This window comes from Geotrypetes seraphini, chromosome 2 (genome assembly GCF_902459505.1).
Source record: "Geotrypetes seraphini chromosome 2, aGeoSer1.1, whole genome shotgun sequence".
Classification (NCBI taxonomy): Eukaryota; Metazoa; Chordata; class Amphibia; order Gymnophiona; family Dermophiidae; genus Geotrypetes; species Geotrypetes seraphini.
Genome location: NC_047085.1, coordinates 70614910 through 70837198, shown reverse-complemented (window position 1 = coordinate 70837198; position 222289 = coordinate 70614910). Strand labels below are relative to the sequence as shown.

The 222289-nt window shown below is 43.3% G+C and overlaps 1 protein-coding gene across 5 annotated transcripts; it reads left to right on the top strand.

The window, feature by feature from the left end:
- The first annotated feature begins 31255 nt into the window (after positions 1 to 31255).
- On the top strand, positions 31256 to 211187 carry MATN2 (matrilin 2). Of its 5 annotated transcripts, none has more exons than XM_033934328.1 (16): positions 31256 to 31394; positions 66110 to 66299; positions 124055 to 124624; positions 129073 to 129195; positions 141676 to 141798; positions 144797 to 144919; positions 156723 to 156845; positions 159025 to 159147; positions 173901 to 174023; positions 180232 to 180354; positions 188234 to 188647; positions 191868 to 192020; positions 199141 to 199182; positions 202692 to 202784; positions 204231 to 204329; positions 210963 to 211187. In XM_033934328.1, exons 2-16 carry the CDS (start codon positions 66161 to 66163, stop codon positions 211016 to 211018), a joined length of 2427 nt encoding a protein of 808 aa, XP_033790219.1. In that variant the 5' UTR covers positions 31256 to 31394; positions 66110 to 66160; the 3' UTR covers positions 211019 to 211187. The 5 variants fall into 5 exon arrangements, with proteins under 5 accessions (XP_033790219.1, XP_033790217.1, XP_033790220.1 ...); XM_033934326.1 differs by lacking the exon at positions 31256 to 31394 and adding an exon at positions 31790 to 31977; XM_033934329.1 differs by lacking the exon at positions 31256 to 31394 and adding an exon at positions 45886 to 46331 and having other exon boundaries at positions 202704 to 202784.
- Positions 211188 to 222289: the final 11102 nt, after the last annotated feature.

Below are 222289 nucleotides of genomic sequence, written 5' to 3'. Positions count from 1 at the left end.
TCAGGAAATACTTCTTCATGAAGACGGTGATGGCTGCCTGAAATGCCCTCCTAGTGGGAAGTTGTGGAGACAAAAACAGTGATGGAATTCAGAAATGCATGGGCTAAACACAGAGGATCCCTAAATAGAATTTGTATCAAAAAACTCAAATGATAAGTTTTGAGAGACAGAAGTGAAGCTTAGCTGCAGCTCCAGTAGTTGGGCAGTAAGCTCTGTGTCCTGAAAATGGGAAAGACAGAACATGATATACATCATATCATATTGTTTGCTATGAATGCAGGAGTGAATGGACAGTAGGTTTTTATCTGCTGTTATTTACTGTTATATTACTGTGTGTTAAAAGTTATGTGCAATAGAAAAGTTTTATTAATATGAATGTGAAACCAAAAAAACAACCAGAATATTGGAGAAAAGGCCACGTGAACTGAAAATAAACCAAAATATTTTTGCCTTGTGCATGTCCCTACTGTGCATGTTCACATCAATAGTGGTTTAAAAAAACACATTATTTTTCACTTGAACAGTTATACAGATAGGCAATTACAAAGATTGAATTTACCCTCCAAAGCAGGGTTGAAGGCATTGCTGGGGGGTGACTTGACTGATCTAAAAAAAAAAAAGGGGGGGGGTGGAAGACTGCTTCTGTAGTTATCTCTTGTAGGCAAAAGGAGTGGTGTTGAATGTGAAGCTTGGAAGAGATTACCCTCCTCAAAAGCAAGAAAAAATTGGTTATCCATACATCCGGTAAAGGGGTTTAAAAAATAATCTACTATAATAAAACCCTAAGCGCACATGCGCACTCTTACTGGCGTGTTCCATGATCTGTATGTCCGTTGCTGGCAAGAGTGCGCATGCGTGCTTTGACTCCTCCCCTCACTCACTAAGCGGCAGCATCCTCGCTCCAGGGCCCGCTGACCCTACTATCTCTCCCTCCCATGCAACCCTCCCAGCAAGATGACTTTAACAACAAACCTCCCTCCAGCGTTGACAGCCGCAGCACACTAAACAGGCTGCTTTGCGGCTTTCTTCTGCTGGTGAGTCCCTCTGCCGCATTACTGATGATGTCATCAGTGACGCGACAGAGGGACTCAATGGCAGGAGAAAACCGCGAAGCAGCCTGTTTAGCGTGCTGCGGCTGCCAACGCTGGAGGGAGGTTTGTTGTTAAGGTCATCTCGCTGGGAGGGTCACATGGGAGGGAGAGATAGGAGACTCAGCGGGGGTTGGGCTGGGAGGGGAGAGAAGCGGTCTGCCTCGGGTACTTCAAGGCCTGGCTTCTTCAGGCAGCAGCAGCATTTACAATTCACTGCTGTTGCCGGCTTCAGGCTTTCCTCTCTGCCGGGTCCTGCCTACTTCCTGTTTTCTTGAAGACAGGACCCGCCAGAGAGGAAGACCTGAAGCCGGCAACAGCAATGAATTGTGAATGCTGCTGCCCAATGAAGTTCAAGGAGGAAAGGGAGCAGAGGCGGAGAGAATGTCTTGGAGGGAAGACGAGATGGCAGGGCATGGAGGAAAGTATGCCAGACCAGGTGGAAAGGAAGGAGGATATGCCATATGGAACAGAGAGAGAGAGGGCGGACACTGGATGGAAAGAGAAGAGAGGGCAGTGAATGGAAGGAGGAAGACAGTGTGAACAGTAGATGTAAGGGGTAGAGAGAGGGAGACAGACACTGAATGGAAGTGTGGGGACAGGGGGAGCAGACGTTGGAAGGAAGTGGGGAGGAGAAAGAAAAAAGGGCACATGCAGGATTGAGGGAAGAGGACAGAGTTAGAAATAAAGATAGACAGACAGAATGACAGACAGACAGCGTCCAAGGAGAGAGACAAATTTTAGAAAAACCCAGACAGACAGACAGACATCTACTCTAGCACCCGTTAATGTAAAGGGCTAAAACACTAGTAATAATAATAATAATTTTGAACAGATGAATAACATTTGGTCATGATGCTAATTAAATATTTCCTTCCAAATTCTGCCATCCAAAAATGAGATCATTTTTATTAACAGGAGGTGAAATTGGACTGACTGCCTCTCACCCATTCAGGTTGGTGGTTCTCACCAGAAACAGTTAAAAGGCCAATGTTTCTAGCCAGGTAAAATGGTTGAAGCTAGACTAAAAATAAATAAATTAGGGCCCCTTTTGGCAAAGCCATGGTAATGATGCTGCTGCAATAAATGTACCAAAGCCGATTCAGTTCCTATTGGCTTTATTGCATTTACTGAGGCAGCATTGCTACCGCAGCCTTGTAAAAGGGCCTATACCACTGACCATATAGATAAACATGGTTTAATGGTAATGAGTCGTCATGGGATCAGCAAAGGTAAAGTCATGCCTTACTAATTTATAAACATTTTTTAAATGTGTAAAACAAATGGAGAATAATGAGCTGGTCAACACAATGTATTTGAATTTGACAAAATCCTTCATGAGAGGCTCCTGATAAAATTAATCATGGAATAGGAGGCAATGCCCTTTTGCGGCTTGCAACTGAGGATTGTGAGGACTTGCAGAATTATCTTAGGAGACCGGATGTCAAAATGGCAGATGTCATTTGGAGAATAACTCTATAACGGGACACCTAATATGACATTTATTTTAAACATACCCCCCCTCTTCTAAACCGCGCTAGCGGTTTTAGCATGGGGAGCTGCGCTGAATGGCCCGTGCTGCTCCTGATGCTCATAGAGTTCTTATGAGCGTCAGGAACAGCATGGTCATTTAGCATGGCTCCCGACACTAAAACTGCTACCGCGGTTTAGTAGAAGAGGCCCATAAGAACATTAGAATTGCCGCTGCTGGGTCAGACCAGTGGGCCATTGTGCCCAGCAGTCCGCTCATGCGGTGGCCCTCTGGTCAAAGACCAGCGCCCTGAGACCAGCCCTACCTGCATACGTTCCGGTTCAGCAGGAACTTATTTAACTTTGTCTGGAATCCCTGGAGGGTGTTTTCCCGTATGACAAACTCCAGAAGAGCGTTCCAGTTTTCTACCACTCTCTGGGTGAAGAAGAACTTACTTCCATTTGTACGGAATCTATCCCCTTTCAATTTTAGAGAGTGCCCTCTCGTTCTCCCTACCTTGGAGAGGGTGAACAACCTGTCTTTATCTACAAAGTCTACCTTCAATACCTTGAATGTTTCGATCATATCCCCTGTCAATCTCCTCTGTTCGAGGGAGAAGAGGCCGAGTTTCTCTAATCTTTCGCTGTACAGCAACTCCTCCAGCCCCTTAACCGTCTTAGTTGCTCTTCTCTGGAACCTTTCGAGTAGTACCGTGTCCTTCAAAGAAACATAGAAACATAGAAGATGATGGCAGAAAAGGGCTATAGCCCATCTAGTCTGCCCACTTTAACAATCCCACCCCCTGAATTTACCCCCCTAGAGATACCACATGTGTATCCCATTTCCTTTTAAAATCTGGCATGCTGCTGGCCTGAATCACCTGAAAATGTAGAGATCCCCTCTACATTTTATTACCTCCCTAGAGATCCCACATGTGTATCCCATTTCCTTTTAAAATCTGGCACGCTGCTGGCCTGAATCACCTGAAGCGGAAGTTCATTCCAATGATCGACCACTCTTTCGGTGAAGAAGAACTTCCTGGTGTCACCATGAAATTTCCCACCCCTGATTTTCAGCGGATGTCCTCTTGTGGCCGAGGGACCTTTAAAAAAGAAGATATCATCCTCCACCTCAATACGGCCGGTGATATATTTAAACGTCTCTATCATGTCTCCTCTCTCTCTACGTTCTTCGAGTGAGTATAGCTGCAATTTATTCAGCCTTCCCTCATACGGGAGGTCTTTGAGTCCCGAGACCATCCTGGTGGCCATTCTCTGAACCGACTCAACTCTCAGTACATCTTTTTGGTAATGTGGCCTCCAGAATTGTACACAGTATTCCAGATGAGGCCTCACCATGGATCTGTACAACGGCATAATAACTTCGCGCTTCCGGCTGATAAAGCTTCTTCGGATACAACCCATCATTTGTCTTGCCTTTGAAGAAGCCTTCTCCGCTTGATTGGCAGTCTTCATGTCTTCGCTAATGATCACCCCCAAATCACGTTCCGCCTTGGTCCTAACTAAGGTTTCACCATTAAGTGTATAAGTTTTGCATGGATTCCTGCTGCCGAGGTGCATGACCTTACATTTTCTAGCGTTAAAGTTTAGCTGCCAAGTTGAGGACCAGTGTTCCAATAGAAGTAGGTCCTGCGTCATACTATCTGGTAAAGTGTTCTCACTTACAATGTTGCATAGTTTGGCGTCATCGGCAAATAATGTGATTTTACCCTGAAGCCCCTGAGTCAGATCTCCCACAAATATGTTGAAGAGAATCGGGCCCAAGACCGAGCCCTGCGGCACTCCACTGATCACCTCTGACATTTTGGAAGGGGCACCATTCACCACCACTCTCTGAAGTCTACCGTTTAGCCAATCACTGACCCATGTAGTTAATGTCTCTCCCAGTCCCATTGATTTCATCTTGTTCAATAGTCTGCGGTGCGGGACGCTATCAAAAGCTTTACTAAAGTCCAAGTAAACGACGTCTAGGGACTCACCCACATCCAGTTTCCTTGTTATCCAGTCAAAGAAACTAATTAGATTGGATTGGCAGGACCTGCCCTTGGTAAATCCATGTTGGCGGGGATCCCTTAGATTCTTCTCGTCCAGGATCGTATCTAATTTATGCTTAATTAGCGTTTCCATGAGTTTACTCACTATGGATGTGAGACTCACCGGTCTGTAATTCTCAGCCTCCGTCCTGCAGCCCTTTTTGTGGAGTGGGATTACATTGGCTGTTTTCCAGTCCAAGGGGACTCTTCCCGCCCTCAAGGAAAGATTGAAGAGCACAGACAATGGCTCCGCCAGGACATCACACAGCTCTCTAAGCACCCTGGGGTGTAGATTGTCCGGTCCCATGGCTTTGTTCACTTTAAGTCTTGATAGTTCGCAGTAGATGCTGCTGGGTGTAATCTCGAAATTCCAGAACGGGTCTCCTGAGCTTTGCCTTGCTTGCAATTGTGGACCGGACCCTGGCGCCTCGCAGGTAAAGACTGAGCAGAAGTATTCGTTTAGTAGTTCTGCTTTCTCGGAATCTGATTCTGCATAAGTCCCATCTGCTTTCCTAAGGCGTACTATCCCATTTGTGTTTCTTTTCCTATCACTGATGTACCTGAAGAAGGATTTATCCCCTTTCTGAATGTCCTTTGCTAGATTCTCTTCTATTCGAAGCTTGGCATCTCTGACTGCCGTTTTGACAGCTTTGGACCTGGCCAGATAGTCTTCTTTGACTGCTCCTCTCCCTGATTGTTTGTAGGAAACAAATGCTTTTTTCTTTTTCTTAACGAGGTCCGAGATTCATGTACGGCAACCAGTGCTGGACGCAGTACCCCAGGTGAGGGCGCACCATGGCCCGGTACGGTCTATAAAGAAAAGTAGAATGCATACTAGCACAAATATCCAGAAATGTTCAAGGCATGATCACTTATGAGGGGATGCTGAAAAGTTCTCAGCACAACCAACTTCCTAGATTTTGAGCATTACTATGCCACTATAGCTAAAGAGTTATTTTATTTTGCAAAGTTCTAATTTGCAGAATCGTAATGCCATGTTTTGACATTGTTTCAGATCATTGATTGAAGCATGCTAACGAAAAGTATGTAATATTCAAATGTGGAACTCCTAGCCATCATGAAGTTCCTATTCCTACAGAAGAAAACTCCAAAGGAAATCCATGAATGTATGATATAAACATTGAGTAACAAATGCCCATCATACTCCACAGTGAAGAAGTGGTGTGCAAACTTTCAGCATGGAGATTTCAAGACCGAAGATGCAGCAAGGTCTGGGAGGCCTCAAACAATATCAACTCCTGAAATTGTTGACCATGTCTATGGCCTGATTTTGGTAGATTTGCGAATATCAGCTAAAACAATTGCTGAGACACCACAGATATCCAGGGAACATGTTGCATGTATAATCAGACGCTGTCAGCCAAGTGGGTTCCGAAATGTTTGAATGCTGACAAGAAATGACGTTGAATGGACACTTCCAAGTTAATTTTGCAGCATTTTCAGCAAGCTGGTGCCAACTTTTTGGAACAACTAGTTGATGTTGATGAAGCATGGTTACACCACTATGGTCCTGAGATAAAACAAGGCCAAGAAATTCAGGACCCAATAGCAGGAAAGGTCATGGTCACAGTGTTTTCAGATTAGGAATGTGTGTAATGACTACCTTCCAAGAGGCCAAATAGTTAATGCAGAATACTACTGTAATTTGCTATGCCGATTAAAGAAGTCATTGAAAGAAAAAAGGAGAGGGAAGCTGTGGGAAAGGAGTTTTCTTTTTGCAAAAAAATGCACCTGCTCACAAGGCTGGCAAAATGATGGATGTTTTGATGCAGTTGGAGTTTCATTGCATAGACCATCCACCCTACTCATCAGATCTTGCTCCATCTGACTATTTTCTGTTTCCAAACCTTAAAAAGTTTGAAAGGGCATCAATTTTTGAGTGTTTTAGAATAAATTGCAGTAGAACACTGCAGCTCGAGTAACTAGTGTCTGCTGCTGCAGTGTTCTATAGAATGTGGTGAATTTTTGTGGATTTTGTACGATTTGATTATAAAAAGACTCCTGAGGCAGACCTTTCGTGGGCCGAAACACGATTGTGTCGAGTCCATCATAATAAAAGAGACTGAACACCAATTGGTCACCTTTGTTGTTATGTTTGCTGTTCACTGGCATGAAGGCAGTTTCTCCTCTTTACCCAAAAACAGATGGAGAATAAAAACTGAGAATATCTCGACTTTGTCCCTACTTTGAGTATTGTGTGAAACTCTGGTCACTCCATCTCAGAAAGGATACAGCAAAACTACAAAAACTTTTCAGAAGGGTGACAGAAATGGCAAGATGTGGTTGAAACAGCTCCTTTATGAGGATCAAAACTGCTCAAAACGATGTGATATTTGACCACTAAAAGTTATATTTGTCAAATGCAAAGCTTTCAGATTTTATTTTTTTGTGTGTGTGTAGACACTAGTTGATTCTGTTAATTTGACATTGTTTGGGGCGCACTGGCATAATAAATAACTCTTTGACATGAGAAAATATCAGTATTGTTTAAAGAGTGTCTGGATGTTCATCCTTTGACTTAAATATATGTTTAAGATTTAGGGGTCCTTTTATCAAGCCGCGTTAGCGGGGTTAGCGCGTGAGACATTTCATCACGTGTTAACCCCCGTGGCCAACTAAAAAAATAACACCTGCTCAGTGCAGGCATTAGCGGCTAGCGCGGCAGGTGGTTTAACGCATGGTATTATGCGCGTTAAACCCCTACCGCAGCTTGATAAATTTGCTTCAAACCAAATTACTTTTGCCACATTGTTCAGTTTGCTCTAGAGAGTGGTTATTGAAGTTGGTTTTTTAAATATAAAGATGTTTTGTTTCTGAATCAAAAAATAAGAATGTATCCAGATATAGCCAGAGTAACAAGCAAAAAAAAAAAAAAAAGGAATTTTTGCTTTTGAGACCCCAGGTTTTAAAAATGGGTGCAACTTTTGTATTAAGATTCCCATTTAAATGTCTTATTAATTTTAAGGGAGCTAGATATATTTTCTTTAAGTCTGCACAATGACGAGATTTATTTTAGAACATGAGGTGAGATCTGCAAGTACCCCTGTCAGTATTCAGGAATAAGCTCTAAGTTAGTAGGTTGCGATCAATTCAGGTACCCGTCTTTTTTTTCCCTAATAAATGTTTGGGTAAACTATCTTCGGTTATGTTGAAACCCTTTCTCCAGTGATTGTGGACTAAATATCAGTTGAAACAATGTTATTTTATTTTCCTAAAATTATTTCTATACAAATTGATTTGTGGTGGAAACTATTTATTTCGAATATAATTGTATTATCATAAAAAATGAAAATTCAATAAAGAATAAATACAAAAAAATAAATAAATTTAAATTTGCATATTGTCTATAAATCTTTCTGGAATGGAGGAGTAACCCAGTGGGTAGACCTGGGAAGCCAGATGTCATCTTCTCTAATACTCCTTGTTATCTTGGGCAAATCAATTCACTACATTGTCTCAGGTACAAACGTAGGGCTTTAATTACTAAACTGCATTATGACATACCATCTGAATCTATATATAGCACCTAAAATTGTATGTGTAGCGAGGGTGAGAAGCAGCCGGGGCGGTGACACCCCTCCCCTGTCCAAATCTCTACTCTCCCCCCCCTTGCTGCCCGCATGCCCACTTCCCTTCCCCCATACCACTAGTTCACCACCACGAGCAACAAGAACTTCAACGTGTCAGCTCTCCCTCTGATTTCATTTCCTATGTGCGGCACCTAGAGGTGACATCAGCGGGAGAGATGACACTGTCAAGAGGAGCATGTGGAAGTTGCTCACAGGGCAGGATTAATTTGGCGAGGGCCCCTAGGCACACAAGTACACTGGGCCCCCTGCCCCACCCCACCATGCGCCCAGGCGGAAGCAGGAAACTGCGTCAGAGGTAAGCTTTGGGCAAGCAGCACCGCTTGCACAATTACAGTTCCCGTTGCCTTTTTCACCTGCGTTGCTTGCTTGTCTTACTTTCTGTCGATGGGGGGGGGGGGCGCATTGCCGATCGGGGGGGCCCGTGTTGCCAATCGATGCTGGAAGGGCCCATCGCCGTTTGGAAAAAACAATGTTGATGCCCTCCTTTATCAGGCCCCCCTGACCATTTTGGGCCCTAGGCACGTGCCTACTTGGCCTATTAGTTAATCCTGCCCTGGTTGCTCGCAGCGGTGAACAGCCAGAGGTACAGGGAAGGGGCACAAACATGGTGAGGAAAGGAGTGGTGCCATCATCCTCACCAACAAGGGGCGGACCCCCCTTACTACTCCACTGATGTAAATATGGGCATGTAATTTAATTGAACAATGAGCACCAATAATTGGGCACGAGCAATCATTAACTGGCACTAATTTGAATCTACTCGAGCATCATGGTTGGTATTCTACAAATATGCGTGCATAAATTTTACATGCAGATTCAAAAAGAGGCATGGCCGTGGGAGGAGCATGGGCAGGTCAGGGGCATTCCTAGAATGTGTGCACAGTGTCATAGAATAAGGCCGATCTGCACTTAATTTAGGCAAGAGGATTCACACCAGGTTTCAGTTAATATGAATCCTTGTGCCTAAAATGATATGTGGATCCTAGCGCTAAGCACTACTCTATAAACAGCACCCAACTCTGAGCTCCATGTAAAGACGCTAGTCCATAATGTGCCATCCATATTTGCCAGTAACTCAGCTTAACATAAAAATACACATCCCAATGCATATAAAAAAAAAGTGATATAACATATGCAAAGCAACTTATTTCACAAAATGAATAACACAGATTACACTGAAGCTGGCAAGTTGCGTTAATCATGGAACGTTAACATCAGTTCCAGAGGTGAGGTTAATGGCCTGACATGTACCAGAGAACAGCTTAAAAGGGCTGATTTTACAGCAAGTATAGACCTACCCCTATGGTTCCCTCCTCTGAAATGGCAAGGACAGCATAAGATCAAGTATGCATATGATGTTATATTATACAAGTGTTTAAGCCCATTACATTAACGGGTGCTAGAGTAGATAGAAACAGAAAATGATGGCAGAAAAGGGCCACGGCCCATCTAGTCTGCCCACACTAATGGCCCACCCCCTACCTACCTCCATGAAGAGATCCCACATGCCAATCACATCTTTTCTTAAAATCTGGCATGCTGCTGGCCTCAATTACCTGTTGTGGAAGATTATTCCAGCGGTCAACCACCCTTTCGGTGAAGAAATATTTTCTGGTGTCGCCATGAAATTTCCCACCCCTAATTTTCAACGGATGCCCTCTTGTTGCCGTGGGTCCTTTAAGGAAAAAGAGATCCTCTTCCACCTCGATACGGTCCGTGACATATTTGAACGTCTCGATCATGTCTCCCCTCTCTCTGTGTCTGTCTTTCTTTCTTTCTGTCTCTCTCTCTCTCTCTCTTTGGCCACTTTCTACACTCATGTCTCCCCTCTCTCTGTGTCTATCTTTCTTTCTTTCTGTCTCTCTCTCTGCCACTTTCTACACTCAGCCCCAACAATTGTCCCTTTCTATTCCTTCCTTCCTATGTCCTTAATGCCCCCAGTGCTCCTTCCTATATCCTTAGTGCCCCCCAGTACCTCCTTCCCATGTTCTTAGTGCCCCAGGTCCTCTTCCAGTCTCCTTAGTGCCCCAGTGCCTCCTTCCCATGTCCTTAGTGCCTCCAGTGCCTCCTTCCCATGTCCTTAGTGGCCCCAGTGCTCCTTCCTATGCCACCCTCACTGCCTTCCAGCCTTTGTCCCATCCCCTCCCCTGAAGCTAGCCAGCCTACCTCCCTCCCTATCTGCCGCGCTAAAGCCTGCCTGCCTGCTTCCCTCCAGCTCCAAAGCCTGCCCCCCCGTACCGGCCCCCGCTGCTGCTACCTACCATCTGGCCTACCGCCGCTTCAAATACCCCCCCAGTCCACCGCCACTGCTTCCCAACAAAACTAAACCAAAAGGAAAAGGGTCCGCCGCACACAAACCGCTGAATGTGTTGAACACTGCCACGGAGCTACAGATCATGGAGGCAGGGATCACGGAGGTAGAAGTGCACATGTGCGCTTAGGGTTTTATTACTATTGATACTAGTCTTGTTGGGAAGTCTGAATGAACCATGCAATCCAATCTGCTGTCATGTATTATATTACTGTGTGACTTCTAATCCCTTGTAAAATATGAGGCCAATGCCCCTCATATTCCCCCCCCCTCCCTTTCACTCAGATACATTTTTTTTAAAATAGTGTCATGATTTCTTGATCTCCAAATCCTTTCCTTTTGTTTTTTTAATGATGTAAGGTCTCTGCTACACCCCCATCTATTATGAGGAAAGACTAAAGAGATTAGGGCTTTTCAGCTTGGAAAAAAGACTGCTAAGAGGAGATATGATTGAGGTCTACAAAATCTTCAGTTGTGTAGGAGTGAATCAATATTTTTTTTTTACTCTTTCAAAAATTACAAAGACTAGGGGGCACTCAGAGAAATTACATGGAAAAGTACCTTTAAAACAAATAGGAGGATATAGTTTTTCATACAAAGAATAGTTAAGCTCTGGAATTTATTACTAGAGAATGTGATAACAGCAGCTAGCATAGCTTGGTTTAAAAAGGTTTGGACAAGTTCCTGGAGGAAAAGTCCATAGTCTGCTATTGAAAAAGACATGGAAGTCGCTGCTTTCCCTGGGATTAATAGAATGGAATGTTGCTACTATTTGGGTTTCTAACAGGTATATACGTTAAAGTGTGGAGTGTCTACTAGAAAGAAAATTATCGAGGTAAGAACCTAATCTTTCCTTTGCACTTTTTCCTATCACTAATGTATGTAAAAAATAAATCTTGTAACCCCATTTTACCATGTTGGCTATTTTTTTTCTTCCTTTTGCATCTTTGCTTTCCTGACTACTCGACCAGCTTCTCTTAACTTTTCTAGGTATTTTGCCTGTCTTCCTCTTTCTGCAATCTTTTGTAGTTTATGAAAGCTAACCTCTGTTACCTTACCTCCTCAGCTACTACTTTTGAGAACCAAAGATTTCTAGCTAGGCTGGGGAATAGCTTATATTTTACCATTTCCTTCAGCCCTATGACCACCAGGATATATAAGTTATTTTACTGAAGGGACAAGGGGAAGCAGAGAGAGTTTTGGCAGTAGAATCACAAGAAGTAGCGTGGGTTTGAACCCACAACCTCAGGGTGCTGAGGCTGTAGCTGTAACCACTGCGCCACACACTCCCCCTTAGTAATTCCTTTGTTACTGCAGTACTGGGAAAGAGTTGTAAATTTTGCCCGGTATTACTAAGTAGCGGTAGACCTTCCTATGGTAGTGCTGTGGGAACAGGAACTGCTGTCATGGTAATACCGCATCAATGGGGATCCAGGGCACCCTTCCCAAGCCTACCTTTTAACGTCCCTAGTAATCTAGTGGCTTCTTTGGGGGCAGAAAAGAACCCAACTCCGTGTGGAGAAGAGGCACCGCATGGAGGATGCTGGATTCTCAGAGAGGCAGGTGGAGCTCTCTTAAGGAGCCTCAGGTCCTCCAGTCCGGGTTTTTATACCATACTTTGTCAGCTTGCTTTATGATGCTTATCTGAATTACAAACATGGGCGTATCTTTTCTAGAACATGGTGGGTGACCTCATTCCACGTCATCACATTGCATCCGTAAAAATTGTTGTAACTTTATAGGGTCCCAAAACACAAATTCCAAATCTTGCAATTTAACCAAACATTTACATGGGAATTTTTGCTGGCTAGAGAAAAAAAAAATGAGTACTGTTTATCTACAATAGATGTTAGAGGAATAAATAATTTGGCCCTAGATAGTTTGACTGAATCGGGGTCCATTTTTGGACTCGATTCAGTTAATTGTTTACCTGTGTATATTTTCATGAAATAGTGGTGTGGCACTTCATTGATGTGGGCTTGAAAGGAAATTCTGGACTGATATGTTTACTTTATATTATTATATTTATTTTCCTTTTCTTTATTCATTATGTATGTAATGATTAAAAAAATGTATTTATAAAAATCACATTGCATCCGTATATGCCCAGAGGCCTTCCAGACCTGGCCCCAAGCTCAGGGAAGAAGAGAGAAATTTCGAGTGGAGGGGGGAGGCACAGAATGGGGCGGGGCCACGTATCCTCTTTTTTTACAGACAAAATCTGGTAACCCTAACATCAGAGGCACCAAAATTGGCAATTATGCACGCGAGCACTCTAGGTGCTTTTCTATAAGGTTGTGCCTAAGTGCTGTAGCGCTGGATCACACTGATTTTTTGAAATGCAAAGCGAATAATGCCTCCTTGGGGCATCTTTTTTGGCCCTTCTCTGCCAAAGTAATGTTCTGAGCTTTTTTCATAGATGTGGTCTGTATTATAGATAAAAGCATGTCTAAGAGGGTGGAGCCTCTACTGCTTGATTTTTGAGCCTTATCCCCTATGGGCTGAGGCCACAGGCTTTTCTTATGGAAGGCATGTCTCCTGGCACGAACATGTGTTCATATTGATTGACGGACTTTTACACCCCCATACTTAGGTCTGTGTAAGGATGCTGACCAATTCAGATGGCTGCTTAAGACTCATCTGCTTGCAAAGGAGGGTTGTTGGAGGGTGTTTTTTTGTGCTAAACTAGGTTTTTTTTATGTCCATGTAAGTATTTTAGACAATTGATGTTAACTTTTTCACTTGAGGAATGCTTTATTGGTAAGTTTGTGATTAACAGATAAAATAGTATCTTCTTTTATATATATTGTTGTTAATGTTGTTTTTGTTGTGAATGCATTGTGTATGTATAACTGTGACTCACCTACATGTTAGGTGGGTAAGAAATTTTAAAATAAAAATAAATGGCAGATTATAATTTATCCTGGAGTGATGGGGTGCAAGATAATAATAATAATATTAATAATAATTTATTTTCTTGTATACCGCCCTGGCAACAGTTCTATGCGGTTCACAACAGGAAAACTGAGACACCAGCACAAAATACAATTTCAAAAAAGCGTTACTACATACATCAGTCTAAAAAAACCTAAAAACTAAAAACCTCATCGGAAATATTACAAATCAGCATTCTTGTTTTTCAAATAAGTAAGTTTTTAATGATTTCCTAAATGTAAAGTAAGAGTAGGATTGAGCAATCAATGGGCTTAGCCAGGAGTTCATCTTCCCAGCCTGATACTCCAATGTCCTGTCCCAAAAAGTCTTATAACCACAGGCCTTTGGGGTAGGGAAGATGAACATACCTGAATTTCTAGTACATTTTATTGAATAAGACAGTTTCAAATAGAAAAGCAAGTAAGAGGGCAATAATCCAAAAAGCGCCTTGTAACAGATATACCCAAACTTAAAAAAACACTCTGGCCCGAAATGGCAGCCAATGCAGTTTGGCATAAAAAGGATTGACATGATCATATTTTTTAAGACCAAAAATCAAACGAACTGCAGCATTCTGAACTAATCGGAGTCTTAATAAAATCTTTTTTGGTAACCCCAAATAAACAATATTACAATAATCCAAAGTGGACAATACAGTAGATTGGACCAGTAACCGAAAGAACTCAATATCAAAAAACTTTGATGGTCCTCAACGCATAACTTTTTTAAATTAATAAATCTGTATGCTTCCAAAAAGTTAAACTACGATCCAAAGTTATTCCCAAAATTTTCAAATTTGACACTATCTCGAAACTTTGACCCTTCAATTGAATAGTTGTTCCCTGAATTTTTTCATTAGGGCTTGCCAGAAAAAACTTAGGGCTCCTTTTATGAAGGTGCGCTAAGCGTTTTAGCGCACGCACTGGATTAGCCGAAAATCTATCACCTGCTCAAAAGGAGGTGGTAGCGGCTAGTGCGTGTGACAATTTAGCGCAAGCTATTCCGCGCATTAAGGCCCTAATGCACTTTCGTAAAAGGAGCCCTTAGTTTTTTCAGGATTAAGCTTCAACCTAACCTGTAGCATCCTTTTCCAAAATATTAGAGATTTGAGTAATCAATTCATTCGAGATAACCTTACAGGAAAGCAATATGGTAATGTCATCTGCATCAATATAAAACATCACTTGTAAACTTTGAAGTAAATGTGCCAAAGACACTAAGTAAATGTTGAACAACGTTGGAGATAGAGGAGAACCCTGTGGGACTCCACATGAATTCTTCCATGAAAAAGAATATTTATCTTTACCCTAAGTAAACACTTCAGCTGCCACGTCAGGGCAGCAGAAGGCAACATTTTAATTCCTTTAAGATTATTGGAATTCTTTGCCACATCGGGCGTGGAATATGATTTTAAAATTCTGAATCTTGTCCTGTGTCGACACGTCTTTTTCTTATACAGTATTTATGTTTTCAGAGTGATTGGGAATAGCCTGTCCTCCACTGCAATCTCAGAGGGGTAGAGTGACTGGTGGAGTTTATGGAAGATGACATTATCCCAGGACAAGCAGGCAGCATATTCTTAACGCATGGGTGACGTCACCGACGGAGCCCTTGGTACGGACCTTTTTAACTAGAAGTTTCTAGTTGGCCGCACCGCGCGTGCGCGAGTGCCTTCCCGCCCGACGGAGGAGTGCGTGGTCCCCATCATTTCCGCGGAGCGAAGAAGACGCGTGTGTTTTTCAACGGCCGTTGAACTCACTTTTTTGCCTTCCCACTCGCGAATTTTTTCTTATTTTCTCTGTATTCACCTTCGGGTTTCTTTTCTTTTAGTTTGCAAAAAAAAAACTTTGATTTTTCTATCTTTTTTTGTTTTGCCCCGGCGGGGCCTGTTGCCATTATCCAGGCCTCGGGATTCGATTTTGCGGAGGCTGTTTTCCCCTTCATGCCCCCGCAGGTCGGTTTCAAGAAGTGCCAGCGGTGTGCACGCCCGATCTCCCTCACTGACCCACACAATTGGTGTTTACAGTGTTTGGGGCCAGAGCATCGGGCGGACTCCTGCACCCGCTGTGCCACTCTTAAAAAGCGGACGCTTAAAAACCGAAAAATCCAACAAGATCTGTTGTTCGGCACCGGGTCGACCATGGAATCCTCGACTTCGACAGCGGTACCACAGAAATCGGCACCGTCGGCTTCGACGACGCCCGACCCCACATCGGCGCCGCTGGCGCAAGGTAAGCCGGCTAAGAAGCCTACCCCTTCCCTCGAGCGCCCACCAGCCACAGTGGCGACACCGACCCTGCCGGCCTCGAGCCGAGCCCGAAAGCGCTCCGTCCCGATTTCGGTGAGTGCCTCATCATCGGCCTCCTCATCGCCGGGACGTAGAGCGGCACCTAAGGAACCGAAGAAAAAGAAAGCGGTTCCGGTGCCTCCCCTGGATGACCGAATTGCGGCCATCCTCCAGGGTCAACTGCAAGACCAGCTGAAACGTCAGCTCGAGCAACTGTTGCCTACTATCCTGGCACCACTTCTTCCGGTACCAGACCGGCCCGAGCCCCGTACCGAGCCACCGGTGTCCACCCCATCGGTACCTATTAATACCTCCATGCCGATTCTCTCGGCCCAACATGCCACTGCGGATCCTCCTCGGGACCGAGCGGAGCACCATTCTTCCCGGGACCGGGACCGACGCCGGTCCTCCTCCCCCGGTACCGTTTCGGTACGCTCTGGGAAATCTTTGTCCAAGACTCACCATACCGACCCTTCCACCCCGGTGTCGCGTCATGCACACCCGGAGGTCCGGGACCCAGACTTGTGGGAAGAGTCTCCCCCCGGTACCGAGGAAGATCTCTCCTCCTCTGATGAGGATCCCTCAGCTCCTGATGCCACCTCCAGGCCTGAGCAATCCTCCTTCTCAAAGTTTCTCAGGGAGATGTCTGCCGCCCTATCCCTCCCTCTGGAATCAGACTCCAAGAAATCCCAAGCCTTTCTAGAGGCTCTGGATTTTGAGCAACCTCCCAAGGAGTTTCTTAAACTACCCGTGCATGACATCTTACGGGAGACTTTCTATAAAAATTGGGAAAACCCCCTTACAGTACCTGGGGCCCCACGCAAGTTAGATAACCTTTATAGGGTTATCCCTATTCCAGGATTCGATAAGTCACAACTTCCCCATGAGTCCCTCCTGGTTGAATCCACCTTAAAGAAGACTCAGGGCTCCAGTGTCTATGCCTCCACCCCTCCTGGCAGAGAGGGTAAAACCATGGACAAGTTTGGCAAGAGGCTCTATCAGAATGCCATGTTGGCCAACAGGGCGAACAACTATTCCTTCCATTTTTCATTCTACATGAAACACTTGGTCCAGCAGTTGTCAGCCCTCCAGAAGTATCTCCCAGAGAGGAAGATCCCACTTTTTCAGCAACAAATCTCTGGTCTCCTCCAATTGAGAAAATTTCTGGTCCGCTCGATATATGATTCCTTCGAGCTTACCTCCCGTGCCTCTGCCATGGCTGTAGCCATGCGCCGCCTGGCCTGGCTGAGAGTCTCAGACTTGGACATTAATCACCAAGATCGTCTAGCCAACGCCCCTTGTCTTGGGGATGAACTGTTTGGAGAGTCCCTGGATTCCACCACCCAAAAACTCTCTGCGCATGAAACTAGGTGGGACACCCTGATTAAACCAAAAAAGAAGGCTCCGCCTACACGTCCTTACAGGCCTCAAACCTCATACCAGCGCAGATTCTCAGCCAGACCACTCAACCCGCCTTCCCAACAGTCTCGGCGGCCACGGCAGCAACATCACCAGGCGCAGGCACGTTCTCAATCCACTCAACCTAACAAGCCTCTGCCTTCTGCTAAGCCGTCTCAGCCCTTTTGACTCTTCTCTCCAGGGCATAGCCAGTCTTCCACCTTCGCTACCTCTTCCACAACCAATCGGAGGTCGTCTCACCATTTTCTCCAGCCGTTGGGAGGTCATCACATCGGACCAGTGGGTCCTCAACATCATCCACCACGGCTACTCTCTCAACTTCCAGACTCTTCCACCGGACAACCCTCCCGTAGAGTCTGCTTCTCATTCATCTCAAATCCCCCTCCTCCTGAGGGAGGTTCAATCCCTCCTTCTTCTCAATGCCATCGAAGAGGTACCTCCAGAACAAAGGGGTCAGGGATTCTACTCCCGCTACTTCCTGGTACCCAAAAAGACGGGAGACCTCCGTCCCATTCTCGATCTCAGGAACCTCAACAAACACCTCGTCAAGGAGAAGTTCAGAATGCTTTCCCTTGCCACGCTCTACCCTCTTCTCTCTCAACACGACTGGCTATGTTCCCTGGACCTCAAGGAGGCCTACACTCACATCTCCATCAATCAGACTTCTCGCCGCTACCTGCGTTTCCAGGTACACCACCATCACTATCAGTACAAGGTGCTTCCCTTTGGCCTCGCCTCATCTCCTAGGGTATTCACCAAGTGCCTGATAGTGGTAGCGGCCTTCCTCAGGTCTCACAACCTCCAAGTGTTCCCCTACTTGGACGATTGGTTGGTGAAAGCACCGTCGCCTCAACTTGTGCTACAGGCTACTCATCACACCATCTCTCTCCTCCATCTCTTGGGGTTCGAGATCAACTACCCCAAGTCGCATCTGCTTCCCACCCAGCGACTTCAATTCATCGGAGCTGTTCTGGACACCACTCTAATGAGGGCTTTTCTTCCCTCCGATCGTCAGTGGACCCTGCTCCATCTCTGTCGTCAGGTCCTCATGCATCCCACCATTCCTGCCCGACAAATGATGGTCCTCCTGGGCCACATGGCATCGACAGTTCATGTCCTTCCTCTGGCACGCCTCCATCTCCGGACACCTCAATGGACTCTCGCCAACCAATGGTCACAAACGACGGATCTTCTTTCTCATCCCATCTCTGTGACATTATCTCTTCAGCAATCTCTCCAATGGTGGTTGAACTCCTCAAATCTTTCCAGGGGTCTACTCTTTCATCTGCCCCCTCACTCCATGACCATCACCACAGATGCCTCCCCCTATGCACCCAGGATCTACGCACCCAGGGTCTTTGGACCCCACAAGAGCGTCAGCATCACATCAATTTCCTGGAACTCAGAGCCATGTTCTACGCTCTCAAAGCGTTCCAGCATCTTCTCTGCCCCCAGGTTCTTCTCCTGTGCACAGATAATCAAGTCGCCATGTACTACATAAACAAACAAGGCGGCACCGGCTCTCGCCTCCTTTGCCTCGAGGCCCTACGCATCTGGACCTGGGCCACGGCCCGCAATCTTTTCCTCAAGGCGGTCTATATCCAGGGCGAACAGAACTCCCTGGCCGACAATCTCAGCCGCATACTTCAACCTCACGAGTGGACACTGGATCCTCCAACACTCCACTCCATCTTTGCTCGATGGGGCACTCCGCAGGTGGACCTCTTTGCAGCACCTCACAATCATCAGCTGCCCCAATTCTGTTCAAGACTCTTCTCTCCTCATCGTCTGGCACCAGATGCATTCCTGCTCGATTGGAAGGATCGGTTCCTGTATGCCTTCCCTCCACTTCCTCTGATGTTGCGGACCTTGTTCAAGCTCCGCAGGGACAGGGCCACCATGATTCTCATCGCCCCTCGGTGGCCACGACAACACTGGTTCTCCCTCCTGCTCCAACTCAGCTCCAGGGAGCCCATTCCTCTTCCTGTGTTTCCTACTCTACTTACACAGCAGCATCAATCTCTACTACATCCCAATCTGTCTTCGCTCCACCTGACAGCTTGGTTTCTCTCGGGCTGACCTCTCCAGAGAATCTATCTCAGCCTGTCCGTCTCATTTTGGACGCCTCCAGGAAACCGGCCACCCTCCAATGTTACCATCAGAAGTGGACCAGGTTCTCCTCCTGGTGTCTACGGCATCATCAGGATCCCACCTCTTTGGCGGTGGAATCTGTACTGGACTATTTGCTCTCTCTGTCCAATGCTGGTCTCAAATCTACCTCCATCAGAGTCCACCTCAGTGCCATCACTGCATTTCACGAGCCTATCCTCGGAAAACCTCTCACGGCTCATCCTCTGGTTTCCCGGTTCATGAGAGGTCTCTTCAATGTCAAACCATCTCTGAAGCCTCCTCCTGTCGTCTGGGACCTGAATGTGGTTTTATCAGCTCTCATGAAACCTCCTTTTGAGCCTCTTGCCTCAACTTCGCTCAAATTCCTTACCTGGAAGGTGCTTTTCCTGATTGCCATCACCTCTGCCAGGAGGGTTAGTGAGCTGCATGCACTGGTCGCTGATCCACCTTTCACTGTTTTTCACCATGACAAGGTGGTCCTGCGCACTCATCCTAAATTTCTTCCTAAGGTGGTCTCAGCTTTTCACCTCAACCAGTCCATTGTGTTGCCTGTCTTTTTCCCTAAGCCCCATTCCCATCCTGGGGAACAGGCGCTGCACACGCTGGATTGTAAGCGTGCCCTAGCCTACTATCTTGACCGTACCAGGGCTCACCGCTCCTCTCCTCAGCTTTTTTTGTCCTTCGACCCTAACCATATGGGTCATCCTGTCTCCAAACGAACGCTTTCCAATTGGCTTGCTGCCTGTATTGCGTTCTGCTATGCTCGGGCCGGTCTGTCACTGGAAGGTGCTGTCACGGCACACAGAGTCCGAGCTATGGCTGCTTCTGTGGCTTTCCTCCGCTCCACGCCCATCGAGGAAATCTGCAAGGCGGCCACTTGGTCCTCAGTTCACACGTTCACTACTCACTACTGTCTGGATGCCTTCTCCAGACGGGATGGACACTTCGGCCAATCTGTGTTACAAAATTTATTTTCCTAATGGCCAACCATCCCTCCTCCCTCTTTGTTAGCTTGGAGGTCACCCATGCGTTAAGAATATGCTGCCTGCTTGTCCTGGGATAAAGCACAGTTACTTACCGTAACAGGTGTTATCCAGGGACAGCAGGCAGATATTCTTACGTCCCACCCACCTCCCCGGGTTGGCTTCTTAGCTGGCTTATCCTAACTGGGGACCATGCACTCCTCCGTCGGGCGGGAAGGCACTCGCGCACGCGCGGTGCGGCCAACTAGAAACTTCTAGTTAAAAAGGTCCGTACCGAGGGCTCCGTCGGTGACGTCACCCATGCGTTAAGAATATCTGCCTGCTGTCCCTGGATAACACCTGTTACGGTAAGTAACTGTGCTTTTTGGAAGGCAATGGGGTGGGGGGAGGTTAAGTTAAAGTGTGCAGACAAAGGGAAAGCTTCCAGACTAGAGGTCTGCACGGGAACGGGGATTGCGGGAATCCCGCGGGTCCCGCGGGAATTCCCCCTAACCCACAGGACTCCCACGGGGACCCTCCTCTGGCCCACGGGACTCCCACGGGGATGGAAGGCTTTGGAAGCAGAGTTCATCCATATAATATAATGGACACGTCAGCCTTAGTAAAAGAGGGGGTTTATAAGATAATTACCTGAACAGAAAACAAAAAAAGGGTTCCACCAAAGAGATTTCACAAGGAAAACAGCAGCGCAAACACAAAAGAAACTGGAATTGATGATCCTGTCAGAAGTAATTACTGCTTTTTATGGGGACAGGCGGGGATGGAGGTAATTCCTTGCGAGGATGGGTGGGGATGGAGAGGATCCGGGAGGGGACGGGTGGGATTTCTGTCCCCGTGCAACTCTCTATTCCAGACTGGTACTGGTGTGATGTGTAAATTGCTGCTGCTGCAAGTTTTAATCTGCTCTCCTCCTGAGGAAGCGTTATCAGGCGAAATGTGGGGCCAAGTAGAGAAGCAGATAATTTATACACGCTGTGGGAGCACAAGTCACTTTATTGGGAAGCAGAAAGGAAAAATGGAGAAAAAAAAATAGACGATGAAATCCTGCAGTTACAGTTGAAGTTACAGCACATAACATGATCTGTTACTTCAACAAGAAGAAGATAAGTGCTGCTATGTTTCTTTTGAGTAGCCTTGAAATAGATTTAAATAATTTGAAGTAACTGCTTGTTATGCTAACACAGGGACTGGAAAGTGCACATGATGGTCCCATATTTGTTCTCTCAGCGGCTCATATTGCAGGAGACAAAGGATACTGAGCACTTTCACTAAAAGCACTTTATGGTTTTTTTTATATATAATATTTATTCAGATAATTTAAGGAAAAATATATGCTGGACATTTGACAGAATAAACCATGATATAGATAGCAGTGTGGAATCCTTAGGGATAGAAATTCCATGTGTGAAGGGAAGGAATCGTGGCTACATCAAACACAGGTGCCAGAAATCAAGGCCAGAGTTTTCAAGGCCTACACCTCTGGCACCTATGATGGATGTGAATCATGTCTACGGTGGTGCCTACGGATAACCGAGGTCATTTCCAGCATTAGCCACGCCTACTTCCACCTTAGGCGCCACCATAAATGTGATTTAGGCGCCTACATTTTTGGTTTCAGACAATTATAAGGTCATTTTTAAACGGCTTTGATGCTAAAATTAAGCGCCAGTCAGCGCCGTTTATAGAATATGGGCCTGAATGTTAAAGTGCAACTCCTGGATATGACCAGGAGTTACATTATTGTTGTAAATTGCATAGAACTCCTCATGGGGAATATTAGCAATCCAGGAAGTGAAACTGCAAAGATCTGCTGAAAGAAATGAGCTTGAATTGCTTTTCTAAAATGCTGAATATGGATAATGTATTCAGGGCATTATTTTGGGCCGAATCAAATTGAATACAAATATTTGGTACTGCCCTACTAGTTACTCACCTGAGTGTATCAAAAGTGACTTTGTGGCTCTGGAAGAGAAGGTATATAAGATACCAAGCAGGTGTAAATGCCTGTGATTTCTTCTAGTATTTTATAAAGATATAGATAGCCTGTTTGTCATCATAATATAGCAAAAACCCCAAGACAAAATATCCTTAAAAGAAACCAAAATATAAGTTGGGCATACTCTAGGACAGGGGTGCCCACACTTTTTGGGCTTGCGAGCTACTTTTAAAATGACCAAGTCAAAATGATCTACCAACAATAAAAATGCTAAACATATATATATATATACACACACACCGGTGTACTTTGTATTTATGTTCAAATATTTTTTTATTATACAGCCCCCCTCCCCTGAAGGCCTGACCCCCCCCCCCCTGGAGGTCTGCACATTCCCCCTCAAAGGTTGACTCCCCCCCTGAAGGCCTGCACTACCCTTGAAGGACTGCACCCCCCCCCCCCCCCCGAAGGCCTACCCTCCCCACATCCATTTAGCTAATTCCAGCAGAGAGCAATCTGCAGAGAGGATCGCTGGTACTTTAGCGATCCTTGCAGATTGCCATAGGCCTCAGGTGCTGTCTTCCCTCTGCCCCAAGCCTGTCTCTGACTTAGATGAGGGGCAGGACAACGGCAGAGGGAAGACAGCTCCTGAGGCCTATGGCAACCTGTAAGAATTGCTAAAGTACCACCTGCCACCGGCTGTCTCCCATTCGTCCCCTTTGGAGATCCCCACAGGAATAAGGAAGTTAAATTAATAGAATACTTAGGCACAGAAAAACAAAGAAATACCTCCAAGAACTGCCCCATAAGAACTGCCTGTCACAATGCTCATTAGTTGAACTGAATAAAAGACAAGTGGATTTAGAAGGGGGACGATCCGCCCGGGTGCACGGCTTGGAGGAGTGCCAGGTCCGGGTCATCCTGCCTTTCTTTTCCCCCGGTCCGCGCTCGAGGCTCGCGCCTGCCTGGTCCCGCGCCGACGCTCGAATAGTGCCGTCAACTCCCGCGATAACCAACAGCACCATTTGGGTGGCGGGTACGAGCCCCGTGCGCAGACCAGTGGAAAGGAAGGGCAGGAGGACCCGGACGGCTGTGCATCCCTCCAAGCCGTGCACCCGGGGCGGCGGTACGCCACTGATTGGGAGGCCGATTTTGGGGTTTTTAAAATTGTATATCGGGCAGCATTAGGCCTCGCTCTTACCTCAATCATTACAGGCGCTTCTATTTCTTGTGATGCGCTGAGCTCCGTCCCCCACCGACCTTCACCCCGCCCTTCCAACACTCTGATTGGCCAGCGTTCTTTAAGAGGCGGGCCAGTCAGGAGGGGAAAAAAAGAGAAGGGAAGAAGGGAACCTGCTGTGCGATCGACTGGGGTCGCCTGAGCGAACGACCTGTCGATCGCGATCGACGCGTTGGGCACCCCTGCTCTAGGACATTGCAGGAAAGTTAACTCCCTAGACTCCACCAAAAATATATAAACCTCAAATCTAAATTTTTAAGATAAAGAGCACCCTCAGCGTGAGTTTGAAAGCTTTAAAGAGCGACTCAAAGAGCAGCTCTAGTGCTTAGAATAGCAAAGCCAGAAAACACTGAGCAGAGATTACCACTCACTGCCAGCTGTACACCATCATCTGGGTGCTCCTGTGTGCTTTAAAGTGCGATCAAGTGCAAACAATGTGCAATAAATAAATATATATAAAAATGGAAGAGAAAAAGTTCAGTGTCCTGCAATGCCCCGAATGCCTAACCCACTGACCTGAACAGAGAATGAAAAAAATAGTCACTTGTCCTCCAGTTACTTAGCTGAATAAAGGTGCTGTAGCCAAATAGGAGCAAGGAGAGTCCAGCTTTTTTTTTTTTGCTTTTTTTTTTAATCAAAGACCATAGGTAAGGTGCAGTCCTCTTTCAACATGGCCTTCACACGAGGGAGCCTGTTATAGCTCCCTTCCTTCTGAGAACTGTGAATCCTCCCACTGCCATATACTCAGATCTCACCAGCCCAGAGAACGGAAGACTCCAATTTGGGAATAATGCCAGAGGCAATGCACAGCACTATCACCAGGAAGTTCTTCTTCACCCAGAGAGTGGTAGAAATCTGAAATGCTCTTCCAGAGGCTGTTATAGAGGAAAGCACCCTTTAGGGATTCAAGAAACGGTTGGATAAGTTCCTAAACTAAACTAAACCTTAGGTTTCTATACCGCACCATCTCCATGGTCGTGGAGCTCGGCACGGTTTACAGGGGTTGTAATAAGAAAGGAACTCCAGGGAAAGGGTTAGATGTAGATCGGAGGGGAAAAGAATGTTAGAGAGCAAGGATGTCAGAGAGGGGAGAAGTTAGATTTTAGAGAAAAGCCAGATTTTCAGGTGTTGGCGGAAGGGTTGGAGAGCACTCAGATTCCGAAGGGGAGAAGTGAGGTTATTCCAGAGCTCGGTGAATCTGAAGAGGAGGGAAGTCCCCAGTTTTCCTGGGTGGGAAATGCCTTTTAGTGAGGGGAAGGATAGTTTCGATTTTTGGGACGGTCTGGGGGTACTAAGATTCGAGGAGTTCCAGGAAAGAGGAATTAATGGAGGAAGGATGCCGTGGAGGATCTTGAAGGTTAGGTTGATGCATTTGAAATGGACTCTGGAAGTTATTGGAAGCCAGTGAAGCTTGGAAAGGAGTGGTGTGACGTGATCGAATTTACTTTTAGAAAAGATAAGCTTGGCCGCGGCATTTTGGATCCGCTGGAGTCTGTGGAGGTTTTTCTTCGTTAGGCATAAGAAGATGGAATTGCAATAGTCCAGCCTGGAGAGGATGATGGATTGGACGAGCACTGCAAAATGATTTTGATGGAAACAGGATCTTACTGACCTCAGCATGTGAAGGCTGAAATAGCATTTTTTTACCAGGGAGTTGAGGTGGTCGTTGAAGGACAGTGTAGAATCAATGATGATGCCCAGGACCTTACTGGAGAATTCAAGCTGCAGAGAGGAGCCGGAAGGCAGTGGGATTGAGGGGGGTAATTGAGCTAATTTTGGGCCGAGCCAAAGTAGTTTTGTCTTGGATTCGTTCAATTTCATTTGGACGGAGTGGGCCCAAGATTGGAGGCTTGAGATACAGGAGGATATGTTCGATGGGAGATCGGTGAGGTTCGAGTCGGTCTCGAGAAGGACAAGGATGTCATCAGCATAGGTGTAAATTGTTTCAAGGGGGGATAGGTGGAGGAGTTTTAGGGAGGACATATAAATGTTGAAGAGGATAGGAGAAAGAGGTGAACCTTGCGGGACTCCACAGATTGGTGTCCAAGGGGAGGAAGAGGTACCATTCATGTTGACAATGTAGGAGCGGGAACGAAGGAATTTTGAGAACCATTCAAGGACAGTGGAGGTGATGCCAATTTCGGAGAGTTGGTAAAGTAAAATGTCGTGATGAACGATGTCGAAAGCGGCAGAGAGGTCACATTGCAAGAGGACAGCGAACTTGTTGCGGGAGTGAAGTTGTTGGACCTTGGAGATTAGGGAGGTCAGTAGGGATTCGGTGCTGTAATTGGGACGAAAGCCGTGTTGGTAGGGTAAGAGGATGGAGAATTTCTCTAGGTAGGATGAGAGTTGAGTCGATATGATGGATTCGAGCATCTTGGTTAGGAGAGGGATATTCGCTATTGGGCGATAGCTAGAAGGAGAGGAAAGGTCAAGGTCGGGTTTTTTCAATAGAGGGGTTAGGGCAATGTGGCCCATTTCTGGGGAGAAAGGCCCGAATGTAGAGCGGAGTTTAGGAGTTTAGTAATGGAAGAGATGGCTTGTGTGGGTATTTCCTCGTAGAGGTAGGAGGGGAAAGGGTCTAAAGAACAGTTGCAGGATTTCATTTTGAGACAGAGTTTGAGGATGGTGGAATCGGATACTTGGTCGAAGGCAGCCCAGAGTCTGTCGGCTGGGATAGCGCTGGAGGCCGATAGAGTAGGGTTGGGGTCAGTGAGCACCAGGGAGTTGTAGGAGACTGCAGGAGGGAAGGAGCAGCGTAGGGTAGTGACCTTATCATTGAAGAAATTTGCCAGGACATCGGCTGAGGGAGAGGAGGGGAAAGAGGTGGAGTCTTTTTTGGAGGTTAGAGAGCGCCAGATTTTGAAAAGTGTGCTACTCTGATTATTGGATCTGGAGATTTGCTCACCATAGAAGTTCTTTCTTGCTTTTTTTAATGTAGAATTATAGTGCTTGATGCTGGCTCTCCAGGATTGTTTGTCTGTAGGGGAGTTGGATTTTTTCCATTTGCGCTCCAGGGCTCGACATTTCTGCTTTAGTTCTCTATGATAAGGGAGGTATCAGGGGGCTTTGCGAGGGTAAGAGATGGATTTGGTGGAAAGGGGGGCGAGGGAGTGGTAGGTGGATTCGGAGAGGGCGGTCCAGTTATGCCAGTTGGATTCGAGGTCTACAGGTTTAGGAGCGGAGGAGAGTTGATTGAGAAATTTTGTCCAGAACAGGTCGCTTGGAATTTTTTTGCGAAAGGTGATGAGGTTAGGGGAGAGGGGAGGAGCCCCGAGATGTGACATGAAAATGGGGATGGAGAAGGTCCCAAGGAAGTGGTCAGACCAGGGGACCTGTTCCCAGCGGGTGTCACTGACTGAGGTTTTGTAAGCGGTAAGATCAAGGAAAGTAATGAGGTCAAGAGTGTGACCCTTTTCATGGGATGGGGATGGTGAGGGGGGTGAGAAACCGAGAGAGGCGAGGAAGCTCTTCAGTTCTATCGTATCCTTGTTGGTATTGTCATCAAGGTGGAGATTGATGTCCCCGATGATCAAAAGCCTTTGAAATTTGAGGAAGGCGTTTGATATGGTTTCGAGGACGAGATCAGCGGATTTGTTCCAGGGGGCAGGTGGGTGATAAAGAAGTAGGATTCCCAGTGGGTGAGGTTGGAGTTCGTCGTTGACCGAGGCCAACATGTATTCTAGGGAGGTGTGGCAGCTCTTTTCGATGAGCTGGACATCGAAGAAGGATTTGTAAATTAGTGCCAGGCCGCCTCCTATTCTGTTAGATCTGGGAGAGAACAGACCTTGGAAGCCGTGGGAGCAGAGTTCATTTTCTGGAACAGAATATACGCAGGTAAAGCTAGACTTAAATAGAGCACTGGTCTTTGACCTAAGGTCCGCCGCGTGAGTGGACTACTGGGCACGATGGACTACTGCAGCGGCAAATCTTATGTTCTTATGTCTACGCATGTTCTAATCCTTTAGACTTCTAGATGTAGTAAGTGATAACATAGGATCTGAAACGCATTACCAGAGGTTGTGATAAGAGTAGATAGCATAGCTGGTTTTGAGAAAGTTTTGGACAATTTCCTGGAGGAAAAGTCCATAGTCTGTTATTGAGAAAGACATGGGGGAAGCCACTGCTTGCCCTGGATCGGTAGCTATGGAATGTTGCCACTCCTTGGGTTTTGGCCAGGCACTAGGGACCTGGATTGGCCACTGTGAGAACGGGCTACTGGGCTTGATGGACCATTGGGCTGACCCAGTAAGGCTATTTTAATGTTCTTATGTAAATGTGGACAATTAACATAGTAACATAGTAGATGACGGCAGATAAAGACCCGAATGGTCCATCCAGTCTGCCCAACCTGATTCAATTTAAATTTTTTTTTTTTTTTCCTTCTTAGCTATTTCTGGGCGAGAATCCAAAGCTCTACCCGGTACTGTGCCTGAGTTCCAACTGCCAAAATCTCCGTCAAGACCCACTCCAGCCCATCTACACCCTCCCAGCCATTGAAGCCCTCCCCAGCCCATCCTCCACCAAACGGCCATACACAGACACAGACCGTGCAAGTCTGCCCAGTTACTGGCCTAGTTCAATATTTAATATTATTTTCTGATTCTAAATCCTCTGTGTTCATCCCACGCTTCTTTGAACTCAGTCACAGTTTTACTCTCCACCACCTCTCTCGGGAGCGCATTCCAGGCATCCACCACCCTCTCCGTAAAGTAGAATTTCCTAACATTGCCCCTGAATCTACCACCCCTCAACCTCAAATTATGTCCTCTGGTTTTACCATTTTCCTTTCTCTGGAAAAGATTTTGTTCTACGTTAATACCCTTTAAGTATTTGAACGTCTGAATCATATCTCCCCTGTCTCTCCTTTCCTCTAGGGTATACATATTCAGGTCTTCCAGTCTCTCCTCATACGTCTTCTGGCGCAAGCCTCCTATCATTTTCGTCGCCCTCCTCTGGACCGCCTCAAGTCTTCTTACGTCTTTCGCCAGATACGGTCTCCAAAACTGAACACAATACTCCAAGTGGGGCCTCACCAATGACCTGTACAGGGGCATCAACACCTTCTTCCTTCTACTGACTACGCCTCTCTTTATACAGCCCAGAATCCTTCTGGCAGCAGCCACTGCCTTATCACACTGTTTTTTCACCTTTAGATCTTCGGACACTATCACCCCAAGGTCCCTCTCTCCGTCCGTGCATATCAGCTTCTCTCCTCCCAGCATATACGGTTCCTTCCTATTATTAATCCCCAAATGCATTACTCTGCATTTCTTTGCATTGAATTTTAGTTGCCAGGCATTAGACCATTCCTCTAACTTTTGCAGATCCTTTTTCATATTTTCCACTCCCTCTTCGGTGTCTACTCTGTTACAAATCTTGGTATCATCTGCAAAAAGGCACACTTTTCCTTCTAGCCCTTCAGCAATGTCACTTACATACATATTGAACAGGATTGGCCCCAGCACCGAACCCTGAGGGACTCCACTAGTCACCTTTCCTTCCTTCGAGCGACTTCCATTAACCACCACCCTCTGGCGTCTGTCCGATAGCCAGTTTCTGACCCAGTTCACCACTTTGGGTCCTAACTTCAGCCCTTCAAGTTTGTTCAACAGCCTCCTATGAGGAACTGTATCAAAGGCTTTGCTGAAATCCAAGTAAATTACATCTAGCATATGTCCTTGATCCAGCTCTCTGGTCACCCAATCAAAAAATTCAATCAGGTTCGTTTGGCACGATTTACCTTTTGTAAAGCCATGTTGCCTCGGATCCTGTAACCCATTAGATTCAAGGAAATACACTATCCTTTCTTTCAGCAACACTTCCATTATTTTTCCAACAACTGAAGTGAGGCTCACCGGCCTGTAGTTTCCTGCTTCATCCCTGTGACCACTTTTATGAATAGGGACCACATCCGCTCTCCTCCAATCCCCAGGAATCACTCCCGTCTCCAGAGATTTGTTGAACAAGTCTTTAATAGGACTCGCCAGAACCTCTCTGAGTTCCCTTAGTATCCTGGGATGGATCCCGTCTGGTCCCATCGCTTTGTCCACCTTCAGTTTTTCAAGTTGCTCATAAACACCCTCCTCCGTGAACGGCGCAGAATCTACTCCATTTTCTCGTGTAACTTTGCCGGACAATCTCGGTCCTTCTCCAGGATTTTCTTCTGTGAACACAGAACAGAAGTATTTGTTTAGCACATTTGCTTTCTCCTCATCACTCTCCACATATTTGTTCCCAGCATCTTTTAGCCTAGCAATTCCATTTTTTATCTTCCTCCTTTCACTAATATATCTGAAAAAATTTTTATCTCCCTTTTTTACATTTTTAGCCATTTGTTCTTCCGCCTGTGCCTTCGCTAAACGTATCTCTCTCTTGGCTTCTTTCAGTTTCACCCTGTAGTCCTTTCTGCTCTCCTCTTCTTGGGTTTTTTTATATTTCATGAACGCCAACTCTTTCGCCTTTATTTTCTCAGCCACTAGGTTGAGGTTGAGGTGGAACTCTAACTCAGGTGGTATTCTGCCTCATAGGAGTCTGACAAAGCAATACAAATTTTCCTCACAGCCACCAGAAACATCCATCTGCTAATTTAATGAAATCCAGTTTGGGGTTTTTGTTGTTGGTGTTGTGATAATTCAAAGTGCCGCTGTACAGATCCATGGTGAGACCTCATCTCGAGTATTGTGTTCAATACTGGAGACCACACTACCGAAAAGATGTGTTGAGAATTGAGTCGGTTCAGCGAATGGCTACCAGGATGGTTTTGGGGCTCAGGGAACTCACGTATGAAGAAAGGTTAAAAAGACTGCGGTTGTACTCACTGGAGGAGCGAAGAGAGAGAGGGGACATGATTGAGACCTTTAAGTATATTACTGGGCGTATAGAGGTGAAAGATGATATCTTCAGTCTTACGGGGCCCTCAGTAACCAGAGGACACTCGCTGAAAATCAGGGGAGGGAAATTTCAGGGTGATGCGAGGAAGTACTTCTTCACTGAAAGGGTGGTCGATCATTGGAACGAGCTGCCTCAGAGGGTGATTGAGGCCAGCAGCGTGTTAGATTTCAAGAGAAAATGGGATATTCATGTGGGATCTCTAGGAAAGTAAGAATCAGGGAGTGGGTCATTGGTATGGGCAGACTCGATGGGCTATAGCCCTTTTCTGCCGTCAATTTCTATGTTTCTATGTTTCTAAAGTGGATTTTCCAATTAAAGTAGATTTTGCCCCTCTGATTTGGGAATTTAAAGTAGATTTATCAAACCAAGTGATGAATTTCTTTTGAAGAAATTTGTTCTTCCTTGGTCACAGTGATCAGTTCTCATCAGCCTTGTCCACTGTTTAGCACATGCTCTGTTTGATTTCTGACCTATTTGGCAGAAGGAAGGGTTGTGTATACTGTAACTCTTGCTACTCTCCCCTGATGTGGACAGTTTCTGTAATCCATTAGAAATTTTGCATTGGTCTAATAGTGAGTATAAAGTGGAGAAAGCTAATTTCAGATGTATTAGGTTAGTCCTGGGTCCTCTAAGGATGTAAAGATGTGTTTATGTTGGCTAATAGTTATTAGAAAAAAAGAACACAACTGACATAAATTCTTCAGTTTCCAGATTGTAAACACTTGATCGTACTAGTTAATGTAAGCTGTGATGCCAAGAACCATTTTTTGCAATGCAGCATTCCTTAGCAACCTGTAAACATTAGATACATACTGAGTGGTTTACTTCTCCATAAAAAAAAACATTTTCAGCAGCACAGTGAAAAGAAATTGTATCAGAAAGCAACTGTTTTGTGGCTAAGGGGAGAACATTTTTCTTAGGACAAGTTACAATCAAGAAGACAGCAGACATGATTCCTATAAAACACATCATCAGAAAATAATGCTACTGAAAACTTGGATGCTAAAGGCCCAAAGCCTTTTCCTGCACCTTTGCATGTGAGTATGTTTTGAAATCAAGGCCCAAAGCCTTTGCCTGCACCTTGTCACAGAGAACCCTCTGTGAAGGCAAAGGAATCCTTGCAGTGCCCCAGAACTGATGAGCAAAGTAGGGAATTGTCCCAGGAGAAAACAGTAGATAAGCCTAAAATTCCTCCTAGGGCACTGCCAAGAAAGAAAATGCCTTTGCATAGCAGTGCACAGAAGGAGATAGAGACTCCTCATGCCTGTTTACCTTTTTCTAAGCAGCAAGTAAAAAGCAAGGTAACAGGACTACAAATCCCATCAGGCCAAGGGCAGAGAATTCCTAAAGCCAGGATTGGAACAGCTCCAGTGCCTAGCAAATCCAGAACTGGTTTGAGCCAGCTCAACAAGCACTTAAGCTCAGAATTAGCCAGAACTAAGGGCACACTCAAGCACAGACAGTTAGCCACTGAGAGAGAAAAGAGTGGGGCTCCTAGTTGCAGTCAGGCAGACAGACACTGAGCCACACAGGAGAAACCTAACAGGGAGAGAGAAGGGAACCAGACCTTGTCTGCCAGGAAACAGAAATGCACCAGAGCCTTATACTCCAGAAGGGCAGGTAGGACCTCAAGATTGAAAGGATTTTGTTGAGGACTCATTCATAAATGAAGATGATATAGAAATGAATAAAGCTCAAGAGTATGGAAGAAATGAGTGAGGATTTTTCATATGCTACTAACCCTGATTTAATAGAGTGGGGCTGAGGAACAGTAGAAAAAGTTTGGAGTTTATCAAAGGGAAATTATTGGTGAAGATTTCAGACTAGCCAGGCTGTATGATTTAAAGCCTCTGGCTGAAAGAGTTGGTTTTTTTCTTTCCACTTGTTGTATGAAACTGGAAGAAAACTGCACAGCCTAAATCCAAGCAGGATTGAGTTTTGTTTTCTGTTATGCAGTTTGGGGCAGTGCATGAAAAGTGGTTACTTAAAGTACTGCTGGCTACAGGACACTGGGGAACTCTTTATTCAAAATCTAGTGGGATCTTGTTTGGGATTTTTGTACACAAAAAATCTACAGGGCAGGTACAGATCCCAACACCTCTTGGGGTATTTTAGCTAAGAAAACCCCAAGGTCAACTTTTCCCCAGTGAAAAGACTTATAAGAAGTCATGGCAGAAGCTGTTTGAATAGGCCAGGTGGCAAACTTTGGCTGGGCCGGAAGGGCCTAGCCCAGTGTGGTAGGTGTAGGCCTGAGAGCCTCTGAGAAGGCCATTAAAAGACTGAAATAGAAGCCAGTGGATGGCAACAAGCCAAATAAAGGAAACAAATGGATTGTTTTGTTTTGTATTTTTGTGCTAGGAGTATTGTTTGCTTGTATTTTGGAACTCATTTTGAATTGCTACTAACTTGAGTTAAATGCACCAAGTGTGGTGGAAAATAAAGATTTATTTTGTGGTACACAAGTGTTTTGCAGTATTTTTGAACTTTATTGCAGTCCTTCCCAGCTACCCATACCTCGCTTTCACTAAGCTGAGGTCTGTGCGGTTTAGGGTATTGGCCTCTGGACATACCAATTGGCCACGCCCGGCCACAACCTTCGCATGTGAGTATGTTATGAAATCAAGGCCCAAAGCCTTTGCCTGCACCTTCGCGTATGAGTATGTTATGAAATTCTCCCAGAAATAAAGTATGTGTGATTTGAGCAGTGTAGCATCTCAAAAGAGAGAAGCCCGCTTCAGCATCTAAATCCACTGAATTTCTTTTCTTTTTTTTTTAGAGAGAGTTAAGTGGTCTTAAAATGACTAAAATACCTGTGTAAACATCTGCATGACTTCTCAGAAGTGGAGGCAGAAGTTTATAGCTTTGCATCAACAGATTTAAAGAGTTATTTTAGAAGGTTTATGTCTGTTATTAAAAAAAAAAAAATTTTGAATATGGCTTTAAGACAGAAATTGTATTGCTTGATCTTCTGGTGTTTCTACCATCAATTTTGTGTTTCTCTTGTGAGCTAGGATTATGTGGAAGGTAAAGTTTGGGGAAAATAGAGAGGCAGGCTCCTTTATTTATGCCTGCAGAATTTCGTACTTTAGTCCAAGCAACTGTTCTGACGCACTTGGCCTATTCTAACACTTTTTAAGTGAATCTTCCTAAATACATGCCGTGGAAGTTAAGTGTGTTCAAAATATGGCAGTCCAATTCCATTTGATTACCTTCCAGAAACTGTGAGATCATGTTTCTTTGTTGCTTTATGCTTTACATTGGTTGCCAATTGACTGTACCAAGAAAGAGATGGCCAGGCTTAGACTAATTCAGAATACGGGGGTAAAATTGATTTATGGTCTAAAGAAATATGATCATGTGACTCCCTTGTACCATGAGTTGCATTAGCTTCCAGTGGAGGATCGCGTCTTGTTTAAGTTGGGTTGTGTCTGCTACAAAGTTGTGTATGATATTGCTCCAATCTATATGATAGATTCCTTATAGCATCCTGTAAACATAGAAGAGGATCACATTCTTTGTTTAACTTTCAGTTCAAGGATGTAAGAGTATGAAATCTTTGGAACATATACTAGCATTTCAGGCTGCTTTCTACGATGGGGAATTTTGACCATTGTTGTGTAGTGCTTGTTTTTATAAACACTTTAGAACTCAACTGAAAACTTATCTTTTTCAAAGTATCTGGAGAATTAAGTTAAATGATCCCTAGGTTATGTTATTTTTAATCTTTTGTTAACCGCGTTGAGCTTATGGTTATGCGGTTTATAAGTACGATGTTATGTTATGTAAATTGTGGTGTTTGGAGCACCTCATGATACTGAAGCGTCGATATGGGAAGATTCTCTCTCGTTACCTTATCAGCCCTGTCATACTCTTGATCCAGTGCCTCTACTAAGTTGATATTGCGTTCATTGCAGCTATAGGACTCTGCTTTTCAGGCTCTGTGCCAGGGCTCTCAAATACGCTTCCTGAGGAGCTTAGGATGCTCATGGATTGCACGGTATTACAAAAGTGATTGGCCGTTTGCTCACTGGGGTTTTTTTTTCCTGTGGCGTGAGAGTATTGGAGGAAAAGGAGGGTGGGATAGGTTTATTTTATTTATGACTTTTTGTTCATTGTATATTTATATTGTTGTACTCAGTGCTGTACAGTCTTTGGCCAAAAGTTGCGCACTATATGATGGCGTATTAAAATTAAATTAAAATCAAGTTTCAGAAACCCACAGTCTACACATGGAGATCTATACTATGTGGAGATTTCAAGGGGACATGGTTTGAAACTCATCTGCTGCAGAATACACAGGATAAGGCTAAAGCTTTTGTTGACCATCTTCGATCATGATTTTCCAGTCCATCCTTTTTTTTAATTATTATTTTAAGGGGGACCTTTTACAAAGCTGCAGTAAGCACTAATGTGTGTTTATTGCAGCATACAATGCCTTACTGCAGGGAACTTTCAGGCATCCCACAGTCATTTTTGCATGCTCCTCGCACGTTAAAAAATAAAATTTATTTTTTATTACTGGGGCAAGTCTGAGGGCAGAGAACGGATGTGTTCTGCACTAATCAGTTAGCACAGCTACAATGAAATGCGCCAACTATAATGGGGGGCAGTAACGGCTCGCATGCCAATGGCCTTGTTCTAAATAATGTGTGGCCATTAACAGGGATTAAAAATCAGCCATTTTACTCAGCAAATAAAAATAGCCTTAGCTCTTGGGAATGACCTGTGTAAAGACGTACTAAAGCCAATTTTTCACTGTGGTTTTGTAACAGGGCCCCTAAACATGTTGGACTATCGCTCTTCAGTATACTTGTTAAACTTCATAAGACTAAGCACATAGAATAACTGTCTTTGTTCAGAAGAACAAGTTACCTCATTTATGGGTCCTTTTACTACAATGTACTAGAAAATTGGCTTAGTGCATTTTAACACTGTCCTGCACACTAAGCCCGTCTGTAGAGAAATCGTGCTATACTTCTTAAATCCTGTAGCAGGCCGGGACATAGGCCGAAAAATAGCCGCCATAAAATCGAAGCTCACGGGCTGCGGACGAGCGGCCTGTCCCGGAGAACGGACGGAAGATAAAATTTTTTTAAATTTTTTTATTTTGAAAATAAAACAAATTAAAACAAACAAAAACAGCGATTCGCGAAGAAAACAACACAAACCGCGGTCGAGAGAAGGCAAAAGTGAACGAAGTCGAACGCAGAGTCAAAGACGGACTTTTCGGCTCCGCGGAAAACTAAGAACTGAGGAGACGCGCCCTGTGTACTGGGCGGGAAGGCACTCGCGCATGCGCGGTGTGGCGACTTGAAACTTCTAGTTTCTTCAAGCATGTCCGCTTGTGAGACGTCCGCATCGAGACTCCGTCGGACGACGTCACCCACATGTGAGAATAGGCTGCCTGCTTGTCCTGAGATAATAATTTTTTCCATTAGTACACAAGACCTGCAAAAAATGAATATGGAGCACTTACCACCTCCTGTTCAGGAGGTGCTAGGGGCCAGATTCTGTAAAACTCATGTCAATCACACTTAGGCGCCCATTACAGGATCATGCCTAACTTAAAACTGAGGTACCTCTAATGTAGGCCAGGGTTTTACAGGCCTACATTATAGGCACCTAAGTCCTTTAGAGAATAATGCCTAGCGGAGCCTAACCCCCTCTTTTACTAAGGTACGCTATGCTTTTTAGCGTGTGGTAAATATTAATATGCGTTTAACCATGTGCTAACGCTAACGCAAGCATGTTATCCTATATACGTGTTAGCGCACGCTTTGATTTAGCGCATGCTAAAACACTTAGTGCACCTTTAGTGAAAGAGGGCCTAAGTCTCTCTCCACCCCTCAACACACCTACTCTGATGCTAGGCGCCTGGCAATAGACGCCTATCTTTTGTGGAATCGTACCTAAGAAGATAGATGCCTATCTCCCAACTCATTTTTATCTCTTTCAGTTAAGAGCTTGTTAAAACTCATTACCGAAGCCAATTTACTAATTAAGGCCCCCTCAGGGGTAAAAGCTCTAACGCTCATAGAATTCCTATGAATAGGAAGTCTGAGCATCGGAGCTTTTACCGCAGAAACCTTTGATAAAAAAAACCCTAACGTGGCTTGATAAAATGGGGCCTAAGTTAGGCAGCTGACTTTAGGTGCCTTTTATAGAATTTTCCCCTAAGGGCTTCTGTTAACTCTGCATGTTAATTGGATTGTGCCAACTGGTTAACTTAGGCAAGTCCATTCCTAACTGATGGCACACCCGTTCCATAAAATAATTTTTAAAATTCTATTAATACTCATTTGACATGAAAAAATGCAAAGTTATCACACAACACTTTAATGTGTTTTGTGGTGTTTTCCTGCGAGCTAAGTATGTGTTAGGCCTTAAAAAAAAACTAGATAAAGAAGCATAACTTTTTTTTTTTGGCAAAATCTTGTGGAACGTGTGCCCAGTTTTTGATGTCAGTACTTTTAGGCAAAATTCCCACCATGCTTTTTAGCAGGAAATTTGGATTTCACAGATTCCTTGTGGAATTTGCTCTCTTCCTGAAGTTGTAGAATATTAAATCGTTGAAGGAAAAGGCATTATTTTAAAAGTGTGCAAGCAAGACTGACTTACAGACTTCTTGGCTTTTGTGCTGTCCTGCTTTGAACTGAAACATAAATCCACCCAAAATAGTTTAGAAATAAACAGGCAGCACATAAACAATAAATCCAAAATTAATAATACATGTATAACTCAAAAGCTAAACCAACATTTGGATCTTGTCCTGGGATATTTTTCGTGTACTGTAGGTACTATATTTACTGAAAGATGGATAAAGATATATTATTGAAAAGAAATACATAATCTGAAAATAGTTCTAGGAGAAAAATAGTACGGTCGATTCCGCTTAAGTGCAAAGCCTCTGGACCAGACCACCACATGCGCTTCAGCGGAGTGTGCACTTAACAGGAATACCACTTTTTAGTCAGTTTAGCCAGTATCAGCAGCTACCTGGGTGATGGCGGCAACAGGAAGGTGCTGGTGAGTGCTCGGCATAGGTCTCCTGTCTACTTGCTGCCTAGGACGGCTCGCGATGCTGTGATGTTCCGGGGAGGGGGGGGTGGATAGTAAATGCGGTGCAATAAATACAGAGGACCCGTGATTGCATTTAACCGGAGTGAATGTAGCGTGAAAGAATAGAGGTGGGACCTATGACATTGATGCGCATAAGCGGATTGTGTGCTTATCTGAAGTGCAAATATCCGGAGTTTACGTCCATAGACTTTAATGCAAAAAAAAAAAAAAAAAAAACAGGACCGTGGTGGTAGGGTGCGGATAACCGGAGCGTGCACCTGGGTGAAGTCGACTGTAGATACAGGAAAGAGACATAGGAAAACGCAGTCAAGAAAGAAGCACACTGATAAATGGAGGAATTCCACCACAATTGCTGCTTTCAGAAATATTTTCATTACTGTTTATAAAATATTTTTGTCATGACAAGGACTACTTAATATGTATTTTCATAACAGTCCTTAAAAGGGAAGTCTTACAAGCCAAACAGCATGAAATAAACATGCTTACCCTCCATTTTATCTTTCTGAGATATTTTTTAAAAAAGGTTCTCAGTCATCTGACAAAAATATTAGTTTATTGTAAACAGATTTGAACATGTCACCCTTTTACACAGATATTTATTAATTTTTATGGCTCGTCCTCCCCAGGAGCCCAGAACGGGTTACCAGAATACATACACAAAGTTTTCAGGAACAGAGATATACACACTACAGTCAATAACATGCTTTAGGGAATTAAAATCACAATGAAAGAAAAGAAAAAAAATGGAACGGGAAGGGAAGGAAAGCAAATGTAATGAAAATTAAAAGAAAGCTAAAAGAAAAAAAAAGTTCAGTTCAGCACTGTTGAAAGCCGGCCGGCTACTAAGGGGTAATTCTGTCATAGAACCCTATTTAACCGGTCAGAAGTGGTGCTGACTGGTTAAATTGTGCTCTACTGGTTAACACCCCTCCCCCTTTTTACAAAACCATAGTGTGATTTGTAGCGCCAGCCGTGGCGGTAACAGCTCCGACACTCATAGAATTCCTAAGCGTTGTAGCTGTTACCGCAACAACTGGTACGGGACACTACAGACCGGTAAGGCTCACTTCAGTTATTGGGAAAATAATGGAAGCGTTACTGAAAGAAAGGATAGTGGAATTCCTAGAACCTAATGGGTAGGGGTGTCAAAGTCCCTCCTCGAGGACCGTAATCCAGTCGGGTTTTCAGGATTTCCCCAATGAATATGCATTGAAAGCAATGCATGCACATAGATCTCATGCATATTCATTGGGGAAATCCTGAAAACCCGACTGGATTCCGGCCCTCGAGGACCGACTTTGACACCTGTGGGTTACAGGATCCGAGGCAACATGGTTTTACTAACCCCCTCTTTTACAAAGGTGCGCTATGCTTTTTAGCACGCGCTAAATATTATCGGGTGCATGTTATCCTATGGACACATTAGCAGTTAGCGCATGCATTGATTCAGCATGCGCTAAAATGCTTAGCACACCTTTGTAAAAGAGGGCCTATAGGTAAAGCATGCCAAATGAATCTGATTGAATTTTTGGATTGGGCGACCAGAGAATCGGACCAAGGACATATGCTAGATGTAATTTACTTAAGATTTCAACAAAGCCTTTGACACAGTTCCTCATAGGAGGTTCTTGAACAAACTTGTGGTGAACTGGATTAGAAACTGGTTGAAGGACGCCAGAGGGTGGTGGTCAATGGAATTTGCTCGGGGGAAGGGAAGGTGAGTAGTGGAGTCCCTCAAGGATCGGTGCTGAGGCTGATTCTGTTCAATATGTTTGTGAGCGGCATTGCTGAAGGGTTAGAACAGGGGTGTCAAAGTCCCTCCTCGAGGGCCGCAATCCAGTCGGGTTTTCAGGATTTCCCCAATGAATATGCATGAGATCTCTTTGCGTGCACTGCTTTCATTGTATGCTAATAGATCTCATGCATATTCATTGGGGAAATCCTGAAAACCCGATTGGATTGCGGCCCTCGAGGAGGGACTTTGACACCCCTGGGTTAGAAGAAAAGGTTTGCCTCGTTGCAGATGATACCAAGATTTGTAACAAAATAGACACTAAGGAGGGAGTGGAAAACATGAAAAAAGGATCTGCAAAAATTAAAGGAATGGTCTTTTTTTTTTTTTTTAATTTTTTTTAATAAACTTTATTCATTTCAAATCTCAATACAAATAATAAGATAACTTTCAAATGTACCTGACATCTTATAATTCTGTTCAGGTAATTAACTTATAAACCCCCTCTTTTACTAAGGCTGATGTGTCCAAGTTTCAAGTTTTCAAGTTCAAGTTTATTATTTTTCTTGATTGATCGCTTAATCAAATTCTAAGCGATGAACATATTAAAATATAGTCAAAATAGAGACAATACAATACAGACTTTAAATAATACCACGGGTGGAAAAACTAATACATAGTACATTATACTCATTACATAGGGTAAGATAAGGGTTTGAAATACAATTAATAAAGAAAAGCAAAACAAAGGAAAAATAAATTAGGGGAATCAAAACACATAGCATAACACAGTAAAATAAAATCACTAATTTAAGAACTATTTAATTAAATATTAAAAGCATCTTTAAAAAGAAATGTTTTTAGATTACTTTTAAATTTTCCTAGATCTTGCTCATTCCGTAGATAAATGGGGAGATCGTTCCAAGTTTGAGGAGCAGTTACAGAAAAAATAAACTGACGTCTGGTATTAATAATCTTAAGTGATGGAATGGTTAATAAGTTTTGCTCATTAGACCTCAGGGTTCTGTTTGAATGATAAGGTATTAAATGCTTAAATATGAATGCAGGGGTTTTATAGAGAAGAGACTTAAAAACAAGCAGACAGAGTTTATACGTTATTCGATGATTAACTGGGAGCCAATGTGCATCTATCAAAAGGGGTGTAACATGGTCATATTTTCTAGTCTTAGTGATGAGCTTAATGGATACGTTCAGAATAATTTGAAGTCGTTTAATTTCATTAAGTGATATCCCCTTAAAAAGGGCATTACAATAATCCAATTTAGAAATCACTAAAGAATGAATGAGAATGTTTATTGATTTCGGACAAAGAAATTTTGCAATAGATCGTATCCTACGTAATCTGTAGAATGTAGATTTAACTATAGTACTAATATGATCATGAAAATTAAGTTTTGTATCAAAAGTTACCCCTAAGATTTTTATATTGTTAACTATTTGTAATGGTATGTTTTTTATTGTAATGGGAGCAATAAGAGTAGAGTTGTCTTTCCATGGAAAGAGCATCACGTTGGTTTTTTTAATATTAAGAGCAAGTTTATTTCTGTTTAACCAATGATGAATTTGGTCGAGTTTTTCACTGATCGCTTGAATATCAGATGTTTTGTTTGAATTTATTGGATGCAGGAGCTGAATATCGTCTGCATATGCGAACACCTGAAAACCCATGGACTGACATATATTATATATATTATATGGACGAACCCTGCTTCCAAAGCCTTCCATCCCTGTGGGAGTCCCATGGGCCAGAGGGGGGTCCCTGTGGGAGTCCCGTGGGTTAGGAGGGATTCCCGCGGGACCCCCGCAGGAACCGCAGGAATCCCGTGATCCCCGTTCCCGTGCAGACCTCTACTCGAGAGTAATGTTAGAAAATTCTTCTTTATGGAGAGGGTGACTGATGCCCGGAATGCGCTCCCGAGGGAGGTGGTGGAGAGGAAAACAGTGACAAGAGTTCCAAAAAAGCATGGGAGGAACACAGAGGATCTCTAATCAAAAAATAATGGTATATATTCAAGAACTAAGGCTAGCACTGCACGGTCTGTGTCTCGTATATATGGTCTGGGATGGTTTAGATGGGCTGGAGTGAGCTTTGATAGAGACTCCAGTAGACCGAACCTTGGCACACTGGCAGACAGAGCTCTGGGTTTCTGGCCTAGAAATAAAAAAAGAACAATTTAAATTAAATCATTACATTATAGCTTAATACAAATAAATAATAAAATGAACAAATAACCATACATACCCTAAATCAAAGCAGTATAGAACCAAACAGATGCAGCTATAACGAGTACCCCGCCCAAATCAACAAGATCACAAAAAATGTCAGAAGTAGATCTCAACCCAGATTAGGGTTGCCACAGACATGTTCTCTTTTTACAGGTTTGTCTGGGTGGTTTTTCAAAAAGCTGGCAGTTTGTCCGGGTTTAGGAGCTTGGGGGCCGCATCTAGAGGGCATCCACGCATGTCACGTCTACGCATGCTCAGAGGTCCTCCAGACATAGCCCCGAGCTCAGAGAAGAGGTTCGTGTGGGGGTGAGGGGGGGGGTCACGTGCTCTCTTTTCTTTTTTTTTTTTTTTTTGCAGGAAGAAATATGGTAACCCTAAGCCAGCTGCCAGGCTATTGTTTTAATTTCTAGCTCACCTGCTCACTTGAATGCTCTGGCTTAACGCTTCTGACAAGAATTTGTTTGGATACAACTGAACGTTTGAAGAAATAACAGGTGCAGTACTGTATATTCATCACATCCTGTCTCTGCATATTACATGGCCACTTTGTATTCAATAAATGATTATTACCATCTATGCCCAAACATACACACTACTGAGCTTTATATCTAAAAATTCATCCAAAGCACTCAAACAGGGAGGATTTGGAATGGGAATGACACATGATTTATTTACGGACTGTTTTATTTGGCTATAGAAACCCACTTCTGCTGAGCTCCATTTCCTAGCTGGGTTTCCCTGGAAATTTTCCATGGCTGCTTGGTAACTGCCAGTTGTGGCTCTATAAATTTCAGTAATTGTGAAATAATAAAAGGTTTATATTTCTCCCCTTTTGCATTGCATTTTTAAAGCTGCATACCTCAAAATTTGAAACAATATTTTATCTAAAAATAGGTTTCATCATATTTATTAAGCTGAAGGATTTCATTGTAAGTTTTGGAAATGAATTTTGGAAGTCTTCTCATGCTTAGAAGTACCAGCTCTATAAATCTTTACAAAGAAAAACTACTTCCCCTTTATTATTTTGAAATTAAAGACATAAAAGGAAAGCATCCACGAAAACCTATAACTCATACTTCTTTATGCTGTGCACATAAGGAAAATTTAGAATTTTAAAAATCGGGATTAGTTTATGCACTATCATGAATTAAGTATTACTACTAAACAATGGTCAAGGTTTGGGGGTTTATTTCCATCTCACCCATGCCGCGCCTCATCTACCTTGTATGCAAATAATGTTTGTCTACACTCTTCAAGAAAGGTTCGAGGTGAGATCTGGGAAACTACAGACCGGTGAGTCTGACTTCGGAACCGGGAAAGATGGTAGAGGCCCTGATAAAGGACCGCATCATTGATCATCTAGATGGACACGGGCTGATGAGGACCAGTCAGCACGGTTTTAGCAAAGGCAGATCTTTGAGGGAGTAAACAGACAGATAGACGAGGGCGACCCAGTCAACATTGTATATCTGGATTTTCAGAAGGCGTTTGACAAGGTTCCACATGAACGACTACTTCGGAAAATTGCGAGCCATGGAATCGAGGGTGAAATACGTGGATTAAAAACTGGCTGGAGCATAGGAAACAGAGAGTGGGGGTAAATGGACAATACTCAGACTGCGTCACCAGTGGGGTGCCACAGGGCTCGGTGCTTGGACCCGTGCTCTTCAACATCTTTATAAATGATCTGGACATTGGTACGACGAGTGAAGTGATTAAATTTGCGGACGATACATAAGAACATAAGAAGTTGCCTCCGCTGAGGCAGACCAGAGGTCCATCTTGCCCAGCGGTCCGCTCCCGCGGCGGCCCATCAGGCCTATTGCCTGAGCAGTGGTCCCTGACTATTTCTATAACTACCTCTTGCTCCTATCCCTATAACCTACCTCTACTCCTATCTGTACCCCTCAATCCCTTTGTCCTCTAGGAACCTATCCAAACCTTCTTTGAAGCCCTGTAACATGCTCCTGCCTATCACAGCCTCCGGAAGCGTGTTCCATGTATCCACCACCCTCTGGGTAAAAAAGAACTTCCTAGCGTTTGTTCTAAACCTGTCCCCAGAATAGTGAAGACACGGGGATTGCAAAAATCTGCAACGTGACATAATCAGGCTCGAGGAATGGGCATCAACATGGCAGATGAGGTTCAACGTGGATAAGTGTAAAGTGATGCATGTTGGTAACAAAAATCTCATGCACGAATACAGGATGTCCCAGGTGGTACTTGGAGAGACCTCCCAGGAAAGAGACTTAGGAGTTATGATCGACAAGTCGATGAAGCCGTCTATGCAATGTGCGGCAGCGGCGAAAAGGGCGAACAGAACGCTAGGAATGATAAAGAAGGGGATCACGAACAGATCGGAGAAGGTTATCATGGGCCATGGTGCGCCCTCACCTAGAGTACTAGGTCCAGCGTCCAGCACTGGTCGGCGTACATGGAGAAGGACACGGTACTATTCGAAAGGGTCCAGATAAGTGCGACTAAGATGGTTAAGGGGCTGGAGGAGTTGCCGTACAGCGAATGATTAGAGAAACTGGGCCTTTTCTCCCTCGAACAGAGGAAATTGAGGGGACATGATTGAAACATTGAAGGTACTGAAGGGAATAGACTTAGTAGATAAGGACAGGTTGTTCACCCTCTCCAAGGTAGGGAGAACGAGAGGGAATTCTCTAAAACTGAAAGGGGATAGATTCTGTACGAACGTAAGGAAGTTCTTCTTCACCCAGAGAGTGGTAGAAAACTGGATGCTCTTCTGGAGTCTGTCATAGGAGAAAACACCCTCCAGGGATTCAAGACACAATTAGACAAGTTCCTGCAGAACCAGAACGTGCGCAGGTTGGACTAGTCTCAGTTAGGGCACTGGTCTTTGACAAGAGGGCTGCTGCATGAGCGGACTGCTGGGCACGATGGACCACTGGTCTGACCCAGCAGCGGCAATTCTTATGTTCTCCCCCCTCCTCTCATTTAAACCTCATTCTTCTGTCTTCCTAATTTTCTTCTTGGACCTACCGGTTACTCTTTGCAGCTCGCGTAATGGATTGGGATTGAGCTCTAGAGTAGAGAATGACATGGGGACAAATTTTTCCCCGTCCCTGCGGGAACTCATTTTTTCGGCCCAGCCCCATCCCTGCAAGCTCTGGCCTCATCTGCACAAGCCTCAAACACTTTAAAAATCATAAGTAGCAACATTCTAGAGCTCAGATTGTGATGTCATAATGCCTCATTCCACCAATGCCTTCCTCTGCACAAGCCTTAAACACTTTAAAAATCATAAGTAGCAACATTCTAGAGCTCAGATTGTGATGTCATAATGCCTCATTCCACCAATGCCTTCCTCTGCACAAGCCTTAAACACTTTAAAAATCATAAGTAGCAACATTCTAGAGCTCAGATTGTGATGTCATAATGCCTCATTCCACCAATGCCTTCCTCTGCACAAGCCTTAAACACTTTAAAAATCATAAGTAGCAACATTCTAGAGCTCAGATTGTGATGTCATAATGCCTCATTCCACCAATGCCTTCCTCTGCACAAGCCTTAAACACTTTAAAAATCATAAGTAGCAACATTCTAGAGCTCAGATTGTGATGTCATAATGCCTCATTCCACCAATGCCTTCCTCTGCACAAGCCTTAAACACTTTAAAAATCATAAGTAGCAACATTCTAGAGCTCAGATTGTGATGTCATAATGCCTCATTCCACCAATGCCTTCCTCTGCACAAGCCTTAAACACTTTAAAAATCATAAGTAGCAACATTCTAGAGCTCAGATTGTGATGTCATAATGCCTCATTCCACCAATGCCTTCCTCTGCACAAGCCTCAAACACTTTAAAAATCATAAGTAGCAACATTCTAGAGCTCAGATTGTGATGTCATAATGCCTCATTCCACCAATGCCTTCCTCTGCACAAGCCTCAAACACTTTAAAAATCATAAGTAGCAACATTCTAGAGCTCAGATTGTGATGTCATAATGCCTCATTCCACCAATGCCTTCCTCTGCACAAGCCTCAAACACTTTAAAAATCATAAGTAGCAACATTCTAGAGCTCAGATTGTGATGTCATAATGCCTCATTCCACCAATGCCTTCCTCTGCACAAGCCTTAAACACTTTAAAAATCATAAATAGCAACATTCTAGAGCTCAGATTGTGATGTCATAATGCCTCATTCCACCAATGCCTTCCTCTGCACAAGCCTTAAACACTTTAAAAATCATAAGTAGCAACATTCTAGAGCTCAGATTGTGATGTCATAATGCCTCATTCCACCAATGCCTAGGCTCCGTCCTCGTCTGCACAAGCCTCAAACACAAAATCATAAGTGTACATTTAAGGCAGAGCTTAGAGGAATGGGCTAGGGACAGCGACAAAACTCACGGGAGCGGGATGTGGAATTTGAGCTCCTGCGGGGACGGGGGAAAACGTGTCCCCCTGTCATTCTCTACTCTGGACTGGAGCTCGCCTGTTCTCCTAGACTAGAGCTTCCTGGTTTAACTGGGCTTCCCTGTTCCTTCCCTCTCCTACAGCTCGCTGACTGCTTTCTAAAAAGTTATGAGGCAGAAGCCCTGCTGCTCTTGGACAGCCTTAAGTCCACATCCCTTTATCCCTATCACCGTGTTCTCCTCCTCTTGGGAGGCGTCTGCTCCCCTCTCCCGAGTGCCCCATCAACGCTGGACATAAAGGAAAGCATTAGGAAGGGGAGGCGGATGTTTTGAAGCCTGGCTCGGCCCCAAACGGGACATTCTGCCCGTTTCTCGCTCTCGCTCCGGCTTGAAAACCGGGGAAGAGAGTTGCGGGAAGTGGCCGTCTCTGCTCCCCCTCCCAGCCGCCGATCGATGACAGTCCCGGGGCAGGTGGACAGCTTTGCGTCTTCTCGGACTTCCGCCGATCCTCCTGGCTGCACGTAGCAGGTAAGAAGCTGCTACCTGCATCGAGATGGGCGAACCCTTTCCACCGCCAGACTTAGACTGAGGGAGACGGACGGGGTGGGGAGGGGTGGGGGGTAGAGTCGCTGCCGTTCCCGCTGTGCCTCGGAGGAGAAAATTAATGACTACTGCGGTGGACGGAAAGAGAGATAGCCGGCGGTAACCGCAGCGCGAAAAGTGACCCCCGAGCGGTGTCGGAGCAGAGATCTGAAGACACGCGGTTAGATTTTCTGTACTCGCTGGTAGCCGGGGATGTGCTGGGAAAGTTTAAGGAAACTGGCGCGGCCAAGTTAACCCTTTCAGGACCAAGGGACATATTTGCCCCATAACTTTAAAATCCTATAAATTTTGATTGGGATAGTCTACAGTTCTAAATTTGATATGTACGGATTCCATATGATACTGCCTTTATGTAAACAAACTGGTTCCGACATTCATTCATTAGCGTCGTTGCCAGATTGACGAGAAGATTCACTTGCCACACTGTCCATAAGCCAGAAGTTTGATTTTTTTTAAAAAAAATAATGATATTTCACAAAAAAAATCAATTTTTTGGCATCTGCAAGCCCTTTTTACCATAAAAATGTCGTCAAAACCACAAAAATTGGCCTACGATCCTTATGGTCCTGAAAGGGTTAAGACGCAAAACTCCCGAATCGAGAACGAACCGCTATTGGCGCCCCCTATAGGCCAACACTTTCCAGGACCTGCAGATTCCTCCTTTAACGATAATGTGCCTGACTACACGAGATACAGCAGAAATGTGGAGATACTAATAATAAGGGTCCACAACCAAGTTGTAGGTGATACCTTTTTTATTGTACTAATTTAATATTTTATTTGTTTCGATTTATGTCAAAAACCTTTTCACACAACTCAATTATAGGTAGAAAACAATTTCTTTCCAGCTGTATAAGCAACCGTATTTGCTTATAAAGTGCAAATACGGTTGCTTATACAGCTGGAAAGAAATTGTTTTCTAGCTATAATTGAGTTATATGCAGTAAACACCTAGAGTCAAAAACAGTGCTTTTGTTTTGAAAAACCTTTTCACATGCACATGGCCAGTTTCAGTCAGGTACAGAAGGTATTTCGATATCCACTCGACCGTCACTTTGAGGCCCATCCTAAGGGTACTCGGTTTATCTATGAGGTGTCTGTGTGGAACACTGTCAAAGGCTTTGCTAAAATCTAAATACAGTACTCCCCTGAAATTCGTGGGGGTTCCGCTCAAGGAGCACCTGCGAATTTTGAAAAAACGCAAAAGTGGTTTAGGAGCGGATCGGAGGCAGGAGAGGGCTGCAGGGGTGGCGGCAGGTGCTGAAAATTGTGTGCAGGATTCTTAGTATTTTCTGACCCCCCCTCTTCCAGGAGCTAAAGTCAGGCTGCATCAATCAGGAGCTGCTTTGACACGCTATCTGGCGCTTCAAAGCTGCTCCTGATTGATGTAGCCTGACTTTAGTTCCGGGAAAAGGCATCAGAAAATACCGTGAAAGACTGAGTTGGCGAATCGTGAATTTTTTTTTTTTTTTGGGGGGGGGGGGGGACGGGGGGTTACTGTATCTAGTGCACTCCCTCTATCCAATTCTCTGGTCACCCAGTCAAAAAAATTGATCCGATTTATCTGACAAGACCTACCTCTAGCGAATCCATGTTGCCTTTGGTCCTGTAATTCACCGGATTTCAGAAACTTTACCATTCCCTGTTTGAAAAGTGTTTCCATTAATTTGCTTACCACAGAAGTCAGACGTACTGGCCTGTAATTCCCTACTTCTTCCTTACGTCCACTTTTTTATAGAGCAGTGGTTTAAAAGCTCAAACCCTTTGCAGGGCCACATTTTGGATTTGTAGGTACTTGGAGGGCCTCAGAAAAAAAATAGTCAATGTCTTATTAAAGAAATGACAATTTTGCATGAGGTAAAACTCTTTATAGTTAATAAGTCTTTCCTTTTGGCTAAGTCTTAATAATAATATTGTATTTTTATAGCTAAAGAGACAATATGATCAGGAAGCTGTTTTATTTTACTTTTGTGATTATGATAAACACAACGAGGGCCTCAAAATAGTACCTGGCGGGCCGCATGTGGTCCCCGCCCTTCTCCAGTCCTCCGGTACCACTCCCAACTCTAGATAAGTACAGTGGTGCCTCGCATAACGAACGCCTCGCACAGCGAACGCTGCGCACAACGAACTTTATGTCTTGCTTCCTACAACGAACTTCGTTTCACACAACGAAGTCGCCCGAGCTGCATCCTTCCGCGCAGGCACTGCGCTTAACTGCCCTCTCTCCGCCTGGCTCCCTGTGCAGTGGCGGACCGTCGGCTCGCAGGGGCCCGGCGCCTACTGCTGATGCGTTGGGGGGGGCGGAGCTACTCTCGCCGCTTCCCCGATGCTAGAAAAAAAACATTGTTGTACAGAAACCAACTGACCTTATTAAATTGACTTTTCTTTCATGCATCTGGCAATTTGTTAAGCTTTGCTCTTGCGTTCTTTTGTATCCGATGCATGCTTACACTTCTGCATTAAAGCTGCCCTGTACTTGAGATACTATATGGTTACAAGGGAGTCAAGTCTGTCTCTCTGTTTTGGGCTCCAGGAGCCAAACAGCAGCTAAACATGATGTTTTCTCAAACATACACTGGGGTGTCAGGGTAGCCTTTGAGATGCTACACAAAAGAAATGCAAAGGAATGACTGTTTTTTTCCAATGGGAGACAATAGAAAGGGCAGCAAGTCAGTGCACCAAATGTAAATTAAAGGATGTAAATGAACAGTTAAGTCCCAGTTTTTGCCGCTGAGACTCTGCCCTCTCTCACTGTAAAATTAGACTCTACTTAGTCTGTCTTTAAATTTAAAAAATGTGTGTTGTTTTAAAAAAACAATTATGTTTTTAGATGTATCTAAATAAAAATAATAACAAAAAATTTATCTTTTTTTATGTCATCTTAGCATATTTTATGCTACAGAATGAATTATTTTTTTTAACATGTATTGTTATGGGAAAACGCGTTTCACATAATGAACTTTTCGCATAACAAACTTGCTCCTGGAACGACTTAAGTTCGTTGTGTGAGGCACCACTGTATTAAAAAGGTCAGTCAGCAGAGCCTCCAGAATGTCCCTAAGTTCCTTCAGCACCCTCAGGTGTACACCTCCTGTGAGGCGAAATGGGTCCCGTCGGGCCAAAATGTTGGGGCAAGCAATTTCTAAGAATAATAAAGATAAAGATTAAGAATCACTGTGTGTTCTGTCTGAATTTCTGGATTTATGATAAAGAAGAGTTTCAACTCTGGAAAGAATTTCCCTACAGAGTGAGGATTCATTTTGGTACACCATCCGGCCCCATCACTTTGTCTAGCTTTAATTTAGATAGCTCCTCATGGACACAGTCTTCTGAAAATCAGAGTCTAACTCTATTCCATCCCTATTCGTGTTTGTCTTCTGTGGTCCCACTCCTGGCGCTTCAGCCGTGAGCACAGAACAAAAATATTTGTTAAGCAATTCAGCCTTTTCTTTATCAGCTTATTCATATCTCTCCCCTTCACTTTTGAGGCTCACAGTGCCACTTTTGCACTTCTTCCTATCACTGATATATCTAAAAAAAATCTTTTGTCTTCCCAATTTACCGTATGAGCAGTTTTTCTTCCATTTATATCTTTGCTTTCCTGACTACTCAACTTTTCCAGATAAGAACATAAGAATAGCCTTACTGGGTCAGACCAATGGTCCATCTAGCCCAGTATCCCATCTTCGCAGAGGCTGATCCAAGTTACAAGAACCTGGCAGAAACCCAAATAGTAGCAGCAGTCCATGCTACTTGTCCCATGTCTGCCTCAACAGCAGATGGGAAGGGGTAAAACGCGGACCTGGCGGACCTCGCGGATCTAAACCCGTATGGCCTTAAAAATCTGAGGTCCGCGTCGGTCCGTGTCCGTGGCGCTTGTAGTTTCTGTCGCTGACAGACCTTGATGAGATTTTAGCGCTGACGGATCCGTCTCAGCATAGGGAGGGAAAAGTGTTAGGATCCGTCAGCGCTAAAATCTCTTCGAGGTCTGTCAGAGCCAGAGACTCGTGCTGGAGTTTGGAGACTTCTTTTCCATAACGCACGTCCAAAACCTATGTCCCCGCTCTCTTGGCTTCTGCTCTGCCGCTCCAGCACTAGTCTCTGGCTCTGACAGACCTCGAAGAGATTTTAGCACTGACGGATCCTAACACTTTTCCCTCCCTATGCTGAGACGGATCCGTCAGCGCTAAAATCTCATCAAGGTCTGTCAGCGCCACGGACACGGACCGACATGGACCTCAGATTTTTAAGGCTGTACGGGTTTAGATCCGCGAGGTCCGTCAGGTCCGCGTTTTACCCCTTCCCACAGCAGACTAGTATGAACTTTTCCTCCAGGAACCTATCCAAACCTTGTTTAAAGCCAGCTATATTAACTGCTCTTACTGTCTTCCTCTTTCTGCGATCTTTTGTAGTTTATGAAAGCTAACCTCTTATTACTTACCTTCTCAGCTACTACTTTTGAGAACCAAAGTGGCCTTCTTTTCCTCTTACTTACTTCCCTCAGAAAAAGGTCTGTCGCCCTCACAATAATTCCTTTCAGTTTTGCCCACTGTATTTCCACTCCTTCCAAATGTTCCTATCCAGACAATGCCTTGATGTAATTCCCTATCCGAACAAAGTTTTTTGTTTTTTTTTAAAGTCTAGAACCTTGACTTTTGAATGAGCCCTCTCTATACCCATCTCAATATTAAACCATACCATGCAGTGATCACTGGATGCCAGATGATCACCCACTGTAACATCAGAAACTCTTCCCCCATTTGTAAGCACGAAGTCCAGTATGACCCCATCTCGCGTGGGTTCCATTACCAACTTCTTGTAGAGAATCCAGGCTCCCTACTTCTAGAAATAGGGATCCCCCAATCAACATGTTAAAATCACCTATTAGTAAATCTTCCCCTTTTCTAGATATATTCTGAATGTCTACTATTAAATCTCTGTCTACTTCTTCCATCTGTGAAGGAGGTCTGTATATGTTTGTTTATTAAAAACATTATATACCGCATAATAGCCAAAAAAGGATCCAAGCAGTTTCAAAAACAAGTAGAAAAAGAACTCTATTCCAAAATAAAAAAGGAAAGAAAAAAGAAAAGGGTTTTTTTTTTTTTTTTTCAATTCATAAAATCCTATGACAATTAAAATATCACAAATAAAAATTAATTAAATGAATACAAACTGAAAATATTCACCATTGCCTCTTTCCAAATTGATCCACAGGGCCTCTTCCTTACCCTGCAGATCCTGCAATTGTGTGGCTTTAATATGATCTTTAACATATAACGCTACTCCCCCTCCTTTTCTTCCTACCCTGTCTTTCCTGACCAGATTATACCCGGAGGAGGTTGTTGCGGAATCCACCATTTTAGGATTCAAAAGCAAACTAGATGCACATCTCCTTATGAGAGACATAGAGGGATATGGGTGACTAGAATTATGCCAGGTGTACACCTGGCTGGGCCTCCGCGTGTGCGGATCGCTGGACTTGATGGACCGAGGGTCTGATCCGGAGATGGCAGTTCTTATGTTCTTATAGTTGGAGCTGGCCCTACTGTTATGGACCAAGTGAGGCACTGGTCCAAGATGCCATTGAAAAAAGGCAGCAAATTCCTAGTCTGGTCTACCTTCAAACTCTAAAAGGGATGGATATCAAACTGGGATTTTGGCATCCTTTATGATCAGCGCCAAAAGCCACTGTCTCGCACAATGCAGAAAGTGAGGGAGACGTGAGATAGAGGGAGGAGATACCAGATCAAAGGCAGGTGGAGAGAGTCTAGTTACCAGATGGGCCGCCAATGCAAAAATTGGCTCAACCTTGCCTAGGGCAGCAGCTTCTGGAGGCTAGCAAAGACCTACTACAGTCAAAGCAAAGAAGTAGGTCTTGACAACCACACAAACTCAAAGAATCATCAGTGTGTATTTTTATCTACAGGAAGAATTGGCAATTTTACAATACTCAATTTTCTCTCGTGAATGGCTTTTGGAAACTGCCCTCATATATTTATTGATTGGGATTTATCAACTGCCTTTAGGAAGAGATTCACCCGAGGTGTTGTACAGCAGGTATAATTCAACATAACACTTGCAATTTTGTTAACAGCATAACAGTAGTAAAAAGAGCAAATGTATACGTAGATACAAGGAATGAGTTAAAGTTAAAATCAGTAAATTTAAACTTAATAGGAATACCATGAAACAGTTTCAAAAATATACTTATTAACAGCACTGAAATTCAAATGACAGAGAGATATAATATATACTAAAAGGGATACATGAAGCATCTAAGCTAATGCATTTCTATAATACAGGTTATCCTTTTTGTTAGGATATATATGTGTGTGTGTATATCTATCTATCTATCTACACACACATACACAATGCAACATTTACCCCTCCTCCCTTTACAAAATCACAGAAGCGGTTTTTAGTGCAGTCCAGTGCGCTGAATGCTGCTCCTGACACTCATAACCTTCCTATGAGTGTTGGGAGCAGCGCAGAGCATTTCGAGTGCTAGCCTGCGCTAAAAAACGCTTCCGTGGTTTTGTAAAAAAAGGGGCGGGGGTGTTTAATATTTAAAAGTATGATATTTAAGTATGCATTTTTATAGGATGGAGGGGATGAGTCTAATTGTCAAAAGTTTGAGGTCTGGGAGGCACTAGAGGTCTAAAAGTTGAAAAATTTGGAAGGCTGAAGGTTTGCATAGAATCCTGATTAAGCGGTTTAAAAAAATCTTTTAATAAACTTGAAACTTGAATAATAGTACCCTTGCACCAGCCCTGGTTGTATGTCTATATTGTTGAATTTCTAAACCCAAACTGCTACAATAATGTGCTGAGATATAATAAAAATGCAGCCAATTACACTGCCACAGCTCTTAGTCTGGAGTTTACATGTGGTAGTTATTATGACTGTCGGTCACAGAGGCATTGGTGGTTTATGAAGAGATCATAAAATCTCACCGCGGCTTCATCCCTTGTTATCAGATACTGAGAAATTGGGCTTAGGAAAGGGCAGGATCACCAGTGTGAGCCGCCAAAAACAGTTATGAAGCAGAAAACATCTCTACTAAAATCCAGAGTGAATTACTAAGGGCTCCTTTTACTAAGCTGCGCTAGGGCTTTAACACGCGGAATAGCGCGCGCTAGACCTTAACGCCAGCATTGAGCTGGCGTTAGTTCTAGCCGTGTAGCACACGCTGAAAACGCTAGCGCACCTTAGTAAAAGGAGCCCTAAGTAGAGCAACGTTTACGAGTATTATTTTTATTTTAACATTTATAGCCTAGTGCCCACACTATCCAAAATGCTATATAATTTAGTCCAAGGAGACAGTAGATTAAAAAAAACCCCCAGCATGGTAGTTCTTGCCCTTCCCTCTCCCCACCCTGCAAGGTGTGCCAGACCCAAGCCTTGGCTTACCTCTTGTGTTAGTTTCTTACATTCCTGTACCCACTCTGCAAAGTGTCTGTGGCTAGAATCCTGTGCCCATGCTGACTTCATCCATTTTAAAATCATGCTGACCTCCTTCCAGTCTGCTTTCACTCATGCCAGACAAAACTACTATGTCTAGCTGGCAAGCTTCCTTGCCTCCAACTCTTGCTGGCCACACTCCCTTCTCTGTTCAAACTTCCCCCTTCACTCTGGTTAGATGAAAGCTTACTACTTTCATGATGAGAATCCTAAGTTCTCCATCAATTCACCCAGTGGGGTGCTGGAGCTGGCTTGCACCGATTTGTGAGAGCCACTTGTTAACTTTTTAAGAATTTTGGGGAGCTGGTTGTTAAACCGGCTCCCCAAATTTGGGCACAGATTCCCTTTTACCTTTGCTTGATTGGATGCCAAGCCTTTTCAGCCAAATAGACTGTTGCTGCTCCCCACTACTTGTTTCTGGTTCTGAGCAACATGCCAGGACTTCTTATGCATGCTCTGAGCATATGCGAGAAGTCCTGAGATGATGCTCAGAGCTGGGAAAAAGCAGCAGGGAGCAGCAGCAGTCCATTTATTTGTCTGGCATCTCTGTCGGTCCATTTATTTGGCAGGGTATCCCTGTCAAAGGTATGCCTAGCGCTCCCACATGGGGGGGGGAAGGGGAAGGGGGAGAGCGAGAAATGTGTTGCCCCTCCCCACCAAATTACAGGACTGGCTACACCTGGAGAGATCCCATTGTTAAAAATTTACCAGCATACTACCGAGTTCACCCCATCCTCTACTTCTTTCCTTTACACTTTTCTGAATCTCAAATCAGAGAGGAGCAAACACTATTTGCTTCTCTAACCCTATTCTCAGTCAGTTTTCAGCTCTGTTTCTTCTTAGTCATCCTATTCATCTATCACAGCCTCAGTTTTATCACCCTCCACTGCAATTGTTTCATCCAGGCCTAGATTTAGGTATAGGCTCAGCTATCAGCGATGGCAAGACTCGGGATATCCTATTGGTCAGTAATTTTGCAAGAACTTTTCCTGGCTTCAATAAAACTATAATTTGTGCTTTGGTTAGGGAGGCAAGCAAAATCTTTTAGCTATTATAGCATTTCATCCTTTAGCAGTTTATAAAATTTACTTTGATAACCATCTGGGCCAGAGGCTTTACCCAAGGGTCTCTGCTGAATGGCCCAAGCTACTTCTGCTGGTATGACCTGAGCATTCAGCATATCCAAATCTGCCTCTGTAAGCCTTGGGAGATCTAAGCTAGACAAATATCACTTGCCGATGGCAATCCTAATCCCATTGTACCTACATACAGGCAGGTGACACCTGCAGGCATAAGGGCTATTGGTGTGGTGTACTGTTGGGTCCAGTAGGTTTTGGGGGGGCTCACCATACAATATAAGGGAGTTATAGTGAGATAGTATCTGTGACTTTTTAAGTGAAATCCACTACAATGCCTCCTAGGGTATCCCACTGCTCTGCTAGGATATCTGTGTGACCAATCTACTAAAAATATTGGCCCCTGCTACATCCCTATGGCTTGTTTTATTCGATTTTCTTTTAGGCGTGGGGTTTTTTTTTTTTTCATAAATAGTTCAAAAAGATAAGATGCACTGAGGACAAACACAGCTGAGAAATGGCCATTTATGAAATAAAAAGATGGACATTTTCTTGTTTTGAAAATGGTCATGTTCACTACTGGGTTTTTGTATGTGTTTCACAAAACGTCTAAACTCAGATTTAGACGCTATACTGAAAATGCCCCTCCAAGTTCTAAAGCATCCAAATGTGTCTCCCCCCAAGAATGCAATTGTTTCTCTATACCTGTTCAAAGCATGGAGTATTTATATCACTTTATAGGTGAATGAATACCCTCTCGCATTCCAGGTAACAATTTTCAAAATTTTCCAAGCGAAATAGTAAGTTACGTCAGGGGGGGAGGGGGGTAGAGGGAGGAGCTCACAGCAGAGGGAAAGTTTTGGGGCAGCACCTGCAGCTTATGAGAATGGCTGCTAAGCTGGGGCCCCTCTGAGAAAGAAGTCTGAAAGGAGACCGGGAAGGTGAGGGGAAGGGAAGGAGAGGGACAGATCCCAAAAATATTGGGGGTGCTCAGACATCTCCAGCACCCACAGATCTGGCGCATATGCCCATAGCAGCAGAAACAGACATTCACCTCATGTCTCTTTGAAATTGGGTGTTTAGTTGTGCCAGGAAGTCAGTGCTGGTGTTAAGCAAGGATGCCCTAGGAAGGTGCAACAAGGGACACTGTCAGGTGATATCAGTGTGAGCATTGCTTCCTATAGTGCATGCATATGCACTGATAGATATCCTTCTGTGGCTGTGTATGCCCAGACTTCAAGTTATGCAGACTTAGACTAGGTTCCAGCAGGAAACTGGGAGGAGCAGGAGGTTCCATGCTGCTGCTTCTCTTTATCTGTGCCATGGATATTCAAAACTTGTGGACTAGCCCTTGTTATATTCTGATTTTGAGCATTATGCAATCTAGATACAGGAACTATATTCCCATGAGTTTTAAACATTTTCACTGATTAGAAGCCGTAACAGTACTGGTTCTGCGGCTAAACAGATACTTCACCTGGAGAGGGGGCAAGAGAAGGCAAATTATAGGTGGGGGTGGTTTAAGAGGCAGAAGGGCAGATGCTGGGATGAGGGAGGAGGTAAGAAGCAAGGGAGAGGATGCTGAGGACAAAGATATGGACAGATGGGTGAGAGGTTAGAGGCAGGGAGTGGATTCTCAGGATCCCTGCCACTCACTTGTTTAGAGAGCTTGTGTACAATGCTTGCTCTGGGCTCAGTAGCATGGAATATTGCTACTATTTGGTTTTTTGGAAGGTACTTGTGACCTGGATTGGCCACTATGGAAATAGAATACTGGGCGAGATGGACCATTGGCCTGACCCAGTATGGCTATTCTTATGTTATATAATCCATGCTAAGGCCTGAGGGTTGGGGACAATTAGGGGTATTTATCAGTGATTTTTTTTTCCCCAGGGAGCCATTTTGCCTGGAGCTGACCGTGAGGGGAAACATACAGAAATCAAGGCCCTGTGGCGACTGCTCTCTCGTGTTAGGCAGCTCCAACATTTTCAGCTCTGCTCTGTCTCCACTGGAGGTGAAGTGGCAGAGCCAGAAATGATCTGTCTCACCACCCATTCCGTTCTATTTCTGTGGAAGAGGTATAGCTGATTTATGCTGTTGATTTATGGGGGACTGGAACAGATTTAGACCACCAGCTCTGTTCCACTTCCTTAGGTCCAGGAAAAAGGTGGCAGAACGCCATTCTAGATCATTCTGCCAGAAAATAAGCCCTAGTTAACATACACAAAAAGGGATTTACATAGCTTAAGCTCATAAAGCCTCGAGTATTGGCAATACTGATAAACGTTCTTCAGATTCAACCCCTTTTTGTGTCTTCTTCATGATCACCTTTTCTCTTTCTATTCCCTGTAGAATATGAAGGAAGTGGTCTACAAAAGAGGGCAGATATTAAGCTTTGCTCTCCCCTTCTATTCTCTGCAAGCTGCTACTTGTACATTGCCTCTCCAATCTGAAAAATGTGCCCCATTCAGGGCCATTCCCTCAGAAATCAAGCCATGGAATTAACTCAAGTGAAAAGTTGTTGTTGTAATAAATGTCAAGTGCATGACCCTATTAATGATGTTGATATAGAAAAAGGTTGTCACCATCTTGTCCAGTTGTATTTGTCTTCTAATGGTGAACCTGAAGCTAAAGCATGCTTGGGAAAATCTGTAGGCTATTAGAGAGGATCTTTTCAGGGGGTGTAGCTTCAGGATGGCTGAAGTACCTCTTTTGCCTTTGGCTTACCCAGTCTGAGCCACACAAGAAGCAAGGCATCCCAGTCTTGGCATCAGTATTGACCATGAAGATGTGGGACCAATAATTCCAACAAGGCCAGTCCATGGGTATTAGATTGCTTATGTGAACTTTTCAGCCTTGCTGCCCCACCTTATAGTCAAGCATCTCCCCTTCCCCTCTCTAACCCCCCCCCCCCCCCACCAAGAAGTGGCCAGCGTCTCCCTCTCCCCTCTAACTCCTCTCCTCAATTAGCCAGCTTCTCATATCTCCTTCACTACCTCTACTCTGCACCTGGTATTTCCTTCCCTTCTCACTACCACTGTCATCCCCCTCCAACAGGAAGTCTGCTTTAAAGAGGGATGAGACAAAACAGCGTGTTTGCCGTACAGTGAGAGATTAGAGAAACTGGGTCTCTTCTCCCTTGAAAAGAGGAGACATGATTGAAACATTCAAAATACTGAAGGGAATAGACTTAGTAGATAAAGACAGACTGTTCACACTCTCCAAGATAGGGAGAACGAGAGGGCACTCTCTAAAGTTGAAAGAAGATAGATTCCGTACAAACGTAAAGAAGTTCTTCTTCACACAGAGAGTGGTGGAGAGCTGGAACGCTCTTCCGGAGTCTGTTGTAGGGGAAATACCCTCCAGGGTTTCAAGACTAAGCTGGACAAGTTCTACTAAACTGGGACGTACACAGGTGAGGCTTGACTCATTTTAGAGCACTGGTCTTTGACCCGGGGGCCACCGCGTGAGCAGACACTTATGATTTTGAAGTGTTTGAGGCTTGTACAGATGAGGAAAGAGCTTGCAGGAATGGGGCAGGGACAAAAAAAGAACTCGCGGGGTTGGGACGGGAAAATGAGTTCCCACGTGGACAGGGAAAAATTTGTCCCCGTGTCATTCTCTACTTCTCATCTCCCCTTCCCTACCCCCACCCCACATACAGCACCTCCTCCTTCTTGCTATTGCTTCTACCTGTCTATTTCTATGTTGGGCCAAGCTGGAAGATTAGCCAGTGCCTGTAATGTGTGCCCTGTTATACCCTTGATTTGGGTAAGCCAGATCGTATTTCCAATATTGTAACATTAGTAGATGTACAGTATACTTAATAATATTTGCTTAGATGTAGGTGTAGTCATAGGCAACTGCTTGTTTGAATCTGTGCTTGGTATCAATGACTAAGAGGGAAATTGTGCATATAACACCACCCCATACTTTTATTGTTAAGAGTATTTTTGCTCCTTAATTGTCTCTTTCTGGATATCCATCCATGAGCCAACGCGTGTAAGTGCCAGTTCTTACAACTGTTCAAAACCCCGATCAGTGCTGGTCTCTCTTTGAGCAGGTCTCCTACTAACATATTTGTTTCTGTGGAATGTGCCAGCACTTACAAGAGTATTTTCCAGTGTCCTTATATGTATTTTATAAAAGGATTCTCAGTGAGTCTTTTATAAAATGTTCTGGGAATTGTTCATGTCCCAAACTGAACATCTCAAGTCCCACCTAGATGTTCTATGTAAAATCAGCCTTTAAATTAGTTTTGTTAAGATAAATGTCTCCTGAGACATAGTGAGGCTAATTCTGAAGTTCATCTCTAGTCTGGTAACAGTACGGATTGTAGATCCGATACAGTAAAGTGTGTTTGGCTTTATGCAACAATTAACTTGGCTTAAGCACATAATTTTGTGGATGCACAATGTAAAAAGGGGTTTTGTGCATGAGCTAACGCCACACAAAGCCTCATGTAGACACCAGTGCACAGTACATTTAAATCTGTGCTAATAAAGCTAAGCTATTCAGGGCAAATGCAGTAAAGCCAGAATATAGCATCAGGGTTTTAACACCGGATCTGGGAGACATAAAAGGTTAGTTCATTCTTCTGTGGTCAGTCTTAATGGGGATTTCATGCTTGTTTCTTTGAATCTAATATATGTGCGTTGCACAAACCTAAAACAGGCTCAAGGCAACCTGCAGTAGGAAAAGGGTATCAGTGCTGGTCTCTCTTTGAGCATGTCTCCTACTAAAATATCCGTTTCTGTGGAATGTGAGCATATCACGGACCTGACGGACCTCGTGGATCTAAACCCGTACGGCCTTAAAAATCTGAAGTCCGTGTCGGTCCGTTTCCCTGCCGCTTGTAGTTTCTGTCGCTGACAGACTTTGATGAGATTTGAGCGCTGACGGATCCGTCTCAGCATAGGGAGGGAAAAGTGTTAGGATCCGTCAGCGCTAAAATCTCTTCGAGGTCTGTCAGAGCCAGAGACTAGTGCTGGAGTTTGGAGACTTCTTTTCCATAACGCACGTCCAAAACCTATGACCCCGCTCTCTTGGCTTCTGCTCTGCCGCTCCAGCACTAGTCTCTGGCTCTGACAGACCTCGAAGAGATTTTAGTGCTGACGGATCCTAACATTTTTCCCTCCTTATGCTGAGATGGATCCATCAGCGCTCAAATCTCAATCAAGGTCTGTCAGTGACAGAAACTACAAGCAACAGGGACACGGACCGACACGGACCTCAGATTTTTAAGGCCGTACGGGTTTAGATCCGCGAGGTCTGTCAGGTCCGTGAGGTCCGCGTTTTACCCCTTCCCGCATATATATACTACAGTTTTTTTTTCTGGGTTCCATAAAGAGTATGGGTCCGATTGCCTATCCGAATTTCCCAATTTCCACAGCTGCCCGAAAGATTTATTTCGTACCATCTTAGATATGGCCTCTGGGTGTGCTCAATCCCTGGATTCAGAGAGACCGAGCACATCGGGCACTGCAGCTTGTGTGACAGCAACAGCCGGGGACTTGCCCTTGAAAAGTGTGCCTACTATTTGGGTTTTTGCCAGGTACTTGCGACTTGGATTGGCCTCCGTGAAGACAGGATACTGGGTTAGATAGACCATTGGTCTGACCCAGTAAGGCTATTCTTATGTTCTTATGATCTGAAGCACAGTGTCTGATTGCCTATCTGAGTCTCCCAATTTCTACAGTAGCCCGAGATGTTTTCTCATCCTAGCTGTGTCCTCTGTGTGTGCTCAATTACTGTGCTGCCTCAGGCAAACTGCTGATGGGCCACATTCTGTCCCTTAGTGTGCTCCATTGTGAGCATTAGTGTGAGAGCTCTAGAAAAGACTACATGAAAAATTCTGACTTCAAAATCCAATCAATAAACCTGAGACATATTACCTTTGAGTCAATCATTCTTTTCAGTGCCGTAGCACCGTTGCTATTGCTAACTTTATGGAAGTATTCGTATAGTAGATAGACTCTGGCTCTGCTGAAATTGCTTTATACAGCCTGTTCTACATATGTCCCTGCTGCAGGAAGAACTCTTAATGAACGGTGAGCTTGGGCCACATTGTAATAGTTCTGCAAGTGAGACTGCGGAGTGATAAAAACATACTAGTGATTGTTTAAAATCTGTAAATGTTCTGGCTGGTTGAAAGTTTGTGCTGAGCATACATATTGAGAGGAGAGCATGTCTGCATGGAAGTATGCATGACAGCTATCAGGTGAGAGCTAAAAGCCATTTGACTGGCTGATGGCTCGAACATTAGGCTCAAAGAGGAAGTTTAGCTGAGACAATGTGGAAAGAGTTGGTGAATGAAATTCTGACTGCTTTTTATTGGTAAAAGGAAAACAGGAGTGTGTATGGGGGTGCTGAGAAATACTGATTCTTCTTGGATAGGAATGGGTGAGTGATGTGTGAATATACAGTTTTGCTTTAGTGAACTTGTCAGAGTTTAAAATAAGAGGCTTATCAATGAGAGATAAATATATAATCCTTATATACTGAAATCTGATGATTTAACTTTTTCCTTCTGAGTTTAAGTCTGTTTTGATCCTGTTGAAATCCGTGAAGCTGTGGGCTATGAGAAATGGAGTGGGTTTGGGAAAGGCAGGGAAGATACTAGAGGGGAGGGAGAGAGAGCGCAATGTGGAACCCACAGGTCACACAGCATTTTTGGTCATTTTTAGTCTTAAAACGTCTGTCAACTTATACATAAGATTGACTTACAGATGAGGTGGATTATGTGGGTCTATTACTATGTTACTACTGTATGTAAAATAAGTGACACACAGGACAGCTGCCCATTTGAAGTCTGCTCCTGCTTCCTACAGACCGACAGATCTGTCAAGTTCTCCAGTTCCAGGAGGGAGATTTTAGGCCATTCTTGGATTTCTGACAACCCTATTCTCATGCACTGTGGAACCTGCAGCACAAATGTCTATGGGCAGAATCAAAGGCTTCAAATTCCACACTGCTTTGGAATGTAAGCTCAGTATCAGGACTGGCCAAAAAGTCTCCCTTGTGGAACCGTGGAACCTGGAAGTTCTGGACTGGAGGTCAGAGCAGTAAGTACAGGAGTGTAATTTGTTTTAGAGTGTTGTTAGGGAGAACATTTTTGGATCAAACTTTGTTTCTGCGAAGTTCAGAAAAGCATCTTTGGCAAATGAAATGAAAAGGTCCTTTGTCTAAGCAACAGCTGAAGAAACATCGTTATTAAGGAGGTGGATATTGTTGTAAAGAAGGACATAGTCCCCCAGTGGTGGGTGAGTGGAAAGTATATACACAGAGTTAGCTGAGGTGATTCCCTTCCTGCTGTTATTAATAAACCTTGTCACTGGTTAATGCTGTATTGTGCTGCTGGAAGGTACAGTGCAAGCAATTTACTGTCTGCAGTTATCTATAAGAGAAATCAGTGGGTTATTGCTATCCTTGCTTCGGATCTGATAAGCTTGGCACCTGAAGGCTTTCTTCTCGATGCATTACTACTTCTGAGTGGACTTTTGGATAATTTCAAGTGTGGGGGTAAATATTCAGTATTACTGCAGATATTCAGTGTCGGCAAACAAAAAAGAACCCAATAGTTCCGCAGTAAAGAGCTACAACCAAAGAAGGAGAAACTGTGGAAACAGTGTCTGCGATGCAAGATTTTATTCAGTCAGTCAAAGCGTGTCACAATTAAAGAATCCACATTTGTGTTAAAAATTGTACACCCAACACAGCCCATGTTTTTCAGGGGTCCTAAATAAAATTGTGAGGAATGTCTAGTGTAAGTAAGAGTTTTTTTAATATGACAAAAATGACACATGTGAAGATATGGATATAATTGATGGTGACAAAAGTTGGGTCTGGCTCAAACAACCTTCTCTGGTGTCGACTTGGCCTGAGCTCTCCCCTGATTGCCTGTGTCAGAGGGTCGGCATCTCTTGAAGGGCTCTAATCCCTACTTATCTCATACTTTCAATCTTTGGGCTCGGTCTCAGTCGTGGCTCCTTTGGGGCAGACGCTATTTCTTGAGGCCACCACTGTGGGTGACAGAGGGCTTTTTGTCAGGACGGCTCAACCCTTGTTACAAGCTCTGGGTGAAGCAGGGTTTAGTGGACTTGGGTGATTTTGTTGAAGAGGGTTCTTCCCTACTCTGACTTATTGGAGTCCTATGATCCGGAGGGCCTTGACTATTTTTCATTTTCAACAAGTGCAAGATTTTAATCAGCGCAAGGATCTTGGGGAGCTTCAACTCTCGGAAACCTTGCTGGAATGGTCTATCAGTAGTAGCAGTGGGAGAAGATGTATCACCCGATTCTATAGAGAACTTATTCAACAAAATGCAAGCCCATTTAAATATATAAAGGTTTGGGAGTCCTTGCTGGTATGGGCTCGATCTGCCAAGTGGTGGGAGAAGCAGTTTTCAAGCTTATTATGCTCATCTATATCAAGCTCCTTGGTGGAAAATGGATGTAAGATGCTTTATCAATGGTATCTTACCTTGGTGCATCTGCAGAGTCAGGAGGGTACTTTCCTTCATATATGGTGGGACTGTATGAAGGTCGTTCCTTATTGGGCTATGGTTTTTGAAATACTTTCTGACTGTGCAACAACCTCTCAGTAGAAATATGGGAAGTGCTTTGCTACAGATCTTGCAGGGGATGTTGCCCCGTAAATTTCATAAACTAACTTTCTATGTGCTTTCTACTGGCAGGCTTTTGTTAGCAGCAAATTGGAAATAGAGCTACGCCTGATTAGGCAACACTTCCTTGCAAAATTGGACTTTATTTTTTGGATGTCCAAGTTAACTGCAATGATGCAAAATCTTAAGGTATGGGATCTTTATATTAAGTGGTTGGACTGTCTCACTTAATTTCTCTATATTGCTGTCCACTTTTCTACTCTTCTTTTCACACATCTCACATAGCAGATTGTTTTTTTTGGGGGGGGGGGCATAGTCTATTGGATGTTACTGTTTGGCCTTGTACTGAAGAAACATGGTACGACATTTCGCTTGTGTGGGACTTTGGGGTATTTGGCTGTATCATATTTGCTGACAGATTTTGTTGTGTTCTTGTTCTTTGGAGTAAAATTAAATAAAGAAATTTTAAAAAAATTTCAATTTAACAATCAGCTATCTTGTTGGACTTACTTTACTTGCTGCTGGTTGTTGCCTCCACAAGCATTTGGTGGTGTCGGTACAAAGACGCCATGTAAGCAGTTTAAAACCTTCCATAGTAACATAGTAAACCTGAGTGATCCATCCAGTCTCCCCAATAGTTACACATAGTTACATGCATTATAAATTTATGTCTTTTTTTTTCCCGTAGAAGTCCGTCCAGTACCGTCCTTAGGTTCCAACTGCTAGAGTTGTTGTCGAAGCTTACTACTACTACTACTAATTATTTCTATAGCGCTACCAGATGTATGCAGCATTGTACAGATTCACAAAGAAGACAGTCCCTGCTCGAAACAGCTTATAATCTAAACAGACAAGACAGACAAACCAGATGCTATGGATACAGTTGGAGGGAATGATTAATCTGCTAGCTAGGTTGGTGGGCAGTGGGGAGTAGGGTTATGGACTGAAGGCGTTATCAAAAAGATGGGTTTTCAGTCTGCTTTTAAACAAGTTATGTTGTAGAGAGATACCTAATGAGAAATTTGAACTATGATCTTTGCTCTATAATTACCGAAGATTGACGATATGTAATCCCCTCCACCATAGCATGATTGTGGTGCATTGAAAGTATTTTATGCATGCTGCCTTCTGAACCATTCTGAATGTTTTATTGTGTTAACCGCTTAGTTATAGGCGGTCAAGAAATTTTAGAAATAAAATAAATTAAAATAAGGGAAGAGAAGGGGCTCATCCAACCCATCCAAACCATCTCGCCTTTTGCAGGATACAGACTGTAAAAGTGTGGCCAGCATCATCCTCAGGTTCCAAATTACTGGAGTTCCCATCGAAGCCAACCCCCCCCCCCCCCACCTCCTTATACAGGACAAAGACCGTGCAAGTCTGCCCAATACTGGCCTCAGTTCTTCAATTTATATACCCTTCATTTTCTGATTACTCATATTGTTTCAACTAGAGCCCCCCCTTTGTGACTTTCTCCTCTGAGAAGCATAAATTGATGATATTAAAGGCTTCAAAAATAAAGATGCCTTTTTCTGTTGTCAAAAGATTCAAATATTCTCTGATGTACCTAGACCTATACAATTACAGAGAAAGTTATTTCTTAGGCTTAAACCCCAGACATTGGCTAGGGGAGCCATTTTTTTCTTCTGTTCCCATGTATTGTTTGATGTAATGGCAGGTTTTGGTTTTTTTTATTCTATTCAGATAGAGGTTTTTTGGAAAGTGAATACGAATGTTGCAAATAATTAATTAATTAATTATTTGGGCAGAATGAATTCTGTGTTCTCTATAAATAATGAATGTTCCAGATAATTTATGAGTAGGGTCTCTAGGATTTAAGGATCTTTGGGCCCCTTGTACAAAGCCACGGTAGCAATTCTCCCATGGCAAATGCACCGGAGCCTATAGGAATCGAATGGGCTTTGGTGCATTTGCTGCAGGGGAATCACTACCATGGCTTTGTAAAAGGGGCCCTTTATTTCAATTTCTTTTGTATTTTTCTTGATTATTTTGTCAATCTAGAACCCGTGATGTGGACTATTAGGCAGAATATGTTACAGGCAGTCCCCGGGTTAAGAACGAGTTACATTTTTAAAGCTGTTCTTAAGTCAGATTTGTATGTAACTAAGACCTTGTAGATTTTAAGGTTCTTTCTGCTTATCTCTGCTCTTAGCTAACAAAAGGGTCAACTGTCCCCACCAGTTCCCTCTAAGGTACAGCATGCATAACCACACACTGTTCTAAATGTGGCCATGCATTATTCCTGAATCTGCTACAGGAGAAGTGTAGGAGTCTATGCTACTGGAAATATTACTCGGTGAAATCAAATGAAGCCACACCTGCATTCTTAAGTATGAGTCGTACTTAAGTCAGACATCTGTAACTCTGGGACTCCTGTACTTCAAATTTCTTTTTCTTATAAATATAAATCATTGTTATTTAATTGGTGCCATTTTTCTTTATCTTATTATGTATATATAAAAATTCTTTAATTAAAAAAAAATGTATCAGGTATTCTCTTTTCCTCCCTCTCACAGCATTATATTCCTGCAGTATATTGTACCCCGACTCGTGAGTTCCCATCAGACATGAAGCCACTGTTGATCTGCCTCCTTCTGCTGTCACTTGGACTAGCTCTGCTAGACACAGTGGAGGCCAGGGAGAGGCGTCGGCCCTGGTCAGCTCACACGAGAGTGAATGACGCCAGGCTCCAAGCTACTCTGCTCGGTAAGTATTGGTTTTGTTACTGTACAGCAATGGTACAATCACAAGTTCTAAAATCAAAGTGAGGTCTAGATTCAAAATGATATCTTGATCCAGGTTACAGGTGCTGCTAATCTCAGCATTTGTGGTGTGAAAATGAGTTTCTTTGTGGTGACTTTTTAAGGACGCTTTTAACTGAGTTATACAAATTTTATATATTCAGGATGTGTACTAGTAATGCTGATAGGTGAAAATTGAGCAGGTATCCTTTTCCCCATCCTATTGTTTCATCACCTCGCCCTTTTTATTTGTTTATAAATTGTATTTAACCCTTTATTTATTATTTTTTACCTTATGTGGTTGTTGGTCTAAAGTTGTTTTAACCGTCTGCTTTGATTAATGTATTTTTCTTTTTTACCCCAATTTTATCATTATTTGTAAATTGCATTGAATTATGATTTTGCGATCAAATCAAATTTTTATTAAACTTGAAACTTGAACACTGTTTTAGTTGGAAAGGACTGAAGTCTCTATGATGGCCACTCTTTGTAAATTGGTGCTATAAAGAAGGTAACCAAATAAGGAACCACAGGGGAAGGGGAAACGCCACGGACACAAACAATAGTCCAAAAAGAAGTGGGAACAAAGCAATGGACCTTCAAAACCACGTCAGATTTATTCAGTAACCAGTTCAAATGACTCGATACGGAACTGTGTTTTGGCGAAGAAGTGCCTGCCTCAGGAGTCAAAATGTCTGATATGGAAATTACATCCAAAAAATATACCAGCCCAACTGGCGGGATACAGTGTGTCGTGCGAAGATCTGCAAATCTCAGAATGTTGTGTCATCATCTTTGCATCATACGCACGCACAACAATTACGACACACTGTGTTCTGCCAGTGGCGACTGGCCTGGGGGGCATAGTTGGTGACATCGGGAGGGGATCAGGGGCTTCGAGACGCCATTAAAAAAAATCCCCATTAACAAAGTTATGCGGCTCCAGCCTGATATTCAGCCAGTGCCGCATAATTCTTAGCAGGCCCCAACTGAGTATCGTCCAGACACACATTAGCTCTGGGCCAGGTCACCCGGCATTATGCCCTGATATTCAGTTGTGGTGCCCAGACAGGGCCCGGCACTGAATATCAGAGCATAATGAAGCCGCCAATGATCAACGTTGACCCAGGCCGCCAGCTGAATATCGAGGTGTTTGTGTATAATCATTGTCAACTACTCATTATAATTACGGGAGCATAAAAAAAATCATGCAGAATAATTTATGGTCCAAAAAACAACTACAGTTGTATGTTGTAATCTAATGCACTTATTAGCATTATAGCTTATACTGAACAGTCCCTCTGATGGTAGCTAGCATTTCACAGATTCACTGCTGCTTTAAGGAAATTCAGACCTCCTATATTTTCAGGTTTCAGTGGATTTATTACACACGTGTCATGTATTGAATTATAGCACAGAGCTCTAACGCAAGGCTAGTTGCTCCTCTGTCTCCACCATCTCTCATTGGAACCCCTTTCCATACACTCATTACTCTTTCTCTAAACAAATATTTTCTGATATTGCCAATGCTGCTCATTCCAGAAATATTTTCTGATATCGCCAATGCTGCTCATTCCAGAGATAGTTTTATAGTCTAGATAACTTTTAGGTTAGCTATGTGAAAGCATTTAGTTAAGGAGATAATTTCTACACATGCTTTCTTCTTGTGTTCTTTGTACCAGTTGTTTTCAAGGGGGGAGAGTAAGTGCATAGGATCCCTTTGAAAATTGTCCTGGGTACAAAACTCACATGGTCATTTTCACTTGTTCTTTATGTGGGTAGAATTTTGGTTTTGATGCAGTAAACGGCCCTAATTGGGGAGGGCAGTGATTTACTTCTAATTCAGTACTGCTTTGGGGGCATTGCAATTACTTTTGGGGGGGAGAGGATGTTGTGGTATACTTTGTCCTTTATTATGCATGTGTATTTGGTATGTGATTTAACCTTCCTTTTTATGAAGCCGTGTAGGCTTTTTTATTGCCGGCCGCAGCAGTATTAGCTCTGACGCTCATAAGAATTCTAAGTGTCAGAGCTTTTACCGCCACAGCCTGCGATAAAAAAGCCTAACACGGTTTCATAAAAAGGTAAATTATGTATATTTTATTGTAAGACACTTTGTTAAAAGCAGCATATAAATGTGGTAAGTAAATAAATAAATCCATCATGTTTGCGTTTATTAGATTCTTGATGTACTGCCTTCCTGTGGAGCAGTGGGAGGCTAAATGACTTTTTGACCACTTGGCCACTTTGTTGACCTTAGAATAATTAGCTTGTAAAGATATGATAATGAACTGAATACAGAATGACTGAGCAAGGTCATTCCCAGTCTCTGCACGCCAGACCAAGGCACTCCTGGCCCAGGTATCCAAGGCTAGGGCATTCTTGGCCCAGGCCTCTGGCATAAGGAAACCCTGACGCAGTGAGCCCTAATGCCTTCTGGCTCCTTCCCAAGGAACCAATAATGGCTAGTCCTGGGAAGCAAATTCCATTGACATAAGAACATAAGAGTTGTCACACCTGTTTCCAACAGTGACCGACCCAGGTCCCAAGTATCTGGCAAAGGACCACTTCAAAAGAATACTGCATTGTCAAGAAGGTATTCAACTACAATTGTGGCAAACATAAAGTGAAAAATAGGAAATTCTTGCCCAGTTGGCATGGGCCATTCCCTATTGTGGAAAAAGTTTCACCCTTAGCTTATGAAATGCGCACCTTTTTACTTTCATCTTATGTCCTCCTGTGTGTTGTATGCCTCAAAGGTATTTAAACATCTCTATCATATCTCTCCTCTCCTGCCTTTCTTCTGAAGTATGCATATTGAGTCTTTTCCTAAATGTTTATGATGAAGACTACTGACCATTTTAGTAACTCTACTCTGGATTGACTCCATCCTGTTTATATTGTTTTGAAAGTGCGGTCTCCAGAGACTTATACAGAGGCATTATCGCCTCCTTTTTTTTCTAGCCATTCCTCTCCCTATTTACCCAAGTATCTTTCTGGCTTTTGCTGTCACCTTTTTTACTACTTGAAGATGGTTTATAGTTTATTATTTATAGTCCACCTTTAAGAAGGCAGATTCCAATATTACACACATAATAAATATACAGACAACAGATATAAAATTATTACAGACAATTATCCATTATAAAAAACATCAATGACTATATTTCATCAAACACGTACACAACTCATGACGCTTCAACAGTCTTTTAAATGTATATACGATTACACCGAAGTCCTGCTCTTCTTTTGAACACGGAAGTACTTCAACCCTTAAACTGTACTGCTCCTCCCTCCAGGCTTCTGTAACCCAAATGCACGACCCTACATTTTTTATCATTAATTCTTAGCTTATAGGCCAACCGAATTTTGGATTCAAATTTGGATTCGGCTCCAATACTGAATTGAAACCCAGTTCTGGTATCAGCTGAAAATGCCTGTGCATTTTCAGCTGAAACCTAAAATTCATTCCCCCACACACGATCACTCCCTCCCTGTGATCACTCTCCCCCCTCCCCCATCCCACTTGACCATCCATAGGCCTTCCCTGGGCCTATTTTAGAAACCCCTTGTGGCCTCTTTGGGGGCAAGAACAAACAAACAAAAAAAGCAAAAATTATGCTTGACACAGTAATGATCACTCCACTGACTACAAAGCAGATTTTTAGCGTTGTCTTTCCCCTCCTTTCATTTTTTCCTTACTCATTTCCTTTACTCTCAAAATATTGTATTTCTTCCCTCATTTTCCGTTAGGGTCTGTTTTGTTTGTTGGTTGGCCTACATTAATGAGATCTTCTCCCTGTAATGAGAATTGTATTACATGTTTTTAAACTTGTTCATCGCTTTGTATTATGATTAAGTGATCCATCAAATTTTATTAAAACTTGAATATAGGGCGAGAGAGAAACACAGTATTTTGCCCTAAGCTAAACACAGCATATACATATGTGGAGAAAAAAAGACTCAGTTAATGCTTCATGGGCTCAAAAAAACTCCACAGCAGTTCTATCGCAATGTCCATATAGTATTTCATTCATAGGATTAGTCAGCATCAAAATCAAAAAGCAAACGCTACAGTATACTAACACCAAGCACTATTAAAACTAAGCAGGAAAAATTTATTCTGTATCTTCATTCAGGCACAATGCCTTCTGCTTGTTTCTTAAAACACACCAATACCCCAACAGAGAGTCCACGTTTCGCTGGTCAGGGCTGCGTCAGGGGATAACAACACTCCAGCTGCAACGCTCACACACGCTGCAGCAAGCTTGGGCTAATCCACACTCGTTTTCAGGAAAAATGGCGCTGGTGCTCACAGACACTCAGACAAAGCCTCAAATTGAGGGGGAATTCACCAATAGGCTAGAGGAGGGAGGGCAGACTGAAGATAGAATTGGATCCTTAAACAAACTCATCTTCCAAAGGGAAACCACTCCCTCCTGATACCAGAAATCCAATCAGATCGCTGAAAGGGCATATCTACAGAGATGAAAACCACTCCCACATATTAAAGGAGTATCCAATCAGAAATAGAAGGGGAGGGACCCAGCACGTAAGGGAATAGAAACACAGCTTCCTAAAGAAACAGCTTATATAGGGCCGAAGTTCTGATCTTAATTTTATTAAAAGAACGCTGACCTTTCAACCCTGTTATTTAGTCCATCCAGTATGATAGTATTTAAATTATAGATCCAGCACTGTTCTCGCTGGCGCAATAATCTTCTCCAGTTACCTCCTCTTGCCAATTGTGTGCATTTCTCCAGCACTGTACATTTAAGCATATTGAAATCATGTCTATCTTGTTTACAATGAATCACCAAAGGTTCCTCAACCCTATCAATCTGTATACATGATTTATGTTCCTGCAATCGAATCTTCAAGACTCTCAATGTCTGTCCAATGTACAACAACAAGCAGGGGCATTGTATGCAATAGATGACCCCACTTGTTCTACAGGTAAAATCAAAATCCAATTCATATTTCCTGTGTGTTATTGGGTGCTCAAATACTTTCCCTTCCATCATGTTAACACACATAGAGCAATTCCCACATTTCAAATGTCCTGAAAATTATTGAATGTTTCATCTGGAATTGCAGGTAAGCAATTAGGGCTCAGAATGTCCTCAAAGTTACTGTTTCTCTGAAATGCAAACAAAAATGTAGAGGAATTGAAACACGGATGAAGCTGCAACATAGAGAGATGAGGGCGTATTGCCCATTGCAGCTGGATCGATGAAGCAGAATATTTCATCACAAAGGGAAACAGATCTTTATCACTTTTCTTCTCATGGTATTGGAGCAGAACCTCTCAATGGGCATAGAGGGCTAACCCCGGGTAGACAATTTATCTTCCAGTAGGGACGATAGTTCCAAAAACTTCTCCTTGGTATCTGTTTCTCAAAAACAGTGCATACGGTATATTACTTTTCATGGGGTATGGGTGCATGCTATTAAATCTTAAAATAAAGTTACGGTCAGTGGATTTAATGTGTACCAATGTCAAAATGGGTAGCTGTTTGTGTTACTTCTACATCCTAAAACACTGCCTGCTGAGTATATATTTCATTTCCAGTTTAATCTGATTTCTTCCAAAATCCTCTACAATATTGAGCAGTCCAGTCCATATAAAGAAAATGTCGTCAATGAACCGGACCCATAAAGGTATATATTGCTGGAAAGAAGATTGATATACCCATAGATGTTCATAATGGCCCATAAATAAATTTGCCACCGACAGGACAAACGATGCACCCATCGCCACCCATGAAAAAAACAAACAACCCTCAAATAGAAAGTAGTTTCATGTCATTGCTAATATCGCTCAAGTCCACTAAAAAATCTGTAGGAGCTAAGTGAGGTCACGGCCTACAATCAAGGTTTGTTTTTAAAATTTCCAGAGCTTCCTTTTGGGGAATGGAGGTATACAATGAAGCCACGTCCATTGTAATCAAAAAAGAAATATCTTGCATATGCCCATTCCAGGATTACAGCTATTGAAGAAAATGTGTAGTATCTCTTAGCAGAGAGATTACAGATCCTAGGCATTCCTGAAGGTGGTAATCTACATATTTACAAAGTTTCTCAAGCATAGAATCTCTTGCTGAGCCAATCGGGCGCCCTGGAGATCATATCAAGTTTTTGTGGATCTTGGGTAAAAGATAGAAAACAAGCATCTTATAGTGCTGATTTGTCAGAAATTTATATTCTGCATCTGTTAGAAATCCTAATTTTATTCCACTATTCACCACCACTAAAATTTTCCCAAAAATTATTTCTGAAAGGTCCGAGGGAAGAGGGCTATAGTTGGCTTCTATAAATAGTTGAGAATGGGCTTCTTCCAGATATTTATCCCTAGCCCAGACCACCACTGCTCCCCCCTTGTCCGTTGTTTTGATCGTAATAGATTTCTCATTTCTTAATGACTATACTGCCTTTCTTTTCTCTAGAGAAAGATTGTGTTGCACTCTAGGGTTAGATTTTTCTATCTTTTCTGCTGCCCTCAGGATAAGTTGTTTAAATGTGGAAAGAACTGGATCCAGCGGGCCTAGTGGAACCAAGGTAGAACGCTCTCTTTCTACAGAGCAATCCAGATCCTTGTTCTCAATGCCAGAGAAATATAACTGCAATTGCAATTTCCTTATAAATTTTTCCACATCAATCCGAAATTGGAATGCTTCATGTCTAACTGAGGGCACAAAAGTTAAACCTCTAGAGCAGGGGTAGGCAATTCTGGTCCTCGAGAGCCGGAACCAGGTCAGGTTTTCAGGATATCCACAATAAATATGCATGAGATAGATTTGCATCTCAAGGAGGCAGTGCATGCAAATCCATCTCATATATATTCATTGTAGATATCCTGAAAACCTGACCTGGCTCCGGCTCTCGAGGACCGGAATTGCCTACCCCTGCTCTAGAGAGAACCTCAATTTCTATAGTGGAAGGGGCATAGTCAGACAAGTTCACCACTGTTGATCTTGCCTCGCCTGTAGTAGAACAAACCCCAGTCGTTCCAGTCCCATGCAGCTGGTAAAGCCCATGCTAACTGCTTAATGCAGCATGGCAAAAGAACCTCTTAGTTTACCCTTAGTCCAGCCATACACTTATTTATCCCCAATGCCTCTGTTTAACCCTTATGTTTAAGAAATGCCACTGCTGGGTCAGACCAGTCATCCATCATGCCCAGCAGTCTGCTCACGCGGCAGTTCTTTGGTTAAAGACCAGCGCCCTAACTGAGACTAGTCCTACCAGAATACGTTGTTCAGCAGGAACTTGTCTAACTTTGTCTTGAATCCCTAAAGGGTCTTTTCCCCTATGATAGACTCCGGGAGAGCATTCCAGTTTTCCACCACTCTCTGAGTGAAGAAGAACTTCCTTACATAAGAACATAAGAAGTTGCCTCCACTGGGTCAGACCGAGGTCCATCTCGCCCAGCGGTCCGCTCCCGCGGCGGCCCATCAGGTCTGCGACCTGTGAAGTGGTTTCTGACCACTTCTATAACCTACCTCAAGTTCTATCTGTACCCCTCTATCCCCTTATCCTCCAGGAACCTATCCAAACCCTTCTTGAATCCTTGTACAGAGTTCTGGCCTATCACTTCCTCCGGAAGCGCGTTCCATGTGTCTACCACCCTCTGTGTAAAAAAGAATTTTCTAGCATTTGTTCTAAACCTGTCCCCTTTCAATTTCTCCGAGTGACCCCTAGTGCTTGTGGCTCCTCTCAGTTTGAAGAATCTGTCCTTATTTACTCTCTCTATGCCCCTAAGGATTTTGAAGGTTTCTATCATGTCCCCTCTAAGTCTCCTCTTCTCCAGGGAGAACATCCCCAGCATTTTTAACCTGTCAGCGTATGGAAAATTTTCCATACCTTTTATCAGCTTAGTCGCCCTCCTCTGCACTCCCTCGAGTACCGCCATGTCCTTCTTGAGGTACGGCGACCAGTATTGAACACAGTACTCCAGGTGCGGGCGCACCATTGCGCGATACAGCGGCATGATGACTTCCTTCGTCCGGGTCGTGATACCCTTTTTGATGATGCCCAGCATTCTGTTTGCTTTCTTTGAGGCTGTCGCACATTGCACCGATGGTTTCAGTGATGAGTCGACCATCACCCCCAGGTCCCTTTCCAGGTTACTCACCCCTAGCAGTGTTCCCCCCATTTTGTAGTTGAACATCGGGTTCTTTTTTCCTACATGCATGACCTTGCATTTCTCTACGTTAAAACTCATTTGCCACTTTTTTGCCCAGTCTTCCAGTCTCGTTAGGTCCCTTTGTAGGTCTTCGCAGTCTTCCGTGTTTCTAACCCTGCTGCAGAGTTTGGTGTCATCAGCAAATTTGATAACCTCACATTTTGTCCCCGTCTCCAGATCGTTAATAAATATATTGAATAGTAGAGGTCCCAGCACCAACCCCTGCGGAACTCCGCTCGTGACCCATTGCCAATCTGAGTATTGGCCCTTGACTCCAACCCTCTGTTTCCTGCCCGCTAGCCAGTGTTTGATCCATCGGTAGATATCCCCTTGCACCCCGTGGTTCCACAGTTTTTTAAGTAGCCGTTCGTGAGGTACCTTGTTTGTACGGAATCTATCCCCTTTCGACTTTAAAGAGTGCCTTCTCGTTCTCCCTACCTTGGAGAGGGTGAACAACCTGTCTTTATTTACTAAGTCTATTCCCTTCAGTATCTTGAATGTTTTGATCATGTCCCCTTTCAATTTCCTTTGTTCGATGGAGAAGAGGCCCAGTTTCTCTAATCTTTCGCTTGTACGACAGCAAATCCAACCCCTTAACCATCTTAGTTGCTCTTCTCTGGATCCTTTTGAGTTGTACTGTGTCCTTCTTCATGTATAGCGACCAGTGCTGTACGCTGTACTCTAGATGAGGGCGCACCATGGCCCGGTACAGCGGCATGATAATCTTCTCCGATCTGTTCGTGATCCCCTTCTTTATCATTCCTAGCATTCCGTTCACCCTTTTCGCTGCCGCCGCACACTGCACGGACAGCTTCATCGACTTGTCAATCAGAACTCCCAAGTCTCTTTCCTGAGAGGTCTCTCCAAGTACTGCCCCGGACATCCTGTATTCGTGCATGAGATTTTTGTTACCGACATGCATCACTTTACACTTATCCACGTTGAACCTCATCTGCCATGTCGATGCCCATTCCTCGAGCCTGATTATGTCACGTTGTAGATATGTCTTCTATGGCTTTTATGGGAAATCTGCATCTCCAAATGCCTGTTACTTGACACTGTTGCTCTCGTTCAGTATCGAGTTATGTAAAGCAGCCATTTCACCATCTGCCAATTAAAGGGTTAACCTGTCTTGCCTATCTATATGCTCAGTATGCCTTCTGCTACATTTTAAGATATTTTCTTATACTGTATTGCACGGACTTTGTATTATATTTGCGCTAAATAAATGATCTACTGTCCTGCTTTAACATGTATGGCACTGTTAACAATATTTATTGCTATAATTTTCCTGTTTCCAGTTACCTCATTGTTCTAATTGTAGATTACCCTGATATTCGATTATTTTACTATAGTTTTGTTGTTATTACAATGTTAGTTGTCTGCTAAGCTATATCTTGTATACTGCCTAGGGTGAAATTCCTTCATAAAGGAGGTTAATACTGTATATCCCTAATGAATTAAAACACACCTAGTTTCGGAAACCAGACACTGGCTTCCAATTTCTTTCAGAGTTAAATTTAAGGCAGTGGTATTTTTCTATATTTATAAAAAAATGTATAGACCTCTCTTTGTGATTCAAACAGGCTGCTCCTTGAGAGCTCCCGGGCCTGTTTATTTTAAGTTAAAACTTTTAGAATATGTTCTTGTTCATTATTATGTTCTTCACAGGAAGTTGAGCTTCAAAGTCCTTCCAATGTGAGACTGGTTGCCATGAGAAACAGATCATTTTCAGTCTTTGGCCCAGTTCTCTGGAACTGTTTTCCTAGGGAGGGTCACCAAATGTCTGACATACTGAAATTTAGGAAAGCGATGAAAATGTCTTTTATGGTTTGGGCTAAATCTTGAGCCATTCTGTTGAATGTGTTTATCTTTAGTCTGTTTAGCTTGCGTGTCAGAAATACTTTAATGCTGTTTTTGATGTACATTTATGGTCTTTGGTTTTATATTTTTAGCACTGGGGGTAGTTCTATAATAGTGAGACCATGTATAGGTGCCTATTCCATAAAGAACAGTAGGTGCCTACTTTCCTTTATAGAATGCTAGTGTAAATAGCAGCGGTATAGCGAGGGTGAGAGGTGTCTGGGGCAGTGGTGCTCCTCCCCCGCCCTCTTCTCTCCCCCCACACTCCTTCCTGCCCCAAGCCTGCCCCTTCTCTTCCCCTGTACCTCTTTAATGTTCGCGGCGCAAGCAGCAGCCCCAAACTGATGCTCACACTGGCGTCAGCTCTCACGCTGATGTTAATTTCTAGACACAGGTCCAGGAAGTGATATCGGAAGAAGAGCCGACACTGGCGCGAGCAGCAGGTTGGAGTTGTTGCTCACGGCGTGAACATTAAAGACGTATGAGGGAAGGGAATGGGCACATGCACGTGGTAGTGGGGGGTGGGGTGGGGGGCGTAGAGGAGGACAGAGGGTGCCCTGGATGGACCGTCTCCCCATGCCCCCTCTTACTACGCTACTGGCAACCGGGTATACGCTTAGTTACAAGCACTTTTGTCAGCCTTAGAGTTGGTGCAATAGTGTGGCTAATTTATTTATTTATTCAATTTTCTATACCATTCTCCCAGGGGAGCTCAGAACAGTTTATGTGAATTTATTCAGGTACTCAAGCATTTTTCCCTGTCTATCCTGGCGGGCTCACAATCTACCTAATGTATCTGGGGCATGTCTGACAAAGATGGCAAAAGGTGATATGTATTCTTTAAGTGACACGTGTGTGCACCCTACCCACACTCAACCTCCTGCCCTTCTCTCCTGCTTTCTCCCCCCCGAGCGGCACCAGCAGCAGCAGAGCGGCAAGCAGGCAGGTGCAAGTTTTTCGCTTCCTGCCTTGTCTTGCGCCACTCAGTGAATGGCTGTCCCAGTTCTTGCGAGCAGAAGAGAAGGGCAGAAGGCTGAAAGCTCCTGCCCTATAGCACTGGACCGCCATTCACGGAGCGGCAAGGCAAGAAGCGAAAAACTCACGCCTGCCTTCTTTCCACTCCGACTCTGCTGCTGGGGAGAAAGCTGGATGGAAGGGCAGGAGGCCGAAAGCTCCTGCCCTATAGCGCTGGACCGCTGGAGAAAATTAAGGTAGGGGGGGTTAGTTAGTATTCGCTCTATAAGACGCACCCTTATTTCCACCCACTTTTTTTGGAGAAAAAGTGCGTCTTATAGAGCGAAAAATATGGTACTTACAGAATAATGCATAAGTATGTTCGAGTATCTGGCATGTGTGCGTATATGTATGTACATACCCACATATATGAAACTTAATGGGGGACAAATACAAGGTGATGCACATTGGGAAGAATAATTCAAATCATAATTACCTGATGCTTAAATCTTCTGCCCAGTGTGTGGCGGCAGCCAAACAAGCAAACAGGATGCCAGGAAATATTAGGGAAGAGATGGTAAATAAGGCCAAGAATATTATAATGCCTCTTATTGCTCCATGGTGTGACCTCACCTTGAGTATTGAACATAAGAACTGCCATCTCCGGATCAGACCTTCAGTCCATCAAGTCCGGCGATCCGCACACGTGGAGGCTCAGCCAGGTGTATACCTGGCGTAATTTTAGTCACCCATATCCCTCTATGCCTCTCGTAAGGAGATGTGCATCTAGTTTGCTTTTAAATCCTAGAACGGTAGATTCCGCAATAACCTCCTCTGGGAGAGCATTCCAGGTGTTTACCACTCGTTGCGTGAAGCAGAACTTCCTGATATTTGTCCTGGACTTGTCCCCCCTTAGCTTCAGTCCATGTCCTCTTGTCCGTGTCACATTGGACATTGAAAATAATTTTTTTTCCTGCTCTATTTTGTCAATTCCTTTCAGTATTTTGAAAGTCTCAATCATATCCCCTCGCAGTCTCCTTTTCTCAAGGGAGAACAATCCCAGTCTGTTAAGTCGTTCCTCGTATTCCAAGTTCTCCATACCTTTTATTAGCTCGTCTCTGCACCCTCTCCAGCAGTTTTATATCCTTCTTTAGGTTGGGAGACCAATGTTGGACACAGTATTCAAAGTGTGGCCTGATCATTGCCCTATAAAGCGGCATTATAACTTTCTCCAATCTACTCGTGATTCCTTTCTTTATCATGCCTAACATTCTATTTGCTTTCTTTGCCACTGCCGTGCATTGTGCCGACGGTTTCAGGGTCCTATCTATCAGTACACCCAGGTCCTTTTCTTGTTCGCTGTTACCCAGAGTTGCACCTGACATTCTATACCTGTGTTCCTTGTCCTTTCTACCTAAATGCATTACTTTGCACTTTTCCACATTAAACTTCATCTGCCATTTCTCCACCCATTTCTCTAACTGACACAAGTCACTCTGGAGTTCCTCGATATCCTTCTGCGATCTGATTGCCCGGCATAGCTTTGTGTCGTCTGCAAACTTGATGATCTCACTGGATGTTCTTTCTTCTAGGTCATTGATGAAAATATTAAATAAGATGGGCCCAAGTACTGAGCCCTGGGGCACACCACTAGTCACTTTCTCCTAGTCTGAGAACTTCCCATTTATGCCCACTCTCTGCTTTCTGTTCTCCAGCCATTTGCCTATCCATCTCCCTCTATTCTATGGCTTTGTAGTTTCCTGAGAAGTCTTGTCGAACGCTTTCTGGAAGTCCAAGTATATTATGTCCACCGGTTCTCCACTATCAATTTGTTTGTTCATGGTCTCAAAAAATTGAAGTAAATATGTCAAACATGATTTCCCTTTCCTGAAGCCATGTTGAATGGCTCTCATCAGGTTGTGTTTATCCAAGTGCCGGACTATGCTATCTTTAATCAGTGCTTCAACCATCTTTCCAGGGACAGATGTAAGACTCACAGGTCTGTAGTTGCCCAGTTCTCCTCTTGATCCTTTTTTGAAAATTGGCGTGATGTTCGTTATCTTCCAATCGTCTGGTATCTGTCCAGTTCTAATTGACAGGTTGGCAAGCTTTTGCAAAAACTCTCCGATTTCACCCTTCAGTTCTTTTAAGACTCTTGGGTGAATTCCATCAGGTCCAGGGGATTTGTCGCTTTTAAGATTGTCGATCTGGTAGTATATCTGGTCCAAGTCCATTTCTACTGCGGTGAGGCTGTCCTCTATTACTGCTTCTGGTATTGTTGCGTCGTCCTTGTAAAGACAGACACAAAGAAGGAATTTAGTCTGTCTGCAATTTGTTTGTCTTCCTTGATGTACCCTTTTCTTCCTTGGTCATCCAACAGTCCAACCGCCTCCTTTGCAGGTTTTTTTCCTTTTACGTATCTAAAGAAGGGTTTGAAATTTTTGGTCTCTTGCACTATTTTCTCCTCATAGTCCTTTTTGGCATCCCTCACCACCTTGTGACATTTCTTCTGATCATCTTTTTTTTTTTTTTTTAATCTTTATTCATTTTTAAACTTATAATAAGTATGATAACATATCCATACAAATAACCATAAATATATCACTTAATCAACAATGATACATATAATATTCTCTTATCTCCCCCCCCTCCCCACCCTTATCTATCATATAATCAATATTTATACAACATGTAACAATAAAAATACCCTCCCTCCCACCCCATAATTGAACTTGTAAATTTAAGGGAAACAAGATTTTTCTAATCATTACAATACTTTGTTAATGGCTCCCAAATATCTTGAAATTTCCTGAAACAACCCTGTTGTATTGCAATAAATCTCTCCATTTTATAAATATGACATAAGAAGTTCCACCAAAAATTATAATTTAATCTATTCCAATTTTTCCAATTATATATAATTTGTTGAATGGCAACCCCAGTCGTTATAAGTAATAATTTGTTATTATTTGTAGATATCTGACTTTTTGCTCTCATTGCCATACCAAACAGCACAGTATCATATGATAATGCCAAAGGGTTATCTAATAAACAGTTAATTTGGTCCCAAATTGATTTCCAAAAATTCATAATGAATGGACATCTTTGTGTTTGTTCCAAGCTTCGGTTGTTTTCATGTGTTTCCATTTTTTAAAGGAGTCCTTCTTTTCTTTTATGGCTTCCTTCACCTCTCTAGTAAGCCATGCCAGTTCTCCTTTGCCTTTAGTTTTCCTTTCTTTGGAAATCTGCGGAATGTAAAAATTTTGTACTTCCGTGATAGTATTTTTCAGTAGGGACCATGCCTGATCTACTGTTTTAACTTTGTCCATCTTTTTCTTGAGCCGTTGTTTCACCATGGCTCTCATGCTATCATATCTTCCCTTTTTAAAGTTTAAGGTCGTGGTTAAGGTTTTGGTACGTTTCCCTTTTCCAATGTCAAATATAAAGTTGATCATGTTGTGATCGCTTGTCCCCAGCAGGACCGTGACTTCTACTTCTTTTGTCGGTCCCGTAATGCCATTTAGGACCAAGTCCAAGGTGGTGTTTCCTCTCGTTGGCTCTCCCACCATTTGTTCCAGGAAGCAGTTCCCTAGCGCTTCCAGGAACTTGGCCTCCTTGCGTTCAGTTCTAGTTGCCGTATCTCAGCATGTGCATGTGAACTGGAGAAAAGATAGGGGTTAGTGAGCAGATTAGCACTACTGAGGAAAATGGGATGCAGGAGAGAGGTCACATGAGATGGGGTGGGAGAGAACCACATGTCATTGATAGGGAAGAAAATGGTCCTGCGGAGGTTCAGCTGGTAGGCCGTTGGGGAGCAAACAATTACCTTGCAAATGGTAAATATGAATTTCCTGTCCCTGAGACAATGTAGTTAACATTACGTTGGTGACATGAAGTAAATGACGGTGCTTTGATAGCTTTTCAGCGCTCGACTTTTTTTTTCGTTTGATTGACTTGGTCTTGTATTAACAAAGGACTTGTTCTCATATGTATTACAACACTACAGTGACCCCTGATGCAGGCATTTTGATTCGCCGAAACACAGTACTGTGTCGGATCCACAGTTGATGTTTGTCCTTCTGTTTTGGAATAAACAAGTCTGTTTTTTATATTCTTGATTTTTTTTGTGGAGTGTTCATTGTCCGTTCCCACTTTTTTGTGTGTAAATGAAGGCTCTCTAGGGATCAGGATGGTATTGAGAGAAGACGCTCTCTAGGGATCAGGATGGTGTTGAGAGAAGACACTTGATCGGAGCATTCCCCCGACAATGAATTGTTTCAATCGATGACCACTTACCTCTGTGCTTTTTGCTATAGAGGACTGAAAAGGCGCTTCACGGGTCTGTCCTCCACCATTAGTGGTGCCGAAACATTTGGTACAGACTACCATTCCGGGAGTAATGACCCAACAGGCGACGGAGACTGTGCTGGCTTCGGGAGGAATGCTGAGTGTATCGCAGACCTTAGCGGTGATCGAGCTTTGTTAAGCCTGGATCAGAGGCAGGCTCCCTCCCCCTCCAACCCGGTCTCGCTCACACTGTTTTAGACTCCAGAAAGCTCTTTGGGTCAGGTACTTGTGACCAGGATCTATAAAACAATCTGGTGTTTGAGCTGGGTGCAGGCTGGAGCCAATTTTATTTCTGTAGGCTAGTGTCCCGCAAACTTTGTTGAGCCAGGTTAAGACTGATCTTCATCATATGTCAAACAGGGGCCAGTTTCGTAGTAAAAGCTGTGCCAATCATTGAACACGGTGACTGATACCTTTATGATGTGTCTAGGGGGAAGAATTTGGGGTTTAGCTCATACCTTTTCATTAGTAGTTCAAGATGAATTACATTCAGGCACACTAGATATTTTCCTTTTTCTGGAGTGCTTACGATCTACGTTTGCATCCGAGATGGTGAAAGATTAAATAACTTGCCCAAGATCATAAGTTGCAGCAGTGGGATTTGAACATGGCTTCCCTGATTCATTGGTATTAGGTACTCCTCAGGGGTTCCACCCCTGATGCTTTTGCAAGAAAGGATATATCAAGGGACAGATTAACTATCTTAGGTACCCCTAGATGCAGGGATGTGGGAGGGGAATTATCTTTTATGATGGAGTAGCGTGTAGAGAGCCCTTTTTAATTTTTTATATATGAATTTTAAAATACAAAACAAATACTGTATAATCAAATAAACTTGATTACAGATCAACAAGTACAAGGTAATATTCATAATGAATCTTCTTCAAGAAAACTAAACATTATTTAGTCCACAATACTAAAAGGGGCCAAAGAAACAGAAATTTATTAAGAACACATTAGAAAATTAAGAGTAGCAGCACAGGAGATTATTACTAACAGCTGGTTTGCATTTATCCTGTGAAAGAGATCTCAGTTCTAACTATGGCTCCCATCATCTTCCTTAGCCTCTATAAACTTCAACAGTTGCTTAAGTTCAAAGAAAAGATTATTTTTTCCATTTATTCAGACACAATATTTAGCAGGAAATTTTTTATATATGCATGGCTCCCAGATCCAGGATCCGTGGCTGAAGTGTCAAAAAGTCCTTTCTCCTTCTCTGGAAAACCTGTGAGATATTAGAAAATATACGAATAGTAGAACCAATGAACTGCTAATTTATATACCTGAAATAAGTACGCAGTATAAAGTTCCTGTCATACTCCAGAGCAAATGTGATGATGAGAGTCGTACGCTCAGTAATAATTTCCAATGAATTCTCCAAAAAATTGATAAGATTCAATTTTGCAGGAGCAAGTCCAGCAACTTCTATCGGTGTTGAACTTCCTAGGCCTCTCTTAATAGTGAGATATTGTGTTCTCAAAATAGGTGGCATGGTTTCAGATGAAATAATAATATCTCACGGAGGTACTTTCGCACCATTTCTACTGCTGATACTACTGGAGACCTAGGAGAATTTAAGAATCTCAAATTGCTCTTTCTCTGATAGTTCTCCATATATTCCAACTTCTTAGAGAAAAAAAGATCTTTCACAATACCTAGTTCTAGTTGTTTCATTTTAATTTTTTTTTTAACTTTATTTCTTTATTGAATTTTCACTTCAGTTCACAAGAATAATCTTGTTCCATGCAACACGGAGAAAGAATCAATTTTTACCAATTATACAAAACTTATGCATATACATAGTTATCCCCTCCTTAGACCACAATATAGAGGGTGTGATAATTAAATAATATTGGAGACATTAAGTTAAAAATAAATTCAAAGGAAAAAGCTTATTGTGGCATGGCTACCATCTAATTGTAATCCATTCTTAATCAGTCCTTAATGATCTTTTTGACTTTTAGGAATTCCTTCAAGTGGTCTGGAGAAAAAAATACGTGCTTAATTCCCAAATACCTCATCAGACATTTACAGGGATAAGCTAATAGGAACGTAGCCCCTAATTTAAGCGTTTCTTGAGGTAGGGAAAGGAAATTTTTCCTTCGCTCTTGAGTAACTTTTGAAACATCTGGATAGATCCAAATCTGTTGTTCTCCAAATAGTTTTTGAGAATTCTTAAAGTATAGTCTTAAAATCATATTTAGATCTTGCTCAAAAACAAAAGATATTAGAAGGGCAGCTCTTTCAGTGTCTGAATTCAAAGTTTGTTCCAAAAGAGCAGTAACATTACCAAAATCAATCTGTTTCTCTTGTTCATTATTTTTCTCCGTTTCTCTTTGAGGAATCTTTTTATTCAGCAGGTAATAAATTTTGTTTAAAGGAGGAATATTGTCAGGGGACATTTCCAAATTTTCAATTAGGTATCTTTTGAAAAAATCTATAGGCGGAGTTCCAGGTAAAATTGGGAAATTCAAAATGCGAAGATTTAATCTCCTATTATGATTTTCAATTTGTTCTAATTTTCTATGTATCGATGAATTATCTTTAATTGTTGCTATTTTAAACAGTTGCAGCTGCTGTATATCATCCTGCATCTGTTTGGTTTGAGAAATCCATTTTTACTGAGTTGACAGTTTTAGTAAGAGTGTCAATCTTAGAGTTAATATCTATTACCTCCTCAGTAGTTTTGGCCATTGCAGTCTCCAGCCGTTGTAGGAGTAACCAAATGTCTCCTAAGGACGCCTCCGTGGGAGTGGGGTTAATTCCCTCTCTCTCTCTCTCTGTTGGTTTCTTCAGCTGCCCTGCCATTGCTGGCTCAGCGCCCTCGCCAGGAAACCCCGTTGATTCCCTTCCGGGATCAAAACTCTCCTGCAACTGAGCCCCGGCAGAGGCTGGACACACGGGGTTAGATGGAACCAGAGGGGATAAGGCTATTTTGAGCCCCGAAAGGGGAAAAGGCTCTCCACCACCTTCCTCCAAAGCCGGGTTCTAGTTGCTTTATTTTGTACCAGTTGTTCTTCATGTTTCTCCAAACTCTCACCATGTACCCGCAAAGACTCTCCTTGCCTTTCAACACTGGAGGAAATAGTTCCACAATCACATTGTAACACAGAAGTTGCCTTTTTAAGGTTAGAGTTGATAACCATAATAGCTTGCCACAGGGCTTCCATATTGACAATTGCAGGCTTAACTATCTCTCACTCGAGAAGCCTCTCTTCTACTCCCTTCCAAGCTAGTAAAAGGTTTTCCAACTTTAGCTGTTTGCTCTCCATTAGGCAGCTGAACAACAAGTCTTCCATGATTGGGCACTGAAAGCTCCTCTCTGGAAAATAAACCATTAGCCACTCCTGCTTGGGAAACGCTTCTGGGTTGGGGGGGGGGAGGGAGGGAGCCTGCCTCTGATCCAGGCTTAACGAAGCTCGATCACCGCTAAGGTCCGCCGATACACTCGGCATTCCTCTCGAAGCCAGCACAGTCTCCGTCACCTGTTGGGTCATTACCCCTGGAATGGTAGTCTGTACCAAATGTTTCAGCACCACTAACGGTGGAGGACAGATCCATGAAAAGCGCCTTTTCAGTCCCCCATAGCAAAAAGCACAGAGGTAAGTGGTCGTTGATTGAAACAATTCATTGTCGGAGGAATGCTCCGATCAAGCGTCTTCTCTCAACACCATCCTGACCCCTAGAGAGCCCTTTTAAAAATGTGCCATGATGAAAGATTGTCTCTTCAATTCTCAATATCCTGTCTTCTATGCACTACTCAGTCCTGTATGCTGTATATATCTTTGAATTCCGTCTGCCGACAAGTCTGAGTCTTTAAGGCTAGGTTCATCAGGATGCTGTCTCTCAAGCTGAGTAGTGCTTTTTTTTTTTTAATTAGGATTTTATATACCACCTATCAAGGTTATCTAAGCGGTTTTTACAATCAGGTACTCAAGCATTTTCCCTCTCTGTCCCGGTGGGCTCACAATCTATCTAACGTACCTGGGGCTATGGAGGATTAAGTGACTTGCCCAGGGTCACAAGGAGCAGCGCGGGGTTTGAACCCACAACCCCAGGGTGCTGAGGCTGTAGATCCAACCACTGCGCCACACACTCCTCCTTGGAAGAGAGGGTAGCCTGGATGGAAGAGGAGTTGTGATGTGTTGTGATGCCCTTAGGCACTTGCCTACTCTATGTAATTCGGAAGCCTGGCTTTGTGCAGCACAGCTACTTAAACCCTGGGGCTGAGCTTCTGCAGGCTCTATGTTATACAGCTGCCTCTAATTTTAGCAGAATTTAAAAATAGAACTAAAAGCAGTACCCACTTCTTTCTGTTTTGCAAACTGAATGCAAATCTGAGATATCATGCCATTTAAGACTCTTCGTACAACAGTGTTTCAGAATGCCAAATTAAGCTAGCTGTCACCAGCAAATGATGAGACTTAAAAAAATAAAATAAAATACAGCTGTCAGTGGAAACTTGAGGAACTCAAGCCCTCAGGGCAGTCATTCCATTCCTGATTGGGTATCACAATTATTCCTAATGTGGTCAAAAGACACTGAATAAGACCTACAATTGGACTTCATGTTCTCAGCAAAAGATCTGGCAAAATTAAATACAGACTATTTTATTTTTCTAATTAGATGTTAATAAAAAGAAATGCAACAAAATAAAAGAGAAAAATAAGATAATACCCCTTTGATTGAATTAACGTAATACATTAGGGGCCTGATTCTATAAATGATGTAGGCATCGCTTGGTATGGTTGTCAATCATCCGCTAGGCACCACTTCAAGAATCCTACCTAGAGATAGGTGCCAGTGCATTAGGCCAGGTTTTACTTAGCCTAATGTACTGGCGTCCAACTCCGATGCTTAGCAACGCCTAAGTCAACCACACCTATTCTCTGCCCCTAACCATGCCTACATATCAGGTAGGCCTTGTTAGGAGTCAGAAGGCACCTCCTCTTGGGCATCTCTAGGTGTCCTAAGAGTTCCATGCCAAACTCTTAATTGGTGATTTAATTTTTTGGGGATTGGCTGAAAACTGGCATGGTCAATTACTATGCCAATTAAAAAAAAATTATGCTTGGATTCCAGACTTAGGCATTGCTAGATGTCCTTGAATGTGTAGCGTATTTATTTATATATTCATTCAATTTTCTATACCGTTCTCCCAGGAGAACTCAGCGCAGTTTACATGAATTTATTCAGGTACTCAAGCATTTTTCCCTTGCTGTCCCAGCGAGCTCACAATCTATCTAATGTGCCTGGGGCAATGGTGACTTGCCCAGGGTCATAAGGAGCAGCATGGGTTTGAACCCGCAACCTCAGGGTGCTGAGATTGTAGCTTTAACCACTGTGTCACACTCTGTAGGCATCTCATAGAGAATCTGGCCCTATTTGACTAACTTTTGACTATCATAATTGCAAGGCAGCATGGGCAAAGGGATGTAGACTATGTATAAAAAACAAACAAAACCCAACAACATTTTGATTTGTTCATTGGGTATTTAATTTATTCCGTCCAAAGCATGTCCTGGATGTGGTTACCTGGCTATCAGCAAAGCTTTGCATACTGTCTCAGATAGGAAGCTCCTGCAATGGCATGCTGTGACATTTATAGCAGGGGATTCAGTAGATGAGCTAAACCAGAGGTGACCAATCTCGGCCCTCACCAAGTCAGGTTTTCAGGATTTCCACAATGAATATGCATGAGTTCTGTTTGCATACAATGGAGGCAGTGGATGCAAATAATCTCACGCATATTCATTGAAGAAATTCTACAAACCTGACTAGATTGAGGCTCTTGAGGACCGAGGTTAGACACTCCTTTGCTAAACATTAGTGCAATATGTACCCTTAACCAAAGTTAATGTGCTCACTGTTTACGCTGAATGATGTCACATCTTGATCTCTTTCTGAGAGTTACCTATAACATATGCTACTTTTCCTTTTGACGTCTGTATTGATGTGAAGAAACTTAAGTTCTTTTTCACTGCCACCTTTCTGAAATCTGTTCTTCAGAGTTATACACAGACTGACAGTATGTGGTATAGAACTATATATTCAATCAAAAAATACTTTGAGCAATACAGACTTTGTGCTATGTATTTCAAGGCTGAAGCAGCAAGTTATTGTGGACCCACAAACAAGATGCAAAATCATTGTCTCTATGAGCCAAACTGATGGTACAGTTGCCTGAAACATCCATAAAAATGTACTTAAGACTGGAAATAGAACCAATTAAGATTGCAAACCCTGTGGCTTTGGGCTGAACTGATGGTACAGCTGTCTTCAACATACATGAAAGTTTCCTTAACACATGAAACAGAACCAGTTAAGAAAATTTCAACATATAACACCCCCAGAAAAGCAAAAAGAGGGGTTCAGCAGCCCCAGCATCACCTCTCATCTACATAGAAATCAGATATTTAATGCAAGTACTATAGCTGGTCTCTTCCTCACGCACAAAAAAACAGATAGACCTTCACCAATTATAGATAGTAACTACAAACTAAAAATAGAAATATGTAGACAAAAACAAACTGAACTCCTAGGAAGCCAGACTTTGCACACAATACAACACCAGAAAAAGCATAATGGTCCAGATTCTATAAATGACACCAATGTCAATCAAAAAAAAGGTGCCGTTTATAGAAATCATGCCTAGCGGTGCCTAAGTGGAGTTAGACATAGGCACTGTTCCATTAGGCCGGCTTTTCACTCACCTAATTTGATGGCGCCTGTTTTGGCACCTGATGGCACCTAAATCAACCACACCTATTCTCCAACAATGACAAACTCGGGTCCCAAGTACCTAGCTAGATCTCGAGTAGTAAAACAGATTTTTTTTTTTTGCTGCTTATCCTAGGAATAAACAGTGGATTTCCCCAAGCCATCTCAATAATTGGACTTCTCTATTAGGAAATTATCCAGATGTTTTTTTTAAAACCCGCTAAGCTAACTGATTTCACTACATTCACCAGCAATGAATTCCAGAGTTTAATTATTGTGTGAAGAAATATTTTCTCTGGTTTGTTTTAAATCTACTCCTTATTAGCTTCATCGTATGCTCCCTAGTATTTTTGGAAAGAGTAAACAAGCTGTTCACATCTACCCTTTCCACTCCACTCAGCATTTTATAACTTCTATCATATCATCCGTTCTCCAAGCTGAAGAGTCCTACCCATTTTAGCCTTTCCCCATATGGAAACCATTCAATCCATTTTATCATTTTCATCGTCCTTCTCTGTTCCTTTTCTAATTCTGCTATCTTTTGTCAGATATGGCGACTAGAATTGCACACAGTATTCAAGGTGTGGCCGTACCATAGAGTGATACAAAGGCATTATAACATTTTATTTATTTATTTAATTCAATTTATATCCCGTCCCCCTAAGGAGTCCAGAACGGGTTACATTTTCATCTTTGTTTTCCATTCCTTTCCTGATAATTCCTAACATTCTATTTGCTTTCTTAGCCGTTGACATACTTTGAGCTGAGGGTTTCAATATATCTTCAGCAATGACACCTAGATCCTTTTCCTGGGCAGTCACACAGAATAGCAATTCTTTTGTAATTGTTTACCCCCTCCTGTTTTTGTGGAAAAGAACCACATTCACCCTTCTCCAGTCCTCCAGGACCACTTATGACTTTAAAAAAGGATTGCAAAGATCAGACAAGTTATTTCAGTACCACTGGATGTATCCCTCTGACCCCATTGTTTTGTCTTCTTTTAGTTTAACTAGCTCCTCATGAACACAATCTTTTGAAAATTGCTTAAGTTCTACCATACCTGTACATAGTTTTCTGCAGTCCTACTCTTGGCCTTCCATTTAATAACATAGAATAGAAATGGCTGACCTTTGAAGAAGTGTGCAATAATTACGGTCTTCCTGCCAACCAATATTCTAGATGGCTTCAACTAAAACATTGTGTTTGTGAAAAGTATATGGATCTTCAAAAACTAAAGTCCACACCTGATCTTCTTTCACAAATTATTATCACCCCTCTCAAGGGAATTGCTTCTAAATGGTATCCAATATTGTGACAAATATCTACAGTACATATATTACAACTGATGAACGCTTGGCATACAGATTTGGAAATATCTGCTGAGGATGAGTTATGGCATGAAGTGTGGACTAGAGTATTTAAGTCCATTCGATTGTCTTCTGTCCTTCAATCGATGTACTGTCTGCTGCACCGATCCCACTGGACCCCACAGAAAATTGCTAAATTCTCTCATGTTGTTTCCAATTTATGCTGATCCTATAAGAAATCAGTGGGTACACTGCCCCATATGATATTCCAGTGTCATCTTAAATTGTATTGGGATAGAGTCTGGAACACCCATTTCTTCTATATTGAACATTCATGAACCCTTACACCTCAAAATTATTATTCTAGGACTAAAGGGCCTTAAGCACTCCCTATCTGAACATAATGCATGCTTACTCAACATCTTACTATTTTTGGCTATTAAAAACATTTTGCACTGTTGGAAGGACTTTTCAAAAGTGGAATATATGGTAGAACACAGTTTGAGTAACCATCAAATTTGAAAGCGCCATAGCAGAAAAACATAATTCTATGAATTAATTTCTCAAAATATGGATCCCAGTTCAAACTTACTGCACTTTAGACCGTTGACACACTATGTATTAGATCGCTTAATCTATGTTATGCTGTGATGCTCATTGAAAATTTCTTCCATATTTTGCATGTGCATTGTTGAATAAAATATGTGTACTGAACTGTTATATTTGTTTGACATGAGGTACCTGGTTGTATTGTATTGCCTTGTTCACGTTATTCTCTTCATATATTTTGCTTAGCTTGTACAACTGGAACTTATCGTGTCCTAATTAATATTTGTAAACTTGTTTTTTTCTTTATATGTTATTATTAAAACCTAATAAAAAAAAGAATAGAAATGTTTATTAAGCAATTTGCTTTATCCTCATTAGCTTTTACATATTCCTCTCCTTCACTCTTGAGTCTGACAATGCCACTTTTGCACTTCATCCTATCTTTAACAGGCCCGATATTCAGTTGGTGGCAATCAGCATTTTGCTGACCACTGCTGGTGTTAAACCTAGACATTTAGTGCCATGCCTTTATGTGGGGAGGGATAAGGACACAAAGGGGCAATAGTGGACAGAGCAAGAGGGATAAGGACAAAGAGGAGATTTTGAACAAGGTAAGAATAAGAACTCGGAGAAGAAAGATGCTCAACATAGCAGGAAGATAGAAGCAAGGACACAGATGAGAGATACTGGACCGGATGGATAGGGATGCATAGAGAAGATGAATGATGGGAAGAAATTTCAAATGGAGACCCTGGCAAGAGAGTTAAGACAAGACAGAGGAAAGCAGAATCAGAGACTGACCAAAATGATTAGAAAAATAACATGAGCAGACAACAAAGGTAGAAAAAGGAATTTTGCTTTCTGTTTATTGATTAGAATATGCAAATTCTTGGAATGTACATATGCTAGAACTGATTTAAGACTGGGCAGGGGCCTTAAATCTCCAGCATAGTGGTGGTAAACCTTCGGCTTTGGGATGGGTCACTCTTGGCGTCTCTATGGTGTGTTGTAAATGGAACTGCTATTTCTCATGTAATGTGTGGATTCTGAACACAGGATGCAGGCCCATTGCATTGCATTTACGTAATGTTCAAAACGGATTAAATAAAGCAGGGCGAAGGCTTTAAACTGCCAAATTGTAAAAGCACCGAGTAGATGCTGGTTTCATTTAACAATCAGAGTATAAAGAGACTTCATTTGTCAAAGGCCAGAGATAACCATTCCAAGACTGCGAGAAAAGAATACATGTGGAAAAAAAGAATAAGAAAGGGGAAAAGATAGAAAAATAGGAGAGATGGAGGACAAGAAATCAGCAGCCACATCAAAGAAGTGGTGAGGGGGGAGGAAAGAAGTATGATGGGTGAGACCATACAGAAAGGAAAGCATTGAAGAGAAACAGAATGTGATGGCAAGTAAGACCTGTAAGGTTCATCTAGCCAATTTCATTCTCGTTGCAGAGCCATAGACCTAGTCGATACCTGGCTTTCCATCACTTCTTTATCAGCAGGGATCTATGATTATCCTATACAAGAATTGCCATGAAGCATGAGAAAACAGCAGGAATATCAAAGAACTAATAAGTTTTCACCATCTTAGTAGTTTTAATCACCGGTTTCTAGTAAAAAAAAAAAAAAAAAAGAGTACTAAATAAAAGCAATTAAGACAAATTTCCAGAATGTTTGAAACAGAGGTGTAGTCAGTCTTCCAACTTTATGGGTGCCCAGAGGTAAACTGGGGACGACGACGACAATGCATTCCTCACCCCCCAACCCCCGGTGCATGAATGCTTAACATACTTTGGCTGTCTTTCCCCAAGAGCCAGCATCTGAAGACCTGGCAACTTTTCCTCTCCTCCCCCCCGGGGTCCTGCAGGTGTCTTTCCCTCTGCTTCCCTCCTTCTCCCTCCCCATGGGTCCAGTATGCTACGCTCCCTACCTCTGAAGTCCCCATATCTTTTCCTTCTCTACTGCAGCCAGCATCTCTCACTTTCCCTCCAACGCATTCCTTCCCTGACCCAGCAAAGTATCGCTCAGTTCCCTTTGTGGATCACAAACGTTTCTGGCATAGATGTCGGCGTCAAAGCCAAGCTATCCCAGGGTCAGCACAAGCACTATTTCCTCTGCTGCAACTTCCTTTTACATCAGAGAAGGAGGAACACAGCAGAGGAGAGGGTGTGTAAGCAATCTGATTCACTTGGAACCAGTGCTTGGGAGTAGTGTGCAATATATGTAAAGGCACAGTATGTATAAAGGACTCTGAGCTATACCCCCCTAAATCCAAGTTCTATCCTGCACAACCCAATCTTAACTAGCAATAACCCAGGACTTGTATTAGAAAAATAGAGGCTTTTATTTACAGTATAAGCTAACACAACACTTATATCCTTACATTACATTACATTACATTAGGGATTTCTATTCCGCCTGTGCCTTGCGGTTCTAGGCGGATTACAGTATAGAAAATATCTGGGACATTCCAGTAGAATTACATTTCAGGATAAGAGTAAGTTACAGGAACAGTAATGAGTTATGATACTACAATTTCACAGAAGATAATACTTATTACAGAAGATAATACATATAACAGAAGATAATGCATTTTACAGAGGTAATACATGTCAACTCGATCGGTTAAATCGGGTGTAGTGTAGAAGAATTACAGTACATTCTAGATCACAGATAAAAAGATAATATAGGTGGGTTCAAACACTGAAGCTAAAGCTCAAGGCTTAACTATTTTATACCTAAAGCATACAGTTGAAGCACATATGCAGAGGAATTTGCCTCAGAAGCTACCGGGCAGTCATTGCTCCAGAGCTAGGAAGGAGAACCCGAATTCCTCATGGGTTAACCTTCAATATTCTATCATAGGCAACCCCACTGTGCCAACTATAACGGTAAGGTGATTAAATATTAATCTAACAAAGTGCAAGCCACACTTATCTGTTGCTTCAGGCTTGATAATGTGGCGCAGGCACTAGTGAAAACTTCCTCTCCAAACAGCCGACGAAAGCTTACGTTTCATGATTGCAAAATCATTTCTTCAGGGCTCTAAGGAAACACAAGAACAGAATCATAAGAACACGAAATTCAAAACCAATATCCTATATCTTCATCAGAATTAAAGCTTCCCAAACCTGCAGTTTACTAATGCTGAGAGTCTCGCATAGCGAAAAAAAAATGGTGCTGCAGCGTCATTAAAAAGGCTCAGTTGGTCTCATGAAAACTGTCATGTGACCAGCATACCCGGAACAGATTTAAAGGAACAGTGGTAATGCATCAAAAAAGCTAAAAATAATCAGGTATAAGTTAGTAAAAATGAATCCAATTGAAGCATTTAAACCATGAGATTGTATTGATTTTAGTTGAAAAATCCAACGTTGTTCCCGCCTCAGAAGCCCTAGCTTTCTGTTCCCTCCACGTTGATTCGCTCTTATCATCCAACACAAAACATTTCAGATCTTTGAATTCATGATTGTACTGTATACAATGCTGCACCATTGGGGCATATAGTACACCGCTCATAATGGCGCTCCTGTGTTCATTCACTCTTAAGCGAAATTGCCTTGATGTTTGTCCAATGTATAGTTTACCACAAGCACAGATGAAACAATATACCACATAATCTGTGGTGCATGTGGTTTTGTGTCTTAAAGTGTACTTTCTTTTATCGACAGGGTTCACAAATTCAGTAAGGGAAAGAGTAATGTCGCATGTTCTACAGTGACCACAGGCTAAATGTCCCCCCTCATTTTCTTTTACTTTTGGGGAACTAAGAATCGCAGGACATAAAACTTCTTTTAAATTGCGATGTCGCTTATGTGCTATTTGCAATCGAGTGTCCTGAAAAGCTGGAAGTAAGGTTACCATATGCCAGTACTTTTTCAAAATTCTGGACACTTTGCCTGTACTCTCCCCATAATGTAAAGTGCATGTGATAGTGGAATCTTGTTCTTTTATGTTATTGGATCGATTTGGTGATAAAAGTAGATCTCTGTTGGCATATGGAGCCGTTTTATAAGCTCTACGGACATGATTTTTAGTTAAGACTTGAGCTTCAGCTTCAGCATTTGAACTTGAGGATATAAGTGTTGTGTTTGTGGATTTTTGCTCCGGTTCTTCTTTATTTTTCTTTTCAGTATAAGCTAACATACATACATGAGTGAGTCAGAATTATAAGTAACTTATACAGCAAGAAAGAAAGATAAATTGTTCAGTTTTTTTTTTTTTTTACCAGGTAGAATAAATACACAATAACCCTCACTAAGGCTCTTAAAGATAGGCTACTGTTACTATTCCCCAAGTAATAACAAAGATGGTTTACCACTCAGCAGCAAGGTCTCCTGGAGAGGAGTGTAGATGAATGAGATGACATCCTGGAGAGGAGTGCAGATGAACACGATGACATCATTCACGTTTGATGTCACGGCAGCCAGCAGGCTAGTCAGATGTTCTAAAGTGCTGATGTGTAGCTTGACTTATATATAGAAGGGAAAAACTTTATCTCTCCCACTGTTGCTCAATACATTGCTCTGGGATTGTCAGGAAAGTCTCAGAATGTCCCCCAGTTTCAGGAAGGTCTCAGAATGTCCCAGGAGGGTGAGATAATCTTTTTCAGATCACATATCAGTGAATCAGCAATGCATCAATGGAACGTTCCGACATGAGAAGGCCCAAGCAGCCCGTTTAGATTGCTGGCGCAACACTGCCTTTTGGAAGTAGGTAATGATATGTCAGTCTCGCAGACGGCGTGGGAGGAGACTGTAGCGGCATTTAGGAAGATCCTGGTACCGACAGTGGACTTTTATTTTGCTTTCCCCTACTCCAAAAATGAGCGCGTCAACTAGGACTTATTTTTGGGGTAGGGCTTATATTAAGACCTACCCCGAAAATCATGCTAGGGCTTATTTTTGGGATAGAAACATAGAAACATAGAAGATGATGGCAAATAAGGGCCATAGCCCATCAGGTCTGCCCACTCTACTGACCCACCCCCAAGTCTACTATCCTAGGGATCCCACTCCTGGTGACAGGTTCCCTTGGCTTAACCCTCTAAGGGATCCCACATGGGCATCCCATTTGCTCTTAAATTCTTGCACGCTGTTTGTTTCGGAGAAATGCGGTACTTCCTTTTTCTTTTAGGAGTCCTTTTACTAAGGTGCGTTAATGGATTTAGTGTGCACTAATTAATTAGTGTGCATTGAGTAACATTCAGCCCATAGCTAAATAATGGGCTGTGCTACATTTTACATGTGTTAAATTATTTAGCACATCTTCGTAAAAGGGCCCTAAGTCCTATAACTTTCTTTGCCTGCATGTGCTTGTTCTTGAGGCACTGTCATATTTCTTTAATATTTTATGATGTTCGCCCTTTCTCCCATCTAACCATCTTATCCACCTGAAAGTCTTTGATCTTTGTATGGTTCCTATTTCCCTGAAATCCTGGGGGGGTTTCTGGTACATCACTAGGATCTTTCCACTTTATTATCAAACACTCCATATGGCCTTCAGCTTGGAGAAAGACGGCTCGGGGGTGATATGATAGAGGTCTATAAAATGCTGAGTGGAGTGGAAAGGGTAGATGAGAATTGCTTGTTCACTCTCCAAAAATACTAGGATTAGGGAGCGATGAAATTACTAAGTAGTAGATTGAAAACAAACTGGAGAAAATATTTCTTCACACAATGTGTAGTTAAACTCTGGAGAATGTGGTGAAATCAGTTAGCTTAGTGAGGTTTACAAAAGGCTTGGATAAAAGAGAAGTCCATAGGCCATTATTGAGATGGCTTGGGGAAATCCACTGCTTATTCCTAGGATAAGCAGCATAAAATCTGTTTTACTATTTGGGATCTAGCTAGGTACTGTTGGAAACAGGATACCGGGCTTAATGGACCTTCGGTATGTTCCAGTACGGCAATTCTTATGTTATCAGCCTACTAAATGCTCTTGCCAGACCTAATGTTAGCTTTCTTCACAGTTCTGACTGTCCTTCCTGTCATCAAATGATATAGTGCAGTGGTTCTTAACCCTGTCCTTAGGGAACCCCCAGCCAATCAGGTTTTCAGGCTCTGCCTAACGAATATGAATCAAAAACTCGCTCTTCAGAGTACTCAAAATAACAGTATAGCCCCACTTCCAAAGATACAGATTATACAAACAAGAGAACTATTTGCAAAACCAAATCACAATCATTATCATAAAATTTCTCTTTATTATCACAATATTTATTACTCATAAATATATAATAAAATCACCTTATTCTCCAATTATATAATCAATGATAGGAGACCCACACCCATATGTCTTCATCCCTGCAAAAAGTATGCTAGTGTCCTGTGAATCAGTTATCATCAACCTCAAGACGATATGATCTTCTTTGTTGCCAAAGTCCAAAATGGCTGATTATCAAAAATCCTCCAATTTCAAATGTCTGTTCACGTAGTTGACAGTTCATAACAGATTTAGTTCAAATATAACAGTCTAGCCAGACACAGAATTGTGTTTTGCTCTAAAGCGTCTTCAGGAGCTGCAACAGACTGATGCTCCTCTATCCTTCTCAGTTATCAATACAATAAAATCAACTAATTTCTAGACCACAAAACCAGATAGTTCAATGCAGTTCACAAAAGATTAATATAAAAATACATAGAATGAACAAGTGTGAGGAATACTAGTTACCTATGAACTTATTAAAAAGGTGAATTTTTAATTGCCTTCTAAAATGAAAATAGGAGTGAGATGTAGAGAATAAGTACCTAAATCCTTATGTGTAGCAGCTTGAAAAGAGAGCAAATGCTCATGGTATTTTTTAAATTTAAATTCAGCCGTGCCTTATATTACATTACAATCTCAGGGGAGAACACCTAAACCAGGTTTCCCTGCCTTACTCCCTCAATAGAAAAGATCCAACTGAAACATTTTGCAGGGATGAAGATATATGGGTGTGGTTCTCCTTGCCCTGATTATATATTTGGAGGATAAAGTGATTTTATCTTATATTTATGAGCAATAAATATCGTGATGATAAAGAGAAATTTTATAATAACGATTATGTATGAGAGAGATTTGTACATAATGGAGGAGACAGGCATGCAAATATGTCTCATTCATATTCATTAGGGATATCCTGAAAACCTGACTAGCTCGGGGTCCCCCAGGACAGGACTGAGAACCACTGGTATAGTGCTATATATATATATATATTTTTTTATTTATTTATTTTTTTTTAACCAAACACTCATCAGTTTTATGCACCTGTGCCACTGAATTATCTCCTCATCAGGCTCCTGGACATGGGTCAGTTCTAGTCTGTCAGTCATACCAACAGACGCAATAATGAGAGAAACATGCAGTGTGGTTAATTCACATAAAAAATAATCCCAGTTTATGAAACATGGCAGTTTAAGAATTCCCTTAGCAGTTATAGAAAAAGGAGTTGACAATGAGAGGGGCTTGCATGAAAATGATTAAAATGAGTTATTGTTTCTGTGAAACTGAAGAGTGCTAAGGGAAAATCATATTTTTAGTTGTGGTCTACTGAATGATTTTTTTTCAACAATCAAAACTGTTCATAAAACACTGGTATTAAAGAAAATGCATAGGCCCTGTCAATGCTATATGCAGTACTGAAGCTCCGCCAACCAGTTCCTGAGCCGAGCCGCTCCCCTCCTGTCACTGATTCTTGAATTTATACTACTATACTAACACAATTTCCTCTCCCCTGAAGATGTAATTTCTGCCCATGATTCTGCATGGGCTTCTCTCCTTGTAAATAACCTTGAACCTGCTCTGGGAAAGTACGATCAACAAATCCTGATTAAGATGGTTAAGGGGTTGGAGGAGCTGCCCTACAACGAAAGATTAGAGAAACTCAGCCTCTTCTCCCTCGAACAGAGGAGATTGAGAGGAGACATGATCGAAACATTCAAGGTTCTGAAGGGAATAGACTTAGTAGATAAAGACAGGTTGTTCACCCTCTCCAAGGTAGAGAGAATGAGAGGGCACTCTCTAAAGTTGAAAGGGGATAGATTCCGTACAAATGTAAGGAAGTTCTTCTTCACCCAGAGAGTGGTGGAAAACTGGAACGCTCTTCCGGAGTCTCATAGAGGAAAACACCCTCCAGGGATTCAAGACAAAGTTAGACAAGTTCCTGCAGAACTAGGACGTATGCTGGTAGGGCTAGTCTCAGTTAGGGTGCTGGTCTTTGACCAAAGGGCCGCCGAGTGAGCGGACTGCTGGGCATGATGGCCGACTGGTCTGACCCAGCAGTGGCAATTCTTATGTTCTTAAATTAGATTTTATTAGGATTTATTTATTGCCTTTTTGAAGGAATTCACTCTAAGCGGTGTACAGCAAGAATAAGTCAAACATAAGCAACAGACAATCATCTTTGTGCATAGAGACACTTTGAAGAGTCCCGTCCTAAAGTTATCGATCGGAACTGTTACACCCTGAGGCAGCAGTAATGTGAAATGCTGGCCACCATTGGTATACCGGTCGGTTTTGTGAGATAAGTTGACTTTTTCATCTATCTTTTTTTTTTTTTTTTGCACCGCACAGAGCAAGTTTTGCAATGTCTGGGGTGGTTTTTTTTATGCCTATGAGGTTTAACCTGAACACCTTACATCCCGTTTGTGGATGGTGGGAAGGTCTGTCATCTGAGGTTTTTTCCACCCCCGATATATTAGTCCTGTCCTTTACCTTGCACCATCCTTGTGAAAGAATGATTTATTGATACTATTGGATTTTCACTATACCTGTATGTGTTTTTGCAAATTAATTTTAAGCCTTTCCATGTGCATCTCTGTTCCGTATATGAAAGGCACACTTTTGGTACTCAGGTTGGACAATAGTTGTTTTTTCTTGTAGTAGGTAGCTAAGGACTGTCACACAAAGATCATCACATAGATGGCACTTTGCTATCCAAGTGGATTGACTGATCATTGGTGTAAATATCAAAAAGTGCACCAGCAACTTTACTTTCTTGTATAGAGTCTAAATAAGTCCAGCTACTATTTCATTATGCTGCTCTGTGCTATTGTATTTTGTTTATGTAACAGGTTGCAAAAATGGTCTTTCTTATGCAGTAGCAGGGAGAACATTCTGAGCTCTTGCTCCAGAAATGTGCCAATCATGTTTCAATAAGACAGAATCTATTTTGAGAATGTAAACCAATAGCACCGAGGCTAGAGCTTTTGGAGAACCTTGTCTTCCTCTCCCAGAGAGGGTCCAGCTAAGAGGAATTGTTTCTTCTCTGGAGATAGTCCAGAAAGCAGCATATAGAACAGTAGTGGGTGGGAGCCCCTCTGAGCCTTCGCTCCCTACTCTAGGGGCTAAGAAATAGGGCAAAGAAGGAGAAGGCATGGGGTTGCCGGTCTGATCCGCAGCTGTTCCCTGGTGTATAAAGGAGGAGAGAACAAAGGCAAAAAGTAACCCTAAAGGGAAGGGGGTCTGGTCATCAGGGATACCTGATGGTCCTTTTTCAGAGAGAAAGAGTCAACTGGAATTAATCTACAACCAAATGATAGTCCCTATCAGGGAAGGAAATGCTGGAAGCAGTGGAGCTGGTGAGTTCTAACATATGTAGCAGGGGATAAAACACCTACCCAGTGTCTTCTCCAGGCAGATTATGGCACTCATGGAACACCAAACAACAGAGGAGAATGCAAAGTGACAAGATCATAGAAGACCTCTTGCCACCCAGAGAGAGAGAGACCACAGGATTTAAACTTTACCCTAAAGAGGTACACCAACTAACAAAGGAAATAGGAACTACAGAGTAGACTTTAGGAAACTAAAAAGAACCATCAGAGGAATAAGGAGCATTTTTCCAAGGAGCAGTTTGGGAAGGGATGTGAATGATGCTGTTTCATGGATGAGGTTATTTAGAGTATATTTTTGGTCATTTACTCCACTTCTTTGGAGTGAGTAACCCTTAGCCCCAACATCTGAGAGGTGTTACTGCACTTATGATTGCAATATATATTGGACTAGTTTTTTTAGCCCGTTACATTAACGGTTGCTAGCAGCCCTTCTTCCTTACTTTTTTCTCCCCCCTGTCCAGCAGTAGCCCTTCTCCATTGATTTTACGTCTCCCCTGTTCATACAGCAGTAGCACTTCTCCCTAACTTTTACCTCCCCCCTGTTCAACAGCACCCCTTCCCAGCTCCCCCTGTCCAACAGTAGCCATTATCCCTTCCTTTTACCTTCCCCCTGTCCAGCAGCACCATTTTTCCAAATTCCAGCGGTGTCTCCATATCATCAGGCCCTGGTGCCTGCAGCGGCGCTATCTCCAAAGCTCACACTCTCTCCCTGTCCTCCTGCTCCAGGGTGTTCGATTTCCAGCCCCCCCCCTCCGAAACGGACGTTAGAGTTGATTGCGCGACTGTGTGCGGCGGTCCTTCGCTTCCTGTTTGTCTCCGTGGGCAGTGGATTTTTTTTCATATAGGCCAGCATCCAACCACCACTGAAACCACCGCTTGCGCTGCGTACCGCAAACAGCCATACGCGCCGCAAATAGAATATGGCCACGGAGGCACACATGGTGGCAGGGATCACGGCATTGTAAGTGCGCATACGCGCTTAGGGTTTTATTATAGAGGATGCTGGTTTACCAGCAGGAATATGTACCCTGAATTTAGATTTAGTAGTTTCTAACAATTTGATCAGCTTCTTGTGACCCTGGGCAGGTCACTTGGTCCCCCATTGTCCAGGTATATTAGATAGATTGTGAGCCCTCTGGGACAGACAGGGAAAATGCTTGAATACCTGAATAAATTTATGTAAACTGTTCTGAGCTCCCCTGGGAGAACGGTTTAAAAAATTGAATAAATAAATAAATATTTGTCAGGGATGGATGGTATCATAAGCTGCAAATAATTACAGGTGCTGTATATGTACTTCTTCCTGGAAACAGTCTTTGATGTTTAAGATTAAGCATCTGGATTGTGCATGGTTTACTCAGCTGAAATCTAGATTGTTGTGGGATCCATTTCTTGTTAACATGGGGTATGAAGCAATTCAGGAAGAACCTTTCCAACAGTTTGTACATGTTGTGTAGAATGGGAAAAGGTAAAAAAAAAAAAACATTGACCAGAGACATAGAGGCAGTAGGACTAGAGGACATGAATGGAGGTTAGTCTCAGGAGTAATGTCATAGAAACATAGAAACATGATGGCAGATAAAGGCCAAATGGCCCATCCACTCTGCCCATCTGCAGTAACCATTATCGCTTCCTCTCTATAAGAGATCCCACATGCCTATCTTGAATTCAGACACAGTCTCTGTCTCCACCACCTCTTCCGGTAGACTGTTACATGCATCTTTCACCCTTTCTGTAAAAAACTATTTCCTTTCCTAAGATTACTCCTGAGCCTATCACCTCTTAACTTCATCATATGCCCTCTCATTCCAGAGCTTCCTTTCAAATGAAAGAGACTCGACTCATGCACATTTACATCACATAGGTATTTAAACGTCTCTATCATATCTCCCCTCTCCCGCCTTTCCTCCAAAGTATACAGATTGAGATCTTTAAGTCTGTCCCCATAAGCCTTCTGACGAAGACCATGCTCCATTTTAGTAGCCTTCCTCTGGACCGACTACATCCTTTTTATATCTTTTTGAAGGTATGATCTCCTGAATTGTATGTGATATTGCAGTCTATATTGCTCAATGTATTTTTTTTTTTTTTTTTAATTATAGAATCTGCAGTTATACACAGACATTATGTGGTATAGATTAGAACTCTGAAAGATAGATTTCAGAAAGGCGTTAGTGATACAGAGGGAGTTGGATGTTTGGAATGCCCTTCAGAGAGAGATGGTGGTAGAGTCCAAACTGTGAACAAATTTAAAAAATGCATGGGATAGACACAAGGGATGCTTAAATAGAAAGAGAATGGAAAAGCAACAAGGCTGTTGAGGTGTTACTTGCGTGAGAATATTGAGAACTAAGCACGATGCCAGACATACTTGTACAGTCTGTGTCTCACATGTGGCAAGAGAAAAGGAAAATCCAGCATGGGGGAGTGAAGCCTGGTGCCGGGCATACTTTTATGGTCTGTGTTCTGCATGTGGCGAGAAAAAAAGAAAGTCCAGGACGGGGGAGCAGAGCTCAGTGCTGGACAGACTTGCATGGTGTGTCCTGCACATGGCGAGAGACCAAGAAGAATGGCCTAATCCAGAGCCTGATGCCGGACAGACTTGTACAATCTGTGTCCTGCATGTGGCGAGAGACAGGTGAAGGTTTGACAGCTCCGGTGTGTTGATCATTTTATTGTCACATGCTAAGAGTGGCGGAACTGTGCAGCTTTTGGAGGGAGGGGAAAGCAACTCAACTGATAAGTTGAATCCTGTCAGCAATACAGCAAACATCATCCCCATCAGGTTTGGCATGATGGTGACTTCACAACCAGTATTTAATCATGGGTGATCCAAGCCTACATAGAGTGGTGGGCAAGGCTCTGGTCACCTTGTTGGGCAGACTGGATGGACCATTGAAGGTCTTTTTCTGCTGTCATTTACTGTGTTACTGTGACCTTTCATGGGTCTTGTTCAGATGTGAATAGTACCATAGTTCATACGAAAAGTTTGATTTGTCAGAATGCTCCCAAAAGAAATGTTATAAGTTCAATCATCATTAACACAAAAACATGTTCCTTAAAGTTTCCACTTGCATGGACAGGCCTCAGTGTTTCACAGTGGTGTGCCCACCACTTGTAGGGGCACTGTTTCTTCTTCCCAATAACTAAATAAATCAGGTAAATATACAGCCACTTGAAGATACTAAAATTAAATTGCAGGTTTGGCAGGGTTGGTTTTTTGGGTTTTTTTTTTACTGCTATAATTGTCTATTGCTTATGTTTGACTTATTCTTGCTTGAGTGTACTCCTTCAATTGTACTGTAACTATGGTAACCTATTAACTGTATGTTGACCTGTAAAGATCTGGAACAACTGCTTATGCCTACTACTTATAGGGAATTTAAGAAACACCTAGAAACATATCTGTTCCTGAAGTATTTAGGTAACTGACCTATACAATCGTAGTCCACAACAACTGATCTCTAGAGCTGTTAATCACTAACCCTTAACTATGTTAATTCTACTCAATGTGTAGCATCTTTTAATCATTGTAGAACTTCACGGTCCTGCGGTATATTAAACTTATTATTATTAATAAACTGTCTTGGGCTCTTTGGGGAGGATGGGATAGAAAATGAATAAAATAAAATGAATAAATAAATCACCTGACAAACAGGATATAGGCCTTGCCTCCTCAGACCACAGGCGTTGAAAGCTTATGTTCTAAGCCTTACAGATGGCAACAATCAGAAGAGTCCGTTCCATGTTGTTTTGCATTTAAGGAGGCATTTTGGCTTAGCTGACTCAGAAGATTGGCTCAGTAGAGCTGCTCCTTTAATTGCAGTTGGGTTGTGCTGAAACACGCCATTATACTTTATATATGCAGAGTCTTCAGAAACAGACTGTACTAGATTTCAAACTGAAAGTACCTTTGCACGTTCCTCTTGAAAACTGCTGAAGGTGCAATGTACCCCTGCATTTTTCCACCTGTGTTTAATACGGATACATTTTTGCAAGAAACTTGGGCCTTTTAGGTTTGAAACTTGGGCCTTTTTTACAAAGCTGTGGTAGCGAGTCCCGGAGCGGCAAATGTGATGTAGCCCAAAAGAATTGAATGGGCTACATTGCATTTGCACACTGGAATCGCTACTGCGGCTTTGTAAACAGGGCCCTTAGTTTTAGGTGGAATATACTCAGCAGCGTAAAAATCATAAAGTTCATAAAAACTAGTTTAAGAGATGATGGGCCTTATTTACTAATATATGTTAATCAGCTAATATGCACGTAGAAGTTTAACAGAATTGTGGAGGGGATGGGAGTTAGAGAATGGCACAGGGCCAAATTTATCCCCGTCCCCATGGGACCTCATTTTCCCATCCCGTCCCCACAAGTTCTTTTCCTGTCCTTGCCCCTTTGAGGACTTCTCACTTGCGCAGAGTTTCATCTTAGTTCGTTTTTAGTTCTTAATCCACGAGCTTCTGTATCAGGACCTTAGGGACCCCTGATGAAGACAGTATCGTTGAAACACGAACCGTGTTGTGTCCATATCCCCCAAAGCCTTGGGTCCTAGATATTTTTATGTGGATTATTAAACTGTGATTTTAATAAAGCCTGCATCTTGAACATCTCCTTCTCCACAAGTTTTTTGATCTTGTCAGTTTTCCATTATTGTGGAGCTTTTAAGGGTCCACCTCTTGTTTGTTTGCTATTCCTGTAAGCTCCATCCTCATCTGCACAAGCCTCAAACACTTTAAAATCATAAGTAGCAACATTCTAGAGCTTAGATTGTGATATCATAATGCCTCATTCCACCAATGCCTAAGCTCTGGCCTCATCTGCACAAGCCTCAAACACTTTAAAATCACAAGTGTTTGAGGCTTGTGTGGTTAAGGCAGAGACAGGAACAGCGACAAGACTCATGGGGATGGGACAGGGAAATTGGCTTCCTTCGGGGATGGGGACAAATTTGTCCCCATGTCATTCTCTAATGGGAGTATCACAGATGGTAGGCAAACTGGGGAAAGTGAGAGAGCTATTGGTAGGAAAAGCACAACAGTAGTTTTAGATGGGTCAGTCTTGATACAGTTATTACATAACAACATAAGAGTTGCTACACTGGGACAGACCGGAGTTTAATCAAGCCCTGTATTCTGTTTCTAATAGTGGCCAAACAAGATCACAAGTGCTTCGCAAGATCCCAAAAATTAAAACAAATTTTATGCTGTTTATCCTAGAAATAATCAGTGGATTTTCCTAAATTCATCTTAATAACGGTTTATGGATTTTTAGGAAATTATCCAAATCTTTTTTAAACCCTGCTAAGCTAATTACTTCTTCCACATTCTCTGGCAATGAATTCCAGAGTTTAATTATACATTGAGGCTCCAATTCTCTATATGTCACCTAAAATATTCAGTGATGACTAGTATGGCACTAAGCACAATTCTATAAAGATTATGCACACTGTACAGAATCATGCCTAGCACTGCTAAGCATTACTAGGCATCCCAACATTTAGGCACACCCTATTTATGCCTAAATGCCTGTGCCTAATGTGTGTGCACTATGGCACCTAAGTCAAAAACATGTGCCTAACTCAAACATTCCCACAATCCATATACAATTTTAACTATGCGCTTTGATGTAGGCCAGGGGTAGGCAATTCCGGTCCTCGAGAGTCACAGGCAGGTCAGGTTTTCAGGATATCCACAAGGAATATGTATGAGATGGATTTGCATGCACTGCCTCCTTGAGATGCAAATCTGTCTCATGCATATTTCTTGTGGATATCCTGAAAACCTGACCTGCCTGTGGCTCTCGAGGACCAGAATTGCCTACCCCTTATCTAGGCACACACTTTTTATAGAATCATGCTCTATGAGTTGTGCGCCTTTCAATTACGTCCAATTAACACCAATTACGAGTTAATTGCCAATTAAGCATATTAATCTAATCTGCAATTTTTGGATCATTCTATACCTAAAGAGGATCAAGGTGATTTACAGTATTAAGGGCTAGATTCACTTACCTGCCCGATCATGCCCGATCCGTGGCAGGCCAACAAATTCTCAACGTGATGTCATGCAAATGGGGGCATGCCCCCCCCTCCCACCAACAGCATGGATCATTGGAGAGCGATCCTTGAGCATGCGCAGACCATCTTCCTTGCCTGTAGATGGTCCGCTCATGCGCTGGCCCTTCGTGCCTGGCAGAGCTTTTTTACTTTTTTGTACTTTTACTTTACATGTTTTTTTTACTTCGCGTGCCTGTGGTTTTAACCTGCTTTAAACCTGCGGGTTAAAACCATGGGCTCGCACTGCGGGGAAGGGCAGGCGAGTTAGGACTGAGCAGGGCAAGAGAGTCGGAGCCAAACAGGGCAAGAGAGTCAAGGCAGAAAGCATGGTGGCAGAGAGCAAGGCAGTCACTTATTTTTTGATCAGGCAGCCCAGTTGGTGGTCCTTAATTTTTTTTGTGAATTGCATCCTTCATACTTTTTGATGCCCTTCCCCCTCATTTGTATGCGCGGATTGGGATCAGATTGGAGGATGATCGGCACAGAGGTTAGTGAATCGGGTCGGAGGAAAATCAGGTCGCAAAGGGGTCGCAAACCAATCGGTTTGCTTAGTGAATCTAGCCCTAAGTACCAATGAAGATCATTGGGATAGTAATAATAATAACAACAACAATGATAACAGAAGAACAATGAACAAAAGCAATTCTATTCTAAGAACTTAGTTGAATTCTACAGTTGCTGGTAATTGCATACTGTGTTGTGAAAACTGTTGTACTATATACATTATAGTTGGTAACTCAGACACCAAGGTTACCGTATTTTTCTCTACATAAGACGCACCTCACCATAAGACGCAACCCAGATTTAGAGGAGGGAAACAACAAAAAAAAACAACATTCTGAACCAAATTCTCCTTGCCAAGATCTGCACCCTGTCCCCCCTCCCTGCCAGGCTCTGTACCCTGTCCCCCCCCCCTCTGGTGGTGTAGTGGTAGGCCAGGACAGGGCATAGGGCAGACATGGACAGAGCAGGCAGGCCTAGTGGCTGGCAGGCAGGTAGGGACAGGGCATGCAGGCTGGCAGTACTCCCCCCCCTCCCAGGCATCCCCCCAGGTATGCAGGCAGTACTCCCCCCAGGCAGGCAGTACTCCCCCTTCCCAGGCATCCCCCCCCCAGGCAGGCAGGCATTACCCCTCCCAGCCAGCTCCCCCTAAGCAAGCAGGCCTCCCTCCTCCCAGGCAGCCCCCCTAGGCAGACAAGCCTCCCCCTCCCTGGCAACTCCCCCCAGGCAAGCAAGCCTCCCCCAAGCTCAGCTTCTCCCTGCTCTCTATTTTTAATTCAGCAGGGCAGGCAGGTCCCAGCCTCTCCCTCCTCCCTCCTTACCCCCCAGGCAGGCAGCAGGCAGGCCCCGGCTTCTTCCTCCTCCCCCCTCCAGGCAGGCGACAGGCAGGCCCTGGCCTTCTTCTTCTTCCCTGACGCCTCCCCCGAGTACCTTTTGTAAAAAAAAAAAAAAAATTCTGGACGCGGCGCCTCGCTGTCAGCCTGATTCCCGCCACTTCCTCCAATTGCTGGCTGACTCCTATTCTGTTCTCTCGTGTAGCGGCTCACCAGGTTTTCTGCCTGGTCCTGCGCTGCTTCCCACGACATGAGCATTTCATGCTATAGAAAATTTTTTTTCCAGAGGTTTGAGATTTGCAATGCATAAGAAAGAATGGAGTCATGAATAAAACCAAGGACTTTAGAAGAGTTGTGCACATTGAGAATGTTTCCTGATGGAAGGATTATAGAGTTGGGAACTGACTATTGGGCAATGTGAAACCAGAGTAACTTGGTCTTGTGTTTAATTTGAGCTTGTTTATGTTGGTCCAATTGAAGATTTTATTTATTCCTTCTGCAATTTTCTCAATGACGTTCGAGGTGGCTGGGTCTACTTGGAGAAGAAAAAAGATATTTGAATGTTATACTGCACATTTACATACTCGCTAATTCCCCCAAAGAATCTCCTACCTCCCACTCTGTAGCAAAGGCACTCATGGATGGAGGGAGGGGGGTGTCACATATGTTATTTGAATGTTATAATGTAGTAGTCTTCATTCATTTTTAAGCTGGACTCTAACGAGATAAAGGAGAGCTACCAAATATCATCCCATGTGTGTGTCAATAATATCCATCCCTACCAGCTTATTTTCAGACTTTATGGGGGGGGGGGGGCGTGTTATTCTCAAGGTTGTGTGAGCATTTCCAAATGCATTTTGTCTATTGAGAAATGCCTTGTGCTTCAAGCATGCGGCTCTTCACCCCATCCATTTTCTTCTTTCTTTCCTGGGTAGAGAGGCAGGGTAGCAGAAAGAAATGGGGGCCACTCCAGAGGTCTCCAGGAGCTGCCATTGGCCCCTGGGCTTTGCATTGAAGAGCACTGTTTGAATGCATGCTTATTAGCTGCTTCATAGATATTATGCTGGTATCGTATTTGAATTTCCGTTGTGGTAAATGTGTATATATTTATATGTGTATATATGTCCTTCGGGATCTTGATTTCCTGGTCTCTTGAGTGAATTATTTGGCAGACACCCTCTATGATATTTTGAAGGTTTTTGCTAAGCTGGGAGCTTATTCAGTTTCTGCTAGAAGAACGTTATGGATTCGCCAGTGGTCGGGTGATTCTTCATCCAAGGCTACTCTGAGCAAGCTGCCATTCAAACGTTCGCTCTTATTTGGTCAGGGTTTGGATGACTTTATGGTCTTAGATCTCGTCCTATTATTAGGTTTCAATTTGCTGATTTTGAGTTTCTCTCTTGGATTGTATTTATGGTCATTTTACTATTGTTATGCTGTTAACAAAATTGTAAATTTTATGTTAAATTGTACCTGCTGTACATCGACTTGAGTGAATCTCTTCATAAAGGCAGTTAATAAATCCCTATAAATAAATAAATAAAATAAATCCATTACCTATTGCTAAAAAGAGTTAATGCAGGTTAACAGGCAAAAGCAACGCACCTTAAGTGCAAAGGCTCTGCAGCAACTCTTGGGGATATGTCCAGCATCCCCCCTGCTGTTTCCGCACAGACAAGGATTCTAATATGCCTTACTTTTTGCATGTTATGAGCGTGGATACACAATGCTACCTACTGCACTAAACTGCTTAGCACACGTTAGCAAACATGCCCCTAAGTCTCATTTTCAATTCTGTTTCTTGTCTGCAACACTAGAAAAATAAAAAAACAGACATGCATTTCCTCTTCTATCGAGCACAAAACAGATATTTGTTATGCACATTTCTCAAAGCTAACATAGTCTACTTAAAACATTTCCAATAAAATGATACCGCTGCGGTATTAGCTCCAATGCTCATAAGAATTCTAAGAGCGTCAGAGCTAATACCACTGTGGCTGGCGCTAAAAAAGCCTAATTGTGGCTTCGTAAGGGGAGGGGTAAGTTAGTTCAATAAAAGAGGTATTATTATTTTTTTTCCTGTATGTTTTTGTTTTATTTCTATACATAAATATGTGACTAAAGTTAGGCACATAACTAAATTACCCTCTCTTTTACTAAGGCACGCTAGACGATGTAGCTCACAAACTGTATATCCCTAGATTCAGAAAAGGGTGCAAAAAGAACCGAACAAAAGACCCGGCGTGGATAACTAAAGAAGTGAAGAAAGCAATAGGAGATAAGAAGAATTCATTTAGGAAATGGTAAAAGGACAAAACCGAGGAGAACTGGAAAGAGCACAGGAAGCATCAAAAAGAATGTCACCTTGTGGTTAGAAAAGCAAAAAGAGAATACGAAGAGAGGCTAGCCAGGGAAGCACAAAATTTCAAACCGTTCTTCAGATATGTTAAAGGGAAGCAGCTGGCAAGGGAGGAGGTGGGACCGCTAGATGACGGAGATAGGAAAGGAGTGGTGAAGGAGGAGAAAGAAGTCGCAGAAAGACTAAACATGTTCTTTTTGTCAGTATTTACAAAAGAGGACACATCCAACTTACCAGAACCTGAACAAATCTTCAAAGGAGACCAAGCAGAAAAATTAACATCCATGGAGGTAAGCCTTGAAGACGTACACAGGCAGATAGAAAGATTAAAAACTGATAAATCTCCGGGCCCGGACGGAATCCACCCTAGGGTACTGAAAGAACTAAAGGAGGAAATAGCGGAACTACTACAGCAAGTTTGTAATCTATTCCTGAAAACAGGCGTGATCCCGGAGGATTGGAAGATAGCCAATGTTACGCCCATCTTTAAAAAGGGATCAAGAGGTGACCCAGGGAACTACAGACCGGTAAGTTTGACCTCGGTTCCGGGGAAAATGGCGGAAGCGCTGATAAAAGACAGCATTGATGAGCATCTAGAAAGGAATAAACTTATGATAACAAGCCAACATGGCTTCTTCAAGGGAAGATTGTGCCTAACGAACTTATTGCACTTCTTCGAAGAAATTAACAAACGGATGGACAAAGGGGACCCCATAGACATCGTATACTTAGATTTCCAAAAAGTCTTTGACAAGGTACCCCATGAATACCTACTTCGGAAACTGAAGAACCATGGAGTGGAAGGAGACGTACACAGATGGATCAAGAATTGGTTGGCAGGTAGGAAGCAGAGGGTAGGAGTGAAGGGCCACTACTCAGACTGGAGGAGGGTCACGAGTGGTGTTCTGCAGGGGTCGGTGCTTGGACCGCTGCTGTTAAATGTATTTATAAATGATCTAGAAATAGGGATGAAGTGCGAAGTAATAAAATTTGCAGATGACACGAAACTACTTAGTGGGACTAGGACTAAAGAGGACTGCGAAGATTTACAAAGGGACCTGAACAAACTAGGGGAGTGGGCGACGACATGGCAGAAGAAGTTCAATGTAGAGAAATGTAAAGTCTTGCATGTAGGGAAAAAACCCCCGAAGTACAGCTATACGATGGGAGGGCTATTATTGGGTGAGAGTACCCAAGAAATGGACTTAGGGGTAATAGTGGACAAGACAATGAAGCTGTCTGCACAGTGTGCAGCGGCCGCTAAGAAGGTGAATAGAATGCTAGGTATTATCAAGAAAGGTATTAAAACCAGAACGAAAGAAGTTATCCTGCCGTTGTATCAGGTGATGGTACGCCCGCATCTGAAGTACTGCGTCCAATATTGGTCGCCTTACCTTAAGAAGGATATGGCGATACTCGAGAGGGTTCAGAAGAGAGCGACACATTTGATAAAATGTATGGAAAACCTATCATACGCTGAAAGATTGGAGAAACTGGGACTCTTTTCCATGGAAAAGCGAAGACTTAGAGGGGACATGATAGAGACTTACAAGATCATGAAGGGCATAGAGAAAGTGGAGAGGGACAGATTCTTCAAACTTTCAAGAACTACAAGAACGAGAGGGCATTCGGAAAAATTAAGAGGGGACAGATTCAGAACCAATGCTAGGAAGTTCTTCTTCACCCAAAGGGTGGTGGACACCTGCAATGCGCTTCCAGAGGGTGTGATAGGACAGAGTACGGTATTGGGGTTCAAGAAATGATTAGATAATTTCTTGAAGGAAAAGGGGACAGAAGGGTATAGATAGAGGATTACTAGACAGGTCCTGGACCTGATGGGCCACTGCGTGAGCGGACTGCTGGGCATGATGGACCTCTGGTTTGACCCAGCAGAGGCACTGCTTATGTTCTTATGTACCTCTTTAACCCCCCCTCCTAACCCCCCCCCCCCCATTTTTACAAAACCACGCAAGAGGTTTTTTTAGAGCCGGCTGGCACGCTGAATGCTCTGCGCTGCTCTGACAGTCACAGAGTTCCTATGAGCATCAAGCAGCGCAGAGCATTCAGCACGCCAGTTGACGCTAAAAACCTATTGCATGGTTTTGTAAAAGGAGGGGGGTAAGAATTGCCAAACCTTTCAGCTTTCTGAAAAGTACAATAATATTGCCACATGCCTTAATACATTTTGAAATAATCATTTACACACTGAACTTCAGAAAGCACTTAGTACTGAAAAAAAAAATACAATGGAGTTTTTCTTGTGCTCTTTCACGTAATAAATTCTCAAGAGCTATTGGTCATGAATCATGAGGAGCCCCCAACTGTGGTGTTTTTTCACACTGTTTCAGTTGTCTTAAAAATGAACAGATCTCAGTAAATTTCCAGTGTGAGCAAATAGAGGAAGTGGCCTGTTGCATTTCAATTTGTGGCCATTTTTCATTTTACTTTAGCAAAAACGAGAATTAATTAGATACAGTACTGAGAGAAGATGATGGAAACTGGATGAAATGCCAGCATTTCTGCATTCTATTAAGACAGGAATGCTAGTTTCATTCAATCTGGCTTACTGTTCAGCATCTTCTGTAATAGAAGTGGAGGACTGTGAATAAAGCTTTCTGTATAATTTTGAAAGAACAACCAAAGCAGTCGCTCATCCATCCAAAATCTACATTTCATTTTATGTCCACACATCTTCTAGTGCAGTAGGTGTGTCTTTCTGGATTGTAGGTTTTCAATTCCTCCTCCTTCTCCAGAGAGCTCTGCTGTCCCCTTCACCTAAGTATAGGGGCGTGGAAGCCACAAGAGCCCAAGAAATGCAAGATGGAGTCTCCTAAAGGGGACATCACGCTGCCCTAATACAGCATTTTCTCCTGAATTTGTTAATCGGATGTGGAGAGCTTATTTGGATGGCCGAGATCCCCTGGGGAGGTCTGGCAGTGACACAGGAGGTGCATGAAGGGGTTTGGGCTTCCAGAGCGCGCCTGTCTCAGTATCAGAGTCTGGCCAGGGGGCCTATTCTATGTATAGCGCCTAAAACCTAGACACTGAGTGGTATGGCACTAAGTTCGATTCTGTAAAAGTTAGGTGTGCTTTTATGAAATTGTGCTTAGCACTGCCTAGGTGGCCTTCTTGGGAATAACCCCAATTCTAAAAAATTGAAAAGAATCTTCAGCCCTTATATCCAACTATAGACCGGTAGCATCCATTCCGTTTATTGTAAAAATTATGGAGGGATTGGTACACATCCAACTGATGGATTATCTTGATCAGTTCTCTCTCCTACATGAAACTCAATCCGGTTTTAGACCGTTATTCAGTACTGAGACAGTAATTACGGCTGTCTTAGACAATCTGCGCCTACTGTTTAGTAAGGGCCTTAATGCCCTGGTTATGCAATTCGATATGAGTTCTGTCTTTGATCTAGTAGACCACGAGAAACTGTTGCAATGCCTAGACACTATTGGTATCAGGGATGAGGTGCTGAACTGGTTCCGTGGTTTCCTTAGATCCCGCACTTATCAGGTACGTTTTAATTATGAGCTTTCAGACATCTGGAGCAATCCATCCGGTATGCCACAAGGGTCTCCACTATCTCCATTGCTCTTCAACGTCCTCACTGGGCACGCAGCTAACCCAGCTGGGGATAAAACTATTTAGTTATGCAGATGACTTTACGATTATCATCCCATTTGCTAATTCTGTCTCTGAAACTATTCCCAAAGCTTCAGAAGCCATAAACGTGATGGAGCACTGGATGTCAAACTTTAGGCTCAAACTTAATTCAGAAAAGACAACTTTCTTTGTTGCTTCGCCACATCCGCTTGACACCAAATCACCACTATGTATCAATAAACTTAGTTACCCTATCCAGCCCACCATAAAGATACTAGGTGTAACTTTGGATCAATGCCTAACCATGAAAGACCAGATAGAATCCTTAATCAGAAAGGTATTCTTTACTCTCTGGAAACTCAGATCCATTAAAGCTTATTTCGATACATTGGCATTCAGAACCCTAGTCCAATCCCTCGTACTAAGTCTACTTGACTACTGTAACATCGCCTATTTAGCAATTTCCCAAAAGAATATGCAACATTTACAATTGATGCAAAATGCAGCAGTTAGACTGATCTTTGGGCTAAAGAAATTTGACCACGTGACACCCTACTACCGGCAGCTGCATTGGTTGCCAATGGAGGCACGCGTAAAGTTTAAATTTGCCTGCTTCTGCTTTAAAGCACTACACGGACTTGCCCCTAAATACATAACTGACCTTTTCTTCTTCTCAGCCAACAGACACAAGAGAAGCTCAAATTCCAATTTCGTTTCCCCCCCAGTGAGAGGTTGTAAACTGAAAAAACACCATGAACACCTTCTCTCACACCAAGCAGCATCATGAGGTAAAGACCTAGAACAATTGCTTTCGCCAACTACTTATGAGGAATTTAGGAAACGTCTAAAAACACACTTGTTCCTACGGCATCTAGACAACTGATCCTCTCTTTTCTCTCCCCTCTATAGTGATTAACTTATCCTATTGGTCACTCTCTCCTCAACAATGAATTTCCTGTCCTATTAATTCTCTTTTTTCCTCCCCTCTTAAAGTCAATCAATTTGTTACCTTTGCTTAATCTTCTGTAAACTGCATAGAACTTCACGGTATTGCGGTATATAAGCTGTTATTATTATTATTATTATCCTAACTTTTAGATACATTGGGGCTCATTTTCAAAAGAGATAGATGTCTAAAAGACAGCACTTGGGACATCTTACTAGTCAAAACATCCAAGTGGGTATTCTCAAATCAGACTTTCTAGACGTCTTTCTGGTTGTTTCATCTCCAGTGCGTCCAAATCTTAAGGGGGCATGCTAGAGGCTTAGGACATGGACGCTCAACAGGCATAATCAAACCTTTAACAAAATGTTCTGGGCTTTTTTTTTTTTTTTGACGTTTGGAGCTAGACCTGTTTTAAAAGTGTATAAATGCTAAAAAGGTGCCTAAACTGACTAGATGACCACTGGAGGGATTAAGGCATGAGCCCCCCCCCTTTACTCCCCCAGTGGTCACCGACCCCCTCCCACCACCCAAAGATGTGAAAAAACCACCAGTATTTTCCAACCTATATGACAGATTCACATGGCTCACTTACGAGGGGGGTGCTGAAAAGGTCTCAGCCCAACCAGCTTCCCAAATCTGATGTTATTTTGTCACTGTAGCTGAAGAGAGTGTCATTTTAGTTTATTTCATTAGAGTTTGCAAATTGGCAATTTGCAAAACTAAACTAATACATTTCTCCCTCCGAATTCGCTGTGATAGGGGATTAACAGACCCACGAATACAGAAAAACCGCAAATAACTTTTTCATATGTTATTCGCCGTTTTCTATTAAAAATCATTGTGAATATGGTGAAACCGTGAATAACATGGTGGGAGTCCTGGCCTGTTCCTGAAGGAGAGGCAAAACACGGTGAAGAAAGTGCTGGGAATCAGCGATTTTCTCTGTAAATGCTTGGAAATAGTGATTTCTCTATGCAAGCTGACATAATTTGGGGGGGAGGGGGAGCCAGCAAGCTAAAAAACGTGAATAATTAAAACCACGATTCCTGAAACCAAGAATACAGAGGGAGACGTGTACTCGGCTACAATGGCAAAATAACATCAGATTTAAGAAGTTGGTTGGGCTGAGAACTTTTCAGTACCCCCTCCTGCATCTCCACAGCAGAGCACAGGGGCTCTCTAAGGGTTACTGTAGAGACATGTCACATTAAAAATCCCAACTTACACAAACGGATCAATTTATAGATTATTCAACCCACATTTAATGTATACCAACTAGACAACAGGAGTTTTTTTTTAGATAACTTATAAATAGTTATGTTCAACAATCTTAATTTAGCACATGCTTTAATTTTTTTAAAGAACTAGTAAATCAGTCCATTTATACTGAACATATGAATCATTACCTGATTCAGCAATAAGCACTCATCCCTATAATTTAAGGGGAGGTAGAAGTTTCATAAATATGCATAATTCTCAGTAAAGAGACCTGGATGTTATTTCAAGTCTTCATTCTGAATACATGTGATGTAATCATCTACTTCAAAACCTCCTTCCTACCCTAAAGTCTTTGTTATTCATTTATTAATTGATAATTTATTTATTAAAATAAAACAAAATGAAAAATGTATGTAACTAACTAAGGGAGTACAATTTTCATTGATTGTATGCAATTCTAAAAATATTTAACACACTGAGCAACAACGAGCAACAGCACTTATCTTGATGGCCTGTCAGCCAGAGCCAACGTTGGGGGACCATGAACTGCCCAAAGCTTCTCACCTAATTAAGAGCATTTCAGCCAGTAAGGCCTTCATCGGGGGACAATATTACTGTTGTGCAACTTGCCTTCAACCTTTTTGAAACATATGTTCAGTATAAATGGACTGATTTACTAGTTCTTTAAAAAAATTAAAGCATGTGCTAAATTAAGATTGTTGAATGTAAGTATTTATAAGTTATCTCCAAAAAATCCCCTGTTGTCTAGTTGGTATACATTAAAAATCCCAGGCAGATGTCACTATTTTGGGAGAAAACTTTCTTTCTGGTTTCTGCTTTAAAGGCACAGGGTAATAGCAGGGCAGAGCTTTCCTGCCTTGCTTTGGCATTGCCTCAGGTAAGACAAACTTTTCCTGTTCTGTCTCTGTCCCATCTTCACTACTCAAATCGTCCCCCTCACTGCACCGATTCTCCACCTCTGACCAGCTCTCTTCGGCGGGAAGCCCCGCCCCCTTCTTCCCCAGAGCTTGCCCTGCTTCAATTCAGCCTTTTACAGGGCTCAGGGCTCCAACGGCTCATTTTTGAATCTCAGCACAGTGAGGAGAAGGGAGACCAAATTGTCCCCCTTACTGCACCGATTCTCCACCTCTGACCAGCTCTCTTCGGCGGAAAGCTCCTCCCCAGAGCCTACCCTGCTTCATTTCAGTCCTTTAAAGGGCCCGGGGCTCCATTAGTTCAACTTCTCACTTCAGCACAGTTAGGCTCCATCTCTCTGCTGATCCTCCTTGGTGGGAAGCCCCACCCCTTCTCCCCAGAGCTCACAGCTCATTTCTCTTCCGCCCTTAGGGGCTCCTGTTGTAGCATGCAGTCAACTTCTTCTTCAACACACAACCAAGTCAATACACCGTGCCCCTTTCTAGCCATCACACTCATACTCCCCGTGATGGCATACCACATACCCACCATCACTGGCCAGGGTCGATATGGAGACCTAAGAAGCTGCTACCGCGCAAAGCCCAAGAAAATGAATACCCACAACCTCATAAAGATCAAAACTGACACATATGCCCCCATTGCACACAATGTCGCAGCAGCCCTAGTGAATGCCAGATCCGTAAACGACAAAAATCTCGTTCTCACAGATGCCATCACAGAGTACAACTGGGACCTCCTACTAGTGATGGAAACATGGCTCAAAGACAACGATTGGAGCCACCTTGGGTGCGTTATGCCCTCAAGGCTACCAAGCACTGGCATGCTCCCGTCCCAACAAGAGAGGGGGAGGGGTGGCAGCGATCGCCAAATCCAAGTTAAACCCACACCAAATACACACCATAACACTACCAGACTTAGAATGCCTCGTTTTCTCAATAGGCCACGACAAAAAAATTACAATCATACTAGTCTACAGAGCACCCTCTTCTCCTATGTCTGCACTCGATGAACTGCTAACCATTATAAGCAACCTATCCGTAATCCATAAACAAATCGTAGTCCTAGGCGATCTCAACTTCGCGGACTACCCAGATGTCATGGGCGCCCCACGAGATTTCATCAAAACACTGTCAGATCTGGGACTCACTCAACAAGTCACCTCTCCAACTCATTCCTCTGGAAATACACTGGACCTAATCTTTCTCCCAGACGTCCCACAAATTGACCAGAAAACATCCTTGCCGACAAACATTGTGGTTCCCTGGACCAATCACCATATAATCACGTTCAGCCTGCACACCAGAGTTAAAGAGGCAGCAGACCAAACAAATTCCCAGGAAACAATTACGTTCGACCCAAAATCAGTAAACCCAACCACATTTTCCCACGGCATCTCCAAACTACAACTAGGCACTAACTCCCTAGAAGAGAAGGCACTGACCTGGCACTCAGGCATTAAAGCACTCTATGAGAACCTAGCAAAAGTCAAGGTGATTAAACCTAACTCACGACCATTCTCTTCACCCTGGTTTACAGAAGACCTGAGAGTACAAAAAAGGAGAGTCAGAAAAGCAGAAAATACTTGGCGCAAAACTCTGTGACCAGGACAAATCCTCCTGGAAAAACTTGCTGCAAAACTACAAACTAGCCATATATGAAGTAAAGAAAGCTCATTTCACTGCTCTACTATCAAAGTACCCAAGCAGATCAAAGGCCATCTTCTCATTAACGAAAAAACCTATTCTCCTTATCCCAAGGTCCAATGCATTTCCTGCAAACGAACCTAGACTGCGAATCCCTCTCCACCTTCTTCCATGACAAAATATCAAAGATACGTGCAAATCTGGACTCTGAGGCCAAAGCACTCCCATACATCCCAGAGACTGCCCAAGATGATAATCCACCCAAGATGGAAACCTTGAACAGTTTCAAACCGATCTCCCACAACGACCTCAAAACTATAATCAACTCCGTACGCCCCGCAACCTCGATCCTGGACCCATGTCCCTCCACTACACTGCTGAACACAAATGAAGTATTCCTGGAATCCATCGTACCCCTAATGAATGAGTCCCTTATGACAGGTGTAGTTCCACGGAGCTGGAAATCAGCCATAGTAAAACCACTCCTGAAAAAACCAACCATGGACCCAGACAACCCAAGCAGCTTCAGACCTGTCTCAAACCTCCCATTCATCTTAAAAATGTTGGAAAAGACTGTACTCATGCAATTGCAAGACTTCATGGAGACAAACGTCACCCTCTCCAACTTCCAATCGGGCTTCAGGAAACACCACAGCACAGAAACTGTGCTTTTGGACATCCTAGATGACTGCTGGAAAATCCTAGATGATGTAAATGATGCATTGCTGGTACTATTAGACCTCAGTGGAATCTGTGACAATGCACTTCAATGGTTCTCTTCATTCCTGAACGACAGATCGCAGAGAGTACTACTAGGAAAATCCTTATCTGAACCCAAACCACTCCACTATGGAGTGCCTCAGGGAGCTTTACTTTCACCTCTCCTCTTCAACCTCTATGTCAAACCAGTATTGGACATAGCGGGTAAACACCGCATCAGAATCCACTCCTTCGCTGACGACCTACTCACCGAGACACACAAATCAAATATCTCCAGTCTTGCTTAACTGAAATAAAGTCTTGGATGACCGTAAACAAATTACAGTTAAATGGATCCACAAAGATTTATGCGTATATCCCCGTCCGTCCTTTTCCTGGGCCACAAACACCCTTACACCCAAAGACAACTTCCGCAGCCTAGGAGTAACTCTTGACTCTAATTTATCAATGACAGATCACGTATCCAAACTAGTATCATCCTCCTTCTACTACCTCCGCCAGCTAAAAACCATATGTGCCTTCTTCTCAGAACCTGAATTTGCCCAACTACTCTATGCTTTTGTTCTATCCCGCGTAGACTATTGTAACACTCTACTAGTGGGCCTGCCTACCAAAACTCTCTCCCGCCTCCAAAGGGTGCAAAACGCTGCAATCCGCCTTCTGAAAAACCTAGGCATCCATGACCATGTTACCCCTGCATTAGCTTCCATGCACTGGCTGCCCATTCAAAAATGCTGCACCTTCAAGGCCCTGCTCCTCACTTTCAAAACCTTCCATGAAATGATTCCGTACTACATGAAAACTAAACTACAAATCTACTTCCCAAAATGACCACTGAGGTCCCAAGGAGAAAAACGACTGGCCGCTCCCTCAAAACTGAAACCGCCTGCAAATGCTCCTACTCACATTTCATACCCAAACTTTGGAACACAATCCCTCCATCTGTCAGATCACTAGATGGACTCTGGAACTTCAGAAAGGCCGTGAAAACCTTCCTCTTTACTAACCCAGCGCCTTAAAGTCATTCACCCTGAAATGCCACCCAGTCAACGCACCTATGTCACTTAATCTCACCAGATGCTACTTAGTACATATGTTTTATTGTCATGACTATATTGTAATTTATGTAAACTGTCATCTTTGCTCTGTCTGGATTATTATGGATGTACTTTGTAACCCGTTCTGGGCTCCTTTGGAAGGATGGGCTAAAAAATCGAATAAATAAATAAATGAATAAATAAATAAATCATAGGGTAGTCAGCTAAATTACTGTCATGGGCTCTGACCTGGTCTGCCCTTCTACACCGGGGTTTGTATGATTTCCTGAATTTTCCTGTGATAAACCTTGGGATTACAGTACGTTTGTCACAACAGTCGATAAACTTACCACATGGAAAGATATTTTCTCTGTGATAACTGTGTGGGAAGATGCTGGCTGAGAATACCCACAACTGTTAGCGCACAGGCTTTGTACTTACTGCATGATAATTTGGGCACTCACTGTACGATAAAGGGTAATTCTGTAATTCTGGAGGTGTTCAGTGGGGGCCTACATGATGCCTGTTCTATAATTTAGCCTGTAGTTAAACTAGAAGTGAGTTGGGACAATGGATTTCCCAACAAAAAAGACAAGCAATGCGATCTTGCAAAATGTAAATTTATTCAGTCCATCCACAAAAGTGTAGAACCGACACAGTACTGAGTTTCGACGTACAATACGCCTGCCTCAGGGGTTAAATGCACACTTCTAACTTATCTTGCAGGTCGCCCATGACCGGCCTTGCAGTTTTCCTTCTCCAGCGTCCCGCAGACTCTGATGCAACGTTTTTCCCTCGACCAGCATCCAGAACTACCGAAAACAGGAAGTCGTAGACCTCTAAGGCAAGTGTATTGTACGGCGAAACGCAGTACTGTGTCGGGTCTACACCTTTGTGGGTGAACTGAATAAATTTACATTTTGCAAGATAGTATTAATCATCTTTTTCTTTGGGAAATCCACTGTCCCATCCCACTTCTAGTTTGACTATTGTGTTTGTCTTGAGATTGCTTCCTGTTGAACTCTCCTTTGATTTCTATAATTTAGCCTTACAGCTGGTGTAAGTACTTGTGCCAAAAGTCCCACAAATTCACCCATAACATGTCTTGTAGTATTCTATAAACTGAGTTTCACTCGTCCTCCGCCCAGATTCCTATATTTACACCTACTGTAACATATACTTTAGGTAGAATATCTAATTTCTTCTCACGGGTTCCAGTACCACCTCTATGCTGATGATTCGCAAATCTACCTCTCTACACCTAAAATTTCTACGAGAATCCAGGCCCGGGTCTCAGCCTGCCTCTCTGACATTGCTACCTGGATGTCTGCCACCATCTACAATTAAACATGGCCAAGACTGAACTCCATCTCTTTCCTCCTAAACCCGTCTCTCCCCTTCCCCCATTCTCTCTATTGGTGGATAACACTCTCATCCTCCCTGTCTCATTCTCTCGTCTCTCTCTCCTTCTCCTTGCTATCCAACTGACTGTCAAAACTTGTCATTTCTTTCTTTATAATATTGTTAAAATCTGTCCTTTCCTTTCTGAGCACATGCTGCCAAAACCCTCGTCCAAGCTCTCGTCACCTCTCATCTGAATTACTGTAATGTGCTTCTCGCGGGTCTTCTGCTAAGCCATATCTCTCCCCTTCAATCTGTTCAAAACGCTGCTCTGCACCTCATATCCTGCCAGGGTATTACTCCTCTCTTCAGGTCACGTCACTGGCTCCCTGTCCTTCTCTGCATACAATTCAGGCTCCTCTTACTGACATTCAAAATATGTAGTAACATAACATAGTAGATGATGGCAGATAAAGATCCGAATGGTCACTGCAGATCCTCAGTATCTCTCCTCTCTTATTACTCCCTATACTCCCCCTCCCCCCCCCCCAGGAACTCTGTCAGACAAGTCCCTCCTGTCGGTATCCTTCTCCTCTACTGCCAATTCCCATCTCTGTCCTTTTTACTTTGCTGCGCCGCATGCCTGGAACAACCTGCCTGGCTCGTTACGTCAGGCTCTGTCTCTGGTGGTATCTAAATCCAAGCTCAAAGTCCACTTATTTGAAGCTGCATTTAAATCCTAACCCTACCAACATGAGCACTAAGTTCTGACTCCCCTTTTTGTCCTGTGTGTCTGTCATAATTAGATTGTAAGCTCTTTAGAGCAGGGACCATCTCTTGCATGTCTAATGTACAACACTGTGTGCTCATGGTAGCACTACAGAAATAAAAAATTGTTGTAGTTGTATTTATAGAATAGCACATGTAAATGCTAGTATCCACTCTATAGAATTATGCCCTAAAGTCCTGATTCTAGAAATGGCGCCTAAAGCATAGACACCAAGGTACGTGGGGCTTAGTGCATGTCAATCTTAAGTTAGGCGCCATTTATAGAATCAGGCTTAGCAACACCTTAAGGTGGACTTAGGCACTGGTATAAACATCCTAACCTTAGGCGCACCTTATTTATGCCAGGGTTTTCTTGGCTTAAATACTGGCACCTAAGTAAGGAATGGAAAACAAAGATGAAAATGTTATAATGCCTTTTATCGCCCTATGGTATGGCTGGACCTTGAATACTGTGTGCATTTCTGGTCGCCTTGTCTCAAATAAGATGCAGTGGAATTAGAAAAGGCAAAAACCAAACAAAGAAAGTCACCAAACTGTTCCACAGGAAAAACCAACCAATCTGATCGGACCCCAGAAGAAGGTTACTCATTCCTGAAACACAGACTGTGTCGGGTCCATACCACAGGTTTTTTTTTACTGTGTGTTTTATAGATTCATTATTCACTTCAAGTTTTTAATAAATGTTTTTTATTAAAACGCAATATAAATTCAATGCGATGTACAAAATTCAAAAGAGGGAATGACAAACAGAGAGACTGTAACATAGACAAATAGACAATGACAGGAACAAAAGGAAAGAGGGAAGAACTACAATGGAGAATATTAAAGGGAATAACGGGTTAGCACGCATATAATTTAGTGGCCTTGTAGCTTTTACCATTCGAATGCATCTTTAAAAAGAAAGCATTTAAGATTTCCTTTAAATCTGTTTAGATTAGTTTCTTCTCTCAAATGTGCTGGCAGCGAGTTCCATAAATGAGGAGCTGTCACAGAAAAGATCGTATCTCGTCGAGTGTTGATGGTTCTTAAGGAAAGAACAGAGAGTAAATGTTTATCCTCGGATCTAGGTGGAACATGAGGAGCGAGTATTCTTTCCAGAAATGAAGGTGCTTTTGACATTTGAACTTTGAAGGTTATTAGAGCTATATTATATGTTTGAGTACTTGAATAAATTCATGTAAACTGTTCTGAGCTCCCTTGGGAGCGTGGTATAGAAAATTGAATAAATAAATAAATTCTATGGTTTATGGGCAACAAGTGTGCATTTTTTTTTAGAAGTGGTGTGACATGATTGAATTTCCCATTTACATCAGAATTAGAAAATGTACAGAGAAGGGTGATGAAAATGGTAAAAGGGATAGGATGACATCTTTATGGGGAAAAGCTAAAGCGGCTAGGGCTCTTCAGCTTGCAGAAGAGACAGTTCAGGGGTGATATGATAAAGGTCAAAAAAATACTGAGTGGAGTGGAAAGGGTAGATGTGAATCACTTGTTTACTCTTTCCAAAAATACTAAGACTAGAGGGCAGTAGATTTAAAACAAACCGGAGAAAATATTTCTTCAGACAATGCATAATTAAACTCTGAAATTCGTTGCTGGAGAATGTGGTGAAATCAGTTAGCTTAGCGGGGTTTAAAAAAGGTTTGGATAATTTACTAAAAGAGAAGTCCATAGGCCATTATTGACATGGCATGGGGAAGTCCACAGCTTATTCCTAGGATAGGCAGTATAAAATCTATTTTACTATTTGGGATCTAGCTAGGTACTTGGGTCTTGGATTGGCCACTGTTGGAAACAGGATATGGGGCTTGATGGCAATTCTTATGTTAACTACAAAATAGGTACCTACTGTACATGCCAAACATGCCCGTGATCTGCCCCTAACCATGCCTACTTTCTGGTAGGCACCTACTGAGTTAGGCGCCTACCATCCTATTAATTTTAAGTCAATTATGAGATGCTAAGTGCTTGTTATGAGTGCCAATTAAGCTTTTAAAATAATTAACTCCCTCTTTTACTAAGCCACAGTAGAGATTTTTACCACTTCCCAGAGCGCTAAGCATTTAGTGCCCTGGGCTGCAACATCTTTTATAGAATCTGGACCTAAGTGCAAACCTTATCACCCTTTAGTAAAAGCACCCCTAAATTGAATAAATCATAACAATGTAGTTTGTTAACTTTGCTTGTCATTTTATTTTTTTTAGAGAATGCCTGCGATAAGAAACCTCTAGACCTTGTCTTCATCATTGACAGCTCCCGCAGTGTACGTCCCTATGATTACGGGAAAGTGAAAGAGTTCATCATAACCATTTTGAAATTCCTGGACATTGGTCCCGACATGACCAGGGTGGGTCTTCTCCAGTACGGAAGCACAGTCAAGCAAGAGTTTTCTTTGAAGACCTATAGAAGGAAAGCAGAGGTGGAAAATGCTGTCAGAAGAATGATGCACCTGGCTACAGGGACTATGACTGGGCTGGCCATACAGTACACGATGAACATTGCATTTTCGGAGGCTGAGGGGGCTCGGCCGCCAAGCCAGAATGTACCGAGAATTGCCATGATAGTGACAGATGGAAGACCTCAGGATTCTGTGGCTAACATTGCAGCTAAAGCCCGGAATTCGGGCATACTGATTTTTGCTATTGGTGTAGGAAAAGTTGATTGGAACACCCTGAAGTCAATCGGAAGCGAGCCACATGACGAACATGTTTTTTTAGTGGCTAATTTCAGTCAAATTGAAACCCTGACATCGGTGTTCCAGAATAAACTGTGTGGTAAGGAAACATTTTTGTGTTTGATGTGAGAGGTTTCTTATAAAAGGGTAGAACATTTTGTTATTCTTAATGTTTGAATATTACAATCAATATAGAGAACTTTGTGCAAAAAAAAAAAAAAAAAAAAGCAGAACATCTGAATCCAAAAAAATGCTAACTTCAATAAAACAAAAAGTTTTTATGTGACAAAACTTGAAAGGCAACCAAAATGTCAGTCATTTGAGTGAAAAACTAATTCTGCTGCTGGACAGCTTGGCTTTCTTTTATTCTGCAAAATTGGCTGGTATGCAAAAAAACATATGCAGGGGGTAGCATTTCTGTTGAGCAAAACCAAATATTGCCTGAGCCAGCCTGGATAGCTTTTTGCAGCACAATAGGAAAATGGAAAACTGATGCGATTTAAATATTGACCAGGCTAGGCATAGGTAGCGGAACGCTTTTTTGTTTGGGGGCCCAAAAGCTCCGCCCTAGACCCCACCCCAGACCTACCCAAGCTCCTTCCCAGACCTCACCCCCATAATAATAGTACTAATAGTAAACACCATTTCTGCCATTCATTTTTCATATACACACAATATAATCTTAATAATAATATACAATGGTAACCATAAAAGTAAACTACACAAAGTGCACTCTTTTTCCCCTCCCCACCACTGCACAGCTTTTCTTCCTCTCTCCTCCACCCCCATGTGCAATGTCTTTCTCTCACTGTCCACCATCTCTCTCTCATTCCTTCCCTTGCTGCAAAGGGAGTGGGGAAAGAGAGAGGAATCTAGGGTGCCTCTCTCCCACCCACTCTAATGCCACATCCAATACTTCTCCCTCTCTTATCCCCCAAACTGTGTGCAGCATCTTTCCCCCGGCCCACCAGCCCCATGTCCAACATTTCTGCTTCTATCACCCCTCTCCAGCTCCATGCCACGTCTCTTCTTCCATTCCCTCCACCACCATGTCCAACATTCCTTTCTCTTGCATCCATTTCCATCTGTCCCACTGTTTACTCTCCACCACCACATCCAACATTTATCCCTCTTATCTCTCTCTACCTTACTTCTCTCCCATCACCACGTCCAAGAATTCTCCTCTTTCTTCCTTTCCCCATGTACACCATCTCTTTCCCTCTCACTCATACCCATGCTTAACAATTTTCCCTTTCTATTCCCTCCCCATCTCAGTATATCTTTCCCCCATCCTTCCATCCTATGTCCCCTCCCTTCCTTCTGTAGCCCGTTAGTGCTTCCTCCCTCTAATTGACATGCTAACTGCATATTATGGAGTGGGAAATGAGCCAGAAACTCCTCTTATTGTAATCCACCTAGAACCGCGAAGTACTAAATGAGCCGGGAATGGGCATAGTTTGGCTCGACTTACTGTCCTCTACTGTACAAAGGAGGTGGTAAGTGTATCAGTGTTTGAAGACTCATTGTAGATACAACATACTCATCGGAATTGATAAGTCCGGGTCAAGACATGTATAATTCTGCTAGTATTTTTGGAAAGTTATCTGCCAGCATAGAGCCTTTTGTACAATATATGCAAAAAAGTGCATATATGATGTGGTTGCGTGCAGCAGGCACTTCCACTGTACAATTGGCAATGCAAAAAAAAAATTCAACAGAGGGAAGGTGGCAATTTACATGTGTAAGTGCTGTCACATACTGTACACATGTGTAAAGGGCATATTAGAATTTACCTGTGTGTTGCCAACATTCACAGGGCTATGCCTGCCATTTACAGTCCTACCCCTGCAAAATGATCCCAAATAATTGCAGAGGCCACAATCTTTCTGTACTTTCCATTCAGAGGGGGAAAAACAATGGATTAAGACCTCCTTTAATCCCTCCTATAAAAATATGCCCCAAATGAACACTTATAGAAAATCTAGATGTATTTGGGAGCAGTTGTAAGGCCATCATTGATAATAAGTTAAGGTATCCACATGCATTCTCTTGATGAAAGGGGGGAATGCTGGTGTGGATTTTGGCCCTGCCCAAGCTCCACCTCCTCACCTAGAGCTTGTATAGGTATGTACGACACACAAATGGAAGAAATAAAATAAAAAATAGATTGGCTATATCTGGTATTGTAGTCTTGATATTATGGGTTCTGGTATAGGTGTCATTTTCCCAGATTGTGGGGTGATGGGTAAGTATAGAGCTTGATGTGGGAGAATTTTGTACTTTTGAGGAATTAGAGGATTTGTATGGTTTGCCAAGCAAGAACATATTCCCTTACCCTCAAGCTAAACACTTTCTTGGGATGTGATTCTGGACATGGTGCCTACCGGTGATTGACATGGCGGTAGGCACCAATTCCGCAGGCTTCTACTGTGGCAGGCACTGTTTCCATAATCAGGCCCTTAGTTACTCTAAGCAGATAACTGTAATCAATAATCGTTTACCTTCCTAAATGAGTAATTTAATTATTGTAACCAATTACTTTAAGTTGAGAAGTTAGTAACTGTAATTAATTACTTTTGAAGAGTAATTAACACAACAGTGGTGAAAAATTGGCACTTCCATGTATAATTGCACTTATATGCAAAAGCCGCTGATACCACTCTTCTGAATGTATAGGTTTGTGAAATCAATGCTCCCACTATACGTGCTGGCAAATACACATGTACTGTAAATGTATTTTACAAAAAGCTCTGCGTTCAACAGAGCCTTTAGTAAAATACTGGGGGAATTATGAACATCTTGACCTGGATAAACCAAGTCCTACTTACAGGTGCAATTTGATACACTGTTAATCATTAATATATATCTAAGCCAGTGGTCTCAAACTCAGACCCTTTGCAGGGCCACATTTTGGATGTGTAGGTACTTGGAGGGCCGTAGAAAAAATAGTTAATGTCTTATTAAAGAAATTTTGCATGAGGTAAAACTCATTATAGTTTATGTGTTAAAGGAAAGATTTATAAACTATAAAGAGTTTTACCTCATGCAAAATTGTAATTTATTTAATAAGACATTAACTATTTTTATTGCAGCCCTCCAAGTACCCTATTTTTTCTGCGGCCCTCTCAGTTAAAGTTTAACATCTTTCCTTTCTCAGAACTGACACATTTCAATCACTATATTGAAAATAAAATCATTTTCTCTACCTTTGTTGTCTGGTGACTTTATTTTTCTGTGCTTTTAACTATGTTTCCAGGGCCTTCTTGTCCATTGACTGTTTTTCTCTCCGTCTTCATTTTCTGCCTTGCATCCATTATTTGGCATTAACTTAATATTCAATTTTTCCATTTCTCTGCTTTCTTCTCAAAATCTACATTTCCATGTCTTACCTTTCCTTCCTATCTCTCTTTCCATCCCTCCCTATTTCCATGGTCTGACATCTCTCTTCTTCCCTCCTTCCTCCCCAGTGTAACATTTCTCTTTCCCTTCCTCCTTTCTGCCTCCTGCAGTCCATCTTCCTTCCGTTCCTCCTTTCTGGCCCCCCTCCCAGTCCAACATTTCTCCCTCCTTTCCACCAGTCCAACATTTTTTTCTCTCTTCCTCTTGCATGCTTCTCTGGTCCTCCTTCCCTCAACCAAGCGACATCTCTCTCTCTCTCTCTCTCCCTCCATGAGTCCATGAGTTTTCACTCTCTGCCCTATCCCTCTTCCCCAGTGTAACATTTCTCCTTCCCTACTTGCTGTCCTTCCCATCCATCTTGCACTTTCCATGAGTCCAACACTTTCTGCCTCCTGCACACTTTCTCTCTCTGTCCTTGCTTCTTCCCTCAGTGGCATCCCTCCTTTGCACCCCCCAACCCAACATGCTCTCTCCCCATGCACCATCTCATCCTCCCCTCCAGTGTGTAGCACCTTTCCTTTCTCTCCCTTTCTGACAGGTCCAGCAGTACCTCTTCTCCCTTCCCTGCTCCCCTTGTCCAGCAGTACCCCTTCTCCCTTCCTTCCTCCCCTCCCCAGCAATACCTCTATTTTGCATCCCGCGGTCTGTACATGATCTCGCACACTGGGCAGAAAGAGAGGCTCTGGCGCCGGTGTCAGCTGACTTGAAACTTCCTGTTGCATTCGTGTATGCCAAAACTCCTGCCTTCGTCTTGTCTCCACCTACCCGGACCAGCAGCAGCAGGCTAGAGAAAGGAGGTAATGAATCCTGGCAGATAAGCGAAGGCAGGAGTCCTGGCATATGAGACAGCAGCAGGAAGTTTCAAGTCAGCTAACGCCGACGCCGGAGCCTCTCTTCCTGCCCAGTGTGTGAGATCGAGTACAGACCACGAGCCACAAAATACGACCTGGGGGCCCATGAGTTTGTGACCGTTGATCTAAGCTGTTTACAAGATAAAATTTTATATAAATAGAATTTATGTGAAATGTCCTATGTAAAATGAAGCTTCACATACGAGCATGTGTTATCCGTATCTTAATAAATAAGTTGTTATGTTTTGAAGCATTCCTCCTGCTGAGTGACTTTGGCCTGTTTGTATATTCTCTTTAGCTGATCATCTGTGTGCTACGGTGGCCCATGGCTGTGATCACTTTTGTATCAATACACCTGGCTCCTATGTGTGTAAATGCAAGCAAGGATACCTTCTGAATCCAGACCACAAGACCTGCAGCAGTAAGATATCATACAAGAATCACCTTTATTTTTTTAAAGAGACAGATAAGAATGAATAAGGACGAATATCAGGAAGTTCTGTTTTACGCAGCGAGTGGTGGACACCTGGAATGCTCTCCCAAAGGAAGTAATTGCAGAATCCACCGTTCTAGGATTTAAGGGTAAACTAGATGCACATCTCCTTAAGAGTGGCATAGAGTGATACGGGTAAGGGTAAATTAGATGCACATCTCCCTTGAGAAGCATACGGTGATATGGGGACTAAAACTAGGTCAGGGTACACCTGGCGGGGCCTCCGCGTGTGCGGATCACCGGACCTGATGGACCCAGGGTCTGATCCATCAATAGCAATTCTTATGTAATGAAAATGTTTTCTTCTGTAGCCACAAATCTGTCGCATTTTAAAATGTTTTTATTTTATACACTGTCATAGATATTGCTCAAAACCCTTCCTCCCAAACCCTGTTCTCCTTGTAAAGTGACACCTTTATAGGAAGACGGGCCCTTTTTAATAGCATTAGTTGTTTCAGAGAATTCAATATTGCACTGTATGATAAACTCCATAAGTTATTCTAAAATAGCTATTGGAAGTCTCAAAAAGTCTTACCTAGTGGGGACATGAGATTGAGAATTAGGTACTGTAGAGCAATGGAAAATACTTTTTTTTTTTTTCATGGGTAAAACATGTTTTACGTTAAGGAAACGGAGTGTGTGTGTCCTTTTACATGAATCACACATAGGGCTCCTTTTATCAAGGTGCGCTATGGGGGTTAGCGCATCGGATATTTCATCACGCGCTAACCCCTGGGGCACACCAAAAAACTAACGTCTCATCAATGGAGGCATTAGCGACTGGTGCGGCAGGCGGTTGAACGCGCAGTATTCTGCGCGTTAAACGCCTACCGCAGCTTGATAAAAGGAGCCCATAGGTTTTCCAGTAGGCAGCATTGGGCAGAGCTTGGACATAGGCCCAGATTCTATAAACGGTGCCTGAATTTAGACGTCTAGATTGGCACAGCTAGATGATCTAGGCGCCTAACTTACGCTGGCTTTTACAAAGCCATGGTAGAGGTTTCTACTGCGGGCCGGTGTGGTAAATGCTCCAATGTTCATAGAATTCCTATGAGTGTCGGAGCAGTTGCCAAAGCTTTGTAAAAGGAGCCCTTAATTATTCAATTACCGTATTTTCGCGGATATAACGCGCGCGTTATACGTGTTTTTACGTACCGCGCATACCCCTCACGCGTTATATGCCTGAGCGCGGTATACAAAAGTTTTAAAACATAGTTCCCACCCCGCCCGACGCCCGATTCACCCCCCCAGCAGGACCGCTCGCACCCCCACCCCGAACGACCGCTCGCACGCGCTCCCACCCGCACCCGCATCCACGATTGGAGCAAAAGGGAGCCCAAGCCCTCTTGCCCGGCCGACTCCCCGACGTCCGATACATCCCCCCCCCCGGCAGGACCACTCGCACCCCCACCCCGAAGGACCGCCGACTTCCCGACAATATCGGGCCAGAAGGGAGCCCAAACCCTCCTGGCCACGGCGACCCCCTAACCCCACCCCGCACTACATTACGGGCAGGAGGGATCCCAGGCCCTCCTGCCCTCGACGCAAACCCCCCTCCCCCCCAACGACCGCCCCCCCCAAGAACCTCCGACCGCCCCCCAGCCGACCCGCGATCCCCCTGGCGACCCCCACGACCCCCCCACCCCCCTTCCCCGTACCTTTGGTAGTTGGCCGGACAGACGGGAGCCAAACCCGCCTGTCCGGCAGGCAGCCAACGAAGGAATGAGGCCGGATTGGCCCATCCGTCCTAAAGCTCCGCCTACTGGTGGGGCCTAAGGCGCGTGGGCCAATCAGAATAGGCCCTGGAGCCTTAGGTCCCACCTGGGGGCGCGGCCTGAGGCACATGGGCCCAACCCGACCATGTGCCTCAGGCCGCACCCCCAGGTGGGACCTAAGGCTCCAGGGCCTATTCTGATTGGCCCACGCGCCTTAGGCCCCACCAGTAGGCGGAGCTTTAGGACGGATGGGCCAATCCGGCCTCATTCCTTCGTTGGCTGCCTGCCGGACAGGCGGGTTTGGCTCCCGTCTGTCCGGCCAACTATCAAAGGTACGGGGAAGGGGGGTGGGGGGGTCGTGGGGGTCGCCAGGGGGGTCGCGGGTCGGCTGGGGGGGCGGTCGGAGGTTCTTGGGGGGGCGGTCGTTGGGGGGGAGGGGGGTTTGCGTCGAGGGCAGGAGGGCCTGGAATCCCTCCTGCCCGTAATGTAGTGCGGGGTGGGGTTAGGGGGTCACCGTGGCCAGGAGGGTTTGGGCTCCCTTCTGGCCCAACTACCAAAGGTACGGGGTGGGGGGGCCGTGGGGGGCGCCAGGGGGGTCGCGGGTCGGCTGGGGGGGCGGTCGGAGGTTCTTGGGGGGGGCGGTCGTTGGGGGGAGGGGGGTTTGCGTCGAGGGCAGGAGGGCCTGGGATCCCTCCTGCCCGTAATGTAGTGCGGGGTGGGGTTAGGGGGTCGCCGTGGCCAGGAGGATTTGGGCTCCCTCCTGGCCCGATATTGTTGGGGAGACGGCGGTCCTTCGGGGGGAGGGATGTATCGGACGTCGGGGGGGGGCATCAGGCTTTCAGGATGGGGACAGACCTTCAAGGGGGGACAGTGCACGGAAGTCAGGGGGGTAAACGGAGAGTCGGGACAGCGCACAGAAAGTCAGGGCGGGCGAAAGGAGCGTTGGGCAGCATGCGCGGTATACCCGTGAGCGCGGTATACCAAAGTTTTTGTACATATCATTGTGATTTCTGCGCGCTATACCTGTGTGCGCGTTTTACACGGGTGCGCGTTATATCCGCGAAAATACGGTAGACTTAAATCGGTGCTGTTAATTGAACTCCCCCCCCCCCCCACCACCACCACCACCATTAAAAAACAATGTAATTGGGCCAACTAGTATCAACTGAAATTAATTTGACAAATTTTTTAGAGGAGAGTCAAGATTTGATCCAGATTCGTTCCACCCTGGTAATAACCTGCATGAGTGAGATGGATAAGATGTTACTTATGGAATTGTACTTCAAAAACAGATTAACAAAATTTTGTGGAGATTTGGTAAGAATATTTCTGGATGTCTCCAGAGCCACCTAACTAAGGAGAAAATAATTTTTGAAATTAAAAATTAGAGTGGCAGCTTTGGAGACATCCTTCTATTTAAAATTTCCCTGTAAGTGCCTTGAACCCAAGCATAGTACCGGCAGTGGCGTACCAAGGGGGGGGGGGGGCGGTCCGCCACTGAGGGGGTGTTCCCGGCCTTGCCGCTCAGTCCCCCCCACGCCCGCAGGACCGCTCGCCCCACTGACTTTTCAGCACACCTATGAAGCAGCCCGTAGCAGGATCGCGACGTCAACAATCCCTGAGCTGCTTGGGCGCTGCTTCCTGCGCCGCGGTCCTGCCCCTCCTCTGACGTCAGAGGAGGGGGGCGGGACCGCGGCGCAGGAAGCAGCTCCTAAGCAGCGCAGGGATAGCTGACATCGCGATCCTGCTGCGGCTGCTTCATAGGTAGTGCGGGGAGGCCAGGGGGGCGAGCGGTCCTTCAGGGTGGGTCGGGGCATCAGGCCTTCAGGGTGGGGCGGGCGGGCAGGCAGGCAGGCAGGCTTTCAAGGGGGAGGGGGGTGACAGGCAGGCAGGCCTTCAAGGGGGGACAGGCCTTCAAGGGGGGGTGCAGGCCTTCGGGGGGGTGCAGGCCTTCAAGGGGGGGACAGGCCTTCAAGGGGGGGTGCAGGCCTTCGGGGGGGTGCCGACCTTCAAGGGGGTGCAGGCCTTCAAGGGGGGGACAGGCAGGCAGGCCTTCAAGTGGGGGGACAGGCCTTCAATGGGGGAACAGGCCTTCGGGGGGGTGCAGGCCTTCGGGGGGTGCAGACCTTCAAGGGGGTGCAGGCCTTCAAGGGAGGGGACAGGCCTTCAAGGGGGGGACAGGCAGGCAGGCCTTCAAGGGGGGGATAGGCCTTCAGGGGGTGTGCAGGCCTTCAAGGGGGTGCAGGCCTTCAAGGGGGGGACAGGCCTTCAAGGGGGGGGACAGGCCTTCAAGGGGGGGATAGGCCTTCAGGGGGTGTTCAGGCCTTCAAAGGGGTGCAGGCCTTCAAGGGGGGGACAGGCCTTCAAGGGGGGGACAGGCAGGCAGGCCTTCAAGGGGGGGACAGGCCTACAAGGGGGTGGGACAGGCCTTCAAGGGGGTGCAGGCCTTTGGGGGGGGTGCCAACCTTCAAGAGGGTGCAGGCCTTCAAGGGGGGGGGACAGGCCTTCAAGGGGGGACAGGCAGGCAGGCCTTCAAGGGGGGGACAGGCCTTCAAGGGGGGGACAGGCCTTCGGGGGGTGCAGACCTTCTAGGGGGGGAAAGGCCTTCAAGGGGGGGGGACAGGCCTACAAGGGGGTGGGACAGGCCTTCAAGGGGGGTGCAGGCCTTCAAGGGAGGACAGGCAGACCTTTAAGGGGGGGACAGGCCTTTGGGGGTACCCTGGTTTAGAAGTACACAGAGGGAAGGGGGTGTTCAAAGAGACGTGCATATGCCAAACTTTGGGGGGGGGGAAGAAATAATGGGTCTGAAAATAGAGGAGAGGGAGAGAGATGATGGACCATGGGTTTTAGGGAGGGAAGGAACAGAAAGGGAGAGAAATTGGACACAAGGGATGGTGTGGAGGAGGGATAGAGATACTGGATAGAAGGGTAATTGGGAAAAGAAAGGGAGAGATGGTGGACTCTGGGGTGGTGGGGAAAGAGGGAGAGATGCCGGATGAAAGGGTAGTTAAGAAAAGGTAGATCTGTGGAGGGAGATGAAAAAAAGGAAAGATACCAGACTTCCTGGGGAGAGAAGGGAAATGGAAAGGGAGGACAGAGTTGGCAGATGGATGGTTAGCATGCAGAAAGAAGAAAGAAGGAGACCCTGGCAAGCAAGTTATCGGAAGAAAACCAGAGCCTTGGACCAACAAGATTTGAAATATAACCAGACAACAAAAGGTAGAAAAATTAATTTTATTTTCTGTTTTGTGATTATAATATGTCAGGTTTGAAATGTGTATCCTGCCAGAGCTGGTGTTGGACTGCAAACGTGAGCTAGGATTTAACAGAGAGAGGAAAAGTCCTTTTAGTTTCTTTATTTTATTTACACCACAGCGCCAGTGTGGTTAGGAGAAGCCATAGGGGGTGAAAAAGCTATAAAACCCACCAGGAGTTTTGAAAAAAATCACCCAACTGGGCAGGAAAATCGAATTGAAAAACCAATTCAATAGGCTGAATCGAATTGAAATTTTTTTTTCCTGAATCTGGCAGCATTAGTTTGCGCTACTGTCTTAGACTTTAGGACCTGGGATTGGGGAGAGATGGCATCCTCAGTACTTTATAATGCAAGTGAAACGAGGATTTGGTCAGACTTTTGAAGGGTCTGCAGAAAAAAAATATTGTATAGGCTGGGGACATGAGACAACAGGAAATGGGAACTTTTCTTCCTTCTATTTTTGTGAATGGAAAGGCTGAGGATGTCAGAGAGTTCAGTTAAAATATGTGCTTTATAAGAAAATATAATAATGTGTTTTATAAAGTTTATAGCATAGCTGGCCTACCCAGTGAGGTGTTCCTAGTGGTGGTGGTGGCAGCGTGTCAATGTGTTGAGAGGAAGAGGTGGTCTGGGAAATTCTGCTGAGCAAACTCCGAGCCCATTTCCACCCCCCAGTTAGTCCACTCCACTCAACTGGTTCACACACTGAGTGGGTCTTTGGGTGTTGTTTTGGGATCTCTTCCAGTGGTTTATCAGTATCTCCTTCTGGTCCAAGGAAGGAAACTTTGTTATCCTTAGCATTGACCTACAGAATATGTTTGTACAGCACTGCTTGTGTGGCATTAGGCTATGTAGACCTTTGCATATTTTTGCACTATATGGTGGGTGTATGAGGAGATTCACATTTCCTGCACAGCTAAGTCCATGTGAAGTTACCTTGTGCTGTATTTGACATCTAGCAAGGTCTCTGTTTGAAAGGAAAGATCTAAACTTAAAAATGAAGTGGCCAGAAGTTATGGTAAAAGCAGATAGTGTAGCTGGTTTTAAGAAAGATTTGGACAAATTCCTGGAGGAAAAGTCCATAATCTGTTATTAAGACATGGGGGAAGTGTCTGCTTGCCCTGGATCGGTAGCATGGAATGTTGCTACTCTTTGGGTTTTGACCAGGTATTAGTGTCCTGGATTGGCTACCATGAGAATGGGCTACTGGGCATGATGGACCATTGGTCTGACCCAGTTAGGCTATTCTTGTTATGTTCTCATCTGTAGGGGCCTTTGTTTTCACTTTTTATTTTAATGTATTTTTTTTCTGGGAACTTATCAATGTTTTTTTATAATGGAAGAGAATTAATGTGTGTGGGATGAGGGGGTAACTAATTTCTTCAGCTAAATAATTCAATCCACCTCAAACAGACATAGGAGAACTCACGCACCATTCACACACCCTCCAACCAAAAACGTCAAAAGAAAAAAACTGTTCGACAACCTCCTAGCCATTCGAGCTGCAACACTTGACCCCCAACTCTACAACCAATTGACATCGACCACAGACTGCAAAACCTTCAAAAAGAAATAAAAACCCTTCTATTCAAAAAACACATAAAACTGAACTAACACAATCAGAACTGTCCCAAGCATCACCTGCAACTACTCCATATGTACTTCTGATGTCATGACAATTCAGACATAATTTATGTTATGTTATGTTTGGAATAAAAAAATTTTCACTGCCTGTTTCTATTCTGACCATTTATTCCGTTTCATGGTCATTACAAAAAATATTTTTTTACATGGGGGGTGTCAAAAAATGGTGGGCCCCGGGTGCCACATACCCTAGGTACGCCACTGAGTACCGGGTAAAGCTTTGGATTCTTGCCCAGAAATAGCTAAGAAGAAAAAATTTAAAATTTAAATTGAATCAGGTTGGGCAGACTGGATGGACCATTCGGGTCTTTATCTGCCATCATCTACTATGTTTGTTAAATTACAAGACACTGAATTTGTGTTTTGGGATCTGATACAGTTACAACAATTTTTGGTGGCTAGAGAAACAAAATGATTGCTGTTTACCTAAATAGATTGATGAATAAAATGATTGAACTCCAATTAATCAATGATTGGACCTTAGTCCATAATTAATGGACTTTTGAGTCCATTCAAATTTTTTCCTAATTTAATATTTTAGAAATGAAGTATATCTCCTCGATAATATGGGCTTGAAAAGAAATAATGAACTGATGTGTTATTTACTGTCAAAGGTTATTGAATTGTCTTTTTCCTTGTTCATTATTTCAATGTAATGACTGAAAATTATAAATAAATACATTTTTAAAAACCCAATGTAAAAACAGTTAGGGCTCCTTTTACTAAGGTGCTTTAGGGCGTTAACGGGCGGAATAGCGCGCGCTAAATTGCCCCACGCGCTAGACCTTATCGCCAGCATTGAGCGGGCGTTATTTGCACAGCAATTTTGTGCATGCACTATAAACACTAGTTCACCTTAGTAAAAGGAGCCCTTAGTTAGCTGGTAGGCGCCTACCACTTCGAGATAGGCATCTACTCTGAGGTACCTACCAGAAAGTAGGCGTGGTTAGGGATGGACACTGGGCAGATTTGGGGTGTGGTTTGACTTAGACACCGGTATTCACCTAACTTAGGTGCAATCGTTTAGGCCAAGATAATATAAAGAAATAACCCTGGCGTAAATGGAGGGTGCCTAGGGTTTTAACGGCTGCTGGTGCCTAAGACTGGGTCTTGGAGGGAGAGAGGGAGGGGCAGGCCTTTTTCCAATGCCCAGCTATTTGGAGGCTGGAACTACAAGGAACAGGAACAAGTGGGCATCACTCCTATCCTTAGGACCTCTAGATCACCAGGAATAGTAAAGATAGAATAACCAGCCCCCTTTTTGAGAGAGATATCTGCTACCTTCTCAATTTCTTGAAGTCGTTAAGCCGAGTCTGTTAGCCGAAATCCTCCCAAAAGGATGAACATAGCATAAAAATCAATTTCACCCAAACAGTTCATGGAATGGGTGGAATAAAACTTTTAGTAATATTTGTAAAATTGTGTTAGGCTAAATGAGAACCAATTGTAACCACCAGAACACAATTCAAGTGCAAGGTAAATTGTATTGCACTCTTAAATTTGAATTTGGCTGGAGAAACCTGAATCAGACAAAATTCTTTAAGTAGTTACATGCAAGTAGCAAACAATTCTTCAGAGAATAATCCCTTACAATCTAACGTAAAAAAAGACAAATCTGAACAAAGTTACTAAGTACAATAGCTACTAATATTTCAACATTTATTTTGCAAGCATGTTGGTTTCAGAGTTGCAGTAGCCAGGGACTTCTGACAGAACAGTATAAATCGTACTATAAATAATTTTAGTGACATTTCCTCAGTTCTCTAGCACTTTTAAACAACCATCCTAATCTAATCTAATCTAATCCTTAGGTTTGTATACCGCATCATTTCATACAAGGAACAGCCTTTTCCTCAAGTTGTCTACCTGCACTGTTGTTTGAGAAAATTTCTTTTAAATTTCTCACACATACTATAGGCACACTGACTTTATTAGTCTCATTCAATTTTACTACCAAATGACACAAATTCTCATTATTTTCTCAAACATATACTCTCTCGGACTGTAGCACTTCAGTACACTTCAGTTCTCCTTTGTGACAGTTACTCTCCTACCAACTGACTTGGAACTCAACTGCTGACTGATTCAGCCAGTTAGATTAAGGGCTCCTTTTACGAAGATGCAGGGTTTTTAGCGCGTGCACAAAATTACCGCGCACTATAGCAGTAGCTGAAAATCTACCACCTTCTAAAAAGGAGGCGGTAGTGGCTAGCACGCTCAGAAATTTAACGCGCGCTATTGCGCCCTAGGGCTTACACCTCATTTCAAATTCATAGAGATTCCAATCTGAAAAATATTATATAAAAATTACAACATATTATTTCTCTTCTACTATATGTGCCTATTTGAATCCAGCAGAAGACCCCACTTTTATGAAGGGTTGCTATAAAGTTCTCAGCCCAACCAACTTCTTAAATTCTGAGAATTATTTTGCTACTGTAGCTGAAAAGAGTGTTTTGGGGGTTTTAAAAAATTTTTTTTGCAAAGTGCCAATTTGCAGAATTGCAATGCTATGTTTTGACATTGTTTCAGATCATTGGTTGAACCATGTCAACAAAAAGTGTGGAATTTTCAAGTGTGGCATTCTAAGCAGTTATGAGGTTCCTATGACTGAGGAAGAAAATTCCAAAGGAAATCCATGAATGTATGATTCAAACACGGAGTGACAAACGCCCATCATATTCCACAGTGAAGTGGTGTGCAAATTTTCAGCGTGGAGATTTTGCGACCTGAGAATACAGCAAGGATTTCCTGAGTCACCAGGCCGCTCAGTGGAATAAATTAATATCTGGATTTTTGAATAAGAAACCAAAAACTGTTCTTCATGACATTTGGAGCATTGAGATAAAGCATCAGATTACTGCGTCTCAATGGCCACGAATCTGGACTTGGAGGATGAGATGTACGGTGTCTGCATCTATGAGACAAACTTGGGTTTTTTTTGTTACATAGAGCAGTTTGGACCCCAGTACGGTTACAGAAATTAGATAGTTCCAAGTCTAATAGGTGTTGGCACTGTCAAACCTGGGACATTAGATCATTTATTATTTTATTGTCCCTTGATACTTCAATTTTGGAGATCCATTTGGGATCAGGTAAACAAAGTAATGGAAAATCCAGAGGCACTAACTTATGACACTGTGCTACTTGGCACTATGATGAGAGCTAAAAAGCCAAATATCATCTCACAATAATAAACTTCTCTTTATTATGACAGGGGTTGCCATACAGCTTATTCTAAGGAATTGGAAAAACTGGGATAGACTGAACTATACCTTTTGGTGGGAGTATATATGTCATATTTTTAAGATGGAATGAAGTATGTCTATACATCAGGGACATTTTAAGAAGTTTCTGAAGATTTGGGAGTCATTGACATACACGTCCAGGGTGGGTGGGTGGGAGGGAGGTTGGAATGTATTTTTCAATTTCTCAATTTGAGTGTAGTTTTTGGATATAATTATGGAGGGGGGGGGCGGTGATATATCTTTTTGTCATAGATTATAATTGTAATTGTATTTAAGTGCTTTTATAGAGTTATATGATTGTATTATATTGTGCACTTACTTATGGCTTTAAAATGAATAAAGAATATATATACAGTGGTACCTCGGTTTACGAGTGCACCGGTTTGCGAGTGTTTTGCAAGACGAGCAAAACATTTGCAAAACTGGAGCCTTGGAAACCGAGCATGGCTCGATTTACGAGCACCCCCCCCCCCTGCGATCCGGCACACCCCTGCCTCGAACCGGCACCCCCCCTCCCCCGCCATGATCCGACCCCCCCCGACACGATTGGGCACCCCCCTGCCACGATCCGACCCCCCCCGACACAATTGGGCACACACCCCCACCGCTTCTTACCCTCATCTGGGCACTCTTGAAGATCGGCCTCCTCGTCTGCTGGGCTGAGCATCTGAGCATGCTCAAGGCCTGCGAGTTCACGTTCACGTTCAGAACGTGAACTCGCAGGCCTTGAGCATGCTCAGATGCTCAAGGCCCAGCAGACGAGGAGGCCGATCTTCAAGAGTGCCCAGATGAGGGTAAGAAGCGGCGGGGGGGATGTCGGATCTTGTCGGGGGAGGGGTCGGATCGTGTCGGGGGGGTGCCCAATCGTGTCAGGGGAGGTCGGATCATGTCAGGGGGGTGCCGGATCGCAGGGGGGGGCCTTCGAGGGGAGCAATGCCGGTTCTCGGGGGGGGGGGACGCATCAAAGCGAGTTTCCATTATTTCCTATGGGGAAACTTGCTTTGATAAACGAGCATTTTGGATTACGAGCATGCTCCTGGAATGGATTATACTCGTAATCCAAAGTACTACTGTATGTATATATATATAAAGGTCCAATGTGACACGGACAAGAGGACACAGACTGATGCTGAAGTTCTGTTTCACGCAGTGAGTGGTGGACACCTGGAATGCTCTCCCAGAGGAAGTAATTGAGGAATCCACCGTTCTAGGATTTAAGGGTAAACTAGATGCACATTTCCTTAAGAGTGGCATAGAGTGATATGGGTATGGGTAAGCTGGATGCACATCTCCCTATGAGAAGCATAGAGTGATATGGGAACTAAAACTATGCCAGGGTATTCCTGGCAGGGCCTCCACATGTGCAGATCGCTGGACTTGATGGACCTAAGGTCTGATCTGGAGATGGGAATTCTAATGTTCTTAGGTCTGGGAAGTCTCAAACAGTGTTAAATCCATGACCTGATTTTGACAGATCGACAAATATTGGCTAAAACAATTGCTGAGACACTACAGATATCCAGGGAATGTTTTGGGTGTATAATCCATGAGCAGCTGGGTATGCAGAAGCTATCAGCCAAGTGGGTGCCCAAATTTTGAATGCTGAGAGAAACCGTCGAGTGGACACTTCTAGAAACATAGAAACATGATGGTAGATAAAGTCCAAATGACCTTTTCAGTTTGTCCATCCGCCGTAACTATTATCTCTTCCTCTCTGTAAGAGATCCCATGTGCCTATCCCACGCTTTCTTGCATTCAGACAGTCTCTGTCTCCACCACTTCTTCCGGGAGACTGCTCCACACATCTACAACCCTTTCTGTAAAAAAATATTTCCTTAGATTACTCCTGAGCCTATCACCTCTTAACTTCATTATATGCCCTCTCATTCCAGAGCTTCCTTTCAAATGAAAGAGACTCAACTCATGCATATTTATGCCACATAGATATTTAAATGTCTCTATTCTATCTCCCCTCTCCTGCCTTTCCTCCAAAGTATACATATTGAGGTCTTTAAGTCTGTCCCCATATCCCTTATGATGAAGACCATGCACACATTTTCGACAAGCTAGTGCCAACTTTTTGTAATGACTAGTTACTGTTGATGAAACTTGGTTACACCACTGTGATCCTGAGACAAAACAACAGTCCATTTAATGGTGGCACTCAGGCTCTCCAAGGGTGGGAAGATCCAGAGGAAGGGGTAGACCAGAAAATCCTTCAGGCCATTACCAGGAAGTTAACTAGACATTATCCAATAGTCAGATTGATGTCTGGTAAACTCAGCAGATAAAGTTAGAACAGCCTTTTTTCTCTAACTTTATCTGTTTACTTAACTGGTTAGCAGATTGAATATTGTCATTAACCGTTTAAGTACTGGTTCCTCCCAATCTGTGCCCTCAGACTGCCCCAGCACTAACAAGGCAGTACCTGGATGGTGATGTTCACAGGTGATGTGAAAGTTCATGATGGACCAATAAAGGGTATCAGAATTGGCATACAATCTGATAGTAATAAAATCTTCAACTGGTTCCTTTCTGATTTCAGCTCAGGACCTGTGTGCAGTAGAGGTGCATGGCTGTGAGCAGATATGTGTGAATACACCAGGATCCTACGTCTGTCAATGTTTTCAAGGCTATGAGCTGGATGAAGATGGAAAGAAGTGCACCAGTAAGTGCTATACTAATTAATCAAAGTAGCCAGATTCATTTCAGGTGGCACATGAACATTTTATGATCAATGCAATTAGTACTGCCGTTTTTAATCTTGAATTTACTAACCATAAGTTACTAACCTGAAATTCTTTTCTGTTGACCCTTAGGATTCTGAAACACTTCTGGGCATTTTCTATGGGAACAGTATGGGCACAGCATTAATATGGGTTGTCCTTTATAACATGCTTATCCTGGGTTTTTCTAAGTTCTAAACTTTATTCCTTTCTGGTTTGAAGTCAGTGAATTTGCTTGATGCTGGTCAGGTGTATGTTATATTTAAATTGTTATACTTCGATATGAGCTGTGGCTGATGGAGTTGGTTAGATTTGATTGTCTATTTATAAACTCTATGTTTGATATTGTTCTGGGCCCGTTCCCAGCACAGTAAATGTGACAAAGCCCATAGGAACTGAATGGGCTGCATCACATTTCCTAATAGTCTTTTTAAGAAAATAAATAGACGTAACTTTAAGAGGAGGCAAGAAATCTCTCTGCTCAGTTTGGCATTTCACTTATTTAGTCCTTGACTTACTCCCTCTTCTACGAAACCGTGCTAGCAGTTTCTAGTGCTGGGAGCCACGCTGAATGGCCTGCGTTGCTCCCGACGCTCATAGGAGCTCAATGAGCATCGGGAGCAGCACGGGCCATTCAGCGCTGCTCTCTGCAGTAAAAAAAAAAAATGCTAGCGCGGTTTCATAGAAGAGGGGGGGGGGGGTGTTAGTGACCAATTTGACTGAGCTGTAGTGGTGGATTTAACAAAAAAACAGCAACAGAAGAGACTGAGCAGACAGCGAACCAATGGAAACAATCACCAGTCAGGCTTTATTGGAATGATAAAAGTTCAAATGACTCAGCATGAGTCATGGGGCAATGGAGAGTTAAGTGACTTGCCCAGGCTCACAAGGAGTGGTGCTGGAATCAAACCCGCAATCTCAGGGTGCTGACGCAGCAGCTCTAACCACTAGGCCACTCCTCGCCAATATAGCCTCACTCTGACGTGTACTGACTCACACATAGTGCATATAGCCTGCACATATGAGAACATTGGCCATTTATTTGTAGTAAGAAGACTGCAGCTTTTGCCCCCAGCCCGATAATAACTAGGTCAACTTTTAGTCATACATTCTTTCCAATGTTAGACTGGAGAATTGAGTTGAATGAAAGATTAGGCTGGATGTTTGAAGAGTGTGACTGAGTGGATGGTGATCATTCATTCGGGTGGCCACGTCGTATAGAGCACACACAGTTCTGAGGGATTGTGCCCTGAGGAAACCCGAATAGGGTGAAACATGTTGGCAGTACTCTATCCCTCTTGGCTGAACCACCCAAGATAAGTTCTAACTTTTATCAACTATTTATTGAATTAACACGAAAATATAGCATTGCACAAAAAAAAAAAAAACCTTTAAAAAACTAAAGAGACCCGATGACGATAGGGGGCATAAAGCCAGTTGCTATGAGACATAATTGAGCATCTGGTGGCACCTCTGAGGGCCTGAAGACTTTTGTTAATAAACAGTTGTAATATAGAAGATATTGTGGGGAGGACTATAGTGTATCCCACCCCTTAGGTTGCAACAGTACGCATTCTTCTATAAATATTTTCCATCTATAAGCCTATATACTAATTCATTACGAGTGGATGGTGAAGCATAAATTGGTTCTGGAATCTTGCAAAATCGGAAGTTATGCTAATTGGGAGAAAGGCTGATCCACAATGGCCTAAAGAGATCAAGGTTATTGATCAAGTTATTGTGATGCAATGAAAGTTGAAGATTCTAGGGGTCTGGCTGGACTCAACACTCAGCATGAAAGATCAAATCTTGTCTGTAGTTAAATCTACTTTTTTTTCCGGTTGTGACTGTTGAGTCGCCTAAAACTGATGCTGTCGAAGTATGATTTCCACATTGTGGTACAGACAATCAAAACTGGACTATTGCAATGCCCTTTATTTAGGGATCTCAACTGTACAGTGTAAAGCATTACAAATGATCAAAAATGCCGCCGCAAGGTTAATCCATGGTGTTAGAAAATTCTAACACATAACACCTTGTCTGAAGAAATTGCACTGGTTACCTGTTATTTTCAAGACACTAACTTTGGTTTACAAAGTCATTTATCATGGGATTCCTTGGTATCTATCACAAATTATGGCTGTCTACCGACTGTTCAGATCTTTGACAAAATTTTGCAAAGAGTGATTGCTGATTATGCCCTTTGGTCATACACGTCTAGGGTGGGTGGGTGGGAGGGCGGTTTGGAATGTATTTTTCAATTCTCATTTAAAGTGTAGTTCATAGATATAATTATGGGGGGGGGGGGGATGATAATCTTTTTGTCATAGATTATAATTGTATTTAAGTGCTTTTATAGAATTATATGATTGTATTTTATTTTGCACCTACTTATGGCTTTAAAATGAATAAAGAAATTAAAAAAAAAAAGATCTTTGCGATCTGAGGGTGCGATACGATTGTCATTAATGGACTTTTTAAAAACACATTATGAGAATATGAGAACCTCTGCTATTTCCATCATAGGAGTAACGCTGTGGAACAAATTAACTGGACTGCAAAGAGCTTTATCTGATATTCAGAAGCTTAAAAAGATGCTTAAAACTACACTTTTCATAGAAGCATTCTAGTGAAAGATGTTTTTTTGCTCAATGCTAGTTTTAGGATGAGTGTATTGTGAAGATCTGTGAACCCATTTTTTATATGGAATGATCTGTAATGTGTGATGTTTGTATAAATTTTGTCTGTTCCATTCTGTGAATGTTACTTTTGTAAAGCCGCCTAGGAATAGGCGGTTGATAATTTTTTAAAAATAAATGAATACATAGTAAAGTCCTGATTTCCCATGGCATATTACAACTGTGATAGATAATTCCATTAATTAGGTGCCTCATTCAATCTTTGCCTAATATGTGTTCTATTATTCCATTCTATTTTCAGTTGTGGACTATTGTGCTTTGCCAAACCACGGCTGCCAGCATGAGTGCGTTAACACAGGTGACTCTTACTTCTGCCGGTGCCCACAAAGATTTCTCCTTAATGCGGATAAGAAAACATGTCGAAGTAAGTTACTTTACACAACCGATTCTTCCGGATCTCTTTCTTGTTGTTAGACATTCCTGTGTGTATGTATCCACATACGCTCATACATGACCTCTTGCAGAATACCAATTGTGTAAAAAATGTGCTTTGATATCAACATCCTTACTTTGCAGGTGGGCATGTACATGGGAAGAATCTGGGCAGTATATGCAAATATACATGTGACATAGACAATAGAATGCTATAAATTTACACACAAGCTTGCTAGGAATGATTAAAAAGGGGTTCATGAACAGATCGGAGAAGGTTATCATGCCGCTATACCAGGCCATGGTATTCCCTCACCTGGAATACTGCGTCCAGCACTGGTCACCGTACATGAAGAAGGACACGGTACTACTCGAAAGGGTCTAGAGAAGAGCGACTAAAATGGTTAAGGGACTGGAGGAGTTGCTGTACAGTGAAAGATTAGAGAAACTGGGCCTCTTCTCCCTTGAAAAGAGGCGACTGAGAGGGGACATGATCGAAACATTCAAGATAATGAAGGGAATAGACTTAGTAGATAAAGACAGGTTGTTCACCTTCTCCAAGATAGAGAGAACGAGAGGGCACTCTCTAAAGTTAAAAGGGGATAGATTCCGTACAAACGTAAGGAAGAAGTTCTTCAACCAGAGAGTGGTAGAAAACTGGAACGCTCTTCCGGAGTTTGTCATAGGGGAAAACACCCTCCAGGGATTCAAGACAAAGTTAGACAAGTTCCTGCTGAACCGGAACGTACGCAGGTAAGGCTAGTCTCAGTTAGGGCACTGGTGTTTGACCTAAGGGCTGCAGCGTGAGTGGACTGCTGGGCACGATGGACTATTGGTCTGACCCAGCAGCAACAATTCTTATGTTCTTCAGATATAGGTGTGGATTAAAAAATGACATAGGGATCTATCTCCATTCCTATCCCGCCTCCGCAAGTTCTGTCCCTGTCACATCCCTGCAAGTTCTATGCTCATCTGCACAAGCCTCAAACAGTTATGATTTTAAAGTGTTCAAGGCTTGTGTAGATGAGGACAGAACTTGCAGAGATGGGACAGGGACAGAACTCATGGGTTGGGATGGGGATGGAGATAGATCACATGGGGATGGGGGACAAACGTGTCTACTCTAAATCAAAACCCTATATGGAAACAGATACCCCCTTTGCAACACTAAAAGGCCTTAATCACACACAAACCACCAATCACACAACATGTAACAGCAGGAATAGAACAAAAAGAAAACCTGATCCCGAGGTAGAGTAGTTGAGTTTAACTGACCCTGATCCCGAGGTGAAGTGTTTAGTGGGACAAATGTGTCCCCATGCCATTCTCTAGTGTAGATCTTCACGCTGGCTGTAGGACTAGTGCGGGGGTCGGCAACCTGCGGCTCCAGAGCCGCATGCGGCTCTTTTCCACCTTTGCTGCGGCTCCGGTAGTGTGTCACGCAGGCATGCACCTTACAAGTCCAGCGTCGCGGCGGGAAATACACAGATGAAAGCCTTGCTTGCTGATTGGTCCGGCGGCCCCGCCCCGCCGTGCCGCCGGACCAATCAGCAAGCAAGGCTTTCATCTGTGTAGTGCTGAGCTCACTGCTCAGCATGGCTATTTCCCGCCGCGACGCCGGACTTGTAAGGTGCACGCCTGAAAAAGAAATCATCCTGGCCAGGGTCGGTGTCATGCTCCGGAGATCTACAGCCTTCCTATCTCCCTCTCCCTTCTACCTGCTTCCGGCCACATCCCCTGCTCCGCGGCTCTCTTCGGCAACTCAGCAGCAGCGATCGACACAAGCTTCTGACGTCGGGGCCTACCCTCTGCGAGTCCCGCTTGTTTCAACTTCCTTTTTCCACAAAGGCGGGACTCGTAGAGGGAAGGCCTCGATGTCGGCAGCTTGTCTTGATCACCGCTGCTGACAAGTTGCTGAAGAGAGCCGCGGAGCAGGGGGGTGTTGCCAGGTGCAGATAGAAGGGAGAGGGCCAGATGCAGGACTCGTGGGTGAGGGAGGAGAAAGAGAGAGGGGAGGGAAACAAAAGGAAATATTTCATACTGGGCTGGGCCGGAGTGGAGGGAGGGTGGAAAGATTCTGGCTACCGGGTGCAGTAACAAAAGAAAAGGGGGGAAAGCTGAAAATGGAGATAATGACACAAAGAAGAGAAAGGGTAAGCAGGACCTACTGAATAAGGATAGAGATACAGAGGGGACATGAAGAGGAGGTGAAATAGAGACATGCTGAAAAAGTGTGTGGGGGGGGGGAGATAAAGACATTGAAAGGGCAAATGGTGAACATGGGGTAAAGTCAAGGACAGAGACAAATGAAGATTCTGAAAAAGTGGTGAGATAGGGATATAGGTGAGATGGACACAAAGAAGGGTGATGCTGGAAAATAGGTGGAATGGTAATTCTGACAGACACAGAAGGGAAATGCTGGACCAAGGAGAGATGGGGCTCAGGCTGGATGGAATGAGGAGAAATGCCTTGTTGGCCCGGAACTTCCTCTCCTACGTCAGAATTGACGTCAGGGAGCGGAATGCTGGTCAGCGCAACACTTCTGCAGGGAAAGCTTGGGACGGCGGTGGCTTGGGGGCTGTTCCCCGATTGCGGTGGCAGCAAACCGAGTGGCTTGGGGGAGGGCACGGAGACAGAAAGAAGGGGGAACAGGGAGACAGAAAGAAAAAGTTGGGGGAGAGAATGAGGTCTGGAGGAGAGGAAACATACAGGAGGCTGAAAGAAAGGAAGAAAGATTGGATGCACAGTCAGAAGAAGAAAGTGCAACCAGAGACTCATGAAATCACCAAATAGCAAAGGTAGGAAAAATGATTTTATTTTCAATTTAGTGATCCTGTATATAGCATTAAGATAAGAAACAATATATGCAGTGTTAGATTTGTTTTATAATGGTTTTGCGGCTCCAAGTTTTTTTTTCTTTTCGAAAACGGGTCCAAGTGGCTCTTTATGTCTTAAAGGTTGCAGACCCCTGGACTAGTGTAATTGTCCACACCTGCTATGTAGGTGTGCATTTGTCAACTTACACTAACATTTCATAAAGAAAAGTATTTTATAAAATAGCACCTACATAGGTGTCCTCTTATAAAATTGCTAAGGAAGAAATTCTATAAATGGGCACCTATAATTAGGAAGATAGGCACCTACTTTTTATAGAATACTAGTGTAATTGGGAAAATACACTGTGAACAGGGGGGGGGGAACATAGCAAAATGTTTTTTGTCATATCTTCCATAGAACTCGGCTGATTCTTATGAAATTTAGTGTGTCATGAATGAAGTTCATGTAAAATGTTGCAAATATTTCCCACCGCAACACTACCTTTTGAAAATGGATTGTAAATGGAAGAAGAACACCATCAAAAGGTTTCCTGGCTTATCATGCAGAAAAATGTAAAGTCCCAAAGTAATGTTTCTGTTAAGCAGATGTTTGAAGTGCGCTCCCTTTGCACAAAGGCACGCCCTCAGCCTTGACCACCCTTGATCTGCGGACTTGTCAATGATTCTCTGCTTCAGCTCAGCCCAAACAGAGATGAGGCGCTGATTAAGGTCTTCGACATCACATAGCGCTGTCTGGTAGACACGTTCCCGTATCGGCCCCCAGATCTGGCAGTCGACTGGGTTTAGGTCTGGTGAATTTGCAGACCAGAAGTCTGGACCAATGAAGTCTGGGCTCTCCCTACTTGGGCGTCTTTTGCCCAATGTGCCGCAACATGGTCCTGCTGCCATCGACCTGCCCTGGAAGCCTGCGCTTTTCAGCAACTTCCTGTTGCCATGTAGGGAGATTACTGCAGAGCGAAGGCTTACAAGGCAGGCCGATGGCAACAGGATCAGGTTGCTAACGCTGCCGGTTGTCAGCTGCCCAAAGTTTGAAATTGCAGTACCAATGAGGTGCATGGGGACAGAGGGGAGACTTGGGTGGGGGGCTGGAGAGAGATAGAGAGAGGCTGTGTTGGGGGGGTAGGGTGGAATAGAGGCAAGACTAGTGGAAGGCAGAAGCAGGATAGAACATGGGTGGGGTCATGGGCAGGGCGGTGCTGTGAGCAGAGTCACATGTCCTCTTTTTTTAGTATATAAATATGGTAACCCTATATTAGACATTAAAAATTGCATATCTTTTCACATATATTTACATCTAGCTCCAGATTCACCCAACAGGGTTGATCCAGTAGTCCTTTGAATGCATGGGTTTTTAGCCTCATTTTTTAAAAATGAGAAATACAACTGGGAAATCAGAGTAATAAAACCTTGCATACAATGAAGTAAACACAGGACAGGATTAATTCTGTCAGATGAATCTAGAGACAGTTAGCAACACTAATTCCAGCGAAGTTCCCTTCTGTTTGCCTTAGGAATAAATTAGAAGCAGTCTTGTCCTTGATTCTGTTTCAGAAGTGTCTAGTATCAGCAGAAACTGGTAGAAACAAGCTACTTGTATATTCATGCTGGGACTTCTACTTTTCCTCTCACTGGCTACAGTTTTCACTTTGCCCACAATTGCAGGATAAGTGACCACTCTGAACTTGACATCATTTGCCACACATGTCCAGACAGCATTACAGAATCCATGTTTAGCAAGCTCCTGGCCTGTCAGACCAAAAGAATATGAGAAGGGAAAGAAGCAGAGTCTGCAGGCAGTGTGTGAGTTATCCAGGCTCTCTTCCAAGGAAACCTTTCTAATCTAATATAATAAAGAGCTAGCCGCGCATGCGCACTCCTATTTGCGTGTTCTGTGCGGTGTAGGTCTGTGGCCGCAGGAGTGCGCATGCGCGAGTCCCCAGCCTTGGCCGCGGCTTGAGGCGTATGCGCCAGTTAGCTGCATCGGGCGACAGGAGCGGCTCTGGCAGCGGATGGCGGGAGGAGGGCTCATGGTCCTGCCGCCGCTGCCACTCCTGTTCACAGCGGCCTGCACGTCGCCGACTCCCCCCCCTCCCGCAACAACCGCTACCGCTCCTGTTCTTCCCCTCCCTCCAGTCACCGCTGCCATTCCTATTTAAAACGGCCTGCTGAGGTTCGCGGCCGGCTGTAGCGAACCTCGCAGGCCGCTCTCCACGTGGTAGCACGTTCCCTCTGATGCGATTGCATCAGAGGGAACATGCTACTGAGGTGAACAGCGGCCTGCGAGGTTCGCTACAGCCGGCCGCGAACCTCAGCAGGCCGTTTTAAATAGGAATGGCAGCGATGACTGGAGGGAGGGGAAGAACGGGAGGGGAAGAGGAAAAAGAAGGGCCATGGAGCAGGCAGGAAAGGGGGCTGTTTTGGTGGAAGGGTTGTGCAGATAGCGGACCAACCTCTCCTTCCTCACCGACGCAAAAGAAGCTGCAGGCCCCGCTCCCTGTCGCGCTCTGAGCACTCACGATTGGCTGAAGGGTGTCGTGCCAGTGCTGCAGGTACAGGGGGATGCTTTTGTTGGAGAGGTGTGCTGGGGGGTAGACAGCTTTGGTCGGGGGGGGGAGGGGGAAGACACAAGGGGGTCAGGGAGAGGGAAAGAGGGCTGCTTTGGGGGAAGGGGTATGCTGGAAGCAGACAGCTTAGCTCTGGGGGGGCGGGGGAATGACACAAGGACACAGACACAAAGAATGACACACAGGGGGCCATTCAGACAGACAGAAAGGAAGACATTCAGGCAGCGTCCAAGGAGAGATAGCCAGTGTCCAAGGAGAGAAAAACAAATAAACATAGACAGACAGACAGCGGCCAAGGGGAGAGAAAGAAAGAAAGACAGACACACACATCTATTCTAGCACCCGTTAATGTAACGGGCTTAAAGACTAGTTTAATTTATAAGTTTCTTTCTTTCAGGGATTTTTTTTTTTTTTTTTTTTTTACTTTAATGCATACATGAAACTGGGACTGGGATGTCCAGGTTAGAGGTCTGCACAGGAACGGGGATCGTGGGAATCCCGAGGGTCCCGCGGGAATCCCCCCCTAACCCACGGGACTCCCACAGGGACCCTCATCTGGCCCACGGGACTCCCACGGGGATGGAAGGCTTTGGAAGCAGGGTTCATCCATATAATATAATGGACACCTCAGCCTTAGTAAAAGAGGGGGTTTATAAGTTAATTACCTGAACAGAAAACAAAAAAAAGGGTTCCACCAAAGAGATTCCACAAGGAAAACAGCAGCGCAAACACAAAAGAAACTATGGAATTGATGATCCTGTCAGAAGTAATTGCTGCTTTTTATGGGGACGGGCGGGGGGGATGGAGGTAATTCCTTGCGGGGATGGGTGGGGATGGAGAGGATCCTGGCGGGGATGGGTGGGATTTCTGTCTCCGCGCAACTCTCTAGTCCAGGTTAGAACGTGTTCAGTTCCTACCGTATATTACAAAAGTATCTGCTAAATGTGGGGTCTTTTGCTAGGAGTCAGGTTGCCAGGCAGGTTTCAAAATGTGCTTTTACATTTATGCATGTAAAACCTGAGGAAATAAATAAATAAACTGGTGCATTGTGGTGGGCCTGACCAAGCGCTCTAGGTCTGGCCAAATGTCCATCTGGTTCAGTATTTTGTCCCCAGCAGTAGCCGATTGAGGTCACAAGTACCCAACAGGATTCCATAGAATAGATCTATTGATTGTTGCTTACTGCCAAGGATAAGCAATGGCTTTCCCAAGTCTATGTGGTTAATAATGGTTTAGGAACATTTTGTCCAGGAGCTTGTTCAAACCCTTTTTAAACACAACTATGCTAGATGTCTTGATTATAGCAACTCAGTTTAATTGTGTTTTGGGTGAAAGAAAAACCTCCTCCAATTTGTTTTTAAATGTGCTACCTATTAATTGTATGGATTGTCGCCTTAGCCTTAGTACTATATGGAAAGATAAACAACCTTCTCTATTCACCTGCTCTTCTCCATTCATAATATTAAAGACCTCTTTCATATCTGCTCCATTCTCAAGCTGAAAATCCCTTACCTGTAACCTTTCATTAGAGAAGAGTCATTCCATCCATTTTATCATTTTTGTTGCCCTTCTCTGTACCTTTTCTAGTTATTCTGTTAACTGTTTTGAGATGCATACAGTACTCAGGGTGTGGTCATGCCTTGTATCTATTTGGGGGTACCACAAAAGTACTTCTATGGTCACAAGTGGAACCTGGAACCAAAGGAGCAGTAGTGAATGGGGATTGCTTCTGCTCCTAATAGACACCAGTAAGTCTAGGGATGAGATTGGGGTGAGGGGCCTATCAGGGAGCTGTTGATCCTCAGCCTTGGGCCTATTAAGGGGATTTGACCTTTGGCCTAGGGCAGGGGTCAGCAGCCTTTTAAAAGCAACGAGCCATTTTATCCTAAATGTTTGACCTAATATTTACAAAGAGCCACAATGGGCAGAGAAGGGGGTTTGAGATATTCCAGGTCTCTCATTCTCTTCACTCCCCAAAGTCTAGTCACTTCTCCAACTCCTCACAAGTCTCTACAATGGCATAGCAAGGGTGAGAGGTGCCCGAGAGGCTACCGATTCAGGGCAGGCAGTAGTTTTCCCCATATCTGTCATATGGACTTTTCCTCCAAGAAATTGTCCAAAACTTTCTTAAAACCAGCTACACTGTCTGCTCTTACTACAACCTGTGGCAATGTGTTCCAGAACGTAACTATTCTCTAAGTGAAAAAATATTTCCTCCTATTGGTTTTAAAAGTATATTCCTATAAATTCTTCGACTGTCCCCTAAAATGTGTAAATTTTCAGAGTTAAAAATTGATCCACTTGTACCCATTCTACACCACTCAGGATTTTATAGACTTATATCCTCAGCCATCTCTTTTCCAAGCTGAAGAGCCCTAACCTTTTTAGTCTTTTCTCATTCAAGAGGAGTTCCATCCCCTTTATCATTTTGCTCGCTCTTCTTTGAGACTTTTCTAGTTCTGCTATATCTTTATTGCGATAATGTGACCAGAATTGAATGCAATACTCAAGGTGAGGTTGCACCATGGTGCGATACAGATGCATTCTTAGTCTTGTTAACCAAACCTTTTTTCATAATTACTAGCAATCTTGATTGCTTTTAGGCCGCCGCCGCACATTGGGTGGACGGTTTCATCATATTGTCTACAATGACACCCAGATCTTTTTCTCATCATCAGAACCTTCCTTCCTGCAGCTGACCAGTTCTTAGGGGTAACAGCATGGCAGGATTTAGGCATAGGCAAACTAGGCACATAATTAGGGTCCAAATGTTTAAGAGGGGTCCTCGCAGATATACTTTTTAATCGCTCTGAAGACAAAGTTTTGCTCTGATAAGTCAGCTGCTGACTGAATAGAGGGGGGAGCCAGAACCAGAACCAGCCTAAAGAGATGTACCTATACTTCCCACCCCCTGTGTATTGTTCTCCATGCAACAGAAGTGGTCTGTGAGCTGTGCCTCTTTCTTAATGCTTCTCTTCTGATTGTTTTCCACTGTAGTCAGAATCACACAGGTCCCTAGTTGTCAGAGTTTTAAATGTATTTGTGTTACAATGATGGAACCTGATCTACTTGTTTGCCTAGGGCCCACAAAAGAGTTAATCCTGCCCTGGGTAACAGCTAATCCAATGACAAGTATTGTTATGCCCCCAGCAGCCTTACCCTGGTTGTGACAGGGCTCCAAGATAGGCTTTATGTAACTCAGTAATTTCACAGAACTTTATTGATGTGGCTACTTCCTGCCAGGATATGTGCGAGCTAAGCATTGTGGGCAATAAAATCAATAACTTGGTGTGACTCCTGGCCCGGCGCTGTATTAAGCAGCAGTGGACCTCCTAGATTCCTCTGTCTTTTGGGCATTGGAGAGCTCAGCTTCATGAGTTGGTTCTTTGGGAGGCTCGTGAGGTTGGGGGTTCCTTTAGACGTCGTCGGAGCTTCTTGTTGATATGGGACCCATATTTACGTTCTTTGTCTCCTAGGGGACGTGGTCTTCTTCTTAACACCCTGGCTTGAGGTTGCTTTCTCCTGCCTAGTTCTGGATCTCGACATCTCTCTGCTGTGAGGTCAAAGGGGGGAGGGGACTTGTAGGGGGGGTTTGGAGGGGATCTGTTTTTGAGGGGGGGAGGGGGATGCTTCGCTTGTTCCAATGCCCTAGGGTCATCAGAGCCCAGACCCTGGGGGGAACTTGGTTTGCACCTTTCTATTTTCTGCCCGGCATTCCACTTCATGGGGGGGCTGGGGGGGTGGGGGGTGCTGGTGGGGTAGGTTTGGGGGTGGAGGGAACATAGGGTGGTTGGGGATTTTTTTGGGTAAACAAATATTTGACATGATTGTGTTTGGTTGTCTTTGCTTATGCAGACATTGCCTCTGTTTCTTCTGTGTTGGCATTTGTTGTTGCTGTGTTCATTTCTGCGTGTAATTTTTTTCATGTCAATAAAAATTGTTTTTATTCTAAAATCATTAACTTGAGATCGAATTTTAGCCAAGTGATAGACAATGATCCTTTTATGAATATGTTACGATTTGATGATGGTGTTACGGTTGACACGAGTTGGCAACAATTTAATGTTCCTGATTGGACACTTATGTAAACTATTTAGCAGATACACAAAATCCAATTGTTGATTGGACAATTGTCCACCTAACGTCCTGAAGAATGCTTCTTTTATCTTTAAAGTAGATCTTTTTAAATGGATCACTTTTTCTTTGAGAGAGGGTTTGTTTCAAAAAGAGATAGGTCAAATTCTAGTAACACTGATTATAAAAAAAACCTCTAAAGAATCTATTACTAGTGATTCTAATTATAGACCTGTCGCCAGTATCCCGTTATTTACAAAGTTATTAGAAGGATTAGTTAACTCAGAATTGGTAAAATGTGCTATTTTTCAGGTGTCTCAATCTGGATTTCGTTCGGGATTCAGTACTGAAACTGTAATTGCTTAATTGATGGACCATCCTGCTAACCCTCCATCCATCCTTCCCATCCGAACCCCACCAATTGCGAGCCCTACAACCTTCCTCCAGAGCAGCATTGGGCTGGCAGCACTCTAAACAGGCTGCTTCGCGGCCTTCTCTCATCGGGGCCTTCCGTGTTCCACATTACTGATGACATCATCAGTGAAGTGGCAGTGAAGCGACAGAGGGAATTTCCCAAAGAGAGAAGGCTGCGAAGCATCCTGTTTAGAGTGCTGCCGGTCCAATGCTGCTCTGGAGGGAGGTATGTAGGGCTTGTGGTTGGCGGGTTTTGGATGGTCGGTGGGCTGGATATGTCCCACGGGCCGTAGCTTGCCTGTGTCTGGTCTACCATCTCTCTCTCTCTCTGCCTTGTGCCCTGGGTCAAACTTCTCTATTCCCCTCTGTGCAGCATTTCTCCCTTCCTCTCCTCCATTCTTATGTGCAACATTTCTTTCTCTCTCCCTGCCCTCCACCCTATGTCCAACATTTCTTCATCTCTCTTCTCCATACACGTCTCCCTTCCTTCTACCATATGTAGGATTTCTCCCTCTCGCCCCTTTCTACCTCTTTGCTGCATCTCTCCCTTCATCTCCTCCACCCCATGTCCAACATTTCTTCCTTTCTCCTCTTTCCCTCCATGTGCAGCAGCTTTTCATACCTCTCTCCTATGCCCCCCTGTACAGCAGCTTTTCATCCCTTCTTCCCATCCCCTTGTATATCAGCTTTCCATCCATCCATCCATCCCTCCCATCCTTTGGTACAACAGCTTTCCATTCCATCCATCCCTCCTTCCTGTGCAGCACTTCAGATCAAACCTTCTTCCCCCCATCAGATCTCAACTTTTTGGCCTTCTAAAGCAGCAGCAGCGGTGGCGGAGAACGGTAGGTGGGCAGAGACTGGTGGTGAATAGGCTGCTCATGGCTTACCCACCAAGACTTCCCTCCGTCATTTCATCAGTGATGTGACAGAGGGAAGGCCCCTGCAGGGCAGGCCAGAAGCAGCCTGTTCAACACCTGTCTCTTCCCCCTGAGCTCTGCCATCACTGCTGCTGTTTTAGGAGACCTGGATAAGACCTGGACATATCAGGAGACTAAAGGACTCACTAAATTGGTGAGTCCAATTTTTTTTTTAAAAAGTGAATCGATTCAAATCGGTGAATCAAGCAGCACTACTTCCTCCTGCCACAGTGAAGTTTCCAGACCATGACGCTGACCCAGGGAGCACCCCCTTATGGTCTGCGCCCAGGGTGGACTGCCCTCCCCCTTGGTGTACCACTGCTCCCCATGCTCGTGAGCCATACAGAAGAAATCTATTTAATCTTTTTAACACCTCCTCCTTCACTAAAGTGCTCTGCTGTCCCCTTCAGTTTTTCCTTCTGGACACAAGCAGGATAGAGTCTTTCTGAACTGCTCTGTATATTTTACTTTTTCAGTCTTTTTTCTTGGGTTTTTAGCGACTTTTTGTGCTCAGAGCACCCCAGTTTGGGGGTCAAGCTCTGCCTGCATGGATGAGAAGCAGACAGGCCAATCCCTGTGTAGTACCTGTTAGCCAGCCTGCAGAAACTTTGGTGGAGCTCAGAGTCCAATCCCCTAGAAACTTTGCTTTGCTACCAGGTTGCAGGAGCTTGAGTGCAGGCTGTCAGGCATCCATAGGGGCCTCAGTGGGGCCTCCCCTTTGGTTGGGGAGTTTATCAGGCATGAGTCTAAACACTGGCTATTGAATTAAAAAATCTTCTGAGGTTTGTAAATTTGGAAGAATTTTCCTCTATGATGAGTTCCATTCCGTTATCACACCTCATAGTTTTCATGTTGGCTTCAAACTGGAAAACACAAGCCATCCACTTTACCAAATTACACCAATTACATGAAATATCAGCCAAAAGAAAAGGTAATTGGAGGACTCAAAACTAAGAATATCTAATGCCACTTTGTTTTCGTTACAGGACCTGACTATTGTGCTTTATCCACCCATGGCTGTCAGCATGAATGTGTTAATACAGATGAATCCTACTTCTGCCAATGCCGACAAGGATTTACTCTTAATCCAGACAGGAAAACTTGCCAGAGTAAGTCACCCAACTTTGTATGGCTGAGTATTCACCTATAATGACCAGCTAAGCTTTGGATGATGGTGATCTTCAATGTTTTAGAGTATTTTCCCATTGTTTCTTTTATTGTCTTGTCTCATTGGCATTGCTGTAGAAAACATACTGATTCAGAATTAATCTTATTCTCCCCAAAATTCAGACTGTGGGAGATAGCCGGTGATCTCTCGCGGTCCATGGCGATACTGGAAATTCAATGTTGGCGCTTTATGCAGTGAGTGTAACTTGAATTTCTGGTCTATTTTTGACTGGCCAATATTCAGTGGCTAGCCAGCTAAGTCTTAACAGCCCAAAAACAGACTAACCTTTTAGGCAGCTTTATCTGGCTGCCAAACCTAGCCAGTGAGCTGCTGAATATTGGCTATTTTGGATATTCTTTTAGACTCTTCTCTTACATTTGAAGATCGAATTTCTAAATTATGGAGGAAGATTTGAGAAAAACTTAGGGCTCCTTTTATCAAGCCGCGCTAGTGGGGTTAACGCGCGCGCGACACTTCATCACTCGCTGGCTAAAAACTACCGGTAGCGGCTAGTGCGGCCGGCGGGTTAATGCGTGCGCGGCTTGATAAAAGGAACCCTTAGGCTTGTGAAGTCATGCTTTTTTGAACATCATTTTGCACTGTTGGTTCAGATGTTAGTGTTTCAACTTGATTACTGTAATTCCTTATATTTGAACTTAACATCAAAACTGATCAAAGCTTGAAGTTACTTCAGAATACTGCGGTTAGATTCATTTTAGGTCTAAAGAGATATGAAAGTGTTGTATTAGCGTATACAAATCTTCATTGGTTATCAGTTGAGGTGAATTAAGTTTAAATCAGCTTGCATAGTTCATCGTATATTGACTCTTTAGATAATCTGATCGTGCTTTTTTTCTCATTTGCATTATTCTTCCACCAGATTATCTAAACTAAACTAAACCTTAAGTTTATATACCGCATCATCTCCACGGAAGTAGAGCTCGGCATGGTTCACAAGAACTTAAAATATGAGAAAGGATAGGAAAAGGTTTACATAAGCTTATAAGTAGAGTGGAAAAGTAAGGGAAAAATAGGATTACATGTTAGAGAAGAGCCAGATTTTTAGTTGCTTGTGGAATAAATGGAGGGAGCTCAGGTTCCGCAGCGGGATAGTAAGGTTGTTTCAGAGACCTGTGATGTTGAATAGAAATGATTTTCCCAGTTTACCTGCGTGGAGAATACCATGTAGGGAGGGGAAGGATAGTTTATATCTTTGGGCGGGCCTGGTGGAGTCGGGGCACGAGGAGTTAAAGGAAAGTGGGATAAGGGAAGGAAGGATGCCGTGAATAATCTTAAAAGCCAGGCAATAGCATTTGAATTGGATTCTGGAAATCACTGGGAGCTAGTGAAAATTGGCCAGGAGTGGGGAGATTCAAGGAGTATGGTATAAATGAAAGCACAACTTCTCTTTTGCTTATGCTGCCATTACAATTTGGAATAATCTATCTGTTTACATTAGGACGGATATCAATTACTTAATGTTTCATAAAACTGAAAACTTTTTTTTATATGACTTGCTGTAATATTCATTAATTATTGATCGTTTTGGTATTTTCCTGTAGATTTTATAGCCTCTTTGAATCTAAATCGCCTTGAACCTTTTTGGTATAGTGCGATTAATAAGTTGTGGATTCGATTAGAATCATCCATGCGCAGGAGTGAGTGGGGTGCTCCTGCGCCCACTACCCACCAACAGCAAGGTAGACCCAGGAGAGGCCAGGATGGGACTGCCACTGGGGGTCGGGGCTCAGAAAGGGAGCTGCCATCAGGGGAGTGGGTTTGGAGGAGCTTTTGAGACTGGGTGGGGCAGTTTTAGTTTCAGTTTCTGCTGAAACCGAGTGTCCCCATTTCAGTCGCAGATTCAGTTTCAGTCAGGCTCCTCTTGTAAGTTATATACATATCATTAGAACTTAGGTACACACACTTATACCACCTCTGTTGTTAGTACAAATGTTTGCAACTAATTTATAGGCTTGTATTTTTGTTGTGCAAGAAAGTAGGTACCTCTGATCCTACCAGATGCCTAAATATAGCCATACAGTTATAGAATTACTTCCTTATGTTTCTTTTTTTTCTTTCCCTTTGGCACTGACTTTATTAACCAATGTTAATCAATGAAGGAATTAACCACTGTGCCGAGAAGAACCATGGCTGTGAGCAGTTGTGCTTGAACACACCTGAGTCCTACATCTGTCAGTGCTCTGAAGGATTTGTCATTAACCAGGACCTAAAGACCTGCAGCAGTAAGTCACATATATGGGGTTAAAAAAAAAAAGTATATATTGTGTCTGGAAAAAATGAGACCCCTTACATGGTAGTTTCAAAATACTTTGTAATAGTTTAAACATTTAGGGGCTGATTCTATAAACGGGCGTCCTGATTGTAAGCGGCAGTAGGCATCCTACCGCCATCTGGCAGCCAATCGGTACACATGTTTTTAGAAAAAAAACAGGCAAAGAAGATGGCCTACTTTGTAGGCATCTGTTGCAGGTCTACAGAAAAACGTAGAGACACTTAAGCTTGCCCAAGGCTTGGCGTGGGTGTGGTTTTGCCTAGAAGTGTTGTTGGAAGAATTTGAGCATCCCAACGTGTCTCCCTAAAGCTGCAACAGATGCCTGAAATGTAGACCAGCAAAATTCTGGTCTACATTTCAATCTTAAAAGTAGACGCTGCTGCCAGCTCAGCTGATCGTGGCAAGGGAGTGGCTAGTTGGAGTCTTAGGCCACTCCCAGGGCATCCCAGGATTCACCGGAAAGGAGGTCTTAGGCTCTGATTGGCCCAGGTGCCTAAGGCCAATCAGGTTCTTAGGCCCCTCCCCGGTACATTCCAGGATGCACTGGGAAGGCGAAGGCATGCCATTTTGGAAAAGGAGGGCCTGCCGGCAGGAGGGAGTGGACATCCCTCTTGCCAGCCTTCTTCAAAGGTATGGGAGATTCAGGGGGTATTATGTGGGAAGTTAGGGTGTTGGGTGGAGTGTTGCAGTGTCTGGTGGGATATCAGGGAGTATCGGGTGGGGTGTTGGGGGTTTGGAGTTCGAGGCCTGGCTGCTTGTTGGAGTGTCAGGGTGGTATTGCAATTTCAGGTGGGTTGTTGCAGAGTCGGGTGAGGTGTCAGGGGTGTTGGCTGGGGTGTTGCAGTGTCAGGTGGAATGTCGGGTAGGATGTTGGGGTGTTGAGGCCCGATGGCAGGAGGGAGTGGGCATTCCTCCTGCCAATTGGATGTAGGGGGGAGTATCAGGGGTGTTAGGCAGGAGGGAATGGGCATCCCTCCTGCCACATGGATATGGGTATTGTGGGGGGTCCTCTGCCACTGCCGGTTCAGCTGATCATGGCAGGGGTATTTTCCCCCCGATCTACTGACCCGGCAGGACTCCCCAAATCCGTGGCTTCAGGGAGTCCTGCCGCCTCAGCTGATCGGGGATACTCTTTTAGCAGAGCTAAAAAGTGGCCAGTGCTATCTCTAGCTGATTGTGGCAGGGGAATTTTCCTCTGATCAGCTGAGTTGGCAGGATTCCCCGAAGCCGCAGTTTTGGGGAGTCCTGCTGGCTCAGCTGATCGAGGATTCCCTTGCCATGATCAGCTGATGGCAAGGGATCCCTCGACAAAGATAGGTGGTCTCAGGTAGATGTATTCAGACTTCAAAGCAGATTTCTGAATATATCTACCTGGGACCATTATGCTTCTGTCATTAATAAAAGACTCTTTTTGAGCCTATATATCTTCTGCTTTTTGTTTTTCTTCACATTTGCATGTTACACAATAGGGCGCCAAAGATGACTCTGTATAGCATAGCATATCTGCGCATGCAAATGATGCATGTCTTGGGACCTTAATTCTGACAAACCAAGGCCAGGTCCAAGATGAAACAGGGTGACTTTTGTAACAAAAAAGATATTCTTTCAAATGATATAAAAAAGAAAAAAAAATTAAAAACTACACAATAGAAATATTTGCACTCAAAAATGGAAAAAATTTGCATGAAAAGGTGATATCATGTCTTTATGTCATTATATCTTTGCTTCCAGTTGACTGCAAAGCCTCCTAGTGCAAATCCTAAACGTACGTCATGGGCCATGACTACTGGTCCAGTTATGGTCTGCATCAAAGTATAGGTCAGGAGCAATGAGGAGTCAAAGTAGGCCTTAAATTTCATAATGTAGCATTTTCACATAGTTTTTTGGCCCATAAAAAGGGAGGTAAGCTCATATTAGGTTCCAAACATTGCACAAGAACTTTAGTATAAAGGGTTGTACTAATCCAAAAAGTTCAGTCCTCTGACAGGTTTTGTTGGGCAGCAACACTGGACAAAGTGACTGTTTTGTGTTATGAAGAGTGTGACACTCTGAAGGTGACCTCCATTCAACTGCCTGTAAGTCTCGAACCAAAAGAGAGCCAGTCAAATATTTTGCATGGTTTTCTTTGAGACCCTAGGGAACATCAACATAAAATTTTGTTCAATTTGGAGGAGGTCGAGCATGGAGCTGATTCCCTATGCATGGGTGCCAACACTTTAGAATGATTGGGGGTGCCAAACACAATACAAATTATCCCTCCCTGGATACTATGAAGGAGCTTAATCAATATTGGATGTGCTCGGCACCTTCTGGAACCCACAGAGCTGACTCCTATGCCAGTGGGATTCTCCCTCTTGGAGGAACTCATGCTGAGTATCGCAGGGCTCTCCTTTATCCCCAACATTGTTTACTCCGAAGTCTAGAAGTAATGTTTTACATTTATGCAGACGACATCTCTATATTGCTACCTTGTAAGAACATCTCAAATGAATTGATTACTCGAATCTCTATAATCTTAGAAAAGGCAGAATTATGGATGCTACAGGTTAGGTTGAAGCTTAATCCTGAAAATCCAAGGGTTTTTTTGGCAAGCCCTAATGAGAAAATTAAAGAAAAAAGTATCCAATTGAAGGGCCAAAATTTTGAGATAGCGTCTAATTTGAAAATTCGGGGGGTTATTTTGGATCGCACATTAACTTTTAGGAAACATACAGATTTATTAATTTAAAAAAGTTATGTGCTTTTATGGAAATTAAGAACCATTAAAAAGTTTTTTGACAGCGAATCTTTTCGTTTACTGGTTCAATCTAATGTATTATCAACTTTGGACTATTGTAATATAATTTATTTGGGGTTACCTAAAAAGACTATATTAAGACTTCGGTTGGTGCAAAATGCGGCAGTTCGCCTGATTTTTAATCTTAAAAAGTATGATCATGTTAGCCCTTTTTATACCAAGTTGCATTGGTTGCCTTTTGGGGCCAGAATGCTTTTTAAGTTTGGATGCATTTGCTATAAGGTGCTTTTTGGATTATCTCCCTCATATTTGTCCCCCTATCTGAAACTTTTTTACTCAACAAAAGGAACTAGAAATTCTGGAAAGTTCATCTTCCCTACTCCAAAGGCCTGTCGTTTTAAGACCTTTTTAGACAGGACTTTGGAGTATCAAGCAGGGAAAACATAACATAGTAACATAACATAGTAACATAGTAGATGACGGCAGATAAAGACCCGAATGGTCCATCCAGTCTGCCCAACCTGATTCAATTTTAAATTTTTTTTTTCTTTTTTTTTTTTAATTTTTTCTTCTTAGCTATTTCTGGGCAAGAATCCAAAGCTTTACCTGGTACTGTGCTTGGGTTCCAACTGCCGAAATCTCTGTTAAGACTTACTCCAGCCCATCTACACCCTCCCAGTCATTGAAGCCCTCCCCTGCCCATCCTCCACCAAACGGCCATACACAGACACAGACCGTGCAAGTCTGCCCAGTACTGGCCTTAGTTCAATATTTAATATTATTTTCTGATTCTAAATCTTCTGTGTTCATCCCATGCTTCTTTGAACTCAGTCACAGTTTTACTCTCCACCACCTCTCTCGGGAGCAAATTCCAGGCATCCACAACCCTCTCCATAAAGTAGAATTTCCTAACATTGCCCCTGAAGATGAACTCCTGGCTAAGTCCGATGATTGTTCAATCTAATTCTTACTTCACATTTAGAAAATCATTAAAGACAAATAAGAATATTAATTTTGATATATTTAAATGAGGTCTTCTGTTTCTATTCTTATTGTCGTATGTTTAAATTTTTTAATAATTTTTAATATAGTACTTGAATGTTTTTAACAATTGTATTACTTCTATTATATAATTTTAGATTGTACATAGATAGTGTGTTCTATGAAACTGTACCATGTGCTGAAATGTCTCAGTATTTCCTGTTGTGAACCGCCCAGAACTACTGGTTGGGTGGTATACAAGAAAATAAATTATTATTATTATAATGGTTAGTGTAGTAGCCTGAGAACAATAAGAACATAAGAATAGCCATACTGGGTCAGACCAGTGGTCCATCTAGCCCAGTTTCATGTTTTCAACAGTGGCCAATCCAGGTTACAAACATGACAGAAACCTAAATAATAGCAACATTCGATGCTAGTAATCTCAGGGCAAACAGTAGCTTCCCCCATGTCTGTCTCAATAGCAGACTATGGACTTTTCCTCCAGGAACTTGTTCAAACCTTTTTTAAACCCAGTTACGCAAACTGCTGTTACCACATCTTCCAGCAATGAGTTCCAGAGCTTAACTATTCATTCAATGAAAAAATATTTCCTCCTATTTGTTTTAAAGATATTTCCATGTAACTTCATTGAGTGTCCCCTAGTCTTCGAAATTTATGAAAGAGTAAAAAAAATTGATTCACTTTTACCCAGTTCAGGATTTTGTAGGTCTCAGTTGTAACTCTCCTCAGCATCTCTTTTCCAAGCTGTAGAGTTCTAACCTCTTTAGCCTTTCATCAGACGAGAGGAGTTCCAACCCATTTATCATTTCAATTACTTTTCTTTCAACCTTTTCTAATTCTGCTAAATCTTTTTTGAGGTACGGCAACCAGAATTGAATATAATACTCAAGGTGAGGTCGCACATAGAGCGGTACAAAGGCATTATAACATCCTTTTCCTAATAATTCCTTACTTCCTGTTTGCTTTTATGGCTACTGCTGCACATTGGACAGATTTCAGCGTATATCTACAATGACATCTACTGTAAATCTTTTTCATGGGTGCTGACCCCTTAGTTGGACCTTAGCATCTGGTAACCGTGATTTGGATTATTCTTCCCAATGTGCATCACTTTCTATTTGTCCACAGTAAATTTCATTTGCCAGTTGGTTGCCCAGTCTTTCAATTTCCTAAAGGTTTTCCTGCAATTTTTCATAGTCCACATGTGTTTTAACAACTTTGAAGAGTTTGGGATCATCTGCAAATTTAATCACCTCACTTGTCATTACAATTTCCATATCATTTATAAATATGTTAAAATAGCAACAGTCCCAGTACAGATCCCTATGGCACTCCACTTTCTATCCTCCTCCATTAAGAAAAATGCCATTTAACCCTACCCTCTGTTTTCTATAAAATAGCTAATTCCTAATTGACAACAAAACATTGTCTCCTATCCCATGAATCTCTCATGAGGAACTTTGTCAAAAGCTTTCTGATCATCTAGATATTACTATGTCTACTGGCTCACCTTTATCCATGTTTATTCACATCTTCAAAGAAATGGAGCAAGTTAGTGAGGCAAGATTTCCCTTGGCTGAACCCATGCTGACTCTGACCCGTAATTTTATTCTTTATAATAGTTTCCACTATCTTGCCTGGAACTGAAGTCAGGCTTACCAGTTTGTAATTTCCTGGATCAACCCAGAACCATTTTTAAAACTTGGCGTTACATGAGCCACCCTCCAATCTTCAGGTACTACAAACAATTTTAACTATAGATTAAAGATCACTAACAATAGATCAGCAATTTCATGTTTGAGTTCTTTCATTCTCTGGGATGTATACTATCCAGTCCAGGTGATATGTCACTCTGTAACTTGTCAGTTTATCTCAGTACATCTTCCAGGTTCACTGAGATTTTGTTCTGTTCCTCCGCATCGTCACCCTGGAAAACCATTTCTGCCTCAGATAGATTTCTTACATCTTTTTCTGTAAGGATCCAAAACAAAGAATTCGATTTCCACTGTAGCTCCTTGTGACTCTGAGCAAATCACTTAACCCTCCATTGCCCCAGGTATAATATTTAGATTGTGAGACCCCTAAGGACAAAGAAAGTGCAACAGAAAGGCAGTATATCAAATCCTATCCTCTTTCAAATGCATATTCATTAGGCCTGGGCATCCTGAAAACTTGACTCATCGGTGGCTCTCTAGGACTAGGAGTGAATACCACTGCAATAGATGAAAATCTAAAATACAATAATAAATAGTAAACAAAGACAATTAAAATATAACAATCTACAATATTAACATAAACCACTCATGATGTAGTGAGAATCAGAAAATATATTTAGGAAAAGCAACTAGATGCTAAAAGACAGAGTGCAGCTTAAGTATTAGGAAAATGGTAGATGATCTCCTGCTGTCATACATTTTCATGCTTATTATGGAGAAGAAATGACAGCATTCAAATTTATGAAAGCTGAGAGAGTGCCTCTCCTGCTCAGAGGAAGACATGAATTAAAAATGTTGTTGCCACATGAGAGTTCTTGGATCTGAGAGACAAAATGTTTGTCTGGACTGAATGTGGAGTGGGATTTAACACATTCCTTTGGTAGATTTACAAGTGAAAGATTTCTGCACAATTGATGATGAAACAAATATAAATAAACCCCACAGTCTCTCTGATAGTGAAGAGAAAGAGGGAGCACACAGTTCCTTCCACTCTCCAGCATACAGCACTAGTAACGGAGTTTTGGGGATAGGACCAGCAAACATTGGGAGGCTTTTGACTTCTAGGGATCTTCCATTCCTATCATTTTCCTTTCCAACAAAAGAGATGACCACGGCCAGATGTTTGTTCTGAACTACAGATTACTGACTGTCTAAATATTGGAACAGGTTGAAAACTAATTTTTTAAAAAATACACTGCCTAAAATATTAGAAGGCACTATTCCTACAATTATTCTCTGTTGAGGTTGACAGCTAAACTCGAAGCCTTAATTCCATTCCTAATTCCAGAAGAGCTATTAGTGAAAACTTTGAGCTTCCCAAGAGTTTTCCCAATATCAGTCACCTTCTTTCTTTCAAAGACACAGAGGATATTGATTACTGCTAGATGAGACATCGCTGACAAACTGAACACATTTTTTGCATCTGTATTTACCGAAGAAGATGTACACAGCATACCGGAACCCATCAGGCTATATGCTGGAAACGAAGAAGGAAAGCTGACAGGATTGACGGTCAGTCTAGAGGAGGTATGTAGGCAGATTGATAGGCTTAAGAGCGATAAATCCCCGGGACCGGATGGCATCCATCAGAGGGTCATCAAGGAACTGAAAGGGACCATAGCTGAACTGCTTCAACTAATAGCCAATCTGTCGATCAAATCGGGAAAGATTCCGGAAGACTGGAAATGCAAATGTTACACCGATCTTCAAGAAAGGTTCGAGGGGAGATCCGGGGAACTACAGACTGGTGAGTCTGACCTCTGTACCGGGAAAGATGGTAGAGTCACTGATAAAGGACAGCATCATTGATCACCTTGACGGAAACGGGCTGATGAGGACCAGTCAGCACGGTTTTAGCAAAGGCAGATCGTGTTTGACAAACTTGCTGCACTTCTTTGAGGGAGTAAACAGACAGATGGACAAGGGCGATCCAGTCGACATTGTATATCTGGATTTTCAGAAGGCGTTTGACAAGATTCTGCATGAACAACTACTTCGGAAAATTGCAAGCCATGGAATTGAGGGTGAAATACTCACGTGGATTAAAAACTGGCTGGAGCATAGGAAACAGAGAGTGGGAGTAAATGGACAATACTCGGACTGGAAGAGCGTCACCAGTGGGGTGCCGCAGGGCTCGGTGCTTGGACCCGTGCTCTTTAACATCTTTATAAACGATCTGGTCATAGGTATGACGAGCGAGGTGATTAAATTTGTGGATGATACAAAGTTATTCAGAGTAGTAAAGACGCAGGGGGATTGCGAAGATCTGCAACGTGACATAATCAAGCTCAAGGAATGGGCATCGACATGGCAGATGAGGTTCAACGTGGATAAGTGTAAAGTGATGCATGTCGGTAACAAAAATCTCATGCACGAATACAGGATGTCCGGGGCGGTACTTGGAGAGACCTCCCAGGAAAGGGACTTGGGAGTTCTGATCGACAAGTCGATGAAGCCGTCCACACAATGTATGGCGGCAGCAAAAAGAGCAAACAGAATGCTAGGAATGATAAAAAAGGGGATCACGAACAGATCAGAGAAGGTTATCATGCCGCTGTACCGGGCCATGGTACGCCCTCACCTGGAGTACTGCGTCCAGCACTGGTCGCCGTACCTGAAGAAGGACACGGTACTACTCGAAAGGGTCCAGAGAAGAGCGACTAAGATGGTTAAGGGGCTGGAGGAGCTGCCGTAAAGCAAAAGATTAGAGAAACTGGGCCTCTTCTCTCTCGAACAGAGGAGATTGAGAGGGGACATGATCGAAACATTCAAGATACTGAAGAGGATAGACTTAGTAGATAAGGACAGGTTGTTCACCCTCTCCAAGGTAGGGAGAACAAGAGGGCACTCTCTAAAGTTGAAAGGGGATAGATTCCGTACAAACTTAAGGAAGTTCTTCTTCACCCAGAGAGTGGTAGAAAGCTGGAACGCCCTTCCAGAGGCTGTTATAGGGGAAAACACCCTCCAAGGATTCAAGACAAAGTTAGACAAGTTTCTGTTGAACAAGAACGTGCGCTGGTAGGGCTAGTCTCAGTTAGGGTGCTAGTCTTAGACCAGAGGGGCGCCATGTGAGCGGACTGCTGGACATGATGGACCACTGGTCTGACTCAGCAGTGGCAATTCTTATGTTCTTATTAAGGCCAGGCTGATGTCCTGTAGACTCTGAAATTCTGGCCCTCCTGCCCAGGGCCAGCCCAAGGGTATCAAATGCCCTAGATCAGGGGTCTCAAAGTTCCTCCTTGAGGGTCGCAATCCAGTCGGGTTTTCAGGATTTCCCCAATGAATATGCATGAGATCTATGTGCATGCACTGCTTTCAATTCATATTCATTGGGGAAATCCTGAAAACCCGACTGGATTGCGGCCCTCAAGGAGGGACTTTGAGATCCCTGTCCTAGATGAAACTTCAGTCATATCCTTCCTTCCCACAGGCAAGGATCTCCCCTTCCTTTTTCTACCACTCCCCAGCAGGTAGCCAGTATTTTCCCTTCTCCTCTAACCCCCTTGGCCCCCCATCTTTATGTCCAGCTTCTCATCTCCCCTTCCCTATACCCCAACTCACATCTAGCAAGTTTATTTAGAAGTTACTATCCAGCCCAATGGACAAACTTTCTGGGTAGATTACAATCTAAAACATAAGTTAGAATAGAGTGAGAGACACAGACATCATAACAAAGGTAAAGGGGGTAGAACTACAATGACAATATTGGATAGTGGGTAAGGGCAGAACATGGGACGGTAGCATGGAATGCTGCTACTATTTGGGTTTATGCCAGGTACTTGTGACTTGGATTGGCCTCCGCAAAGATGGGATACTGGGTTAGATGGACCATCGGTCTGACCCAGTAAGGCTATTTATATGTTCTTATAAGGAAGTGCCTAGTATCGTTCAAGCTCGCATGAAGAGTGGGCAGCAGGGCCTAACAAAAGGCATCTTTGAATAGAAAGACTTTGATATTCAACTTGAATTTGTCTAATGATATTTGAAGCTGAAGATTTGTTGGGAGGGAGTTCCACAATTCTGGACATTGAACAGAGAAAATTGAGTGCCTAATATGTTCATGCACGACTTGGCGTTGGTTTGGGACAACCAGGTGGTTTTACTGAGCTGATCTCAGTGCTCTTGCTTGAGTGTAAGGGATAAGGTGATGTGTAAAGTATGGAGGTTCACCTAATGTCAGGACTTTAATCATCAGTAATAGTATTTTATAAATGATATAATGAGTGATGGGTAACCAGTGTGCACTTCCTCTTCTACTTCCTCTCTCTGACTTTAACCTTTTCCTTTCAGTTTTCCTCCATTTATTTTTCTGCATCTCCATCTACCGTATTTTCACGCATATAACGCGCGCGTTATACGTGTTTTTACAAACCGTGCATACCCTTGCGCGGTATACGCATGAGCGCGTTGTACAAAATTTTTTTTACATAGTTCCTCCCCCCCGATGTCCGATTCACCCCCCGCAGGACCTCTCGCACACACCCGCACCCCCACCCCGAAGGACCGCTGACTCCCCGACTCCCCGACACGATCGGGGCAAGAGGGAGCTCAAGCCCTCTTGCCCCAGCCAACCTTGGCACCCCCGACACGATCGGGGCAAGAGGGAGCTCAAGCCCTCTTGCCCCCCCAACTCCCCGACAATATCGGGCCAGGAGGGAGCCCAAGTCCTCCTGGCCCTGGTGACCCCCCCGCTAGTTGTTCGGGCCAGGAGGGAGCCCAAACCCTCCTGGCCACGGCGACCCCCTAACCCCACCCTGCACTACATTACGGGCAGGAGGGATCCCAGGCCCTCCTGCCCTCGACGCAAACCCCCCTCCCCCCAACGACCGCCCCCCCAAGAACCTCCGACCGCCCCCCCAGCCGACCCGCGACCCCCCCTGGCCGACCCCCACGACACCCCCAACCCCCTTCCCCGTACCTTTCTGTAGTTGGCCGGACAGACGGGAGCCAAACCCGCCTGTCCGGCAGGCAGCCAACGACGGAATGAGGCCGGATTGGCCCATCCGTCCCAAAGCTCCGCCTACTGGTGGGGCCTAAGGCGCCTGGGTCAATCAGAATAGGCCCGGGAGCCTTAGGTCCCTCCTGGGGGCGGGGCCTGAGGCACATGGGCCCAACCCGATCGTTTCGGGGAGTCGGCGGGGCAAGAGGGGAAGCAGCAGGACACCGGTAGGAGCTTCTACATGATGGGGGGGTCGGGAGGCTGTGGGGGTGCTAGCGGTCCTTCAGGTTGGGGGTGCGTGCGAGCGGTCCTTCGGGGGGGGGGTGCGAGCGGTCCTGCGGGGGGGGGGATGAATCGGACGTCGGGGGGGGCATCAGGCTTTCAGGGTGGGGACAGGACTTCAAGGGGGAGAGGAGAGTCGGGGCGGGCGAAAGAAGAGTCGGGGTGGCCAGAGGAGAGTCGGGCAGCATGCGCGGTATACGGGTGTGCGCGGTATACAAAAATTTCTGTACATAAATTTGTGTTTTCCGCGCGCTATACCCGTGTGCGCGTTTTACACGGGTGCGCGTTATCTACGTGAAAATACGGTACTTCTATTTCTCCAGTTGTTTTTGCTAACTCTTCCCTCTCTCCCCCCTCTCTCTTTTCTTCCCCTTTTATTTTCACTCTTCTAACCAATATCTACTGTCTTGCCTGCTCCATCCAGCATATCCTCTCCCCTCTTTCCTCCAACACCTCATCTCTCTCTCTCCCTCCACCTACATCCAGGATATCTCCACATCACCTTTTACCCTTTGCTTCTTTCAACAGAGTCACGGGTCAGAGGCATGCAGCTTGCCAACCGCTGGGAGGAGGGGGGATTGAGGAGTCAGCAGTGCATCCATATTGTGAACAGCCCTGCCTTCGGCCCAGCCCCGCTAAACTGGCTGGCAATAACGAAGCCAGACACTGTAGGGGCCTTACCTCTGCCAGTCTCGATCCCGCCTCTCAAAATCAGGAAGAAACTTCAGAGGGGGGCAGGATTCAGACTGGCAGAGCCTATAGTAATTTAAGCAAGAGGGAAGGCCCCTGCAGCGTCTGGCTTCATTATTGCCTGCCAGTTTAGCGGGACCAGGACAGGACCAAAGGCAGGGCTGTTCACAATCTGGATGTGCTGCTGACTCTTCATTCCCCTCCTCCCAGTGGCTGGCAGGAAGAATCAGCTGCCTGCCTCGTATGTCAGGCCTGCCCCTGACCCGCGACTCCATTCCTCACAGCCCGGTAGACTTAAATTTGGATATTTTTTTAAACTATGGTAGTATACTCAAATATAAACTGAAATCATAATTTTGGGGCCATTTTATTGGCCCCCAAATCTTGGTTTTTATTTGAGTATATACGGTATGTTTTCTTATATGAGCTGGCAATATTTTTATAGATGGAGAGTAAAACTGGTGAAGGGTGGTGACGCCACCCAGTGGCATAGCTAGGGTGGGAGGCAATGGGGGCAGTGGTGCTCTCCCTTGCCCTCTTCTCCATCCCCTCCGCCCTCATCCTGCCTCGCACGCTCCCCTTCCCCCATATCTGTTTAGCTTCCACAGTGCGAGCAGCATCTCTAACTTACTGCCCATGCCAGCATCAACTCTCCCTCTGACGTCACCCAGAAGTAACAGCAGAGGGGAGCACCAAGGCTGGCATGAGCAGCATGCTGATGCGACAAGAGTGAGAGGTATGGTAGCAGGGAATTGAAGGCGCGCGTGTGGTGAGGAGGAGTGGGAAGAAGCGGTGGACAAAGAGGAGGAGAGGTGCTAGCACCCCCACCGAGATGGCGCCCTGGGTGGTCTGCCCCCTCCCCCCTTACTACACCACTGACGCCACCTGCATTCTGCCTGATGAAGCTGTCTTTTATGTAGTTGCAGTACCATGGGCTTTGGGAATTGCGGTGAACAGCCTGATGACTGAGTTGTAATGGGGCAAAGGTATCAAGAGCCTTACTACGTTGAGCGTTCCACTGTTGAATTTGGTCCATTAGAGAGGAGGATGAGATTGGGATAGAAGTGATAAAGGAGTGATTATGCTCAGATCTCTATAGGACAGGGGTAGGGAACTCCGGTCCTCAAGAGCCGTATTCCAGTCGGGTTTTCAGGATTTCCCCAATGAATATGCATGAGATCTATTTGCATGCACTGCTTTCAATGCATATTCATTGGGGAAATCCTGAAAATCCGACTGGAATACGGCTCTCAAGGACTGGAGTTCCCTACCCCTGGCCTAAGTGGTTTATATTCAGATACTTAAGCATTTTTCCCCGTCTGTCCCGGTGGGCTCATAATCTATCTAATGTACCTGGGGCAATGACTTTGCCTAGAGCAGAGGTAGGGAACTCCGGTTCTCGAGAGCCGTATTCCAGTCAGGTTTTCAGGATTTCGCCAATGAATATGCATTGAAAGCAGTGCATGCAAATAGATCTTATGTATATTCATTGGGGAAATCTTGAAAACCCAACTGGAATACGGCTCTCAAGGACCGGAGTTCCCTATCCGTGCTATAGGAGATGTTTCTATGTGATGGTACCTGGTTGGATGTTCGAGTTAAGTAAAAAGAATGAGACAGTGGTCATCCATGGTAGTGGGTGAAATGTGGAAATTATAATGAATGAGAGGAAGCTAGAGTAGATAGAATGAGATATAAGGTGTGTCCTCCCTGATGTGCAGCCCCAATGATGTGTTGCGTTAAATTAAGATCTGTTTTAAAAGCGTTTCCATTAATTTGCTTACCACAGAAGTCAGACTCACCGGCCTGTAATTCCCTACTTCTTCCTTACTTCCACTTTTGTGGAGAGGAACCACATCCTCCCTTCTCCAGTCCTCCAGTACCACTCTCGACTCTAGAGACTCATTGAATAGGTCAGTCAGTGGAGCCACCAGAATTTCCCTAAGTTACTTCAGTACCCTCGGATGTACACCATCCAGCACCATCCGACACCATCGTTTTGTCTACTTTTATTTTAGGAAGCTCCTCATGAACTCAACCCTCTGAAAATCAATCAGGGTCTACCACTCCATATTAGGACTGACTGCAGAGGAATGAGCTAATCTTTTTATTTCTCCTCAGACCTTGAATTATATTCCCAGCATCTGAAATCCCTGCACTAAGATGTGTTGTCTTCTAAATACTTCTCTGTTTCTCATCTAAATGTGCTAATATCTACCAAAGGCTTTGCTCACAGCTCAGGTGTAAAAGTCATTTGTAGATAGGGCACCCACAAAATCGTGTGCAAAAGCCAAGTTAACCTGTGTGCAAAGTCTAGCACAATGGTTCCCAACCCTGTCCTGGAGGACCACCAGTCCATTCGGGTTTTCAGGCTAGCCCTAATGAATATGCATGAGAGAGATTTGCATATAATGGAAGTGATAGGCATGCAAATCTGCTCCATGCATTTTCATTAGGGTTAGCCTGAAAACCCGATTGGCCTGGTGGTCCTCCAGGACAGGGTTGGGAACCACTGGTCTAGCACACTTCACTGCATTAGCTCTTACTGTAGATTCATTCACTGCTTGTGCAGCCAATTCTCTGCTAATCCTGCAAGCCGAGGAGCGAGAACAGATAGAATAGCAAATGTTTCTCACTTTCAGCAGCTCTCTGGTAGGTGGAGGAGAAGGGATTGCCTATGCATCTACAGCAGATCAGGATCAGGTTTTGACAGCAGTTCCAACAGTGGAGCGTAGAACTAATACAGGACTGACTTCTACAGTTTGTGAAACATATATGGCAAGACAGGTCAGGATGGGCTGGAGTAGGTTTTGAAGGCAACTCCAGTAGCTGGGAAGTAGGGCCAGAGCAGGACAGACATTTCTACAGTCTGAGCCCTGAAAATGGCACATTCATGCCATACGAGTGTAGGTCTCATTGGGGAGGGGAAGACATCTTATAGTGGAACTTAGCAAGTAAAAAATGTAATACGAGTATGCTGGATTGTTGGTTTAACATTGCCTTGATAATGAATGTGACTCTTAGGTAGACTGGATGGACCTGTCTTTACCTGCCGTTATTTACAATGTTACTATCTACATCTCTGACTGTGGTAGTCTACTGTATAGCCAATGTCCACTGATCCATCCATACCCTCACCCAACAAGGCTATTGTAATAACAGAGGAGTGTGCCACCAGTTCCGTTAGGGATGTAGAACCCCCAAAACTTAATCATTCTCTAAATAATGCAGTGTATGCTGTTATAGTATCTGTAAATAATCCTAGTGCTTGCTATTCATTTTTCTTGGTACATCCATTAAGGCTGATTTCCCTTTGGTTGTAAATAATTTTGCAGGAGTGGACCATTGCGCATTGGGCATTCACAACTGTGAACATTTGTGCGTAAATACAGAAGAATCTTTCACTTGCCTGTGCTTTGAAGGTTTTGTGCTTCGTGAGGATGGGGAAACTTGTCGAAGTAAGTTTCTGTTGGCTTAGGTGAGAGGTATCAATTCGTCAGCTGCCTGTAGCTTTAATGGGTCTGACTGAGTTTAGAGAATTGGGAGTTTGTTGGATTTTATGGCAGTGGGGTTGTCTTTTAAATGATGGGGTGTGACCTGTTTTTTTGCAGGTAAACATAATTTTATGTTGTTATGTTTTTGTGTATATTGTGTACCTCTAACCTTTCTCCTTTAGGGTGGCAAACACATTCCAGCTATGTGATAACATATTAATTAATGAAGTTGAGGTTCATGTACAAAAGATTTCTCCAAGTAATGTTGGGAGTTACTTAAACAAGTCTTAGCTTTAACATTACAGCCCATAAACTCCTGGATTCCATAAATGGGGTGCAAATTTCCACACGTAAAATTGTGACCTATCCTGAGATGTACACACAACTAAGTTTGCTAATGAATCAATTAGTTCCAATTGGGTGCTATCAATCAGTATGGAGTGGAGGAATAACCTAGTGGATAGTGCAGCACCCTGAGATCCTGGGTTCAATTCCCACTTCAGCTTTCTCATATTCACCCTGTAGCCCATGAAAAAGGTTGGAGACCACTGGCCTAGAGGTGAAAGTCATAAACTAATAAGCAGGGAATGCAAGGTTCAAGCTCTGCTTCTCCCCAAGCCTGGTGTAATGGTTAAAGCTACAGCCTCAGCACCATGAGGTTGTAGATTTAATCCCACGCTGCTCTTTGTGACCCTGGTCAAGTCACTTAATCACCCCATTGCCCCAGGTACATTAGATAGATTGTGAGCTTGCTGGGACAGACAGAGAAAAATGCTTGAGTACCTGAATACATTCAAGTTCATGTAAAACGTTCTGAACTCCCCTGGGAGAACAGTATAGAAAATTGAATGAATGAATGAAAGCAATTTTATAACTTGGTGCTAATAATTAGAAACCTATTCTATAAAGGAACTAAAGGCCTGATATTTAAAATGATTTAACAGCCAGGAAAGACTCCGGTCCATTTAAATTGCCTGTCCGGGGCTAACCAGTTATTTTGAGCAGCATTTAACCAGACAGTGCTGCTGAAAATGCTTGGTTATCACCCAAACTGAAACTGGTTATTTGGTGGGGGGGGGGGAGAGTTGACATTAGCTAGTTAAATGTTGATCATCACTTAACTGGCTAAGATAACCGCATAAATTGCAGTCCTATCTTCATACGGTACTTCATTGCCGGTTAAATGTCAAATATTGCAGTTATCCGGCCATGTTTTTGCCGGCTCTATATACTCAGAAATTTGATGCTAAAGCCCAGACATGGCCTAGCATTGAACTTGCAGATATAAAAACACTGACGGAGGTCAGTAAAATGATGATCACTACCAGCTGAATATAGGGCCCTAAGGGCCTGATTCTATAAATGATGCCTTAGGCACTGCTAGGAGCCGTAATTGAGACAACCTAGCGATGCCTAACTAAAATCACGCCTATCCTAAATCAATTAGCTTAAATGGTGTGCTAATTTACTGTGCCATTGAAGTTAGCTGAATAATTGATTAAAAAAATAAAATTCAAATTTAGGTGCGGAATCCCACGAAGTGCCTAGTGACGTCTAAGTGAAGGTGCCTTCTGAAAAGTAGGTGTGGTCAGAGACAGAATAGGCGTGGTTGACTTAGGTATTGCTAGGCGTCTAAGTTAGGCGCCTATAAATTAGGCCAGGAAAGCCCTGGCCTAATATACCGGTGCCTACCTCTAGGACACCTAAACATGCCTAGGCACTGCTAGGTGGGATTCTATAAATGGTGCCTAATGGTTGATAGACAACTGTGCCAAGTGGTGCCTACAGAGAACTATGTCAAAGGCTTTGCTGAAATCTAAGTATACAACATCTGTCACTTTCCATCAATCCAACTCTCTGGTTACCCAGTCAAAGAAATTAATCAGATTTGTCTGGCAAGGCCTGCTTCAAATAAAACCATGCCTTGGATCCTAGAATCCACTGGATTCCAGAAAACTGCACTGTCCCTTGTTTTAGCAGCATTTCTATGAATTTACTTGTCACAGAATTCAGACTGACTAGCTTATAGTTCTCAACTATCTCCTTACTTTTGCTTTGTGAAGATATACCACATCTCTCTTTCTCCAGTCCTCTAGAATTACTCCAGACTAAAGAAACACTGAAAATGTTGGAGCCACTAGAAGTTCCCTATGTTCCTTCAGTACCCTTGGATATATCCCATCGGGTCATTCACGTTTTCTACTTTGTTTAGCTATCTCCTCAGTTTGCTGCAGTCATCTGAAAATCATTCGAGGTCTACCTCATTTGCATTCCTATCTGTGTTGTTTTTCCACAAGCCTGTTTCCTGCTCTTCAGCTGAGATCACAGGACAGAAATATTTGTTAAACAATTGTTTTTGCTCATCAGCTACTAAGTATTCCTCTCCTATATCTTTGACACTGATACTGCCATTTTTGTACTTTCACTTGTCAATAACATATCTAAAAAAAAGTTTTAACTCCCCAAAATTACTTTATCGGTTATTTTTCTTCCGTTTGCATTTTTTTGTGTTTTGTTTTCTTAATTACTTTACCAGCTTCTCTTAGCTTTTCCACATATTGTTGTTTGTCTTACTGTTTCTGTGATTTTTTATAGTTTATGAAAGCTAACCTTTTTCTTCTTACCTTTTTGGCTACTCAGCAGCCTCCTTTCCTCTTACTTTCAACTCACAGCTCCTTAAGGCACTCTCCCATCTTGATGAAGTTAGATTTGCTGAAGCTTTTGAATGAACTCTCAATTTGTGATCTGGTATAGAGAATGACACGGTGGCGGTTTACCCGTGGCCACCGCATTTTAGCCGCGGGTCACCCGCCGAAAACGGGGAAGAAAACTAGCAGTCGCTGCGGCGACGGGGACAAGGCCATTCACCGCCCGCGGGGCGGTGAATGGGTCTTGTCCCCGCAGTGAGGCATGAAGGATCGCGCGGTCCCCGCAGCTCACACCCGCCTGCCCAATCGATTCTAGTGTTTAGCCAGCTCTCTCCCTTCTCCTCACCTTAGTTTGTAGATTTTCTTTTTCGGAGACCCGCACGCTATCAGAGAGCCACGCACTCGATGCTGCTCAGTTTCGATCTTCTGCTCTGACGCAACCGGAAACAGGAAGTTGCAGCAGAGCAGAAGATTGAACACTGAGCAGCCGCGCGTGTGCGGCTCTTTGGGAAAGCGTGCAGGTCGCTGAAAACGAAAGCCTGCAAACTAAGGTGAGGAGAAGGGAGAGAGCTGGCTAATCACTACGATCGATTGGGCAGGCGGGTGGGGGCTGCGAGGACCGTGCGATCACCCGTGTTCCCGGCTCAAACTGTAAGGAGGGAGTGAAAGGGAAAAGGATTCTGGGCCAAGGGGATGAAAACGGAAAGAAAAACCCACAGCAGGAAAGAAAGGGAAGGACAGGCAGGTGAGCCAGATGCTAGAAGCAGGGGGGGGGGGGAAGAAAGAGGGAAAAAAGCTAGATGGGGTTGAAAAGAAGAGACACACTGGTATGGAAGAGGAAGATAGGGGAAATCTGGACACAGGAAGGTAACAGAAAGAGGGGAAATTATGTGCATGGGGCATAGGGACAGAGACATAAAGGGGACATGCCATGGGGATGGTATATGGACACAGGGGGGGCAATGGCAGATACATAGGGGAGATATTAGAAATGGGGAAAATAGGAGCACAGAAGCGAGATGGTTTGTGGGGATGAGACAGGGATCGAGCTCGCAGGCTCCAGTGGCTTGCACAAATTACATTGTAACGTGCCATGAAAATAAGAGGGAGGAAGGTAGATAGATAGGCCACGCGAGAGGAGCTGAAGGGTAGTAGAAAGGAACAGATGGTAAAGGAGGGAGGGAAGGGTGGTGGTGGAAAGGAATAGGACAGACATTGAAGGAGGGTGGAGAGGAACAGACCCTGAAGGGAAATGTGGAAGACAGAATGGGAAGAAGACAGATGCCAGACTATGAGGGAGCGGAGGGAAGAAGATGGGTGCTAGACCAATTTGGGGGGGGTGAAGGGAGAGGCACAGTAACAGCAAATGGAAGACGCAGAGAGAAGACACACAGTGGATGGAAGGAATTCAATGAGAAGATGTGGAAAGCAGAAACCAGACAACAAAGGTAGAAAAAAAAATTATATTTATTTATTTATTTTTTGCTTTAGGATAAAATAGTATATTAGTTGTGTTGATAAAAATTTATAAACAAAGCCTTGCCAGCTGAACATCTCTTTCTCTAGTTCAGCAGCAAGAACTTTGATTTATAAGAAAGGAATAAGCTAAATATTACAGTACTAAGGCTTATATGGATGCAGCGGGGACGGTGACGGGGCGGTGAATGGGATGGCAGTGGCGGTGACGGGGCGATGAAGGAAACGGCGGTGACGGGGCGGTGCAGAGGATGGTGGGCCGGTGACGGGGACAGATTTTTTCCCCGTGTCATTCTCTAATCTGGTAATCACTAGATGCCAGATGAACACCCAGTATAACATCAAACTGTTGAAATCATCTGCCAATAGAACATCTCGTTTCATAGCAATATTGTGATTGTCTTCAATTTAATCTCTGTCCCCTTCTTCTGCCTGTGAAGTGTAAACAGATGTTCCATTCTCTCTTTCCGGGTTAATCCACAGTGCCTCCTCTTTTTCTCATAAGTCCTACAGTTTCTGTTGCTCTAAAAAATAACTTTCTCCCTTTCTTTCTACCCTGTCCTTCCTGAATAGATTATAGCCCAATCTAACAACATCCTAGCCATGGTTCTCTGTAAACCACATCTCTTTGACTTCCAAAATGTCCAAGCTCTAGATGCACTAAACAAATCGGTAAGACCGCATGGGTCCGCTCTGATCTGATTTTTGGCCAATTTTAAAAGAGCTATTGATGCACAAAAGTTTGCATGCAAATGCCACGCAAAGATTCGTTATAATCCCTAATCCCTGTCTCTCCCATCCAATTGATTGCTGTGAGAGTAACTCTCACACATGCATAGAGCAGGCAGGGGAAGCCCAAAAAGCTTAGAGGCAGGGAAAGCCTTCTGCCACTCAGCTGTTCGGGGCAGGAACTTTTTTTTCTTTAATGGATACAGATGTTGAGGGTGTGTTACTCATGCACAATATCTGTCTCCCCGACTCCCTCTGATGAACCAGCACCGTGGACTGACCCCCTCCTCCTCCGCACCAACACCAGCACCAATGCACAGCATGTGCCAGTGCCCGAAGATCCTCCCTCGTTGGTTTGGGCTGGGCTGGGCTGGGCCGGGCGGTGCGAGAGAGATCCTCCTTCTTCCTCTGCCAGGCTGGACTAGGCTTTGAACATTTGCACATGCTCAAAGCCTTCTGGTCTCGCTCTCTCCAAGATAATCTCAAAGCCTAGTCCAGCCCGGCAGAGGAAGAAGGAGGATCTCTCTCGCACCGCCCGGCCCAGCCCAGCCCAGCCCAGCCCAAACCAATGAGGGAGGATCTTCGGGCACTGGCACTGGCACATGCTGTGCATTGGTGCTGGTGCCCAATCGGGTAAGAGTTTTATTTGCGGTGCTGGGGGGATGTAGGATCGCGGGGGGGGGGGGGGTGACGCGAGCGGGGGGGAGGATGCCGGTTCGCAGGGGGAATGCCGGATCAAATTATCTCGGATCAGAGGGGGAGGGGGGGAGGATGCCGGTTCGGAGTAGGCGGGAGGAGGTTTTAGCATGCGCGGTATACGTGTGTGCGCGCTATATTAACATTTTATTGCATAAATTTGTGTTCCCCGCGCGCTATACCCGTGTGCGCGTTTTACACGGGTGCACGTTATCTACGTGAAAATACGGTATACATATTTTTTGAGAAGGTTTTTTTTCTTTGTCTTCTGACATTATCTTGTACACCATTCCTGCAGTTCTTCCTTTTGTTCATCGTTTGACACATTACTGCAGTTCCATTGGATTTTTTGCTTTTGCTTTCCATTTTTTGAGTACCATTTACTGAATCTAGTCCCATATGTATAATACAGTCCAGTTAGAGAAACTTTTGGCCCAACACTATCCTTTGAAAATATAACGATACCAAACTTATATGTTCACTGACCACTGGTGTATGTACAAGTCCATTTGGAAATTGATCCTAAAGAGGTCTGTGAAAATAAAACTTGAATTGTTCTAGCATTTAACATTAGGAAGCTGTTGGATAATTAGTAGCCTTTTAATGAGTGCACTTATTCTCAGGTACTGATATCTGCAAATCCACTGACCACGGCTGTGAACACCTCTGTGTCAACAATGAGAATTCCTATAGCTGCACCTGCTTTGAGGGCTACAGGTTAGCAGAGGATGGGAAGCAATGCAAACGTAAGTACCTTTGGGCCTGATGTACTTAATATATAGGACCCTTTGTATCTTATGCAGTGTAATATGTCTCTAGTGTTGTCCCAGAAGAGGGTTGCCAAGAAACATTTTTAATAATAGGAAGCCAGTGGCTAGCAGCATCTTTAAATCAGCAATATGATTACCAATAATCTAGTGACATTCTACATCCTTAGCAGTGGGCATGCAATACTCCACTCTTCCTCTTTTTATAGCCCCAGTTTCATTCTAGGCCTCTGAATCCACATTTTCCTTCACTACTTGCCAGACTTAAAGCAGACCACGCCACCACCAACATAGCTCCCAACGAATTTATATCCCAATGGAGATCCATAAGCGAAACCATTCTAAATGAGCTAGCCCCAGAAAAACTAAAATTCAAAATATGCAGACCTTCTGATAAATGGTTCGACACCGAACTTCTCCAATCTAAAAAGCTCTGCAGACAACTAGAAAGAGTCTGGAAAAAAAACAAGAGTTTAGAACACACTAAAACTGCATGGAGATACCAAATTAATCAATACAAAACCAAACTCAAGGAAAAACGAAAAGCCTACTACTCCAAAATGATAGGCAAAAAAACCCCAGACACAAAAAAGCTATTTAATCTAGTAAAGAACCTCACAGATACCAAAACTTACCTCTCCACCCAAGGTATCAACCCACCAACAGCCATCCACCTAGCAGACCATTTCAAAAACAAGATCACCAATATCAGATCTACATTCATCAACACACACACCCATCTAGAAAAGATAACAACAAACCCATCAACTAGCGAAGCCATCGTAGCAGACAGAAGCTGGTCCGATTTCCCAATTCTAGTCTGGTCGGATATGAACCGACTCTACAATAAATACAGCCATGCTTCCAGTGACCTAAATAATTGCCCCACCTACATATTATCAAACGCCTCCACTACATTCAAAACCAACTTCATACTATGGATTCAAACCACATTGACAGAAGGCCAATTCCCACAGGACCTAGGAGAGATCTTAATCACTCCAATCATAAAGGATCACAAAGGCCCAATAGATAGCCCCTCCAACTACAGACCTATCGCTTCAATACCATTGTATGTTAAAATAATAGAAGGCCTAGTGGCACAATACCTCACCGAATATCTGGAAAAACATAACCTACTCCACCCCTCACAATCAGGATTCCGAACTAACCATAGCACAGAAACACTACTTGTCACATTACTAGATACAGCCCGACAACACATCAGTAAAGGAAAAAAAATGATATTAATACAATTAGACCTCTCCGCAGCATTTGACCTAGTTGACCACACCTTACTACTACAAATTCTCGACGCCATAGGAATCTCAGGCAAGGTCTACAAATGGTTTCAGGGGTTCCTCAAATCTAGAACCTACAGGGTAAAATACAATGATATAAAATCAGAACCATGGACAAATCCCTGCGGAGTTCCACAAGGATCACCTCTCTCACCTACGCTCTTCAACCTCTTTACTCCTCCTTAGGAGCCACTTTAGATACCCTAGATGTCACATCTTTCAGCTATGCTGATGACATCACCATAATCCTCCCCTTCGACCCATCAGAGACCACCACCACAACAAAGCTAGAAACAACCTTAGACACAGTAGAAAAATGGATGATGGATCACAAACTAAAACTAAATTCTGAAAAAACAAAATTCCTTTTGCTCGAAAAAGCCCAAACTCCTACCATCACTGAACTGAAAATCAAAAATACCAAATACCCAATACAACCCGAACTAAAACTCCTAGGAGTTACGATAGACAGATGTTGCACAATGCAGCCCCAGATCAACAAAACAACCCAGAAAGCTTTTCTAACCATGAGAAATCTCCGTAAAATCAGAAAATTCTTTGACCAAGCACAATTTAGACTAATCGTCCAATCCCTAGTCTTAGGTCTGCTGGATTATTGCAACTCCCTATATCTTCCTTGTCCAGCCACTATGATAAAACAACTCCAGACCATACAAAACACCGCCCTCAGATTAATCTACTCACTCAAAAAATATGATCACATAACAACTGCCTTCTTAGACTCTCACTGGCTACCCATACAAGCACGAATCCAATTCAAATTCTACTGCCTGATATTCAAAGCATTACACGGCTCTTCCCCCTCCTATCTAAACAACCGCTTAAACCAAATCTCCACCTCAAGACACAGAAGAACCTCGAACCCTTTCGCCTTCCCCCCACTCAAAGGCACACATCGCAAGAAAATGTTTGACAACCTTCTGGCAACACAAGCAGCAAAAATCAACCATTCCATCTCCAATCTTATGACAATATCAGACAACTTCAAAACATTCAGAAAAGAAATCAAAACCCTGCTTTTCAAAAAATTCATCCAAATATCTTAACCCCTCCTCTTTTACCTCCAGAAGATTCACCTACCTTCAGATAACCTTCCCCCAAATTACCCACCTTAACACCGTCCAATTAAACAAATACCATAAATAGATTGTAACCTACCCTCTCTAACTGCATTCCATATGTATTTTTCATACAGTTCTTCACTGTCAGTTTAAATTTCCATCCTATAAATTCACATAGAATTTTTCTTTTTTCAACCATCTTTATTTTCTCTTATTTATTAATTTCCAGGTACTTTAGTTAGATTGTGAGCCTTCGGGACAGTAAGGGAATTTTTAAGTACCTTCTTACTTCTCATTTATAATCTTAATGTATATTTTCTTCAAACCGCTTAGAACCTAACGGATGTAGCGGTATATAAGAAATAAATTACATTACATTACATTACTTAGTATTTTAGGAGGCCCAAAATTAACTTGGATGGGCCTTTCTATATCCCCTAAAGAAATAGGGTTTGTTTTTTTAACCTTTCCTTCAGCTCCATCCTCACCACTCCCCCCCCCCCCCCCCGGCATCCAACATCTCTTCCTCTCTCCACAAGCCCCCCCACCTGTGGCCCAGCAACTACCTCCATCTGTGAACCCCCTCTCTCCGGTGTACCTCCACAGCAATCCATTTTTGCTGCCTGCATCAGCTTGGCAGGCTTCCCTCTTGCCGTGTCACACCCTTGCTGATATCACTTTCTGTTTCCTTCATGGTGGGATGCAGCAGTACAAGTAGTGAAAATGGATCACTGCAGCTGCCTCTGATGTACATTGGAGGAGGGGCTTCAGAGATGGTGGGCAGATTCTGGGCCACCAGCATAGAAGATGAGTGTGGTGCCACTGCTGGCCCACCTATAGCCACTGCTAACTGACAGATGATCAGAGCCCTGAACAGCTTATTTCATTAAAATATCCCAGTGGTGGAACACTGGAGAGTGAACAGCTCCCGCTTTGGATTAACCTGAACTGAGGCTGCAAAGTAGATGCGAAACATAGTTCTATGTTGGGCTGAATTGTTGGCCAACCTTTTGAGGACAGCCGGAGAATATAATGCATTATGAAAAGCAACTTGGGGTGAGACTTTGAGATATATATTTCTAAAACCGAAGAACTTCTGGCAGGGATGACATGATGCAACAACTGGCAAAGAAGACTGAAATGTTGTGGACCTTGGGGTGAATGAATCAACGGGGAGGGTCTCCATATGTAATAATTGGTGGTGTTTGTATGAATGTGATTTATAGATTGCTATGTGGTTTTTGATAAATTATTATAAGAAAAATAAAAACATATATTTTTATAAATTAACATCATAGTGAATAGTTTCTTAGGTATTTAATATTTAAATTTTGTGAAGCTGTTTTTTAAATTAATTAGAGCTCCTTGGGGTTAAAGTGGTCAAACCAAAATATCCCAGGGATACTGCTTTACCCGCTCAAGGAAAATTGTGTATGTTTTTATAAAATTACCCCTTTTTAAACCAGAAAGCATGATCACTGATTGTAGATTAAAAATGCACAAATTTGGTCTTCCAAATCCATAGATGGGCCCCGTTTTCAGGACATTCACAACGAATATTCTTCAGGCACACCTATGCATATTTAATCTGAGAACCAGATTAATTCATTGACTGGTTACTTGAAAAAAAATCATAATTGTTTGCAGTCAGGGACTATAGGGCCTCTTTTACGAAGCCATTTAGCGCAGGCTGCTGCGGTAACGGCCCTGAAGCCCATAGAGATTTAAAGGGCCTTGGGGCTGTTGCCATGCGGCTTTGTAAAAGAGGGGGATAGTCATGTAGATGATAAAGAAGCTTAAAACAGGGAAGACTACTGTACCTCATGAGTAGAAAATGAATGAATGAGCACATTGTGAAACCATGCAGATTGTGGCATTTTGGGGATAATTTTATAACAGGGTGCCTAAGTTAATAGGGCAGGAGGGTGCCTGTTTTAGCATATTTTATAAAGACACATGAGCAACTGTTAGACTTCTCAACTGTGTAGCTTTGGCTTGTTCATTGATTCATTGTCTATGTCAGGTTTTTCCTTTTTTAGGGTATTCCCCTTTTTGTATGGGTGTGTGAGAGGACTTGGGAGTGGGGGTAGGTTGCTTCTGGGTGAACTTCTGAGCCAGTTTTCTTATATTATTGTGCCATTGTTATTGGATGCTTATGTGGTGCTCAATAAATATATTTGACAATAAAGACACATGAGCACCTATATGTCAAATCCTGTAGAAATCAAGGCTAGATTGACAGCAGGTGTAAATTTATTACATACTTTAGATGCGTATTTTATAAATTGTGCATGTAAATTGCAATTCAACCTGCTCTACCCAAACTCTGCCTCTGGGCATGCCTACTTACAAGTACATGCCAGCTTGCATTGTGTGCACTAGTAGGTGTGACCTAATATTATAAGATCCCATATATATGTGTATATCTATGTATACATGAACATGGTTTATAAAATTATCTTCCACTAGTGTACTGGCAAACAGCCAGAGCATGCTTTGTGCAGCCAGTGAGGCCACACAGGGCGCAAATGAACCTGGGGCTCTCGACGTACAAATCCAGTTTACTTTTTTCATTAAATTTGTGTTGTGAATAATGTGCTTTCGGTCACAGACTGTACCTTAGCAAGGAGAAAAGCCTCAGATCCCCGCATTCTACCAGAGCAAATCTTGTGGCAGTGCTAGAAAGAGACGTTACTTCATGGGCTTAAACCCCCCCCTCCCCCGATGAATTAATCTTGACTAATTTAGGGCTCCTTTTTATCACGCCGCGCTAGCAGGGTTAGCGCGTCGGACATTTCATCATGCACTAACCCCCACGGTCGGCTAAAAAACTAACGCCTGCTCAATGCAGGCATTAGCGGCTGGCGCGGCAGGTGGTTTAACGCACGGTATTACGCGCGTTAAACCCCTACCGCAGCTTGATAAAAGGACCCCTTAATGTATTAAAGAAAATTGACTGACTTTGTAAAGAATCAAATAACCAAGTAACTTATCTGGTTCGGTTGTGCTGCTGGGTTCACGCTGCTGTAATGTATGTATGGCTAATGTCTTCCTTGTCTAATCCGGTGCATACGCTCCGCGCTCACACCACAGCTGCACAGGAATGCTGGGAAAGAAGCAGATCATAAGAAATCTTCATCACCGTGCCATAGAGAAAATCAGTCTTGTCAACGTTTGAGCTGGGGAAAGGTCCTGGTTTGAATTTCTCGTCCCTGTATGCTGCCAATATACAAAGTATTATGAATTGTAGGAGTTTGTGAAGTAGTCTAAAGCCCCTGACAACGCCAAAGGGTGAAACACAGAACTGGGTTGGGCTTAACTGCTTATTTTGATCAGACTTGGTGCAATATGGTGAAGCGTTAACAACAGAATGAAAGAATAGGAAACTGAGAGTTGGCACAGTGATGAAGTTTTCTCATGATCTGAGGGAGTATGACTCTTCCATACTCCCTCATTGGTCACTGACTCCCTCTCACCCACCCCCAAAGATGTGAAAGAAACAATACATACCAGCCTGTATGACAGCTTCATATGTTATAGTCAGTCCTATTACAGCAGCAAAGAGGTACCTGGAGTACTGAGTAGCAGTCGACACAAGGGGACCCAGGTCCATATCCCACTCTAACTAGCACACTCCAAAAGCCACCCAAAACCTACTGTACATCACAATAGCCCTTAAGCCAACAGGTGTCATGTATACATAGGTATAGTAGGTTTGGAAGGGCTCCCCATGCAATGTAAGGGGGTAATGGCGAGATGCGTACCTGAGACCTTTAATGTGCCCCCTAGGGCGCCCTACTGCTCTGCTGGGATGTCTTGTGTGGCCAGACTATTAAGAAAGCTGCCCCCCCCCCCCACTGTAAATCCTAATGGCTTGTTTTTGTGTGTTTTTCCCTTTTTAAAATTGGTCCTAAAACATAGATACACCTAATTCAAAAACATCTAGCAAATGGTTATTTTCAAAACAAAAATTTGGACATTTTTCCGGTATGAAAATGGATATTTTCTCTACTGAAGTTTTGGGCATTTTCCCCAAAACATCCAAAATCGGATTTAGATGTCATATTGAAAATGTCCCTGCCCTTATAATAAGTTCCCATCAAAATTAGCATCAACTTTACTGATCAAAAACAACACTATAAAGCCCCATTTTCCTCAGAATAGAAGTGATTTAAAAAAAATAGAGTAAATCAAAAGGCAACCACCCTAAGTTCTGCATCATGAAACAACCCTTATTTCAATTGTCTAAGGCAGGGGTGCCCAAAAGGTCAATCGCGATTGCTGGTAGATCACGAAGGCAATACGAGTCGATCACATTGCCTTTGCATTCTACTTGCTTCCCGACTCAGAAGCGCCGAACCGACCAACTTCCCCCACCCAACAATCAATTCTGACGTCTGAGAGGAATTTCCGGGCCAGCCAATCGCTGCCTGACTGGCCTGGAACTTCCTCTCAGACGTCAGAATTGATTGTCGGGGAGAGGAAATCTGGTCATCCCGACGCTTTTGTGTGGGGAAGCAGGGAGAGCTTGGGGCGGCGGTGGATTGGAGGCCTGTTCCCCGATGGTGGCAGCAGTGGCTTGGGAGCAGGCAGGGAAACAGAAAGAAAGAAGGGAAAAAGAAAGAAAGAAAGGGGGGGGACAGGGAGACAGAAAGAAAAGGGGCATGGAGAGAGAAAGACAGACAGAAAGAAAGGGGGACAGGGAGACAGAAAGAAAGAAAGAAATGGGAGGGGGGCCAGGGAGAGAGGAAGAAAAAGTTGGCGGAGGGAATGAGGTCTGGAAGCATACAGCAGGCTGAAAGAAGGGAAGAAATATTGGATGCACAGTCAGAAGAATAAAGTGCAACCAGAGACTCATGAAATCACCAGACAATGGTAGGAAAAATGATTTTATTTTCAATTTAGTGATCAAAATGTGTCTGTTTTGAGGATTTATATCTGCTCTCTATATTTTGCACTATGGCCCCCTTTTACTAAACCGCAATAGCAGTTTTTAGCGCAGGGAGCTTATGAGTATTGAGAGCAGCGCAGGGCATTCAGCGCAGCTCCCTGTGCTAAAAACCGCTATCGTGTTTTAGTAAAAAGGGAGGGGGTATATTTGTCTATTTTTGTATAGTTGTTCCTGAGGTGACATTGCATAAAGTCATCTGCCTTGACCTCTTTGAAAACCCGCAGAATATAAATGATAATTAACATTTTCTCTGCATACAGTGTGCTTTGTGTTTTTTAAAATTTTATTGTTGGTAGATCATTTTGACTTGGTCATTTTAAAAGTAGCTTGCAAGCCCAAAAAGTGTGGGCACCCCTGGTCTAAGGTGTCTTTCATGGCTTTGATTATTTTTTTTTCTAAGAGACATACATAAATCTTTCACTTGATGAACTTGGGAATTGTTTTTCTTTTTTGTCATCTTGCTTTCTTGTGAAGTCACATCACTATTGAAACAGCCTTTGAAATGTAGCTTTCTAATTATACAGGGTGTGCTGAAGGCCCAATTGATTTGGTGTTCATTATCGATGGATCCAAAAGCCTGGGTGAAAAGAACTTTGAACTTGTGAAAGGGTTTGTTAATGGAATCCTGAGCTCTTTGCAGATCGCTCCAAAAGCTGCGCGCGTCGGCTTGGTGCAGTACTCTACACAGGTCCGCACTGAGTTCACCCTGGGACACTATGGCACAAGCAAAGAAGTTAAGAAAGCAGTATCTCAAATCAAATATATGGGGAAGGGCTCCATGACCGGCCTTGCCCTGAAAGTCATGTCTGAAAAAAGCTTTTCTGAAGCAGAAGGAGCAAGACCCCCTTGGTTAGGAGTACCGAAAGTTGCAATTGTATTTACAGATGGGCGAGCCCAGGATGATGTTTCCAAGTGGGCTAGCAAAGCAAAGCAACATGGTAAATTCAGTTCATTGTTATTCAAATTCGATATATTTAATACTTTGGAAAGATACTTTTGTCTATAGCAGTGCTTCTCAACTATGTCTTTTGGGCACACCCAGTCAGTCAGGTTTTCAATAATGTTCATTATCCAAATGTTATAGTTTTAAATATGTATAACCACCTAGAAATTTGATAGGCAGAATATCAAATTTTATTAAAACTTGAACTTGATCCACAATGCAGATGCGTAAGAGAGATTTGCATGCACTGCTTCCTTGGTATGCAGATCTAGTTCATGCATATGCATTGTGGATATACTGAAAACCTGACTTGCTGGATGTGCCTGGAGAATTGGATTGAGAGGTACTTGTCTACAGAAGAGACATAGGGTGCAAACTTCTCCATGCTTCTCCTCAAATGTTCTTATGCTCTACATCTATTAAATAATTGGCTTTCCCATTCAAACTCATATGCCTATCATTGTCTTTATGGTACTGATTGCTGTGCTATTCAATTTCCTTCCTTGTCTTTTGTCCTGTGTTGATGTTTTGTAACTGCTTACAGATATGAATTATTATGTGTACATTATCTTCGTGTTACCTGTGATAGAGCAACTTATCAAATCCAAATGTTTCAACAATTTTTATTGACAACTGAACAACACAGCAGCAGAGAAAACTTACAAAGATTAAAGTACAGTCATCCATTATTATACAGAAGGAATAAAAACTGAAATCCCTACTGTAACAAACCCAGACAAATGTTTAAGATTCCCAGGGTCCCCAAACTAATAGAATCAATAAAGGATCCTAAACCTCCAACGAGGTCAGGAGTCAGGGTTCTTATGACTCCCACATACAAAGGGCATCCAAAGGACCAACCATATCCTAACCTTAAATCCCGAATAGTCCCCAAATTCTGCAAAAATTTCCATTAACACCGGAAGGGATCTCGCCGATTCTGTATAAGGACCAAAAGATCATTTGCAAAAGCCAAAATTTTGAATATCTCAGAACCCAGCAGGATTCCCTCTATTTCGGGATTGTCCAAGGTATCTCTAATCAAAGAATCCAGTATCGGAACAAACAAAAGAGGGGACAACAGGCAACCCTGTCTCGTTCCCTTTCCTATTTCAAAAGATGCAGAGTACCGTCCATTTACTCCAATCTTTTATCAAATCCTTTAAATAAATACATCAATTGATATCCAGTGTTTGCTATTAGTATAACTTGTGAATCAACTGGCCGAACCTAGAGATTTCATGGAATGATAGCTATCTCAACTTTCTACAAATGTTTTCTTCAAAAATTTGTTCATCTTGTAGAATTTCTACCCAACGATTATTACAATTTTACTTATTCATTCTAGGGCTAAACATTTTAGAATGCTACAGGGCTCTTGGGCAAATAGGTTGAACTTATTCTACTGCATGGAACCAGAATACAACTGTTTTTAACATAAGTCAAGCCAACGGCCTCTTTTACAAAGCCGCGCGACAACAACCCCAAAGCCCTTTAAATCTCTATGGGCTTCGGGGCCGTTAGCACAGCTTTGTAAAAGAGGCCAAAAAATTAAGATGTTAAACAGCAGAAAATAATATGATGCAGTTAAATTCATTTGAGATAAGGAAGGAGAAAATTATATTGTGAATCAGATAAAGCTTTCCAGATCCTATATGAGTTTACTGATTGGGGGAATATACTTGCCTGCTCTCATCTGTTCTACTTCCAGATCTCTAAACCCCTCTTCCCCTTTCATACCCATACATATATATGCAAAAACAATGAATTAAACTTCCTTCAAGTACAATTCTCAAATTTCAGCTCTAGCTGCACTGTCTGTAAACTTAATATGGCCTATCTCACTAAATACTAAGGGTCAGATATACGGCCTCATTTACATTGTGCTAATGGCCCTGAAGCCCATAGAGATTTAAAGGGCTTCAGGGCTGTTGCCGCACGGCAGCCGCTAGCGCGGCTTTGTAAAAGAGGCCAATAGTGAAAGGTTTCTTGCTTAATTCTTTCCAAAAGATAGAAACATACTAGGACTAGGAGCATGCAATGAAACTAATCTAATCTTCTATTTGTGAGTTGCACAAACCTATACAAGCTCTAGGCAACTTACTAAGCAGTAGATTTACAACAAACCTGAGAAATATTTCTTTACTCAGTGGGTAATTAAACTCTGGAATTCATTGCCAGAGAATGTAGTAAAAGTGGTTAGCTTAGCAGGCTTTAAAAAAGGTATGGATAATTTCCTGAAACAAAAGTCCATAAGCCATTATTAAGATAGCTTGAGGAAATCCATTGCTTATTCAGAGGATAAGAACATAAGAGTTGCCATACTGGGACAGACCGAAGTCCATCAAACCTAATATCCTGTTTCCAACAGTGGCCAACACAGGTCCCAAGTACTTAGCTAGATCCCAAGTAGTAAATGGATTTTATGCTGTTTATCCTAGGAATAAGCAGTGGATGTTTCTAAGCCATCTCAATAAAGGCCTATGGACTTTTCTTTTAGGAAATTATCCAGATCTGTTTTACTTCTGGAGATCATGCCAGGTATTTGAGACTTGGGTTGGCCACCGTTAGAAACAGTATACTGGGCTTGTTGGACCTTTGGTCTGTCCCGGTATGGCAACTCTTATGTTCTTATCCTCTGAATAAGCAATGGATTTCCTCAAGCTATCTTAATAATGGCTTATGGACTTTTGTTTCAGGAAATTATCCATACCTTTTTTAAAGCCTGCTAAGCTAACCACTTTTACTACATTCTCTGGCAATGAATTCCAGAGTTTAATTACCCACTGAGTAAAGAAATATTTCTCAGGTTTGTTGTAAATCTACTGCTTAGTAAGTTTCCTAGAGCTTGTATAGGTTTGTGCAACTCACAAATAGAAGATTAGATTAGTTCTTCCATTTTGTTTCTATGGAGAAAACACTTAACACAGAGCCTGACGTTGCCAGTGATGCACTGCTGTGACCATTAACTACAAACAGTGATTCCTTGTCAGAATTTTGATTAACTTGACACATCATGACCCTAGTAAATCACTATGTCGACACAAAAGGTTTTGTTTCTTGTTCACTGGCACATTGCACAACAGCGCTCCCTTGAGTTGCAAAAGCTGGCTTTGGATCTACTCTTGATGATTTCAGGATGGGTTGTATATGTTAGAACTGCAGAAGTCATTAAAAATTGACTCTTGCAATTGACCTTTTATCTCATTGCTCAGGCATAACCATTTTTGCTATTGGAGTGGGGAAAGCGATTGAAGAGGAGCTGCGAGAGATTGCTTCAGTGCCTGAAGACAAGCATCTCTTTTACACGGAGGACTTCAGCTCTATGGGAAATATAACTGAAAAGCTGAAATACCGCATCTGTGAAGGTACAAAATTAGGCTCTTGTGGACCGAACAAACATGTGCAAATGCCATCTTAGAACTTAACATAAGGTACAGAAGTATGCTATTAGGGAAGTTTAGTATTAAATCTCTTCATTGCCAGTTTTTGCAGCATTTTAATAATTCAAGACATCTTTTATTATATATATATATATATATATATATATATATACACAGAAAATAATGCTCCCCCCCCTCCCGATATTTAAACATAACAGTTAGCATTAGATTCAAATACTAGCCATGGCGTTAAATCTGTACGTGGATAGTTAATACCAGCTGATACCTGGATATCAACACTGAGCATCTAGGTATATAGAGCAGCCACTGAAAGTTATCTGGATACTGCAGATATTTGGAGACAGCCCCTGGATAACTGTCCAAGCACATCAAGACAACTATTTTGGACAGCTGAATATCAGCAGCACTCAGATAAATTCTGGCTCTGCCTTGGCTCGCTCAATTCCCAGAATACCCCAGCACTACCCAGATAATGCCAAGATGGTCAGAAATTATTTTTCATTGGCATTATTCTTATAATATTATTGAAAATCCAGGTATGCCCCCGTTGAGTAGCACTTCTCCTGTAGAAGCCTCCCACCTGGAGAAGTGCTTCTGAATATTGGGCCCAATAGAGACATATTTCTGGAGAGGTATTTGTTTAGCATGAAGCCCAATTCTGATCTTCTCCTGGGCAAGTCAGTTAACACTTCATTGTCTCAGGTACAAAATAAGTACCTGTTTAATATATGTAAACCACCTTAATTGTGTAAACCACACAGCAAAAGAGGTATATCAAGTCCCATCACTTTTATAGGTTATTTGCTTTTTCTGTGTGGTAGCAATCGCATATAGCATTTTAGACAGGTACTTATTTTGTACCTGGGGCAATGAAGTGTTAAGTGACTTGCCCAGACTCGCAGCGAGCCACAGTGGGAATTGAACTCGCAACCTCAGGATACTGAGGCAGCTGCTCCAACCACTAGGCCACTCCTCTGCCTTTATTGACATTATAAGCCAAGGCAGTGTACAATCAAAATTAATAAAAAGTCTGTCTATATTTCCAAAGTCTTGTAACATTGCAAATAGTACTTATAAAACTTTGCCCACCACATTTCATTGTACTAGAGCTAACCCACTGCTTCCATGCACTTGCTCCATGGATTCTTAAAATTCTCCCATCGCTGTGCTACCACCAGTGAGGTTATCATGCTTTCTATGAAAAATGCTTCTTTAGGTTATTCCTTAAACTGGTCGCAAAAAGTTTTAAGTTAGAGTTCCGCTTCTGAGGGCTCTTTATTTACTATGTGAAATTTGAATTAAGTTATTGGTTACAGCTGTAAGCTGCTATATTAAACTGTAACCTGGTTTGAAATCTTTAGGTTATTCGGCACTCCCCTCCAGCCTTATAGCACGACCTTCAGTCGCTTAATCCCCCCATTGCCCCAGGTAGATTAGATAGATTGTGAGCCTGCCAGGACAGACTAAGGAAAAATGCTTGAGTACCTGAATAAAATCATGTAAACCGTTCTGAGCTCTCCTAGGAGAACGGTATAGAAAATTAAATAAATAAATAATATCATGGCCCCTTAACTGAGAATTTACTGAGAACAGAGAATCATGATACAGGTGTAAAGTAATGAAAAAAATGCCATAGATATAGGTGAGTGTGGCATAATGGTTAGAGCTACAGCCTCAGCAGCCTGAGGTTGTAGGTTCAAACCCTGTGCTGCTCCTTGTGACCCTGGGCAAGTCACTTAATCCTCCACTGTCCCAGGTACATTAGATAGGGAAAATGCTTGAATTACCTGTATGTAAACCACTTTGAGGGTGATTAAAACTACAACAAGGCAGTGGATACGGACTTGCGACCAGTGAGGAAGCTGAAGAAGGGGAGATCTGCAATCTTAGTAGGAGACTCAATCCTGAGAGAAGTGGACAGTCACGTAGCAGGAGGGAGAGAAGACCGACTAGTGACCTGTCTCCCAGGAGCAAGAACGAAGGACATCACCGACAGAATTGAGAGGATCCTGGAAGGAGTGGAGACGGAAGAGACGGCAGTGATAATCCACGTTGGGACAAATTATGTCAACAGAAGCAACTAAAGCAGGACGGCGCTAACTGAACAGTTCAAGATCCTGGGAAGGAAACTGAAGCTGAGGACACAGAAGATAGCGTTCTCAGAGATCCTGCCAGTACCGAAGGCAGATGTGAAGAGGACGATGCAACTACAAGCAATAAACGCATGGCTGCGGAAATGGTGTGAAGAAGAGGGATTCTACTTTGTGAGGAATTGGACAACTTTTTGGGGGAAGAACAAGCTTTTCAGGAAGGACGGACTTCACCTGAGCACAGCAGGAACAAGACTTCTAGCAAGCAACATTAAGAGAGGAATAGAACAGACTTTAAACTAAGATGAAGGGGAAAGCCGACAGTTGACTGGGCGTTGACGGTTCGGGTGAGAGTATCCAAAGAAGATGCTGAGCAGGAAAAATGCTGAGTAGAAACAAAAGGCAAACAACAGTAGTTCAAGGAACAAGAGAAATTGGCGAACAAAGGCAAGGGCAATCAGCCAGGGCTAGAGGACAGGCGAAATTGAGGAAACAAACTGAGGCAGAAAAAGATGCGCCAAAGAAGGAGGAAGAAATGAACAAAACTTGGGATCTGGCAGCTCAAAAAGGGAACGACAAGAGGAACAAATCACAGGGAAAAACAACAGAGAAAGGAAATAACCAGGACCTAAATTACTTGTACACAAATGCAAGGAGCCTAAAGAACAAAATGGGAGAACTAGAAATCACAGCCAAAAAAGAGGCCCTGGATGTCATCGGAATCACAGAAACATGGTGGAACGAGGAAAACAAATGGGACATAGTACTGCTAGGGTACAAACTCTATCGAAGAGACAGGACACAAAAGAAGGGTGGAGGAATAGCACTATATATAAAGGACACCATTCACTCGACCAAAGTGGATACGGCAACAGAGACAGACAGATTAGAATCATTATGGGTTAAGTTACCAGGAAGAAATGGACCTGACATAAAATTGGGCTGTACTATCGTCCACCTGGACAAACAGAAGCAAAAGACAAAGAACTGGAAGCAGAACTAAGGCGGGAATGCAAGAATGGAAATGTCACGGTAATGGGGGACTTTAACTACCCCGGGATAGACTGGAGTATTGGAAACTCAAACAACGCAAGGGAAATGGAATTCCTAGAGGCTGTGCGGGACTGCTTCATAGAACAGCTCATTAAGGAACCAACGAGAGGGAATGCAACTCTCAACCTACTACTCAATGGGCTGGGGGGACCTGCAAAGGAAGTAGAAGTAATAGGACCACTAGGAAACAGCGATCACAACATGATCCAGTACAAACTAGAAGTAGGAGCATCAAAAGGGAAGAGAACCACAGCGACAACGCTCAACTTCAAGAAGGGGAACTATGACGCTATGAGAGCAATGGTGAGAAAGAAACTCAGGAAAGGCTCGGGAAAAACAAAGACCGTGGAGCAAGCTTGGTCCCTATTCAAGGATATGGTACGTCCCCAGATTTAGAAAAGGGTACAAAAAGAATCAAACAAAAGATCCGGTGTGGATAAGCAATGCAGTGAAGGAAGCGATACGGGACAAGAAACAATCATTCCGGAAGTGGAAAAAGGACAAAACCGAGGAAAACTGGAAAGAGCACAGGGAACATCAAAAAGAATGTCACAGAGTGATCAGGAAAGCAAAAAGAGAATATGGAGAGAGACTGGCCAAGGAAGCAAGAAATTTCAAATCTTTCTTCAGATATATTAAAGGGAAGCAACCGGCGAGGGAGGAAGTGGGGGGGAGGAATGATAAGGGGGGAAGAGGAGGTGGCTGACAGATTAAACATGTTCTTCTCGTCAGTCTTCACAAGCGAGGACACATCCAATATACCGGAATCCGAAGAAATCTTTAATGGAGACCCAGAAGAAAAACTATCGACATTAGAGGTAAGCCTCCAAGATGTCCTCCGACAGACAGACAGATTGAAAATCGACAAATCCCCGAGCCTGGACGGGATCCACCCAAGGGTATTAAAGGAACTGAAAACTGAAATAGCGGAAATACTCCAAAAAATTTGCAACCTGTCCTTGAAAACAGGGGTGATCCCGGAGGATTGGAAAATAGCAAATGTCACACCTATCTTCAAAAAGGGATCAAGAGGTGATCCAGGAAACTACAGACCGGTGTGATTGACTTTAGTGCCGGGCAAGATGGTAGAGGCACTGATAAAAGACAGTATCTGTGAGCATATAGAAAGGAATAGGCTAATGAAAACGAGCCAACATGGCTTCTGCAAAGGAAGATCATGCCAAACGAACTTACTACACTTCTTTGAAGGGGTAAACAGCCAGATGAACAAAGGGGACCCAATAGACATCATATATCTCGACTTCCAAAAAGCCTTTGACAAGGTACCTCATGAGCGGCTACTTAGGAAACTGTGGAACCACGGGGTGGAAGGGGACGTACATAGATGGGTTAAACACTGATTGGCAGACAGAAAGCAGAGGGTTGCAGTGAAGGGCTACTACTCGTGCTGGAGAAGGGTAATGAGCGCTGTCCCACAGGGGTCTGTACTCGGGCCGCTGCTGTTCAATGTATTTATAAATGACCTGGAAGCAGGGACAAAGTGCAAAGTTGTAAAGTTTGCAGATGACACTAAACTCTGTAGCAGGGTTAAAACTATAGGGGAGTGTGAAGAACTGCAAAGAGACCTGACAACATTGGAGGAGTGGGCGAATAAATGGCAGATGAACTTCAATATAGAGAAATGCAAGGTCATGCATATAGGGAAAAGAACCCGATGTTCAGCTACAAAATGGGGGGGTTGGTACTGGGGGAAAGTAACCTTGAAAAATACTTGGGAGTGTTGGTGGATACAACAATGAAACCAACGGCGCAATGCGCAGCGGCCTCAAAGAAAGCAAACAGAATGTTGGGTATTATCAAGAAGGATATTACAACAAGAACGAAGGAAGTCATCCTGCCGATGTATCGGGTGATGGTGCGCCCGCACCTGGAGTACTGTGTCCAATATTGGTCACCGTACCTTAAGAAGGATATGGCGATACTTGAGAGGGTCCAGAGGAGAGTGACACAAATGATTAAGGGTATGGAGAACCTTTCATACGCTGAAAGGTTAGAGAAACTGGGGCTTTTCCCCCTGGAAAAGCGGAGACTCAGAGGTGACATGATAGAGACTTACAAGATTATGAAAGGCATAGAGAGGGTGGATAGGGACAGGTTCTTCAGTGTACTAGGAACTACAAAAACAAGAGGGCACTCGGAGAAATTGAAAGGGGACAGGTTTAGAACCAATGCTAGAAAGTTCTTCTTCACTCAGAGGGTGGTGGATACCTGGAATGTGCTTCCGGAAGATGTAATAGGGCAGACTACATTAAGGGGTTTCAAAGAGGGACTAGATAAATTCCTGAAGGATAAGGGGATTGAAGGCTACAGATAAAGGAGGACACAGGAGCAAAAAAGGGAAAAAGGGGTTTTTCAGGATATAAAGGAGTAGGAATCAACGGGTTAGACAATAGATCACTCTACAGGTCATGGACCTGATGGGCTGTCGCGGGAGCGGACCGCTGGGCTCGATGGACCCTTGGTCTGACCCAGCAGAGGTAAATTCTTATGGATATCCACAACACATGCCGGTCAGTATTCTGCCAGCAACAATTAGTGTTTTAGGTTTTTTTTTATAAATGTTGACTGTCACCAGCTAAATTAGCCCTGGATATTCAGTGCTGGGCCACTAATATTGAATATCCAGGCTTGACCAGAATGCTAATGATTGGGACTTGCATAAATGGAGAACACCCCCTCCTACTGAAACAACTCCAACCCCCCCCCCCCACCCATTCTCACCCTGAGCCCCAGAAGGCCCCCTAGGGCCTACTTATTAGCCCTGTGGTCTACTAGGCCTAAAGGAAGGAGCAAACCCCATTCACTTCTGCCCCGTATGGTACCTCAGTGAAAATGAATGCAATGACCACTAATAGTAAGCTGAGATGCTGAGAGCTGTACCTTTGGTAAACTAATTACTAGCAGGGTCTCCCAAGATGGACAATCTCAACTGAAATGCCAGAATAAGACAAACCACCCATCTGGGCAGCCGTGATGTGGGACATGTTGGCAGCAAAGGGTCACATTTCTGAAACAGTGGCAACAGCTTTGGCATTACCTGTGTAGAAGAAAGTCCTGGTAATCTACGTCTGTATCTTACCATGAAAATTAAATGGATTGCTACAATGAAACAAATTGTAATATAGTAGTGGAAGATGAGCTCCTGAGGTCAGCAAGCATCCAATGGGCATCTGAGAAATAAAAGAAGACTCTAGAATAATGCCGCCAACCCCAGAACAGAAAGTTGGCGTCAGTGGGGGCAGGGGTTGGCAGAGCCAATGACCGCACACAAGCGGACCGCAGATCCCTGACTGCTTCAGCACCCCCGAGCTTGTCCATCTACTTGCTTGCTGCTTTCTTAGAAATGGTCATGATATCTGATGCTCACATACAGCCTGTTATCTACTGTCACTGACATACTATCTGTAAATTTCTTTTATTTCATTTTTAAATTAGCTGTACAAAGTACGACAGTACAATTAGGAAGTTTAAAAGATATCACGAACGTACGTTGTCCTATCAGGCCGCTTTAAAGACTTTAAGCAATTATTCTATGCATCTGATTCTTACATGGATTTCAGGAGGCCTTTGAAGACTTATTTGTTTTCTAGATTTCTGGGTAATTAATTTTTTTAAGATTTTCATTTGTGATATAGATTAATCTTTTGTAAACCACATAGATCCTCATGGTTATGCGTCTGTAAGTTGATTTTATGTTATGTTATGTCAAAAAGCCAAGACGGGGTAAAATTTTCTCACAAGCCCTGATTCCCTTCTAAGTAGCAGGCATGAAGGAATCAGATAAAATATCACAGGTGCAATGAAAAGAGAAACGACTATGACCATCCCCTGAGCACTGCAAAATGTAAATCAGTGCTTTTTGCTGTTCAAACTATCCTAATAGCAATGACTAATGTTTACAGCTTTTTTTTTTCTAACAGGTTGGAGCCAAAGGCAAGAAAAGCCTGAGATTCCCAGCCCAGGTAAGCTTTCCCTTCCTAAATACTAGACCTCCCATGTACTCTTCCCTCTCCTTCTCCGTGCTTCCTGCATTCATGCTACATGAGCTCTTGGCCATGTTTGAGTCTTTAAATAGCAGCTTTTTTCATAATTCAATACCAGCTGCTAGAAAAATTTGCTGCAGTGTAAACAGTGGGACTCCTCTTATGCAGTATCGTGTTTTAAAAAAACCTAAATACTTATCTGAGTCTTTTATTAAGATATCTAAAATCTATTTAAAAACGGAAAATAAGGGCAGATAATGATCAGTAGGCCTTGTATCCATTGCCTTGCCTGTGAAGAAATATTTTCAGTTTTATCCCTGAATCTGCTTCTTTTCCACTGAAGAAGGCACTGAGGTACTCAAAATTCTCAGTCACGTCATCCTCATCTCTCATCTTAGAAAAAGCTTTCCATTGCCAAAAGCAGTTTCCCTTCTACTCAGACGCCCTTTTTAAAGTCCTTGTGTTTGCTCCTGCACCCTTTTCAGAAGCAAAATGATATCTTAAAACACGAGACAAGATGCAAAGGGAATGAAGAAGTCTGAAACCTATGAATAATTGCACTAATCGTCAGTTCTTTCTGCTGCCTATTTCTGCATTTTTTTCCCAAAATGTTCACGATTCAATTATATTAAGAAATGCAAATTAGCAAAAGTAAATCGTTCGTAGAAAGCCCAGTTGCAGAGCCGTGCACTACTGTGTAGAAGACCTGCATTTACTCCCCTAGTCAGTGTGGTAATGTGAGTGCGATGGCAGCATTAAGCAACCACAGAAACAATCAGACAAAAGGATAAAGGTAAAACAAAAACTCTTTTTCGTTTCAACCCCTGTATACCAAATATTGTTACTACGCAGGCAGGCTGTCTTGCAGTTACTACTATTACTCTTTATTATTTCTATAGCACTACCAGATGCACACAGCACTGTACATTAAATACACAAGAGATGGTCCTTGCTCGAAGGAGCTTACTATCTAATTATGGCAGACACACAGGACAACTGTGCAACTCCATTTAAACTCGGCGGGTGATCTCGCTAGTGACATCAGCGCCCTCCAGTTATCTTATTGGCATAGCTAAATCAGCAAAGAAAGCATCAAAAAAGATCTATGAAATTTTGCAGGATTTTCCGTTTGTAAACAGAAGATCCACCCTTAATGTCATTGATCATTAAGGTTGTATATATTGATGTCTCAACACTAAAATGTGTCCATTTCAGGGAAAGAAACCCCCTTCCTCGGGAATTGTAGCACTTCTTGTAATGCTTCAGACATCGCCAATCCAGTAATCTGCAACACGAAAGACAAGAGTGTTGCAGATCACTGGCGATGTCTGAAGCATTACAAGAAGTGCTACAATTCACGAGGAAGGGGGTTTTTCCCCCGAAATGGAATCTGTTGAATACATAATAGCATGCAGATATCAGACATAGTTGTAGTTTCCGCACTATGCAAATAAGTACTGGGCTTAACTTTTGATCGTTCTCCAGTTGATTTTTTACGATTGTGATTGAGACTAATGCACTTAAAGGCTTGAACTCTGAATACTGAGCGCTTTTGAGTTGAACAGCAGCGTCCAAAATTATTGCAATTATTAATTTTGATTAATTCCGCATTTTTTGCACTATAACATTTTCACTGAGCCTCACGTTGAGAGTAAGCCCAGGGATGTTTCACAAGTAAACCCTTTTATTGGGTAGACAATGTGACAACTTTGCCTATTAGCTTTGGTGGCGTTAGTTGTGAAAACTGAGGGCTCTCCCCACACACAATTATTATTATTATTATCATTATTTGTGGTATTTATGAGAGTCATTCTTGATTTTAGTGTTATTTTCACTAATTTTGGCCATTTGCTTTCGTCTCGCCATCAAGGAAGAATTTATTTTCTTGATAAATACTACATTCTTTCTTAAGTGGGTTTGTGTTGTTGAATATAGCATTAAGAGCATGTTAACTGCTAATGTGTTTTCATAGAAAGGTCCCTTAATTTATATTGCTCTCCTGTTTCTTATAATTTGAAGAGACCCAAATAAAGATTATTTAGTACTTTTCACTGCAATAAACCATATTCTTTCAGTCAGTATACTATTATCCTCTCATCTTTCCTGTCTCGTTGGCTCGCAATCTCAGGGTCATCTTTGAGTCATCTCTTTCCTTCTCTTTGCATATCCAGAAGAGCACCCAAATCTGTTGTTTCTTTCTCTACAATGTTGCTAAAATCTGGCCTTTCCTTTCTGAGCATACTACCAAGACTCATCCACGCTCTCATCTGGACTACTGCAACTTGCTTCTCACAGATCTTCCGCTAAGTCATCTCTCTCCCATTCAATCTGTTCAAAATTTTGCCGCACACCTTGTATTCCACCAGGGTAGTTATACTCATGTTACCCCTCTCTTCAAGTCGCTTCACTGGCTCCCTGTCTGCTTCCTCATATATTTCAAACTCCTCTTATTGTCCTATAAGTGTATTCACTCTGCAGCTCCTCAGTATCTCTCCTCTCTTACATCTCCCTATACTTCGCCCCAGAAACTCCATTCATTGGCTAAGTCTCTCTTGTCTGCACCCTTCTCCTTTATTGCCAATTCCCAACTCCATCCCTTCTACCTTGTTGCATCGTATTCCTGGAACAACCTGCCTGACTCGGTATGTTGGCCTCCATCTCTGGTGGTATTCAAATCCATGCTGAAGGTTCACTTTTTTGAAGCTGCATAGAAGTCAAAAAGAGCATAAGAATAGCTCTACTGAGTCAGACCAATAGTCCATCAAGCTCATTCTCACGCTGGCCAATCCAGGCCACTAGTACCCAGCCAAGTCCTAACCCAACTGATTTGTAAAGCACCCATGTCATTCCCTCTATCTGCCTCTTCATTCCCCTTGTAATTCCCTAGCTGAGCAGTGTGTATACATTTACCCTTTTTGTCCTGTGTGAATGTCATAATTAGACTGTAAGCTCTTCTGAACAGGAACATGTACAGCGCAGCATGTATCTGGTAGCAGTATAGAAATAATAAATAGTAGTAGTAAATAGTAGTAATGTAGAAATAATAAACAGTGGTAGGACATAGTAGTAATGTGGTCAAGACTAATTATATACCCAAGCTTCAGAAAGGTTCAGAAAAATTTTTGGAGGCCAGGTCCATAAAAATTAACCAGATAGACTTGATGAGTGTTCCCATTGTTTACTTCTAGGACTAGCCACTGTTGGAAACAGGCTGCAAGGCTCAGTGGACCATTGGTCTTACTCAGCATTTAACTTCTTATGTTCTTATTCACTAAGGGCCTGATTCTAAAAATGGTGCCCTAAGTTAGGCAGTGGTGGGTGCCCTTCCACCACTTGACTTAATTGGACATAGCACACACCATTTTTAGCGCCGCTTAGCACAAGGGCCCCGTTCTTTTTATGTTCCATTTTCCATTGCCATTAATTTAGTAACCTACTCTGCAGAGAGAATGAATTAATCAGAAATGCACTTTTATTACTTTTCCCAGTTTATCTTGCAGAATCCAAGTCGTCCAGCAGAGGTGCCCCACTTCCATTTACTTGTTCTATACCCACAATACAGTTCAGGCCTCTGTACGAAGGTGAGTCTTTTTGCAGTTCAGACCAGAGAACATTTCCAATAGATATCTTGCAAGCTTTCTCTTTAAATTCCATAAAATAAAAGGTGAAACCTACAATCCCTCTGTCTATACCACAGAACTGCCCTTAACCACTGGGGCAAAGGGACATTAATTTCCTATACAATTTAGAATATAAAATCTTAACCAGGCATTTTGCCTTTTGCCTCCATAGCCACACATTCTTTTCTTGAGTTCGCCTCTTACTCCTGCTTAGTCGGAGGCTGGGGAGCATGGCGGGGGGGGGGGGGGGGGCCGCAGAGATTTTTAAAATAGATTTGTAGTTGTAGCTGTAAGTACGCTGTTTTAATGAGCTTTTTAATCCTATTTTGCTGCGAATGTGAAGCTTTCCTATTTTATTTTTGAATTCCTTTCCTAATTTAATGTTTTCTAAATTTTTGCTAACCGCTTTGACCCATGTGTTAGATTAAGCGGTGTATCAAACGACGACAAACATAACCACACCAGGCCCTCTTCAACAAAAAGGAAGGCAGCGCACAACTTTGTCTGCTCTAGAACAGCTAAACTGACCTAAGCTCCTTATGGGGCGTAACGGGATGAAGCATCAGGCTCTCACTGCAGGAGAGAATATGGATGATGACGGTCGTCTAACTGCTTCTCTGCCCGTACTGCTATGAATGCTTTCATGAGATTGGATTTATTAATTTTATATACCACATTTGTACTGTAGTAGTAAAGCACTTTACACAAGGCAACTACTACTCACAGTGGCATAGTAAGGGTGGGCTGCCCCGGTCGCGGTCTTCTTAAGGGCGCGGCACCCCTCTTTCTCTCTGACCTCCCCCACCCCGCTCCTCTCCTTGCCGCGCGCATATGCCCCTTGCCTTCCGTATCTTTTTTACTTCCCTGGCGTGAGGTTGCTGCCCGCATCGGCACTGGCGTTCTCTCTGATGTCACTTCCGGGACCCACGCCTAGGAAGTGACATCAAAGGACGAGCCGACACCGACGTGGGCATGCTGCTTATGCCGGAGAAGTTTAAAAGGTATGGGGAAAGGGAAGGGCGCGAGCGCGCAGCAGGAGGGGTGGGGAAGGGGGCGGGGGAGGGGCACCGCTCACCCTTACTATGCCACTGACTGCTCATATTAAATACAAAAAGAATAAAAACGTTAACTCCAGATAAATGCAAACCACATTACTTAAAACACTGTTGGAATAACAAAGGTTTTAAAAGTTTACCTTAGTAAAATTAAGGGATCTCAAAGTCCCTCCTTGAGGGCCGCAATCCAGTCAGGTTTTCCCCAATGAATATGCATTGAAAGCAGTGCATGCACATAGATCTCATGCATATTCATTGGGGAAATCCTGAAAACCCGACTGGATTGCGGCCCTCAAGGAGGGACTTTGACAGATGTATTTTATAACAGAATGCATTTTACCTTCTTTTGTAGATACGCCTTTGGATGAAAATGAGGACCAATGCAAGTGTAAAAACCTTGTAGAATCCCAAAACAGTGCAAATGAAGAAGTGAGACGACTAACCAAACAATATATCCTTTCCCAGAAATGGTTATTGCTATGCCTACCTAAGATATATAATTCCTCACATTTGGCTGAAGGGAAGAATATCTAGACATATCTCTCACACATCATATCCTCAGTACCAACACACTAATCCTGATCATTTCTGTAATGACAGGAAGGGCTGAGGAGAGTGGCCAGTGAGTAATCTTAGTACACTGTGGTCTATCTTCCACCTCAGATGGTTAACTTTTACTAACGTATAGCGCGGGTTTTAGCATCTATGAGCATTGGAGCAATTACCGCCACTGCTAAAACCCGCATTATGTGTTAGTAAAAATGGGGGTAACTAGGGTAGGAGATTCTGACTATATACTAGATTAGGATTGTTATGCTAACTTGTATTGTTCCTGGGTTTTTTGCCAGCATCTTAAATATGTAATCTGTGTAGAGCTATGCAGGCATTATGTGGAATATAAGATCCAAATTGTATTGTTTTATATTGTACTGTATGTGCTCAGTTCCAGACTTGACAAAGTGCCTTGCCAAGCGTAGGGAAGTATAAGGACATATAGCTATGCATATGTATTTGACACACAGGGGAGCAGCAATTTTTACAATGGAAGATTAGGTTCTTACCTTGATAATCTTCTTTCTGGAAAAGGATATAGGAATCTGGACTATGGGTGAATATCCCCTGGTCGTGAATTGATTGCAGAAGGATGTCATACACATCTTTCAACTCTGCCTCCTTCCTCAGCAGGCTGTACTGCTACCTTCAGTTGTACCAAAGCAATCAAACATCACTCTAATAAAAGAACAAAAGGAGGGTAATGGGGAATCTCCCTGAAAATACAGGTCTGTAATGAATAAAGTGAACAATGTCAACACGAACATGATAAACTTAGGTGGAACAAACAAGCCATCTTTCTTTGTGCAACCAGCACTATCATACAGTATATGGAGCTCTTATAGTCTCATAAACTTTATTTTCTTTTCTTATTAATGAACCGTTACATTCTTATTTGACTGTCTGGTGAAGATCTCCATTTCTGGACTCATAAGAACTGTCCGAGGCCATAAGGAGGTGATTTATAACTTGTAATTGACAGGGCAGGGCATCCTGATTCTTATATCCTTTTCCAGAAAGAAGATTAATGAGGTAAGAATCTAATCTTCTATTCTGGTACAAGGATATATGAATCTGGACTATAGATCCAAAGCAGTATCGTACATCTAGGGCGGGACAGATGAGCCTGTCCAGAAAACTGAAGACTCAAAATTGGCATACTTTCGTACCGCGACGTCTATTCTGTAAAACTTTGTAAAGATATGGAGAGTAGAGCATGTAGCTGCCCTGCAGATCTCTTTGGGTGGAACTGCCCAAGTCTCTGCCCATGATGAAGCCATACTTCTGGTAGAATGGCCTCTCAGTGAAACTGGCGGCTGTTTGCTAGGGCCAGTGTACACTGACAAAATCGCCATCTGAATCCATCTAGAAACGGATAACTTGGAAGCTAGTCTGCAACGTCTAACCTGACTAATCAGGATAAAAAGATGGTCTAAGAAATAAAAGTCATTGGTCTTTTCCAAATAATGGAGCAACTCTCTCATATCTAGTAATTGCAAAATTTATCTTGCTTCGTTGAGCCTGTGGAATGAAACGCAAGCATGTGAACTTCTTGGTTGAGATGGAAGCTGAAATAACCTTTGGCAGGAAAGAAGGAACCATGCAAAGGGAAATCCCAACTTCTGTGATCCTGAGAAATGGTTCTCTGCAGGATAGAGCTTATAATTCAGAGACATGTCTCATAGAAACAATCTCAAAAAAAGTGAATTCAATAATATGATACTTAATTAAATAAAACTAAAATAAAATAAAATTTGAATTAGAGTGCTCAGTGTAATATCTTATTCAAAACCAGCAGGTTTGTAGAATAAAGATGTAACAATTCTACATCATTGCACTCACCTGCCTACCAACCTCTTTATCACTTATTGAATCTGAACTATGATAGTCAACTTCTGAAAACAAAGCAATTATTCAAAAATGTAGAAAGTACTTAGCTGAATTTAGATGATGTCAGCCTTCAAATGAGGAATGTAAAGTCCAGAATCAATGACTGTTATCTTCTCTAGATGGAAAATGAAAATATATATTCTTAAACGTTGATGCAGGTGCTAACAATCTTGCAATGAACGTACTCCAAGTTTATACTGCTGGTTTCGATCCAACATCAAAATGAAAGTGAGTCCCCAAAAAAGAAAACTGCTGAAACTCAACAATATTGAACCATGTGACAAAAACTCCTCAATGTGAGACGAACAATTATCCAAAATTTCCTCAACACCGATCGTGTTTCACCACGGATTGCTTCATCAGGAGGAAAAAATGTGAGCTAAAAATTGACAAATAAAAACATCATGTAGTGCAGTTATCAAAAACTATCACATATAGAAATATTGAAATTATTTTATAAACTCAAAGTTTTAATTACTCTCGGACCTCCTAACAGAGGGAACACGCAGCCAGAGAATCTCCACATGAAGAACTGAATCAACGTGAGACGTGTAGACGTATATATGAGCGTCAGATAGTCACATGGTAAACAACGTCATGATGTCATGCTATCTCTTGTCACGGAAAACAGAATCCTATTAACAACTATCTAATAGTCCATTCTATTTCTTTGTTGAGGCCATTAGGCGCAACTGTTTTCCAAGTGAAAATTAAACGTTGTTCATGGTATATTAAAGTATGAGAGATATCACCCTGTCTACTGAAATTGAATTGTCTGATTACACAGAACTTCAGATCTTCCAATGAATGGCCAGTCGAATGCCAATGATCAGTTAAAGGGGCTTCAGATTTATTGGTGTAAATACTACTCAGGTGTTCCGCTATTCTCAATTTGATAGCTCTCTTAGTTTGGCCTATGTAGATCTTATTACAAGGACAGAAAATCCCATATATTACATGAGAAGTTTCACAATCTGAGTGACCTCGTAGATAATAGAATTTATTCGTATTGGGTATCATAATATGATCAGTAATCAGAGAATGACGACAATATTTGTATTTGCCACAACATGTGTGTCCACCTATGGCTGTATTATCTTGATCAATGAAACTACTATTGAAATGTTCACTTAAGTTTTTATTCCTTTTATGTGCAAACATAGGAACATCTGTAAACACTGAATGAAAACTCAATATGTTCCAATGTTTGTATATGATCTTTTGAATATGAAACAATCGCCACCAGAAACACTGTCTTTACAGTGAGATCCAGAAGTGATGCCTTCCACAGATGCTCATAGGGAGCTTTATTAAGTCCCTTCAAAACGCTGTTAAGGTTCCACACCGGGAATGGCTGGCAGATAGGAGGAGGTAACCTGAGTGCTTCCTTCAAAAATCTGGCCACGTCTGGGTGAGAAGCCAAAGAACTCTTTTCTACTTGAGTTCGAAAGCATGAGAGACCAGCCACTTGTACTTTAAGGGATTCTACCAATAGACCCTTTCCTAGTTCAGCTTTCAGGAATGCCATAACCACCACAATTGGTGTTTTAAAAGGCTCCACATTGTCTCTCACACCAGAGTTGAAAAGCCTTCCAAGCCTTAGCATAGGCTCTGACTGCATAGGCTTCTTAACTGTAAGTAGAATAAAGATGACTACTTCTGAGTATTCTTTTCATGTTAAGACTGTTTTCATGTTAGACTGCTTTTCATGTTAAGCAGTCTATGCCTGCTAGTAGTGGTCCTGTAGCAGCAAAGCATTTAGGAGCCGACAGGATTTCATCCCCATGTTTAAACACACACATTCCTGAGTTTGATGCTGTACCAATCCAAAACTCTAGAGGGAGCTACTCGGCTCAAACACCTGTTGAACACACAGTACACTGCAAGAGCTATCCCCGTAATCAGAAGGCAGTGAGAGAAACTCCCACACCTGGTACTTAGGGGTGGGGCTGCATATTTTTAAATGCAAAGGCTGAATTGTTAGAGGGGAGGAGGAGTACAGTACAGTTAGAAGCATGCAAAGATGCAGGGCTGAGAGGTCAGGCTGACACTGAATAGCCAATGGCTATGGAACTGAAGGAAGCAGGAACAGAGACTACAGTCAAGAAAGTCTACCATACCAGCCCATGGACCAGCAGCCAGAGGACATGGATATCTGTTAATCCATTAAGGCAACTGGAAAGTTGTTGTCTTATTTGGAAATCAAAGTGAGGACTGCATTTAAAACTGGAGGAAACTTTGTGCTACTGATTCATTTTCTTTGCTGGTAAACTGTGTATAAAAACTGAATCCTTTAAAGAACTGCTTTTCCACCAAGGACCAATAATTGACAACGTGTGTTCGAAAACTTTTTTTTCTGATTTTTGCTTTTTGTTTTCCTATCTGAGTGCAGGTGGGGGAAGTGCACTAGTGTCAGCTATGCTGCCCAGCTGGGATCATCTCAGATCCAAAGCTTCACTACTCAAGAGAAAAAAAAGCTGAAAATAATAAAGTAAGTAGAGCAGATCAGAAAATTTATCTGAGAATCTCATTAGAATCTCGGAGAGAGCAGGAGCCAGAAGGCCTTGAGTGTGCGCAGATGCTCAAGGCCCAGCAGAGATCAGCAGCAGGCTCTTTTGGCAACGACACGTCTTGTGGGTTGGTGCTGCGTGCCGGTGCCTGATTGTGGTAAGGGTTTGGGCGGACAGGCGGGAGGCGATGCCGGTTCTCTGGGGTGGGGGCTCGCATATCGAGTCAACGCTCGGTTTGTAAGGCAAGATTTGCGAGAATGTTTTGCTCGTCTTGCAAAACACTCGCAAACCATGTTACTCGCAAACCGAGGTTTGACTATATCTATTGCACCTGTGCATCAAGCTGTTCAGTGTGTTTGTTGTTATTATTACTACCACTAGGTGGCACTATAAGAGCTGCTTCCATCAGAAGCAGCAGGATATTTCACACAGTTTACACTCCTTGCTGTCTTTGTAATATCACACTTATTAAGGGCAAGATCATCAGACAGAGGATTACGGGACGTTCAGTGACAAATGTGCTAACTTTGCAAACAGCTAAGCCAGTGAATAAAAGCAGGATGCACAAAGCTCTGACACCATAGTAAAAAATACCATGGTGGGAACAATTTTTCATTAGTCGGTGATGCTCTGCATGAATAGCAAGCATATTATATGCATGCTATTCGTGTGGAGCAGCCCCAATAAAAGGGGGAGGAATTGTGCCTAGTGCTTCCTCAGAAGAGAAATCACTAGCACAGCTCCTCCTCCTGCCTGCCTGAACCAGCAACTCCTGCCACTGCTTTCCCTACCTACTGGTTCTGGAGTCATTATCAGCTGAGTCAGCAGGGGCTGAGCGGCAGGGGAAGCCCCCAAGCCACTAATTGGTCGGAAAAGCTGTTTGACCCCTACTTTTGTTTGACTTGGTTCAGTCCCTGCGTGGAGGTGTCCCTATGTCTTTTGTTGCTTTCTTTACCCTGGTTTCTGAAATGGCACAGATACACATCTATGTCTCAGCACTTACATGGGTGTGTTCAGAAATACCATTACAAGAACAGAAAAAAAGCACAATGGGCCTTCAGATACTGGGTGATAACAATTCTTTAATTGAAAGACCCGACATGGGCCATGTTTCGACATCTCTGCCTGCATCAGGGGTCAAGAAGCATAAATAAGAGCACTCATAAACATCTAAAAGAAATCTTGCAGATGCGTACTGCCTTGTCAAAAGCCATACATCGTTGGATTATTTATAGATGCTTGGAGCATAGGCTCATAACACAACTGTTACTCAACGTTGGATGTTTATGAGTGCTCTTATTTATGCTGTGGAATGCTGCTTTGTTTGGGGGGAGGGCTCAGGAACTCCGCCCTGGTGCATAACCATCCCAGCAGCAAACAAATCCCCCCCCCCCCCGAGCTATAGTTTTAAATCTTCAGGCAGCCGCCATGCAGCGTCCACGAGTAAGCCTGCCCCCCAGAAATAGAATAAAGGGTTTCGGGGCAGGCCTGCTGTTTGACGCTATGTGGCGGCTGCCCGAAAATTTAAAAGCGTAACACCGGGAGATGGGAGGTCAGAAAGCCATAAGATATTGGGGAGGCCATGGTCCCTGTGGCCTTCCCCATTCCTATGGTGCAGGTGGAGATGCCGAAACAAGGCCCGTGTCAGGTCTTATAATTAAAGCATTATATTCCCCAGTATTTGAAGGCCCTTTGTACTTTTTTACTGTTCTTGTATATTTCGTACTTTGTATCCCTCCACTGTTTGTCCAGAAATACCATTATACAGGGGCTTGTGCTAACACTGAAGCATGTATGTTGCTGTTGCCCCATTGATATTTGTAAAATGATCTCTCCTGCCACATGAGCTAGTGTATGAACCTCCATTCCTGCATGCATTTTAGAAAAGACTTTTCATCGGCAAATCTTTTCTAAAATACTAGTGGAAATTGACACACCCTGACCTGGATGTCCAAGTTCTTATTTCAACATTCTTTAGCTCAGGGGTAAGAGTAGCAATATGTAATAGGCAGATTCCTACATTCTATCTAGAATGGGGCTTGTAATATTCTAGAATTGTTGTTTTCCCAAATGGATTTTAACAGAATTTATATTCAAGCTATGTTATGGCTTTATCCTTAACTTCTGACTACTGGAAGTAATAACACAACGAATGGAAGATCTTGAAAACCGTCTGAGATACAGATGAAAAGAAATGACCCAAAGTATGCTTTGTACAGTGCAAAGGAAAATATTCTGATCTATGCAAAGAGCTGTTATTTGGACCAAGCATTTTTAATTTTATAAGTATCATTTTGCTGTGGTACTTTGTGTACTTTTTAAAACTGCCAATAAAATTGGTATTTTTCTCTCTCTGAGTCCATCTGACAATATTGCTAATGGACAACTAATTTAATTGCAAATGCAACTGTAAAACTCTTTGTACTGTAAAAGCCCAGACCTCTTTGTATGCAGCTGTCACAGCTCACCTCTAGGGTATGCCCTTCTACAAAGAGCTTAATATAATTGCTAGTTCCTCATTTGGTCTAAGAGGGCATTTTCAAAATGTTTGCACAAATAAATAACAATTTATGCACAGAAACTGGCTGAAAATTGCCCTCCATCAATATGGCTAAAAGTGCACATAAGGGCCAGATTTTATACATGGCGCTAAAAAAAAAAATCAATGCAGAAAAAAAACACGCCTGGTGCTATTCTGTAAATCATGCAAAAAGATAGGCACAACCATTTACACCAACTAAAACCTGGTGTAAAATGCCTATGCCTAAATTCAGTGCAGATTCGACATATTCTCTAAAAGTGCATAATTTTTAGGAACACCCACAACCTACCCATGCCCATCCCACAGCCACCCCCCCTTTTCAGATCCACTGTATGGAATACGTTTAGAGAATTGGGCGCATAAATTTTAATTAGTGCCAGTTAGTGCTGATAATTGCTTATTAGTTACCAATCAATGCCAATTGGCTAATTAAGTTGTGTATGCAGTTTGGTTGCACAGCCAAATTTGCATGCACAACTGTAGTTGCCATATATAGAATCCTGGGGATATGCATATAGGGCTATAGTGAGCTATGTAAGAATGGTGAAGTACAATGGGGAGTGCCAAAATTGCCTCCCCTTGACCGTGATGCAGTGGGCAGGGCAGGAGCACTGGGGGGCATTTTGCACAGGACGCGTTTCTGGCTTGTCTCACCCCTCTATGTGTACTTTAAGCTGCATTTCTCGGAGGTTTTCCTCGTACATGGTTTGAGCAAGATCAGAAAATAGAACATGTATTTTGCATTTTTAAACCTACACACATTTTTCTATAGTAAATCCACCCGGAGAAATAGCAAGTGCAAAGTTTCATAAAGGAACATATGCATGTACTCACCTTGAAACTAAGAGAGGAATTCTATATAAATCACTCAGAGTTGGACACCAGGATCATCCACTCTCAGCTAGTATTCTGCAAAGGTTGTAATATGTAGAATAGTCTTTATAGACTACTAGCTTAGCATGCATTTCACGCCTACGTTTGGGCATAAGCATTTACATCTAACAAAACCCCCTATTCCTCTGCCCTCCAACCCAGCCTGCTGATTAACTATTCCCCTTAACTGTATCCATGATATCCTGTTTGTCTGTCTTGGCTGTTTAGATTGTAAGCTCTTTTGAGCAGGGACTGTTTTCTTCTTCTTTGTGACTCTGTGTAGCGCTGTGTGCATCTGGTAGCGCTATAGAAATAGAAGTAGTAAATGCCCCTGCCATGGCAATGCACCCTTTGGAGTTGCATGCTATGAAAAATAGATGCATATTATAAAAGAAGGCATAGGGTAGTTCCATGCATACCTCCTAATGACTGCCAATTAAGTGCTTGTTAATGTCATTTATTGATTGTTATCACCAATTGATCCAAGATCTGCATACAAAGTAATAGGCTTAACACCCAAAATTGAGTGCCCAGGTTTGGCAACCTATAAGTACATAGTCCACAGATAAAATAAATTTCTGGACTTTATCTCATGGTGAATAGTTTGGAAATTGCTCCAAGAATCTTATTTTGCTTTATGAAAATGGTAAAATGGGTTATTGTTGATCAGTTACAGGAATGGACTAAGACCCAGAAAATCAAGGTTCAGATTGCACATCTCCCATTAACACCCCTTGTAACACAGAACAAATAATTTACCCTGGTTTTCTCAGGTACCCTCTTAACTTCAAAATGAATCAAGATTAGAATTTATTGTTCCTGAATATTTATCACCATTGGCAACAGCACAACGGATCTGGAAAACTAGAGAAAACTTGAAAAAAGTTTATTCAAAATACAAAGGACCGCTGAAAGTTCTCAGCCTAACCAAGAAGAGAATGATGTGGAGCCATGAAACTTACAAGTTATTCCACACTTTTCGTTTCATATCATTGAAAATGATTTCTCTGGACATGGACAAACTTCCTACCCCATTTAGCCCTTTCTTCCATCTCTGAAGGAGACTAGGCCCATATTTGGTTCATTGGTCATGTGATTTCTTATCACTAGTCATTTTCCCTAACATTAGCAACTCTATAATGACTTATAAAGCTATTGGTTTCACTTCTGTTAGCATTTACATTTAGACTAGCTGAGATCATTATTTATTTCAATGCATTGGACATCTTGTAACAACATGTTTGCTTAGGGCACAGTGACCTGTTTCCTGTTCTAGAACTATCTATTTCCCAATCTTACTTTAAAACCCTGGTCTATATTTCTGGTGCCTAGGGTCCCATCAAGCCACGATTCTGGAAGCGGTGCCTATCGGTGATTAACACACAGCAGGCACCTGTTTTGTAGGTGCCTGCTGCGGTAGGCACCACTTACAGAATCAGCCCCTGTGTATCTTATGGAGTCTTGGCTCTCTGATAGTGACTTTTCATATCTTTCCCAGGCTTCCTATCTTGGCCAGTTGAATAGCCAGACAGCCAAATTCCTGGAGGAACAGTCCATAGTCTTTTATTAAGACATGGGGGAAGCCTCTGCTTGACCTGGATTGATAGCATGGAATGTTGCTACTCTATGGGTTTTGGCCAGGTACTAGTGACCTGGATTGGCCACCATGAGAATGGGTTACTGGGCTTGATGGACCATTGGCCTGACCCAATAAGGCTATTCTTATGTTCTTATGTCACTGGATAGAAATATGGTAATGGGGAGTTGATTAAAAATGAAAGGGAATGGAAGACTGGATGAATGAGTGAGATGGGGAATGGGAGAGCTAGTGGGTGAGAGGAGATGGAATTTGATAGGTAGCTGAGAATTAAAATGAGAATGATGAGAAAGAGGGTGAAATCTGAGTGAACAAAGAGGCAATAAAAAAAAGAGGAAAGCTATAAAAGAAAGATCAGTATGTCAAAGGTAGGGCTGCGCACTCAAGAGCCAAGCCAGAAGAACAAAGCAACCCGGAACTTCCATGACAACCAGGCCCAAGTGAGAAGGCCTGGGTAGACACTCGGGTACCAACCATGCTGAACCCACAAACACATCAGAGCCACTCACCACAGTCTTTGAGGTAGGTCTGAAGCCACTAGAAGGATACGGTCTGGATAACTCTCAAGCCACCAAAGGACCTCGGCCTGGGTAGAAAGATGCAATGAAGAACCTCTAGAGGCCACAGCTATACTTGAGCCTCGAGCCCTTCGCTACTGAGCTAAAATCTGCAGCTGAAGAAGTGTGGCACACTTTTATTTTCCCTGCTGAGGTCATGAAGTCGATGCGGGGCTGACCTCAGCACCTCACAATCGCCTGAAGTGCTTGAGGTGACAGGGCCTACTCCCTGGTGTCTAGAGTCTGACAGCTGATGAAATCCACTTGAATATAGTCCATTCCAGCCACCTATGCCACCGTCAGCATTGGGAGATAATGTGCCATCCAAAGAAAAAGAAAGCGGGACTCCGCCAGCCCCTCCAGAAACCTCAGGAAGCCTTTTAGGGCTAGATGAATGATGGACCACTTCCTCTGTAACAGAATCCAGTGAGCCCCACCAGCCCTGAAGGCTGGCATCCGTGGTTACCACCATCCAGGAGGCAATGTGCAATGGAACGCCTTGGTAGAGCGACTGAGGTTGAAGCCTCCAAAGACCATTGCAGCTTCATGGCTAAGACATCTCAGACACCAAGCGAGAGAGCCAGGCCTACTGAAGAGAACACAAGTACGCTCTCACCCAAGGAACCACCTCCAGTGGGTCCCCATGGAGCCTAGAACCTGTAGATAGCATTCAGTGGGCTGACATAAAATACGCTGACCCTGAAGCCAGACCTCTCAAAAGGTCATAGAACAATCTATCATGAAGTCCATCCCAGCCATCCTGGCAAAAATCTGAATTTTAATGAAGCAGGGAGAAGTTGAAAAAAAGATTGCTGAAAATGCAAGATGGACGCTGTACCTGAATTTGCATCAAAAACGTGCTACAAATGGCACTTCCCAAAAATAAAAAATTACCAAACTAGCATTTTTCAGGTGGGGGAACACACTGGAAAACACTCAAAATTCCTAGAAATTAAGTTTTTTAGAATCGTTCTTACTCACAAACGCTGGTCACAGAAACTGCAGCTGCTCTCTAGCCCCAATTAAGAGCCAGAGTGAAAATTCACTGCCACAGTGCTAGAAAAACTGTCCTCAAGCTGATCTTCGGGCTGCCAGTCAGACTCCACTGTCTGACAATGCCTCCACACCTGTGGACCACCGACTGTGCACGGAGATGGGCAGAGGCGGGAAAACGAAGCCTGCATGCTATGGAACACCGCTGAGCCCCCTAAGCATGCTGAACAGTCTGCGCTCGACCCCCCCCCCCCCTGCTTAACAGGGAGTGAGATAAGGTCAGGGATGGCCCTGTCATCCAAGGAAGATTAGCAGACTAGCTAACAGGTACCCTGAAGGGATCAGGAGTCGGCCTGTCAGCTATAGACCAAAGTCTGTGAATTCTCAAGCAGGCAGCACTTCAAATGTTCATAGATCGCGAAAGAACCACGAAAGGGAATGAAACTACGTCGAATTAAAAATAATAAATTGGAGAAAGCCGAACTAACACTCTGCAACCACATGCAGAAGAGAGATACTGATGGAAGGAGTTAAGCTAGCCTGTGATGTATCCTAGAGGCAGAGTGAAAAACTTATACAGTAATTCTCTTCTGCAACCCATGCAAGTAAAGGGAAATAACCCTATGATCTACGAGAATGTCTCACCTATTGCACTGGAAATCTGAATTAAAGAGAGCATAGGACACTTACATAGGATCTCAAAGGTAGAGAGAAGGATAGTAAATAGTATGGATAAGCAGACTTGGATAGTACATATGGTCTTCATCTATATTTCTATACCCTAGAACAGTACTGGAAAAACATCTCATTGGCCTTAAATCTCACTCATTGGAGTGTAATATTTAGAGGTTTCTGGGGTTAAGATTCAGTTCCCCCTCCTCCAAAACCCTAAAATCGCTATTTTATTTTATTTTTTTTTTGATCTAGCTTCAACTCTGATTTTTGGCTAATTTTTGGCTTGTTTATCTCAATTGTGGCCATTTTGGATTTTTAGCAATCTTTTTAAAACATATTTTTTCAGTCTCAAAACCAATCCATTTTACTAGAGTATACCTCTCATGGATGCCACAGGCCATTCTAGTCCTGGATCCTGCATTCCTTGCGCAGAGTTGCCAGTTGAGGAGAAGCCATGTTCAGCCTGCCGTGGGACACGAGAGAAAGGGGCTGGCACCCCCAAAACGTTGGCACCCCCAAAATTCCAGAAAATCTGGGCTAAGGAGAAGAGATCCTGCTCAGATGACCTGAGCAGTGATGGGGTGAAATGCACTTGCGTGGTGGCGGATAAATCTCCTTTTCCCCAGTCTGGGGTTGTGCAAGGAGCCTCAGGGCCCCCAATGCAAGGCTTCTCTGATTTTGTCATTTTCTTATGGAAAATCTACTTAACAGGACCGGGAAGCTCTGCACTGCCTACAGGTGTGCCAGCTCCGCCTCAAGCCGGTATTTCTCAGGCAGGTATCATCGCCTCATACCACTCTGGCTCCTAGTGTCAGAGACCCTTTGGAATAGGACTGGTAAGACTGGAAGTCACTTGCCATGCCTTTATTTTCACAGGGCTCTTCTGCGATGGTGGATGATTTGGGATCCCTCAGTGTGTTGCCTTTTAGATCTGACACACTCTCTATATTGAAGTTTGATGTCCAGCAGCCCTCCACCTTGCAGTACCCTGTCATATTGGCACTAATGCACAAACTTTTTCCTGCTCATCCAGATATCACCTCCGTAGTCACTGACCAATGGGAGGCACCTGAGAGCTCTCTAAGGGTAGCCAAAGCTATGTCTAGGCTCTGTCCTATGGCTTCAGACTTCCAACAGCTATTTGTTCAGCTGAAGGTGGACTCTGCAGTAGCACAAATGACCAAATGCACCTCCCTTCCTAGTGAAGGTAGAGTGATGCTAAAGGATGCATAGGACTGTAAAGTGGATTTGATCCTTAAAAGACAGTTTGAAACGCTGGCTTTGCAGCAGCTGCCTCCTTTGTGGTAGGGGCCTGCCATACCAGATTGCAAACTTGTCCCTCTGCACCCACATGTTTAAGGAGGGAGTAGATTAGGTGGCCGATACTCATTATGACATCATCAGAGTCCTGAGTAAGGTTTCGACTTGCTCCATTTCTGCCTGCCAGATGCTCTGGACCAGACAATGGGTGGGAGACTCAGCCTCCAAGGCCACTCTCAGCAGATTACGCTTCAAGGGGCAGATGCTGTTTGGCAAAGGGCTAGATGACCTCATGGCCAGTGTGGAAGATTGCTGTTCCAAATCCCTTCCGGATAGTAGGAGCCGTCAGTCTGCAGGAGGCCCTTTCGTGGACCCAGCCAGAAATTTGGCAGTTAAAGGCACCAGCAGCCCACAGGCTCCCACGGTGGCTTAGCCTCCAAGAAGCAACAATGATGCTAGAATGATGGTCACCACTCCTCATATTGGAGAGCAGCTGTCAGCATGCTGGTAGAAATGGGAACAAATTTTGTCCAATTGCTGGGTTCTGGACATTCTCTGAGAGGGACTCAGGATCAGGTTTTCTCTGCCCCCTCCAGATTTGATCCTCGACTCACCAGCCGGATGGCTGTAGGAGTCCAGAATTCGAGTGACAGTACAATGATTCTTAGATGTTCATACCATCGAACCAGTTTCCAAGGAAGAATCAGGATCAGGCAGATGCTCTTTATACTTCACAGTGCCCAAGAAAGGTACAGAAGATTGGAGGCTCTTTCTGGATCTGAAGTCTGTAAATGAGGTGTCAGACATGGATGCAGCTTGTCACCTCACCTGTTCAACCTTTACAGTGAAGCCATCTTCAGAAAAGCAAATTTGGAAGAAGCGAGCATTGTTTTCAAAGTTGGGAGCCAAATTATAAACAACCTGTGCTATGCAGATGATACAGCACTCATCACCAGCAGCAAAGAAGACATGCTGTATCTACAGAGAAAAGTCATAGCTGAAAGTCATAGCAGTCCCTCCTCACTGCACTGGAACACTTCTTTGAAGGGAAAACCCCGCCCCCTCTAACACTGGAGCTCTTCAGTCCTCCTCTTCAGCCGTTTAAAGGGCTGCCGAGCAGGTGGGCCTCTTCCATCGGCAGGCCTCGCTGAAGGGCCATGCCAAAGGGCCCTTTGTACGGCCCTTCAGATGGACCAAGTCAGACACTATACTCCAACTCTCCCAAAGTCTACTTCAAACAACAGAACAAAAGGTAACTCCCCTAATTATTGGATTATTACAATCACACTATGCTTTCCCATTCCAGTAATTATAGGCCAGGGCAGATATGGAGACCTAGGGAAAATTTCTGCAAGGGTATAGCTAAAACTAGGACCAGCTGCCTTCAAAAAAATCCCTACCATAGCCACAAGTCCTCCAGCATACATATTATCAGCAGCCATGGTCAATGCCAGATCAGTGAATAATAAAGATATCATTCTAACAGATCCAAATACTCAAAATGTACTGATAAAAATGAAAACCCACAGGCGGACTCCGTCCTTAAACTTGGCATGAAGGATTGAACTGGAATCTACCAACTTACATGAAAAAGAAGCAACAAAATTTGTGAAACCAGAAAAAAATAATCTCTGTCATGAGTCAGACCAGCAAATGAAGAAAATCAGTTAGTTGGAGAATAAAAACAGCAAGAAATACAGAGTTACTTCAGCAATCACAAGTTGATCAAAAGCTGACACAACAATGGTTAAGGAAAGATGAATCTAAAAGAGTAATTGATAAGTGCAACACAGGACAGCGGATAACAGGCAAGATAATTCATAATCAACACACAAAATACCAGTGAAGACTGACAAATGCAGATTCTGTAGCACAGAATTAAAACCTGTACAAATAAGACAAAGCAATGTGTCTTATCTCATGGAAACTAGGTAAATAGTATAGCATTTCCATACTGTACCAGGAAATCCCTGGTATTACAATCCTAAGAGAATCTAAAGAATGAAAAGGTTGTGATCCCCTGGAATATGATCATTCTGAGTGATAAGATCTAGAGGAAAGAATAAGGAAGAAAACCACAAGAGCAGTGTTGCTAGGAGAAGTATCAGTACCAAGCAACTATTCTATATAGCATAATGCATAACATAACATAAGAATTGTCATACTGGGTCAGACCAAAGGTCTACTTAGTCCAGTATCCTGTTTCCACAGTGGCCAATTCAGTACCTGGTAGAAACCCAAATAGTAGCAACATTCCATGCTTCTGATCCCACAGCAAGCAGTGACTTAATCCAAAGCCCCATGTTTCAATAGCAGACTATGAATGTTTTTGTAAGGTTTAGCCCCCCCCCCCCCAAATGTAAGTTTTGGAGGGATAATGTTGAGGCGTCCTTACAATCTGCCAGGTTCAATACCGTCGCAGAAGATTCATTAGGAAGTAAAATCAAATGACAAGCACAGCCAGAAGTGATTACATAGAGAATATATATATATATTGTGCAGAAATAAGCTTAATATTACAGAAAAGAAAGATTCATACAGATACATCAATTAAGCATTACAATTAATGAGAGAGAAAAGGCAGTTTCCCTGCACTAAGCAAACCGATCATGTACTGCTCGGTTTGCACTCACTTTCCGACTCCGGCTCAGTTCACTAACCTTCCTCCAGATCCCATCCGCACCCGATCCGATCTGCGCATGCAAATGAGTAAAAACCGACTGGCCTTTCCTGTCCAAAAAATTACGACTGCTGAGGACCAGTCATCTACAACCTCGCCAACTATTTCTGCCTAGCAACTGACACGTGCATGTTAAGAACCCCATTAAAAATACGGTGGTGCCTCGCATAAAGAACGCCTCGCACAGCGAACGCTGCACACAACGAACTTCATGTCATGATTCATACAACGAACTTCGTTTCACACAACGAAGTCGCCCGAGCTTCCACGATCGCTGCCGATGTATTGCATCCTTCCGCGCAGGCACTGCAGCCAGTCGTTAGTCACTGCGCTTAACGCGTTTCACATAACGAACTTTTCGCATAACAAACTTGCTCCTGGAACGAATTAAGTTCGTTGTGTGAGGCACCACTGTATATATCTACCCCTCCAAAAATCCAAAATATATCAAAACTTTTAAATATATGTAAACGTTCATGTACATAAGCATTAGAAATATATTTTTTCTTTTTTTGGAATGTGCATAGCGAGCGCGGGAGTGAATCTTGGATTTGTAATGCGCATGGTAAGAAAATCACAGATTAACCCCGTGTTCTCCTTGCACATTCTACATTTCAAATATCAATGACAAATAACAAAAAAAAATCCAAAATCAAATAAAACTTTTATGGGCCAGCTATCCCCCCCCCCCTTCCTTCCAGCTGGATTGTCGTGTGCATGTGACGTCAGGGTGTTACTAGTGGTTGCTACTTGCTTCACGGCTGATAAAACAGCACAGCCTCCTGGGATTTGTAGGCTGTATATAACATCGCGTGATCCCAGCGCATTCAACAGTTGTTAACTGTTGTGCCTTTTAGCAACTTAACAGTACTTTTCCAGAGAGAAACGGACGGCTTTTTGGAAGCATGCAAAACTTCGAGATCGATCTGTTAAAAAAGAACGAACTTGAAAAATTCAACAGCTCGCTCACAAACCTCCGATGCTAAAAATTTTCAAAAAGCTACGGTCACAGCTTGTACAGCTTGCAACAGTACTTCAGAAAAATAACGGTTTGTAAAAAGACTTCCTTATATTGCCTTTTTTATAACAACAATGCTTTGCGGTAGTCGCATTCGGAGCCTGCTAATGACGTCCACGATTAAACCACGCCCCATTTCCATGCAGTGTAGTCCTAAAGAGCTAGCGCATGCGTTATGAGCTTCAGAACCAACAAGGATATAGTGTGCACGTGCGTCGATCGATGTTTCAGCACTAATAGCGGCGTGCTTACGATTGGATTATTTGCATGGACAAGCTTTACTGAATTGATCGCCTACAATGACTGAAAAAGGATAGGACACGAAGCGGATAGATTTGGGGGCTTTAGTGAATCCTGCCCAGAGTCCAGAGGCAAGACAGAGAAGAAGGTGGTGATGTTCCAGATAGAGAGATGTTGCAGAGAAGGCTAGAGGAGGGGGGAGTTCTAATCTCCCATATTTATACATTTGAGGCTTGTTCTAAAAATAGAATCTATTGAAATTAAGTACCCCTATATTTTGTAAACTGTTTGAAACAATGGTGAGTGAGGTGAGTGAGAGACTGGAGAATAGAGGGAGAACCTGTCTAGAGAATGACACGGTGTTTGTTACCCACGGCTAGCCGCAGGTAACCCGCCAAAACGGTGACCAAAAAAAAAAGATCACCGTGAGATCGGGGACAAGGCCATTCACCGCCCCGTGGAGCGGTGAATGGTTAGCACGCACAGTGAATGAGCGTTCGATCCGGCAGCTCCCTCTCTCCCGCCGGCCATGCATCTCTCTCCCTCCCTCCTTTTCCCTTACCTTTTCTTGTTGAAACTGGCGATTTCTATAAGACTATGAGCTGTATTTACAGCCGGAGCCTTGAAGTTGCATCGCATTGCCTACTGGAAAAATATCCTCTGATGCAACTTCCTGTTTCCAGTTGCATCGGAGGAGACTTTTCTAGTAGGCAACCCGATGCGACTTCAAGGCTTCGGCTGTAATACAGCACATAGCCTTATACAAATTGCCAGTTTCGCCACAAGAGAAGGTAAGAGGGAAGGAGGGAGAGAGAGAAATGCACGGCTGGCCAGCGGGAGGGAGCTGCTGGACCGCGTGAAGGGTGCTGGGGGTGGGGGATGGAGAGGAGAAGGCGCTGAAGACGGGGACGGGGCAGTGAAAGGGACAGCGGGGACGGTGACGGGGTGGTGAAGGGGACGGCAGAGATGGGGACAGGGCAGTGAAGGGGACGGCGGGGATGGGGCGGTGAAGAGGATGGTGGTC

Excerpts from the sequence above, each read along its gene's own strand:
- MATN2 (XM_033934328.1), top strand. The coding sequence starts at position 66,161 with ATGAAGCCACTGTTGATCTGCCTCCTTCTGCTGTCACTTGGACTAGCT. Across the intron at positions 188,648-191,867 it reads TAGCAAAGCAAAGCAACATG|GCATAACCATTTTTGCTATT; the intron begins GTAAATTCAGTT and ends CTCATTGCTCAG. Across the intron at positions 192,021-199,140 it reads GAAATACCGCATCTGTGAAG|GTTGGAGCCAAAGGCAAGAA; the intron begins GTACAAAATTAG and ends TTTTTCTAACAG.